At 42.1% G+C, this 233,971-nt stretch overlaps 4 protein-coding genes and 1 long non-coding RNA gene across 6 annotated transcripts; all 5 read right to left on the reverse strand.

Annotated features, from left to right (window-relative positions):
* Nucleotides 1–409: 409 nt before the first annotated feature.
* LOC132893496 (rhamnose-binding lectin-like) lies at nucleotides 410–42,862 on the reverse strand. The gene is made up of 16 exons (XM_060932692.1): nucleotides 42,740–42,862; nucleotides 23,815–23,843; nucleotides 23,555–23,595; nucleotides 21,387–21,430; nucleotides 19,966–20,054; nucleotides 18,041–18,099; nucleotides 12,821–12,856; nucleotides 12,658–12,702; nucleotides 12,317–12,446; nucleotides 12,034–12,143; nucleotides 4,267–4,311; nucleotides 4,034–4,169; nucleotides 3,830–3,933; nucleotides 985–1,029; nucleotides 630–765; nucleotides 410–515 (listed from the first exon to the last, which is right to left on the reverse strand). The coding sequence occupies exons 1-16, from the start codon at nucleotides 42,860–42,862 to the stop codon at nucleotides 410–412; spliced, it is 1,278 nt and encodes a 425-aa protein (XP_060788675.1).
* Nucleotides 42,863–61,987: 19,125 nt separating this feature from the next.
* On the reverse strand, nucleotides 61,988–102,181 carry LOC132893497 (uncharacterized). The gene is made up of 22 exons (XM_060932693.1): nucleotides 102,060–102,181; nucleotides 101,887–101,922; nucleotides 101,733–101,777; nucleotides 101,309–101,438; nucleotides 100,679–100,788; nucleotides 100,390–100,434; nucleotides 100,160–100,295; nucleotides 99,928–100,031; nucleotides 99,536–99,580; nucleotides 99,173–99,308; nucleotides 98,267–98,371; nucleotides 70,300–70,337; nucleotides 68,113–68,148; nucleotides 67,950–67,994; nucleotides 67,660–67,789; nucleotides 67,392–67,501; nucleotides 65,278–65,322; nucleotides 65,045–65,180; nucleotides 64,841–64,944; nucleotides 62,597–62,641; nucleotides 62,208–62,343; nucleotides 61,988–62,093 (listed from the first exon to the last, which is right to left on the reverse strand). The coding sequence occupies exons 1-22, from the start codon at nucleotides 102,091–102,093 to the stop codon at nucleotides 61,988–61,990; spliced, it is 1,857 nt and encodes a 618-aa protein (XP_060788676.1). The 5' UTR covers nucleotides 102,094–102,181.
* Nucleotides 102,182–118,985: 16,804 nt separating this feature from the next.
* On the reverse strand, nucleotides 118,986–119,766 carry LOC132892926 (uncharacterized). Of its 2 annotated transcripts, none has more exons than XR_009655493.1 (4): nucleotides 119,659–119,766; nucleotides 119,486–119,521; nucleotides 119,332–119,376; nucleotides 118,986–119,058 (listed from the first exon to the last, which is right to left on the reverse strand). It is a non-coding gene; the product is annotated as an uncharacterized LOC132892926 (long non-coding RNA). The 2 variants fall into 2 exon arrangements; XR_009655492.1 differs by lacking the exon at nucleotides 118,986–119,058 and adding an exon at nucleotides 119,117–119,209.
* Nucleotides 119,767–122,106: 2,340 nt separating this feature from the next.
* Nucleotides 122,107–225,987, reverse strand: LOC132893498 (uncharacterized). The gene is made up of 33 exons (XM_060932694.1): nucleotides 225,957–225,987; nucleotides 225,763–225,795; nucleotides 225,376–225,505; nucleotides 221,604–221,713; nucleotides 221,309–221,353; nucleotides 221,089–221,224; nucleotides 220,856–220,959; nucleotides 220,444–220,488; nucleotides 220,082–220,217; nucleotides 219,405–219,504; nucleotides 167,044–167,114; nucleotides 166,295–166,332; nucleotides 166,122–166,157; nucleotides 165,968–166,012; nucleotides 163,953–164,082; nucleotides 163,073–163,182; nucleotides 162,784–162,828; nucleotides 162,554–162,689; nucleotides 162,324–162,427; nucleotides 161,908–161,952; nucleotides 161,541–161,682; nucleotides 160,863–160,972; nucleotides 125,967–126,032; nucleotides 125,794–125,829; nucleotides 125,640–125,684; nucleotides 125,151–125,280; nucleotides 124,521–124,630; nucleotides 124,232–124,276; nucleotides 124,002–124,137; nucleotides 123,770–123,873; nucleotides 123,379–123,423; nucleotides 123,016–123,151; nucleotides 122,107–122,214 (listed from the first exon to the last, which is right to left on the reverse strand). Exons 1-33 carry the CDS (start codon nucleotides 225,985–225,987, stop codon nucleotides 122,109–122,111), a joined length of 2,841 nt encoding a protein of 946 aa, XP_060788677.1. The 3' UTR covers nucleotides 122,107–122,108.
* On the reverse strand, nucleotides 206,087–212,482 carry LOC132892455 (L-rhamnose-binding lectin CSL2-like). The gene is made up of 9 exons (XM_060930740.1): nucleotides 212,382–212,482; nucleotides 211,780–211,858; nucleotides 211,339–211,374; nucleotides 210,246–210,281; nucleotides 210,048–210,086; nucleotides 208,732–208,776; nucleotides 208,306–208,441; nucleotides 208,091–208,188; nucleotides 206,087–206,368 (listed from the first exon to the last, which is right to left on the reverse strand). Exons 2-9 carry the CDS (start codon nucleotides 211,808–211,810, stop codon nucleotides 206,364–206,366), a joined length of 426 nt encoding a protein of 141 aa, XP_060786723.1. The 5' UTR covers nucleotides 211,811–211,858; nucleotides 212,382–212,482; the 3' UTR covers nucleotides 206,087–206,363.
* Nucleotides 225,988–233,971: the final 7,984 nt, after the last annotated feature.

Below are 233,971 nucleotides of genomic sequence, written 5' to 3' on the forward strand. Positions count from 1 at the left end.
GTCAATAGTAGTACAAAGAACAAGAAAAAAGAACAGCAGATCAAATACCTTTCCTGTTGTATGCACTGTATTTGAGCTGTTAAGTAATTCAGATTAACCAGAAGGTAAAAACAATTTGATGTAAAAGTTTAGAATATTTGTATATGAATTATATTTTGGAATTGCAGTACATTTTCTGTAAAAACATATATTTTGTGTGAAAAATGAACACTATATTGGGATTTTTGTAGTTAGTCACTGTAATGGTTTCATTTTTTTTTCTATGTACTTATGCTTGAAATTATTCATCGTGGCTTGGACTTGCATTTTCTGACTTTAATATATACACAGATTAATATATCTGATATATGAAGCTCAGCATTAACTGAGCCTCAGTCATTAGATATATGACAGAGAAAGAAACTCACAATCAGACGCAGGCATACACAACTTTCAGGTACTTAAATGTGTTAGGGCAGGGGTCAGAGAATACATCATTGCAAGCAGTGATCTCACAGCTGTGACGTCCTTCACACCTACAAAACAACGGAGTTTTAGTCGAATTCTGTTCGACATCAGTAATGTATGTTATTGATCATAAGAATGTGTGATGCTGACAAAGGTTACACTTCAAATAATACTTCCATTACCCAGCTTTAACTTTATCTGCTGCGTCCAACATGGAGCACTCTGTGTTGGAGATTTGTATTTTTGTTTGTCCGAAAGCACATATGGTGGAATCGGTTCGGCCATAGTCAGCACCAAAAACTTTTATTTTGTGATCACCTACAATTACAAGAATTGAGCACAAGGAAAAAGTAGGCTATGAAAATATTTTCTGTAGTCAGAAAGTAGCTGCAATATGCAAGGAGAAAAGGTCAAAGATTTAAAACATTTGGTGATCGAACTCTAGTTTAAATGTTTCTACAATAACATGTTATGTAATGTTATTACATGATGTAATAGGTATATGGTAATTTAGTGGGGAATAAAAAGAGTACAAACCACAGAGCAGTGAAGCAGTGTCGCCTTCACAGACCACAATTTCACCTGCAGGAATCAGATTCATTGTTTAATTAAAAAAAAAAAGAAGAGTGGTTTTATGTGTTAATTGAACATAACCGATAAAACATTAATTAAACGTTTAATGAGAAAATGTCATTTAAATTGTTTGTGATCATAAGGATAGCAGGGTTGGATCTAGGATCAGACATTTAGGAGTATTCAGCCCTGAATTAATGTGACATGCAAGCGTGTAAAACACTGGCTGGTTTTCATTACAGGAGCTGAGTGATGACTATTATTTTCCCAAAAACACCACAATGGTGATTTTAAAAACTAGCACACAAACAGAGATATAAAGGTGCCAACCATTAAGCGAGGATTGTGAAAAATGCTTTCTGAACAATTCAGCTGTACCATGGACAAAGCGCTCTCTCTCTCTGTCTGTCTCTTTCTCTCTCTCTCTAATTTCACTGGCAATTCATGGTCTCTTCAAATTTACTGATCAATCAATGTTTTTGCACTGTAAATAAAATCTTGATTCCTCTTCTACATCACGGATTCATCTACTGTATGCGACTAGAAAGACACAAATTCTGTAAAAATAGTCATTGAGCCACAAAGCCATTACTCAGTTGATAAGTTATGAAGAAAGTTATAATGCAAAATAAATGTAATACATGAAAAACAAGCAAACAAACAAAAAGACTGTTCACAAACGACAGGTATCAAAGTCGGTTTACCCTCACTGTTTGAATCTTAGTGACTGAACTTGCCCCCACCCCATCTTACCCCAAGCAACAACTTCACCAAAACTGTGACAGAAACCAGGAAAAAAAAACCCCAAACAAACAAACACCAGATCTCATGCATGACAACTCTTTGGAAATTGGAAGTAAGGAATAACGAGTATTTCCAGTTTTTTGTTAGAGATTTCAGGTTCTATTCCACACTTGCTTTTAAATGTAGTAAAGTAACAAAAATACTGTGAGTTATCACTGCTAGTTGTGCTGATTTGTGTAATATCCATCCATCCATTATCTCCACACAGAAGGGTCCTCGTTGGCTGCTGGGCTTGAACCCAGGACCTTCTTGCTGTGAGGCGATAGTGCTAACCACTACACCACCGTGATTTATGTAGTCTCTTTTTTTTTCTTGTAAATAACCTGGACTATTTGTAGAACATGATTTTAAAAAAAGTATTAAGTCACTGAGAAACCTGACTTCCAGTCTGGAATAATTGTTTGTGTTTGGATGCGCCTGTTGTCAGACATTTTATAGACACTGTAATGGGCCACTGTAGATCCTGGAGACAGGACTTTATGAACATGGGCCAGAATCATTCAACTGTCAAACCCACCTAAGTGTTAGAGACCTAATCCTGGACAAAAAGTGACTAATGCACTAATGCACCTTTAATCTCAGTAACATTTAACTTCACTCACACACATTTTAATTTATCTTTATGTGTTGAAATCCTCCTGACAAGATGCCACCTCAGAGTTTTCACTGGAGCATCAGAGCCTAAACACTGGCGCCTCATATCTTCATTCAGCTCTGGGGCAGTTCATTGTCAAATCACCCCCATTTTAAGAAAACAGTTTTGTTTTTGCCCGTTATTAAGAAAACCTCTATATGATACCGGTTTCCCATGAATCCATACCTATTAATGTTAACGAGCTATTATATGGCAATGTCGACAGATGCTGTAAGAAATACAAGCTAGCCAGCTAAAATAAGCAGAAATTGCCAGCTGGAAGTTTTACACAAAACCTTCAAACACTCAGAGTCCATCTGAACGCGGAAAATAAGGTGGATAATTCTGCATTAATGTGGATTTGCGTCTTTGCATCGCACAGAGGGGGATCAATGTGGCACGCAGAAATGTGCTAGCACGCAACCCTCCCAGGAGCTAACTGCACGTTATGTGCATCTATGGTGCTCTGCATTCACCAGGCCACAGAGACGCATGTACCTGGAAATGTTGTTACATTTCTGCAGGTAATTCATTATAACTCATTTAATTCACAGTAATGCTATTCCAAATACATTTCAAGTGTAAACAATAACTTGTATAAAAATATAGCCCTGGCTATGACATTAATATTTAATGCTGCTGAGAATAAATTTAGGGGTGCTCGAGACCCCCTAAAAAGGGTCATAATTGTGGTTATAGAGGATAGTATTCTGAATCAAGAGTATAAAACCATGAACAAAATTTAAATACACAAATAAAAGTATCTTACCTTGTAACCATATTTTTTTTCATTGTGCAAAATACATAATAAAAGCTTTATTTGATATTTCTTTGTGTTTTAACAGGAAGCCAAACAGCATTACGAAGATAAGCATGTTGGTGCTGGGACATCACATTTTATATTCATTACAATGTTGTTAGTCCCAAAATTTTAGTGCTTGAGACATTTTTTTTTCCCCTGAATTTCCAAAAGTTTAATTTGTCTTTTCTGCATTTAATGATGATACATCAAGACAAGTTGGAGGAAAAAAATAATTCCTCTTAGAGGTGCATAAAAGACACTGTAGTCATATTTACAGTAAAAATCATACTAGAATTTTTTTTTCTCACAGTAAATGTGATTTTATGATAATTACCCTTGCAGTGAACCTTGTTAGACCAGTTGTTTTCACAACTTATTTGTCTTAGCCGAGTTTGTTTTTTTGAAAAATTTTTAATTTATTATTTGCCATAGCGCACTTTTCTTCATAGATCAAAAGTTTTAAAAAGTACTTTAGTTAATCCTGTTTAACCAAGATTATTAAAAAGAGAAAGAAAGAAAGAGAAAGAAAGAAAGAAAGAAAGGATTTTCAGGTAGAGCAGATTACTCACGAGTGCAAAAGTACGACACACTGAGGTATTTATAAGTATCAGCACAAGGATCACTAAAGACGCTGTTTGAAGCTTCTACAGTGCACTTCTGATGTCCATTGCACCTTTAAATGAAAGTAAGATGTTAACATGGTCTCTTTCACCAAATGTCACTAAATGCATCTACTACGTAAGATATTTAAACAAATAAACAAAATACATTACAGTGTGGCCACAGCTGAGTGTACGCCCGGAGCACAACAGTTGGTGTTCTTGATCAAATCATTGGGGAGTTCAGATGAACAGGTTTGAGAATTATCACGACCGTAGTTTGCATTCATGATATATATATTATCATATCCTGCACAGAGACACAGATAAACCTGCTATGGATCAACTGCAAAATCAAATATAATAAAACACTCAGCAGCCCAACGGTATGGAGAAAGAGTTCCTACCACAGTCCAGTGTGCTGTAGCCATACTCACAGACCACAGTGCGCCCTGGAGAAAGCAAACAAAATAAAGTGAATCACAATGGAAATAATTTAAAAAAAGATTTCAGGAATACAAACACAAACAAACAAAAAAAAATCTAGATGGACGATGTTAGTATATAAACATGGATATCTGTATAGAGTCGCACACTCTAATATTTTGCTGGACCACCTTTAGCTTTGATTATGGCACCATGGCATTGTTTCAAGAACCTTATGTGATGCCACACCATTTATTTCCATCCAGAGCTGCATTACCTTTTCGCTGAGATCTTGTCTTGACAACGGAAGAGTCGAAACACTCCATAAAGTCTTCTCCAGCACATTCCAAAGACTTTCAATGGGGTTAAGGTCACAAATCTGTGGTGACCAATTCATGTCTGAAAATGATTCCTCATGCTCCCTGAACCACTCTTTCACAATTTGAGCCCTAATTTTATGTCTGTGCCATCAGAGAAGAAAAAAATCAGTTGATTGGATAACAACGTTGTGAGCTTACTTCATTTTGTTGCCAGATAATGTTGCTGAGCCTCGACCTGACCAACTGAATCAACCCCAGATCATAAAACTGCCTCCAAAGGTGTGTACAGTGACCACTGTACATGATGGGTGCATTGCTTCATGTGCTTCCCTTCTTACTTTGATGCACCCATCACTCTGGAATAGAGTAAATCTGGACTCATCAGACCACATGACCTTTCTCCATTGCTACAGAGTCCAATCTTTATGCTCTTGAGCAAACTGGAGCCTTTTGTGGCTGTTTACAGCTGTTAATCCCAATCCTGTGAGTTCTGGTTACATTGTATGTGTGTGTGTGTATTTTATTTTTTTTGTGTGTAAATGCTCTTACTTTTAAATATGAACACAGCCATGAGGCCTACTGTCAATTTTTTATGATTCAACTTCACCAAGGTAGTGGTTAGCACTGTCGCTTCACAGCAAGAAGGTCCGAGTTCGAGTCCCATGGCCGGCGAGGGCCTTTCTGTGTGGAGTTTGCATGTTCTCCCCGTGTCCGCGTGGGTTTCCTCTGGGTGCTCCGGTTTCCCCCACAGTCCAAAGACATGCAGGTTAGGTTAACTGGTGACTCTAAATTGACTGTAGGTGTGAATGCGAGTGTGAATGGTTGTCTGTGTCTATGTGTCAGCCCTGTGATGACCTGGCGACTTGTCCAGGGTGTACCCCGCCTTTCGCCCGTAGTCAGCTGGGATAGGCTCCAGCTTGCCTGCGACCCTGTAGAACAGGATAAAGCGGCTGGAGACAATGAGATGAGATGAGAACTTCACCAAGTGTTTAAGTGATCTCTGATCACAGTCAGTCAAGATTTTTTCCGACCACATTTGTTCCGTGAAGTTGACGTTTCACCACTGTTGTTCCAGGATTTAATAATGTGTTGGACAGTTCTTAATCCAATTCTAGTAATTTCAGCAATCTCCTTCGCTGTTTTCTTTGCTTGGTGCATCATCATCATCATCACCTTTTCCCACATGGCTCAGTATTGGCCTTGGGGCGCTCCTGCTTAAACCTCTGCTCAAGCAGTTGCATGTAGTCTGTTCTCCTCATCATCGTTCTCCTAGCCTACGATGCATCGACATCAAGCAGCCTTTCAACCCTATTCCAAAGCCTTTCTGAAACTCGCTGGTCGAATAGTACTTGTTTCTGGAGCTCGCTATTGTCCATTCTGCACACATGGCCCAAATATTTTAGATGTTAGAGGTAGCAGAAGTCACGTATAGGGAGAGTATTAGTTATTTCACGAAGCTGTTCATTGGAGATCTTATAGCTCCATTCAAGTTCTTTCTCAATCTGAGTTTCTGAGTTAACATTTTGCCATCGTTCGTTCCAACTTGGCGCATTCTTATGTTCATAGCCACCCCTCACCATTTTCCATAGAAAACTGTGCCAGATGACCTCCACCTTGTTGAGTTCATATTCTGTGAGCTCCCAAGCTTGGACACTATAGAGAAGGCATGATCGTACACACATGGTTAGAAATTTCACCCTGGTTAACAGTCAGATCCGCTTATCTGTCAGGACGTGTTTTTACTCCTTCCACTTCTCAAACGCTGCACCTATTCTAGCATGAATAGACGATGAGATGTCTTCGGAGATGCTGATGGTGTATCCCAAGTATTTGAAACTCCTGACATTCTTTATCTTACTTTCTCCAAGAGTGATTAAACTTTCCTGGTTCATTAGCTCTTCATCGGCATTGAACACCATTGTTTCTGTCTTGTCATACAACATTTGCATTCCAAACCGTTTAAATGTGTTGTCATAGATGGTAAGTATAGACTGAAGTTCTTCTGCTGAGTTGGCAAATACAACTTGGTCATCAGCATAAAGGAGTTTAGTGGTACGACTTTGACCGGATGGTGACGTTTTAGCGTGCAGCTCTCGAGGAGACACTCCATTAGGAATGCAATATTTTAGTTTAAATCCAGACTCAAGTAGCCATGACTAGTAAACAACTAACTAAAAAACAGAATCAAGAGTGCAGGCCAAATAATTTGGTCCTTTTGAAACACAGTAACATCTTTTCCATGAACCCAAGATACATGTTCGAACATGGTTGTTAAAGAAATGAGAAGCTACTCACCGCATCAGTTAGGGTTAAAGGATTTGTTGCCAGTTTAAACATATTAAACAGTTTATATGCTTTATATGTTTATAGTTTGTGTGTGTAGATATACATATATGTTTCATATTTTAGATTGTTCAAAGTAGCCACCGTTTACCTTGATGATGCTTTGCACACTATTGGCATTATCTTAACCAGCTTCTATGGACCTATTTGACAACTTAAGTAATCCATATTATGTCAAGAACCGCTCAACTAAGTAAAGAGAAATGACAGTCCATCATTACTTTAAGATATGAAATGTTTTTTAATTCCTAAAAAAAAACCCCACTGATTTATTGTGTCCAAATTTTTCACTGGGACTTAGAAGTGATGATGATATACTTTAAGACACAAGTGTTTGATATACATAGAGGATATTACACGATTGGGCGAAGATACGAAATTTATCTTCGAGTGGTGTGATATTTTCAACATGAGAAGATAAACTTCATATCTTTGCACCACCATGTAATGTTCTTTATATTATATGGACACATTCACAAACAGAAACTACCCAACTTTATCAAAACAATTCACTGATTTCCTCATGAGTGACATATTGGTGATTATTATACATACAGGACACTTTTTCCATGGAATAAAAACATGTTCTATTCCCTTCTAGCAGGTTTCATTCATTTGGTTTGATAGCATGCAATATTGTTAGCATATTGCTTGTCCTATGTGTATTACGCCACTCTACCCACTGGAGAATGAGCATTGAATATGGTTTACAATATTGCAAGCTGTCAAGACAACATGACGTCACCTATTGGAGCTGATGCGAATATCCAGTGAGAAAGTTTTCTGCCACGCATACGGAGAAACATTGCTTTGTCCGCTGGGAAAAAGAAAGATGCCTTGAACACCCAAAAGGCTACCAAACCTTCATTAGATATTCTTGACACATATTTTCAAGAGAAAAACATACCAACAGACATAAAAAAAAACTGGAAAAAGAAACCTTTATTTGTCACATGCACACTTCAAGCACAGTGAAATTCATCCTCTGCATTTAACCCATCTGAAGCAGTGAACACCCCCCCCAGAGATTCAGTACCTTACTCAAGGGCACTTCAGCCCAAGGCCACCCCACATCAACCTAACCACATATCTTTGGATTGTGGGGGATACCGGAGCACCCGGAGGAAACCCACACAGACACAGGGAGAACATGCAAACTCCACACAGAAAGGCCCTTGCCGGCCACTGGGTTCAAACCCGGAACCTTCTTGCTGTGAGGCAACCATGCTAACCACTACACCACTGTGCCACCCTTCTTTCTTTCTTTCTTTCTTTCTTTCTTTCTTTCTTTTCTTTTTTTAAAGAGAAAGAAAAGAGACATGGAGACGTAAAACTTCTGCACTAGTGAACGACTGTGACAATTTGTCAACAAATATGAGCACCAGGTTTCCTTCTTTAGAAACGGAAGACTGAGAGAGAATTTTGGCTGCCAGGTCGCTCCGTTGTGTGTAGTTGTGTTGTTGATGTTGATTTTAAAAGTAACTAAGTAAATTACATGGGGAAATTAATTCTTAAGTCTGAGTGAAAAATACTGTGGTTAGCGTGCGTGGAAGAAGAGTGTGGAGACAGAAATCTTAATTTCTTGGTCATTAGCCTGTGCTACTTGCTCTTGATAGCACTGGCTTGCCTGCTTTATTAGCATTCGCTAACACTACTGATGAATGCTAAAGGTGACTTAACTGCTGTGCTGACGGTTCCGAGTCGCGGGTAAGCTAGCATTGGCCTTCGAGAATGCTGATATATGAAGAGAGTGTGTATGTATTCTAATAATAATAATATTGGCTGGCTTTTACCGTGGTTTAGCAAATATATTCCATATATCTGAAATATTTCATTCATAGTACCAGCCAAAAGTTTGGACACACTTTCTAATTCAACATATTATATGGACACAAATGTTTTATTGGGAAATATGGCACTTTTCATTGGGAAATACGTGCCCCTGTGGGGCGGTATGGTGGTGTAGTGGTTAGCATGGTCGCCTCACAGCAAGAAGGTTCTGGGTTTGAACCCAGTGGCCAGTGAGGGTCTTTCTTTGTGGAGTTTGCATGTTCTCCCTGTGTCTGGGTGCTCTGGTTTCCCCCATGGTCCAAAGACATGTAGCTTAGGTTAACATGGGGTGGGCTTGGACTGAAGTGCCCTTGGGCAAGGTACCTAACCCCTGACTGCTCCCTGGGTGTTCTAGTGTGGCTGCCCACTGCTGCTTGTGTTTGATTCAGATGGGTTAAATGTAGAGGATGAATTGAAGTGTGCATGTGACAAATAAAGGTTTCTTCTTCTATTTTTCATATGACTGACATTTGGGACATGGAGAATCAAAACTGTAACATAAATCTCTTTATTTTTTTTGCAGTCCGGTTTCCATCGAATCCTGCGTTTGGTTGGCGAGCGGGTCCGTATCCTACGATACGGACCCCATTTACATACCTCTGGTGACTCGCTCGTTCACAACAACAAACATAGTAGCAATTTTTGTCAACATTTATTTTTGCATTTCTCAGGAGAATAGCATTAATTTTACATCATGGATAGTGATAACGACAGTGTTCACAGCAAACACTATACCGAGGAGGAAGCCATTTGCATTACAGCCGTGAATGAGGATTCAAAATGGCGGCTCGCCTCAGCTCGGTTTTCCCTTTCGGGCGCTCTTGTTTTCTATTAGAATTTGGTAAAGAAAAAAATAAATATATTATTTACCTGCTTAAGGTCGGTCTGTATGGTGAAATACCGTGACCTCGGCCTTAAATACTGACCTCGATTTTTTTATTTTTGCATTTCTCAGGAGAATAGCATTAATTTTACATCATGGATAGTGATAATGACAGTGTTCACAGCAAAAGCGAATTTTAGTACCCTGAGGAAGAAGAAATAAAAGAAAACATTTCAGGAGAAAGCTAAAAACCTGTAACTGTTGCTAACGCCGAGCAAAAACATGGCTGAATCCTGAATGACTCAATTTTGTATAAATAGGGGACTACATAGGCAGCAAAATGTAGTGTTTTTTTCCTGCCATGGAAGTGCACTTGTATACCGAGGAAGAAGCCATTTGCATTACAGCCGTGAATGAGGATTCAAAATGGCAGCTCGCCTCGGCTTGGTTTTGGGCGCTCTCATTTTCTGTTAGAATTTGGTAAAGAAAAAATAAATATATTATTTACCAGCTAAAGGTCAGTCCGTATGGTGAAATACCGTGACCGAGGCCTTGAATATTGACCTCAGCCCAGAGGGCCTCGGTCAGTACTTTCAAGACCTCGGTCATGGTATTTCACGATACGGACCTCCCAGCTGGTAAATAACATATTTATTTTTTTCGCGGTCCGGTTTCCATCAAATCCTGCAATCTGATTGGCTGGCGAGCAGGTCCGTATCCTGCGGTATGGATCCCAGTTACAGACCCCGGTTATGGACCTCTGGCAACTCATTCGTTCACAACAACAACAAACACAGTAGCAATTTTTGTCAACATTTATTTCCGCATTTCTCAGGAGAACAGCATTAATTTTACATCATGGATAGTGATAATGACAGTCTTCACAGCGAAAGCGAGTTTTACTACCCTGAGGAAGAAGAAATAAAAGAAAACATTTCAGGAGAAAGCTAAAAACCTGTAACTGTTGCTAACGCCGAGCAAAAACATGACTGAATCCTGAATGACTCAGTTTTGTATAAATAGGGAATTACATAGGCGGCAAAATGTAGTTTTTTTTCCTGTCATGGAAGTGCACTTGTATACCGAGGAGGAAGCCATTTGCATTACATCCGTGAATGAGGATTATAAATATATTATTTACCAGCTTAAGGTTGGTCCGTATGGTGAAATACTGTGACCTCGGCCTTGAATACTGACCTCGGCCCAGAGGGCCTCGGTCAGTACTTTCAAGACCTCGGTCACGGTATTTCATGATACGGACCTCCCAGCTGGTAAATAACATATATATATGCCACTTGTGAGGAAATCAATGAATTGTTTTAATAAATTTGGGTCCTCTTTGTTTGTGACTGTGTTGATATAATAAAACAAAATCACAGATTGGCTTGAAGATATGAAGTTTTTCTTCTTGCATTGAAAAACTTGCCTTTTTCATACAAAATAAATGGCGGATCCGAGTGACATATTTTCTGATATTTCACTCTGATGACATCACTCCGAATGTTTTCCCGCTGACTTGTTGCGTATTGTGAAAATGGTGAACGGGTTCAAAATTAAATTAAAATTCTTTTGATTAACTTGCATATTTATTTTTTTGGTGGATGTGTCCATAAAATATAAAGAACATTACACGGTGGTGTGAAGATGTGAAGTTTATCTTGTCATGTTGAAAAATACAGGGGGCTGCAAAAGTAGGTATACTGTAATGAAAAACAAAATGTTCGCACAAAATGTTATTTTATTGATTATACAAACATATCAATAATAAACATATTAATCCCTCAAACGTTCAAACTGTTTGCCCCCGGCATTCACACACTCCACTAGTTGAGTGTGGACACCCGTGCACACTCTGGCACAAAGGTCTTTATCAGCATCAATTTCCTGGCAAGCCTCCCGTATGAACTGAATCATGGTATCAACAGAACCTGGCTTGCATGCAAAAACCCTATCTTTTAATGAATTCTAGTATTAAATGAAACCTAGCACCACTATTATAATACTGGTAATATTGGAATAATCCTTACTGTATACCTACTATTGCAGCCCCCTGTATGTCAGACAAATATATATATATATATATATATATATATATGTATATATATATATATATATATATATATATATATATATATATATATATATATATATATATATAATATATTCACCACTCAAATATAAACGTTGTATCTTTGCACAACCGTGTAATATCCTCTATGTATATAAAACAATTAGTCCATCATCAGCACTTCTCCAATGATTTTGCATAATATTGCACCAGAGGTTTGTAGACAGTCAGCTTGGTTATTGGTTATGAGGATGTCAGTATTGGATCAGTATCAGTGTGTGATTCACAAACATCCTGAATTCTGCATTGTTTTCACAAATCCAACACTGCTTAAATCCCCCCATAAACTCTATAGACTACTTACGGGCCTTGACACAGTCATAAGTGGTGTTGTAGTACTTGTAGGTTCCTTCACAGGTGTCAGGGGTGCCTAATAAATCCGTCTTTAACTGACAGATTTTTAGTCCATTACATCTGTTTGGGATAAAAAGATCAAATGCTTTCACCAAGGTTATTGTGTTGGGTTATTTGCAATTTATCTGCAGTTCAAACTGTCATGTAGAAATCCATTCATTTCAATTCATCACACAGGAAATATAAAAATGCAGCTGTGTATTCTGTTAGAAATCATGCAAGTAAATCTGTACCTCCCAGCAACTGTGGAAATCGTCACGGAACAGTCGGTATTAACAACATCACAATGGGGCCGATTAGCACTACAGGTTTCGCTGTTCGTACGCCCGTACACAGAAGACTGCACCGATATTACTCCAGTGTCTGAAGACACACACACACACACACACACACACACACACACATTTGGAATATATCATTCAATTGCAGATTTATGATTACATAAAGAATTTGAGTTTTTTGAGAAAAATTTGAATTTAGCATAGTTTTACAATATTTAGTTAACAACAACAACATTTTTTGTATATTATATATCATATTATGTTCTTCTGAAGAATATAAGACTGAAGCTTACCACACTCCAAGTACATGTGGTCACCAGAGCAAGTAATTATATTTTCTGAAAGATTATTAACACAGATCAAGTAAACAAAAGACATTCACTTGGGCTCACCATGAAACCATTATCATGTGCTAGGTTACTGATAATGTTCTTTTTGACTGCATTCAAACATTACCTCCAGAAACAAGGAAGCCAGGAGCTGCAGTAAGTACTGCAAAGAAAAAAAACAATGTCCATATAAGGATTCTGAAATTTTGAAATGTAAATATCAAAACAGACATTTGGCAATTGTTGAAACCTTTGGAATTGTGTGTACACAAAATCGGAAATTATGTGAATTTAACACTTTTCTGTAAGTAATAGATAGATAGATAGATAGATAGATAGATAGATAGATAGATAGATAGATAGATAGTGGCACGAAGAAATGAAATTTATCTTTCAAGTGGTGAACGTATTTCATGAGTGAGTATAGTGAATGAGTGAAATATTTTTCAACATGAGAAGATAAACTTCATATTTTGAAGCCAACATGTAATTTTTTTTTTTGATCTTGGAAAATTTGTGACTCAATGTCCCGGATGTAGTTTGTTTGAAAAATACGACTGGTGTATTTCCTAGTAAAACACCTGTGTCTGTATAGACACAATATGTAATATATATGATACTACACAGCGGCGCGAAGATATGAAGTGTATCTTCGTGTGGTGAATGTATTCACAAGTGAACAAAGTGAACGACTGAAAATATTTTCAACACAAGAAGAAACCTTTATTCATCACATGCACACTTCAAGCACAGTGAAATTCATCTTTACCCATCTGAAGCAGTGAACACACACCCACACTCAGAGCAGTGGGCAGCCACACCAGAGCGCCCGGGGAGCAGTCAGGGGTTCGGTACCTTGCTCAAGGGCACCGCAGCCCAAGGCCGCCCTGTTAACCTAACTGCATGTCTTTGGATTGTGGGGGAAACCGGAGCACCCGGAGGAAACCCACGCAGACACGGGGAGAACATGCAAACTCCACACAGAAAGGCCCTCGCCGGCCGCTGGGTTCGAACCTGGAACCTTCTTGTGAGGCAACCGTGCTAACCACTACACCACCATGCCGTGCAGTTGTCTAATGTTCTTTATATTATATGGACAAATCCCCCAAAACAAACAAATAAACAAACAAACATGCAAGTTAATAAAAAAATTTTGAATTTTGAACCGGTTCGCCATTTTGACAATGTGTATCCAGTCTAGGTAGTGACATCATCAGAGTGAAATATCAGGAAATATTTCAGTCAGATCTGCAATGAATTTCATATGAAAAATGCAAGTTTTTCAAGAGGAGAAGATAAGCTTCATATCTTCAAGGCAATGTGTTATTTTCTTTTTGTTATACTGACACATTCACAAATAAAAAGTACCCAAATTTATCAAAACAATTCATTGATTTTCTCATGAGTCACATATAGAAATTTATGTCACGGTTCTGAATTTCCATGTCCCGGATGTAGGCCAGATAGCAGACATCCAGGACAGCTACAAGTACCTGGGTATCCCACAGGCCAATCGGTGCCATGATGAGGAGGCAAGGAGCTCAACCACAACCAAACACCTGCATACTGAGCATCTTGCAGAACCAGCCACAGTTCTTCTGGACACTTTGTCACACTTGCTTCTTAATTTTGCACCAAAATCCAGTAGCCTTCATTATGTTTTTTCTTTTTTTAGTCTGAAAAGTGCTCTCTTATGTAATATGCTGCTCAGATACAAACTTTTTTTTTCTGTAACGTTTAATTTTGTGCTGGAAAACGAACATTTGAAACTCTAAAATGTTTTTGTACTGACTCGATAATGTAGAAGTCTCATCTCATTATCTGTAGCCGCTTTATGCTGTTCTACAGGGTCGCAGGCAAGCTGGAGCCTATCCTAGCTGACTACGGGCGAAAGGCAGGGTACACCCTGGACAAGTCGCCAGGTCATCACAGGGCTGACACAGAGACACAGACAACCATTCACACTCATACTCACACCTACGGTCAATTTAGAGTCACCAGTTAACCTAACCTGCATGTCTTTGGGGGAAACCGGAGCACCCGGAGGAAACCCACGCGGACACGGGGAGAACATGCAAATTCCGCACAGAAAGGCCCTCGCCGGCCACGGGGCTTGAACCCGGACCTTCTTGCTGTGAGGCTACAGCGCTAACCACTACACCACCGTGCCGCCCAATGTAGAAGTCATAAAACGGAAATCTGTAACAAAATTTGTATGAAAAAAAATAGGGTGCCGAAGACTTTTGCACAGTACTGTGTATGTTGACAAAGTAGAAAGAATGCATGAATTATTTATGAATTTCTGTCAGCCACACTGGCGCCATCTGCAGGGGGGGCACGGACCTTTTTGACTCCCCAAAGATAAAGTTGGGGGGGCAAAAACACCCCAATAATGAAACGTGAAAAAGTAGTAAACAGTACAGATGAATTCATGTTAACTGACGATTGAAACCAACTAAACAAATAATAGCCTAGCTTTGAATGCAAAATAAGTAATCTATAGAAACGTCACCTAAAATGTTATGATCGGACATGACCCGCCCCCTTTTCCGCTTGCAATATTCCAATGGTTGGCAGTGAGTGATTGACAGGTTGCACTCCGCAAAATTTACACGTTCCTTAGTGCTTTGCGCAGACTTAAGACCTACCTGCGGAGCACCATGACTGCTCCGAGACTGAATCACTTGGCTGTTCTTTACACACACAAGGAACATACAGACCACAATGATTTGAAAAAAATTACCAATGAGTTTATCAGCGCTTGTGACAGAAGGAGTGATGTTTTTGCGAAGTTTTAGGGCTGATGGGCTATTAGGGTGAATATGATTTTCTCATGTCCTTATATTGCTTATTTCGTTTTACTGCCTACTTGTTAATTTCCGTGGCCATGAAAGAAATGTGTTGTTAAAGTTTGTAAGTAAGATTAAAATTAACTTTGTCATATCCATTAACTCTTAACAGAAACTACATTCATGCACTTAGCCGTTTCTACCCAAGAATGGTTGGCCACGGGGTAGCCTTACATGCGGATATGAGTTTAACGCGCTTAAGCCTTTTTATGGAGTATGGTGCACGTTTTGTTTTTTTTTTTGCATTATTCTTGTCAGTTGTCTGCCGAATTCATCTCATCTCATCTCATTATCTCTAGCTGCTTTATCCTGTTCTACAGGGTCGCAGGCAAGCTGGAGCCTATCCCAGCTGACTACGGGCGAAAGGCAGGGTACACCCTGGACAAGTCGCCAGGTCATCACAGGGCTGACACATAGACACAGACAACCATTCACACTCACATTCACACGTACGGTCAATTTAGAGTCACCAGTTAACCTAACCTGCATGTCTTTGGACTGTGGGGGAAACCGGAGCACCCGGAGGAAACCCACGCGGACACGGGGAGAACATGCAAACTCCGCACAGAAAGGCCCTCGCCGGCCACGGGGCTCGAACCCGGACCTTCTTGCTGTGAGGCGACAGCGCTAACCACTACACCACCGTGCCGCCCTGCCGAATTCATCTCAAAGAAAATTGCATTAAACTAAATTTGTTTATTGAATAAATTGTGTTTCATACAATGTTTAAAGTCGTGAGATTTTTTAATGCATCATAAGTTATCGTTAAAATGGGCGCTTCCCACTTGCAACGGTGAATAGTAATGAATGAAAATGACTTACAACTGAGTCTTTGATATTCAACTGCCGACGTCATGACGTCACGGTGCAAGAACATAATTCTGACCCCCCAATGTTGACATGAAGTAGGCGCCTATAGTCAGCCATGAACTCGATTAGATTTCTGTAGCTACACGACCTCCCTGTTCATACACTTTTCCACATTTGTTTTTACTTTAAATTCCACATAACTGATTTTAAAAATGTACAAAACTAGTATTCACCTGCTCATATTGTAGCAGTGGTTAATATTTCAGCTACAGAACAAACAGGCATTTTACTTATAAATTTAATACCATTGTTGCAGCTATGGTGGTGTAGTGGTTAGCACTGTTGCCTCACAGCAAGAAGGTTCTGGGTTCGAGCCCAGCGGCCGGCAAAGGCCTTTCTGTGTGGAGTTTACATGCTCTCCCCATGTCTGCATGGGTTTCTAAAGTCCAAAGGCAGTCCAAAGACATGCAGGTTAGTTTAATTGGTGGCTCTAAATTGACCGTAGGTGTGAATGGTTGTTTGTCTGTGTCAGCCCTGTAATAACCTAGCGACTTGTCCAGGGTGTACCCTGCCTCTTGCCCATAGTCAGCTGGGATAGGCTCCAGCTTGCCCGCGACCCTGTAGAACAGGATAAGCGGCTACAGATAATGGTTGGATGGATGTTGCAACTATTAATTCCCCATCAAAAAGCCAAATGTCTGTTAAAATACACTTTATATAGACCTGCGCCAAGTGATAAGGAATGTTTCATCCATCGCATGAAGCATAATAAAGGGAAGGCATATTTCATTCTTAAAGGCACAGTAAAGACAGCCCCATTAATTCTCAGCGCTAAGGAAAGATTTGCTTAATGTAAAAATTAAGCATGAATCATTTTAGTAAATCAAATCTCATATTGTAGAATTATAAGAGGATATTAAGGGAAAATGCATAATATGGGCACTTTAACCATGCTAAAATTGTCCTAATCAGCGAATTAGGAATTGTCAGGTTTTGATCTGTCTTTCCCAAAGAAGGTCGAATTGAAAAAGTATGATCTAGGAATGTCAACCTCAACTTCTGGCGCCTAAGAGATTCTGCCTCATGGATCGATCTGGGAGCAAACAGTCACTGACACAGACACAGCTGCTCAGAGATGTTTCTCAGTTTATTGTCGGACAAACATGAGTATATATTCACATTCAGGAGTGTGTTGTAGCTATGTGATTGGGTGATGATGATGATTTAAGAAGCTGAGTTGTCTGTGTGTGGCAGAGTAATGTAAACGGGTGATGAAGCATTACATCACTGGTTTAGACTACACTACTTTATGAAAGAAGAGAGACACTGTGTGCCATTGCATCACCTATCAGGATCATAGTCTTATGAAAGAAGAAAGACATTACTGTTCAACATAACCTTCATTTAGCAGAGAGCAGAATGTGAGAGCGAAGATTAATCTGAAGGATTTACTGAACCAAAAGAAGTAGCAAGCAGAACAGCCTGCCTGTTCCAGTTTCAAGCAAGTCAAACATATATTTCTATCAGGAATACAAAAGGGCAATGCTGACATTATATTTCAGATAGAGTTGTCTTTTAAAATGTGCTTCAAATCTTTCTTTGTTTTTCAGCTTGTGTTAGTGCTAGAGTTAGAAACCCGTCTGTGATGTGCATGTTTATTGATTGATTGATTGATTGAAGAAACTTACAGCTGAGTAGAGTGAGCTTCAGGCAGAGCATTGTGATGCTGGATGTGATGAAGATGAAGCTGAAACCTCACGTGCTGCACCACTGGAATGGATCTATTTATAATGAGCCCCATGAAAAAAAAAGTCAGAATCAAAGTCAAAATACATCCTTGCACAAACTAAATCTACTTTATACACCAAAGCATCAGTATTTGGTCGTGTCTCTGGTAGTATCTGGGCAGCATATTGCTGACTTTATTCAGATTCAAGTGATAATTAGCATCTCCAAGGTATGTGCACATAATTTCAGACATAATTCAATTGCAAAAGATATATTTACAGATGCCTTTCATGAATAACAATGTACAATGGCTACCAAAATAAAAATGATCATAAAAAGTCCATCTGATATTTAATATTTTGACATTTTGACAAGGCAATCCTCCCATTTTCAGCTGCACTTTCTACGGAAGCTCGTTTCAGGCAGAAAATCTTACACAGATTTATGTAACTTTTTATCTCGTCATTGTAAGCTAATGTCAACCACTTGTGACTATATCCCGCATCTGCAAAGTAATGTTTCAAAAATGAGAATTTTGATCTCACAATTAAATACTATTCTTATAGAACTGTGACTTAGTTCTTCCATTTCCCATAATCAAAGAAGAGCTAATCAGGGCGCTCATGGCCCTGCACAGGCTAAATTTTTCTTTGAAATATTATTTTCTGCAGGAACCTGGCACTCTGGGAGAATGCTGGACAGGAAAGCGTATGTGCAGGGATTGGTGTGGCTTGGTTCGGGGTAGGGGATAGGCGAATGAAAGGCCTTACCATTGCAAGATAAAACATTGCAACTGTGGTATTATAACGGTGATATTAATTCACTATTGCAGGATATAAAGTCACAATTGCATGACATAATATTGTAACTAAGATATAAAAAATCAGAATTGCGAGAATATTATTAATCTGCGCAATGTGGTTGTGAATACAGTATAATAAATTAACAAATTGTGTTTGTCTATCAGTAGACATTTTATAGTTTTTGCAACTCCAGTAAATGTATTATATGTACTGTATACTGTATATAATGATAGACTTATTTCACTAATCCACCTGAAGCCTGTGAAATACTTGACACAAATTTACAAAGTCAAAATGTTTTTGAAACTCAGAAACTCTTCCAGCAGGTCAGGAGTCCATTCATCCAGAAACATGTTGAAAATTGGTTGTGAAATGCTTTTTATTTTATTTTATTTTTTTGCAAGAATTAAAATTGTTTTCTGTATTTGTTTAACACTGAATGAAAGTTTGACATAACTACTACAAGTCTATACTGATTCTGATTGCAAAAAATGTGTTTAAAATAGCACTAATTAGCATCTGAATTTGAATGAAGTCAAGAACATGCCACATAGTCAGAATAACATGAATTAAAAGTGAATTTAATACAAGCGGACAAATAGAGAACTTTTGAGTGATCCAGAATGGGGACTGTCATATCACTTTGGTTGCATTGATAGAGAGTATGCATGGCTATCAAAATCTGAACACATCCATCAAAAGTTTATAACAATATATATATATTTTAAAACAGCTTTTTTTAAACATTGATTTTTTGATCAGTCACTTTTTGAATGTTTCAGTCTTGTCCTGGAATTGACTGTTTTTATTTGGTCTTGTCTTGGTCTCAGACATAGAGGACTCGGGATTTTATTTCAAGACTGGTCAAGATCACAGCTGCAGGGATATCAATAAGTTGCCTGTGTGTTTTCTGATTTATTTGTGAACATGATTACTGTGTTTGGATGTAAAATCTCCTGCGTCAAATGCAACCAATAATGTGACTCATTGCTTTGAAATGTTTGTTGCGGTTAATGGCTATCGCCCCTCCCTGTCTCCCTTCACACACACTGGTTTGGTCCTGGTCTTGACTCGGTCTCAACCCCTCAAAGTCTTGGTTTTGTTTTGATCTCAATACACTCTGATCTTGGTCATGACAGTTTAGGTGGTCTCTCAGTGTAGGTGGTCTTGACTACAACACGAGATGAAAGATTGCCAGATATTCTGGTGAGCTATTAAGTTTGGCTTATTTTCAGTTTTGACTGAACAGTCCAGTTCCTGTCCATTGCACTTGTGGAACTGAATTTTATTGTTAAAACCACATTATTTTAAAGTAGCCTTAACTGTTGTTAACTGAAAACTCATTAAAGTGATTTGGTAGAATGTTTGTCCTGGAGAGGTTTTTTTTTTTAACAGTTAAATGAAAGTTTTTAAAGATAGGAAAAATGACACAATATTGTTTTTGAAGACCAACATTGTAAATTGGAACACTTTAGAAATGTTCAGTCCAGTATATTCTATGAACAAATGCACAATGCTAGTAAAACATGATCAAGAACTGAATATATTGAATTAGATTACACTGAATTAGATTGGGGCGGCACGGTGGTGTAGTGGTTAGCGCTGTCGCCTCACAGCAAGAAGGTCCGGGTTCGAGCCCCGTGGCAGGCGAGGGCCTTTCTGTGCGGAGTTTGCATGTTCTCCCCGTGTCCGCGTGGGTTTCCTCCAGGTGCTCCAGTTTCCCCCACAGTCCAAAGACATGCAGGTTAGGTTAACTGGTGACTCAAAATTGACCGTAGGTGTGAATGTGAGTGTGAATGGTTGTCTGTGTCTATGTGTCAGCCCTATGATGACCTGGCGACTTGTCCAGGGTGTACCCCGCCTTTCGCCCGTAGTCAGCTGGGATAGGCTCCAGCTTGCCTGCAACCCTGTAGAAGGATAAAGCGGCTAGAGATAATGAGATGAGATGAATTAGACTGCAATGATCTAGATTATATTCATTTTTTTAACCCACTCTTACAGTCCATGAATTAAAAGGGTCTCAAAATATAGTTACGACTCTAATCTCGAATGAAAAAACTCACAATTTAAATAATTTATTCTAGAGGCAACTGTAACTATTTAGTTTGTCCTTCTGAATGCTGCTATTATTCATTAATGCTCTCTAAATTGAGTTAAGCTTAAGATAACGCATGCACTATTAATATACAAAATGTTCAAAACATTTCTTCGACAGGTACATGTAAATTCTTGATAGCTTTGATGCATTGCCATTAAAAACGTCTCATCTCATTATCTCTAGCCACTTTATCCTATTCTACAGGGTCGCAGGCAAGCTGGAGCTTACCCCAGCTGACTACAGGCAAAAGGCAGGGTACACCCTGGACAAGTTGCCAGGTCATCATAGGGCTGATACATAGACAACCATTCACACCTACGGTCAATTTAGAGTCACCAGTTAACTTAAACTGCATGTCTTTGGACTGTGGGGAAAACTGGAGCACCCAGAGGAAACCCATGCAGACAACATGCAAACGCCACACAGAAAGGCCCTCACTGACCACAGGGCTTGAACCTAGACTTTCTCCCTGTGAGGGGGCAGTGCTAACCACTACACCACCGTGCCACCCCATTAAAAACGTGATCTAATATATTATACCCTAATTCTTTTGCTGGGTAAGACAATTTTTAATCCTTTCAACTCACCAAGGTTGAGCTCTCTTGAGACAGAGCGTATTTTGGATATCACCCTTCTTCAGTTGCAGCTTGAAAATGTTCTTCTGTCGAGTTTTGTCTTTTGTAGCTCTTGGTTAGCTCACCAGTTTTTAAATTTTGGTCTACTGCTGGATGAGATGTTCCACCATGAAGCTGTCAATGCCTGAGACACTGAGTGTGCGGTAGTGCCATCTATTTATTTGCACCTGGCCTTGACTTAATCAGAAGATGCTTAGAGAGTAGAGACAGATGGGCGCCAGCAGCACAGTCAGATATAAGCAAACAGCAAAACATCTATCAAAGCAAAGCAGTAAGAAATATTGAATTTCCCTCTGAATAAAGTGATCTATCTATCTATCTATCTATCTATCTATCTATCTATCTATCTATCTATCTATCTATCTAAAGATATAAAGATAGATATCTATCTTTTCCAAATCAGGAAAAGTTAGAATTGTATGTAAAATGCAAATAATAATAATAATAAAAAAGAAAGCAGGGGTGGCATGGTGGTTAGCGCTGTCGCCTCACAGCAAGAAGGTCTGGGTTCAAGCTCCGTGGCCGGCGAGGGCCTTTCTGGGCAGAGTTTGCATGTTGTCCGCGTGGGTTTCCTCCGGGTGCTCTGGTTTCCCCCAAAGACATGCAGGTTAGGTTAACTGGTGATTCTAAAGTGAGTCTGAATGGTTGTCTGTATCTATGTGTCAGCCCTGTGATGACCTGGTGACTTGTCCAGGGTGTACCCTGCCTTTTGCCTGTAGTCAGCTGGGATGGGCTCTGGCTTGCCTGTGACCCTGTAGAACAGGATAAAGTGGCTTGAGATGAAAAAAGAAAGCAGTGATTTCTAAATTTACTTTGATTTGTATGTCATTGCAGACAGTATGAATCCAAGATATTTCATGTTTTGTCTGGTCAACTTTATTTCATTTGTTAGTATACAGTACAGCCATTCCTGCATTTCAGGCCTGCAACACATTCCAAAAAAGTTAGGACATGGCAATTTAGGGACAGTAATGAGGTGAATCAATTAAATAATGATGTGATTTGAAACAGGTCATGTCAAAAGGTGACTGTAATCATGATTTGGTTAAATAAATAAATAAATCTCAGTATTCAGGAATGACAATCTTTTGGGAGCAGAGATAGGCCAAGAATTTCCAGTTTGTTACCAAATGTGTGAGAAAATTATCACAATGTTTAAAAATAATGTTCCTCAAAGAAAGATATGAAGGGATTTGGATATTCCACCCTCTATGGGGCATAATATCATTCAAAGATTCAAAGAATCTGGAGGAGTTTTAGTGCATAAAGCGCAAGGCCTAAGCTGAACACCTGTGCGCTCTGATCCCTCAGACAGTGCTGCATCAAGAACATTCATCTATTGCTGATGTGGTGATCCCAAGCCCATGTGATGTGACATAGGCTTGGGATTACTTTGGCAAACCTTGGTCAAGCACTACAATATGGAGATACATCCACAAATGCCAGTTAAAACTTGACTGTGCAAAAAGGAAACTTTATGTTAACTGTGTCGAGAAGCGCTGTTGACTTCTCGGGTCTCAGAGGCATCTGGGATGGACCATCTCACAATGGAAAGGTGTATTGTTGTCAGATGAATCAGTATTCTGGGTCTTTTTTGGAAGATATGGACATCGTGTGCTCTGGACCAAAGATGAAAAGGGCCATCCAGACGGTTACAAGCAACAAATCCAAAATCCAGGGTCTGTTGGCATACTAACTGTTAGCATGTTACCATGCTAGCTGTTAACATGTTTGCCGATAGCATATTAGCATGCTAACAGTTAGCATATTAGCTGTAGCATGATCGCATGCTAGCCATTAGCACATTAGCTTTAGTGTGTTAGCATTAAAAGTTAACATGTTATCCATTAGCATTTTAGCATGCTAGCTGTTAGCATGTTCACATTAGCATGTTAGCATATTTGATGTTAATGGTTTGCTGCATCTGTGCAATCATGCTGCGAGCTGAGCCATTTAAAACCGAGATTTTAGAGCGCCTTCTTCAGATGTAGCCATCACCAACTATTGATCATGTACAAAAAGAATTTTAGAGCGTGGGGTCATGTCTGATCCAATTACTGTTGGTGACCCTCTCCTATAGCTGAGCAAACACACACTGCATTTTCTCTGTGGAAATGCAGTTTAGTTATTATTGCTGTTTGGTTTGCTGTCAGGTCAGTACCAGATGTTTTGATTTTGGGTGAGAGGTGGGAGTACACCCTGGGAAAGCTGCAAAACTTTCATAGAACTAACACAGAGACAAACAACCATTCACACTCACATTCACACCTATGGGTAATTCAGAGGAGCTAGCTGACCAAATTTGCATGTCCTTGTACTGTCTGAGGAAACTGAAGCACCTGGAGGAAACAAGCAGGCATGGAGAGGAAATGCAAATTCCACACAGAAAGGCCCATATATACACAACCCCAATTTCAAAAAGTTAAATAAAAAAACCCAGAATGTGATGATTTGCCAATCATGGAAACCCTATATTTAATTGAAATATAGGGTTATACTTTAATAATTTTGCCTATATTTCACCCGCATTCTGCATGTATTACAACTGCATGGCTCCATAGTAAAAGAGTCCAGGTGCTAAACTGGCCTGCCTGCAGTCCAGACCTGTCTCTTACTGAAAATATTTGGTACATTATGAAGTGTAAAATACGAGAATGGAGATCCCGTAATGTTGATGAGCTGAAATTGTATGTCAGGCAAGAATGGGACAACATTTCAGTTCCCAACAACATTTCAGGAATTGGTCTCCTCAGTTCCCAAAAATTTAAAGTGTTGTTAAAACTAGAACTGATGCAACTGGTAGACATGCCCCGTCCCAACTTTTCTGAAACGTGTTGCTGACATCAAATTCAAAATGAGCATATATCCCCCCCAAAAAAAAATCTCAGTTCCAATATTTGATATGCTGTCTTTGTACTATTTTCAATTAAATATAATGTTTCCATGATTTGCAAATCATCACATTCTCTTTTGATTTATGTCTTACACGTTGTCCCAACTTTTTTGGAATTTTTTATATATATATATATATATATATATATATATATATATATATATATATATATATATATATATATATATATATATATATATATATGTGGAGGAAATAATTATTTGATCCCTTGCTGATTTTGTAAGTTTGTCCACTGACAAAGAAATGAACATTCTATAATTTTAATGGTAGGTTTATTTTAACTGTGAGAGACAAAACATCAAACAGAAAATCCAGAAAATAACTTCATATAAAAGATATAAACTGATTTGCATTTCTTTGAGTGAAATAAGTATTTGAACCCTCTAGCAAACAAGACTTAGTATTTGGCGGCAAAACCCTTGTTGGCAAGCACAGCGGTCAGACATTTCTTGTAGTTGATGACCAGGTTTGTGCACAAGTCAGGAGGAATTTTGGTCCACTCCTCCTTGCAGATCATCTCTAGATCATTAAGGTTTTGAGACTGTCACTTTGCAACTCAGAGCTTCAGCTCCCTCCATAGGTTTTCTATGGGATTAAGGTCCGGAGACTGGTTAGGCCACTCCATGACCTTAATGTGCTTCTTCTTGAGCCACTCCTTTGTTGCCTTGGCTGTATGTCTTGGGTCATTGTCGTGCTGGAAGACCCATCCATGACCCATTTTCAGTGTCCTGGCAGAGGGAAGGAGGTTGTCACTCAGGATTTTACAGTACATGGCCGCATCCATTCTTCCGTTGATGCAGTGAAGTAGTCCTGTGCCCTTAGCAGAGAAACACCCCCAAAGCATAATGTTTCCACCTCCATGCTTGACAGTGGGGATGGTGTTCTTCGGGTCATAGTCAGCATTTTTCTTCCTCCAAACACGGCGAGTTGAGTTAATGCCAAAGAACTCGATTTTGGTCTCATCTGACCACAGCACCTTCTCCCAATCACTCTCAGAATCATTCAGGTGTTCATTGGCAAACTTCAGACGGGCCTGCACATGTGCCTTCTTGAGCAGGGGGACCGTGCGGGCACTGCAGGATTTTAATCCATTACGGTGTAATGTGTTACCAATGGTTTTCTTGGTGACTGTGGTCCCAGCTGCCTTAAGATCATTCACAAGCTCCTCCCATGTAGTTCTAGGCTGATCTCTCACCTTTCTCGTGATCCTTGATACCCCACGAGGTGAGATCTTGCGTGGGGCCCCAGACCGAGGTCGATTGATGGTCATTTTGTATTTCTTCCATTTTCCAACTATTGCACCAACAGTTGTCTCCTTCTCACCCAGCTTCTTGCTTATGGTTTTGTAGCCCAGTCCAGCCTTGTACAGCTCTACAATCTTGTCCCTGACATCCTTAGACAGTTCTTTGGTCTTGCCCATGTTGGAGAGGTTGGAGTCTGATTGATTGATTGTTTCTGTGGACAGGTGTCTTTTATACAGGTGTCAATTTAAGACAGCTGTCTTTAATGCAGGTAATGAGTTGATTAGGAGGAGTGTCTAACTGGTCTGTGGGAGCCAGAACTCTTAATGGTTGGTCGGGGATCAAATACTTATTTCACTCAATGAAATGCAAATCAATTTATATATTTTATAAAATGTGATTTTCTGGATTTTCTTTTTGATATTCTATCTCTCACTGTTAAAATAAACCTACCCTTAAAATTATAGACTGTTCATATCTTTGCCAGTGGGCAAACTTACAAAATTTTAAACCCTTTAGAATTTTCTATATTTCCTTATATGGATAACCTTATATGGACATTGTTTTTTTTTTTCTTTGCAGTACTTGAATATACAGCTGCATTTTTATATTTCCTGTGTGATGAATTGAAATGAATGGATTTCTACATGACAGAGTTTGAACTGCAGATAAATTGCAAATAACCCAACATGATAACCTTGGTGAGAGCATTTGGTCTTTTTATCCCAAACAGATGTAATGGACTAAAAATCTGTCAGTTAAAGACGGATTTATTAGGCGCCCCTGATCCCTAAAGGAACCTAGAAGTACTACAACACCACTTATGACTGTATCAAGGCCCGTAAGTAGTCTATAGAGTTTATGGGGGGGATTTAAGCAGTGTTGGATTTGTGAAAACAATGCAGAATTCAGGATGTTCACGAATCACACACTGATACTGATCCAATACTGACATCCTCATAACCAATAACCAAGCTGACTCTCTGCAAACCTCTGCTGCAATATTATGCAAAATCATTGGAGAAGTGTTGATGATGGACTTTTAAGACACAATTGTATTATATACATAGAGGATATTACACAGTTGCGCGAAGACAATGTGCAATATAATGTGCAATATAAAGTGCAATATCTCTCCTGCCACTGCCCCCTTTTTTCCCCTCCTTCCCCCCATATCTTCATCTCATCTCATTATCTCTAGCCGCTTTATCCTGTTCTACAGGGTCGCAGGCAAGCTGGAGCCTATCCCAGCTGACTACGGGCGAAAGGCGGGGTACACCCTGGACAAGTCGCCAGGTCATCACAGGGCTGACACATAGACACAGACAACCATTCACACTCACACCTACGGTTAATTTAGAGTCACCAGTTAACCTAACCTGCATGTCTTTGGACTGTGGGGGAAACCGGAGCACCCGGAGGAAACCCACGCGGACACGGGGAGAACATGCAAACTCCACACAGAAAGGCCCTCGCCGGCCATGGGGCTCGAACCCGGACCTTCTTGCTGTGAGGCGACAGCGCTAACCACTACACCACCGTGCCGCCCCCCCATATCTTATTCTTTTTATATTTGTATATGTAAATAATTTATTTTAATTTATCTAGAAGTTCATTCATTCATTCATTATCTCTAGCCGCTTTATCCTTCTACAGGGTCGCAGGCAAGCTGGAGCCTATCCCAGCTGACTACAGGCGAAAGGCGGGGTACACCCTGGACAAGTCGCCAGGTCATCACAGGGCTGACACATAGACACAGACAACCATTCACACTCACATTCACACCTACGGTCAATTTAGAGTCACCAGTTAACCTAACCTGCATGTCTTTGGACTGTGGGGGAAACCGGAGCACCCGGAGGAAACCCACGCGGACACGGGGAGAACATGCAAACTCCGCACAGAAAGGCCCTCGCCGGCCCCGGGGCTCGAACCCAGGACCTTCTTGCTGTGAGGCGACAGCGCTAACCACTACACCACCGTGCCGCCCCTTATCTAGAAGTTTTCTCTATTTATTTTCTCTGTTTATCTGTAATGATGCTGCTGGAATCTTAATTTCCCTGAGGGAACCCACCCAAAGGGATCAATAAAGTTTTATCTAATCTAATCTAATCTAATCTAATCTAATCTAATCTAATCTAATCTAATCTAATCTAGATACAATGTTTATATTTGAGTGATGAATATATATATTTGTCTGACTTTTCAAAATGACAAGATAAACTTCATATCTTGTGGACACATCCACAAAAACAAAATTTTAATTTTGAACCCATTCACAATTTTTACAATGCGCATCAAGTCAGTGGGAAAACATTCGGAGTGACGTCATCGGAGTGAAATATAGGAAAATATGTCACTCAGATCCGCCATGTATTTTGTATGAAAAATGCGAGTTTTTCAACACAAGAAGATAAACTTCATATCTTCAAGCCAATCCATGATTTTCTTTTTATTATATCAACACATTCACAAACAAAAAGGGCGCAAATTTATTAAAACAATTCATTGATTTCCTCACGAGTGACATATAGAGATTTATGTTACAGTTTTGATTCTCCATGTCCCGAATGTCACTCGTATGAAAAATACAAGTGGCGTATTTCCCAATAAAACACTTGTGTCCATATATGTTGAATTAGAAAGTGTGTCCAAACTTTTGGCTGGTACTTTATATAATACTGTATATATATATATATATATATATATATATATATATATATATATATATATATATATACACACACACACACAGTATGTGTGTGTATGAAGTATATCCGATATACAGTGGTGCTTGAAAGTTTGTGAACCCTTTAGAATTTTCTATATTTCTGCAAAAATATGACCTAAAACATCATCAGATTTTCACACAAGTCCTAAAAGTAGATAAAGAGAACCCAGTTAAACAAATGAGACAAAAATATTATACTTGGCCATTTATTTATTGAGGAAAATGATCCAATATTACATATCTGTGAGTGGCAAAAGTATGTGAACCTTTGCTTTCAGTATCTGGTGTGACCCCCTTGTGCAGCAATAACTGCAACTAAACATTTCCAGTAACTGTTGATCAGTCCTGCACACCGGCTTGGAGGAATTTTAGCCCATTCCTCCGTACAGAACAGCTTCAACTCTGGGATGTTGGTGGGTTTCCTCACGTGAACTGCTCGCTTCAGGTCCTTCCACAACATTTCGATTGGATTAAGGTCAGGACTTTGACTTGGCCATTCCAAAACATTAACTTGATTCTTCTTTAACCATTCCTTGGTAGAATGACTTGTGTGCTTAGGATCGTTGTCTTGCTGCATGACCCACCTTCTCTTGCGATTCAGTTCATGGACAGATGTACTGGCATTTTCCTTTAGAATTCGCTGGTATAATTCAGAATTCATTGTTCCATCAATGATGGCAAGCCGTCCTGGCCCAGATGCAGCAAAACAGGTCCAAACCATGACACTCCCACTACCATGTTTCACAGATGGGATAAGGTTCTTATGCTGGAATGCAGTGTTTTCCTTTCTCCAAACATAACGCTTCTCATTTAAACCAAAAAGTTCTATTTTGGTCTCATCCGTCCACAAAACATTTTTCCAGTAGCCTTCTGGCTTGTCCACGTGATCTTTAGCAAACTGCAGACGAGCAGCAATGTTCTTTTTGGAGAGCAGTGGTTTTCTCCTTGTGACCCTGCCATGCACACCATTGTTGTTCAGTCTTCTCCTGATGGTGGACTCATGAACATTAACATTAGCCAATATGAGAGAGGCCTTCAGTTGCTTAGAAGTTACCCTGGGGTCCTTCGTGACCTCACCGACTATTACACGCCTTGCTCTTGGAGTGATCTTTGTTGGTCAACAACTCCTGGGGAGGGTAACAATGGTCTTGAATTTCCTCCATTGGTACACAACCTGTCTGACTGTGGATTGGTGGAGTCCAAACTCTTTAGAGATGGTTTTGTAACATTTTCCAGCCTGATGAGCATCAACAATGTTTTTTCTGAGGTCCTCAGAAATCTCCTTTGTTCATGCCATGATACACTTCCACGAACATGTGTTGTGAAGATCAGACTTTGATAGATCCCTGTTCTTTAAATAAAACAGGGTGCCCACTCACACCTGATTGTCATCCCACTGATTGAAAACACCTGACTCTAATTTCACCTTCAAATTAACTGTTAATCCTAGAGGTTCACATACTTTTGGCACTCACAGATATGTAATATTGAATCATTTTCCTCAATAAATAAATGACCAAGTGTAATATTTTTTTCTCATTTGTTTAACTGGGTTCTCTTTATCTACTTTTAGGACTTGTGTGAAAATCTGATGATGTTTTAGGTTATATTTATACAGTAATATAGAAAATTCTAAAGGGTTCACAAACTTTCAAGCACCACTGTATGGAATATATCTGATAAAACATGGAAAAAGCCAGCCAATATTATTATTATTATTATTATACATGCACACTCTCTTCATATCAACATATCAGCATTTTCGAAGGCTAGTGCTAGCTTACCCGCGACTCTGCACTGTCAGCACAGCAGTAAAGTCACCTTCCAGCCGGTGTAGCATTCATCAGTAGTGTTAGCGAATGCTAATAAAGCAGGCAAGCCAGTGCTATTGAGAGCAAGTAGCACAGGCTAACGACCGAGAAACTAAGATTTCTGTCTCCAGACTCTTCATCCACGCAGGCTTGCCACAGTATTTTTCACTCAGATTTAAGCATTAATTTCCCTGTGTAATTTACTTAATTACTTTTAAAATCAACATCGACAACACAACTACGCACAACGGAGCAACCTGACAGCCAAAATTCTCTCTCAATCTTCCGTTTCTAATGAAGCAAACCTGGCACTCATGTTTGTTGACAAATTGTCACAGTCATTCACTAGTGTGTAAGTTTTACATCTCCAACATGTCTCTTTTCCAGTTTTTTGATGTCTGTTGGTATGTTTTTCTCTTGTCAATATATGTCAAGAATATCTATTGAAGGTTTGGTAGCCTTTCGGGTGTTCAAGGCATCTTTCTTTTTCCCAGCAGACAAAGCAATGCTTCTCCATATGCGCAGCAGAAAACTTTCTCACTGGATATTCGCATCAGCTCCAATAGGTGACGTCATGTTGTCTTGACAACATGCAATATTGTAAACCATATTCAACGCTCATTCTCCATTGGGTAGAGTGGTGTAATACATGTAGGATAAGTGATATGCTAATAATATTGCATGCTATTGAACGAAACAAATGAAACCTGCTAGAAGGGAATAGAATGCGTTTTTATTCCATGGAAAAAGTGTCCTGTATGTATAATAATCACCAATATGTCACTCATGAGGAAATCAATGAATTGTTTTGATTAAGTTGGGTAGTTTCTGTTTGTGAATGTGTCCATATAATATAAAGAACATTACATGGTGGTGCAAAGATATGAAGTTTATCTTCTCATGTTGAAAATTATATTACACCACTTGAAGATAAACTTCGTATCTTTGCCTAAAAATTTGGACACAATAAATCAGTGTTTTGTCTTTATTTTTAGGAATTAAAAAACATTTCATATCTTAAAGTAATGATGGACTGTCATTTCTCTTTACTTAGTTGAGTGGTTCTTGACATAATATGGATTACTTAAGTTGTCAAATAGGTCCATAGAAGCTGGTTAAGATAATGCCAATATTGTGCAAAGCGTCATCAAGGTAAACAGTGGCTACTATGAACAATCTAAAATACGAAACATATATGTATATACAGTGGTGCTTGAAAGTTTGTGAACCCTTTAGAATTTTCTATATTTCTGCAGAAATATGACCTAAAACATCATCAGATTTTCACACAAGTCCTAAAAGTAGATAAAGAAAAACCAGTTAAACAAATGAGACAAAAATATTATACTTGGTCATTTATTTATTGAGGAAAATGATCCAATATTACATATCTGTGGCAAAAGTATGTGAACCTCTAGGATTAGCAGTTAATTTGAAGGTGAAATTAGAGTCCGGTGTTTTCAATCAATGGGATGACAATCAGGTGTGAGTGGGCACCCTGTTTTATTTAAAGAACAGGGATCTATCAAAGTCTGATCTTCACAACACGTTTGTGGAAGTGTATCATGGCATGAACAAAGGAGATTTATGAGGACCTCAGAAAAAGCATTGTTGATGTTCATCAGGCTGGAAAAGGTTACAAAACCATCTTTAAAGAGTTTGGACTCCACCAATCCACAGTCAGACAGACTGTGTACAAATTGAGGAAATTCAAGACCATTGTTACCCTCCCCAGGAGTGGTCGACCAATAAAGTTCACTCCAAGAGCAAGGCGTGTAACAGTCGGCAAAGTCACACAGGACCCCAGGGTAACTTCTAAGCAACTGAAGGCCTCTCTTACATTGGCTAATGTGGCTAATGTTAATGTTCATAAGTCCACCATCAGGAGAAGACTGAACAACAATGGTGTGCATGGCAGGGTTGCAAGGAAAGTCACTGCTCTCCAAAAAGAACATTGCTGCTCGTCTGCAGTTTGCTAAAGATCATGTGGACAAGCCAGAAGGCTATTGGAAAAATGTTTTGTGGATGGATGAGACCAAAATAGAGCTTTTTGGTTTAAATGGGAAGCATTATGTTTGGAGAAAGGAAACCACTGCATTCCAGCATAAGAACCTTATCCCATCTGTGAAACATGGTGGTGGTAGTATCATAGTTTGGGCCTGTTTTGCTGCATCTGGGCCAGGACGGCTTGCCATCATTGATGGAACAATTAATTCTGAATTATACCAGTGAATTCTAAAGGAAAATGTCAGGACATCTGTCCATGAACTGAATCTCAAGAGAAGGTGGGTTATGCAGCAAGACAATGACCCTAAGCACACAAGTCGTTCTACCAAAGAATGGTTAAAGAAGAATAAAGTTAATGTTTTGGAATGGCCAAGTCAAAGTCCTGACCTTAATCTAATCGAAATGTTGTGGAAGGACTTGAAGCTAGCAGTTCATGTGAGGAAACCCACCAACGTCCCAGAGTTGAAACTGTTCTATATGGAGGAATGGGCTAAAATTCCTCCAAGCCGGTGTGCAGGACTGATCAACAGTTACCGGAAACGTTTAGTTGCAGTTATTGCTGCACAAGGGGGTCACACCAGATACTGAAAGCAAAGGTTCACATAATTTTGCCACTCACAGATATGTAATATTGGATCATTTTCCTCAATAAATAAATGACCAAGTATAATATTTTTGTTTTATTTGTTTAACTGGGTTCTCTTTATCTACTTTTAGGACTTGTGTGAAAATCTGATGATGTTTTAGGTCATGTTTATGCAGAAATATAGAAAATTCTAAAGGGTTCCCAAACTTTCAAGCACCACTGTATATATATGCTTTGACTAAATTATAGATGTTGTCACCTGTAATTCAAGTAATGTGAGTCCATACTTCACTAAATGATCAAGAATGATGATATATTCTAGTTGAATAAAGTTAGGAAAGTAAAATCCTCAACTAAATAATGTTCATTGCTATCAGGTCAGTTTAGAAATAAACATTTGTGTATAAATTTTATTTGACATCTCGGTGAAATGTAACACCATGAAGCTCTCATCACCATCTGTTTATCTGCACCTGGCCTTGACTTAATCAGAAAATGTACACATGGAGTACAGACAGATTGGCACCAGCTGTCAATTAAAATACAAACATGCTTGAAAACAAAGTTGGGACGGGAAAAAAAAAAGAAAAAACACTGGGAAAGTTACGGAACGCTCAAAAAACACCTGTTTGGAATTGGAAAGGTTGAGTCATTCACAAGGAAGGATGGGGAGAGGTTCACCACTTTGTGAAAAACTACATTGGCAAATAGTCCAACAGTTTAATAACAACATTTCTCATGTATTGCAAGGAATTTAGGGCTTTCACAATCGACAAGCTGTAAAATCATCAAAAATTTTCTACATTCTATTGAAATATTTGCACATAAGGGGCAAGGCCGAAAACCTTGTATAAATTGTATAAAGGACATTACTACATGGGTTTAGGATCACTTTGAAAAACTGTTGTCATCAAACACAGTTCATCGCTGCATCTACCATGCGAATCAAAAGCCATATATCAACAACATCCAGAAATGCCACCAAATTCTCTGGGCCCAGTTTCATCTGAGATGAACTGGCGCAAACTGGAAAAGTGTGCTGTGGTCTGACAAGTCCACATTTTAAATTGTTTTTGGAAATCATGGATGTTGTGTTCCCCAGGCAAAAGAGGAAAAGGACCATCCAGATTGTTAACAGTACAAAGTACAAAGATCTGCCAGCATCTCAGATAGTGTGTGTGTGGGGTTTCGTGCCCATGGAATGGGTAAATCACACATCTGTGAAGGCACTATTAATGCTGAAAGGTACATACAAGTTTTGGAGCAACATATGCTGCCATCCAGACAGCATCAGTTTCAGGGATGTCCCTACTTTCAGGTCCAGGTCCTCTTTATTGTCCCATTAGGGGAAATTTGTTATGCAGCATAATGACAAATACAAAGGACCACATCAAGAACATCAGCAAAAAAGGAAATGGAAAGTACAAATATGCAAAGAGGCAATGTGTCAGGATACACGGTTCCAGATTAGTGCAAAGAATGAAAACAGAGTGCTAAATGCCATTAAGCGTATCAGTAGCACTTGATATAAAAGTCCTAAAGACAGGTACCCTTTTTCTAGCATGACTACATTCTGCATTTGTTACAGCAGCATCATAGTAAAAATGTGCGGGTGCTAATCTGGCCTGACTCCCATTGAAAATGTGTGGTGCGTTATGAGGCGCAAAATACAAGACGCCAGACTGTTGAGCAACTGAAATTGTATATCAAGGCAAGAATGGAAAAAAAAAACCCTTCAACAATTAGTGTCCTTCGTTCCCAAATAATTATTTTGTGTTGTTAAAAGAAATGGTGATGTAACACAGTGGTAAACATGTCGCTGTCCCAACTTTTTGGAATGTGTTGCAGTCACCAAATTTAGAATTCATGTATATTTACAAAAAAAAAAAAAACAAACCAAAACACCCAATAAATTTAACAGTTTAAACATTAAATATCTTGTTTTTGTATTGTATGCAATTGAATATATGTCAAAAAGGATTTGCAAATCATTGCATTCTGTTTCTATTTACATTTAACAGAGTGTCTTAATATTTTTGGAGTCTGAGTTGCATGTAATTGTAGAAAGGTAACTGATTTACTTTAGAAAGAAGGAAATCTTTTGTATACATTGAAGTAACCTGACATTTGGAGGGATGTTTTCTATTAATGTTTCAATATTTTTGCATGCAAGTTCATTGATGTATAGAGACCTTTGTCCGATGGTATCACATGTAACATCTTGGGTTTTTTGGCGGGAAATCAGCCCAGAGAAGTCAACGGCACTTCTGGGAACAATTAACATAAGGCTTTTTTTTTTTTTGCACAGTAAAGTTTCAACTGGCAGTTGTGGATGTAACTCCATATTATAGCACTTGACAAAAGTTTGCCAAAATACTCCTGAGCCCATATGGTTATATTAGTTGTATGTACGAACCCCATTAACAGAAAAGTTGGGATATTTTTCCAAAATGCAATGAAAACAAAAATCTTTGATTTGTTCATTGACGTGAACCTTTATTTAACTGATGAAAATACAAAAAAAAGATTTTCAGTAGTTTTAGTGACCATCCATCCATTATCTGTAGCCTCTTATCCTGTCCTACAGGGTCGCAGGCAAGCTGGAGCCTATCCCAGCTGACTATGGGTGAGAGGCAGGGGACAAGTCGCAAGGTCATCGCAGGGCTGACACAGACAACCATTCACACCTATGGTCAATTTAGAGCCACCGATTAGCCTAACCTGCATGCCTTTGGACTGCAGGGGAAACCGGAGCACCCAGAGGAAACCCACACAGACACAGCATGCAAACTCCACGCAGAAAGGCCCTCCTCGGCCACTGGGCTCAAACCCAGGACCTTCTTGCTGTGAGGTGACAGTGCGAACCACTACACCACCATGCCACTCAGTTTTAGTGACCAACTTAATTGTATTTTGTAAATTTAAACAAAGTTAGAATTTAATGCCTGCAGCACACTCAAAAAAAAGAAGTTGGGACAGAGGCAAAATAAGACTGAAATGTTTGTAGGATATTCATATAACACCATTTTGGAAGATTCCACAGTAAAGGCCCAGTCACACAGCCAAAACTTACGATTTACGCATGAATTGCGCATAAATTTCGAGTCGTGCACGATTCATCAGTGCTGTGCGTAATTCATAAGTTTTTTTGACGTGGAGCATCAGTAGTTGTCAGTGGATGTTCGACGAATCGGGTTTGTACGCGATTCCAGGTTTTGAGCTGCTCAAAAATATTGATCACGCACAAGTATGCGCGATTGTGCGCCGTTTAACGTAATTCGTGCGTCCTTTGCCGTAGTTCTGACGCGGACAATGCGCGACATATGCGTGGACCGTTAGTGGTTGATCGCAAGAAATTTACCGCTACCGCGCACGTCGATGACTTTTCACTGATGAATAACGCACATATCACGCATGTCTCGCTGTAGTAACACGTACATTTCACTGATATCCACTGACAATCACTGACAAAAAAGTATTAACGCATAAAACACTTGATCCATGCGCGCTCTATGCGTCGTTCATCAGTGCTAGTGTGCGGTTCATGCGTGCTTATACGTGGTTCATACGCAGTTTATGCGTGGAGTGTTCGTCAATAAAAACCAGAAATTGTCCCTCTTTTGACCCTATGCGCTGATGTGCGTGATTTGTAAGTGATTGTAAGTGATTTGTACATAGTTCATGCGCAATTAATCGGTGATTTTCGACCATGCACACCCCCAAAAAATGGTCAATTTCTCCACTGACAATCACGCACAAGCCAACTTTATACGTGATTTATACGTGATTTATGCGTGATCGGCTGTGTGACTGGGCCTTAAGCAGGTTAATTGGTAACATGATTAGGTATAAAAGGAGCATGTACCAAAGGATCAGTCTTTGCAAACAAGGATGGGTTGGGGCCCATTCCTTTGTGCCAAAATTCGTGAGAGAATTGTTAGTCAATTCAAAGGATGGCATGGTGGTTATGTGCACCGTCTTATCTCTCTTCCCTTTCCAAAGCTGAGCTTTGTTGAATGCAGTGTTTTCATTTTCATCTGTGTCAGTAAAGAAAGTAAACCAATTGATATTTGTATGCAAATGATAAATATACACTCACCGGCCACTTTAATGGGAACTTGTTCTTGATTCTAAGATTCCTGGTCTGGGCTGCAGGAGTGGAACCCAATGTGATCTTCTGCTGTTGCATGCTGAGATGCTTTTCTGCTCAGCACGGTTGTAAAGAATGATTATATGTGTTGCTATAGCCTTCCTGGCAGCTCGAACCAATCTGGCCATTTTCCTCTGACCTCTCTTATCAACAAGGCGTTTCCACCCACAGAACTGTTGCTCACACAATGTTTTTTTTGTTTTTCACATCATTCTGTGTAAACTCTAGAGACTGTCATGTGTGAAAATCCCAGGAGATCAGCAGTTTCTGAAATACTCAAACCAGCCCATCTGACACCAACACCCATACCACAGTGAAAGTCACACTTTATTGTAATTTTTCCCATTCTGATGTTGGAAGTGAACATTAACTGAAGTTCTTGATTTGTATCTGCATGATTCTATGCATTGTGCTGCTGTCAAGGGATTGGCTGATTAGATAACTGAATAAAACAGCAGGCGTATGGGTGTACCTAATAAAGTGGCCGGTGAGTGTATGCGTGTGTGTGTGATAGAAACATAAATTAATCTCAAGATATAAATCGAGATATAAATCCTGCACAAATTTTCTCATGTAAATTGCCTGGTTTCATCTGAAAAGATAAAAGACATTGCCAGTGGTTGGGAAGATTTCACAAGTTGCAGTTGTGGTGAAAATGAAGGAGCTACTGAAAGTTCTCAAGGACAACATTATTAAACAACACTTAAGTGGAAAAAGCTACAGAGCCATAACAAAGACCTTGTCAGTACAGGCACAATCCAGTCTGTAGAATTAGCTTGATAATATGCAGGTGGAAAGTTTTTGGATCCACTACTAATTGTCCTTGGACAAATCTACTACACAAGACTTTACAGTGCATGCCCACACTTATGATAAGGAACGCAAGGGAGAAGCCAGCAGTCACTTGAAGAGAGTTGCAGGATTGACTAGAGCTGTAAACTGTTAACATACGCGTGATAAAGATCAGGCAGCATCATTGATACCTAACCTGCATCTGCTGCACAATTTACACATTGCATTTGCGCATTGCAAATCAGGCAAGGGATGTGCATTAAGGGAATCACACAACCAAAATAACTCTAGAGAAGAATCCTTGCTCCTGACTTGAATATCACTGAAGATTTATGAAGGACTTTGAAAATATGAGTCCATCAGAGATGGACCCTTGTAACCATGGAGAATTGAAGTTGATTTGCCAAGAAAAAAGGGGAAAAATTCTCTTTTTTAAAAAATATATTTTTATTGAACCCTTGACATGAATTGCCTTTGCAACGCCACCACAATAACCTAATGTGTGTAATTTGCTGATCTCTTAACTGCGACTGCTTGTATAACAACCTCAGACTTTTTACTTGTATTCTGCCTTTCGATAACGTTTTGCACCTGTCTGCTTGAGCACTGTGTTTGATATGCATATTGAATCACAGATTAGACAGTAAATTCATGAACTCACAAGTCTCATCTGTGTTATGTTTGCATTTAGAGGATACTGTACTTTATTGCGCAATCAACTCGCAGATAAGTAAACTTCAGAAATAAAATCATTACAGCTGGTGATTATATAACATGCAAATATTAAGTACACCACCACCACCACCAAAATTCAGTCACCGTCACATCTGCATGGTAGCAAATTTAAAATCCAGTCTCAGTCCTTTTCAGACTGAAGAGAGGCCACTGGGGAGAAAGCTGGCTTCCCTTGAGTTATTCTGTCAATAGCAGTAAAAACAAGAAGGGACATAATAGTTCTAGTTCTGCACATAAAATACCTTTCACACAAGTACTTGACGTGAAATAATCTAGATTAAAGATAAAATATCAATTTCATGAAAAATAACTGAACATTTTTATTGAACGTATTATTTGGGTTTTGTGGTATATTTTGTGCTAAATTTTCATAGTATTTGTCCACTAAATACACCTGATGGATTTCATAAAATTGTAGCAAGATAATAGACTCACTAAATGAAATGTAACCTTTTATTATTACTATACGTGCCTGTTATCATTAAAATACATTACTAGTATATATGGATACAATTTAAATGAAAACATGTTGTTTTGCAGATGTGAAGGACAGAGCAGCTGGGAGGTGCCTGCAACAAATAATTTCTTCTCTGACCCCTGCTATGGCACCTATAAATACCTGAATATTGTGTACACCTGTGTCTAAATGTGAGTCTTTCTCTCTGTCATACATCTAATAAATGAGATCAGCTAATATTGAGCTCCAATACAGTATTTGACTTGTGTAATACCATCATGGTGACCACAATTAAAACTGATCTCTTAATTTTTTTCCATAGATGTACATATTAAAGTAAAAAATTACAAATCAAAGTCACAATCAATAATTTAACGGTCAAAGTAATTAAATAATGTTAGGAATAAGGAGGGAAAGGTACAAAAAAAAAAAAGAGGGACAAGCAGCAGACATTGGGGACAACAGTTACAGACTGGCAGAGGGCAAAAACGACTCTTCACTGACTAGGATGATCATCAGCTCCTTTGGATGTCACTCAACAACCATAGGATAACATCAAGTGATCTACAGAAAGAATGGCAAATGGTAGTTGGGGTTAAGTGCACAGCAAGGACGGTTTGAAACCAGCTCCTCCGGGCAGGTTGAAGTCATGCAAAGTTAGAAAGAAGCCCTTCATCAATGAGAAGCAAAGAAGAAAGAAGAACCAGGCTGAAGTTTGCTAAAGATCATAACAGCGGCCAAGAGGCAGTACAGAGAGAAGCTGGACAGCTTCTATTCTACTGCTGACCCTGGGCAGATGTGGCAAGGCCTGCAGCACATCACAGACTACAGGACCACCACCAGCACCATCAGCTCCACAGACAACCTGCTGGATGACCTCAACACTTTTTACACCCATTTTGAGACCTCTAGCTACAGCATAGAGAGGAGGCACACACACACACACACACACACACCTGGACCACCCAACCCCCCCCTCCACCAACAGTCTCATCAGGCCAGGTACACAAAGCTCTGAGGAAGATCAACCCCAGGAAGGCAGCAGGACCAGACAACATCCCTGGGCAAGCCCTCAGAGCATGTGCCAATGAGCTGGCTGATGTTTTCACCGCTATTTTCAACCTTTCCCTCAGCCAGAGCACCATTCCCTCCTGCTTCAAGACCACAACCATCATCCCAAGAAAAGCCCACCTACCTGCCTGAATGATTACAGGCCAATAGCACTCACTCCAATCATCTCAAAGTGCTTTGAGAGAGTGATACTGGCCCACATTCAGAGCAGTATACCGGACCCCCTGCAATATGCCTACAGGCCCAACAGGTCCACCTCAGACGCCATTGCTGCTGCCCTCCATTATTCTCTCTCCCACCTGGAAAACAAAAGACTCCTACTTCAGAATGCTCTTTGTTGACTACAGCTCCACCTTTAACATGGTCATCCCCCACAAACTCACCCATAAACTGTCCACACTTGGTTTGCACCCCACCCTCTGTGACTGGTTCCTCGATTTCCTGACTGGCAGGCCCCAGACTGTCAGGATTAGTAATAGGACTTCAGCTAGCGTTATCACAAACATTGGTACCCCACAGGGATGTGCCCTCAGCCCCATCCTCTACACCCTGTTCACCCACAACTGTGTCACCTCCTGCAAGGACAACATCATCCTGAAATTCGTGGACGACACCGTAGTGATGAGAGGCATCACTAGCAGAGATGAAGTGGTCTACAGGAGGGAGGTGGCCAGTCTGGTGTCATGGTGTGAGGACAACAACCTCACCCTCAACACAGACAAGATGAAAGAGATGATCGTGGACGTGAGGAAGGAGAGGAGACCTCATCAGCCACTGTTCATCCAGGAGCTTGAGGTGGAGAGGGTGATCAGCTTCAAATATCTAGGTGTTCACATCAGTGAGGACCTCACATGGACACCTAACACCACACAGCTGGTTAGGAAGGCTCAACAGTGGCTGTACTTTCTGAGGAGGCTGAGGAAGTTTGGTATGTCACCCAAGATCCTCAGCAACTTCTACAGCTGCGCGATTGAGAGCATCCTGACCAGCTGCATCACTGTGTGGTATGGCAGCACTACTGCTATGGACTGCAAATGCCTACAGAGAGTGATGAAGACTGCTGAGAGGATCACCAGAACTCCACTGCTCTCTCTGCAGAGCATCTACCACTGCAGAGTTCACAGGAGAGCTGCCTCCATTCTCAAGGACCCCACCCACACCCAGCATGGACTGTTCACACTTCTACCCTCAGGCCGGAGGTACAGAAGTGTGAAATGTAGAACTTTTAAATTAAAGAACTCTTTCTTTCCCAATGCCATCAGACTCCTGGAACGGCTGACAGGAATCTATAACCATGGACTACCTCCTTGTAAACTGCCCTTGACTGTTTACATTTGTTTGCACGTTTGCACACTCCTGTCCTTTTTCGCTGCTATGTTCTATCATTGCCTTATTTTGTATTATACTGCCTATTTTGCACTATATTACCTTTATTTTGCACTATATTTCTTTTACTTTGTATTATTTCTTCCACCTATTTATTGTTGTAATTTGGCATTCATGGTGGATGGCAAACTAAGAATTTCATTGTGCAGGAGGACATGTTCCTTACTGTGCATATGACAAACACTTTGAATCTTGAATAAGGTTTGGACTGTAGAGGACTGGAAGAAGGTCATCGTCTCGGAGTCCAATTTTCAGCTTTTCCCATCACCTGGTCGTCTAATGGTTAGACAGAGACCTGGAGAAGCCTAAAAGTCACAGCATCTCGCACCTATTGTGAAATTTTGTGAAGGATTGGTGATGATCCAGGTAAAAATAAAAGTGCATATGCTATCAAAATCTAAAAAAAAAAAATCCAGCTTTAACAGCTCTGAATGTCAACATGGAGTGTGAACCCTGAGTATCACCTGTGAAGACTGTTATGAAGAATGCAACCAAATATTAAAGTGTTATTTACTTTAAGACTATTTGTTCATATATTTTTGTTCACCTAAAAAATGGGTGGTGTTCCACTAAAGATGCCATGTTCTAGGTTGTGTAACACATCTAGATGTAAATATCAGAAAATGAAAGCTGAAATTCTTATCTTCACATAGTCGCATTCATTTTTTAATCTCAAATCCAAATGTCTTCAGCAGAAACTATAGAATTGGCCTTGCTGCTCTAGTACTTTCAGAGGGGACTGTACGGAGAAATAAAAACTAATGTAAGTCTCTTGTGTTTATCAGTAATGGGTGGTAGTGGAGGCAGATGCAAGTGCAGAAGAGTTTACTAAAAGCATGCAGGGAAACAATTCAATTCAGCAGGCAAAATCATCAACAGTAGACAAGCAAAGGTCGAGCAAGGCACAAACAGACTAGCCTTGGCAAAAGCAGAAACCAAAAATATAAAACACGAGTCAAAACCAGGAAGACAATACAAACATTGAGCTCAGTAAAGATCACTAGGAAACTCAGTACTTTGCAATGTGCATGAGTTCTCAGCATCCTTTTAAACGCGTGCTGATTGCGCTTTAATCCGGGACAGGTGCGTGTACTTAGTCTTAGAAGTGCACGCTGCTCAGAGCATGCATGCGTGAGTGGATGTTCAATGCGTGTGCGAATGCACACAGATGCGAAAGAGCTCCCTCCGGGAGCTAAAACCCCTCTCGAATGGCCCTGGGGATGAGGATCTGGCACTGGATACCATGCCATCAGCACTCCACTCTGGCTGGAGAGGGACGTGGCACCAGAACATGGGCCTAGGAGGAGGTTTGGGTTCTGGTTGGGCCTTGAGTGGGGATGAGGACACAGGCAGAGGCTTTGGCATGGGCTTAGATGTGCACTCAGAGACAAGCATCAGCTTTGTTTGAGCAATGGTTTCGTCCTTGCTAAGGCCTGGTGGTGGGGTGACAACGTCCTCGATGTTCGGTGGCAGAGCAAAGATATTGTCTAAGCTGGGGCCGGGCAGTGAGGTAACGACATCCTTGATGTCTGACAGCAGAGAAAAGAGGTCGTCCAAGCTGGGGCCGTGCAGCGAGGTGAGCTGGGCAGTGCGTCCAAGAGCTTGTTCTTGCTGAAATCTGGAGCTGAGACCACCCTGTTGGCCCCTGGAGTGAGCTCTGGAGTGAAGGCCTCCTGCTCTGCATTGGCCCCTGGAGCGAGCACTGAAGTGAAGGTCTCCTGCTCTGCGTCGGCCCCTGGAGTGAGCTCTGGAGCGAAGGCTTCCTGCTCTGCGTCAGCCCCTGGAGCGAGCTCTGGAGCAAAGGCCTCCTGCTCTGCATCGGCCCCTGGAGCGAGCTCTGAAGTGAAGGTCTCCTGCTCTGCATCGGCCCCTGGAGTGAGCTCTGGAGCAAAGGCTTCCCGCTCTGCGTCAGCCTCTGGAGTGAGCTCTGGAGCGAAGGCCTCCTGCTCTAAGTTGGCCTCTGGAATGAGCTCTGGAGTGAAGGCCTCCTGCTCTGCGTCAGCCTCTGGAATGAGCTCTGGAGTGAAAGCCTCCTGCTCTGCATTGGCCTCTGGAATATCACCTCCCCCCCAAAAAAAATTATAGGGGATCTTCCTTCCCTAGAGCCTGGAACAAGTGCATGAACATAGCACTGAACGACTTGGACTTTCCGCGCAATGGTTTCTCAACTTTAAGCAGGTATTCAGCCCATCGGTGTGCTCGCTCAGTGAGACAGTATATCATGTAGCCTACCCAGACATGCTCCAAAGGCTTGGGCTCCACCAGGTCTGAATAAAAGAGCACACATTGTAACAGGAACCTAGTTGGGGAATATGCCACTCCATCATAGGGTACCTGTATGTCCAACCCTAACCCCTCAGAAAAATTACCAATCCCGACTGAGGAACTGAAACCCTGGTATAGCCTTGAGCGGCATGCCTGCTCTCTTCCACTACATCCATGTTTTGGTGAAGTATTCTGTCAGTAATGGGTGGTAGTGGAGGTGGATGTAAGTGCAGAAGAGAGTGTATTAAAAGCATGCAGGGAAACAATCCAATTCAGCAGGCAAAATCATCAACAATAGACAAGCAAAGGCACAAACAGACTAGACTCGGCAAAAGACAAAAGCAGAAACCAAAAATACAAAACGTGATTCAAAAACCAGGAAGACATTATAAACATCCAACTCGGTAAGAGTCACTAGGGAACTCAATACTTTGCAATGTGCGTGAGTTCTCAGCATCCTTTTAAAAGCATGCTGATTGTGCTTTAATCCGGGACAAGTGCGTGTACTTAGTCTTAGAGGTGCGTGCTGCTCAGAGTGCACGTGAGTAGATATTCAACATGAGCGCATTCAGTATCAGTCTTTTGTAACACAAAAGGTCTTTAGGAGAGAGGACATTCTGTTTATATCTGCTATAATGTAAGTAATAACAGGAACTAACTTGTCTCCAGGCATATAGTTGCATTAAACTTATTAGTAATAAGTATAAATATAATAAGTATAATCAGTGGAAGTTGTTATAGTAACTATAAGCAGAAAATATGATATTTTGGTCATTAACAAATTTAAACATTTGAATATTGGAATTATTGCTGTAGTATAAGAGAAATAAAACACAGCTGTTACAGGAAAATAATCAACTTTGGGGTAGTGTGTCAGAGTGCAGGCACTTATGGATGTACAGTGGTGCTTGAAAGTTTGTGAACCCTTTAGAATTTTCTATATTTCTGCATAAGAGCAATTCCAGCGTTATGGATGTGACATTTGGACTCAAAATGGCAACAACTGACCTAGTTAATTTTTATTCCTTTCCAGTATTTTAAAATTTGTTGTATATTTTTAAGACCTCTCATATTGGAGAAGTCATGGGAAAAAAAGAATTCCCATAGTACATTTAGAACTCTAGAAAATGCCAAAAAAGACATGCGTTATGGATGTGACGGAAAAAATACCCCATTTCCAGGGTGACTACACATATTCATCAAACTCTGTGAAATTGCAAACATAATATCCAAATGCAGGAATGCATTTAATAAAGGAGTCTTAGCTGAAAATAAAAAAAGCCTTTGTTTAAAATATTTTCTATTTCAAGCAGAATCTAGGAAGAAAAAATCAGCGTTATGGATGTGACATAATTCTGTTATGGATGTGACGCATCTGAAATAGACATGGCATACGTTTAGAAAATCAGCAATTTAACCACCATAACCCTTTGAAAAACTCTCTAAATATCAGCTAAAACTATCAAAGTTCTTAAATAATATTTAGGATGGCTATTGTTTTGCTGTTTTGTGGATTTTAGCATACATTTCTGTGGCTTGTGGCAATAATATAGAATTGTACATGATCAAAGTTGATTTTAGCTTGGGTTTTACATTATAAGAAAGAAAGACTGACAGTGACATATTAGGTTGGTTACAAATTGGTTCAACTTATTCACATCTGTAAAATACAGGCCTAGGTGATATCTCTGGGAGTGGTTTTGATGTATTACATGTTGCTTTATTTTTGCATGGTGAGGTTGACATTTACATGGAATTGCCCATAAATATGACCGAAAACATCATCAGATTTTCACACAAGTCCTAAAAGTAGATAAAGAGAACCCAGTTAAACAAATGAGACAAAAATATTATACTTGGTCATTTATTTATTGAGGAAAATGATCCAGTATTACATATCCGTGAGTGGCAAAAGTATGTGAACCTCTAGGATTAGCAGTTAATTTGAAGGTGAAATTAGAGTCAGGTGTTTTCAATCAATGGGATGACAATCAGGTGTGAGTGGGCACCCTGTTTTATTTAAAGAACAGGGATCTATCAAAGTCTGATCTTCACAACACGTTTGTGGAAGTGTATCATGGCACGAACAAAGGAGATTCCTGAGGACCTCAGAAAAAGCATTGTTGATGCTCATCAAGCTGGAAAAGGTTACAAAACCATCTCTAAAGAGTTTGGACTCCACCAATCCACAGTCAGACAGATTGTGTACAAATGGAGAAAATTCAAAACCATTGTTACCCTCCCCAGGAGTGGTCGACCAACAAAGATCACTCCAAGAGCAAGGCGTGTAATAGTAGGCGAGGTCACAAAGGACCCAGGGTAACTTCTAAGCAACTGAAGGCCTCTCTCACATTGGCTAATGTTAATGTTCATGAGTCCACCATCAGGAGAACACTGAACAACAATGGTGTGCATGGCGGGGTTGCAAGGAGAAAGCCACTGCTCTCCAAAAAGAACATTGCTGCTCGTCTGCAGTTTGCTAAAGATCACGTGGACAAGCCAGAAGGCTATTGGAAAAATGTTTTGTGGACAGATGAGACCAAAATAGAACTTTTTGGTTTAAATGAGAAGCGTTATGTTTGGAGAAAGGAAAACACTGCATTCCAGCATAAGAACCTTATCCCATCTGTGAAACATGGTGGTGGTAGTATCATGGTTTGGGCCTGTTTTGCTGCATCTGGGCCAGGACGGCTTGCCATCATTGATGGAACAATGAATTCTGAATTATACCAGCGAATTCTAAAGGAAAATGTCAGGACATCTGTCCATGAACTGAATCTCAAGAGAAGGTGGGTCATGCAGCAAAACAATGACCCTAAGCACACAAGTCATTCTACCAAAGAATGGTTAAAGAAGAATAAAGTTAATGTTTTGGAATGGCCAAGTCAAAGTCCTGACCTTAATCCAATGGAAATGTTGTGGAAGGACCTGAAGTGAGCAGTTCATGTGAGGAAACCCACCAACATCCCAGAGTTGAAGCTGTTCTGTATGGAGGAATGAGGTAAAATTCCTCCAAGCTGGTGTGCAGGACTGATCAACAGTTACTGGAAACGTTTAATTGTAGTTATTGCTACACAATGGGGTCACACCAGATACTAAAAGCAAAGGTTCACATACTTTTGCCACTCACAGATATGTAATATTGGATCATTTTCCTCAATAAATAAATGACCAAGTATAATATTTTTGTCTCATTTGTTTAACTGGGTTCTCTTTGTCTACTTTTAGGACTTGTGTTAAAATCTGATGACGTTTTAGGTCATATTTATGCAGAAATATAGAAAATTCTAAAGGGTTCACAAACTTTCAAGCACCACTGTATGTGCAAGAGAAAGCAGGGTGCGAACTGGTAACAAAGCCAAATCGTGAGACAGGAGGTGTAGTCAGAAAGCAGGCAAGAGTCTGTCAATCAGTAAACAAAGCAATAAAGGCAAGACAGGTAACGTAAACAAAGAGGTAAAGCGGTGGTCAGAAATATGAGAGGCAGGCAGTAAATGAAACTCTTGGTATGGACTGGAGAAACACAGAGCAATACTTTGCACTGAGGGTATGTAAGTGAGAGGTTTAAGTAGCGTGACTGATGAGTAGTGAATGAATGACAGCTGACATCACTAAGCCAGTGACAGGGGGCGCTGTGCTTTTTGGGAGTTGTAGTTCTGAGTGTCCATGTTTGTAGTCTGGCTAGTGCTGTTCTCCTCAACAGCTTTACTGACAGAAATGCCCCCCCCCCCAAGGAGCTCCCCCGGGGAGCTAAATTCTTTCTGGGCTGGCCTCTTCCTCTCGGTGCAGGTTTGTCAAGATGTTGAGCATGAAATTCCTGTTTGAGCAAAGGGTCCAGAATGTCCTTAGCTTTTACTCAGCTTTGTTCCCCAGGTCCATAGTCTTCCCAGTCTACCAGGTATTCAATTTGACCTCTTCTGCATCTGGAATCAAGTATTCTGTTTACCTGGTAGATGCGCTCACCTTCTAGGTTGAGTACTGGGTGTTCTTGGACTGGGGTGTTCTCGGCAAGAGGGTCCAGAATAGCAGGTTTCAAACTGGAGACATGGAATGTGGGGGATATTCTGCTGTGAGGGGGAAGTTCTAATCTGTATGAGACCTTGTTGATGCGTCGAAGTACCTTGAATGGTCCGATGTAACATGGCTGAAGTTTCTGGTAGGTGTTGGGTTCTCTGAGGTTCCTTGTGGCTACCCATACCCTGTCGCCGGGGGAAACATCTGGATACCTCTGTGTTTGGCTGCATACTCTTTATACTTAGCGTTAACAGTTTCTAAACATTGGTGTACCTCCTCCCAGAGTGCTTGGCTGCAAGAGAACCAGTCCTCCACTGCTTGTACTTGAGTTGGTGAGTTATCCCAGGGGAACGGGGCAGCTGGTAGCCGACTATGCACTGAAAGGTGTTAGTTGAGTCGCGGAGTGTTTGAGTGAATTTTGTGCATACTCGGCCCACAGAAGGAATCAGGCCCAGTCCCCCTGGTTCTGTGTACAGAAGATTCTCAGAAAACACCTGATTTCTTGGTTGGCCTGTTCCACTTGACCATTAGATTGTGGGTGATAACCAGACATGAGGCTTACTGACACCCCTAATCATTCCATAAAGCAAGACCAGAAATGTGAGATAAACTGGGGCCCCCGGTCGCTGACTATGTCCTCAGGGATGCCATAGTACCTGAATACCTGTTGGAAAAGCAGTTCTGCTGTTTGGAACGCTGTGGGGATGCCAGGCAATGGGATGAGTTTCAGTGACTTGCAGAATCTGTCAATGGTTACCATAATGGTGGTGTTGCCTTGGGGGGGGGGTCTGTAATGAAGTCAATGGCTAGGTGGGACCAGGGTCTTTGAGGTATTGGGAGGGGACACAATTTGCTGGCAGGACGGGGTCCTTGGGACCTTTGCTTGGGCACACTCGGAGCAGGAGGTGATGAACTGGTTAATTTCTGTGAGCATGTTTTCCCACCAGTACTTATTCTTGTTCGTTGGCTGCCAGGATGTCCTGTGGTGGGAGATGTGTGGGCCCAAGTGATGAGTTGACCTCGGAGATGTTTTGGAACATAAAGGAGGCCAGGCGGAAGGTTAATGGGGCTTGTCTGTGGTTGGGAGGTTTTTATTCCTTGGTCCAGGTCCCAAGTAATGGATTGTACAAAGCAATTGGATGGAAGAATAGGGTGAGTGACTGAATCTTGATGTGATGAGTCAAAGGTTCGGGATAGGGTGTCTGCCTTGCTGTTCTTTGAGCCAGGGCGGAACGAGGTTGTAAAATTAAAACAACTGAAGAAAAGTGCCCATTTGGCTTGACATGGGTCAAGCCAAATGGGCACTTAGCCTTCTTAAGATATTTGAGGTTCTTGTGATCGGTCAGAATCACGAAGGGGTGCATAGTTCCCTCCAACCAGTGTCTCCACTCCTCGAGGGCTAGTTTGATGATGAGCAGTTCTCTGTTCCCAACGTCATAATTCCTCTCAGCAGAGGTGAGTTTCCTTGAGAAGAAAGCTACTGGATGGAGCTTGTGTTTCTCACCGAAACACTGAGACAAGATTCCTCCTAGTCCTGTGTCAGACATATCTACCTCAATGGTGAATGGCTTGGTCAGGTCAGGATGCTGTAGAACAGGGGCAGAGGAAAAGCGAGTTTGAGTCAGTTGAATGCTTGCTCTGCTGAAGGGTTCCATTGAAGACGCTTGGGTCCCTTCTTGAGCAGGGCCATTAGGGGAGCGGCAATCATGCTGAAGCCCCTAATGAAATGGCAATAAAAGTTGGCAAAGCCTAAGAAATGCTAAAGGTCCTTTACCGATATGGGTGCTGGCCAGGACGTGACGGCAGATACCTTGGCAGAATCCATGCTGACTCCTTCTGCACTGATGCTATAACCCAATATGGAGATTCAGCTCTGATGGAATTCACACTTCTCTGCCTTCACATAGAGATGGTTGGCCAGCAAATGCTGGAGGACAGCTCGGACATGATCCTGGTGGCTTCTCTGACAAAGGAGTTTTTGAGTCTGTTCATCCTGCACTTGGGAAGGAGCATTCTGTCACTGAACAGGCTCCTCTGGTTGCTGATGACAGTGTGCAGAGGGTGACTGGCATCATCCATGATGTTCAATAGTTTGTCCATTGACCTCTTCTCTGCCACCGTCATCAGAGAGTCCAGCTTCATGCTGACCACAGAGCCGGCCCGCCTGATCAGTTTGTCCAGCCTGGATGTGTCCTTCTTGGATGTGCTGCCCCCCCAGCACACCACGGTGTAAAACAGGACACTGGCGACCACATACTGATAGAACATCCACAGGAGTTTCCTGCAAATGTTAAAGGACTGCAGCCTCCTAAGGAAGTATAGCCTGCTCTGTCCCTTCCTGTATAAGTGATTGGTGTTGCAAGTCCAGTTCAGCTTGCTGTCCAGCCACAGCCCGAGGTACTTGTAGGAATCCACAGCCTCCACCTCGACTCTCTCGATCGGAACTGGTCGTGACCTTGGTCTGGACCTCCCAAAGTCAATGACCAGCTCCTTGGTCTTTGAGGTGTTGAGCTGCAGATAGTTCCTGTTGCACCACACAGCAAAGTCCCTCACCAGGCTCCTATACTCCCTCCTCTTTGTTGTCACTGATACACCCAACGATGGCTGTGTCATCGGCAAACTTCTGAATGTGACACAGCTCCGAGTTGTAGCAGAAGTCTGCGGTGTACAGGGTGAAGAGAAGAGGGGCCAGCACCATGCCCTGGGGTGCTCCAGTGCTACTAATTACAGTGTCAGATGTGATGTCCTTCAGCCTGATGTACTGTGGCCTGTCAGTGAGGTAGCTGGAGATCCAGGTGACCAGGCAGGGGTCCACTCGCATCCTGTTCAGTTTGTCCTGAAGCAGTAGGGGCTGGATGGTGTTGAAGGCACTCGAGAAGTCCAAGAAGAGGATCCTCACTATGCCATTTCCCTTATCCAGATGTGAGTCTTAGCGGGGGAGACCACGTCTGCACAGAAGTTGAGGTAATCTGTCAGACAGTGTGTCAGCCCCTCTATGTCTTCACAGCGTGGGCTAAGCAGCACATCCCAGTCCGTGATGTCATAGCAGTCTCTGAGGGCATCTTCCATTTCAGGGGACCACCTCCTGACGGAGCTAGTTGTTGCAGGCTGCCTTTGAACCAGGAGGGTGTACTTCGGCTGTAGAAGAACCAGGTTGTGGTCAGACTTCCCTAGTGGGGGGTGTGACTCTGTATGCATCCCTCACATTAGCATACAGCAAGTCAATTGTCCTGTTGTTCCTTGTTGGACAATCCACAGCCTGGTAAAAAGCAGCCAAAGTAGAGTCCAAAGTAGCTTGATTAAAGTCCCCAGAAATTATCATAAATGCCTCAGGGTGCTGTGTCTACAGCCTTGCTGTGACAGAGTGAATCCTCTCACATGCAGCGGCTGCGTCTGCCCTTGGAGGGATGTAAACACAGATGGTGATCACGTGACTGAACTCCCTCGGCAGATAATATGGCCACAGGCTAACGGCTAGCAGCTCCAAGTCCGGGCAACATAAAACTGTCTTTACGGAGATATGTCCTGGGTTACACCAGATATTGTTAACATAAATGATGAGTCCCCACCTTTGCTTTTCCCACATGTGTTAGTGTCTCTGTCGGCCCTCACAGCAGTGAATCCCCACAGGTCCACGTTAGCATCCGGTACGAGGTATGTTAGCCATGTCTATGTAAAGATAAACAAGCTGCTCTCCCGGTAAATCTGCTGGTTGTTCAGAGCGGAAAGCTTGTCTACTTTATTCGGCAGCGAGTTCACATTCCCCATGATAACAGAGGGAATGGATGGTTTGTAGCGCCGCCGGTTGTCCGCTAGCCTAGCCTTTAGCTTAGCTCCAGCTTTGCAGCCCCTGGGTTTTCTCCTCAGCTCAGCCGGGATGGGGTGTCGTATCCCGGCTCATCCCATTTTTTTCAGGGCCAGCTGCTCCTCTCTCGAATAAGTGAGAAAACTGGCTCCTGGTTGCGTGTTAAAGTTAAATATATCCATGTTATATAGTTAAACACACTATGGCTTCGTAAGAAGAGCAAAAAAGTAAAAAAGGTGGAAAAAAAGAGGTTTAAAGAGCTAAAAACTACAGAGCTACTGGAGAGGCAGCTGTTTCACACAGCGCCCATATGTAGTAGTGCAGCAGTTAGTGTTTTGCTGGCTGAAAAATATTTTAACACTTAAAAGTTGTCTAATCATTTTACAACACTTCACATGGTAAAGAAAACTTTGCACCTGGAGACAATTATATTCATTCATATAGGAAAATAATAAATTTTATGCAACATATTATATGATATTTTTGAGGAAGAAGAAAAATTTGGACCAGAGGGGATATATACATTATCCTACATTAGGAAGTCTTATTGATTGTATTCTTTCACATCAAGGTGAGATTTTGGTGGCCCAAAATAGTTTAGTTCCTTAAAAAGTGATTTGAGCATTGGTACATAAAGGAAAAAGCATATTTGATATGACATAATATGATACAGTGTCTTGCAAAAGTATTCATCCCCCTTTGTGTTTGTCCTGTTTTGTCGCATTACAAGCTGGAATTAAATTGGATTTTTAGATGGTTAGCACCATCTGATTTACACAACATGACTACCACTTTAAAGGTGCAAATTGTTGTTTTACTGTGACACAAACAATAATTAAGATATAAAAAAAAACCAGAAATCTGGAGTGTGTATAGGTATTCACCCCCTTCCATATGAAACCCCTAAATAAGAGCTGGTCCAAACAAATTTCTTCATAAGTCACATAATTAGTTGATTAAGATCCACCTGTGTGCAATCAGAGTGTCACATGATCTGTCGCATGATGTCTGTATAAATCAACCTGTTCTGGAAAGACCCTGACTCTGCAACACGACTAAGCAAGCAACATGAAAACCAAGGAGCACTCCAAACAGGTCAGAGACAAAGTTGTGGAGAAGTATAGATCAGGGTTGGGTTATAAAAAATATCCCAAACTTTGAATATCCCATGGAGCACCATTAAATCAATTTATAGCAAAATTGAAAGAATATGGCACCACTACAAACCTGACAAGAGAAGGCCGCCCACCAAAACTCACAGACCGGGCAAGGAGGGCATTAATCAGAGATGCAACAAAGACACCAATGATAATGCTGAAGGAGCTGCAAAGATCCACAGCGGAGAGGGGAGTATCTGTCCACAGGACCACTTTAAGCCGTACACTCCACAGAGCAGGGCTTTATGGAAGAGTGGCCAGAAAAAAAGTCATTGCTTAAGAAAACACATTTGGAGTTTGCCCAACAGCATGTGGCAGACTTCCCAAACACATCGAAGAAGATTCTTTGGTCAAATGAGACTAAAATTGATCTTTTTGCCATCATGGAAAACGCCATGTGTGGCACAAACCCAACACCCTGAGAACACAATTCCTGTAGTGAAGCATAGTGGTGGCAGCATCATGCTGTGGAGATATTTTTCATCTGCAGGGACAGGAAAGCTGGTCAGGGCTGAAGAAAAGATGGATGGCACTAAATACAGGGCAATTCTAGAGGAAAAACTGTTTGACTCAGCCAGAGGTTTGAGACTGGGATGAAGGTTCACATTCCAGCAGGACAATGACCCTAAACATACTGCTAAAGCTACACTGGAGTGGTTTAAAGGGAAACATTTAATGTCTTGGAATAGCCTAATCAAATCCCTCAATCCAACTGAGAATCTGTGGCATAACTTGAAGATTGCTGTACACCAACACAACCCATCTAACTTGAAAGAGTTGGAGCAGTTTTGCCTTGAGGAATGGGCAAAAATCCCAGCGGCTAGATGTGCTAAGCTAATAGAGACATAGTCCAAGAGACTTGCAGCTGTAATTGTAATTGCGTGTGTGAATACATATGCACACTCCAGATTTCTGTTTTTTTTTCATCTTAATTATTGTTTGTGTCAAAATAAAACAACAATTTGCACCTTTAAAGTTGTCAGGATGTTGTGTAAATGAAATGGTGCTAACCCCCTAATCCATTTTAATTCCAGCTTGTAATGCGAAAAAACAGGACAAACAACAAGGGGGATGAATACTTTTGCAGGACACTGTATGTATAAGGGTGAAAATGTTATTAATTTGTACTACCAAAACATGTAAAGCAGCTTCAATACATCTCATTATCTTTAGCCGCTTTATCCTGTTCTACAGGGTCGCAGGCAAGCTGGAGCCTATCCCAGCTGACTATGGGCAAAAGATGGGGTACACCCTGGACAAGTCGCCAGGTCATCACAGGGCTGACACATAGACACAGACAACCATTCATACTCACATTCACACCTACGGTCAATTTAGAGTCACCAGTTAACCTAACCTGCATATCTTTGGACTGTGGGGGAAACCGGAGCACCCGGAGGAAACCCACGTGGACACCATGCAAACTCCGCACAGAAAGGCCCTCGCTGGCCATGGGGCTTGAACCCGGACCTTCTTGCTGTGAGGCGACAGCGCTAACCACTACACCACCGTGCTGCCCACAGCTTCAATACATTTACCAATTCAATGCCATTGTTAGAAAAATGTCATCTTGTTCTTGCTTTCTGTGATTATATTATCTGTAACATAATGTTCCCTTGTAATCTTCCATTGCTGACAAATCTTATCGGTCTAGTGTTGTTTTAATTTGTGCTGTCTGTTTCTCACATACTCTTCATATCACAGAACTGTTATGGACTGGCCTAACTTCTTGTTTTGATATGCATTTGTAAACACTTTCCTTGCAACCAGCATTAAAACTTAACGGGGGGAAAAAAACTCATGCAATGGCAACTCATCCAAGTGTAGCTGTTTATTGGTGTTTATATCAGCTGTTTAACAAGTGTTAATCTTCATAAAATCCTCATTCACAACTCAATCCATTTTTAAATTCAATTGAAATACTAATGACCTCTTTTGAGTGGCCAATGATTTCAAATACTTTATTTGGCAGTTGAAAGCCAGTGTACTGCTGTATTTGCTCTTCTTCCAAGATTGCAATCACAGGGCAGAGCTTGTACCACTTAGCTTCCATAGAGTTATTATAACACCTAGTGGTCAAATATAGAAACTGTAATAAGCATTGAAAGCGAGCCATACAGGCAAGATTTACTTCAAGGGTTGAAAAAGACAATAAACATTTCCCTTTTTCCAAAGGTTAGTTTTAGTTCTTTTGATGGTTTTTGAGATATAGTTGGGCTGGAAATTTTGCCCAAAACTGGCAACCCAGCTTAATGATATTAACTCAAACACAGTCGAAAGTATGTTTAACAGGTCACATAGAAAATTTACTATTTTTAAAATTTCTTGGATGTTGAAAATTTTGAGGCGGCACGGTGGTGTAGTGGTTAGCGCTGTCGCCTCACAGCAAGAAGGTCCTGGGTTTGAGCCCCGGGGCCGGCGAGGGCCTTTCTGTGTGGAGTTTGCATGTTCTCCCCGTGTCCGCATGGGTTTCCTCCGGGTGCTCCGGTTTCCCCCACAGTCCAAAGACATGCAGGTTAGGTTAACTGGTGACTCTAAATTGACTGTAGGTGTGAATGTGAGTGTGAATGGTTGTCTGTGTCTATGTGTTAGCCCTGTGATGACCTGGCGACTTGTCCAGGGTGTACCCTGCCTTTCGTCCGTAGTCAGCTGGGATGGGCTCCAGCTTGCCTGCGACCCTGTAGAAGGATAAAGCGGCTAGAGATAATGAATGAATGAAAAATTTTGAGAAAATAAAGTGTCTCTGATGATGTCCTAGACCTACAGTGTTGCACAGCATTCAAAAAAGATGCCATAGCAATTAGAATTGGTTTATAGACCAGCTTTCAACCTCAAGTACCATGAGTTGGCCTAGTGGTTAGCATGTCCGCCTCTTGACCGGGATATTGTGAGTTCTACTTGCGGTTGGGTCATACCAAAGACCATCATAAAAATGGTACCATCTGGCAAGGCATGCTGCAATACAGATTCAAGTGGGGAAGTCAAACTCTCGGGGTTACCAGAGGATCAGCCCCTCACTGTAACCCTAGCTGTATTGAGGTATTTCACCCACGTGACCAAGTCACGTGACGTAGCCATTTTGGACGGCACGCCTAAGTCCTTCAGTGCAAGGCGGTATGAGATGGTGGAGACCTTTGCACATTTTAACAAGAAAGTAAGCTGTGATTCATGTTAAATTGGATCTGTCTTTTATCACAAACACTGTACCCAGCCTTGGTATGGAGCTAAGGTTGTCGACAGAAGTCAACAGTTTGATGAAGGATGACCCCAGCAGTTTGAAACGGTACAAGGTAGGCTATGTTCACAACACTGTCTTGTTACTCGGGGGATCTGAGATCCCCTGAAACAGACATGAGATCCCTTGAAAACATGATTTGGGAAATGTTGGGGGGGGGGTCTCTAAAATATTGGCAAAATGATGTTTATTGACATAGCAATCGTGTGTAATGGGAAGCATTTGCATATCCGAAGTGTTGTGTTTACATGACAACGACTGCTGCTGCCAGGTTGGTTGTTGAGTAGCCTGACTGTTTTTTTTTCTTGCGTGTGGTATCATTGTTGACGCGAGGTTGTTTTTTGAACATGCCAATGCGGACACGATTTCCCCTGATGAGTTATGACTTCAGACGCGATGCATGTGTGGAGGTGTGGAGTCCGCGTGATATGTGCGTAAGATAGGCTTCTCATGTGTTTGGAGATCCGCGCTCTTTTTTTTTCTTTCTTTCTTTTTACTTAATTTCCCTGTTTATTTCTGTGTCCCGTTTCTTTCTAGCCTCTGTTATTGCGTTTTATGTCTGATGTCTGCTACATGCAACCCTAGACAAATTAACACTGCCTTGTTTCACTGCTCAGATGGGTTAACAAACACTGACCCATTTACTTTTTGCTATATATTTTATCAAAATTGTGTTAACTGATAAACTAACCTGAAATGAAATGATCACTGCAAAGTCTGGAGTACTCTGTTGGCTCCCAATCCTGTCTCTTCACAGCTGTAATCCCTCTTGTCTGGGTCAGTAGTAAACCAGTAGTGATGTGTCGGTCGCGAACGATCCGGTTCAAAGAGCCGGCTCTTTGAAGTGAACGACGGGAGCCGGCTCTTCGGTGGGAGCCGAGTTGGGGAGCCGAATTAGTTTTTTGTCCTTAGGTGCCTCAGAGAGAGAGAGAGAGAGAGAGAGACTTTCACAAAAAAAGTTGCTGTCCGATTGCGTCTTTGTGTTGTCTATTACCATTCAAAGGAAAAAAAGTAGCATGGTGTACGCCTACTTTTTTTGGTTGATGTCATTCACAGCTGTGAAAATACGAAAATTGGTGTAATGCTTAAAGCTGTGGAGCGCAGGGGAGAGGAGTCTGTGAGGCACCTGAGGAGGGGAAAATCAGCTGTGTATTTTATATTGGTAATATAACACAGTTTTGCATTATGTTTGTGAGAAAATAATTTATTAATTGGTAAGTAAGTTTTATTTCTATAGCTAGAACATTGTTACACTGCTATACTTTACAAAGCTTTACAATGGCTACAAAAACTCATCTCATCTCATTATCTCTAGCCACTTTATCCTTCTACAGGGTCGCAGGCAAGCTGGAGCCTATCCCAGCTGACTACGGGCGAAAGGCGGGTCGCCAGGTCATCACAGGGCTGACACACAGACAACCATTCACACTCACATTCACACCTACGGTCAATTTAGAGTCACCAGTTAACCTAACCTGCATGTCTTTGGACTGTGGGGGAAACCGGAGCACCCGGAGGAAACCCACGCGGACACGGGGAGAACATGCAAACTCCACACAGAAAGGCTCTCGCCGGCCCCGGGGCTCGAACCCAGGACCTTCTTGCTGTGAGGCGACAGCGCTAACCACTACACCACCGTGCCGCCCAGCTACAAAAACTAAAAAATAAAATGGAAAACATCCTATTGATAAAATATAAATAATGTAATTAATTAACTAGTTAATTGCAGCAATTAAATCAAAAATAAAATCTCAGGAGCCGTTTGGGAGCCGAAAGAGCCGGCTCCTTATAGTAAGAAGAGCCAAAAGAGCCGGCTCCCGAAAAAGAGCCGAAATTCCCATCACTAGAAACCGGTAAAAGGAGTGTCCTGCACGCTGTCCCTGTCTGTTGTGGCAGCCCACAGCACAACAAGCAAACACCATGGTTATTTATAGAGTGCTTACTGACAAATTAATCTATTCTAGGTGTCTGTAACACGTTTTTTTTTCAAGCCGGTTCTCCCTCTCTGTCTGCAGCGTTAGTATGTAGCTTGACGTTCAAAATGGCGGACACTGGGGCGTCATGTGACCCTGTGACGTCAGGTGAAATACCTCAATAGGCAAGAGGCTGAGGGCTATTAAAATGGAGATCAGCACCACACCCTTAAAGAGTTGGTTACTACTGGGAGTGGAGACTGCCTGGGAAGACCAGATTCTGGTGTGAGAGGAACTTTGACTTTGAGGGACTAGAGGGACTTTGAGGGAATTTTCATTGAGTTGAAGAGAGCAGCTCACCGTTCAGTAGAAGAGGTAATTTCAATGTGATTAGAGACACCTGCCCTTAGATCACCAGGAAAGGGGTCGTCCCCCTTTTTTTGCAAGTGGAGGTGCTACCCCAGGAAGATTTGCAGAGAGGTGATGCCCCTTGAAGGAGAAAGGGTGAATAGAGGCACTGCCTCTCAAGACCACCCAGGATGCTGCTCCTCAAATGGAGAGAGTGTGTGTAGCGGTGCTGCTTCTATGTACTGTAGACCAGGTAAGAAGCGCTGCCTCTAGATAGACCAGCAGAGGTGCCCTGCACCTTGAATGGCGAGATAGTGAGTAGAAGTGCTGCTTCTGTATAGACCAGTTAAGAGGCATGGCTTCTAGATAATCCAGCAGAAGTGTGTTACACCTTGAATGAAGAGTGAGAACTTGGGGTCGCTGCCTTTAGGCTAGCGAAGAGTGCCCCTCGGATAAAAAGAGTGAGTAGAAGTACTGCTTTAGATAGACCAGCAGAGAGGCTCTTTCCCTGAAGGACAAGGGAGAGAAGAAATGGTGAAATAATGTGCTTTGAGGAGAAAAAGTGTTTTGTATTAATTAATATAATTACCCTCCCCCCATAAATAAATAAATAAATAAATAAATAAATACCTATGACATGCCCTGTGATGACCTGGCGACTTGTCCAGGGTGTACCCTGCCTTTCGTCCGTAGTCAGCTGGGATAGGCTCCAGCTTGCCTGCGACCCTGTAGAACAGGATAAAGCAGCTAGAGATAATGAGATGAGATGAGACACTCCCCCCCCATAAATAAATAAATAAATAAATAAATAAATACCTATGACATGCCCTGTGATGACCTGGCGACTTGTCCAGGGTGTACCCCACCTTTTGCCTGTAGTCAGCTGGGATAGGCTCCAGCTTGCCTGCGACCCTATAGAACAGGATAAAGTGGCTAGAGATAATGAGATGAAATACCTATGACATGTAAATACAGCATGCATCATTACATTGGTAATGGCCTTGGACCAAAATTTTACAGGAGACAGCTCATGGCTTTCTGCGCTGACAAAATGTCCCTACTTCCTGGACAAAAGTAGCACTTGTGGCTCCAGAAAACCAGCACCCCATTGCCTTGAGTGTAGATGCTGGGATGATTGAAGCTGCAGTGGTCATTGCTCCTATCCTGAAGCAGTGGTCTGTGTAAAGGTTGGGGGTGTAGGTCACAGTGCTGGCAGATAAGACCTGGGTGAATAGCAAAACAGCATTTGGTCATAATGCTTCCATCTTTGGTAAAGAACAGAGGCTCGCTTGGGTTTTCATGTGTGAGCCAGCACAGGTAGCAGGCCAGAGAGAACAGGGGAATAAAATTCATGTTAGTTTGGGATATGATAACAGAAACACCTTTCTTTCCCTTATCTGTTTTAGAGGTGTATGAGGGGAATAGATTCATAGTAAGAATGCATAGTAAGATCTGCAATAATGAGGTCCAAGGAAAGATTAAAATTATTGGTGCGAATTGTGAATTCCCCACACCTCAAAACCCATAGAATGCTGTGAAAAAGACAGTTTCCAGGAGGGAATTTGTTTATGGGCTAAAGAGACCATATCTGAATACAGACATCATTTGTGAATGCAGTGTTGTAGTCGAGTCACTAAACCTCGAGTCCGAGTCCAGTCTCGAGTCCCCAGTGTTCAAGTCCAAATCAAGTCCAACTCATTAAAAAAAATTTCGAGTCAAGTCCACTATTGATCTGAGTAGAGTCCGAGAACAAGACTCCAACTGCACCATTTGACGGTGGCTGTTTTAGTGCCATTAACATTAGTTTGTTCCTGAACAGGACGTATGAACAGGTGAATGTGCTTCTCTTTGTCAGGGAGTGCGAAGTATTCTGTCAGAGATGGTTGGGAGACGGTTGTAAGTACAGAAGGTATGTTTATTAATACAAGCGAAGACAGGTAAAAAATCCAGAATGGCAGGAAAAATCGTAAAACAGGCAATAGGTCACGCGAGGCACAAACAGGCTATCGTAGACTCAGTAGAATCAAAGAGGAAAAACAGGAAATCAGGGATCAGAAAACCAAACAAGGAAATAAGGCTCGGTAATATGTCAGCAATGCAATTCCAGAGGCGATTCTAGAGTCTGTTGTGGCCCCAAGCAAAAATTTCCAGGGGGCCCTTCTGACCAGTGTTCATCACCAATATGTTATAAATAATCTGACACCAACAAAAAATGTATGAAACCAAAGTTTTTTAAATTCCAAATGTGAAAATACAATGGTAAAGAACAATAAAAACAATAAAAAACAAAATAAATAAGCCCTCGGGCCCCGACTATCGGGGGACCCCTGGGCCAGGGGGCCTCAAGCAGTTGCCTGCCTTGCCTGTTCACAAGCTGCACATCTGTGCAACTCAACACTTCACAAAGTAAGTGTGTTTTCAGTCTTTATATAGGCGCGCTGATTGCGCCTTAATCCTGTGCAGGTGCGAGTCATTTACAGTGCGTGTGCGAGAGTCCGTTTGGCACATGCTCTGTCCGGAGCGCGCCTGAGAGTCTATCTGATGCACATACCAAGGTGCGCAGGTGTGACACTCTTGCATGAAATTAGTACAAAAATTAATGTAGATATAAATATCTTATGCCAAATTATTATGGCATGTTACAAAAAATAAAGAAAAAATCTGAGTCCTCGTCTGCAATTTATGAGTCCGATTGCAGTTAATGCATGAGTCTGAGTCCAAGTCCGAGTCATCAGTGTTCAAGTCCAAGTTGAGTCACGAGTCCTTAAAATTAGGGCATGAGTCGGACGCGAGTACAACAAGCCTGCTGACTACTGTAGTTATGTTATAGTAACATATTGTATGTAATTCATTGATCTTGTACCTGCCTACTTGTAGAACAACCTTGGACATTTTTTTTTGTATTCTGCCTTTGAATTACCTTTTGCATCTGTTTGCTTGAGCACTCTGTTTGAAGTGTTTATTGCAGATTTTGTTTATCGGCTCACAGATAGGACAATCAGTGTCTTGGATTTCACAAAATGTCTGAATTTGAATAAAGTGGAAATAAACACACAAATCATCCGTGTTATGCTTGCATTCAGAGGATAGTTTATTGCATAATCATTCGTAAAATGGATTAGATTAGGAGGAAATGACTGTGTAAAATCAAATCAGCAAGTTTAAGAAATAACATCATTACAGCTGTTGATTATGCAAATGTAAAAGTTATATCACATGCAAATGCTCAGTACACTAACACCAAAACTCCTGCACTGTATCATCTGCATGGCTGTGGATGTAAAACGCAGTATGATTCCTTTTCAGGCTGAAGAGAGGCCGCTGTGGTGAAAGCTGGAATCCCACAAGTTAGTCTGTCAATAGTAGTAAAAAGAACAAGAAAAAAAGAACAGCAGATCAAATACCTTTCCTGTTGTATGCACTGCATTTGAGCTGTTAAGTAATTCAGATTAACCAGAAGGTAAAACAATATGATATAAAAGTTTAGAATATTTGTATATTAATTATATTTTGGAATTGCAGTATATTTTGTGTGAAAAATTAACACTATATTGGGATTTTTTTTTGTAGTTAGTCACTGTAATGATTTGATTTTATTCTATTTATATGTACTTATGCTTTAAATTATTCATTGTGGCTTGGACTTGCATTCCCTGACTTTAATATATACACAGATTTCTATATCTGATATGTAGAGCTCAGCATTAACTGAGCCTCATTCATTAGATATATGACCGAGAAAGAAACTCACAATCAGACGCAGGCATACACAACTTTCAGGTACTTAAAGATGTTAGGGCAGGGGTCAGAGAATACATCATTGCTAACAAAGACCTCACAGCTGTGATGTCCTTCACACCTGCAAAACAACGGAGTTTTAGTCGAATTCTGTTCGACATCAGTAATGTATGTTATTGATAATAAGAATGTGTGATGCTGACAAAGGTTACACTTCAAATAATACTTCCATTACCTAGCTTTAACTTTGGCTGCTGCGTCCAACGTGGAGCACTGTGTGTTGGAGATTTGTATTTCTCCTAGTCCGGAAGCACATGTGGTGGAATCGGTTCGGCCATAGTCAGCACCAAAAACTTTTATTCTGCGATCACCTACAATTACAAGAATTTAGCATAAGGAAAAAGTAGGCTATGAAAATATTTTCTGTAGTCAGAAAGTTTAAAAAAAAAAAGCAAGGAGAAAAGATAAATATTTGGTGATAAAATTCTAGATGGGTAAAACTTATCACTTCTCAGCTTTCCTCCATTTATAGTTTAAATCTTTATATAATAACATGTTATGTAATGTTATTACATGATGTAATAGGTATATGGCAATTTATTGGGGAATAAAAAGAGTACAAACCACAGAACAGTGAAGCAGTGTCACCTTCACAGACCACAATGTCACCTGCAGGAATCAGATTCATTGTTTAATTAAAAAAGAGTGGTTTTGTGTGTTAATTGAACATAGCTGATGAAATATTAATTAAATGTTTCATTAGAAAATGTAATTTAAATTGTTTGTGATTATAAGGATAACAGGGCTGGATCAGACCTTTAGAGGTATTAAGAAAGTTATAATACAAAATAAATGTAATACATGAAAAACAAACAAAAGAGACTCTTCACAAACGACAGGTATTAAAGTCGGTTCATCCTCACTGTTTGAATCTTGGTGGCTGAACTTGTCCCCACCCCATCTTACCCCAAGCAACAACTTCACCAAAAACAGGATAGAAACCAGGGGGGGAAAAAAACAACAACAAAAACAGATCTCATGCTTGACAACTCTTTGGAAGTAAGGAATAACGAGTATTTCCACTTTTTTGTAAGAGAGTTTTGGTTGTATTCCACACTTGCTTTTAAATTTAGCAAAGTAACAAAAGTACTGTGAGTTATTGCTGCTAGTTGTGCTGATTTGTGTCATAGTTTTTTTTTTTTTTTATTCCTTGTAAATAACCTGGAATATTTGTAGAACATTTTATATATATATATATATATATATATATATATATATATATGCGCCTGTTGTCAGACATTTTATAGACACTGTAATGGGCCACTGTAGATCCTGGAGACAGGACTTTATGAACATGGGCCAGAATCATTCAACTGTCAAACCCACCTAAGTGTTAGAGACCTAATCCTGGACAAAAAGTGACTAATGCACTAATGCACCTTTAATCTCAGTAACATTTAACTTCACTCACACACATTTTAATTTATCTTTGTGTTGAAATCCTCCTGACAAGATGCCACCTCAGAGTTTTCACTGGAGCATCAGAGCCTAAACACTGGCGCCTCATATCTTCATTCAGCTCTGGGGCAGTTCATTGTCAAATCACCCCCGTTTTAAGAAAACAGTTTTGTTTTTGCCCGTTGTTAAGGCAACCTCTATACGATACCGGTTTCCCATGAATACAATACCTATTAATGTTAACGAGCTATTATATGGCAATGTCAACAGATGCTGTGAGGAATACAAGCTAGCCAGCTAAAATAAGCAGAAATTGCCAGCTGGAAGTTTTACACAAAACCTTCAAACACTCAGAGTCCATCTGAACGCAGAAAATAAGGTGGATAATTCTGCATTAATGTGGATTTGCGTCTTTGCATCGCACAGAGGGGGATCAATGTGGCACGCAGAAATGTGCTAGCACGCAACCCTCCCAGGAGCTAACTGCACATTGTGTGCATCTATGGTGCTCTGCATTCACCAGGCCACAGAGATGCATGTACCTGGAAATATAACATTTCCGCAAGTTTAATGTAATTCATTATGACTTATTTAATTCACAGTAATGTTATTTGAAATACATTTCAAGTGTAAACAATAACTTGTATAAAAACATAGCCCTGGCTATGACATTAATATTTAATGCTGCTGAGAAGAAATTTAGGGGTGCTCGAGACCCCCTAAAAAGGGTCATAATTGTGGCTATAGAGGATAGTATTCTGAATCAAAAGTATAAAACCATGAACAAAATTTAAATACACAAATAAAAGTATCTTACCTTGTAACCATATTTTTTTCATTGTGCAAAATACATAATAAAAGCTTTATTTGATATTTCTTTGTGTTTTAACAGGAAGCCAAACAGCATTACGAAGATAAGCATGTTGGTGCTGGGACATCACATTTTATATTCATTACAATGTTGTTAGTCCCAAAATTTTAGTGCTTGAGACATTTTAATTTTTTTCCCTGAATTTTCCCAAAGTTTAATTTGTCTTTTCTGCAATTAATGATGATGCATCAAAACAAGTTGGAGAAAAAAAATTTCCTCTTAGAAGTGCATAAAAGACACTGTAGTCATGTTTAAAGTAAAAATCATACTAGAAATGTTTTTTTCTCACAGTAAATATGTGATATTATGATAATTATCCTTGCAGTGAACCTTGTTAGGCCAGATGTTTTCAAAACTTATTTGTCTTAGCCAAGTTTATGTTTGTTTTTTTTTGGGTTATTTGCCATAGCCTACTTTTCTTCATAGATCAAAAGTTTAAAAAAAGTACTTTAGTTAATCCTGTTTAACCAAGATTATTAAAAAGAAAGAAAGAAAGAAAGAAAGAAAGAAAGGATTTTCAGGTAGAGCAGATTACTCACGAGTGCAAAAGTACGACACACTGAGGTATTTATAAGTATCAGCACAAGGATCACTAAAGACGCTGTTTGAAGCTTCTACAGTGCACCTCTGATGTCCATTGCACCTTTAAATGAAAGTAAGATATTAACATGGTTTCTTTCACCAAATGTCACTAAATGCATCTACTAAGTAAGATATTTAAACAAATAAACAAAATACATTACAGTGTGGCCACAGTTGAGTGTACGTCCGGAGCATAACAGTTGGTGTTCTTGATCAAATCACTGGAGAGTCCATTTGAACAGGTTTGAGAATTAGCACGACCGTAGTTTGCATTCATGATATATATATTATCATGTCCTGCACAGAGACACAGATAAACCTGCTGTGGATCAACTGCAAAATCAAATATAATAAAACACTCAGCAGCCCAACGGTATGGAGAAAGGGTTCCTACCACAGTCCAGTGTGCTGTAGCCATACTCACAGACCACAGTGTGCCCTGGAGAAAGACAAAATAAATTGGATAGCAAAAATAAAACAATGGAAATTATTCAAAAAAGATTTCAGGAATACAAAAACAACAAAAAAAAATCTAGATGCAAGATGTTAGTATCTAAACATGGGCATTTTAAGGATAGTCGTGCACACAAATATTTTGTTGGACTATTTTTTAGCTTTGATTATGGCACCATGGCATTGTTTCAACAACCTTATGCAATGTCACAATATTTATTTCCATCCAGAGCTGCATTAAATTTTTGCTGAGATCTTGTCTTGATGATGGGAGAGTCAAAACCCTCCATAAAGTCTTCTCCAGCACATTCCAAAGACTTTCAGTGGGGTTAAGATCACGACTCTGTGGTGGCCAATTCATGTCTGAAAATGATTCCTCATGCTCCTTGAACCATTCTTTCACAATTTGATAACCAGGTTGTGAGCTTACTTCATTTTATTGCCACATAACTTTGCTGAGCCGAGACCTGACCAACTGAAGCAACCCCAGATCATAACACTACCTCCAAAGACTTGTACAGTAGCCACTATTCATGATAGGTGCATTGCTTCATGTGCTTCCCTTCTTATCCTTACACACCTAATGCTCTAGAATCAGGTAAATCTGGACTCATCAGACCACATGACTGTAACAACGCTTTACTTCTGGACAAGAAGGAACTGGAAATAGGCACTACAATTCACGGTACACGTTTATTATTTTCACTTTTCAGTGACTACTAATGCTGTACACACAAAAACACACATGTTGGGGAACACAGCTCTCTCTCTCGTCACTGGCCATTTGAAAGACATACAGAGACATGCATTAATAGACAGCCAATAATTAGACACAGGTGTAACTCATAACATGTTATCTGCTGGTTCAACCTGACTCCTTGCTGTTCACAGCTGATGCTCGACCACACCCTCACTACCGTACCACAATGACCTTTGCGAGAGAGACCAATCTGTATTCTCCTGAGCAAATTGTTGCCTTTCCGGGCTGTTTACAGCTGTTAATTCCAATCCTGTGAGTTTTGGTCACATTGTGTGTGTGGAAATGCTCTTACTTTCATTATTAACACAGCCATGAGTCCTACTGTCTATTTTTTTCATGATTCAACTGCACCAAGTGTTTAACTGATCTCTGATCATGATCAGTAAAGATTGTTTCTGACCACATTTCTTTCATGAAGTTAACGATTCACCACTATCCTTCCAGGCTTTCATAATGTGTTGGACAGTTCTTAACCCAATTCCAGTACTTTACATTATATTACAGGCATTGAGCAGATGCTCTTATCCATATCAACATACAACAAGTGCAAAAGTCAAGAAGTGCTGAACTTCAAGACAAGAACTTGTTAGCACTTACATTAAATCAACAGTAAATGTGTTACAATCAGGGTAACAGCCAGAGTTACATTGCAGTACTCACAGGAGACAGTAATTTCAGCAATCTCCTTAGTTGTTTTCTTTGCTTGATGCAGGCCAAATAATTTGACCCTTCTGAAACACAGTAACATCTTTTCCACGACCACGGGATATGTTTTCCGAAATGGTTGTTAACAAAATGAAAAGATACTCACTGCATCAGTTAGAGTTAAAAGAATTGTTGCCAGTTGAAACATTAATCATTGCAGTAATTATCCAATAAAAGGCTTTTACATATTATTTAAATTCATGAAGGCTGTGTGTGTGTGTGTGTGCTTCATATTTTAGGTTCTTCAAAATAGCCACTGTTTACCTTGATGACACTTTGTACACTATTGGCATTATCTTAACCAGCTTCATGAGGTAGTCACCTGGAACGCTTTTCAATTAACAGTTGTGCCTCGTCAAAAGTTAATTAGTGGACGAGTTTCTTGCTTTCTTAATGCGTTTGAGATCAAATAGTAAATAATAAAAATACAGTAAATAGCCCTAATCCACAACTATAGTAATCCAGATTATATCAAGAACCACTCAACTAAGTAAAGAGAAACGACAGTCCATCAATAAGTGAAGACATGAAGAGTCTTTTAACAAATAAAAATAAAGAAAAAAACTCCACAAAATCTATAGACTACTTACGGGCCATGAGACAGTCATAAGTGGTGTTGTAGTACTTGTAGGTTCCTTTACAGGGGTCAGGGGTGCCTAATAAATCTGTCTTTAACTGACAGATTTTTAGTCCATTACATCTGTTTGGGATAAAAAAACAAACAAAATGCTCTCACCAAGGTTATTGTGTTGGGTTATTTGCAATTTATCTTCAGTTCAAACTCTGTCATGTAGAAATCCATTCATTAAATTCATCCATCATGCAGGAAATATAAAAATGCAACTGTATATTCTGTACCTCTCAGCAACTATGGAAGTCTGCAAGGCACATTTGGTATGAGCAACGTCACAGAAGGGCCGATTAGCACTACAGGTTTTGCTGTTTGTACGTCCATACACAGAAGACTGCACCGATATTACTCCAGCGTCTGAAGACACACACACACACACACACACACACACACACACACACACACACACACACACACAGAGTCATTTTAGAGAAATTTGAATTTAGTATAGTTTTGCAATATTTAGTTTACAACAACAACAACAATATCTTTTGAAGAATATGAGACTGAAGCTTACCACAATTCAGTTGCTGGATATGTTCATTGCAGGTAACTACGTTCTCTAAAAGATTATTAAAACAGATCAAGTCAACATAAAAGATTCACTTGGGCTCTCTATGAAACTATTATCACGTGTTAGGTTATTGATAACATTCTTTTTGACTGCATTCAAATATTACCTCCAGAAGCAAGTAAAGCAGTAGCTGCAATAAGTACTGCAAAGGAAAAAAAACACAATGTACATCAAAAATGATATTTTTAAAATATAAATATCAAGCATGTATTTGGCAGTTGTTTGAAACCTTTGGAATGGTGTGTACACAAAATCTGGAATTACGTGAATTTAGCACTTTTCTGTCAATAAATTATTGACACAATTTTATATGTATATCCATCCATCCATGACTGCTTATCCTGTACCAGGTCGCAGGCAAGCTGGAGCCTATCCCAGCTGACTATGGGTGAGAGGCAGGGTACACCTTGGACAAGTCACCAGGTCACCGCAGGGCCTCACATTCACACCTACGGTCAATTTAGAGCCACCAATTAGCCTAACCTGCATGTCTTTGGACTGTAGGAAAAACTGGAGCACCCGGAGGAAACCCACACAGACACGGGGAGAACATGCAAACTCCACACAGAAAAGCCCTCGTCGGCCACTGGGCTTGAACCCAGAACCATCTTGCTGTGAGGCGACAGTGCTAACCACTACACCACCATGTTGCCCTATATTTTTTAATGGTTTCTTTTTATTTATTTATTTACTTACTTACTTGAGGCCTAGCCCCCCACTGTAACCCTATGTAATAGGTGAGAGGCTGTGATACACACACACACACACACACACACACACTGTTACAGGTGCAGAAATGTGTCTCATTTATGACATTGAATGAGATAATCACTTGCCAAATGGAGTTAAATTTGATTAAAATATGGCGATATCAATGCGACATTATGATCCCCATATGTAGTTCCATAACATATTGAAATATATTCAAAATGTTTTGTGTATATTTATTTCATAATTAACTTGATGTACTTGCAATGTACAAGAAAAATAATTTAACACCGTCAGGTTATTCAGCACCAGTCTCCGCCCACTGATTGTGAGAGTCCCTCAGAGGCGCATGCACATTCTTGTATTCGGCTGCTAGGAGATGCTCTTTGCTGTGAAAGAGTGATCCAGGCCCATTGTAATTTAAGAGTGAACTAAAGGACTACTTTGGCTACAATGTTGTTTGGGAAAACCAAGTATATTTCTAACTATTCCAACTATATTTCTGTAGCTATACTACCTCCCTGCTCATACACTTTTGCACACTTGTTTTTATTTTAAAACCCATATAACTGATTTTAAAGAAAATGTGCAAAACTAGTATTCACCTGCTCATACTGTTGCATTGGTTAATATTTCCACTACAGAACAGACATTTTACTTATAAATTTAATGCCATTGTTGCAACTATTAATTCTGCATCAAGAAGCCAAATGTCTATTAAAATATACTTTATATAGACTTGCACCAAGTGATAAGGACTGTTTAATCTTAGACATGAAGCACAATAAAGGGAAGGCAATTAGAATCTCATCTCATCTCATTATCTCATCTCATCTCATTATCTCTAGCCGCTTTTATCCTTCTACAGGGTCGCAGGCAAGCTGGAGCCTATCCCAGCTGACTACGGGCGAAAGGCGGGGTACACCCTGGACAAGTCGCCAGGTCATCACAGGGCTGACACATAGACACAGACAACCATTCACACTCACATTCACACCTATGGTCAATTTAGAGTCACCAGTTAACCTAACCTGCATGTCTTTGGACTGTGGGGGAAACCGGAGCACCCGGAGGAAACCCACGCGGACACGGGGAGAACATGCAAACTCCGCACAGAAAGGCCCTCGCCGACCCCGGGGCTCAAACCCAGGACCTTCTTGCTGTGAGGCGACAGCGCTAACCACTACACCACCGTGCCGCCCGGCAATTAGAATATTTAACATATTTCATTCTTAAAGGCACAGTAAAAACAGCCACGTTAATTCTCAGAGCAAAGGAAAGATTGGTTTCATGTAAAAATTAAGCATGAATCATTTTGTTAAATCAAATCACATATTGTAGAATTATAAGAGGATACTAATGCAGAATGCATAATATGGGCACTCTGACCATGCTAAAATTGTCCTAATCGGCTACTTAGGAATACAATAGGGCAAGGCTAACATTATATTTCAGATAAAGTTGTGTTTTTTCAAGTGCTTCAAATCTTTCTTTTCTTCAGCTCTTGTGTTAGAGCCAGAGTTAGAAACCTGTCTGTGATGTGCATATTGATTGATTGATTGATTGATTGATTGAAGAAACTTACAGCTGAGTAGAGTGAGCTTCAGGCAGAGCATTGTGATGCTGGATGTTATGAAGATGAAGATGAAACCTCACGTGCTGCACCACTGGAATGGATCTATTTATAATGAGCCCCATGAAAAACAAGTCAGAATCAAAGTCAAAATACATCCTTGTACAAAATAAATCTACTTTATACACCAAAGCATCAGTATTTGGTCGTATCTCTGGTAGTATCTGGGCAGCATATTGCTGACTTTATTCAGATTCAAGTGATAATTAGCATCTCCAAGGTATGTGCACATAATTTCAGACATAATTCAATTGCAAAAGATATATTTACAGATGCCTTTCATGAATAACAATGAACAATGGCTACCAAAATAAAAATGATCATAAAAAGTCCATCTGATATTTAATATTTTGACATTTTGACAAGGCAATCCTCCCATTTTCAGCTGCACTTTCTACGGAAGCTCGTTTCAGGCAGAAAATCTTACACAGATTTATGTAACTTTTTATCTTGTCATTGTAAGCTAATGTCAACCACTTGTGACTATATCCCGCATCTGCAAAGTAATGTTTCAAAAATGAGAATTTTGATCTCACAATTAAATACTATTCTTATAGAACTGTGACTTAGTTCTTCCATTTCCCATAATCAAAGAAGAGCTAATCAGGGCGCTCATGGCCCTGCACAGGCTAAATTTTTCTTTGAAATATTATTTTCTGCAGGAACCTGACACTCTGGGAGAATGCTGGACAGGAAAGCGTATGTGCAGGGATTGGTGTGGCTTGGTTCGGGGTAGGGGATAGGCGAATGAAAGGCCTTACCATTGCAAGATAAAACATTGCAACTGTGGTATTATAACGGTGATATTAATTCACTATTGCAGGATATAAAGTCACAATTGCATGACATAATATTGTAACTAAGATATAAAAAATCAGAATTGAGAGAATATTATAAATTTGCACAATGTGGCTGTGAATACAGTATAATAAATTAACAAATTGTGTTTGTCTATCAGTAGACATTTTATAGTTTTTGCAACTCCAGTAAATGTATTATATGTACTGTATACTGTATATAATGATAGACTTATTTCACTAATCCACCTGAAGCCTGTGAAATACTTGACGCAAATTTACAAAGTCAACATGTTTTTGAAACTCACAAACTCTTCCAGCAGGTCAGGAGTCCATTCATCCAGAAACATGGTGAAAAATTGGTTGTGAAATTCCTTTTTTTTTAAATTATTATTATTTTTAAGCAAACATTAAAATTGTTCTCTGTATTTGTTTCATACTGAATGAAAGTTTGACATAACTACTACAAGTCTATACTAATTTTGATTGCAAAAAGCTTGTTAAAATAGCACTAATTAGCATTTGAATTTGAATGAAGTCAAGAACATGCCACATAGAATAACATGAATTATATGGAATATAATACAAGCGGACAAATAGAGAACTTTTGAGTGATCCAGAATGGGGACTGTCATATCACTTTGGTTGCATTGATAGAATGTATGCATGGCTATCAAAATCTGAACACATCCATAAGAAGCTGATAACAATATATATATTTTTTAAAAAACAGCTTTTTTAAACATTGATTTTTTTGATCAGTCAAAAAATGTTTGAATGTTTCAGTCTCGTTCTGGAATTGACTGTGTTTTTATTTAGTCTTGTCTTGGTCTCAGACATAGAGGACTCGGGATTTTATTTCAAGACTGGTCAAGATCACAGCTGCAGGGATATCAATAAGTTGCCTGTGTGTTTTCTGATTTATTTGTGAACATGATTACTGTGTTTGGATGTAAAACCTCCTGCGTCAAATGCAACCAATAATGTGACTCATTGCTTTGAAATGTTTGTTGCTGTTAATGGCTATCGCCCCTCCCTGTCTCCCTTCACACACACTGGTTTGGTCCTGGTCTTGACTCGGTCTCAGCCCCTCAAAGTCTTGGTTTTGTTTTGATCTCAATACACTCTGATCTTGGTCATGACAGTTTAGGTGGTCTCTCAGTGTCGGTGGTCTTGACTACAACACGAGATGAAAGATTGTCAAATATATTGGTGAACTATTAAGCTAATTTTCAATTTTGACAGAACAGTCCAGTTCCTGTCCATCTGCTTCTCGTCCATTGCACTTGTGGAACTAAATTTTATTGTTAAAACTACATTATTTTAAAGTAACCTTGGCTGTTGTTAACTGAAAACTCATTAAAGTGATTTGGTAGAATGTTTGTCTTTGACAGTTTTTTTTTTAACAATGAAATGAAAGTTTTTAAAGATAGGAAAAATGACACAATCCTGTTTTTGAAGGCCAACATTGTAAACTGGAACACTTTAGAAATGTTCAGTCCAGTATATTCTATGAACAAATGCACAATGCTAGTAAAACATGATCAAGAACTGAGCATATTGAATTAGATTACACTGAATTAGATTGCAGTGATCTAGATTATACTCATTTTTTCTACCCACTCTTACAGTCCATTCAGTTGGATTAAAAGGGTCACAAAATATAGTTACTACTCTAATCTCGAATGAAAAAGCTCACATTTGAAATCATTTATTGTAGAGGCAACTGTAACTATTTAGTTTGTACATCTGAATGCTGCTATTATTTATCAATGCCCTCTAAATTGAGTTAGGCTTTAGATAACTCATGAACTATCCATCCATCCATTATCTGTAGCCGCTTATCCTGTGCAGGGTCGCAGGCAAGCTGGAGCCTATCCCAGCTGACTATGGGTGAGAGGCAGGGTACACCCTGGACAAGTCACCAGGTCATCACAGGGCTGACACATAGAGACAAACAACCATTCATGTTCACATTCACACCTACTGTCAATTTAGAGCCACCAGTTAACCTAACCTACATGTTTTTGGACTGTGGGGGAAACCAGAGCACCCAGAAGAAACCCACACAGACACGGGGAGAACATGCAAACTCCACACAGAAAGGCCCTCGTCGGCCGCTGGGCTCGAACCCAGAACCCTCTTGCTGTGAGGAGACAGTGCTAACCACTCCACCACTGTGCTGCCTCAATGAACTATTAATATACAAAATGTCCAAAACCTTTCTTCAACAGGTACATGTAAATTCTAGACAACTTTGATGCATCGCCATTAAAAATGTGATCTAATATATTATACCCTAGTTCTTTTGCTGGGTAAGACAGTTTTCAATCTTTTCAACTCACCAAGGTTGGGCTCTCTTGAGATAGAGCGTATTTCGGATATCACCCTTCTTCAGTTGCAGCTTGCAAATGTTCTTCTGTTGAGTTTTGTCTTTTGTAGCTCTTGGTTAGCTCACCAGTTTTTGGTCTACTGCTGGATGAGATGTTCCACCACGAAGCTCTCAATGCCTGAGACACTGAGTGTGCGGTAGTGCCATCTATTTATTTGCACCTAGCCTTGGCTTAATCAGAAGATGCTTAGAGAGTAGAGATAGATGGGCGCCAGCAGCCCAGTCAGATATAATCCATCCATCCATTCATTATCTGTAGCCGCTTATCCTGTACAGTCAGATATAAGCAAACAGCAAAACATTTATCAAAGCAACGCAGTAAGTAATAGTGAATTTCCCTCTGGGATGAATAAAGTGATCTGTCTGTCTGTCTGTTACAAATCAGGAAAAGTTTGGACTGTATGGTAAACGCAAATGAAAAAAAGAAATCAAGGATTTCTAAATTTACTTTGACTTATATTTCATTGCAGACAGTGTGAATCCAAGATATTTCATGTTTTGTCTGGTCAACTTCATTTCATTTGTTAATATACAGCCATTCCTGCATTTCAGGCCTGCAACACATTCCAAAAAAGTTGGGACTGGACAATTTAGGGATAGTAATGAGGTGAATCAATTAAATAATGATGTGATTTGAAACAGGTGATGCCACCATGTAATTGTAATCGTGAGTACATGAATGGTGCAAAATCACTATCCAGGAAAGGTGTAGTCTTTGAGGAGCAAAGACGGGCCGAAGATCTCCAGTTTGTCAACAAACGCATGAGAAAATTATTGGAATGTTTAAAAACAACATTCCTCAAAGAAAAATATGAAAGAATTTGGATATTCAACCCTCTATAGTGCATAATATAATTAAATGATTCAAAGAATCTGCAGGAGTTTCGGTGCATGAAGGGCAAGGCTTAAGCTGAACACCTGCGAACGCCGATCCCTCTGATGGTGCTGCATCAAGAACATTCATCTCTCGCTGATATAACCACATGGGCTTGGGATTACTTTGGCAAGCCCTTGTCAAGCACTACAATATGGAGTTACATCCATAAATGCCAATTAAGACATTACTGTGCAAAAAGGAAGCCTTATGTTAATGGTGTCCAAAAGTGCCGTTGACTTCTCTGGGTTCGGACCATCACACAGTGGAAACATATTCCAGTTTTTTTTTTTTTTTTTTTTAGAAATGGACATTGTGTGCTCCAGACCAAAGACAAAAAGGACCATCCAGACTGTTACCAGCAATAAGTCCAAAAGCCAGGGTCCGTCATGGTATGGGGTTGTGTCAGTGCCCTTGGTAAAGGTAACTTACACTTCTGTGATGGCAGCATTAATGCAGAAAAGTACAATGAAATTTTGGAGAAGCATATTCTGCCTTCAAGACGGCATCTTTTCCAGGGATAATTCAACAAGACAATGCAAAACCACATTCTGCATACATTACAAAGACTGCGGAAGAAGAGGGTGCCTGTCCCCTCTGCCCCCAGTAGAGAATAGAAAATGAAAATAAAATGAAAAATATGAAAATGGTGACCCCGTACTGTTGCATACCCTAAGACCTGTTTGCAGGAAAAATGGGACAAAATAACACCTGAAACACTTCATCACTTGGTGTCTTCAGTCCCTAAACATTGTGTAAGTGTTGTGAGAAGGAATGGAAATATTATAATTTGGGAAATGCTTTACCAAATTTATGAGCTAAAACATCAAATAATTTGCTGTTGTATTGTTTGAGTGCAATACAGGTCAACAATTATTTATAAATCATTGCTTTCAGTTTTAATTTCAATTTCAGCATGCTTTTTCTGATATAGGGTTCGTTCTATCTATCTATCTGTCTGTCTGTCTTAGTGTGAAAAGTGTCAAAGCTCAGAGCACCACAGACACATATAAACAAAATATGTATCAACTCCTGCTAATCCCCCTTCAGAGGTGTCAAAATTGCTAACAAGAAAATCCTGGTGAAAATGTTACCACCAAAGGTATTATTGAAGTGATATTTAAGTGCATTCTATAGAAATATTTGGCTGTTTTTGCAGCCAACTTGGTGTTAAAGCTTATTTTCTATTATTATTATTATTATTATTATTATTGTTGTTTTATTATTATTATTGTTGCTGTTATTTAGTTTTCTGTTGGGTCCATATCAGATGTTTTGACTTCGGGTGAGAGGCAGGGTACATCCTGGGATGTTACCAATCTTCAGAGCTAACACAGAAATAAACAAACATTCACACTCACATTAACACCTATGGGCAATTGGACTGTGGGAGGAAACGGGAGCCAATCATTTTGTGATTAGGAAATCATTAATGATTAGGAATATCGTTACCCAATCATGCAGTCATGATTATTTCAATTGTTATCCACAATGTCAAGTTGCCAATGTCCTCCCTTTGCGTGCGTGTTTTATATATACTAGTGCATCTCAAAAAATTAGAATATTGTGAAAAAATTCAATATTTTCCATCAGTTATTTAAGAAAGTGAAAATGTTATATATTATAGACTCACTACACATAAACTAAAATGTTTCGAGCATTTTTCTATTTTAATTTTAATCAGTATGGCATATAGTACAAGAACATAAAAAAACCATCTCAAAATATTAGAATATTTCATTTCGAGTTTGAGTAAAACAGTATAAACACAGTGTATCTCTCGGTCTAGTTCAGTACACACAACCACAATCATGGGGAAGACTGCTGACTTGACTGTTGTCCAGAAGATGATCACTGATGCCCTCCACAAGGAGGGTAAGCCACAAAAGGTCATTGCTGAAAAGGGTGGCTGGAAAAGGTGCACAAGCAACAGGGATGGCCGCAGTCTTGAGAGGATTGTCAAGAAAAGTTGATTCAAGAACTTGGGAGAGCTTCACAAGGAGTGGACTGAGGCTGGTGTCAGTGTATCAAGACCCATCATGAACAGACATCTTCAAGAAAGGGGATACAACTTTCGCATTCCTAATATCAAGCGACTCCTGAGCCAGAGACAATGTCAGAAGTGTCTTATCTGGGCTAAGGAGAGAAAGAAATGGACTGTTGCTCAGTGGTCCAAAGTCCTCTTTTCAGATGAAAGTACATTTTGCATTTAATTTGGAAATCATGGTTCTAGAGTCTGGAGGAAAAGTGGAGAGGCACAGAATCCAAGGTGTTTGAAGCCCAGTGTGAAGTTTCCACAGTCTGTGATGATTTGGGGCGCCATGTCATCTGCTGGTGTTGGTCCACTATATTTTATCCAGTCCAAAGTCAACACAGCCATCTACCAGGAGATTTTAGAGCACTTCATGCTTCCATCTGCTGATGAGCTTTTTGGAGATGCTGATTTCCTTTTCCAGCAGGACTTAGCACCTACCCACAGTGCCAAAACTACTACCAAATGGTTTGCTGACCATGATATTACTGTGTTTGATTGGCCAGCCAGCTTGCCTGACCTGAACCCCATAGAGAATCTATGGGGTATTGTCAAGAGGAAGATGAGAAACACCCAACCCAAAAATACAGATACGCTGAAGGCCACTATCAAAGCAACCTGGGCTTCAGTAACACCTCAGCAGTGCCACAGACTGATCACCTCCATGCCACACCGCATTGATACAGTAATTCAAATTTATCAATTTATATTTTATGACTTGGGGCGGCACGGTGGTGTAGTGGTTAGCGCTTTCGCCTCACAGCAAGAAGGCCTGGGTTCGAGCCCCATGGCCGGCGAGGGCCTTTCTGTGTGGAGTTTGCATGTTCTCCCCATGGGTTTGCTCCGGTTTCCCCCAAAGACATGCAGGTTAGGTTAACTGGTGACTCTAAATTGACCGTAGGTGTGAATGGTTGTCTATGTGTCAGCCCTGTGATGACCTGGCGACTTGTCCAGGGTGTACCCCGCCTTTTGCCCGTAGTCAGCTGGGATAGGCTCCAGCTTGCCTGCAACCCTGTAGAACAGGATAAAGCGGCTAGAGATAATGAGATGAGATGAGATTTTATGACTTCTACATTGAGTCAGTACAACAACATTCTATAGTTCCAACATTCATTTTCCAGCAAAAAATTAAATATTGCAGAAAAACAATGTTTGTATCTGAACAGCATATTATGTAAGAGAGCACTTTTCTGATTAAAAAAGAAAACATCATTAAGGCTGCTAGGTTTTGCTGCAAAATGAAGAAGCGAGTGTGACAGTCAAAGTGTGCAGAAGAACTGTGGCTGGTTCTGCAAGATGCTCAGTAAAACCTACAACTCATTTCCTTATAAAACTGCACTCATTGTACCTGAGGCTACTATCTTTTTTAAAGCAATGGGTAATCTCACACCAAATATTGACTTTGTTTCATGTATTATGACTGACTGCTGTTGATAGTATTTTTTTTTTATGTTGAAACATTTAATTTCATTATTTTGGTTGACAGCATTTCTTTACATGTGCCTAAGACTTGCACAGTACTGTGATATTTATAAACAAACTCCAATTCCAAAAAAGTTGGGACCCTGTGTAAAACATAAATAAAAATAGAATACGATGATTTGCAAATCATGGATTTATATTTCAACCCCATTGGATGTATTTCAACTGCATTTTGTACATATTACAACTGCATAACTGCATGGCTCCATAGTAAAAGAGTCTAAGAGTAAAACATGCCATACTGGCCTACCTACAGTCCAGATTTGTCTTCCATTTGGCACATTATGAAACACAAAATACAACAAACGAGATCCCGTACTGTTGAGCAGTTGAAGTTGCATGTCAGAAAAGAATGGGACAACATTTCATTTTCAAAACTGCAGCAACTGATCATCTCAGTTCCCAAACACTTATAGAGTGGAGATGCAACACAGTTGTAAATATACCCCTGTCCCAACTTTTTAACATGTTGCAGGCACTAAATTACACACACACACACACACACACACACACACACACACACATATATATATATATATATATATATATATATATATATATATATATATATATATATATATTTTTTTTTTTTTTTCAAAAAACAATAAACTTTCTTAATTTCAACATTTGATATGTTGTCTTTGTACTATTTTCTATGAAATATAGGGTTTCCATGATTTGCAAATCATCACATTTTGATGTTGTTACCTGTAATTCATGTGATGCGAGTCCATACTTCACTTAATGATCAAGAATGATGATTAATTCTAGTTGAATAAAGTTAGGAAAGTAAAATCTTCAGCTAAATAGCGTTCAGTGCTATCAGGTCAGTTTAGAAATAAATATTTGTGTATGAAATCAATTTGACATGACCATTTGTTTGCATGCACCTGGCCTTGATTTAATCAGAAGATGGACACATGGAGTACAGACAGATTGTCACCAACAGCTGATTGAAATACAAACATCTTTGAAACAAAGTTGGGATGGAGCAAAAAAAGACTAGGAAAGTTGTGGAATGCTCAATAAACACCTGTTTGGAATTGGAAAGGTTCAGTCATTCATAAGCAAGGATGGGGAGAGCGGTTCACCAATTTTTGAAAAAAAATACATTGACAAATAGTCCAACAATTTAAGAATCATGTTTCTCAATGTACAATTGCAAAGAATTTAAGAATTTCACCATCGACAATCCATAATGTCATCAAAAGATTCAGAGAATCCAGAGAAATCTTTGCATGTAAGGGGCAAGGCAGAAAACCAACACTGAATGCCCATGACCTTCAATTCCTAGGGCTGCATTGCATTAAACACTGACATGATAGTATAAAGGACATTACTATATGGGTTTGGGAACACTTTGGAAAACCGTGGTTATTAAACACAGTTCATCGCTGCATCTACCATGCAAAGTGAAAGCCATATATCACCAACATCCAGAAACACCGACAAATTCTCTGGGCCCGAGCTTATCTGAGATGGACCATTACAAACTGGAAAAGTGTGCTGTGATCTGACAAGTCCATATTTCGAATTGTTTTTGGAAATCATAGATATTTTGTCCTCTGGGCTAAAGAGGAAAAGAACCATCCAGATTATCACCAGCACAAAGTTAAAAAGCCAGTATATGTGATGGTTTTGGGGTGTGTTAGTGCCCATGGAATAGGTAAATTGCACATCTGTGGAGGCACCATTAATGCTGAAAGGTACATACAGGTTTTGGAGCAACATATGCTGGCATCTTATGAATGTAAATATGCATCTGTATGCAGATGATACTATAATTTACTGTTCTGCTGCATCACCGGCTGAGACCATCTTAAAGCTGCAAGAAGCATTCACTGTGGTACAGCGAAATCTAAATTCCTTGAAATTAATTCTTAATGATAAGAAAACAAAGTTCATGTTCTTTCGAACCCATAAGCTGGGAACCTCCCTGCCTCAACTATGCACTTTGCAGGGTAAATCAATTGAACTAGTCTCCTCGTATAGATAGCTGGGTTTTATGTTGGAGAAAGATCTATCCTTTAAATTGAATGTTGAGAATTTACTTTGTAGACTGAAATTAAAGTTGGGTTTTTTCTTTCGAAACAAATCTTGCTTTACTCAACAAGCAAGGAAAAGACTGGTTGAATCTACTTTTCTGCCAGTCTTGGATTATGGGGACGTATTTTATAGACATACCTCTAAAGCGCTGCTACAGTCCTTAGACTCTGTGTATCATTCTGCGTTAAGATTTATCACTCAAGCAAGTTACTCCACCCATCACTGTGTCTTGTATGAAATGGTTGGTTGGTCCTCACTCTTTATGAGAAGACAAACACTGGTTAATTTTTGTGTACAAAGCAATAATTGGCCAACTTCCTCCTTATATATCTGTTCTTTTAACACCTAGTACATCTCAGTACAATCTACGGTCAAGTAGATATATCTTGTATGATGTTGTGCAGGCAAAATCTGAGTTTGGTAAGACTGTCTTTGCTTGTAGTGCTCCAACAGCATGGAATGAGCTATAGAGACAAGTAAAACTTGAGGTTTTTATTTCAGTTGTTGATTTCAAAGCTTGTCTTAACCGAGTGTATCAGTCAGTCTGTTATTGTTTTTAAATTTTCTGTTTGCTTTGTTGTCTTTTTTTTTGTTCTGTGAGTGTGTGTGATGATTGTTATTCTGTTCTTAATGCTGTTTTTGTGTGCTGCCTTCTTGGCCAGGGCTCACTTGTAAAAGAGATTTTAATCTCAATGTGATTTTTATCCCTGGTAAAATAAAGGTTTAATAAAAAAAAAAATCCAGACAACATCTGTTTCAGGGACATTCCTACTTTCAGGTTCAGGTCCAAGTTCTCTTTATTGTCCCATTAGGGGAAATTTGTTATGCAGCATAATGACAAATACAAAGGACCACATCAACAACATCAACAAAAAAAAAGGAAATGGAAATTTCATACCAAGTACAAATATGCAAAGGGGCAAATGTGCCAGTGTACAAAGATCCAGGTTAGTGCAAAGAATGAAAACAGAGTGCTAATTCCTCTTAAGCATATCAATAGCACTTGAGATGAAAGTGTTGTACTTAGTTAGTGTGCTTGCTCAGCAGCCAAAGGCAAGCACACTATTGTTCTTCTTAAGTTTACTTATTCTGCCTCATTCCGACACGTTTTTTGGATCCACTACTCCTCCTAGGGCGTTCAAGATAGAGACACCGTTCCAACTCTGAGACGTCTGGCCCGAAGTGGTGTAGTATGCTTGTATACAGCTTTTGGATCAACGTGCCCATTCTCTTGTTCTTGTCGTTTTTCTTTTGTTTTTTTTCCCATAAAGAATGAATAGGGCTCATGAATCGAATTGTCCTACTCGGACACGCTCCATCGCAGATGCACCAAACCTCATGTGATACTTCAGGCCAACTCCCCCGACACATACATGCAATCGGTTCTGACCCACACTCATATTTTTCCTTTCTTTTTGCTCATCCCTTTTTCCTCCATAGGCTTGCATTGATTTTTGGCTCCATTGAAAATGAATGGTGTTTCAGGAGAAAAACTTTCACTCTCCATCAGTTTTTTTAACCAAGTGACCAAACTTCAAGAAACTTCACTTGATGCCTCAGGCCAAGTCCCTGCACAGATCCATCCCCTCATCTGAGACCTGCACTTGTCTTTTCCTTGGTTTTCACGGATCTCTTTTTACCTCCATAGGCTTCCATTGATTTTTGGCCCCATTCAAATGAATGGAGTTTTGCTCAGTAACACTTCACCACACATCCACCAAACTTCATACGGCAACTCAGGCCAAATCACCATCACACACATGATATCGGTTCTGACCCTCACTCGTCTTTGTCTTGCCTTTCATCCATCCATTTTTTCTCCATTTTGCTGCTAATCAATGGAAGCTTGACTGAGTCATTCCTCCCTTCCCCCATAGGTGATGATGCATTTGGCAAGGATCTGCTCATTTGAGACTTTGACAGCAAATCAACTTCAACTCAATGGCCACTTTATTAGGAATACTTACATGCACACACAATAGCAATTAGTATATAAGCATTCATGTGTTACCATGCTAGCTGTTAGCATGTTACCCATTACGATATCATGCCTGCTGTTAGCTCGCGAGTTGTTAGCATGTTCACCATTAGCATGTTATCATGAGAGCTATTAACATGTTAGGATTAGCATGGTAGCATGCAGAGTTCACATGTTTGCTGTTAGCAAGTTCGCCTGAGCATGTTAGCTGTTAGCATGTCACCCTCAGCGTGTTAGCATGCTAAAAGTTAACATACTAGCCATTAGCATGTTAGCCTGTTAGCTGTTAGCATGATAGCTGCCAGCATATTAGCCTTAAAGTGTTAGAATTTTAACAAATAGCATGTTAATCATTAGCATGTTAGAATGCTAGCTGTTAGCATGTTATCTATTAGCATGTTATCTATTAGCATGTTAGCATTAACATGTTAACATGCTAGCTTTTAGCATGTTAGTATGCTGTTAGCATGTTAGTATGCTAACTGTTAGCATGTTAGTATGCTAACTGTTAGCATGTTGGCATTAGCATGTTGGCATTAGCATGTTGGTATGCTAGCTTTTAGCATGATAGCTGTTCTGCTACAGCTCAGCAAGCACACTTTGCATTTTCTCTGCAGAAATGCAGTCTAGTTGTACTTTGTCACTTCATTTGTCTGGTTGGCTTATTTCCTTGGCTGTTTACTGAGTGTTGGTACTTCAACAGAATACTACACTGTTATTCTGTCACTTGTTCATTTGGCACTAGAACTTTGTTGTCTAGAAGTTCAGCACTTCCCAGGTCATCACAGGGCTGACACGTAGACACAGACAACCATTCACACTCACACCTACAGTCAATTTAGAGTCACCAGTTAACCTAACCTGAATGTCTTTGGACTGTGGGGGAAACCGGAGCACCCGGAGGAAACCCACGCGGACACAGGGAGAACACGCAAACTCCACACAGAAAGGCCCTCGCCGGCCACGGGGCTCAAACCCAGACCTTCTTGCTGTGAGGCGACAGCGCTAACCACTACACCACCGTGCGGCCCCTGAAAATTTGATATATTCATATATTCTAGACTTATTACATGTAAACTAAATTTTTTAAAGCATTTTTCTATTTTAATTTTGATAATTATTGCCTAAAGCACCAAAAAAAAAAACATATCGCAAAATATGGAAATATTTCATTTTGAGTTTGACTAAAACAGTATAAATACTGTGTACCTCTCAGTCTAGTTCAGTACATGCAACCACAATTATGGGGAAGACAGCTGACTTGACAGTTGTCTAGAAGACGATCATCAACACCCTCCACAAGGAGGTCATTAATGAAAAGCTGAATGGAAAAGGTGCACAAGCAACAGGGATGACCAGAGTCTTGAGAGGATTGTCAAGAGAAGTCGATTCAAGAACTTGGGGAACTTGGAGGAGTGATGCTGGTGTCAGTGCATCAAGAGCCACCATGCGCAGATGTCTTCAGGAAAGGGGCTACAACTGTCACATTCCTAATGTCAGGCCACTCCTGAACCAGAGACAACATCAGAAGCATCTTATCTGAGCTAAGGAGAGAAAGAACTGGACTGTTGCTCAGTGGTCTAAAGTCCTCTTTTCAGATGAAAGTAAATTTGGCATTTCATTTGGAAATCAAGGTCCTAGAGTCTGGAGGAAGAGTGGAAAGGCACAGAATCCAAGGTCTTTGAAGTCCAGTGTGAAGTTTCCACAGTCTGTGATGATTTGGGGTGCCATGTCATTTGCTGGTGTTGGTCCACTGTATTTTAGTATGGATACAGGTGTTATATTGGGAAATATGCCACTCATATTTTTCATACACGCTACATCCAGGACATAGATATCCAAAACCATGACATAATTCTCTATATGTCACTCATGAGGAAATCGATTAATTGTTTTGATAAATTTGGGTACTTTTTGTTTGTGAATGTGTCTATATCATAAAAAGAACATCACACGTTGGTTTGAAGATATGAAGTTCTTCTCGTGTTGAAAACCTTGTATTTTTCATACGAAATACATCGTGGATATGAACGACTTACGTATTTTCCGATATATCACTCCGATGATGTCACTCCCAGTGTTTTCCCACTGACTAGACACGCTGCAAAAACAGCAAACCGGTTCAAAATTAAAATACTTTTGATTAAATTGCGTATTTTTTTTGTGGCTCTGTCAATACAATATAAAGAACATTACATGGTGGCATGAAGATATGAAGTTTATCTTCTTGTGTTGAAAATATATTCACTCATTCACTTCACTAACTCGTGAATATATTCACCACTCGAAGATAAACTTCATATCTTTGCGCAATCATGTAAGGTCATGTAAAGTTTAAGTGGTGCTTTTATATATATATATATATATATATATATATATATCTCATCTCATTATCTGTAGCCGCTTTATCCTGTTCTACAGGGTCGCAGGCAAGCTGGAGCCTATCCCAGCTGACTACGGGCGAAAGGCGGGGTACACCCTGGACAAGTCGCCAGGTCATCACAGGGCTGACACACAGATACAGACAACCATTCACACTCACATTCACCCCTACGGTCAATTTAGAGTCACCAGTTAACCTAACCTGCATGTCTTTGGACTGTGGGGGAAACCAGAGCACCCGGAGGAAACCCACGCGGACACGGGGAGAACATGTAAACTCCACACAGAAAGGCCCTCGCCGGCCACGGGGCTCAAACCCGGACCTTCTTGATATATATATATATATATATATATATATATATATATATATATATATATATATACCACTGTGATATTTTACCTCGTGAATTTTATTGTTTGTTCAAAATAAACAACTATTTCAATTTTGATTCTTGTAACACTTTCCAAAAAAAGACACCATGTGATGAAGCATTTCAAACGTTATGTTGTTCCATTCTTCCTGCAAACAGGTCTGTGCAACAGTCTGGGGTTAAGCTGTGCAACAGTCTGGGGTCATCGATGTCATATATGTTGTTTTAAAATTTACCACATCTATTGGGACAGAGGGGACAGGCACCCTCTTTTTCCGCAGCCGTGCCTTTAGAAATATCGTATGCCAAATTATTATGGCATGTTACAAAAAAAAGAAAAAATCAGAGTCCTTGTCTCCAATTTATGAATGCGAATGCAGTTAATGCATGAGTCCAAGTCCAATTGCAGCCTTCATCTGTTTTCCTTTTTAATCTGAAAAGTGGTCTCTTATGTGATATGCTGCTCAGATACAAACATTTTTTCTGTAATATTAATTTTTTTGCTGGAAAACGAATGTTGGAATTATAGAATGTTGTTATTGACTCGATAATGTAGAAGTCATAAAATAGCAAATAAAGTTTATATGAAAAAAGTACAGTGTTTAAGATTTTTGCACAGTACTCACACACACACACACACACACACAATATATATATATATATATATATATATATATATATATATATATATATATATATATATATATATATACACACACACACACAAGCACACAAAGGGAGGACATTGCCAACTTGACATTATGGATAACAATTGAAATAATCATGACTGTATGATTGGGTAACAATATTCCTAATCATTAATGATTTCCAAATCACAAAATGATTGGCTCCCGTTTCCTCCCACTGTCCAATTGCCCATAGGTGTGAATGTTTGTTTATCTCTGTGTTAGCTCTCAAGATTGGTAACATCCCAGGGTGTACCCTGCCTCTCACTCGAAGTCATAACATCTGATATGGACCTGACAGAAAACTAAATAGCAACAATAATAATAATAGAAAATAATCTTTAACACCAAGTTGATTGCAAAAACAGCCAAATATTTCTATAGAATGCACTTAAATATCACTTCAATAATACCTTTGGTGGTAACATTTTCACCAGGATTTTCTTGTTAGCAATTTTGACACCTCTGAAGGGGTACCGTATATATATATATACACACACACACACACACACACACACACACACACACACACACAACCCCGATTCCAAAAAAGTTGGGACAAAGTACAAATTGTAAATAAAAACGGAATGCAATGATGTGGAAGTTTCAAAATTCCATATTTTATTCAGAATAGAACATAGATGACATATCAAATGTTTAAACTGAGAAAATGTATCATTTAAAGAGAAAAATTAGGTGATTTTAAATTTCATGACAACAACACATCTCAAAAAAGTTGGGACAAGGCCATGTTTACCACTGTGAGACATCCCCTTTTCTCTTTACAACAGTCTGTAAACGTCTGGGGACTGAGGAGACAAGCTGCTCAAGTTTAGGGATGGGAATGTTAACCCATTCTTGTCTAATGTAGGATTCTAGTTGCTCAACTGTCTTAGGTCTTTTTTGTCGTATCTTCTTTTTTATGATGCGCTAAATGTTTTCTATGGGTGAAAGATCTGGACTGCAGGCTGGCCAGTTCAGTACCCGGACCCTTCTTCTACGCAGCCATGATGCTGTAATTGATGCAGTATGTGGTTTGGCATTGTCATGTTGGAAAATGCAAGGTCTTCCCTGAAAGAGACATCGTCTGGATGGGAGCATATGTTGCTCTAGAACCTGGATATACCTTTCAGCATTGATGGTGTCTTTCCAGATGTGTAAGCTGCCCATGCCACACGCACTAATGCAACCCCATACCATCAGAGATGCAGGCTTCTGAACTGAGCGCTGATAACAACTTGGGTCGTCCTTCTCCTCTTTAGTCCGAATGACACGGCGTCCCTGATTTCCATAAAGAACTTCAAATTTTGATTCGTCTGACCACAGAACAGTTTTCCACTTCACCACAGTCCATTTTAAATGAGCCTTGGCCCAGAGAAGACGTCTGCGCTTCTGGATCATGTTTAGATACGGCTTCTTCTTTGAACTATAGAGTTTTAGCCGGCAACGGCGGATGGCACGGTGAATTGTGTTCACAGATAATGTTCTCTGGAAATATTCCTGAGCCCATTTTGTGACTTCCAATACAGAAGCATGCCTGTATGTGATGCAGTGCCGTCTAAGGGCCCGAAGATCACGGGCACCCAGTATGGTTTTCCGGCCTTGACCCTTACGCACAGAGATTCTGCCAGATTCTCTGAATCTTTTGATGATATTATACACTGTAGATGATGATATGTTCAAACTCTTTGCAATTTTACACTGTCGAACTCCTTTCTGATATTGCTCCACTATTTGTCGGCACAGAATTAGGGGGATTGGTGATCCTCTTCCCATCTTTACTTCTGAGAGCCGCTGCCACTCCAAGATGCTCTTTTTATACCCAGTCATGTTAATGACCTATTGCCAATTGACCTAATGAGTTGCAATTTGGTCCTCCAGCTGTTCCTTTTTTGTACCTTTAACTTTTCCAGCCTCTTATTGCCCCTGTCCCAACTTTTTTGAGATGTGTTGCTGTCATGAAATTTCAAATGAGCCAATATTTGGCATGAAATTTCAAAATGTCTCACTTTCGACATTTGATATGTTGTCTCTGTTCTATTATGAATACAATATTAGTTTTTGAGATTTGAAAATTATGGCATTCCATTTTTATTTACAATTTGTACTTTGTCCCAACTTTTTTGGAATTGGGGTTGTGTATATATATATATTTTGTTGTTTATAAGTGTCTGTGGTGCTCTGAGCTTTGACACTTTTCACACATAGATAGATAGATAGATAGATAGAACCCCAAATCAGAAAAAGCACGCTGAAATTGAAATTAAAACTGAAAACAGCAATTTGTAAATAATCTTTGACCTGTATTGCACTCAAACAATACAACAGCAAATTATTTGATGTTTTAGCTCATGAATTTGGTAAAGCATTTCCCAAATTATAATATTTCCAGGGGCGGCATGGTGGTGTAGTGGTTAGCGCTGTCGCCTCACAGCAAGAAGGTCCGGGTTCGAGCCCCGTGGCCGATGAGGGCCTTTCTGTGCAGAGTTTGCATGTTCTCCGCATGGGTTTCCTCTGGGTGCTCCGGTTTCCCCCACAGTCCAAAGACATGCAGGTTAGGTTAACTGGTGACTCTAAATTGACCGTAGGTGTGAGTGTGAATGGTTGTCTGTGTCTATGTGTCAGCCCTGTGATGACCTGGTGTTCTGAAATTTCTTCCTACCTATATAGCTGCGGAAATTTATAGCTGTATCTGATATTTTGTCCTACCTTGTGAAAATATCCTACCAGCACATATATCTTCTTCCCTCTGTGTTCAGGGTGGTAGCAAATTATTATAGACATCAAACCCCTATAAATATCTGCTTCCCTCCATCTTTTAGGTGGTAGCACATTATTATAGATATCAAATCCCCATAAATATCTGCTTCCTCTGTGTTCAGGGTGGTAGCAAATTATTATAGACATATAACCCCTATAAATATCTGCTTCCCTCCATGTTTTAAGTGGTAGCACATTATTATAGATCTCAAATCCCCATAAATATCTGCTTCCTCTGGGGGGGGTGGGGGGTGGACAGGCTTCACTGCATCGTAGTCCAATGCCTCCCCTGTGTGTGTGTGTGTGTGTGTGTGTGGGGAGACAGGCTTCACTCAACGTAGTCCAATGCCTATGCATTGGACTACGACGCAGTGAAGCCTGTCCACCCCCCCAGAGGAAGCAGATATTTATGGGGATTTGATATCTATAATAATGTGCTACCACCTAAAACATGGAGGGAAGCAGATATTTATAGGGGTTATATGTCTATAATAATTTGCTACCACCCTGAACACAGAGGAAGCAGATATTTATGAGGATTTGATATCTATAATAATGTGCTACCACCTAAAAGATGGAGGGAAGCAGATATTTATAGGGGTTTGATGTCTATAATAATTTGCTACCACCCTGAACACAGAGGGAAGAAGATATATGTGCTGGTAGGATATTTTCACAAGGTAGGACAAAATATCAGATACAACTATAAATTTCCGCTACGGGTAGGAAGAAATTATAGGTAGGACAAAATATCAGATACAGTTATAAATTTCCGCAGCTATAAATTTCCGCTATAGGTAGGAAGAAATTACAGGTAGGAAGAAATTTCAGAACACCGGCAACTTGTCCAGGGTGTACCCCGCCTTTCGCCCATAGTCAGCTGGGATAGGCTCCAGCTTGCCTGCGACCCTGTGGAACAGGATAAAGCGGCTAGAGATAATGAGATGAGATAATATTTCCATTCCTTCTCACAACACTTACACGATGTTTAGGGACTGAAGACACCAAGTGATGAAGTGTTTCAGGTGTTATTTTGTCCCATTCTTCCTGCAAACAGGTCTTAAGGTATGCAACAGTACGGGGTCACCGTTTTAATATTTTTCATTTTATTTTCATTTTCTATTCTCTACTGGGGACAGAGGGGACAGGCACCCTCTTCTTCCGCAGTCTTTGTAATGTATGCAGAATGTGGTTTTGCATTGTCTTGTTGAAATATCCCTGGAAAAGATGCCATCTTGAAGGCAGAATATGTTTCTCCAAAATCTCAATGTACTTATCTGCATTAATGCTGTCATCACAGAAGTGTTAATTACATTTCTCAGTGACACAACCCCATACCATGACAGACCCCGGCTTTTGAACTTGCTGCTGTAATAGTCTGGATGGTCCTTTTTTTGTCTTTGGTTCAGAGCATACAGTGTTCATTTCTTCCATTAAAGACCTGGAATACTGATTTGTCTAACGAGAATACACGTTTCTACTGTGTGATGGTCTATCCCAGATGCCTCTGAGCCCAGAGACGTCGATGGTGCTTCTGGACACAATTAACATAAAGCTTCCTTTTCGCAGCGTAAAGCTTTAATTGACAGTTGTGGATGTAATTCTGTAATTTAGTGCTTGACAAAATTTGCCTAAGTACTCCCACGTCCATGTGGTTATATTAGTTATAGATGAATGACAATTTTTGATGCAGTACCATCTGAGGAATCAGAGATCACAGGGTGTTCAGCTTAGGCTTGTGCCCACATTGAAATTCCTGCAGATTCCTTGAATCGTTTCATAATATTATGCACCATAGAAGGTGAAATATCCAAATCCCTTTGTATCTTTCTTTGAGAAATATTGTTTTTAAACATTTCAATAATTTTCTCACCCATTTGTTGACAAACTGGAGTTCCTCAGGCCTGTCTTTCCTCCTCAAAGACTACTGTACTTACTTCTGAAAACCATCATCTGTGAATCCAGTTTGACACTGATTCATGTCACAATGATTCTAGTTGCATAAAATTAGGAAAGTAAAATCCAAAGCTATCTCAGCTCAATAACCTTCAATGCTATCAGGTTAGTTTTTAAATAAATATTTGTTTATAAAATCAGTTTGACATCTAGCTGAAATGTAAGACCATGAAGCTCTAATCACCATCTGTTTATTTGCACCTGACATTGACTTAATCATAAGACAGACAGATGGAGCACAGATTGTCACCAGCAGCCAAGTGAAACACAAGCACGTCTGAAAACATCTAGTAAAGCAAAATATATAGAAACACTCACTGTCCACTTTATGAGGAACACCTGTACGCTTGCACATTCATATAGTTAACTAATCATGTATTCATGTGGCAGTGGCAAAGTGCATATAATCATGCAGATACAGGTCAAGAGCTTAAGTTAATGTTCACATCAAACATAATAATGGGGAAAATGTAATCTCTGTGACTTTAACCATGGCATGGTTGTTAGTACCAGATGGGCTGGTTTGAGTATTTCAGAAACTGCTGATCCCCTCTGATTTTCACACACAGCAGTCTCTAGTGTTCACACAGAAGCAAACAAACAAATAAACAAACAAAAAGACAGGGTCATCTCTATCCTCCGCCCTATATATCAAGTTTCAAGATATTATTTGTCATATTTTTCAAGTTCTGCTGCAGGAAACCAACCCTACCTCTTAATACTGACCTCAGCAGCCCATGGCATAAGCCCACCGGACCTTTGGTCTAGGTGAGCTAAAAATTAAAATTTCTCACATTTCTTAGTATCAAAAGGCACATATACATTACACATATACCAACTTTCAAGACCATACCACTCATAGTCTTCAAGCTCCGGAAACAAAACCTACCCCTAAGACTAACCTGAGAAACTAAGTCTGAAATTGTTTCCATGGAAACATGAGAAATGAAAATTTCTCAAATTTCTTAGTATAAAAAGGCACATCTACATCACCTTGTTAACATGTACACCAAGTTTCAAATCCGTATCATGAATAGTTTTGGATATATGCTTTGGAAACGAACATTGCTCTTAGAAACTACGTGAAAATCTATTTTTTATGTAAAAATTTGAAAAATACTTTTTTTCAAAAATCCAAAATAGCAAATGGCAGTAGTTCACATATTGCTTGATTTGTATACAAAGTTTCATGAAGATATCTTCAGTAGTTTTAAAGATATGGCCTGCACTGAAAAAAATGGCCTGTTAAAGGGCTGATGACACGAACATGACTCTATGCAATTTCTTAAATAAACTATACAACATGGCAAACATGTTAGATTTCTGTTATAATTACGAGAAAAGAAGCTGTTGTTACGCAAATATCCAAATTTTAATTGCACAGCGCAAGAAAACTGGGTCCATGGCTCGCGGCCATGTTGTGACGTCAGCGGAAGAACACACTGCGGTTCACTGGCTGTTCTACTCTGGTTCTACTCAATGGAAATGGTGCATGAAAACGCCGGTGAACTCTCTAGTGCTAGCTCTTCCTCTTCTGGGAGTCTGGAATTGTGTTGATCTCTTCCGAATAGAATCTATGATAGCCTACCCTCTTTACCCTTTGCCTCTCGTTGCTAGGCGGCAGTTACATGAAAGCTGCAAGCTTTCACAAGCAAATACATGACTGATATCATGCCGACTTTATGATTACATTTATGATTATCATGTAGAATCTATAGCTCTACGTACCTTTTATCTTATGTCGTTTCACAACACATGTTCTGACAGGAGGACTGTCTTTGGATCCGGCATAGCTACTAGTAGACCCCCTCCAGAATACTGGCAGTGTTGCCAGATTGGGAGGAATCCCGCCCAGTTGAGCGGTTTCAAGTGCATTTTGGTGGGTTTTGAACATATTTTGGGCTGGAAAACGTCAGCAGTATCTGTTGCCAGATACTGCTGACGTTTTCCAGCCCAAAATATGTTCAAAACCCACCAAAATACACTTGAAACCTATCAACTGGGCGGGAAACCTCCCAATCTGGCAACACTGTGTAGGCACTGTTGATGGTAGTAACACACGTTTGTGCTGAACTGAACACCCAAGAGATTCTTTTAAGCTGGGAAGGGTGTCAAAACAATCCAAATCGAAGTGTTCAGAGCACAGGACGGATGTTGGTGAGGGCTCCCACTTGTCACAAGTGCGCCTGACTTGCTTCACCCACTTCGCATGCAGCTCGGGATCTCTGGGAAACTTGAATAAACTTACCCCATCCTTGTGGGTTTTGGAGCAAAAGCCGGCAACACAATGCGAAGGCATAATAACTAATATATATATATATATATATATATATATATATATATATATATATATAAAATGTATAATAATAATACTAATAATGATAAACTGAACACCTGTCGCATCAACAACAAACTGGTAAGTTAGGAGGAAGGTTCTTTCGCTGACGTCATATAGCTCCTCCTCCTCTTTCGTCTCCTGGGTGCTGCAGCCCTGTCAAATTTGCCCAAATAACCGCGTTTTTTATCATAACTTGTAAAATAGGCGCCTTCGTGAATTAATATATGGATCATCGGGAATTACTTTTTATGTTATAAAACATCGCCAAAGATGTCAAAAACGTGTCATCAGCACTTTAAATTAACACAAAAAAATCTTGTACATCGGTTGCACTTATTAAAATCATATCCACCAAGACCAATTAAGTCATGTTCTGTTTTCTGAACATGACTTAATTGGTCTTAGTGGATATGATTTTAATAAGTGCAACCGATGTACAAAATTTTTTAACAGGCCATTTTTTTCAGTGTGGAAACGAAAACATGACCGGCTGGCTGGACAGCCGGCCGGCTGGCTGGAACCCGTTTCTATATCCCTTGCCAAACTTCGTTTGGGCAGGGGGTAACAAACAAAAACATCCTGTAAGTGGAGGGTCCCTACACCATTACACCACATCTACCAGCCTGGACTATTGACACAAGCCAGATTAGGTCCATGAATTCATGCTATACTAACCTTACCAGCTGTACCAAACAGACAAGGCTCGATTTTTCCAAACTGTTCAGTTTAGTGAACCTGTGCAGCCTCAACTGTCTGTTCTTGACTGACAGAAATGGAACCCGATGTGGTTTTCTGCTGTTGTAGCTCATCTGCCTCAAGGTTTGACATATTGTACATTCTGAGATGCTTTTCTGCTCACCACAGTTATACAGAGTGGTGATCTGGCAAGTCTGCTGACCTCTCTCATCAACAAGGCATTCCCGTCCACAGAACTGCCAAACAGGATGGGGTTTCTTTATTGCATCATTCTGAGTAAACTTGAGAGACTACTTTGCATGAAAATCACAGGGGATCAGTAGTTACAGTGCAGAAATACTCAAACCAGCCCATCTGGCACCAACAGTCATGCCACTGTCAAAATCACTGAGATTCAATTGTCTACCAATTGGTAAACATTCAGTTGGTAAACATTTACCATATGTATAGTACTGCCACATGCAAAGTAATAATAGAAACCAAAGATGCCTTCAAAAATAATTAAATTAAGTGTTTCTACAGGCGGCACGGTGGTGTAGTGGTTAGCGTTGTCGCCTCACAGCAAGAAGGTCCGGGTTTGAGCCCCGTGGCCGGCGAGGGCCTTTCTGCGGAGTTTGCATGTTCTCCCCGTGTCGGCGTGGGTTTCCTCTGGGTGCTCCAGTTTCCCCCACAGTCCAAAGACATGCAGGTTAGGTTAACTGGTGACTCTAAATTGACCGTAGGTGTGAATGGTTGTCTGTGTCTATGTGTCAGCCCTGCAATGATCTGGCGACTTGTCCAGGGTGTACCCCGCCTTTCACCCGTAGTCAGCTGAGATAGGCTCCAGCTTGCCTGCAACCCTGTAGGACAGGATAAAGCAGCTAGAGATAATGAGATGAGATTAGAAGTGTTTCTACATTTAAAAATACTATAAAGAGGAGTAAACAGTAATAAATGAAGCAAAGTCAGTATTTGGTGTGACAACACTTTGCTTTAAAAATTAGTAATCTCATGTACAATTAGAGCAGTTCTATGAGGAAATGAGCTGTAAGTTTTACTCAGCACGTTGCAGAATAAACCACAGTTCTTCTGGAGACTTCCCAGAGGAAAATTTGGTTTCTCATTTGTATCCCTTCTGTTGCTCAGGAGACAAAATGGTGATTCTCTTTTAAGGATCATTTAAGTATTACTTTTGTCACAGTTCTTTCTCCTAATTTTGCCTTAGGAGAAATAAAAGAAGCAAAAGATGAGACATAGCAATGAGACAAGTAGGAGTCACAAAAGAAATATTAGGGTTTTTTTTTGGGGGGGGGGGGGGGGGGGCTTTTTCACCTTTATTGGATAGGACAGTGTAGAGACAGGAAATGAGCTGGAGAGAGAGAGACGGGGAGGGATCGGGAAATGACTTCAGGTTAGAATTGAACCCGGGTCCCCGGATTTATGGTATGGCACCTTAGTTGACTGAGCCACGACTAAGACTATCTTATTAGTTGACTAATTTCAACTTTCGTGAGAAATAACGCGAACGTCTGCATCATGCGGGATTTGCGGGCGGGAGCGGGACAAAATATGGCAGGCGCGGGCGGGAGCGGGACTGAAAATCATAATTCTTTGCGGGAGCAGGACTGCACAATGCGGGAGCGGGACTGAAAATTCTGTCCCGCGCAGACCTCTAATCTGAGTATTGTTTAAGCCTTTGCTGAGATCTCTTTTGTAAATCAAAAAAGGACTAAACTGAGATGACTAGAATGAGAATGGTTCAAGATTGTATAGAGACCTCTTTTACAAAACTGACGGAGCCTAATCTGAGACTCACCAAATAGATCTGAAATGAGAATTGTGTGAGTTTACAGACAGAGCTCTCTGGTGGATCAGCCTGAGTAAAGTATGAGATGTATAAATTGGTCAACACTGAGCATTATTTAAAACATTGTTGAGAACTCATTTGTAGATTAAAGGGAGTCTACAATGAGATAACTTAACTCTTTTGCTCCAGAGACAAACCTGAGAAGCAGGAGACAAAAGCAATAATCTCATTTTAATATCACTATGATCTCATTATTGTCTAGGAGAAACAATTGAGAAAGAGAAGAGATCTCATTTTAAAATTTCCTTTCCTCTGGGTTTGACTATCACACTTGCTTCTTATTTTTGCAGAAAAACCCAGCAGCCTTCATTAAGTTTGTTTTGTTGTGTTTTAAAAGTGGTCTCTCATGTAGTATATGGCTTTCTTTTCTGACATACAAACAATTTTCTTTAACATTTAATTTTGTGCTGAAAAGTGAATGTTTGGAAATCTAAAATATTGTACTGACTCAAGAATATACAACCAATCAGCCATAACATTAAAACCACCTGTATTATATAAATCCCCCTTGTGCCACCAAAACAGCTCTGATTGATCAAGGCATGGACTCTAATAGAAGGTGTGCTGTGGTATCTGGTACCAAGATGTTAGCAGCAGAAGTCCTGTAAGTTGTAAGGTGGGGCCTCCATGGATGAGACTTGTTTGTCCAGCACATCCCACAGATGCTTGATTGGATTGAGATCTGAGGAACCAAGTCAACACCTTGAACTCTTTGCTCATCTCATCTCATTATCTCTAGCCGCTTTATACTGTTCTACAGGGTCGCAGGCAAGCTGGAGCCTATCCCAGCTGACTACGGGCGAAAGTCGGGGTACACCCTGGACAAGTCGCCAGGTCATCACAGGGCTGACACATAGACACAGACAACCATTCACACTCACATTCACACCTACGGTCAATTTAGAGTCACCAGTTAACCTCACCTGCATGTCTTTGGACTGTGGGGGAAACCGGAGCACCCAGAGGAAACCCATGCGGACACAGGGAGAACATGCAAACTCTGCACAGAAAGGCCCTCGCCGGCCATGGGGATCGAACCCGGACCCTCTTGCTGTGAGGCAACAGCGCTAACCACTACACCACCGTGCCACCGCAGTTTGTCACTATTTCCACAAATTTTATGTTAAAACCATAAGTAAACAGACTTCATATCCAGAAACACTGCCTCCTTCTCTGGTCTGGAGCTCATTTATGTTGGATTGAGGTGAAGTGGAAAACTGTCTTGTGATCCAACAAAGCGAAACTTGAAATTCTGTTTGAAAATCATGAACACCACATGCTCGGTGGTGATCAGTGCACAGTTTAAAAGCCAGCGTCTATGATAGTATAAGGGTGTATTAGTGCACATTGGCATTGGTAGCTTGCATATCTGGGATGGCACCATTGATGTTGAAATATATATACAGTACCGTACCTTGTTCCAGTAGCCCATTTCTCATCAGTTTGCCCTGGTTCCTCAACACCTGACACAGACCTTGTTAGACAAGGCAACATCTGTCATGTTTTTCTGTCTCCATGTCTGATGAAATAGGCAGGTAGCATTAAGGGCCTTGCCTACAGGCCCACACTGGAGTTGCCTCAACCAGGGCAACATCTGTCTTGTTTTTCTGTCTCTTATGTCTGATGAAATAGGCAGGTAGCATTAAGGGCCTTGCCTACAGGCCCACACTGGAGTTGCCTCAACCAGGGCACAAACCCCTGACCTCCTGCACCATAGTGCACTAAGTCAGTGATGCTACCAACTGGGCTATCCACCAGCAGCTTATAGGGTAAGGCAAGGCCTAAGAAGTCAGCTGAAAAGGAAGAACAAGGTCTGGGCCATCAACACCTATGCCCTGCCGGTCATCAGATACCCTGCTGGGATAATAAGCTGGCCGACGGAGGAGGTAGAGGACATCAACTTTACGTACAAGTTTTCTAAGAAAATTCATCCATGCAGTCTCTTCAGCCGACCCTCATTAAGAAAACAGGCTTGGATACTGTAGGTAAGATGACTACAAACACAAGTAGTTAAAAATTTTACTCGTGTCAACAGTTTAACTCGACGATCTGCAAGTACTGTCTTAATCTCATTCCACTTCTTGTGGGCTGAGACGATGCGTTGAATAGTAAATGCTGAATATTCTTCTACATTGGAGATGGTATGTCCAAGATAGGTGAAACTGGTTACATTCTCAATACATGGGTCTCTTATTTTAATAAGAGATCTGGATGCCTTAACATCAGGAAGAACATTGAAACACATGTTTTTTTCTGTCGAAATGGTTAAACCAAATCTTGTTAACTCATCAAATACTTTAAGCATTTCGTTCAACTCAGATACACTTTTACAGAAGAGAATGATGTCATCTGCATAACTAACTTGAATAAGTCGAGTTTCTCCATTACAAGGATGTTCTTTACACTGGCTTCGGTTGGTACAAGTATATGGGATGTTATACTTTAAAAGTACTCCAGGATTACATATCTCTTTACTAATTCGATGGACAACCTCAGACTGTTTACTTGTATTCTGCCTTTCGATTACCTTTTGCACTGGTCTGCTTGAGCACTGTGTTTGAAATGTTTATTAAAATCACAGAACTCATGAACTCACAAGTCTCATCCATGTTATGCTTGCATTTAGAGGATACTTTATTGTGCAATCAACTAGCAGATAAGTAAGCTTCAGAAATAAAATCATTACAGCAGGTGATCATATAAACATGCAAATATTAAGTACACCACCACCAAAATTCAATCACGGTCACATCTGCATGGTAGCAAATCTAAAATCCAGTCGCAGTCCTTTTCAGACTGAAGAGAGGCCACTGGGGAGAAAGCTGGCTTGCCTCAAATTATTCTGTTAATAGCAATAAAACAAGAGATAAAAGATTAGTTGTAGTTCTGCACATTAAATACCTTTCATACAGCATGTACTGTACTTGATAGTAAATAGTTTGGCTTAAGTTAAAAAAAAACCCATTTAATGAAAAATAGGTATATTGTGTTAAATTACAGTATTGGTCCACTTTTTAAAGACATCCCTCCCTCTTTCTATACCTGTGCCTCATTATTTCTTACATCAACTACCTTGAGACTGATTGTGACTTTGACTTGCAATTTTTTTTATCATCTTTAAATATATACAGCTATGGAGAAAAAAAAAGACCACCTTTAAATGGTGGTCACTATATTATACAAAAGTCGTATACTGTATGTGGAGCTCAATATTAGCAGAGCTCATTTATTAGGTATATGAGAGACAGAGGATGGATGGAGAGAGAACCCCCCCACTCACATTTAGACACAGCTGTACACAATTTTCAGGTACTTATAGGTGCCATAGCAGGGGTCAGAGAAGAAACTGTTTGTAGCAGGCACCTCACAAGTGTTCTGTCCTTCACATCTGCAAAACAGGTTTTCATTTAAGTTGTATCCATAAATATTAGTAATGTCAGGGATGCAGATGACAGACAGAGGTAAAAGCTAGAAGAGCTTATTCAGGCAAACAAACCCAATCATGAGGCAAAAAAGAAAAAAGAAACAGTCAGGCAAGGCACAAACAGGGTATCAGAGGCAAAGGCGAAAGAGCAAAATCCAAACATCACCACCATCAGGCTCAAAAGTACAATAACAAACCACTCAGTACCATCAGCCACAAGGAACTGAGTATATACTTCACACTAGTTGCAAAAACAAACAGTCCTTTATCATGTGCTGTGGTGATTGTGAACAGGTACGTATGTGCAATCAATAATCAGAGGCCTATGAATGGTGGCATGCAGGATGGGTGATGTACTCCCTGGCAGCCATATCTGAAGGCCACTGTGAATTCTGGGAAGTGGAGTCTTGAGTGCAAGCAGGTGCAGACATGACAAGTAACGTATTTTAATGATAACAGGCTTCTCATCTCATCTCATTATCTCTAGCCACTTTATCCTGTTCTACAGGGTCGCAGGCAAGCCGGAGCCTATCCCAGCTGACTACAGGTGAAAGGCGGGGTACACCCTGGACAAGTCGCCAGGTCATCACAGGGCTGACACATAGACACAGACAACCATTCACACTCACATTCACATCTACGGTCAATTTAGAGTCACCAGTTAACCTAACCTGCATGTCTTTGGACTGTGGGGGAAACCGGAGCTGATAACAGGCATGTATAGTAATAAAAAAAAGATCACACTTAAGTTAGTGCGTCTGTTACCTAGCTGCAACTTTATCAAATGCACTAGGCGTGTAGCAGTTTGTGTTGGTGAGTTGATTGGCAGGTCGTCCTGAAGAGCATGTGGTGGAATCGGTTCGGCCGTAGTTAGCACTGATGATCTTTAAACGGCGAACACCTAAAATTAGAATTTAGCACAAGGGAAATATAGAATATTAGGATCTATTTAAAGAAAAGCAGTGTGGGAAAGATCCACTTGGTGCTGATGGGATATTGTCTTAAAATCTTTGTTTTACAATAGGTAATATACATACTGTTTAATGTAATCTTTATTATGTAACATGCAATAAAAGAGGTGGAAAATAAATACTGTAACAAAGGAACAAGGAGGAAAAGAGCACAAACCGCATGTCAGCACAGCTGTATCGTGTTCACAGGTCACAATTTCTCCTGTAGGAAATGATTTTGTTTATATATTACATATTATTTTCACCTAATTTTTGTAATACACCTTCAATACAAAAAAAAATCTTACTACCAAAACTACACAAGTTATACAATAGATGTACGTCTATTAAAAATCTTTATTTAAACTCATCTGTAACTTTTATACTAAGACACTATGGTTTAAAAACAAACAAACATGAAATCACCCTTTGTTGGGGAAACTAAGCTAGGTTCAATGTTTTCTAAAGTTATTTGCCCTAATCTACTTTTAGTCATAGATCAAAGTGCCTTAGTTAATTCCTGTTAACCCAAGATTACTAAATGGTAAAAGCAGAAAACAGCGTACTCACGATTGCACAAATAGGACACAGTGAGATATTTAACAGTCCCAACACAAGGATCTGTAAAGAGCTTGAATGAAGCTTCTACAGTGCATCTCTGCTGTCCATTACACCTTTTAATGAAAGTAAGAAAACATGGCCTCCTTAACTAGTGAACACCAAGTGCATCTAGTCAATAAAGGTGAATCTAATAGGTAAAACGTTTATTCGAACGAACGAACAAACAAACAAAAAATGTTACAGTGCAGCCACAGTCGGGAGTGTGTTTGGAGCGTAACAGTTGGTGTTCTGGATCAAACTGTTAGAGAGTCCATTGGAACAAGTTACTGAATCAGCACGTCCATAGTTTGCATTTATGATCTGAATCGAATCATCTCCTGCGCAGAGACACAGATAAAACTGCTGTAGTTCAAAGGCAACAGCAATCAATCATTCAATAAATAAATAACAGAGACTTAGTGAAGTTCTTACCACAGTCTAGTGTGCTGTAGCCATGCTCACAGATCACAACAAACTCTAGAGGAAGGAGATAAAAGCAAAGTGCATGCAATGCTATGATCAACTGGTATGGCAATAAACCATGGGAGATTATTATGAAATTATTACAAAGCTATAAATACAAACAAAAATTGATAGCTGCAGTTTGCCATGAGTATGAGCTCAGTATCAGTGTGTCAGTTGTAAATGTTCTGTATTTAGATGTCAATTCCAAAATTGTCTTAACAGATTCCAACACACCTCTACATCATGCACTACTTACGGCCATTGATACAGTCATAAGTGGTGTTGTAGTACTTGTAGGTTCCATAACATGGGTCAGGGTTGGCAAGTAAATTTGTCTTCACCTCACACTCTCTTAGTCCATTGCATCTGTTTGGGGTAAACAGACCAAATGATCTCACCAGGGTTATGGTGTTGTGTCTTCAGAATGTGAAATAAATAACAGACTGCAACATTAGGTCTATATCTAATATAAAATATCTGCAATATTCTATGACTAATAATAAATGAATTATTCAAGAAACAAAATTAAGTAATTGTGGATATGGTAAGGTTTTGTGGAAGGAGACATTTTATTTAACATTTATGGAAGGAGTCTCCTGTGTCAGTCAGTAAAGGGCAGAATAGGTTGTGCTGTTTTACACATCAAGCTGGATTTTCTGTCTTATTAAGTTCAAGAGACAGAGAAAAGAGAAGCTGGGGAGGAAACAACATGATTATTGCTTCTATGATGTCAGTGATAACTTGTCTCCAGGATATTCTACTACACGTATACTACGGGCCATTTCACGATTATTTTTTCCAAGTTCATGTGGGCTAAGTGAAACTAATCAGCAAACTAACCCATGGGCCTTGTGTTTGACACGTTATAACCCAAATAACACTGTACCTTTCAGCAATAGTGAAAATTTTTGAGGCACAGTCAGTTTTAGCAACCTGAGAAGGGGGCCGACCAACATTACATGTGTTGTTGTCTGTACGTCCATATACAGTAGACTTCACCTTTATCAGTCCAGTACCTGAAGAGACACACATACACGTGCACACACACAAAACAAACAAACAAACAAACAAACAAACAAACAAACAAAAGTCTGGCCATTCTTTTCTGACCACAGAAGTAATGCTCTCTGGATATCTCTTGATTTTTGGCAGGGCATCTCAGAAGCCTGCTCCTTTTCATAGAAATCCTAATTTTTTTTTTTTTATAGTTTTGCAATATTTAGTTTCTTGTAGTAATAATGTTTCCAAAAAGCTATTATTATTATTGGCTTAAAATATGCTGTCTGAAAATATAGGATATTTAAACTTACCACAAGTGAGATGCTGGACATCACCATAGCAGGTAATCATATTCTCTGAAAGTATAAATCATTTGCAAGTCCACCTGAATTATTGACTTTGGCTCTTATATAAATCAGTATTATTTTAAGCTATTTAAAATGTGGGACTGCATTCAGACATTACCTCCAGAAACAAGCAAGTCAGGGGCTGCAAGAAGCACTGTAACACAAAACAGACAGATTACTCAAAGACATCAATTTGAGTAATTGCTTATTGTTATCTCCAGTTAAGATGCAGGTCCAATTTAGCTGAACACACCCATGGATTTTATATGGAATAGCACGGAAGAAACTTACGGGTGAGTAGTGTAAGCCTCAGGAAGAGCGTCATGGTGCTGGATATATCAAAGATTGAGTTGAAAAATCAAGTGCTGCACCATTGGAACATGTCATTTTATACTGAGTTCCAGGAAATAAACCTAATAAAAAAGAATGTTAAACTTGATATCCTTACATTGTAAAGTCCTTAACATACTGAGTTCCAGGAAATAAACCTGATAATAAAAACAATGTTCTTCCTCATACACAAACAGCATACCAACACTTTTAGGCTTTTCACTGCGCTCACTCATGAAATAATTTCACCACTCGAAGATAAACCTTATATCTTTGCATCACCATGTAAAATTCAACCCTTTTAGGATTTTCCCTGACAGGTCCGAATCAGGAAGTAAAACAAACATTAAATATATTACGTTACAGACAGGCGGCACGGTGGTGTAGTGGTTAGCGCTGTCGCCTCACAGCAAGAAGGTCCTGGGTTCGAGCCCTGGGGCCGGCGAGGGCCTTTCTGTGTGGAGTTTGCATGTTCTCCCCGTGTCCGTGTGGGTTTCCTCCGGGTGCTCCGGTTTCCCCCACAGTCCAAAGACATGCAGGTGAGGTTAACTGGTGACTCTAAATTGACCGTAGGTGTGAATGTGAGTGTGAATGGTTGTCTGTGTCTATGTGTCAGCCCTGTGATGACCTGGCGACTTGTCCAGGGTGTACCCCGCCTTTCGCCCATAGTCAGCTGGGATAGGCTCCAGCTTGCCTGCGACCCTGTAGAACAGGATAAAGCGGCTACAGATAATGAGATGAGATGAGACGTTACAGACATTAATAATTGTACTTTCTGTCTGTTGGAGTACTTGACATGCTGGGGAACTGGGTTGGGTTTCCCGATTATTAGATTAATACATGTAACTTGTATTGTGCATTTAAGTTACCAGTATAAGATTATTTAATTTGCTTCATAATGTGATTCTCAGTTCATCTGATTATTTCATTAGTCTTTTACGTTTTATCAGTGAAAATGCATGCATATACATGTATGCTGCATAAGTTACAACACCTATCCTGTTTTAATGAGAGTCAATCCACAATCAGTGAAGTCAAATCAGTCTTAGTTGAGCAAGTTGGTAATGGTATTTCTTACTTTCACCATAAATTGTTATTTATATGACTTTGGTCTATAGCTGTAAAAGGCCTCAGCCTTAAAACGGGTTCCTGCTGTGATGTCACGCACTCAGGGCTGGCTGGCTCAGCGGGGCAGCTCGAATGCCAACTTTGCGGTCAATTTTAACTCTCAAAAACATGTGTTTTTTAAATTCCCATTTATGCAGCATACAAGACTCAAGGATGGAGATACTATCCACTCAGAAATTTATTTTAAAATAAAGGCTCTGCGTATCTCCTTTAAGCTAACGTGGTTTTCCCAAACAACATTGCAGCCAAAGTAGTCCTTTAGTTCACTCTTAACTTACGATGGACCTGGATCACTCTTTCAAGCCTGTCATTCAATGCCCTGTAGAACAGGCATTAATACCTGTCCTAGTATAGAAAATGCAAAAATTAAAGTGCTAGACTGACATACTAGGCTAAAGTGCAAGTGTATCAAGATACAAGTCAGAATCATCCTGTTTCTTTGTTGAGAAGTGTGATAGACGTTGGAATGAATGAGAGCTTGAGTTTGTTGGTTTTACACTTACTCACTCTGTAACATCTGCCTGAAGGTAACAGATCATATTGATTATGCAGAATATGTGACAGGTCATTTAGAATCCTATGAACTAGCCTAATTACAGAGCCTTCATAGATGGACTGAAGGGAAGGATAACCTTTCTTGCCCATCACTTTCATAGCTGTTTTTACCATGTTCTAAATCTTGGACTTTAGCTGAACTGTAAGAGTACTGTACCACACTGCCATACCATATTTGATGATGCTCTCCAGCACAGCAGAGTAAAATATGAACATCATATCGGTGCTCACACCAAACAGTCTAAGTCTGTGGAGGAAATGCAGTCTCTGAACCAACCTCCCACACAAAAAGTCCACATGTTCACTCCATTTCAGGTAGCAGTTTATCTGCATCCCCAGATTTTTAAAAGTACACACCTGCTCAATAACACTGTCAATTGGGTGGCATGGTGGTGTAAGTGGTTAGCACGGTTGCCTCACAACAAGAAGGTTCTGGGTTCGAACCCAGCAGCTGGTGAGGGCTTTTCTGTGTGGAGTTTGCATGTTCTCCCCATGTCTGTGTAGGTTTCCTCTGGGTGCTCCAGTTTCCCCCACAGTTCAAAGACGTGTGGTTAGGTTAATATGGGACAGCCTTGGGCTGAGGTGCCTAACTCCCAACTGCTCCCTGGGTTCTGTTAGCGTGGCTGCCCACTGCTCTGGGTGTGTGTGTGCATCAGAGCTTTACATTAACTTTTTTGCTCACCGGCCACTGTGGCTAGTGGTCACTAGCCATTTAGCCTTTTCACTAGCCACAATTTTGTTGCCAGGAAATCACAGTTTTTTTTCTTCACCATGATACGTTAAAGTTCGGAAGATCTAGATTTAATTATGAATGGCAGCATATAATGTATCCCTACAGTAGCACTCAAGTATTCAGTGCTGTTAAGGGAGCTCCCTATATGAAAACATGCAACCAGTTCAGACAAAAATATAAACAGAGTATTCTGTTTATTGAACTCAAATTCAAGCCCCTTACAATATGAAATATCGTATAAAATGAAAAATAATATTCAGTACAACTGAACTGATTCTAATATTAAAAGCCCAATTCAAAACATTTATCATTGAAAAACATTTGATGTTTTGATATGCAAGTATTGTATATTATCAAGTATTATTATGTATTATCTATTAATAGTGTGTGTGTGTGTGTGTGTGTGTGTGCGTGTGTGTGTGTGTGTGAACATGTGTAGAGAGAGACATTAAATGTCCTCATTACATTCATCATCAGATGAGTCTGAATGGTCCATGAAAAATGGTCTTCATGACCTGAGGCTTCCAGCAGGCCATAAGTTGATAGCTGGGGCGGGATCAACTTCTTTCCAATCGCGTGAACGTTTCTAAACAGCAGCTCCTATTATGGAGCTGATATTGAAAAATCCCACCAGTGGCTGGATAAAGCTGGACTGAAAGATGGCACAGAGGCACTAATCATAGCTGCACAGGAACAGGCCCAAAGCACAAGATCAATAGAAGCCGGGGTCTATCACATGAGGCAAGACCCCAGGTGCAGACTGTGCAAAGATGCCCTCGAGACAATCCAGCACATAACAGCAGGGTGTAAGACACTAGCAGGAAGAGTGTACATGGAACGCCATAACCAAGTGGCTGGTATAGTATACAGAAACATCTGTGCCGAGTATGGACTAGAAGTCCCAAGGTCAAAGTGGGACACACCTCCGAAGGTGGTTGAGAATGACCAAGCTAAGATCCTGTGGGATTTCCAGATACAGATGGACAAACTGGGAATGGCTAACCAACCGGACATGGTAGTGGTGGACAAACGGGAGAACAAGGCTGTGGTGGTAGACATGGCAATACCAAGTGACAATAACATCAGGAAAAAGGAACTTGAGAAGCTCAAGAAGTATCAAGGGCTGAAAGAAGAGTGAGAAAAGATGTGGGAGATTAACACAACAGTGGTCCCCATGGTGATAGGAGCTCCTGATGCAGTGACCCCCAAACTGGGAGAGTGGCTTCAACAGATCCCAGGAACAACATCCGAGATCTCTGTCCAGAAAAGTGCAGTCCTATGAACAGCTAAGATACTGCACAGGATCCTTAAACTCCCAGGCCTCTGGTAGAGGACCCAAGCTTGAGGAAAAAAAGACCACCCAAAGGAGGGGTGAGTGGGGTATGTACAGTATATGCATATATATATATATATATATATATATATATATATATATATATATATATATATATATATATATATATATATATATATTAGAGGAATATGCTGCCATCCAGATGACATCTTGCTTATTTCAGCAAGACAATGCCAAATCATATTCTTCATATATTACAATTGTATGCTTCCATAGTAAAAGAGTCCAGGTGCTAAACTGGCCTGCCTCCAGTCCAGGTCTGTCTCCTGTTGAAAACATTTGGCATGTTATGAAGTACAAAATATGACAAAGGGGGCTCAAACTGTTGAGCAACTGAAATTGTATATCAGGCAAGAATAGGACAACATTTCACTTCCAAAACTACAGTAATTGGTCTTGACAGTTTCCAAAAGTTTACAGAGTGTTTTTAAAAGTAGAGGTGATGCAACACATGCCCCTGTTCCAACTTTTTTTGAAATACGTTGCTGGCATCAAATTCAAAATGAGCATATAGTTTTCAGATAGATAGATAGATAGATAGATAGAGTCTCAGTTTCAAATAATAACATGCTGTTTTTATTTATGCACACATCCCAACTTATATGGAATTGGGGTTGTACTATACTTAGGAAAACAGGAAGTCAAAACTTCGGTCAAAACCACAATAGCAACATGACAATGAACCCAGGCTTGGTAATGAACTGGAACACAAGTATCATAGAGCAAATACCTTATGCTGAGCTATGGTAGCGTCTCGTCTCGTCTTCATCCGCTTATCCAGGGCCGGGTCGCGGAGGCAGCAGTCTGAGCATGGAAGCCCAAACTTCCTGTTAGGGTTTTGCTGGGATTCGAACCTGGTTCGTTGGTGTGATAATCCAGCAAACCCCCACTAGGCCACCAGGGGGATGACTCAAATGCAGAGGCGTGAGGCGGAAGTAGAAAAAGAATCAAAAGGTTTATTTAAACTATATACACTATATACAGGGCAAAACAAAAGACAAAAAAAACCAAAGAGTATAATCCAAAAGAAAAGCAAAGTGCAAAAATTCAAAAGCTAAGAAGATCAAAAAACACAGTACAAAGGAAACTGGAGATAAACATAACAGCACAAAGACTCCGTGACAAGAGGACTGAACTCAGGGGTATAAATAGACAAACTAATTAAGGACACAGGTGAAGATAATTAGGCAATTAACACAAACACAAAACACAGGAACAGTGGCGGCCTCTAGAGGCCAAAATAAACACGACATGAAAAGGAAATAACAGCGGCCTCTAGAGGCCAAAACAGTCCTAGTCCTAACAGGACTCCCCCCTCTAGGAGCGTCTCCTGACGTTCCCAGGGCGATCCGGATGGGCCGAACGGAAGTCCCGACATAGTTCTTTATCAAGGACATCCCGAGCAGGAACCCAGCAGCGCTCCTCAGGACCATAGCCCTCCCAGTCCACCAGATATTGCAACCCGCCGCGGACCCGGCGGGAGTCAAGCAGGCGATTCACAGTGAACACAGTCTGCCCCTGGAAGATGCGGGGGGGTGGGGGGTTCCTAGGGGCAGGGGCATACGTAGACGTCAGTACGGGCCGTAACAGGGAAACATGGAAAGTGGGGTTGATCCTCAGAGTCCGGGGCAACTGGAGCCGGTAGGAGACAGGGTTCACCCTGCGCACCACCTTGAAGGGGCCAATGTAGCGAGGAGCAAGCTTGCGGTTCTCCACCCGCAGTGGAAGGTCCTTAGTGGACAGCCAAACCCGCTGCCCAGGGCGGAAAGCGTGTGCAGGTCTTCTATGGCGGTTGGCCTGAGTCTGGTTGGTTCTGGAGGTCTGTATGAGGGTCTTCCTGACCTTGCTCCAGGTCTTGCGACACCGTCTCACATATTGGTTGACCGAGGGCACCCCCGCGTCCTCCTCCTGGTCTGGGAACAGAGGTGGCTGGAACCCGAATTGGCACTGGAATGGCGACAGCTTGGTGGCCGATGACTGCAGGGTGTTGTGGGCATACTCCGCCCATGGCAGCCAGGTGCTCCACGATGTCGGGTTATCCATAGCCAGGCCTCGCAGGGTGGTTTCCAGGTCCTGGTTGAGCCTCTCCGTCTGACCATTGGACTGTGGGTGAAACCCAGAGGAGAGGCTGGCAGTGGCTCCGATGACCTTGCAGAACCCGTGCCACACTCGGGAGGAGAACTGGGGCCCTCGGTCTGAGACGATGTCCTGTGGAAGACCAAAGACTCGGAAGACATGATTAAACAAAAGTTTCGCAGTTTCAAGAGCAGAGGGGAGTTTGCACAGTGGTATGAAGCGGCAGGCCTTGGAGAATCTGTCAACTAAGACCAAAATGACCGTGTTACCTTGTGACTCAGGGAGACCCGTGATAAAGTCGACTGCCACGTGGGACCAGGGACGCCGGGGAATGGTCAGAGGATGCAGGAGACCCTGGGGACGCTGTCGTGGGTTCTTGGTTCTGGTGCAAACCTCACAGGACAGGACAAATGACCTTACTTCCTTCTCCATGTTAGGCCACCAGAAGCGTCTTTTCAGGAAGTCCAGGGTCCTCCGAGCTCCCGGGTGGGCGGTGAGAGGGGAAGAGTGACCCCACTGGAGAACCTTGGCCCGGGCTTGATGTGGGACGTACAAGAGGCCTGGTGGCCCCGTCCCAGGACCGGGGTCCTGGCGTTGGGCTCGTCGGACAGCCTCCTCAATACCCCAGCGGACAGGGGCCACAATCCGGGACACAGGGATAATAGGCCCGACTTCATTCTCCCTGTTAGTGGCAGAGAACAGTCTGGACAGTGCGTCAGGTTTGGTGTTCTTGGAGCCGGGGCGGTATGAGAGGGTGAAGTCAAACCGACTGAAAAACAGGGCCCACCTAGCCTGTCGAGGGTTCAGTCTCTTGGCTTGCTGGAGGTACTCCAGGTTCTTGTGGTCAGTCCAAACCAGGAATGGATGTTGTGCTCCCTCCAGCCAGTGCCTCCACTCCTCAAGGGCCAGTTTGACCGCTAGCAGTTCTCGATCCCCCACATCGTACCGGGACTCAGCAGGACTCAGGCGGTGGGAGAAGTAAGCGCAGGGGTGCAGCTTTCCTTCCGAACGTTGAGAGAGCACCGCGCCGACACCACTGTCCGAGGCGTCCACCTCCACGATGAATGGTTGGGAGGTGTCCGGGAGAACCAGAATGGGTGCCGTGCAGAAGCGGTCCTTGAGGTCTTTGAACGCCTTTTCTGCCTGAGGAGACCAGCCATAAGATCCACCTGTCCCTTTGGTGAGGTCTGACATGGGTGCTGCCACAGAACTGAAGTTCCTGATGAACTTGCGGTAGAAGTTAGCGAATCCTAAGAACCGCTGAACCTCCTTAACGGACTTGGGAGTAGGCCAATCCCGGACGGCCAGGGTCTTGGCAGGGTCCATTTGGAGTTGGCCTGTCCGTACAATAAATCCCAGAAAGGAGACCTCGGGAACATGAAATTCGCATTTCTGGGCCTTGGCGAACAGATTGTTCTGTAGCAGCCTCTGGAGAACCTGGCGGACATGGTGGCGGTGCTCCTGCACGGTCTTGGAAAAGATAAGGATGTCGTCGAGGTAGACAAAAACGTATAGGTTAATCATGTCCCTTAAGACGTCGTTGATTAGGGCCTGAAAAACAGCTGGTGCGTTGGTGAGTCCGAAGGGCATCACCTGGTATTCGTAGTGCCCAGACGGGGTGTTAAAGGCAGTCTTCCACTCGTCTCCCTGTCGGATACGGATGAGGTGGTATGCGTTCCGTAGGTCCAACTTGGTGAAGACGGTGGCGCCTTGGAGCAGGTCGAAAGCAGTGGACATCAGCGGAAGGGGATATCGGTTGCGCACAGTAATCTTGTTCAGGCCCCTGTAGTCAATACATGGTCGAAGCCCCCCATCCTTCTTGCCGACAAAGAAGAAGCCGGCACCAGCAGGTGAGGTGGAGGGTCGAATGAACCCAGAGACCAGGGCGTCTTTGAGGTATTCCTCCATAGCCTTGCGTTCTGGCTGAGAGAGGGAAAACAGTCTGCCACGAGGAGGGGTAGTCCCAGGGAGCAAGTCGATGGCACAGTCGTAGGCCCGGTGCGGAGGAAGAACGGCGGCCCTGCTCTTGCTGAATACCTCCTTGAGATCCCAGTACTCTGTGGGAACTTGAGATAACTCGGTGAGATCAGGGGGCTCGGCAGGAGACACAGGAGAGCTAGAGAGCAGACAAGAGGCATGGCATGCAGGGCCCCATTCCACAACCTGGCTTGTTACCCAGTCTATGCGAGGGTTGTGGCGAGTAAGCCAAGGAAGGCCTAGAATAACTGGGAACTCAGGTGAAGGAATCAGGTGCAGGGATATTTCTTCCTTGTGACCTTGAGACTGGAGGAAAACTGGAGAAGTAACTTGGGTGACTCTTCCATCACCTAACGCTTGGCCATCGAGGGCAGACACAGACAGTGGGACTTCAAGAGGTGCAGTCGGAATATTGATGCTTTGGGCGAAGTGAATATCCATAAAGTTCCCAGCCGCCCCTGAGTCTATCAAAGCTTGACAAGAGTGGACAGACTCACCCCAGGAGATGGAGACCGGGATGTAGATTCCTTGGCCAGGGAGTCCGGGAGAGAGGGTAGGCCCCGTCACAACCCTCCCTCGGCTGGACGGGGCGGTCCTTTTCCCAAGAGTTCGGGACATGATGCTCGGAAGTGACCAGGCTTGCCACAGTAGATGCAGCACTTGTCCCTCCTTCTGCGCTCCCTCTCAGATGCGGAGAGGCGAGTACGACCCACTTGCATGGGTTCTGGACAGTCACTGAAGGAGGTAGACGGTCTCCAGGTAGAGGTAGGGAGGCTGGGGGGGCTCAAGGCTTGGTGGCGTTCTCTCATCCTGTTGTCCAGACGAATAGCATGTGAGATGAGGGTTTCGAGGTCACTTGGGCATCCAATAGAGGCCAGACCGTCCTTGATGGGGTCAGACAGACCATGGTGGAAGGCTGACACCAGGGCAGTCTCGTTCCATCCACTTACTGCTGCGAGTGTTCGGAACGAGATGGCGTAATCTGCGACGCTTCCTCCTTGCCGGATGGACATGAGCTTTCGGGCTGCGTCGGTACTGATGTCTGCCTGATCGAAGACCCGAAGCATCTCTTCAGAAAACAGCTGGAAATCAAAGCACTCAGGTCCCTGTCTTTGCCAGATAGCAGTAGCCCAGGCTCGCGCCTTACCAGCTAATAAGGTTATCACAAAGGCAATCTTGCGGCGATCCGTAGTGTAGGTGGTAGGCTGAAGCTCAAAGGTGAGTTGACACTGGGTAAGGAACTCTCGGCACTCACTGTGCTTGCCGTCATACCTCTGTGGTGCAGGAAGGCTGGGTTCGCGAGGTGAAGAAGGCAGCATTGCAGGAGGCACTGGAGCAGGAGTGGGAGCTGGATCAGGAGCAGGAACTGGATCAGGAGCAGGAGATGCAGGCAGAGATGTCAGCTGTGCCAGGGTTTTCCCAATTTGCTGAAGCAGTTCCTCGTGGCGAGCGAGGGCCTCACGTTGGCTGGTGAGCGTACGTCCATGAGCGTCCATGGTCGCTCCGAAGCGTGTCAAAGCTGCCATAATTCCCTGAAGGTTGGCCGGGTAGACAGTTGAAGCAGCCTCTGCTGAGTCGGTCATGACGGAGTCTTTTCTGTTAGGGTTTTGCTGGGATTCGAACCTGGTTCGTTGGTGTGATAATCCAGCAAACCCCCACTAGGCCACCAGGGGGATGACTCAAATGCAGAGGCGTGAGGCGGAAGTAGAAAAAGAATCAAAAGGTTTATTTAAACTATATACACTATATACAGGGCAAAACAAAAGACAAAAAAAACCAAAGAGTATAATCCAAAAGAAAAGCAAAGTGCAAAAATTCAAAAGCTAAGAAGATCAAAAAACACAGTACAAAGGAAACTGGAGATAAACATAACAGCACAAAGACTCCGTGACAAGAGGACTGAACTCAGGGGTATAAATAGACAAACTAATTAAGGACACAGGTGAAGATAATTAGGCAATTAACACAAACACAAAACACAGGAACAGTGGCGGCCTCTAGAGGCCAAAATAAACACGACATGAAAAGGAAATAACAGCGGCCTCTAGAGGCCAAAACAGTCCTAGTCCTAACACTTCCCTCTCCCCAGACACCTTGCCCAGCTCCTTGGGAAGAACACCGAGGTGTTCCCAGGCCAGCCGAGAGACATAGTCCCTCCAGCATGTCCTGGGTCTTCCCCGGGGCCTCCTCCCAGGGGGACATGCCTGGAACACCTCCCCAGGGAGGCGTCCAGGAGGCATCTGAAAAAGATGCCCGAGCCACCTCAGCTGATTCCTCTCGATGTGGAGGAGCAGCAGCTCTACTCTGAGCTCCTCCCGAGTGACTGTGCTTCTCACCCTATCTCTAAGGGAGCGCCCAGCCACCCTGCGAAGGAAACTCATTTTGGCCACTTGTATCTGCGATCTTGTTCTTTCGGTCATTACCCAAAGCTCATGACCATAGGTGAGAGTCGGAACGTAGATCAACTGGTAAATCGAGAGCTTCGCCTTTTGACTCAGCTCCTTCTTCACCACAATGGACCGGTAAAGCGACCGCATCACTGTGGAGGCTGCACCGATCCACCTGTCGATTTCACGCTCCATCCTTCCCTCACTCGTGAACAAGATCCCGAGATACTTAAACTCCTCCACTTGAGGCAGGACTTCTCCACCAACCTAGAGAGGGCAAGCCACCCTTTTCTGGTCGAGAACCATGGCCTCGGACTTGGAGGTGCTGATTCTCATCCCAGCCACTTCACACTTGACTGCAAACTGCCCCAGTGCATGCTGAAGGTTCTGGTTTGCAGAAGCCAACAGGACAACATCATCCGCAAAAAGCAGAGATGGAATCCTGTGGTTCCCAAACAGGATTCCTTCCGGCCCCTGGCTGTGCCTAGAAATTCTGTCCATAAAAATTATGAACAGCACCGGTGACAAAGAGCAGCCCTGCCAGAGTCCAACATGCACTGGGAACAGGTCTGACTTACTGCTGGCAATGCGAATCAGATTCCTGCTCCGTTCGTACATGGACTGGACAGCCCTTAGCAAAGAGCCCCGAACCCCATACTCCCAAAGCACCCCCCCACAGAATACCATGAGGGACACGGTCGAATGCCTTCTCCAGATCCACAAAACACACGTGGACTGGTTGGGCAAACTCCCATGAACCCTCGAGCACCCTATGAAGGGTATAGAGCTGGTCCGGGGTTCCATGACCAGGACAAAAACTGCATTGTTCCTCCTGGATCTGAGGTTCGACTATCGGCTGAATTCTCCTCTCCAGTACCCTGGAGTAAACCTTCCCGGGGAGGCTGAAAAATGTGATTCCCCTATAATTGGAGCACACTCTCCGGTCCAATTTCTTAAAAAGAGGGACCACCACCCCAGTCTGCCATTCCAGAGGCACTGTCCCCAACTGCCATGTGATGTTGCAGAGGCGTGTCAGCCAAGACAGCCCCACAACATCCAGAGACTTGAGATACTCAGGGCAGATCTCATCCACCCCCGGTGCCTTGCCACCGAGGAGCTTGCAAACCACCAGTGACTTCGGCTTGTGTAATGGACGAGTCCACCTCTGAGTCATCAGCCTCCGCTTCCTCAATGGAAGACGTGACTGTGGGATTGAGGAGATCATCAAAGTATTCCTTCCACCACCTGACAATGTCCCCAGTCGAGGTCAACAGCTCCCCACCCGCACTGTAAACAGTGTTGGCAGAGTACTACTTCCCTCTCCTGAGGCGCCGGACGGTTTGCCAGAATTTCTTCAAGGCTGACCGATAGTCCTCCTCCATGGCCTCACCAAACTCCTCCCAATTCCGAGTTTTTGCCTCCGCAACTGCCCGAGCTGCGGCACGCCTGCCCTGCTGATACCCGTCAGCTGCCTCAGGAGTCCCGGAGGCCAACATGGCCCAATAGGACTCCTTCTTCAGCTTGATGGCATCCCTTACTTCCGGTGTCTATCACCGGGTTCGGGGATTGCCGCCACGACAGGTACCGGAGACCTTGCGGCCACAGCTCCGAACAGCTGGGTCAACAATGGAGGCAGAGAACATGGTCCACTCAGACTCAATGTCCCCTGCCTCCCTTGGAAGCTGAGAGAAGCTCTCCCGGAGGTGGGAGTTAAAGACCTCCCCGACAGAGTGCTTGGCCAGATGTTCCCAGCAGATCCTCACCACCCTACCTTTGCTATGGTAGCGTTTGTGCTTAAATGCAGTGGCTGTGATTGTGTGAGTAAATCCAGGTGTGCATAATTAGTATGATGGTGAACTTGAGTGAGACAGAGTTGATGATGGTTGCTGGGAACTGTAGTCTGTGTCGGCCACAACTGTAAGCTGTGGTGTGTTTTGGGAATCTGAGGCCAGAATGGTGCTGGCGTGACAATATACACTCTCCGGCCACTTTAATAGGAATGTGTTCTTGATCCTCAGATTCTTGTTCTTGGCTGGCAGGAGTGGAACCAAATGTGGTCTTCTGCTGTTGCATGCTGAGATGCAACAATCTGGTCATTTTCCTCTGACCTCTCTTATCAGCAAGGCGTTTCCACCCACAGAACTGTCGCGCTCTCAATGTTTTTTTGCTTTCATACCATTCTGTGTAAACTCTAGAGACTTGTGTGTGAAAATCCCAGGAAATCAGCAGTTTCTGAAATACTCAAACCAGTCCATCTGGCACCAACACCCATGCCACAGTGAAAGTCACAGAGATCACAATTTTTCACATTCTGATGTTTGAAGTGAACATTAACTGAAGCTCTTGATTTATAACTGCATGATTTTATGCATTGTGCTGCTGTCAAGGGATCAGCTGATTAGATAACTGTAGGTGTATGGACATACCTAATAAAGTAGCCAGTGTGTGTGTGTGTGTGTGTGTGTGTGTCTGTCTGTTATAGAAAAATAAATTAAGTTCAAGATACAAGTGTTGCAAAAATGTTTATGTAAATTGTACCTGCTGTCATCTGAAAAGATAAAAGACATTGCCAGTGGTTGGGAAGATTTCACAAATAGCAGTTGTGGTGAAAATGAAGGCGCTACCGAAAGTTCTCAGGGACAACATCATTAAACTCCAGTTAAATGGAAAAAGCTACAGAGCCATAACAAAGACCTTGTCAGTACAAGCACAACCCAGTCTGTAGAATTAGCTTGATAATATGCAGGAGGAAAGTTTTTGGACCCACTACTAATTGTCCTTGGACAAATCTACCACACAAGACTTTATAGTGCATGCCCAGAGTTATGGTAAGGACAGTAAGGGAGAAGCCAACAGTCACTCGAAGAGAGTTGCAAGATTGACTAGAGCCATAAACTGTTAACAGACATGTGATAAAGATCAGGCATCATCATTGATGCCTAACCTGCATCTGCTGCCCAATTTACACACTGCATTTTTGCATTGCAAATCAGGCAAGGGAAGTGCATTAAGGGAATTGCACAACCAAAATAACTTAAGAATCCTTGGTCCTGACTTGAATACCACTGAAGATTTATAAAAGACTTTAAAAATACAAGTCCAGCAGAGATGGATCCTCCTAACCATGTGAAATTGAAGTTGATTTACCAAGAAGACAGTGCAAACATGCTCTCTTTTTATAATATATTTTTTAAGCCCTTGACATGAATTGCCTTTGCAATAAAATAAATCTCCATAATAACCTAACGTGTGTAATTCTTAACTGAGCTCTTAACTGTGACTGCTTGTATGACATCATCTCTCCCCATCCACATGCTTCAGCGGGTTGGTTGCCAAGGAGTCACTCCAATATCTGCATGAACTGCTTTTTGCCCTGCATCTGCCTTTGGATTTACTTTTTGAATAGTCCAGTAAGGCCCTCGTATCTTTTCCATATATCATGTCTGTAAGGTTTTTTATTACAGCGGAACAGGATCTGTTTTTGTAATGCAGAATTTGGTAGTCTTATGTGGGCTATATACTTTAGGTGTTGAGATAGGTAGAAGTTACGGATTGGCATAGAATGAGTGAGGCAGAGTATGTCATTGTTAGAATATCTATAACGCCAGTCCACATCCTCTTCATCGGTGGCAGGTACATCTCTACAACTACTCCTATGGTGTCTTAATGGCACATTTACACGCTCAAACCCTTTACGTACAAGTTTTCTAAGAAAATTCATCCACGCAGTCTCTTCAGCCGACCCTCATTAAGAAAACAGGCTTGGATACTGTAGGCAAGACGACTGCGAACACAAGTAGTTAAAAATTTTACTCGTGTCAACAGTTTAACTCGACGATCTGCAAGTACTGTCTTAATCTTGTTCCACTTCTTGTGGGCTGAGACGATGCGTTGAATGGTAAATGCTGAATATTCTTCTACATTGGAGATGGTATGTCCAAGATAGGTGAAACTGGTTACATTCTCAATACATGTGTCTCTTATTTTAATAAGAGATCTGGATGCCTTAATTTCAGGAAGAACATTGAAACACATGTTTTTTTCTGTCGAAATGGTTAAACCAAATCTTGTGAACTCATCAAATACTTTAAGCATTTCGTTCAACTCAGATACACTTTTACAGAAGAGAACGACGTCATCTGCATAACTAACTTGAATAAGTTGAGTTTCTCCATTACAAGGACGTTCTTTACACTGGCTTCAGTTGGTACAAGTATATGGGATATTATACTTTAAAAGTACTCCAGGATTACATATCTCTTTACTAATTCGATGGACAACCTCAGACTGTTTACTTGTATTCTGCCTTTCGATTACCTTTTGCACTGGTCTGCTTGAGCACTGTGTTTGAAATGTTTATTAAAATCACAGACTGGACAGCAAACTCATGAACTCACAAGTCTCATCCATGTTATGCTTGCATTTAGAGGATACTTTATTGCGCAATCAACTAGCAGATAAGTAAGCTTCAGAAATAAAATCATTACAGCAGGTGATCATATAAACATGCAAATATTAAGTACACCACCACCAAAATTCAATCACGGTCACATCTGCATGGTAGCAAATCTAAAATCCAGTTGCAGTCCTTTTCAGACTGAAGAGAGGCCACTGGGGAGAAAGCTGGCTTCCCTCAAATTATTCTGTTAATAGCAATAAAACAAGAGATAAAAGATTAGTTGTAGTTCTGCACATAAAATACCTTTCATACAGCATGTACTGTACTTGATAGTAAATAGTTTGACTTAAGTTAAAAAAAAAACATTTAATGAAAAATAGGTATATTGTGTTAAATTACAGGATTTGTCCACTTTTTAAAGACATCCCTCCCTCTTTCTATACCTGTGCCTCATTATTTCTTACATCAACTACCTTGAGACTGATTGTGACTTTGACTTGCAATTTTTTTATCATCTTTAAATATATACAGCTATGGAAAAAAAAAGACCACCTTTAAATGGTGGTCACTATATTATACAAAAGTAGTATACTGTAGGGCGGCATGGTGGTGTAGTGGTTAGCGCTGTCGCCTCACAGCAAGAAGGTCCTGGGTTCGAGCCCCGGGGCCGGCGAGGGCCTTTCTGTGTGGAGTTTGCATGTTCTCCCCGTGTCCGCGTGGGTTTCCTCCGGGTGCTCCGGTTTCCCCCACAGTCCAAAGACATGCAGGTTAGGTTAACTGGTGACTCTAAATTGACCGTAGGTGTGAATGTGAGTATGAATGGTTGTCTGTGTCTATGTGTCAGCCCTGTGATGACCTGGCGACTTGTCCAGGGTGTACCCCGCCTTTCGCCCGTAGTCAGCTGGGATAGGCTCCAGCTTGCCTGCGACCCTGTAGAAGGATAAAGCGGCTAGAGATGATGAGATGAATGAGTATACTGTATGTGGAGCTCAATATTAGCAGAGCTCATTTATTAGGTATATGAGAGACAGAGGATGGATGGAGAGAGAACCCCCCCACTCACATTTAGACACAGCTGTACACAATTTTCAGTTACTTATAGGTGCCATAGCAGGGGTCAGAGAAGAAACTGTTTGTAGCAGGCACCTCACAAGTGTTCTGTCCTTCACATCTGCAAAACAGGTTTTCATTTAAGTTGTATCCATAAATATTAGTAATGTCAGGGATGCAGATGACAGACAGAGGTAAAAGCTAGAAGAGCTTATTCAGGCAAACAAACCCAATCATGAGGCAAAAAAGAAAAAAGAAACAGTCAGGCAAGGCACAAACAGGGTATCAGAGGCAAAGGCGAAAGAGCAAAATCCAAACTTCAAACAACATCACCATCAGACTCAAAAGTACAATAACAAACCATTTGGTAAAGCCAGCCACAAAGAACTGAGTATATACCGTACTTCACACTAGTTGCAAAAACAAACAGTCCTTTATCATGTGCTGTGGTGATTGTGAACAGGTACGTATGTGCAATCAATAATCAGAGGCCTATGAATGGTGGAGTGCAGGATGGGTGATGTACTCCCTGGCAGCCGTAGCTGAAGGCCACTGTGAATTCTGGGAAGTGGAGTCTTGAGTGCAAGCAGGTGCAGACATGACAAGTAACGTATTTTAATGATAACAGGCATGTGTAGTAATAAAAAAAAATCACACTTAAGTTAGTGCTTCTGTTACCTAGCTGCAACTTTATCAGATGCACTAGGCGTGTAGCAGTTTGTGTTGGTGAGTTGATTGGCAGGTCGTCCTGAAGAGCATGTGGTGGAATCGGTTCGGCCGTAGTTAGCACTGATGATCTTTAAACGGCGAACACCTAAAATTAGAATTTAGCACAAGGGAAATATAGAATATTAGGATCTATTTAAAGAAAAGCAGTGTGGGAAAGATCCACTTGGTGCTGATGGGATATTGTCTTAAAATCTTTGTTTTACAATAGGTTGCATACATACTGTTTAATGTAATCTTTATTATGTAACATGCTATAAAATAGGTGGAAAAGAAATACTGTAACAAAGGAACAAGGAGGAAAAGAGCACAAACCGCATGTCAGCACAGCTGTATCGTGTTCACAGGTCACAGTTTCTCCTGTAGGAAATGATTTTGTTTATATATTAAATATTATTTTCACCTAATTTTTGTAATACACCTTCAATACAAAAAAATAATCTTACTACCAAAACTACACAAGTTATACAATAGATGTACATTATACAATAGATGTACATTACATTGACCAACATTACATGTGTTGTTGTCTGTACGTCCATATACAGTAGACTTCACCTTTATCAGTCCAGTACCTGAAGAGACACACATACACGTGCACACACACAAAACAAACAAACAAACAAAAGTCTGGCCATTCTTTTCTGACCACAGAAGTAATGCTCTCTGGATATCTCTTGATTTTTGGCAGGGCATCTCGGAAGCCTGCTCCTTTTCATAGAAATCCTAATTTTTTTTTTTTATAGTTTTGCAATATTTAGTTTCTTGTAGTAATAATGTTTCCAAAAAGCTATTATTATTATTGGCTTAAAATATTCTGTCTGAAAATACAGGACATTTAAACTTACCACAAGTGAGGCGCTGGACATCACCATAGCAGGTAATCATATTCTCTGAAAGTATAAATCATTTGCAAGTCCACCTGAATTATTGACTTTGGCTCTTATATAAATCAGTATTATTTTAAGCTATTTAAAATGTGTGACTGCATTCAGACATTACCTCCAGAAACAAGCAAGTCAGGGGCTGCAAGAAGCACTGTAACACAAAACAGACAGATTACTCAAAGACATAAATTTGAGTAATTGCTTATTGTTATCTCCAGTTAAGATGCAGGTCCAATTTAGCTGAACACACCCATGGATTTTATATGGAATAGCATGGAAGAAACTTACGGGTGAGTAGTGTAAGCCTCAGAAAGAGCATCATGGTGCTGGATGTATCAAAGATTGAGTAGAAAAATCAAGTGCTGCACCATTGGAACATGTATTTTATACTGAGTTCCAGGAAATAAACCTAATAAAAAAGAATGTTAAACTTGATATCCTTACATTGTAAAGTCCTTAACATACTGAGCTCCAGGAAATAAATCTGATAATAAAAACAATGTTCTTCCTCATACACAAACAGCATACCAACACTTTTAGGCTTTTCACTGCGCTCACTCATGAAATATTTTCATCACTCGAAGATAAACCTTATATCTTTGCATCACCATGTAAAATTCAACCCTTTTAGGATTTTCCCTGACAGGTCCGAATCAGGAAGTAAAACAAACATTAAATATATTACGTTACAGACATTAATAATTGTACTTTCTGTCTGTTGGAGTACTTGACATGCTGGGGAACTGGGTTGGGTTTCCCGATTATTAGATTAATACATGTAACTTGTATTGTGCATTTAAGTTACCGGTATAAGATTATTTAATTTGCTTCATAATGTGATTCTCAGTTCATCTGATTATTTCATTAGCCTTTTACGTTTTATCAGTGAAAATGCATGCATGTACATGTATGCTGCATAAGTTACAACACCTATCCTGTTTTAATGAGAGTCAATCCACAATTAATGAAGTCAAATCAGTCTTAGTTGAGCAAGTTGGTAATGGTATTTCTTAACTTTCACCATAAATTTTTATTTATATGACTTTATTTATATGTCTCTTATGTCTGATGAAATAGGGAGGTAGCATTAAGGGCCTTGCCTACAGGCCCACACTGGAGTTGCCTCAACCAGGGCACAAACCCCTGACCTCCTGCACCATAGTGCACTAAGTCAGTGATGCTACCAACTGGGCTATCCACCAGCAGCTTATAGGGTAAGGCAAGGCCTAAGAAGTCAGCTGAAAAGGAAGAACAAGGTCTGGGCCATCAACACCTATGCCCTGCCGGTCATCAGATACCCTGCTGGGATAATAAGCTGGCCGACGGAGGAGGTAGAGGACATTAACTTTAAGTACAAGTTTTCTAAGAAAATTCATCCATGCAGTCTCTTCAGCCGACCCTCATTAAGAAAACAGGCTTGGATACTGTAGGTAAGATGACTGCAAACACAAGTAGTTAAAAATTTTACTCGTGTCAACAGTTTAACTCGACGATCTGCAAGTACTGTCTTAATCTCGTTCCACTTCTTGTGGGCTGAGACGATGCGTTGAATGGTAAATGCTGAATATTCTTCTACATTGGAGATGGTATGTCCAAGATAGGTGAAACTGGTTACATTCTCAATACATGGGTCTCTTATTTTAATAAGAGATCTGGATGCCTTAACTTCAGGAAGAACATTGAAACACATGGTTTTTTCTGTCGAAATGGTTAAACCAAATCTTATTAACTCATCAAATACTTTAAGCATTTCGTTCAACTCAGATACACTTTTACAGAAGAGAATGATGTCATCTGCATAACTAACTTGAATAAGTCGAGTTTCTCCATTACAAGGATGTTCTTTACACTGGCTTCAGTTGGTACAAGTATATGGGATGTTATACTTTAAAAGTACTCCAGGATTACATATCTCTTTACTAATTCGATGGACAACCTCAGACTGTTTACTTGTATTCTGCCTTTCGATTACCTTTTGCACTGGTCTGCTTGAGCACTGTGTTTGAAATGTTTATTAAAATCACAGACTGGACAGCAAACTCATGAACTCACAAGTCTCATCCATGTTATGCTTGCATTTAGAGGATACTTTATTGCGCAATCAACTAGCAGATAAGTAAGCTTCAGAAATAAAATCATTACAGCAGGTGATCATATAAACATGCAAATATTAAGTACACCACCACCAAAATTCAATCACGGTCACATCTGCATGGTAGCAAATCTAAAATCCAGTCGCAGTCCTTTTCAGACTGAAGAGAGGCCACTGGGGAGAAAGCTGGCTTGCCTCAAATTATTCTGTTAATAGCAATAAAACAAGAGATAAAAGATTAGTTGTAGTTCTGCACATTAAATACCTTTCATACAGCATGTACTGTACTTGATAGTAAATAGTTTGGCTTAAGTTAAAAAAAAAACCATTTAATGAAAAATAGGTATATTGTGTTAAATTACAGTATTGGTCCACTTTTTAAAGACATCCCTCCCTCTTTCTATACCTGTGCCTCATTATTTCTTACATCAACTACCTTGAGACTGATTGTGACTTTGACTTGCAATTTTTTTTATCATCTTTAAATATATACAGCTATGGAGAAAAAAAAAGACCACCTTTAAATGGTGGTCACTATATTATACAAAAGTCGTATACTGTATGTGGAGCTCAATATTAGCAGAGCTCATTTATTAGGTATATGAGAGACAGAGGATGGATGGAGAGAGAACCCCCCCACTCACATTTAGACACAGCTGTACACAATTTTCAGGTACTTATAGGTGCCATAGCAGGGGTCAGAGAAGAAACTGTTTGTAGCAGGCACCTCACAAGTGTTCTGTCCTTCACATCTGCAAAACAGGTTTTCATTTAAGTTGTATCCATAAATATTAGTAATGTCAGGGATGCAGATGACAGACAGAGGTAAAAGCTAGAAGAGCTTATTCAGGCAAACAAACCCAATCATGAGGCAAAAAAGAAAAAAGAAACAGTCAGGCAAGGCACAAACAGGGTATCAGAGGCAAAGGCGAAAGAGCAAAATCCAAACATCACCACCATCAGGCTCAAAAGTACAATAACAAACCACTCGGTACCATCAGCCACAAGGAACTGAGTATATACTTCACACTAGTTGCAAAAACAAACAGTCCTTTATCATGTGCTGTGGTGATTGTGAACAGGTACGTATGTGCAATCAATAATCAGAGGCCTATGAATGGTGGAGTGCAGGATGGGTGATGTACTCCCTGGCAGCCATATCTGAAGGCCACTGTGAATTCTGGGAAGTGGAGTCTTGAGTGCAAGCAGGTGCAGACATGACAAGTAACGTATTTTAATGATAACAGGCTTCTCATCTCATCTCATTATCTCTAGCCACTTTATCCTGTTCTACAGGGTCGCAGGCAAGCCGGAGCCTATCCCAGCTGACTACAGGTGAAAGGCGGGGTACACCCTGGACAAGTCGCCAGGTCATCACAGGGCTGACACATAGACACAGACAACCATTCACACTCACATTCACATCTACGGTCAATTTAGAGTCACCAGTTAACCTAACCTGCATGTCTTTGGACTGTGGGGGAAACCGGAGCTGATAACAGGCATGTATAGTAATAAAAAAAAGATCACACTTAAGTTAGTGCGTCTGTTACCTAGCTGCAACTTTATCAAATGCACTAGGCGTGTAGCAGTTTGTGTTGGTGAGTTGATTGGCAGGTCGTCCTGAAGAGCATGTGGTGGAATCGGTTCGGCCGTAGTTAGCACTGATGATCTTTAAACGGCGAACACCTAAAATTAGAATTTAGCACAAGGGAAATATAGAATATTAGGATCTATTTAAAGAAAAGCAGTGTGGGAAAGATCCACTTGGTGCTGATGGGATATTGTCTTAAAATCTTTGTTTTACAATAGGTAATATACATACTGTTTAATGTAATCTTTATTATGTAACATGCAATAAAAGAGGTGGAAAATAAATACTGTAACAAAGGAACAAGGAGGAAAAGAGCACAAACCGCATGTCAGCACAGCTGTATCGTGTTCACAGGTCACAATTTCTCCTGTAGGAAATGATTTTGTTTATATATTACATATTATTTTCACCTAATTTTTGTAATACACCTTCAATACAAAAAAAATCTTACTACCAAAACTACACAAGTTATACAATAGATGTACGTCTATTAAAAATCTTTATTTAAACTCATCTGTAACTTTTATACTAAGACACTATGGTTTAAAAACAAACAAACATGAAATCACCCTTTGTTGGGGAAACTAAGCTAGGTTCAATGTTTTCTAAAGTTATTTGCCCTAATCTACTTTTAGTCATAGATCAAAGTGCCTTAGTTAATTCCTGTTAACCCAAGATTACTAAATGGTAAAAGCAGAAAACAGCGTACTCACGATTGCACAAATAGGACACAGTGAGATATTTAACAGTCCCAACACAAGGATCTGTAAAGAGCTTGAATGAAGCTTCTACGGTGCATCTCTGCTGTCCATTACACCTTTTAATGAAAGTAAGAAAACATGGCCTCCTTAACTAGTGAACACCAAGTGCATCTAGTCAATAAAGGTGAATCTAATAGGTAAAACGTTTATTCGAACGAACGAACAAACAAACAAAAAATGTTACAGTGCAGCCACAGTCGGGAGTGTGTTTGGAGCGTAACAGTTGGTGTTCTGGATCAAACTGTTAGAGAGTCCATTGGAACAAGTTACTGAATCAGCACGTCCATAGTTTGCATTTATGATCTGAATCGAATCATCTCCTGCGCAGAGACACAGATAAAACTGCTGTAGTTCAAAGGCAACAGCAATCAATCATTCAATAAATAAATAACAGAGACTTAGTGAAGTTCTTACCACAGTCTAGTGTGCTGTAGCCATGCTCACAGATCACAACAAACTCTAGAGGAAGGAGATAAAAGCAAAGTGCATGCAATGTTATGATCAACTGGTATGGCAATAAACCATGGGAGATTATTATGAAATTATTACAAAGCTATAAATACAAACAAAAATTGATAGCTGCAGTTTGCCACGAGTATGAGCTCAGTATCAGTGTGTCAGTTGTAAATGTTCTGTATTTAGATGTCAATTCCAAAATTGTCTTAACAGATTCCAACACACCTCTACATCATGCACTACTTACGGCCATTGATACAGTCATAAGTGGTGTTGTAGTACTTGTAGGTTCCATAACATGGGTCAGGGTTGGCAAGTAAATTTGTCTTCAGCTCACACTCTCTTAGTCCATTGCATCTGTTTGAGGTTAACAGACCAAATGATCTCACCAGGGTTATGGTGTTGTGTCTTCAGAATGTGAAATAAATAACAGACTGCAACATTAGGTCTATATCTAATACAAAATATCTGCAATATTCTATGACTAATAATAAATGAATTATTCAAGAAACAAAATTAAGTAATTGTGGATATGGTAAGGTTTTGTGGAAGGAGACATTTTATTTAACATTTATGGAAGGAGTCTCCTGTGTCAGTCAGTAAAGGGCAGAATAGGTTGTGCTGTTTTACACATCAAGCTGGATTTTCTGTCTTATTAAGTTCAAGAGACAGAGGAAAGAGAAGCTGGGGAGGAAACAACATGATTATTGCTTCTATGACGTCAGTGATAACTTGTCTCCAGGATATTCTACAACACGTATGCTACGGGCCATTTCACGATTATTTTTTCCAAGTTCATGTGGGCTAAGTGAAACTAATCAGCAAACTAACCCATGGGCCTTGTGTTTGACACGTTATAACCCAAATAACACTGTACCTTTCAGCAATAGTGAAAATTTTTGAGGCACAGTCGGTTTTAGCAACCTGAGAAGGGGGCCGACCAACATTACATGTGTTGTTGTCTGTACGTCCATATACAGTAGACTTCACCTTTATCAGTCCAGCACCTGAAGAGACAGACACACACACACACACACACACACACACACACACACACACACACACACACACACACACACACAAAACAAACAAACAAACAAACAAACAAACAAACAAACAAACAAACAAACAAACAAACAAAAAGTCTGGCCATTCTTTTCTGACCACAGAAGTAATGCTCTCTGGATATCTCTTGATTTTTGGCAGGGCATCTCGGAAGCCTGCTCCTTTTCATAGAAATCCTAATTTTTTTTTTTTTTTATAGTTTTGCAATATTTAGTTTCTTGTAGTAATAATGTTTCCAAAAAGCTATTATTATTATTGGCTTAAAATATTCTGTCTGAAAATATAGGACATTTAAACTTACCACAAGTGAGGCGCTGGACATCACCATAGCAGGTAATCATATTCTCTGAAAGTATAAATCATTTGCAAGTCCACCTGAATTATTGACTTTGGCTCTTATATAAATCAGTATTATTTTAAGCTATTTAAAATGTGTGACTGCATTCAGACATTACCTCCAGAAACAAGCAAGTCAGGGGCTGCAAGAAGCACTGTAACACAAAACAGACAGATTACTCAAAGACATAAATTTGAGTAATTGCTTATTGTTATCTCCAGTTAAGATGCAGGTCCAATTTAGCTGAACACACCCATGGATTTTATATGGAATAGCACGGAAGAAACTTACGGGTGAGTAGTGTAAGCCTCAGAAAGAGCATCATGGTGCTGGATGTATCAAAGATTGAGTAGAAAAATCAAGTGCTGCACCATTGGAACATGTATTTTATACTGAGTTCCAGGAAATAAACCTAATAAAAAAGAATGTTAAACTTGATATCCTTACATTGTAAAGTCCTTAACATACTGAGCTCCAGGAAATAAATCTGATAATAAAAACAATGTTCTTCCTCATACACAAACAGCATACCAACACTTTTAGGCTTTTCACTGCGCTCACTCATGAAATATTTTCATCACTCGAAGATAAACCTTATATCTTTGCATCACCATGTAAAATTCAACCCTTTTAGGATTTTCCCTGACAGGTCCGAATCAGGAAGTAAAACAAACATTAAATATATTACGTTACAGACATTAATAATTGTACTTTCTGTCTGTTGGAGTACTTGACATGCTGGGGAACTGGGTTGGGTTTCCCGATTATTAGATTAATACATGTAACTTGTATTGTGCATTTAAGTTACCGGTATAAGATTATTTAATTTGCTTCATAATGTGATTCTCAGTTCATCTGATTATTTCATTAGCCTTTTACGTTTTAACAGTGAAAATGCATGCATGTACATGTATGTTGCATAAGTTATAACACCTATCCTGTTTTAATGAGAGTCAACCCACAATCAATGAAGTCAAATCAGTCTTAGTTGAGCAAGCTGGTAACGGTGTTTCTTACTTTCACCATAAATTTTTATTAATATGACTTTGGTCTATAGCTGTAAAAGGCCTCAGCCTTAAAACCGGTTCCTGCTGTGATGTCACGCACTCAGGGCTGGCTGGCTCAGCGGGGCAGCTCGAATGCCAACTTTGCGGTCAATTTTAACTCTCAAAAATATGTTTTTTTAAAATTCACATTCATGCAACATACAAGACTCAAGGATGGAGATACTATCCACTCAGAAATTTATTTTAAAATAAAGGCTCTGCGTATCTCCTTTAAGCTAACGTGGTTTTCCCAAACAACATTGCAGCCAAAGTAGTCCTTTAGTTCACTCTTAACTTACGATGGACCTGGATCACTCTTTCACAGCAAGCATCTCCTCGCAGCCGAATACACAGAATGCGCATGCCCCTCTGAGGGACTCACACAATCAACGGATGGACAATGGTGGTGAGCCTGCTGCCGGTGTTCAATTATTTTTCTTGTACATTGCAAGTATATCAAGTTAATTATCATATAAATAGACACAAAACATGAATGTATGGAATTACATATGGATATCTTAATGTCACATTGATATCGCCACATTTGAATCAAATTTATCTCCATTAGGCAACTGATTATCTCATTTAGTGTCATAAATCAGACAAATTTCTGCACCTGTAACACATATATACTATATACGGGAGAACATTACCAAATTGGCATTGTAAATAACAGTTGAAATAATCATCACTGCATGATTGGGTAACAATACAAAGAGCAGGCACAGGGAAAACACTTACTTAATTATTTAGCTTAATATTTGCTCATTCTTTTGTGTGAACATTTGTTCCTTTCATTAAGAAACACATTTGAAATAAAAAATGGAATGGTCCAAAAATGTAAAACAGTTTAAATTATTAATTACCACATTATTTAGCATTATATATAAGCATTATATGTTATGCTTAATGATGATATATTAACATATTTTAACACTTTGTATTTCATTGTTTTTTTTTGTAGAAAAACATGTGGCATGCCATGTGACCTCATTGACTGGATTTAGCAGCTAAGAATGCCTTTATCAACTTCAGTTTGAATGCCTTTAGCAACTACTAATGCCTATCTTGAGGATGCGCATTGCAAAGAAGCTCTTAGCAAAGTTGCTCTTTAGAATCCTTCTTGCAAGTGAGTTCGGGAAAACTATGTACAATGTTCATTGCTTCAGAATGTCTTTAAATTTACTCTTTAGCCCTAAAGTTAGGGTTGCCACCTTAGGGTTGCCCCAAGCAAACACCCCCCACCCCCCACCCCCACACACTGCAAGTCCTACATTTTATCCACTCTGGTGATGCAATGATTTTCAACATGCTAATACACATGGTTTGAAGTCCTTTACTGCAAGCCAAAATATCAAAAAATAAAAGAATAACTTACAACTGCATGTGTAATACCAATAGGTTTGACAAACAACTCTTACATCACAAACTTAACACTGTGTCCATCCCAAACAAATGGAAACTCTCTCTCTCTCTCTTTCTCTCTCGCAATATATATATGGCAGGCCCAAACGTATGGTGAGGGTCTGCTGGGAACGTCTGGCCGAGCACTCTGTCGGGGAGGTCTTTAACTCCCACCTCCGGGAGAGCTTCTCCCAGCTTCCGAGGGAGGCGGGGGACATTGAGTCTGAGTGGACCATGTTCTCTACCTCCATTGTAGACATGGCTGTTCGGAGCTGTGGCCGCAAGGTCTCCGGTGCCTGTCGTGGCGGCAATCCCTGAACCCGGTGGTGGACACCGAAAGTAAGGGATGCCGTCAAGCTGAAGAAGGAGTCCTATCGGGCTATGTTGGCCTCCGGGACTCCTGAGGCAGCTGACGGGTATCGTCAGACCAGGCGTGCCGCAGCTCGGGTAGTTGCGGAGGCAAAAACTTGGAACTGGGAGGAGTTCGGTGAGGCCATGGAGGAGGACTATCGGTCGGCCTCGAAGAAATTCTGGCAAACCTTCCGGTGCCTCAGGAGGGGGAAGCAGTACTCTGCCAACACTGTTTACAGTGTGGGTGGGGAGCTGTTGACCTCAATTGGGGACATTGTCGGGCGGTGGAAGGAATACTTCGAGGATCTCCTCAATCCCACAGTCACGTCTTCCATTGAGGAAGCGGAGGCTGATGACTCAGAGGCAGACTCGTCCATTACCCAAGCTGAAGTCACTGAGGTGGTTAGCAAGCTCCTCGGTGGCAAGGCACCGGGGGTGGATGAGATCCGCCCAGAGTATCTCAAGTCTCTGGATGTTGTGGGGCTGTCTTGGCTGACACGCCTCTGCAACATCGTGTGGCGGTTGGGGACAGTGCCTCTGGAGTGGCAGACTGGGGTGGTGGTCCCTCTTTTTAAGAAAGGGGACCGGAGAGTGTGCTCCAATTATAGGGGAATCACACTTCTCAGCCTCCCAGGGAAGGTTTACTCCAGGGTACTGGAGAGGAGAATTCGGCTGATAGTCGAACCTCGGATCCAGGAGGAACAATGCGGTTTTCGTCCTGGTCGTGGAACACTGGACCAGCTCTATACCCTTCATAGGGTGCTCGAGGGTTCATGGGAGTTTGCCCAACCAGTCCACATGTGCTTTGTGGATCTGGAGAAGACATTCAACTGTGTCCCTCGTGGTATTCTGTGGGGGGTGCTTCAGGAGTATGGGGTTCGGGGCCCTTTGCTAAGGGCTGTCCGGCATACCTGTCAACCCTCCCATTTTTCCCAGGAACTCCCTTATTTTGACTTATTTCCCACTGTCTTCCCGTTTTTTTTTTATTTTCCCGAAAATATCCCATATTTTCACATTATATAAAAGTCCCATATTTTCACAATATAAAAAAGTTGGTAGGTCCAGAATTCATGATGCGCCTCTGACAGGAGTTTACAGCAGGAAGTCGGGCCATGAATTCACATCCCCGCCCTCTCAGGCATCAGTAATTACATAACTACATCCGGAGGCGAGGCTGAACAAGTGATTAGGTCCAGTGTTGCCAGATTGGGCAGTTTCCCTCCCAAGTTGGGTGGTTTCAAGTGCATTTTGGTGGGTTTTGAACATATTTTGGGCTGGAAAACGTCAGCAGTATCTGGCAACACTGATTAGGTCTGAGGTGAAGATGGCGATATTAATAGCTAAGAAAAACATTAGCATCTCTTTCTTTGATGATTTCAACAAGTGCGTGGCTGGAATGTTCCCAGACTCTTCCATCGCAAAGAAATTTTCCATGGGGAAAACGAAAGCCTCCCAAATAATCAAAGGTAAGCTACACATGTTTACATTAAGTATGTCCTGGCTAAGACCTCATAAATAGCCTAGTTTAAACTAATTGTTGTATTAACTGTTTTATCCACTCATTGTCTATTTTATTTTCTATCTGAAACTTACCCATTTTAAATCACTCTTGGTTTAATATCTTATATTACTCTTTATCTCTTTATTACTCTATCTATCTATCTATCTATCTATCTATCTATCTATCTATCTATCTATCTATCTATCTATCTATCTATCTAGTGTTCTGAGGCCATGACTATGGTAAAACCATAATAAATTGCAATGGAATTGAATTTATCGACTGGTTATATAATGACCTTTCTTATTTTAACATAAGATACGTATTTTAGCCCTTAATTTGGGAAATAACTGGTACCACTGAAAGCAAATTAAATGTATAGTTTATTCACAAATGCACTCTATAAACCATAAGCATATTGAGTTTGGGTCTTGGCTATCACCAACATGCACCAGAGTACAGGAAACCACAAATACTAGATAGAAAATTACCCCCCGTTCAACTACACACCCACTTTTGGTGAAGGGTATGACTTTCCGAAATTTTCCCTTATTTTGAGTTAAAAATCTGGGAAATATCCCTTTTTTTCAAACTTCAAAGTTGACAGGTATGCTGTCTGGTCCCTGTACGAATGGAGCAGGAGTCTGGTTCACATTGCCGGCAGTAAGTCAGACCTGTTCCCAGTGCATGTTGGACTCTGGCAGGGTTGCCCTTTGTCACTGGTTCTGTTCATAATTTTTATGGACAGAATTTCTAGGCGCAGCCAGGGGCCGGAAGGAATCCTGTTTGGGAACCACAGGATTTCATCTCTGCTTTTTGCAGATGATGTTGTCCTGTTGGCTTCTGCAAACCAGGACCTTCAGCATGCACTGAGGCGGTTTGCAGTCGAGTGTGAAGCGGCTGGGATGAGAATCAGCATCTCCAAGTCCGAGGCCATGGTTCTCGACTGGAAAAGGGTGGCTTGCCCTCTCCAGGTTGGTGGAGAAGTTCTGCCTCAAGTGGAGGAGTTTAAGTACTTCGGGATCTTGTTCACGAGTGAGGGAAGGATAGAGCATGAGATCGATAGGCGGATCGGTGCGGCCTCCACAGTGATGCGGTCACTTTACCGGTCTGTCATGGTGAAGAAGGAGCTGAGCCAAAAGGCGAAGCTCTCGATTTACCAGTCGATCTATGTTCCGACTCTCACCTACGGTCATGAGCTTTGGGTAATGACCGAAAGAACAAGATCGCGGATAAAAGCGGCCGAAATGAGTTTCCTTCGCAGGGTGGCTGGGCACTCCCTTAGAGATAGGGTGAGAAGTACAGTTACTCGGGAGGAGCTCGGAGTAGAGCTGCTGCTCCTCCACATCAAGAGGAATCAGCTGAGGTGGCTCGGGCATCTCTTTCGGATGCCTCCTGGTTGCCTCCCTGGGGAGGTGTTCCAGGCATGTCCCCCTGTGAGGAGGCCCCGGGGAAGACCCAGGACATGCTGGAGGGACTATGTCTCTCGGCTGGCCTGGGAATGCCTTGGTGTTCTTCCCAAGGAGCTGGCCGAGGTGTCTGGGGAAAGGGAAGTTTGGGCTTCCATGCTCAGACTGCTGCCTCCGCGACCCGGCCCCGGATAAGCGGAAGAAGAAGAGACAACAACCGGCCAGACCCACCAAGAGCTGAGGTGGAAAAATACTGGAAAGACATATGGGAAAGAAAGGCATCATACAACACCGATGCCCAATGGTTAGTGGACCTAAGAGCTGACCACAGCAACCTCCCAGAACAAGAACCAGTAACCATCTCAATGGCAGACGTCCAAGAAAGAGTGTCAAAGATGAAGAGCTGGACAGCACCAGGCCCCGATATGATCCATACGTACTGGCTGAAGAAGCTAACTGCACTCCATGAACGCCTAGCAGCACAGATGAACCAGCTGCTGAGGGATGGGACCCACCCAGAATGGCTAACCCAAGGCAGGACAGTCCTAATCATGAAGGACCCCCAGAAGGGACCCATCCCATCCAACTACTGGCCAATTACCTGTCTCTGCACAACATGGAAGGCCCTGTCAGGCATCATTGTGGCAAAAATGAGTAAGCATGTGGCTCAATACATGAGCGAGGCACAGAAAGGAATTGGCAGTAACACCAGAGGAGCCAAGCACCAGCTACTGGTCGATAGTGTTAGGACTAGGACTGTTTTGGCCTCTAGAGGCCGCTGTTATTTCCTTTTCATGTCGTGTTTATTTTGGCCTCTAGAGGCCGCCACTGTTCCTGTGTCTTGTGTTTGTGTTAATTGCCTAATTATCTTCACCTGTGTCCTTAATTAGTTTGTCTATTTATACCCCTGAGTTCAGTCCTCTTGTCACGGAGTCTTTGTGCTGTTATGTTTATCTCCAGTTTCCTTTGTACTGTGTTTTTTGATCTTCTTAGCTTTTGAATTTTTGCACTTTGCTTTTCTTTTGGATTATACTCTTTGGTTTTTTTTGTCTTTTGTTTTGCCCTGTATATAGTGTATATAGTTTAAATAAACCTTTTGATTCTTTTTCTACTTCCGCCTCACGCCTCTGCATTTGAGTCATCCCCCTGGTGGCCTAGTGGGGGTTTGCTGGATTATCACACCAACGAACCAGGTTCGAATCCCAGCAAAACCCTAACAGAAAGACTCCGTCATGACCGACTCAGCAGAGGCTGCTTCAACTGTCTACCCGGCCAACCTTCAGGGAATTATGGCAGCTTTGACACGCTTCGGAGCGACCATGGACGCTCATGGACGTACGCTCACCAGCCAACGTGAGGCCCTCGCTCGCCACGAGGAACTGCTTCAGCAAATTGGGAAAACCCTGGCACAGCTGACATCTCTGCCTGCATCTCCTGCTCCTGATCCAGTTCCTGCTCCTGATCCAGCTCCCACTCCTGCTCCAGTGCCTCCTGCAATGCTGCCTTCTTCACCTCGCGAACCCAGCCTTCCTGCACCACAGAGGTATGACGGCAAGCACAGTGAGTGCCGAGAGTTCCTTACCCAGTGTCAACTCACCTTTGAGCTTCAGCCTACCACCTACACTACGGATCGCCGCAAGATTGCCTTTGTGATCACCTTATTAGCTGGTAAGGCGCGAGCCTGGGCTACTGCTATCTGGCAAAGACAGGGACCTGAGTGCTTTGATTTCCAGCTGTTTTCTGAAGAGATGCTTCGGGTCTTCGATCAGGCAGACATCAGTACCAACGCAGCCCGAAAGCTCATGTCCATCCGGCAAGGAGGAAGCGTCGCAGATTACGCCATCTCGTTCCGAACACTCGCAGCAGTAAGTGGATGGAACGAGACTGCCCTGGTGTCAGCCTTCCACCATGGTCTGTCTGACCCCATCAAGGACGGTCTGGCCTCTATTGGATGCCCAAGTGACCTCGAAACCCTCATCTCACATGCTATTCGTCTGGACAACAGGATGAGAGAACGCCACCAAGCCTTGAGCCCCCCCAGCCTCCCTACCTCTACCTGGAGACCGTCTACCTCCTTCAGTGACTGTCCAGAACCCATGCAAGTGGGTCGTACTCGCCTCTCCGCATCTGAGAGGGAGCGCAGAAGGAGGGACAAGTGCTGCATCTACTGTGGCAAGCCTGGTCACTTCCGAGCATCATGTCCCGAACTCTTGGGAAAAGGACCGCCCCGTCCAGCCGAGGGAGGGTTGTGACGGGGCCTACCCTCTCTCCTGGACTCCCTGGCCAAGGAATCTACATCCCGGTCTCCATCTCCTGGGGTGAGTCTGTCCACTCTTGTCAAGCTTTGATAGACTCAGGGGCGGCTGGGAACTTTATGGATATTCACTTCGCCCAAAGCATCAATATTCCGACTGCACCTCTTGAAGTCCCACTGTCTGTGTCTGCCCTCGATGGCCAAGCGTTAGGTGATGGAAGAGTCACCCAAGTTACTTCTCCAGTTTTCCTCCAGTCTCAAGGTCACAAGGAAGAAATATCCCTGCACCTGATTCCTTCACCTGAGTTCCCAGTTATTCTAGGCCTTCCTTGGCTTACTCGCCACAACCCTCGCATAGACTGGGTAACAAGCCAGGTTGTGGAATGGGGCCCTGCATGCCATGCCTCTTGTCTGCTCTCTAGCTCTCCTGTGTCTCCTGCCGAGCCCCCTGATCTCACCGAGTTATCTCAAGTTCCCACAGAGTACTGGGATCTCAAGGAGGTATTCAGCAAGAGCAGGGCCGCCGTTCTTCCTCCGCACCGGGCCTACGACTGTGCCATCGACTTGCTCCCTGGGACTACCCCTCCTCGTGGCAGACTGTTTTCACTCTCTCAGCCAGAACGCAAGGCCATGGAGGAATACCTCAAAGATGCCCTGGTCTCTGGGTTTATTCGACCCTCCACTTCACCTGCTGGAGCCGGCTTCTTCTTTGTCGGCAAGAAGGATGGGGGGCTCCGACCATGTATTGATTACAGGGGCCTGAATAAGATCACTGTGCGCAACCGATATCCCCTTCCGCTGATGTCCACAGCTTTCGACCTGCTCCAAGGCGCCACCGTCTTCACCAAGTTGGACCTACGGAACGCATACCACCTCATCCGTATCCGACAGGGAGACGAGTGGAAGACTGCCTTTAACACCCCGTCTGGGCACTACGAATACCAGGTGATGCCCTTCGGACTCACCAACGCACCAGCTGTTTTTCAGGCCCTAATCAACGACGTCTTAAGGGACATGATTAACCTATACGTTTTTGTCTACCTCGACGACATCCTTATCTTTTCCAAGACCGTGCAGGAGCACCGCCACCATGTCCGCCAGGTTCTCCAGAGGCTGCTACAGAACAATCTGTTCGCCAAGGCCCAGAAATGCGAATTTCATGTTCCCGAGGTCTCCTTTCTGGGATTTATTGTACGGACAGGCCAACTCCAAATGGACCCTGCCAAGACCCTGGCCGTCCGGGATTGGCCTACTCCCAAGTCCGTTAAGGAGGTTCAGCGGTTCTTAGGATTCGCTAACTTCTACCGCAAGTTCATCAGGAACTTCAGTTCTGTGGCAGCACCCATGTCAGACCTCACCAAAGGGACAGGTGGATCTTATGGCTGGTCTCCTCAGGCAGAAAAGGCGTTCAAAGACCTCAAGGACCGCTTCTGCACGGCACCCATTCTGGTTCTCCCGGACACCTCCCAACCATTCATCGTGGAGGTGGACGCCTCGGACAGTGGTGTCGGCGCGGTGCTCTCTCAACGTTCGGAAGGAAAGCTGCACCCCTGCGCTTACTTCTCCCACCGCCTGAGTCCTGCTGAGTCCCGGTACGATGTGGGGGATCGAGAACTGCTAGCGGTCAAACTGGCCCTTGAGGAGTGGAGGCACTGGCTGGAGGGAGCACAACATCCATTCCTGGTTTGGACTGACCACAAGAACCTGGAGTACCTCCAGCAAGCCAAGAGACTGAACCCTCGACAGGCTAGGTGGGCCCTGTTTTTCAGTCGGTTTGACTTCACCCTCTCATACCGCCCCGGCTCCAAGAACACCAAACCTGACGCACTGTCCAGACTGTTCTCTGCCACTAACAGGGAGAATGAAGTCGGGCCTATTATCCCTGTGTCCCGGATTGTGGCCCCTGTCCGCTGGGGTATTGAGGAGGCTGTCCGACGAGCCCAACGCCAGGACCCCGGTCCTGGGACGGGGCCACCAGGCCTCTTGTACGTCCCACATCAAGCCCGGGCCAAGGTTCTCCAGTGGGGTCACTCTTCCCCTCTCACCGCCCACCCGGGAGCTCGGAGGACCCTGGACTTCCTGAAAAGACGCTTCTGGTGGCCTAACATGGAGAAGGAAGTAAGGTCATTTGTCCTGTCCTGTGAGGTTTGCACCAGAACCAAGAACCCACGACAGCGTCCCCAGGGTCTCCTGCATCCTCTGACCATTCCCCGGCGTCCCTGGTCCCACGTGGCAGTCGACTTTATCACGGGTCTCCCTGAGTCACAAGGTAACACGGTCATTTTGGTCTTAGTTGACAGATTCTCCAAGGCCTGCCGCTTCATACCACTGTGCAAACTCCCCTCTGCTCTTGAAACTGCGAAACTTTTGTTTAATCATGTCTTCCGAGTCTTTGGTCTTCCACAGGACATCGTCTCAGACCGAGGGCCCCAGTTCTCCTCCCGAGTGTGGCACGGGTTCTGCAAGGTCATCGGAGCCACTGCCAGCCTCTCCTCTGGGTTTCACCCACAGTCCAATGGTCAGACGGAGAGGCTCAACCAGGACCTGGAAACCACCCTGCGAGGCCTGGCTATGGATAACCCGACATCGTGGAGCACCTGGCTGCCATGGGCGGAGTACGCCCACAACACCCTGCAGTCATCGGCCACCAAGCTGTCGCCATTCCAGTGCCAATTCGGGTTCCAGCCACCTCTGTTCCCGGACCAGGAGGAGGACGCGGGGGTGCCCTCGGTCAACCAATATGTGAGACGGTGTCGCAAGACCTGGAGCAAGGTCAGGAAGACCCTCATACAGACCTCCAGAACCAACCAGACTCAGGCCAACCGCCATAGAAGACCTGCACACGCTTTCCGCCCTGGGCAGCGTGTTTGGCTGTCCACTAAGGACCTTCCACTGCGGGTGGAGAACCGCAAGCTTGCTCCTCGCTACATTGGCCCCTTCAAGGTGGTGCGCAGGGTGAACCCTGTCTCCTACCGGCTCCAGTTGCCCCGGACTCTGAGGATCAACCCCACTTTCCATGTTTCCCTGTTACGGCCCGTACTGACGTCTACGTATGCCCCTGCCCCTAGGAACCCCCCACCCCCCCGCATCTTCCAGGGGCAGACTGTGTTCACTGTGAATCGCCTGCTTGACTCCCGCCGGGTCCGCGGCGGGTTGCAATATCTGGTGGACTGGGAGGGCTATGGTCCTGAGGAGCGCTGCTGGGTTCCTGCTCGGGATGTCCTTGATAAAGAACTATGTCGGGACTTCCATTCAGCCCATCCGGATCGCCCTGGGAACGTCAGGAGACGCTCCTAGAGGGGGGGGTCCTGTTAGGACTAGGACTGTTTTGGCCTCTAGAGGCCGCTGTTATTTCCTTTTCATGTCGTGTTTATTTTGGCCTCTAGAGGCCGCCACTGTTCCTGTGTCTTGTGTTTGTGTTAATTGCCTAATTATCTTCACCTGTGTCCTTAATTAGTTTGTCTATTTATACCCCTGAGTTCAGTCCTCTTGTCACGGAGTCTTTGTGCTGTTATGTTTATCTCCAGTTTCCTTTGTACTGTGTTTTTTGATCTTCTTAGCTTTTGAATTTTTGCACTTTGCTTTTCTTTTGGATTATACTCTTTGGTTTTTTTTTGTCTTTTGTTTTGCCCTGTATATAGTGTATATAGTTTAAATAAACCTTTTGATTCTTTTTCTACTTCCGCCTCACGCCTCTGCATTTGAGTCATCCCCCTGGTGGCCTAGTGGGGGTTTGCTGGATTATCACACCAACGAACCAGGTTCGAATCCCAGCAAAACCCTAACAGATAGAACAGTCGCCCGAGACTGTAAGAAGAGACAAACCCAACCTGTGCACTGCCTGGATTGACTACAAGAAAGCCTATGACTCAATGCCACACACATGGATACTGGAATGTCTGGAACTGTATAAGATCAACAGGAACCTAAGGACCTTCATACAGAACTCAATGGAAATGTGGAAGACAACCCTAGAGGCCAACTCAAAACCCATTGCCCAAGTCAACATCAAGTGCGGCATATACCAAGGAGATGCGCTATCACCACTGCTGTTCTGCATAGGCCTGAACCCCCTCAGTCAGATCATCACGAAGAGCGGCTACGGGTACCGATTCCGTAGTGGGGCAACAATCAGCCACCTGCTCTACATGGATGACATCAAGCTGTATGCCAGGAACGAGCGAGAAATAGACTCGCTGATCCACACCACCCGGATCTACAGCGATGACATAGGGATGTCATTCGGATTGGACAAGTGTGGCCGGATGGTCTCAAAGAGAGGCAAGATGATCCGGACTGAAGGGATTGACCTACCAGAGGGCAACATAGGTGATATCCAAGACAGCTACAAGTACCTTGGCATCCCACAGGCTAATGGAAACCATGAAGAGGCCACAAGGAAGTCAACCACAGCCAAATACCTCCAGAGAGTAAGGCAGGTCCTGAAAAGTCAGCTGAATGGTAAGAACAAGGTCCGAGCCATCAACATGTACGCACTACCAGTCATCAGATACCCCGCTGGTATCATAAACTGGCCAAAGGAGGAGATAGAAGCCACAGATATCAAGACTAGAAAGCTCCTCACCATGCATGGAGGGTTCCACCCCAAGTCCAGCACCCTGAGACTATACACTAAGCGGAAAGAGGGAGGCCGAGGGCTAGTGAGCGTCAAGACCACGGTCCAGGATGAAACATCGAAAATCCGAGAATACATCAGAAAGATGGCCCCAAAGGATGAACTGCTAAGTGAATGTCTCAGGCAGCAGAACCCTGATGAGAGTGCAGAGGAGGAGGAGGAACAGACAACCTGGAGAGACAAACCCCTACATGGCATGTACCACCGTCAGATAGAGGAAGTGGCTGATATCAAGAAATCCTACCAGTGGCTGGATAATGCAGGACTGACAGACAGCACAGAGGCACTAATCATGGCAGCACAAGAACAGGCCATAAGCACAAGAGCCATAGAGGCCAGGCTCTACCAGAGTAGATCAGACCCAAGATGCAGACTGTGCAAAGAAGCTCCTGAAACAGTCCAGCACATAGTAGCAGGGTGTAAGATGCTAGCTGGATCAGCGTACATGGAGAGGCACAACCAAGTGGCTGGGATAGTATACAGGAACATCTGCAACCAGTATGGAATAGAAATACCCAAGTCCCAATGGGCCATACCACAGAAGGTGGCTGAGAACAACAGGGCCAAGATTCTGTGGGACTTCAGCTTCCAGACTGACAAACAGATCCTGGCTAACCAACCGGACATAGTGGTGGTGGACAAAGAGCAGAAGAGGGTGGTGGTGATAGATGTGGCGATCCCAGCTGACGCCAACATCAGGAAGAAGGAACATGAGAAACTTGAGAAGTATCAAGGGTTGAAAGAGCAGCTGGAATGGATGTGGAAGGTCAAGGGTTGCGTGGTCCCCGTGGTAGTGGGGGCACTTGGGGCAGTAACCCCCAAACTGGGAGAGTGGCTCCAGCAAATCCCAGGAACAACATCTGAAGCCTCAGTCCAGAAGAGCGCAGTCCTAGGAACATCAAAGATACTGCGCAGAACCCTCAAACTCCCAGGCCTCTGGTAGAGGACCCGAGCTTGAGGATGACATGGATACCACCCCCCCCGCCGGGGGTGAGAAGGAGATTTTTATATATATATATATATATATATATATATATATATATATATATATATATATACCCTAAAACATGTAAAAAAAAAAACTAAATGAGAAAATAAATGAGAAAATAAATAAGCAAGGCACGGCATTAAGCCTGTCATTCAATGCCCTGTAGAACAGGCATTAATACCTGTACCTAGTACAGAAAATGCAAAAATTAAAGTGCTAGACTGACATACTAGGGTAAAGTGCAAGTGTATCAAGATACAAGTCAGAATCACCCTGTTTCTTTGTTGAGAAGTGTGATAGACGTTGGAATGAATGAGAGCTTGAGTTTGTTGGTTTTACACTTACTCACGTCTGCCTGAAGGTAACAGATAATATTGATTATGCAGAATATGTGACAGGTCATTTAGAATCCTATGAGCTGGCCTAATTACAGAGCCTTCATAGATGGACTGAAGGGAAGGATAACCTTTCTTGCTTATCACTTTCATAGCTGTTTTTACCATGTTCTAAATCTTGGACTTTAGCTGGACTGTGAGAGTACTGTACCACACTGCCATACCATATTTGATGATGCTCTCCAGCACAGCAGAGTAAAATATGAACATCATATCGGTGCTCACACCGAACAGTCTAAGTCTGTGGAGGAAATGTAGTCTCTGAACCAACCTCCCACACAAAAAGTCCACATGGTCACTCCATTTCAGGTAGCAGTTTATCTGCATCCCCAGATTTTTAAAAGTACACACCTGCTCAATAACACTGTCACTTGGGTGGCATGGTGGTGTAAGTGGTTAGCACGGTCGCCTCACAGCAAGAAGGTTCTGGGTTCGAACCCAGCAGCTGGCGAGGGCCTTTCTGTGTGGAGTTTACATGTTCTCCCTGTGTCTGTGTGGGTTTCCTCTGGGTGCTCCGGTTTCCCCCACAGTTCAAAGATGTGTGGTTAGGTTAATATGGGACGGCCTTGGGCTGAGGTGCCCTTGAGGCACCTAAATCCCAACTGCTCCCTGGGTGCTGTTAGTGTGGCTGCCCACTGCTCTGGGTATGTGTGTGTGCTCATTGCTCATGTGTGTGTGCATCAGGGCTTTACATTAACTTTTTTGCTCACCAGCCAAAAAAAAATGAGGTATCTTTTGTCCTTATTGCTTGGGCCAGATCAAACCATTAAACAAGCTTAAATTATTCTTACTCTTGCCACATACATGATTTGTTTTTTTTTTCAAAACTGATGATATTCAGTTCAAACACCATTAAAAGTAATTTCAGGAATAGATCTCTTGTGTGATATGTAATTCACCCCTCTCATTTAAATATGTCGAAAATTTTTCGGCGCGCGCTTTGCGCATCACGGACCTTGATGATTTTAAAATACTGCTACAGCCCTGATCATCTCTGCTCCTTTTCCCTTAGCAGCAGGGCTTGATATTCCAGCTATATGCCGCCACATAGTGCGCTTGTCAATTGTCAGCAACTTTGTTGCTTCGTTCATTAACCGCAGGTTACCGTATCATTCAGTCCCCCCAGGATTTCGCGGGCCTTTTTTGTGATTGTTGCGGGCTAAAATGTCTGATGTTGTGGGGGGGTTTTTCCAAAAAATTGCGATGAAAGTTGCGGTGGTTTTTAGGTTTTTGTTGCGATTACATTGCGGGAGGAAGTGAAAGTTGCGAGAAATTGTTGCGATTTTCTCTTTTTGTGATTAAAATTTAGTGATATGTTAAATAGTAAGTTATTAATGAAAAACTATTGATTAAAAAAACAAAGACACTGAGAAAATGGTCCTATAAACATCTTTACCAATATAAAAGATTACCAGGACTACAAAAATGCAGAAAAATAGGCTTTACTTATCCAAATGCACCTGTTGGTTCAAAAGTTAAAGTGCAGAGAACCTCACAGCACAACATGAAATTACCTTAAAATATAATATAAATGCCTCAGCTTTCATGTAAGAAAAAAAAACTATTAATACTAGTACTGTGTGCAGGCAGTCTCTCCTGAAGACTAAGTTAAACAATAATTATAAACTAATAAAATAAATGGCTCAGGCTTCATAGAAGGAAAAAAACAATTTGAACAGAATGATGCTGAAGCTGCCTAAACAATGGAAAATAAAATACCATTTTGGCAAAAATGTTGGCATCCATTAATTTCTTGTATTAAGTAAAAAAAAATATGTAAAGTGCATACAGTCCTTCACTGTAAACATAACACACTTTCAGTAACAGAATTTAAGCCTATATAAACACTGACTCGCACATGTTGCTTCTCTTGAACGTATACACGGAAGTAAGGCGGAAGGTAGTTTGTCGACATCACCTCAAGACGGCACCAGTGATTGGTCAAATTTGTGGGAAAGTTGTGGTGATTGGATATAATTGCAACACCGCCCTGAATTCGCGGGGATTGGTTGAATTTGCGTTGAAGTTGCAAATCGCAACATCGCGAAATCCTGGAGGGTCTGCTCATTGATTTTATCTGAGCCGTTCTAAACAATTCTACGGAGCCCCTCTGGTGACATGGGTGGGAAAAAATATTCCGTGGCCAGGGGCTCCGTACAATTCTAATATGTTGTGCCAGAATGTTTATGCAGGTGCTCATGGGAGTTGTAGGCTCATAATATTACATTGCAACGCGTTTATTATATCAGATGCCTTCAGAGAAAACTACAATTAAAATATGTTGTCGTACCACAGAATAAACCACCCGCCAAAGTGGCTAGTGGGACTAAAGTCATTACCCGCCAAAGCTGAATTTTACCCGCATTTGGCGGGTGGGCGGGTGCTAATGTAAAGCCCTGGTGTGCATGTGTGTGTTCACTGCTTCAGATGGGTTAAATGCAGAGAGGAAATTTCACAAGTGTGTGATGAATAAAGTTGTGCTCTCTTTCTTTACTTATTATCACTGGGCCATGGACTCTCACCTCTCTAGGGTCAAATATCATCTCTTGTTTTTTGACATTAAAAACAAGATGATGGCTTTCGCACCAGGCTTTAAAGGTGGCAATCTCATCCTGATACAATGAGGGGCAGTCGTCTCTGTACAGCAGGCTTAAAAGTTCAAGTTCAAGCTACCCTTTGTCACCAACAGTTTTCCATGCCACTCCTTGCTTTGATTGACTCTGGTGGTGAAGGTAATTTTTTGGACAAAGAGTTGGCCCTCCAATCTGGTATTCCCCTTGAACAGCTTAAATCTCCATGCACTGCCAACGCTTTAAGTGGAAACTTTCTGGCTCAAATCACTCACTGTACTGTTCACCTAAGGCTTAAAAATAGCTGTATCATCAGAATATTTGATGATATAGTTGTTAGGCCGGCTGCTCCTACATTTATTGGTGTACAGTGTGAAAAGGACCGGAGAGCTCACACAGCCTTGTGGTACCCCTGTGCTACAGAATTTGACTGTGGAGAGTGGATAATTGTTCTAAACCCTCAAAATTATAAGGTTAACACAGCTTTATTTTTTAAATGCAGTTGGGGAATAAAATACCCACAAAAATCATTTTTGCTGTGTCCAGCCTTATTCTTTTTGACCTGGCCACATACATTTGCATAAAGCAAGTATATTTGTCCACTCCCACTCCACAAAAAACTTGAAAAATATCCCTTTACGGTACATTTAGAAGAGATAAATGTGCGATTAATTTGTAACTATGGACAATGATGCGATTAATTGCAATTAAATATTTTAATAGATTGACAGTCCATATATATATATATATATATATATGGACTGTCTCAGAGGCTGCATTTCCTCCACAGACTTGGACTGTTCGGTGTGAGCACCGATATGATGTTCATATTTTACTCTGCTGTGCTGGAGAGAATCATCATATATGGTATGGCAGCGTGGTACAGTACTCTTACAGTCCAGCTAAAGTCCAAGATTTAGAACATGGTAAAACAGCTATGAAAGTGATAGGCAAGAAAGGTTATCCTTCCCTTCAGCCCCAAATACTTTAGTCCCTTAAGCAGTGATTTGAGCATTGGTCCATGTAGGAATAGGCATTTGATAAGACATAATACGATGCATATAAAAGTTGAAATTGTTGCAAATTTTTAAGACCAAAAAATGTAAACCAGCTTAAATATATTTACCAATTCAATGTCACTGTAAGAATAATGTCATCTTGTTCTAGTTTTCTGTGTTTATATTATATGTAACAATGTTCCCTTCTAATCTTCCATCGCTGACAAGTTTTAACTGTCTGATGTCTGCTATTGTTTTCATTTTTGCTCTCTGTCTTTCACATACTCTGCATATCACAGAACCAGTATGGACTGGCCTAACCTCTTTTGATATGCATTTGTAAACACTGTGCTTGACAAGGGCTTATGCTTTATCAAGAAACTTCAACATTAAAACATTAAAAGAAAAAAGACTAATGCAGTAGTGGCTCATCCAATTCGGGCTGTTTATCAGTATTTATATCAGCGGTTTAACAAATGTTAATCTTCATAAAATCCTCATTCACAACTCAATCCATTAGTAAATTCAATTAAAATACTAATTACGCCTTATGAGTGTCCAGTGATTTCTGGCAGATAAAAGCCAGTGTACTGTTGATTTGCTCTTGTTTCAAGATTGCAATCATGGGGCAGAGCTTGTACCACTGAGCTTCCATATAGTTATTATTACACCTAGTGGTAAACTACAGAAGCTGTAATAAGCACTAATAGAGCCATAAAGGAAATATTTACTTGAAAAGCTGAAATGAAAAGAAACAGCCCTTTTCCAAAGGCTAGTTTTAGGTCTTTTGTGTGTGTGTGTGTGTGTGTGTGTGTGTGTGTGTGTGTGTGTGGTTTTTTTTAGATATAATTGGGCTGAAAAACTAGCAACCAAGCATAATGTTATCAGCTTAAACACAGTTGAAGGTATGTTTAATAAGTCACAGAGAATCTGCTATTTTTAAATTGTTTTAAATGTCTCGGATGATGTCCTGGGTCTAAAATGCTGCACAGCCATGACAATTAGAACTGATTTAAACCAGCTTTCTTCATATTATATATATGGTTAGTCAAAATTATGTTAACACTTAAATAGTAGAAACCAATCAGATCTGTAGTGGAAGTTCATCAATGGCATACTGCAGCACCATCTGGAAGTAGATGTCTGACGTCACTGTTGGGGTGTCAGAAAAGTAGGGCCAAATTATGCCAGCAGCAGTCATGGCGCACCACACATTCAGGAGAAAAATAATCCATTAGTGTTAAAATAATTTTGACTAACCTTGTATATATTTTCATGATCAATCAACTAACTTTGACTCTCTTGTCTCCCTTGCCATCAGACTAGATAATTAGTTAGGTGAACGATGCATGGAGAAGGCTGGTTGGTTTCCAACACCACTCACCTCTCGTCCTGTGCCCTCCCTTGAGAAAACTGGAGTTTGCTCAAGCCCTGAGACCCGAGTCTCTTCACCTCACACTACTTCAGAAAAGGAACCCACACAGTTGGGTCAGGCAAATCTTTCTCCCACCGAGCGTCTCCACAGGGTTAGAGTGGGTGAGTGCATTTATTGTGGGAAGTTTGGTCATTTCTAGCTGCCTGTCTAGTCTGACCAGAAAGACAGGGCTTACCAGTAGTTGTGGGAGTACTGGCGAGCCAACCAATTCCCTCTGCCCCAGATTTCTCAAAGACGCAAGTTCAAGCTACCCTTTGTCACCAGCAGTTTTCCATGCCACTCCTTGCTTTGATTGACTCTGGTGGTGAAGGTAATTTTTTGGACAAAGAGTTGGCCCTCCAATCTGGTGTTCCCCTTGAACAGCTTACATCTCCATGCACTGCCAACGCTTTAAGTGGAAACTTTCTGGCTCAAATCACTCACTGTACTGTTCTTGTAATTCTGGTCCTGTCTAGCAATCATTGAGAGATTATTGAGCTTAAGATCATCACCTCTAAAAAACCTCCATGGGTTCTGGGCCATCCCTGGTTGAAACAACACAATCCTCACATTGATTGGTCTGCTGGTAAAATTATCAGCTGGAGTTCTTCCTGCCACTCTTCTTGCTGATGATCTGCTCTGCCTCCAGTAGAGGTCACAGTCTCTCCACAGACATCTGACCCCTTAGATTTGTCTTCCATTCCAGTTGAGTATCCTGATCTGAGTGAAGTTTTCAGAAAAGCTCTAGCTCTGTCTTTGCATCCACACCACCCTTATGATTGTGCCATAGATCTGCTACCTGGTTATCCACTCCCCACTAGTCATCTCTACAATCTCTCCCATCCAGAGAAAGAGGCTATGGAAAAGTATATAAATGATTCTTTGGCTGCAGGTATAATCAGACCATTTTCCTCTCCTGTTGGTGCTGGCTTCTTCTGTTTCCAAGAAAGAACATATATTACACCCTTGTATTGACTACCGTGGGTTAAAGAACATCACTGTGGAGAACAAATACCCTCTGCCTTTAATTATTTCTGCTTTTGAGCCCCTTCACTGTTTTTTTAAGCTAGACCTTAGGAATGCTTACCACCTCATTCAGATCAGAGAGGGAGATGAATGAAAGACTGCATTCAACACACCCCTTGGACACTTCAAGTATCTGGTAATGCCTTTTGGGTTAACCAATGCTCCTGCAGTCTCCCAAGCGCTAGTCAACAATGTACTAAGAGATTTCCTGAACCACTTTGTATTTGTATACCTTGATGATATTCTGATCTTCTCTCAGAACATGTCTAATCATGTCTCCCATGTCCGCCAGGTTCTCCAGAGGCTGCTGGAGAATAAACGTTTTGTGAAAGCTGAGAAGTGTGAATTCCATGCCAGTTCTGTGAGCTTCCTGGGCTACATTGTTGAGAGCGGGCAGGTGAAGGCTGACCCAGAAGATCCGAGCAATGGCAGAGTGGCCAAGACCCTCCACCTGAAAGCAGCTTCAGCAATTTTTGGGGTTTGCAATCTTCTACCGCCGGTTCATTCAGGACTACAGTAAGGCAGCAGCTCCTCTCACCAAACTCACTTCCTTCTCCACTCAATTTTCTTGGATCCCTGAGGCTGAAGACACCTTTTCCAAGTTAAAAAGACTCTTCATCTCTGCTCCCATCCTGATCCAACCCAATCCATCATGCCAGTTCATTGTTGATGTGGATGCCTCTGACACCAGAGTAGGGGCAGTCTTCTCCCAACACTCTGTTCATGATCAAAAACTCCATTCCTGAGCCTTCTTTTCCCGACATCTCTCTCCAGCTGAAGGTAACTACGATGTTGGCAATAGGGAGCTGCTAGCTGTTAAGTTGGCTTTAGAAGAGTGGAGACACTGGCTAGAGGGGCAGAACAACCATTCGTGTTATGGACTGACCACAAAAACGTGGCATACATCCAGACAGCAAAATGCCTAAATTCCCATCAAGCATGTTGGGCATTGTTTTTTGGTCATTTTAAGTTTACTCTCACCTACAGACCTGGTTCCAGAAATGTGAAGCCTGATGCACTTTCCTGCCAACATGTCGCTGATGAGACTCCCTCCTGTCCTGATCCTGTCTTCCCTTCAGCCTGTGTTGTGGCGGCAGTCTCCTGAGAGGTTGAGTCCTTGGTAAGAGAGGCACAGCAGATGCAACCAGACCCAGGTAATGGTCCACCTAACTGCTTGTTTGTCCCAGACTCTGTTCATTCCCAGGCCCTCAAATGGGCACATACTTCTTGTTTGAACCACACCCTGACTCTCCTCAAGTGGCATTTTTGGTGGCCTACCATGTCTGTGCTTGAGCAAAGTCCTCTCATCTCCTGCCAGCTGGCCTGCTGCGCCCTCTCCCTGTCCCTGGTCACCCCTGGTCACACATTGCTCTTGATTTTGTCACTGGTTTACAGAGGTGGAAAAACTGGATTGACAAAGTAAAAGTCCTGCTTAGGTTTTCCTTCTGCCTGTGCTCTCAACACAGGTGATTTCACCAATTAGCTCATCAACCTGGCTTAGGGGATGTGGTAATTAGGATCAGCTGGTTCATTGAATTGGCTGGAGCAAAAATGTGGCAGGGTTTTTACTTTCTGCACCCGGGTTTTTCCACCTCTCCTGGTTTACCACCCTCACAAGGTAATAAAGTTATTCTCACTATAGTTGACCATTTTTCTAAGGCAGTTAACTTTGTGGCTATTCCCAAACTCCACACAGCTCATGAGACAGCAGATCTCCTGGTTCAACATGTCTTCTGTCTCCATGTCATTCATATTATTTTAATTTTGTCCTTCTATTTCTTCAAATTTTTTTAATTCTAGTTTTTTTGCATGGTTTATAATAATTCACAATCACCAATTCTTTCCTATCGGTCCACACTTTCACTACTACATACTCTTGTACACTTCCTATTACCATAATTCTATAAGGAATGCCTTGCTTTACAAAGGTGGCACATCCTCCTCCTCTCCTGTCTCCCCTCACTGTTAGGTAACCATATAAAACAAAATCCAATTATGGTTTTAACTGTCTCTTGAATGCACATAATGTCTGTTTTTTCTCTTCTATTAACTGTGAACTGCTTGAATTCTTGTCCATTAGCAATCAGGCTTCTTGTGTTCCACTGAAGAATTAACATTATTGGTATAATTAACCCATACATGCTGTCTCTTGACTTTATTGTACCCTGAGCTCATCCTTTACATCTTCCCAATTTAAACTTGTCATATTGAGATGGTGTTCTGCAGCTTTCACAATAATCTGAACCCTCTCAGTTTTAGATTTGATCTCATATGTTGCATTTATTACTCCTGCTATAAAGGTAACCGATTTTTTTTTCTATCCATGCATTCATCTTAACTTGCTGTTCTTTTGGTGCCACTTGTTCTTTATTACATTCCCCCTTCTTTTCCTGTTTTTCCTGTCAAACCAACTTAACTGCCTCAACATCTCATCTCATCTCATTATCTCTAGCCGCTTTATCCTGTTCTACAGGGTTGCAGGCAAGCTGGAGCCTATCCCAGCTGACTATGGGCGAAAGGCGGGGTACACCCTGGACAAGTCGCCAGGTCACCTGTTGCACCTCCACCTACTTTTTTCAACACTTCACATCCCCAGTAAGCTATACTGTAATTTCCTCCACAATTATAGCACTTTTGGTTTTACTCCTTCTCTACATTTTCCATATCATGTTCCCCACCACACTGAGCACATCTTCTCTCTCCTTTACATACCTTGGCCACATGTCCAAACTCCTGGCTATTAAAGCTAGATGGCCTTTCGATTTCATAAAATCGGTGAAATTTAGTTCCCTCTTTGGGACCAAATTTGGTCATTGGGATACATGTTTATTTCTGCAATATCTCACAAAAAAACAGGCCATTCTGTGGCTAGGAAGTTATTTAATTTGAGGGGATTCCCTAGCAAATAATGTGCATGAAATTGATCACTTCGTGCAGTCAAGCAGACAGAGGAAGTCCGGTGTGCGCATATGCAGGTTTACCTTCTTCTTTTGGGTTTTACGGCAGCTGGCATTTACAGTGTTGCATTACTACCATCTACAGGTTTACCTTGACCGTGCACTGACAGTTACATCATTCTGTCGCGAAACAAACAGCTGATCACACCAAGGTGCTTGCTGACCACTGATATTTATTAGTTTGATCCTGCGTTTCCTTTCCTTTGCAACATAACATCTTTTCTTCTCACTTTCCGTAACTGTAGTCGATCTTTCACATTTCAAATTTGTATCCCACAATGCTTTGCACGAATGGGGAAAGCCCACCACATGATGCATGACATAGTATCTTGAATTGGGTCATGGTGAAGCAAGAAACATAGTGGGGAATTTAGGACCACATGGCCCTAAATTCATTAATTGTTCAATTTTAAAAAAATGAATAAAATTGGAAGTCTGTGATTCAAATTCAGTAGCTTTCGGTCCACTAAACAAAAATAATTGTGTATCAGGGAAAATTATTTTTATGACCTAAACTTGAAAAATCTGAAAGGCAGTCTACCTTTAAAGCACCTCATAGATTTTGGAATGTATTTTCTTATTTTATAACTCGGAAATCCAAAGTACACCTCATTTGGAATTACCTTTACATCAAACTCCATCAGGACAGTTTCAGTCTCCTTTCTTTCTGCTCCCTTTGTCATTCTTTTCACACTCTTCACCAAACTATTCCCCTCCCTCAGGTTTTCCAATAGTACCCTCATATTAACACTGAGGGGAACCCCAGAAATTAACCCTTTACTACCATTGGACCTCTGCTCTCCCACTCTTACTACCCTGGATATCTTGACTTTACCAACACTAGTTATCTTTGTCACATGCATACTCAAGCACAGTGAAATTCATCCTCTGCATTTCATTCATCTGAAGCAGTGAACACAACCCTCAGATTCAGAGTGATTCAAGGCAAAAAAGGAAGGACTTACTATTTTCTAAAAATTGGGCAAAGTTAAACCTGTGTCCTCGATGGATGCTGAAGAATTGGGTGGAAGAGATAAATGAGAGATCTGTGACCTCAGCTTTGGTTCCACCATGGATTGTACAGAGGCTGAATCAGTCCATAACACATATTTAAAAAAAAAACACATGCTTCCTTTTTGAAATAAACACCACTTTATTTGACATGTGAAACTCATAACCCCTGGCAAAAATGAATGAATGGAATCACCACACCCAGCTGTTTTTTTTCAATTATTGGACAGAAAAACAAACATATTTGTTATCATTATTTTTAAATTTTACTCCTTAGGTTTGAATGTTCATCAGTTATCTTACATTTTATTAAACTTTACTTTGTTGTGCCTGCAGGATGTCATGTAGATACACCCCTTATTTTGTACTAAATTATCAATTAGCATAATAGTAATTCACAGACAAAAGTTTGAAACTGTCACACAATATCCCATTGATTTATTTAATTATTTGCTTTTTTCATCACTAACGTAACATGGAAACACGTTTTTTTTTCTTTACTAGTTTCTTTTTACAGTGAAGATATCGTTACTTATATCACATCTGAACAAGTTGCAGATTTACACACTGCACTAATTATATTTTGATTACAGTTCAAATGTTTTTGTAAAATTGATTTACATATAAACTACATCATGAAGAATTAAAGCCCCTCCTTCACAGATGAGTGAAAATATTGAATAAATTTCCTCTTTTTGATTGCTTGGGTTAAAAATGCCAAGTTATGATGACTGAATTGATTATTCACTTAAATATGAATAATATGATACATTTTGGGTATTTGATGTGGTGAAATAGGATGTTCGCAAAACGTTTGCAAAATGACAGTGAAATATAAGCAGTATCAGTGATACTGTTAAAAATGACCCTTTCAATAATGCATACCATCAAAACGATCCATTTTCTCATCCTGATCAATTACATACAAAGAACTACAGAGAGATAGAATAAATATATGTGATTTTTTCTTGATATGAAATTTCAATAAATTTTGCCTATAATCTGTGAAAGAGGGGCTTTAAATACAAGGAGGCACAGACAGCCGAACACTTCCGTGTTAGGAACGTAAGATAAAATCATTAATTAGTGTGCTTGCTTTGGCTGCAAGCACACTATTGTTCTTCTTAAGTTTACTTATTCTGCCTTATTCCAACACGTTTTTTGGATCCACTACTCCTACAAGGGCGTTCGAGATAAAGACACCGTTCTAACTCTGAGATGTCTGGCCTGAAGTGGTGTAGTGTGCTTGTATACAGCTTTTGGATCAACGCGCCCGTTCTCTTGTTCTTGTCGTTTTTCTTTTGCTTTTTCCCATAGAGAATGAATAGGGCTCATGAATCAAATCGTCCTACTTGGACATGCTCCATCGCAGATGCACCAAACCTCATGTGATACTTCAAGCCAACTCCCCCGACACATACATGCAATCAGTTCTGACCCGCACTCATATGTTTCCTTTCTTTTTGCTCATCCCTTTTTCCTCCATAGGCTTGCATTGATTTTTGGCTCCATTGAAAATGAATGGTGTTTCAGGAGAAAAACTTTCACTCTCCATCAATTTTTTTCACCAAGTGACCAAACTTCAAGAAACTTCACTTGATGCCTCAGGCCAAGTCCCTGCACAGATCCATCCTGTCATCTGAGACCTGCACTCACCTTTTCCTTAGTTTTCACGCATCTCTTTTTACCTCCATAGGCTTCCATTGATTTTTGGCCCCATTCAAATGAATGGAGTTTTGCTCAGTAACACTTCACCACACATCCACCAAACTTCATACGGCAACTCAGGCCAAATCACCCATCACACTCATGATCTCGGTTCTCACCCGCACTCGTCTTTGTCTTGCCTTTCATCCGTCCATTTTTTCTCCATTTTGCTGCTAATCAATGGAAGCTTGACTGAGTCATTCCTCCCTTCCCCCATAGGTGATGATGCATTTGGCAAGGATCTGCTCATTTGAGACTTTGACAGCAAATCAACTTCAACTCAATGGCCACTTTATTAGGAATACTTACACGCACACACGATAGCAATTAGCATATAAGCATTCACGTGTTACCATGCAAGCTGTTAGCATGTTAACCATTACGATATCATGCCTGCTGTTAGCTCGCGAGTTGTTAGCATGTTCACCATTAGCATGTTATCATGAGAGCTGTTAACATGTTAGGATTAGCATGGTAGCATGCAGAGTTTGCATGTTTGCTGTTAGCGAGTTCACCTGAGCATGTTAGCATGCTAACTGTTAGCATGTTAGCTGTTAGCATGTCACCCTCAGCGTGTTAGCATGCTAAAAGTTAACATACTAGACATTAGCAAATTAGCCTGTTAGCTGTTAGCTGTCAGCATATTAGCCTTAAAGTGTTAGAATTTTAACAAATAGCATGTTAATCATTATCATGTTAGAATGCTAGGTATTAGCATGTTATCTATTAGCATGTTAGCATTAACATGTTAACATGCTAGCTTTTAGCATGTTAGTATGCTGTTAGCATGTTAGTATGTTAAATGTTAGCATTCTAGTTGTTAGCATTAGCATGTTGGCATGATAGCTGTTCTGCTACACCTCAGCAAGCACACTTTGCATTTTCTCTGTGGAAATGCAGTCTAGTTCCACAGTTGCTCACAATATCAATTCTTCTCAACTAACTGTGTGATTATCATCATTTCTCTGAGGAACTGAAACAGTTAGCGACATATTTCAAAAAAATTATTCTCATTCACTCTTTATGGTTACAAGTTCACTCTCGTAATAAGGAAGCACGATCTCAGACAGCTGACCACTTCGTTACGAACTTGAGATAAAATCAATAAAATCATTAATTCTGTTATTTCTCACAAATCACATCAACTTTTCTCAGCTCTGTCCATTATTATTATTGCTTCTGAAAGGAAATGAAACAGTCGGCCACCTTATTGTAATAAAATAATTCTTGTTCCCATTTTATGCTTTAAAAGCTCACTATTGTAATAATTACATGTGGCCGTTTCCGTATTACGAAAGTGTGAAAATTTTAAAATTCTCTAATTCCTCATAAATAATATCTATTCTTCACAGCTAGGCCCGATGGTCATCAAATATTAATGTCAAATAAAGTTATTCAATATGAAATGCCTAGAACTAAGCTGATAATGTGGCCCATTATGACCAAATGTTCAAATTCATCATCGTGGCAAAATGACTGGCCGTAGATTCTATCAAAAGTTCGAACTAAATCGACCATGGCTGCAAAATATTGGCCAAAAATACGCAAACACTACAAAATATGAAAGTAAGATGAAAAAGAATCATTCTATTGCCTTATACTGCAAGACTAAAACAAAACAAAACTGTCAAAACTCACCTTTTCAGTGATAACATCCAAACAGATCACTCGCGTAACAGAAAGACCGCAAATGGAAGTACGATCAACTTCTAACTGTTGGAGTGGAAAATTCCATTCTACACATGCAAATTGTTAATGTGTGTCCTTCCCCACACACAAATAACACACTACAGTAAAAAATAGACCATAACTCATTTTATAGCTCAGAAATTCATACAAGACCAGCTACCATCATAACATATTCTGTAAGAAACATATTCTTTCAGCTACTTTCAGCTTTTGTTTAAAAAAACAAAATCACAGATTTATAACTAAATTTTTATATGGCATAGTGATTTTAAGTTACTACTTTTGGTGAGGTAGTGACCTTGACCCTGAGGCTTTCTGTTTAGATCAAAACACACGATCGTATTGGTTTTGGGTATGTGAAAAATGGACTTACAACGGTGATCAAATATTTTGCATTATGTTTTATTATGGTTATGATTATTCTGTGAGCACACCAGATGTATAAAGTTACAACTTAAAATACAATTATAGATAACTGTAGACTTTTCAGTGGACTACAACCTTTTTAAGGGAATGCGATGTAGTCAACCATTTATCATGGCCCATTTTTCCACAAATTTGCAGAATTTTTGCCAAATTCTGAAGGGAGTATTCACATCAAAGATTTAGTTTTATCTGTATTATTTCTTTCATCATTTTATTTCAAATTAAAACCAACATCACCATACTGTGAGTATATTTAGTGGGGTACCCCCACAGTACCCAGTTTCTGAGACAGACCCATATATATATATATATATATATATATATATATATATATATATATATATATATATATATATATATATAAAATTCTATCTACATTCACTGGATATGAGCAGTTGTGTGCTCTGATTGGCTACTCTACGACTAGGCTATCAGCTCATATCCCATGAATAGAGAAAAACAAAATGGTGGAGCACATGAAGTCAGATACATCACTTTGTTATCAAGTATTTAAAAGAAACAGACATAGCAAAATGAATATAGTTCCCACCCCCAATATCTCCTGTTCCACACTCCAGCTCACTCGGTGGCACCAAATTGCCAAAAACCCTAAAGAAGAAGAAAATAGCAAACCGTGGTACTGAACCAACCGAGAACGAAATAAAAACTGTACTTGAAAACAACCCCCCCCCAAAAAAAAACCCCAAAAAAGCAACAAAATCTGGAATGAAAGTATTTGATGGTAAGAGCATATCTTTTTTATTTTTCAAGAATTATTATTATAGAATTTTTCACAAATTGCTACTGTCATTTCACCGGTTTGTTTACATTCTAAGCATAAACTATTTTGTTGGATGTTTTGTATCAAGTTTTTCGTCTCGTCTCGTCTTGTCTTCTTCCGCTTATCCGGGACTGGGTCGCGGAGGCAGCAGTCTAAGCATGGAAGCCCAAACTTCCCTTTCCCCAGACACCTCGGCCAGCTCCTCGGGAAGAACACCGAGGCGTTCCCAGGCCAGCCGAGAGACATAGTCCCTCCAGCATGTCCTGGGTCTTCCCCGGGGCCTCCTCCCGAGGGGACATGCCTGGAACACCTCCCCAGGGAGGCGTCCAGGAGGCATCCAAAAAAGATGCCCAAGCCACCTCAGCTGATTCCTCTCGATGTGGAGGAGCAGCGGCTCTACTCCGAGCTCCTCCCGAGTGACTGTGCTTCTCACCCTATCTCTAAGGGAGCGCCCAGCCACCCTGCGAAGGACACTCATTTCTGCCGCTTGTATCCGCGATCTTGTTCTTTCTGTCATTACCCAAAGCTCATGACCATAGGTGAGAGTCGGAACGTAGATCGACTGGTAAATTGAGAGCTTCGCCTTTTGGGTCAGCTCCTTCTTCACCACGACGGACCGGTAAAGTGACCGCATCACTGCGGAGGCTGCACCGATCTGCCTGTCGATCTCATGCTCCATCCTTCCCTCACTCATGAACAAGATCCCGAGATACTTAAACTCCTCCACTTGAGGCAGGACTTCTCCACCAACCTGGAGAGGGCAAGCCACCCTTTTCTGGTCGAGAACCATGGCCTCGGACTTGGAGGTGCTGATTCTCATCCCAGCCGCTTCACACTCGACTGCAAACCGCCCCAGTGCATGCTGAAGGTCCTGGTTTGAAGAAGCCAACAGGACAACATCATCCGCAAAAAGCAGAGATGAAATCCTGTGGTTCCCAAACAGGATTCCTTCCGGCCCCTGGCTGCGCCTAGAAATTCTGTCCATAAAAATTATGAACAGAACCAGTGACAAAGGGCAGCCCTGCCGGAGTCCAACATGCACTGTGAACAGGTCTGACTTACTGCCAGCAATGCGAACCAGACTCCTGCTCAGTTCGTACAGGGACCGGACAGCCCTTAGCAAAGAGCCCCGAACCCCATACTCCCGACACCCCCCACTGAATACCATGGGGGACACGGTCGAATGCCTTCTCCAGATCCACAAAGCACATGTGGACTGGTTGGGCAAACTCCCATGAACCCTCGAGCACCCTATGAAGGGTATAGAGCTGGTCCAGTGTTCCGTGACCAGGACCAAAACCGCATTGTTCCTCCTGGATCCGAGGTTCGACTATTGGTTGAATTCTCCTCTCCAGTACCCTGGAGTAAACTTTCCCTGGGAGGCTGAGAAGTGTGATTCCCCTATAATTGGAGCACACTCTCCGGTCCCCTTTCTTAAAAAGAGGGACCACCACCCCAGTCTGCCACTCCAGAGGCACTGTCCCCGACCGCCATGCAATATTGCAGAGGCGTGTCAACCAAGACAGCCCCACAACATCCAGAGACTTGAGATACTCAGGGCGGATCTCATCCACCCCCGGTGCCTTGCCACCGAGGAGCTTGCAAACCACCTCAGTGACTTCGGCTTGGGTAATGGATGAGTCCACCTCTGAGTCATCAGCCTCAGTCTCCTCAGTGGAAGACATGATGGTGGGATTGAGGAGATCCTCAAAGTATTCCTTCCACCACCCGACAATGTCCCCAGTCGAGGTCAACAGCTCCCCACCCGCATTGTAAACAGTGTTGGCAGAGTACTGCTTCCCCCTCCTGAGGCACCGGACGGTTTGCCAGAATTTCTTCGAGGCCGTCCTTCTCCATGGCCTCCCCGAACTCCTCCCAGTTCCGAGTTTTTGCCTCCGCAACTGCCCGAGCTGCGGCACGCCTGGCCTGCCGATACCCGTCAGCTGCCTCAGGAGTCCCGGAGGTCAACATGGCCCGATAGGACTCCTTCTTCAGCTTGACGGCATCCCTTACTTCCGGTGTCCACCACTGGGTTCAGGGATTGCCGCCACGACAGGCACCGGAGACCTTGCAGCCACAGCTCCGAACAGCTGCGTCCACAATGGAGGTAGAGAACATGGTCCACTCAGACTCAATGTCCCCCGCCTCCCTCGGAAGCTGGGAAAAGCTCTCCCGGAGGTGGGAGTTAAAGACCTCCCCAACAGAGTGCTCGGCCAGACGTTCCCAGCAGACCCTCACCATACGTTTGGGCCTGCCAGGTCTGTCCAGCTTCCTCCTCCACCAGCGGATCCAACTCACCACCAGGTGGTGATCAGTTGACAGCTCAGCCCCTCTCTTCACCTGAGTGTCCAAGACATAGGGCCGGAGATCAGATGAAACGACTACAAAGTCGATCATTGACCTCCGACCTAAGGTGTCCTGGTGCCACATGCACTTATGGACACCCCTATGCTCGAACATGGTGTTCGTTATGGACAAACCGTGACTAGCACAGAAGTCCAATTACAAAACACCACTGGGTTCAGATCGGAGAGGCTGTTCCTTCCAACCACGCCCCTCCAGGTGTCACTGTCGTCGCCCACGTGAGCATTGAAGTCCCCCAGTAGCACAATGGAGTCCCCAGTCTGAGCACCCCTCAGTACCTCTCCCAGGTACTCCAAGAAGGCCGGATACTCTATACTGCTATTTGGCCCGTAGGCACAAACAACAGCAAGAGCCCTCTCCCCAATCCGAAGGCGCAGAGAGGCGACCCTCTCGTTCACTGGGGTAAACTCCAACATATGGCGGATGAGCTGGGGAACTATAAGCAAGCCCACACCAGCCCGCCGCCGCTCACCACGGGCGACTCCAGAGAAGTGGAAAGTCCAGCCCCTCTCGAGGAGCTGGGTTCCAGAGCCCAAGCTGTGCGTGGAGGTGAGCCCGACTATCTCTAGCCGGTACCTCTCAACCTCCCGCACAAGCTCAGGCTCTTTCCCCCCCAGCGAAGTGACATTCCATGTCCCAACAGCCAGCCGCTGTGTCCGGGGATCAGGTCGTCGAGGCCCCTGCCTTCGACTGCCACCCAATCCACACTGCACCAAACCCCTACTGCTACCTCTGTGGGTGGTGAACCCACAGGAGGTCAGGCCCACGTCACCTCTTCGGGCTGAGCCCGGCCGGGCCCCATGGGCAAAGGCCCGGCCACCAAGCGCTCGCATACGAGCCCCAACCCCGGTCCTGGCTCCAGGGTGGGGCCCCGGCTGCGTCATACCGGGCGACATCACGGTCCTTGCTTTTTTCTCCATAGGGGTTTTTGGTGAACTGCTCTTGGTCTGGCCTGTCACCTAGGACCTGTCTGCCTTGGGAAACCCTGACAGGGGCATAATGCCCCCGACAGCATAGCTCCTAGGATCATTCAAGCACACAAACCCCTCCACCACAATAAGGTAGCAGTTCTAGGAGGGGGCATCAAGTTTTTATTTATCAAATTTGCAAAAAATAAAAATGCTCTGTTTCTCAAACTCCAGTGAACGTGGATAGAATAAAACAATTATTCCACTCAATCTCATTGTACATTGCGCCATCAGTGCATATCCAACTCAATATCATGGAATAACTGTTTTATAGAAAAGTTATTCCACAAAATCGAGTCATACAAGCCATGTATGATGAGATTGAGTGCAGTAATTGTTTTATTCTATCCATGTTCACTGGATTTTGAGGAACAGAGCATTTTTATCTTTTGCAAATTCTTTTAAATACTTGATAAAGTGATATATCCGACTTGATGCGTGCCACCATTTTGTTTTTCTCTACTCACGGTATATGAGCTGATAGCCTAGTAGTACAGTAGCCAATCAGAGCTACTGTACATATCATACATCATTTCCACAAAAGTTGGGATATTTCGGAAAGGATCGAACCAGTGACCCTGGAGCTGTGAGGCAGGTAATGCTACCCACTACCCCAGCATGTCACTCCTATAAATATACAATGCTTAGTTCAATGGTATCATGAATTCGATTATATTAAATTAATTAGATGATACTCATTCGGAATCTTTTCCTATTCACTCTTAAACTTGTTTAAAATGGCTCAGGAAGGTCCCATTAGAGAGTTAGAACCATTGTGTAGTGTAGAAGCAGCAGAAAAATATTTTGTTTCTACTTCCAGAAGTTATCAGTAATCAGTGACCTCTATGTTGAGGCTTAGGATAACCAAAGTACTAAACGTCCAAAACATTCAAGAGCTCTTTTTTTTTTTGACATTGAATACTAATAGCTGGACAATAAATTAAAAATACTTTACTGCTAATTTATAATATAGTTCTTCTGCTGCCAAAGCAAGTTTTCAATCACTTTAACTCAGAGATGTCGAGTGGTTAGACTGGATATATTTTAGCTCTCACGTCTTTCTAACCACAGCTTCTTGGAACTTCTTGAATCTTCTTCAGTTGCAGCTGAAAAAACGTTCTTGAGTCGAATCCTGTTTTTACACCTACAATACTTGGTTGAATCAGCAATTATTAAGTTTTGTGATATACGTAATGCTGTTTCTAGATGAGATATGACACCCTGAAGCTCTCAGTGCCCCAGCCACCGAGTGTGTGAGTGTACTGTGTATTGATTTGCAAATGACCTTGATTCAATAAAAAAATGTATACAGAGTGCAGACAAATGGGCATCAGAAGCCTGGCAGGAGTGGAACCCAATGTGGTTTTCTGCTGTTGCATGCTGAGATGCAACAATCTGGCCATTTTCCTCTGACCTCTCTTATCAGCAAGGCGTGTCCACCCACAGAACTATCACTCTCTCAATGTTTTGTTTTCGCACCATTCTATGTAAACTCTAGAGACTGTTGTGTGTGAAAATCCCAGGAAATCAGCAGTTTCTGAAATACTCAAACCAGTCCATCTGGCACCAACACCCATGCCACAGTGAAAGTCACAGAGATCACAATTTTTCACATTCTGATGTTTGAAGTGAAGCTCTTGATTTATATCTGCATGATTTTATGCATTGTACTGCTGTCAAGGGATCGGCTGATTAGGTAATTGCAGGTGTATGTGTGTATAGAAAAATAAAGTTCAAGATATACCAGTGCTGCAAAAATGTTTTCATGTAAATTGTACCTGCTGTCATCTGAAAAGGTAAAAGACATTGCCAGTGGTTGGGAAGATTTCACAAATAGCAGTTTGTGGTGAAAATGAAGGAGCTACCGAAAGTTCTCAGGGACAACATCATTAAACTCCAGTTAAATGGAAAAAGCTACAGAGCCATAACAAAGACCTTGTCAGTACAAGCACAACCCAGTCTGTAGAATTAGCTTGATAATATGCAGGAGGAAAGTTTTTGGATCCATGACTAATCATCCTTGGACAAATCTACCACACAAGACTTTACAGTGTCCAGAGTTATGGTAAGGAAAGTAAGGGAGAAGCCAGCAGTCACTCAAAGAATGACTAAAGCCATAAACTGTTAACACACCTGATAAAAGATCAGGCAGAATCACGGATACCTAAATTGCATCTGTTGCCCAATTTACACACTGCATTTTTGCACTGCAAATCAGGCAAAGGATGTGCATTAAGGGAATCACAGAACCAAAATAAATTAAGAATCCTTGGTCCTGACTTGAATACCACTGAAAATTTATGAAAGACTTAAAAAAAAAATAATATACAAGTCCAGCAGAGATGGATCCTCATAACCATGTGGAATTGAAGTTGATTTACCAAGAAAACAATGCAAACATGCTCTCTTTATAAATATTTTTGAGCCCTTGACATGAATTGCCTTTGCAATAAAACAAATCTTCACAATAACCTAATGTGTGTAATTCTTAACTGATCTCTTAACTGTGACTGCTTATATGACCACCTCAGACTGTTTACTTGTAATCAAAAGGCAGAATACCTTTTGCACCGGTCTGCTTGAGCACCGTGTTTGAAATGTTTATTAAATCACAGATTGGACAGTAAACTCATGAATTCACACAAGTCTCATCCATGTTATGCATGCAATTAGAGGATACTTTATTGCATAATCATTAGCAGATAAGCAAGCTTCAAAAATAAAATCATTATAGCAGATGATTATATAAACACGCAAATATTAAGTACACCACCACCAAAATTCAATCACTGTCACATCTGCATGGTAGCAAATTTAAAATCCAGTCTCAGTCCTTTTCAGACTGAAGAGAGGCCACTGGAGAGAAAGCTGGCTTGCCTCAAATTATTCTGTTAATAGCAATAAAACAAGAGACAAAAGATTAGTTGTAGTTCTGCACATAAAATACCTTTCATACAGTATGTCCTGTACTTGACATGAAATAGTTCAGCTGAAGTTTTAAAAAATCTTTTGAAGGAAAAATACGGTAGGTCTGTTGTGTTAAATTACAGTATTTTCCACTTTTTAAGACATCCCTCCCTCTTTCTGTACCGGTGCCTCATTATTTAACTACCTTGATCTTGATTGTGACTTTGATTTGCAATTTTTTTTTTTACTTTAATATACAGCTGGTGGGGCATTTTTAAATGATGGTCACTATAGTATTATACAAGTCATATACAATATGTGCAGCTCAATATTAGCTGATCTCATTTATTAGGTATATGAGAGATGGGGGGGGGGACACACTCACATTTAGAGACACACTTGTACACAATTTTCAGGTACTTATTGGTGCCATAGCAGGGATCAGAGAAGAAACTGTTTGTAGCAGGCACCTTACAACTGTTCTGTCCTTTACATCTGCAAAACAACAGGTTTTCATTTAAGTTGTATCCATAAATATCAGGAATGTCAAGACTACAGGTAACAAACAGAGGTAAAAGCTGGAAGAGTTCATTCAGGCAAATAAACCCAATCATAAGGCAAAAAAAAAAAACCAGAATAAAAAAAAGGAAACGGTCAGGCAAGGCACAAACGGTATCAGAAGCAAAGGCGAAAGAGCAAAAATCAAAGTTCAAACAACATCACCATCAGGCTCAAAAGTACAATAACAAACCACTCGGTACCATCAGCCACAAGGAACTGAGTATATACTTCACACTAGTTGCAAAAACAAACAATCCTTTATCATGTGCTGTGGTGATTGTGAACAGGTACGTATGTGCAATCAATAATCAGGGGCCTATGAATGGTGGAGTGCAGGATGGGTGATGTACTCCCTGGCAGCCATATCTGAAGGCCACTGTGAATTCTGGGAAGTGGAGTCTTGAGTGCAAGCAGGTGCAGACATGACAAGTAACATATTTTAATGATAAAAGGCATGTATAGTAATAAAAAAAGATCACACTTAAGTTAGTGCTTCTGTTACCTAGCTGCAACTTTAGAAAATGCACTAGGCGTGTAGCAGTTTCTGTTGGTGAGTTGCTTGGCAGTGGCAGGTCGTCCTGAAGAGCATGTGGTGGAATCGGTTCGGCCGTAGTTAGCACTGATGATCTTTAAACGGCGAACACCTAAAATTAGAATTTAGCACAGGGGAAATATAGAATATTAGGATCTATTTAAAGAAAAGCAGTGGAGGAAAAATCCACTTGGTGCTGATGGGATATTGTCTTAAAAGCTTTGTATTACAATAGGTAGTATACATACTGTTTAATGTAATCTTTATTATGTAACATGCAATAAAATAGGTGAAAAAAATACTGTAACAAGGGAACAAGTGGGAAAAGAGCACAAACCGCATGTCAGCACAGCTGTATTGCCTTCACAGGTCACAGTTTCTCCTGTAGGAAATGTTTTGGTTTATATATATTAAATATTATTTTCATAATTTTTCGAATACACTTTCAATACAAATAAGACCTTACTACCAAAACTACACAAACTAGACAAGAGTTGTACATATTAAAAATCTTTATTTAAACTCATTTTTATCTTTTATACTAGGACGCTATAGTTAAAAGAAAGACATTATGGCCTAAGCACATTTAAATGAAATCACCCTTTGTTGGGAAACTAAGCTAGGTTCAGTGTTTTCTAAAGTTATTTGCCCTAACCTACTTTTAGTCATAGATCAAAGTGCCTTAGTTAAGTCCTGTTAACCCAAGATTACTAAATAAAATGGTAAAAGCAGAAAACAGCGTACCGTACTCACGATTGCACAAATAGGACACAGTGAGATATTTAAGAGTCCCAACGCAAGGATCTGTAAAGAGCTTGAGTGAAGCTTTTACAGTGCATCTCTCCTGTCCATTACACCTTTTAATGAAAATAAGAAAACATGGCTTCCTTAACCAGTGAACATCAAGTGCATCTAATCAATAAAGGTGAATCTAATAGGTAAAATGCTTATTAGAATGAACAAACAAGTAAAAAAAATGTTACAGTGCAGCCACAGTCGGGAGTGTGTTTGGAGCGTAACAGTTGGTGTTCAGGAGCAAACTGTTAGGGAGTCCATTGGAACAAGTTACTGAATCAGCACGTCCATAGTTTGCATTTATGATCTGAATCGAATCATCTCCTGCACAGAGACACAGATAAAACTGCTGTAGCTCAAAGGCAACAGCAAAAGTTAAAAAAAATAAAAAATAACAGAAGCTCAGTGAAGTTCTTACCACAATCTAGTGTGCTGTAGCCATGCTCACAGATCACAGCAACCCCTAGAGGAAGGAGATAAAAGCAAAGTGCATGCAATGTTATGATCAACTGGTATGGCAATAAACCATGGGAGATTATTTTGAAATGATTACAAAGCTATAAATGCAAATAAAAATTGATAGCTGAAGTTTGCTACTAGTATGAGCTCAATATCAGTGTGTCAGTTGTAAATGTTCTGCATTTAGTTGTCAATTCCAAAAGTGTCTTAACAAATTCCAACACACTTCTACATCATGCACTACTTACGGCCATTGATACAGTCATAAGTGGTGTTGTAGTACTTGTAGGTTCCATAACATGGGTCAGGGTTGGCAAGTAAATTTGTCTTCACCTCACACTCTCTTAGTCCATTGCATCTGTTTGGGGTAAACAGACCAAATGATCTCACCAGGGTTATGGTGTTGTGTCTTCAGAATGTGAAATAAATAACAGACTGCAACATTAGGTCTATATCTAATATAAAATATCTGCAATATTCTAAGACTAATAAATGAATTATTCAAGAAACAAAATGAAGTAATTGTGGATATGGTAAGGTTTTGTGGAAGGACACGTTTTATTTCACATTTATGGAAGGAGTCTCCTGTGTCAGTCAGTAAAGAGCAGAATAGATTGTGCTGTTTTACACAACAAGCTGGATTTTCTGTCTTATTAGAATTTAACTGGTTAGTTTCATTTAGCCCACATGAAATTGGAAAAAAATAATCGTGAAATGGCCCGCAGCACACCTGTTGTAGAATACCCTGGAGACAATTTATCACGTGTCATAGAAGCAATAATCATGTTTGCTCCCCAGCCTCTCTTTTCTCTGTCTCTTGAACTTAATAAAATAAGATAAGATGATCTTTATTTCCCATTGTGGGATAATAAAGGTCTTCTTATCTTATCTCATCTTATTTTATTAAGTTCAAGAGACAGAGAAAAGAGAGGCTGGGGAGCAAACAACATGATTATTGCTTCTATGACACAAGTGACAACTTGTCTCCAGGATATTCAACAACAGGTGTGCTGCGGGCCATTTCACGATTATTTTTTCCAAGTTCATGTGGGCTATTATGAAACTCACCAACTAAATTTGGCCCATGGGCCTTGTGTTTGATACGTTATATCCCAAGTAACGCTGTACCTTTCAGCAATAGTGAAAATTTTCAAGACACAGTTGGTATTAGCAACCTGAGAAGGGGGCCGACCAACATTACATGTGTTGCGGTCCGTACGTCCATATATAGTAGACTTCACCTTTATCAGTCCAGCATCTGAAGACACACACACACACACACACACACACACACACACACACACACACACACACACACCATGGCCATTCTTTTCTGACCACAGAAGTAATGCTCTCTGGATATCTCTTGCTTTTTTTTGCAGTGCATCTCAGAAGCCTGCTCCTTTTCATAGAAATCCTAATTTTTCATAGTATTGCAATATATTCAGTGGTGCTTGAAAGTTTGTGAACCCTTTAGAATTTTCTATATTTCTGCATAAATATGACCTAAAACATCATCAGATTTTCACACAAGTCCTAAAAGTAGATAAAGAGAACCCAGTTAAACAAATGAGACAAAAATATTATACTTGGTCATTTATTTATTGAGGAAAATGATCCAATATTACATATCTGTGAGTGACAAAAGTATGTGAACCTCTAGGATTAGCAGTTAATTTGAAGGTGAAATTAGAGTCAAGTGTTTCAATCACTGGGATGACAATCAGATGTGAGTGGGCACCCTGTTTTATTTAAAGAACAGGGATCTATCAAAGTCTGATCTTCACAGCACATGTTTGTGGAAGTGTATCATGGCACAAACAAAGGAGATTTCTGAGGACCTCAGAAAAAGCGTTGTTGATGGTCATCAGGCTGGAAAAGGTTACAAAACCATCTCTAAAGAGTTTGGACTCCACCAATCCACAGTCAGACAGATTATGTACAAATGGAGGAAAGGCAAGACCATTGTTACCCTCCCCAGGAGTGGTCGACCAACAAATATCACTCCAAGAGCAAGGCGTGTAATAGTTGGCGAGGTCACAAAGGACCCCAGGGTAACTTCTAAGCAACTGAAGGCCTCTCTCACATTGGCTAATGTTAATGTTCATGAGTCCACCATCAGAAGAACACTGAACAACAATGGTATGGATGGCATGGTTGCAAGGAGAAAGCCACTGCTGTCCAAAAAGAACATTGCTACTCATCTGCAGTTTGCTAAAGATCACATGGACAAGCCAGAAGGCTATTGGAAAAATGTTTTGTGGACAGATGAGACCAAAATAGAACTTTTTGGTTTAAATGAGAAGCATTATGTTTGGAGAAAGGAAAATACTGCATTCCAGCATAAGAACCTTATCCCATCTGTGAAACATGGTGGTGGTAGTATCATGGTTTGGGCCTGTTTTGCTGCGTCTGGGCCAGGATGGCTTGCCATCATTTATGGAACAATGAATTCTGAAATATACCAGCAAATTCTAAAGGAAAGTGTCAGGACATCTGTCCATGAACTGAATCTCAAGAGAAGGTGGGTCATGCAGCAAGACAACGACCTTAAGCACACAAGCTGTTCTACCAAAGAACGGTCAAAGAAGAATAAAGTTAATGTTTTGGAATGACCAAGTCAAAGTCTTGACCTTAATCCAATCGAAATGTTGTGGAAGGACCAGAAGTGAGCAGTTCATGTGAGGAAACCCACCAACATCCCAGAGTTGAAGCTGTTCTGTACAGAGGAACGGGCTAAAATTCCTCCAAGCCAGTGTGCAGGACTGATCAACAGTTACCGGAAAGTTTATTTGCAGTTATTGCTGCACAAGGGGGTCACACCAGATACTGAAAGCAAAGGTTCACATAATTTTGCCACACACAGATATGTAATATTGGATCATTTTCCTCAATAAATAAATTACCAAGTATAATATTTTTGTCTCATTTGTTTAACTGGGTTCTCTTCATCTACTTTTAAGACTTATGTGAAAATCTGATGATGTTTTAGGTCATATTTATGCAGAAATATAGAAAATTCTAAAGAGTTCACAAACTTTCAAGCACCACTGTAGTTTCTTGTAGTAATAGTGTTTCCAAAAAGCTATTATTCTTATCGGCTTAAAATATGCTGTCTGAAAATATAGGACATTTAAACTTACCACAAGTGAGGCGCTGGAGATCACCATAGCAGGTAATCATATTCTCTGAAAGTATAAATCATTTGCAAGTCCACCTGAATTATTTGCTTGGGCTCTTATATAAATCAGTATTATTTTAAGCTATTTAAAATGTGTGACTGCATTCAGATATTACCTCCAGAAACAAGCAAGCCAGGGGCTGCAAGAAGCACTGTAACACAAAACAGACAGACTACTCAAAGACATAAATTTGAGTAATTGCTTATTGTTATCTCCAGTTAAGATGCAGGTCCAATTTAGCTGAACACACCCATGGATTTTATATGGAATAGCACAGAAGAAACTTACAGGTGAGTAGTGTGAGCCTCAGGAAGAGCATCATGGTGCTGGATGTATCAAAGATTGAGTTGAAAAATCAAGTGCTGCACCACTGGAACATGTCATTTTATACTGAGTTCCAGGAAATAAACTATAATGCTTTCCCGGATATGGGTGGAGTACAGAAGTACAGCAGGCAGGAGACAATGCTCACACACATTTACTAAGCTTTTCACCTTCACTTGCTTAACTCTAGGACACACACATGTACACCCACACACAGTCGTGTTCTGGTCCCGGGCTCTGTTCTGTGCTGTCCCCCTCCTTTTATGCTCCATCATCACTGCAACAAACACACATTGATTGACAATAGGTGTAATGACTTGGCCCCTCACCTTCCCTGCCTCTGCCCTCCATTCACGAACTGAGGCTTGGCCATGGCCCCACTGTGACCCCCACCGCCCGACTCAGGCCAGGGAGCCATCTGGCCTGCAGCCGACCCCCGCTGGGGTAGGAAGTCTGCCACCACCATCTGCGCCCCTAGCCCGTGGACCACCTCGAATTTAAATGGCTGGAGGGTGAGATACCAATGGGTGATCTGTGCATTGGCATCTTTCATGCGGTGGAGCCACTGGAGGGGTGCGTAGTCCGAGCAGAGGGTGAAAGGGCACCCCAACAGGTAGTACCGGAGGGTGAGGACCACCCACTTGATGGCCAGACACTCCTTTTCGATGGTGCTGTACTTGCTTCCATGCATCGAGAGTTTGCAGCTGATGTACAGCATGGGACGCTCCTCACCCTCAAGCTTCTGGGACAAAATGGCCCCCGGCCCTCTTTCCAATGCGTTCGTCTGTAAAACAAAGGGGAGAGAGAAGTCAGGGGAGTGTAAAAGTGAGTCCCCACACAGTGCAGCTTTTACTTTAGTGAAAGCCTGTTCGCACTGCTCCATCCACTGGACCAGATCTGATGCTCCCTTTTTAGTGAGATCAGTTAGCGGGCTGGTGACATCTGAATAATTAGGTATGAACCCACAATAGTAGCCAGCCAGCCCCAAGAACTGTTTCACCCCCTTTTTGGTCTTGGGCCTTGGGTGGGCCACAATCACTGTAGTCTTGTTAATTTGGGGACGCACCTGCCCATGACCCAAGTGGAAACACAGATACTGTACTTCCACCTGCCCAATTGCAAACTTTTTCAGGTTAGCTGTGAGACCCGCACACCTCAGCAACTCTAGGATGGCCCTAAGGTGTTCCAGGTGCCATGGCCAATCATTGCTATAAATAATGATGTCGTTGAGGTACGCTGCCACATAGGCGGCGTGAGGGCGGATGATCTTCGTTAGATCCAATGTCGAATAAAAGTGAGCAGCGCCTAACCGATTGAGCAACTCATCAATGTGAGGCATTGGGTATGCATCAAATTTAGACACCACATTGACTTTTCTATAGTCCACACAGAACTGGACCAACCCATTGGTCTTGGGAACCAGGACCACCAGGCTGCTCCAGTCACTGTGGGACTCCTCAATTATGCCCATTTTGAGCATGGCCTTGAGTTCATCCTGAACCATCTTTTTTTTGTGTTTGCGCAAGCGGTAAGGGTGGCTATGCACCACCACCCCCGGGGGCGTCTCAATGTGGTGTTCTATGAGGTGGGTGCGGCCGGGAAGGGGTGAGAACACATTGGAAAATTCCTTCTGCAACTTGGCCACCTCTGTGAGTTGGGCCAGTGAGAGGTGGTCTCCACAAGGGACCAGAGTGGATTGAGATGTTTTTTTTTTTACCTCCAGCCCCAGCTCTGCCTTCTCTGGAACGAACGATGCCAAGGCCAAGGGGACTCCCTCGTTCCAACATTTTAACAGGTTGAGGTGGTAAATTTGCAATGCCCCACCTCATCCATTCACCTTACCTCATAGTTGACATCCCTGACTTGCCGTGTGACCTTGAAGGGCCATTGCCACTTAACAATTAATTTGGAGCTCGACGTGGGCAATAATACAAGCACCTTGTCTCCCTGTTGTACAGCTGGACTTGATGTTCTTGTGCCTGCTGTAAATTCTCCTGAGTTAAGTACGTGAGGGCGTGGAGTTTTATGCGCAGGTCGAAAACATATTGAATTTCTTTCTTGCTCGGTGAAGGTCCCTCCTCCCAATTTTCTCATAGTACGTCCAAAATGCCAAGTGGCTTATGCCCATATAATAATTCAAATGGTGAAAAAACCTGTGGAGGCTTGCAGGACCTCTACTGCAAATAATACCTCTACTACAAATAATAGGGGCTCGAGCCATCTATCCCAATTAAGTGCATCCTCACTTACAAATTTCTGAATTACTGTAAGTTTTTGAGTGTTTGATTAAACTGTTCCACTAAGCCATCCATTTGTGGGTGATAGACACTGGTGCGGATAGACTTAATTCCCAATAACCCATACAGTTTGCGCAGTGTGTGTGACATAAATGTAATGCCTTGGTCTGTTAGGATTTCTTTTGGAATTCCGACCCGGGAGATAATACGGAAGAGCACTTCCGCAATACTGCGTGCTGAAATATTGTGGAGAGGCACCCCTTCTGGATATCATGTTACATAGTCCACCAGAACTAAAATAAAGTGATATCCCCATGCTGACCAATTTAATGGCCTGATGAGATCCATACCAATTCTCTCAAAAGGGGTCTCAATTAGAGGGAGAGGGTGCAAAGGTGCTTTTGGAGTGGCCACAGGATTTACTAATTGGCATTCGCGGCACGCTGCACACCACTCATAGACATCCCCGTGAATTCCTGGTCAGTAGAACTGGGCCATCATTCAGGCTAGTGTTTTATCCTGCCCTAAGTGTCCAGCCATGGGATTAAAGTGAGCCGCATGGAATATGAGTTCCCTATGGCTCTTTTGGATTAACAACTGGGTTATTTGTTCACCGGTTTGAGTGTCCTACGTCACTCGGTACAACCTATCCTTAATAATAGTGAGGAGGGGCGAGCTGCTCCTCACTCCTCGTATCGCCCTGATGTGATGCTGATGTAGACAGCTCTGTGACAGCTTCCCCAGTCAGTGCCACACTGGGATCTTCCCATGACGGACTGAGGCAGGACCCACCTCTTACTATGTGTTCCATCAATTCTTTGAACCCTGGCCAATCAGTCCCCAAAATCAGCAAGTGGGTGAGATGAGGATTAACTGCTGCCTTTATTCTCTGATTTTCTCCCCAAAATAGAATGTGGATGGACACTAATAGGTAGTTGTGAACATCCTTGTGTGCACACAGTACCTTCACCATTTGTGCTCTCTGCAATGCCTCACCTTGCACCAGGCTTTGGTGGATTGAGGTCTGATTCCAGCCGGAATCCATCAATGCATGATACATATCCCCTTGGACACTTACTGGTATATGATACACTTCAGCCTGATTGAGGGTGGTCCCTGGTGTATCGGGGATCCAGACCACTGCTCCCATCTTCATCGCCGAGCACTGACTCTGAAGATGTCCCGGCTCCCCACAGTGCCAGCACACCGGCCCAGGCTTCCCCTCTGCATTGGTGTTATGGGGGTCACTCACCTGGGGGGGAGAAGACACAGACATGGAAGGGAAAAATGGGAGGACACCATGGGTGCATCGGGCCAGCTGGGAGGGAGCTGGCCCATGCCTCTGCAGTGGGGGAACAGGGCAGGGAAGGGAAGAAGAGAGGGGGAGGGGGGAAGGAGAGAAAAAAGAAGAGGCAACACATCCTCCTGCCGTCGGAACTACTGCCAGGTGGTCCTCCACCAGTTTGATGGCTTGTTCCAGTGACACTGGGCGATGACTCTGGACCCACTCCATCGGTCCTCCCAGAAGTCACGTGATGAACTGCTCCAGTGTCACCACGTCGATGATTGATTCCCTCAGCGTTGCGGTCATCTGCCCTCAGCCGCCGTCGGCAGGCGTCCCAGAGCTGTTGGTCGAATGCGAAAGGCTGGACGACCTCCTCCAACTTCAGCGTCTGGAAGCGCTGATGCTGTTGTTCCAGGGAGTAGCCGATATGCTGTAGGACGGCTCACTTCAAGTCAACATATATGAGCCGGCTGTCAGCGGGGAGCTGCTATGTGGCAAGCTGCGCCTCACCAGTCAACAGTGGAAGTAGGTGTACCGCACGCTGCTCAACCGGCCACCCCCATGCTTCGGTCACTTGCTCAAAGAGCACTAGAAAGGTTTCCGGATCATCATGCGGGCCCATCTTCTTCAGGGTGAGGTGCGGAGGGTCCGCTGTGGTGGTGGTCAAGGACCCTGCCGATGCGAGCAAGTGCCGGAATACCTGGTGAGCTTTCTGTTGGGCTAGCATCAAGGCTTCAAAGTGTTGTTCCTGCTCCTTCCAGAGGGCAGTCAGCACTTGGTGCTGGCTCTGCTGAGCAGTAATGAGGGCATGGATGAGATCTTTGAACAGCAAGGACTCCATGGGGCTGGCTCCTTTCGGTACTCCTGGGTTTCGGCACCACTGTAATGCTTTCCCTGATGTGGGTGGAGTACAGAAGTATGACAGGCAGGAGATAATGTTCACACACACGTTTATTAAGCTTTTCAGCTTCATTTCTTTAACCCTAGGACACACGCACGTACATATATATAAAAGGGAAAACATTGCCAACTTGGCATTGTAAATAACAGTTGAAATAATCACTGCATAATTGGGTAACAATGAAATGAGCAGGCCCAGGGAAAACATTTACTTAATTATTTAGCTTTTTATTTGCTCATTCTTTTGTATGAACATCTGTTCCTTTCATTAAAAAACATGCTTGAAATAATAAAATTTTATTGTCCAAAAATGTTAAATAATTATTAATTACCACATTATTTAGCATTATATATAAGCATTATATGTTATGCTACAATATGGGTCTGTCTCAGAAACTGGTCTCTCATTTGGGACATTATGGTCAAAAAATAAATTTTCTAATTTTAGTATTTTTTTTGTATTTACCTAACACTCAATGTTTCTTTTGCCATGTGTCCACATGGGTTTCCTCTGGGTGCTCCGGTTTCCCCCACAGTCCAAAGACATGCAGGTTAGGTTAACTGGTGACTCTAAATTGACCGTAGGTGTGAATGTGAGTGGTTGTCTATGTGTCAGCCCTGTGATGACCTGGCGACTTGTCCAGGGTGTACCCCGCCTTTCGCCCGTAGTCAGCTGGGATAGGCTCCAGCTTGCCTGCGATCCTGTAGAACAGGATAAAGCGGCTAGAGATAATGAGATGAGATGAATAATATGATACATTTTGGGTATTTGATATGGTGAAATAGGACAATAGGACACAATGGAAAAATCAAGAACACACTGGAAAGATGAGAATAACAGCACTGGTAAAAGAACAGCGACTGTACCGACTGAAGGTCGCACGGGTCTCTGCTGCAGCACGCGAGCAATGGGACATCACTACTGCACCGGACGGAGCGCAAGGCGGGGGCGGGGCAAAATTACTGGCCGTAGATTCTATCAAAAGTTCGATCTAAATTGACCATAGTTGCAAAATATTGGCCAAAAATATGCAAACACTACGAAATATGAAAGTAAGATGAAAAAAACCCCATTCTATTTCCTTATACTGCAAGACTAAAACAAAATAAAACTGTCAAAACTCACCTTTTCAGTGATAACATCCGAACAGATCACTCGTGTAACAGAAAGACCGCAAATGGAAGCATGATCAACTTCTAACTGTTGGAGTGGAAAATTCCATTCTACACATGCAAATTGTGAATGTGTGTCCTTCCCCGCACACAAATAACATGCTACAGTAAAAAAATAGACCACAACTCATTTTATAGCTCAGAAATTCATACAAGACCAGCTACCATCGTAACATATTCTGTAAGAAACATATTCTATACCTAACTTTCAGCTTTCGTTTTAAAAAACAAAATTGCAGATTTATAACTAAATTTTTATATGGCATAGTGATTTTAAGTTACTACTTTTGGTGAGGTAGTGACCTTGACCCTGAGGCTTTCCGTTTAGATCAAAACACATGATCGTATTGGTTTTGGGTATGCGGAAAATGGAGTTACAACAGTGATCAAATATTTTGCATGATGTTTTATTACGGTTATGATTATTCTGAGTGCACACCAGTCCTTAGGTGTATAAAGTTACAACTTAAAATACAATTAGTGATAACTGTAGACTTTTCAGTGGACTACAACCTTTTTAAGGGAATGCGATGTAGTCAACCATTTATCATGTCCCAGATCAAGCTGCCATTTTTCCACAAATTTGCAGAATTTTTGCCAAATTCTGAATAGAGTATTCACATCAAAGATTTAGTTTTATCTGTATTATTTCTTTTATCATTTTATTTCAAATTAAAACCAACATCACCATTCAAAAACGCATAGTTTATTGACTGTGAGTATATTTAGTGGGGTACCCCACAGTACCCAGTTTCTGAGACAGACCCATATATTAACATATTTTAACACTTTGTATTTCATTGTTTTTTGGTAAAAAAAAACTCATGCCATGTGACCTCATAGACTGGATTTAGCAGCTAAAAATGCCTTTATCAACTACAGTTCGAATGCCTTTAGCAACTACTAATGCCTAATGCCTATCATGAGGATGTGCATTGCAAAGAAGCTCTGTGCAAAGTTGCTCTTAAGAATCCTTCTTATGAGTGAGTTTGGGAAAACCACGTACAATGTTTGTTGCTTAAGAACGTTTTAATTTTATTTCAAATTAAAACCAACATCACCGTTCAAAAACGTATAGTTTATTGACTGTGAATATATTTAGTGGGGTACCCCCACAGTACCCAGTTTCTGAGACAGACCTATATATTAACATATTTTAACACTTTGTATTTCATTGATTTTTGGTAAAAAAAAAAAAAACATGCCATGTGACCTCATAGACTGGATTTAGCAGCTAAAAATGCTTTTAGCAACTACTAATGCCTATCTTGAGGATGTGCATTGCAAAGAAGCTCTGAGCAAAGTTGCTCTTAAGAATCCTTCTTATGAGTGAGTTTGGGAAAACCATGTACAATGTTTGTTGCTTAAGAACGTCTTTAAACTTGCTCTTTTGCCACCTTAGGGTTGCCCCAAGCAACCCAAACTATATACAACTATATATATATATATATATATATATATATATATATATATATATATATGTGGAAACTTTCTAGCTTGAATCACTCACTGTACTGTTCTTGTAATTCTGGTCCTGTCTAGCAATTATAGAGAGATTATTGAGCTTAAGATCATCACCTCTCCAAAAGCTCCATGGGTTCTGGGCCATCTCTGGTTGAAACAATACAATCCTCACATTGATTGGTCTGCTGGTAAAATTATCAGCTGGAGTTCTTTCTGCCACTTTTCTTGCCAATGATTTGCTCTGCCTCCAGTAGAGGTCACAGTCCCTCCACAGACATCTGACCCCTTAGATTTGTCTTCCATTCCATTTTTTTATGACTCAGACTTTATTGAGTTTTAATTTTTACAACACCAAACTAAGAACGTACATTGGAAGAGTATGACAACCACTCCAAAAAAGGCATGATAACAAAATATCACATAAGGATAATAATGTTAGGACTAGGACTGTTTTGGCCTCTAGAGGCCGCTGTTATTTCCTTTTCATGTCGTGTTTATTTTGGCCTCTAGAGGCCGCCACTGTTCCTGTGTCTTGTGTTTGTGTTAATTGCCTAATTATCTTCACCTGTGTCCTTAATTAGTTTGTCTATTTATACCCCTGAGTTCAGTCCTCTTGTCACGGAGTCTTTGTGCTGTTATGTTTATCTCCAGTTTCCTTTGTACTGTGTTTTTTGATCTTCTTAGCTTTTGAATTTTTGCACTTTGCTTTTCTTTTGGATTATACTCTTTGTTTTTTTTTTGTCTTTTGTTTTGCCCTGTATATAGTGTATATAGTTTAAATAAACCTTTTGATTCTTTTTCTACTTCCGCCTCACGCCTCTGCATTTGAGTCATCCCCCTGGTGGCCTAGTGGGGGTTTGCTGGATTATCACACCAACGAACCAGGTTCGAATCCCAGCAAAACCCTAACAGAAAGACTCCGTCATGACCGACTCAGCAGAGGCTGCTTCAACTGTCTACCCGGCCAACCTTCAGGGAATTATGGCAGCTTTGACACGCTTCGGAGCGACCATGGACGCTCATGGACGTACGCTCACCAGCCAACATGAGGCCCTCGCTCGCCACGAGGAACTGCTTCAGCAAATTGGGAAAACCCTGGCACAGCTGACATCTCTGCCTGCATCTCCTCATCCTGATCCAGCTCCCACTCCTGCTCCAGTGCCTCCTGCAATGCTGCCTTCTTCACCTCGCGAACCCAGCCTTCCTGCACCACAGAGGTATGACGGCAAGCACAGTGAGTGCCGAGAGTTCCTTACCCAGTGTCAACTCACCTTTGAGCTTCAGCCTACCACCTACACTACGGATCGCCGCAAGATTGCCTTTGTGATCACCTTATTAGCTGGTAAGGCGCGAGCCTGGGCTACTGCTATCTGGCAAAGACAGGGACCTGAGTGCTTTGATTTCCAGCTGTTTTCTGAAGAGATGCTTCGGGTCTTCGATCAGGCAGACATCAGTACCGACGCAGCCCGAAAGCTCATGTCCATCCGGCAAGGAGGAAGCGTCGCAGATTACGCCATCTCGTTCCGAACACTCGCAGCAGTAAGTGGATGGAACGAGACTGCCCTGGTGTCAGCCTTCCACCATGGTCTGTCTGACCCCATCAAGGACGGTCTGGCCTCTATTGGATGCCCAAGTGACCTCGAAACCCTCATCTCACATGCTATTCGTCTGGACAACAGGATGAGAGAACGCCACCAAGCCTTGAGCCCCCCCAGCCTCCCTACCTCTACCTGGAGACCGTCTACCTCCTTCAGTGACTGTCCAGAACCCATGCAAGTGGGTCGTACTCGCCTCTCCGCATCTGAGAGGGAGCGCAGAAGGAGGGACAAGTGCTGCATCTACTGTGGCAAGCCTGGTCACTTCCGAGCATCATGTCCCGAACTCTTGGGAAAAGGACCGCCCCGTCCAGCCGAGGGAGGGTTGTGACGGGGCCTACCCTCTCTCCCGGACTCCCTGGCCAAGGAATCTACATCCCGGTCTCCATCTCCTGGGGTGAGTCTGTCCACTCTTGTCAAGCTTTGATAGACTCAGGGGCGGCTGGGAACTTTATGGATATTCACTTCGCCCAAAGCATCAATATTCCGACTGCACCTCTTGAAGTCCCACTGTCTGTGTCTGCCCTCGATGGCCAAGCGTTAGGTGATGGAAGAGTCACCCAAGTTACTTCTCCAGTTTTCCTCCAGTCTCAAGGTCACAAGGAAGAAATATCCCTGCACCTGATTCCTTCACCTGAGTTCCCAGTTATTCTAGGCCTTCCTTGGCTTACTCGCCACAACCCTCGCATAGACTGGGTAACAAGCCAGGTTGTGGAATGGGGCCCTGCATGCCATGCCTCTTGTCTGCTCTCTAGCTCTCCTGTGTCTCCTGCCGAGCCCCCTGATCTCACAGAGTTATCTCAAGTTCCCACAGAGTACTGGGATCTCAAGGAGGTATTCAGCAAGAGCAGGGCCGCCGTTCTTCCTCCGCACCGGGCCTACGACTGTGCCATCGACTTGCTCCCTGGGACTACCCCTCCTCGTGGCAGACTGTTTTCACTCTCTCAGCCAGAACGCAAGGCCATGGAGGAATACCTCAAAGATGCCCTGGTCTCTGGGTTTATTCGACCCTCCACTTCACCTGCTGGAGCCGGCTTCTTCTTTGTCGGCAAGAAGGATGGGGGGCTCCGACCATGTATTGATTACAGGGGCCTGAATAAGATCACTGTGCGCAACCGATATCCCCTTCCGCTGATGTCCACAGCTTTCGACCTGCTCCAAGGCGCCACCGTCTTCACCAAGTTGGACCTACGGAACGCATACCACCTCATCCGTATCCGACAGGGAGACGAGTGGAAGACTGCCTTTAACACCCCGTCTGGGCACTACGAATACCAGGTGATGCCCTTCGGACTCACCAACGCACCAGCTGTTTTTCAGGCCCTAATCAACGACGTCTTAAGGGACATGATTAACCTATACGTTTTTGTCTACCTCGACGACATCCTTATCTTTTCCAAGACCGTGCAGGAGCACCGCCACCATGTCCGCCAGGTTCTCCAGAGGCTGCTACAGAACAATCTGTTCGCCAAGGCCCAGAAATGCGAATTTCATGTTCCCGAGGTCTCCTTTCTGGGATTTATTGTACGGACAGGCCAACTCCAAATGGACCCTGCCAAGACCCTGGCCGTCCGGGATTGGCCTACTCCCAAGTCCGTTAAGGAGGTTCAGCGGTTCTTAGGATTCGCTAACTTCTACCGCAAGTTCATCAGGAACTTCAGTTCTGTGGCAGCACCCATGTCAGACCTCACCAAAGGGACAGGTGGATCTTATGGCTGGTCTCCTCAGGCAGAAAAGGCATTCAAAGACCTCAAGGACCGCTTCTGCACGGCACCCATTCTGGTTCTCCCGGACACCTCCCAACCATTCATCGTGGAGGTGGACGCCTCGGACAGTGGTGTCGGCGCGGTGCTCTCTCAACGTTCGGAAGGAAAGCTGCACCCCTGCGCTTACTTCTCCCACCGCCTGAGTCCTGCTGAGTCCCGGTACGATGTGGGGGATCGAGAACTGCTAGCGGTCAAACTGGCCCTTGAGGAGTGGAGGCACTGGCTGGAGGGAGCACAACATCCATTCCTGGTTTGGACTGACCACAAGAACCTGGAGTACCTCCAGCAAGCCAAGAGACTGAACCCTCGACAGGCTAGGTGGGCCCTGTTTTTCAGTCGGTTTGACTTCACCCTCTCATACCGCCCCGGCTCCAAGAACACCAAACCTGACGCACTGTCCAGACTGTTCTCTGCCACTAACAGGGAGAATGAAGTCGGGCCTATTATCCCTGTGTCCCGGATTGTGGCCCCTGTCCGCTGGGGTATTGAGGAGGCTGTCCGACAAGCCCAACGCCAGGACCCCGGTCCTGGGACGGGGCCACCAGGCCTCTTGTACGTCCCACATCAAGCCCGGGCCAAGGTTCTCCAGTGGGGTCACTCTTCCCCTCTCACCGCCCACCCGGGAGCTCGGAGGACCCTGGACTTCCTGAAAAGACGCTTCTGGTGGCCTAACATGGAGAAGGAAGTAAGGTCATTTGTCCTGTCCTGTGAGGTTTGCACCAGAACCAAGAACCCACGACAGCGTCCCCAGGGTCTCCTGCATCCTCTGACCATTCCCCGGCGTCCCTGGTCCCACGTGGCAGTCGACTTTATCACGGGTCTCCCTGAGTCACAAGGTAACACGGTCATTTTGGTCTTAGTTGACAGATTCTCCAAGGCCTGCCGCTTCATACCACTGTGCAAACTCCCCTCTGCTCTTGAAACTGCGAAACTTTTGTTTAATCATGTTTTCCGAGTCTTTGGTCTTCCACAGGACATCGTCTCAGACCGAGGGCCCCAGTTCTCCTCCCGAGTGTGGCACGGGTTCTGCAAGGTCATCGGAGCCACTGCCAGCCTCTCCTCTGGGTTTCACCCACAGTCCAATGGTCAGACGGAGAGGCTCAACCAGGACCTGGAAACCACCCTGCGAGGCCTGGCTATGGATAACCCGACATCGTGGAGCACCTGGCTGCCATGGGCGGAGTACGCCCACAACACCCTGCAGTCATCGGCCACCAAGCTGTCGCCATTCCAGTGCCAATTCGGGTTCCAGCCACCTCTGTTCCCGGACCAGGAGGAGGACGCGGGGGTGCCCTCGGTCAACCAATATGTGAGACGGTGTCGCAAGACCTGGAGCAAGGTCAGGAAGACCCTCATACAGACCTCCAGAACCAACCAGACTCAGGCCAACCGCCATAGAAGACCTGCACACGCTTTCCGCCCTGGGCAGCGTGTTTGGCTGTCCACTAAGGACCTTCCACTGCGGGTGGAGAACCGCAAGCTTGCTCCTCGCTACATTGGCCCCTTCAAGGTGGTGCGCAGGGTGAACCCTGTCTCCTACCGGCTCCAGTTGCCCCGGACTCTGAGGATCAACCCCACTTTCCATGTTTCCCTGTTACGGCCCGTACTGACGTCTACGTATGCCCCTGCCCCTAGGAACCCCCCACCCCCCCGCATCTTCCAGGGGCAGACTGTGTTCACTGTGAATCGCCTGCTTGACTCCCGCCGGGTCCGCGGCGGGTTGCAATATCTGGTGGACTGGGAGGGCTATGGTCCTGAGGAGCGCTGCTGGGTTCCTGCTCGGGATGTCCTTGATAAAGAACTATGTCGGGACTTCCATTCGGCCCATCCGGATCGCCCTGGGAACGTCAGGAGACGCTCCTAGAGGGGGGGGTCCTGTTAGGACTAGGACTGTTTTGGCCTCTAGAGGCCGCTGTTATTTCCTTTTCATGTCGTGTTTATTTTGGCCTCTAGAGGCCGCCACTGTTCCTGTGTCTTGTGTTTGTGTTAATTGCCTAATTATCTTCACCTGTGTCCTTAATTAGTTTGTCTATTTATACCCCTGAGTTCAGTCCTCTTGTCACGGAGTCTTTGTGCTGTTATGTTTATCTCCAGTTTCCTTTGTACTGTGTTTTTTGATCTTCTTAGCTTTTGAATTTTTGCACTTTGCTTTTCTTTTGGATTATACTCTTTGTTTTTTTTTTGTCTTTTGTTTTGCCCTGTATATAGTGTATATAGTTTAAATAAACCTTTTGATTCTTTTTCTACTTCCGCCTCACGCCTCTGCATTTGAGTCATCCCCCTGGTGGCCTAGTGGGGGTTTGCTGGATTATCACACCAACGAACCAGGTTCGAATCCCAGCAAAACCCTAACAAATAAAATACAATAAAATAATAAAAATATATATTAACAAGAAAATAAATTAAAAAATATATATATAAATAAATAAAATAAACAGTCCATGACAAGAAAATTTAGTTCATGCATGATGTGTTAAGCCATCTTTCCAGGAAACCACCACAACATTGCTGCGTGCCCATTCATTGTCCCATGTGATGTTCAGTGTCCACAGGTAGTCTTCCAGTAAAACAGATCCCTGTATTGCACCCAGTCCATCTCCATCCTAATTTCCATGACAGTCCCCCAAGAACAGGCCACAGTGATCAGAGTGTATGCACATACCTTTTAGCTGCCATGTAAAGAATATAATCTTAAGAACATTCCCCATTTCTCATTATATTTATCAATATCGTTCATTATACTACAAGATATTCTTTCGAAAGCCATGACTTTGCCTAGCTCTATAAGCCAGTCTTGAAATAGCGGGCCTTCTGCATCTTTCCACTTTCTCATTATCATCTGTTTGCCAATGATTATACTTGTCTGGATCCAACTGGTTAGGGGTTTTACAATATGGGCTATGGACTTAAGGTTGCCTAATATGTAAAGACTGGGGCAAAACTCAGAATCCACTCATGACCTCAGTGATAGCCTCATGAACTCTTTTCCAAAATGTCTGAATCTTTGGACATGACCATAGAGCATGTGTTACGGTGCCCAGCTCCCCTTCACACCTCCAGCAGTCTGGCGTTTCCCTTATACCTAACATGAATAGCCTACTTGGGTACCAATAGAATCGATGAAAATTTTTAAATTGAATTAATCTTATTTTGATATCTCTGGAGACTTGTTTAGTGATTCCAACAATTGTATCCCAATCGTTTTCTTCAATTGTTATGTTCAGGTCCCTCTCCCATAAGTTTTTCAGAGCTGTGTTGGACAGAAAACCAGTATTGTTCATAAGCATAGAGTAATAATGGGAAGCCCCATGTCCAATCTCTGCGATCCGCAAAATCTCTTTAATGAGGTCCATGCCCTGAGGTGGTGTGTGTGTAGAGCCAAAAGTAGTAACAAGGAGGTGTCTCAGCTGAAGATATCTCCGAAATTGATTGTTGGCTAGCTTGAATTGTTCAACCAGATTGTCAAATGACTTAAGGACACCATCTTTATAAAGATCACCCAGAGTATGTACTCCCTTAATCACCCACTCCCTCCATATAGGTGGTGATTTATTAATAAGGAGTTTGGGGTTGTCCCACAGGCCAGAGGATAAGCTTAGAAAGGGGTTGATTTTAAATATATGAGACACTTTTTTCCATAGTCCCTGTAAATGAGAGATAATGGGATGGGAACGAACATTTGGAGGCATTCTTGCTGATAAGAATAGCAATGGAGGTAGGGAAACACACATTGACTGCTCTATTGTGTACCAAGGTGGCGCTCTTTCTGGAGGTAATGCCTAGTGTGCCAGGTGCCTCAGGTTGATTGCATAATAATAAAACAATAGATTTGGAAATTTTTTCTAAGAGTGGTTCAAAATTACATTGCACTATTTTGTCTAATTGCCTAGGGCATAATATTCCCAGATACTTTATTCCCTGAGGGGGCCACTGGAATGAGCCAGCTTGAAATAATGTTTTAAGGCAATATGTTGCCAAAGGGAGAGCCTCAGACTTCGTCCAATTCACTCTATAACCTGAAAAGCTAGAGAAAGATTTTATAATTTTGAGCATTGTAGGAATAGATTTGCCTGGGTCCATAATGAACATTAAAATATCATCAGTATATAGCATAAGTTTGTGTGTGGTCCTCGCAATACAAACTCCAGGGCTATTAGGGTCTTTACGAATTGCTGCGGCTAAAGGTTCCAATGCTAAACAAAACAGTAATGGGGAGAGAGGTGAGCCTTGTCGGGTCCCATGACCTAGCTTGAAATGTGAAGAAATTATGCCATTAGTTTGTACAGCTGCTTGAGGCTCATTATATAACAGTTTTACCCACTTTAGAAACGTCTGCCCAAAACCATAAATCTCCAGCACTTGAAAAAGGTATTGCCACTCTACGCAATCAAAAACTTTTTCAGCATCAAGTGAGATGGCTGCGGTAGGTGTATTGTTGTTCCTAACCATCCACATAACATTAATCAGATGTCGGATGTTATCTGAGGCACATCTCTTACGTATGAACCCCACCTGATCTGGATGTATTAGCGTAGTTATAACACTACTGAGCCGATTTGCAAGGATTTTGGAGAGTATTTTAGTATCTATTGATATTAAAGAAATTGGGTGATAGCTTTTACAGTCTATGGGCTCTTTGCTTTTCTTTAAGATTAGAGATATTAGAGCCTGAGACAAAGTGGGGGGTAACACTCCTCTTTCAAAAGCTTCATTATACATTTGTAACAAGAGTGGAGTGAACTCATCCGAAAAGCACTTATAAAATTCTGTCATCAGCCCACCGGGACCTGGTGATTTACCAGACTGCATCGTTCGAATAACTTCCTTTATTTCTTTGGTCGTGATTGCAGCGTCAAGCATCTCACAATGATCTATATTCAAAGCCAGGAGGTCTAACCCTACCAAAAATGAAAGAATGTCTTCCTTTTGGCAAGATGATGTGGAGGTGTACAGTTCCATGTAGAAATCTCTAAAGGCCTCATTTATGTCTGATGATTTTGTCACAAGACCCCCACCTTGAGAACGGACAGCAGTTATCATAGCCCTGGATTCCTGTTGCTTAATATAGCATGCTAAGAGTTTCCTAGCTTTATCCCCAGACTCGAAATATCTTTGTCTTGCTCTAAACAGTCCAAACTCGACCTTCAGTGATATCCGATTATATTCATATTTAAGCTGCGTGACTGTCTTTAAGTTGTGTGGGGAATAGTTCTGCTTTAATTTGTCTTCTACCTCTCCCACTTTCCTCTCCAAGTCTGCAAGCTTCCTTGTGTTTTGTTTTTTCTTGTGTGATTAAAATTGAATAACATGCCCCCTTATAAAGGTTTTCAAGGCCTCCCAGACTGTACCTACTGATGAGACAGAGGCAATATTTGTTTCAATAAATAACTCTATTTGTGTTTTCAGCATAGCCTTAAAGCTGTCATCTTGCAAGAGGGAGGAGTTGAATCTCCATCTTGGGGATTTTGTCACATCATTAATAGGCACCAGGTCAAGCGTCACTCTTGCGTGGTCTGATATTAGTATGTTGCCAATTGCACATGACATTGTAGATGGAAGTATTTCTTTTGAAAAAAAAATCGATCCTTGTGAATACTCCATGAACTGCTGAAAAAAAAAGTATAATCCCTCTGTGGCAGCGGGGGCGTGGCCAAGTGTCGGTCTGTGAATGGAGGGCGGAGTCAGGGAAGGTAAGTGGTGGAATCATTGCACCTGATGGGGATTAACCTGTGTTTGTGTGTCTTCCCCAGTGACCGCGCCCTTTAAAAGGAGAGGAGAGCAGAGAAAGGGAGCTCTCCCCAACCAGAACACTTGTGTGTGTGTGCGTGGCTGGGAAGTGATAAAAGGCTGAAAAGCTAGGAATAAATAGTTCATTGAGAACTCAGTTCTGGCCTGCCGTGCTTCTGTGCTCCACTCACCTGGTCCAATACTACACCCTCCTATCAGGATTAAGTAAACGCCACATGTCCACCAGACCCAGGGCACAGCACAGTTTCTTAATCATGAGAAGTGATTTTGGGGGTCTAGTCTTAGTAGGGACACTTCTGTCTAGAATTGCATCCATAACAATATTTATGTCCCCAGCCCAAATAATTGGATAACTTTCCATCTCAGTCAATGTACATTCAAAATTAGCAAAAAACATGGGCTCATCAACATTTGGGGCATATGAATTAGCCAATATTATTTTTTCCCCTTGGATTTCAGCTAAAATGGTGAGACACCTCCCTTCACTATCCTTCACCTTTTTTAGGCATTTAAACTGCAAATGCTTATTCACTAAAGTGATAACATCTCTGCTATGGCTCGAGCCAGGACTACAAAAAACATATCCCACCCTTTACGCAATTTTTTGGAATCCTTCACAGACATATGGCATTCTTGCAAAAAAAAAAAAATCATCATATCTGATATTCTGAAAAGAACCTTATTCCTCTTAGCAGGGCTTCCTAAACCATTGACATTCCAGGTGGCTAGGCATAAGTTATTATTATCATGAACAGACATTGTAATATTTCATGGAAATACAGTATATAGCTGTGTGTAAGGATTGTTGGAGGTGGGTGGAGCACAGAAGCATGGCAGGCCAGAACTGAGTGTTACAAAAACTCTTTTTTATTAATAGCTTTTCAGCTTTCCACACTCTCCCAGCCACACATGCACACACACAAGTGCTCTGGTTGGGGAGAGAGCTCCCTTTCTCTGCTCTATCTCTCCTTTTAAAGGGTGTGGTCACTGGGGAAGACACAAACACAGGTTAATTCATGTCAGGTGCAGTGATTCTGCCACTTACCTTCCCTGACTCCACCCTCCATTCACAGACTGACGCTTGACCACACCCCCACTGCCACATACCCCCACTGCCCGACTCAGGCCGGGGAGCCGTCCGACCTGCAGCTGACTCCCCCCCACCCTTGATGGGAGAGGAAATCCGCCACAATCATCTGCACCCCCGGCCTGTGGACCACCTCGAATTTAAATGGCTGGAGTGCCAGATACCAATGGGTGATCCACGCGTTGGCATCCTTCAGACGGTGGAGCCACTGCAGGGGTGCGTGGTCCGAACAGAAGGTGAAAGGGCGCCCCAGCAGGTAGTAGCGGAGGGTGAGGACCGCCCACTTGATGGTGAGGCATTCCTTTTCTATTGTGGATGGTCCTCCCCCTCCACCTCCTGGGACAGAACAGCCCCCAGCCCTCTGTCCGATGTGTCTGTCTGCAAAACAAAGGAGAGAGAAAAATCAGGGGAGTGTAACAGTGGCCCCCCACACAGTGCAGCCTTTACCTCAGGGAAAGCCTGCTGGCATTGCTCCGTCCACTGGACCAGATCTGGAGCCCCCTTTTTAGTGAGATCAGTCAGAGGGCTGGTGACGTCCGAATAATTAGGTATAAACCTACGATAGTAGCCAGCCAGCCCCAGGAACTGTCTCAACCCCTTTTTGGTCTTGGGCCTCAGGCAGGCCGCAATCGCTGCTGTCTTATTGATTTGGGGACGCACCTGCCTATTGCCAAGTGGAAGCCCAGATACCGTACTTCCACCCGCCCAATCACACACTTCTTCGGGTTGGCTGTGAGCCCCGCTCGCCTCAGCGACCTAAGGATGGCCCTTAGGTCATCTAAGTGCCTCGGCCAGTCATTACTATAAATAATTATATCGTCCAAGTATGCGGCCATGTAGGTGGCGTGGGGGCGGAGGACCCTATCCATAAGCCGCTGGAACGTAGCGGGCGCCCCAAACAGTCCGAAAGGAAGTGTGACAAACTGGTGTAAGCCAAATGGCATGGAAAAGGACGTTTTCTCTCGGGATAGCGGAGTCAAGGGGATCTGCCAATATCCCTTTGTCAAATCCAGTGTTGAATAAAAACGAGCCATGCCTAGTTGATCGAGCAACTCATCAATACGAGGCATTGGGTACGCGTCGAATTTAGACACCACATTGACTTTTCTATAGTCCACACAGAACCAGACCGACCCGTCGGCCTTGGGAACCAAGACCACCGGGCTGCTCCAGTCACTGTGGGACTCCTCGATGATGCCCATTTCAAGCATGGCCTCGAGTTCTTCCCGAACCACTTTTTTTTGTGTTCAGGCAGTCTGTAAGGGCGGCTGCACACTACTACCCCCAGGGGTGTCTCAATGTAGTGTTCTATGAGGTGGGTGTGGCCGGGCAGGGGCGAGAACACGTCAGAAAATTCTGTCTGCAACTTGGCGACCTCCGTGAGTTGGGTCAGAGAGAGGTGGTCTCCACAGGGGACTGGAGTGGTGGGCGATGTCAATTTTCCCTTTTGAACCTCCGTCCCCTGCTCCGCCTTCTCTGAAACCACCGACACCAACTCCACGGGGACCTCCTCATTCCAAAGTTTTAATAGATTGAGGTGGTAAATCTGTAACACCCCACCCCTGTCCATTCACCTCACCTCATACTCGATGTCCCCGACTCGCCATGTGACCTAAAAGGGTCCTTGCCACCTGGCGATCAATTTGGAGCTCGACGTGGGCAACAACATGAGTACTTTATCTCCCGGTGTGAATTCCCTAAGGCACGTGCCCCTGTCGTACAGATGGACTTGACGTTCTTGGGCCTACCGCAAATTCTCCTGGGTCAGGTGCATGAGTGTGTGGAGTTTGGCGTGCAGGTCAATAATGTACTGAATTTCATTCTTACTTGTTGAAGGTCCCTCCTCCCAGTTTTCACGCAGCACATCTAGAATGCCATGCGGCTTACGCCCGTATAATAATTCGAATGGGGAGAACCCTGTGGAGGCTTGTGGGACCTCTCGCACTGCGAATAACAGGGGCTCAAGCCATTTATCCCAGTTGCATGCGTCTTCATTTCCAAATTTCCAAATTATGTTCTTGAGAGTGTGGTTGAACCGTTTGACTAAGCCATCCATTTGTGGGTGATAAACGCTGGTGCGGATAGGCTTAATTCCCAGTAACCCATACAGTTTACGCAGTGTGCGTGACATAAACATGGTGCCTTGATCAGTCAGAATCTCTTTGGGGATTCCGACTCAGGAGATGACGCGGAAGAGCGCTTCTGCAATACCACGTGCTGAGATATTGCGAAGAGGCACTGCTTCCTGATATTGCGTTACATAGTCCACCAGAACTAAAATAAAGCGATATCCTCGTGTTGACCGATCTAATGGACCGACGAGATCCATCCCAATTCTTTCGAACGGGGTCTCGATTAATGGCAGAGGGCACAAAGGCGCTTTTGGAATGGCCACTGGGTTTACTAACTGGCATTCATGGCATGCCGTACACCACCTACGGACATCACCGCGAATCCCTGGCCAATAGAACCGGGCCATTATTCGGGCTAGTGTCTTATCCTGCCCCGAGTGTCCGGCCATGGGATTAAAGTGAGCCTCCTGGAATATAAATTCCCTGCGGCTCTTTGGGATTAAAAGCTGCATTATCGGTTCCTTAGTCTGAGTGTCCTGCGTCACTCGGTATAACCTATCCTTAATAATGGAAAAATAGGGGAAGGACAGGATGGTGTTTGGCTGGAGCGTTTGCCCATCGATTACTCTCACTTGGTCAAACGCATGCCACAGAGTCTCGTCTTGCGACTGCTCCAATGGGAAATCCATGAGGGATTCCCCGAGAGAGGGAGGAGTAGCCTGCTGCTCCTCACTCTGATGTGGTGATAACGTAGACAGCTCTGTGACAGCTGCTCCTGCCAATGCCACACCGGGACCTCCCCCCGCTAAATTATGGCAGGCCCCACTCTTCACTAAATGTGACATTAATTCCCTAAATCCCGGCCAATCAGTCCCCAAAATTATCGAGTGGGTAAGCCGAGGATTAACCGCTGCCTTTACTCTAAATTTCTCCCCTCGAAACAGAATGTGGATCGATACTAAAGGGTAGTTGTGAACATCCCCATGCACACACAACACCTTCACCAATTGTGCTCTCCCCAGTGCCTCATCTTGCACCAGGCTTTGTTGGATTGAGGTCTGATTACAGCCGGAGTTCACCAAAGCCTTATATGTATCCCCTTGGATACTCACCGGTATGCGATACACTCTGGCCCGATCGAGGGCGGTCCCTGGCACGTCGGGGATCCGGACCACTGCGCCCACCTCCATCGCCGAGCACTGATGTTGGAGGTGCCCTGGCTCCCCGCAGCGCCCCGGCTCCCCGCAGCACCAGCAAACCGGCCCAGGCTCTCTCTCTGCACCGGTGTTCCGGAGCTCACTCACCTGAGGAGGGGAAGACACAGATACGGAAGTAGGAAATGGTAGGGCACCACGGGTGCGGTGGGCCGGCTGGGGTGGAGCCGGCCCCCATCTCCGCGGTGGGGGAATGGGGTGAGGGCGAGGAACAGAAGGGGAGAGAGAGAGAGAAGAGAGGGAAGAAGAGGAGACATGCTGTCCTGCCTTCGGAACAGCTGCCATATGGTCCTCTGCCAGCACGATGGCCTGATCCAGTGATGCTGGGCGATGGCACTGGACCCACTCCGCTGTTCCTTCTGGAAGTCGGGCGATGAATTGCTCCAGCGCCACCAGGTCAACGATTGCCTCGGCATCGCGGTTGTCGGCCCTCAGTCACTGCCGGCAGGTGTCCCGGAGTTGCTGGCCAAATGCAAACGGCCGGCCAACCTCCTCCAGGCGCAGCGCGCGGAAGCACTGCCATTGCTGCTCCGGGGTGCGCCCCATGCATTGGAGGACGGCTCTGTGGAGGTCAGCATAGACCAGCCGGCTGTCAGTGGGGAGCTGTAGTGCGGCCAGCTGTGCCTCGCCCATTAGCAGGGGAAGGAGGCGTGCCGCGCGCTGTTCCACTGGCCAACCCCACTCCTCTGCTGCCTGCTCAAAAAGAGCGAGGAAGGCTTCGGGGTTGTCCTGCGGACCTATCTTCATTAGGATGAGGCGGGGAGGGTCCGCAGCGCTGGTGGTGGTGGACCCCGCCGACACGAGGAGGTGCCGGAACGCCTGGCAATCTTCCTGCTGTACCAGCACCAGGGCTTCGAACCGTTGTTCCTGCTCCTTCCGGAGGGCAACCAGCGCCTGGTGCTGGCTCTGGTGGTCCGTGGCGAGGGCATGGACCAGGTCCTTGAAGGGGGAGGACTCCATGGGGCTGTTCTCTTCTGTACTCCCAATCCCGGGTTTCAGCACCACTGTAAGGATTGTTGGAGGTGGGTGGAGCACAGAAGCATGGCAGGCCAGAACTGAGTGTTACAAAACCTCTTTTTTATTAATAGCTTTTCAGGTTTCCACACTCTCCCAGCCACACGCACACACACAAGTGTTCTGGTTGGGGAAAGAGCTCCCTTTCTCTGCTGTCTCTCTCTTTTTAAAGGGTGCAGTCACTGGGGAAGACACACAAACACAGGTTAATTCACATCAGATGCAGTGATTCTGCCACTTACCTTCCCTGACTCTGCCCTCCATTCACAAACCAACGCTTGACCACGCCCCTGCTGCCACACTGTGGTAGTGAGCAGGTTCCATGTCTTGTTTTTGCAAGTGAGACTGTCATGGATGTATAAAAATGAAAAGCAAAAAGCAAACAAAAATAATAATAGCAATAATCACAGATTAAACAGTACAGAACCATGAATAAACTGCGCAAACCCTGAACACTGCACACTATAAACCCTTACAAGTCCATAACTGTCAGTAAAGCAACTCTGACAAAACCAAGTCCATCAGTAGCATCCTACCAAAGTAATAGTACAGAAACATTTAGGCACCTTTAGTATGGACAGCACAAATAGTCATTCTTTTTTAGATACAATGTGGTATCGGGTGAGTGCTTAAATATGCACTAGGCTAATTTTGTAGAGAAAATAATACTTCAAGTCATTTTCAAATCTCAACAGCAGTTGTAGACTGCAAGGAAATCCATGTTAAGTGGGCACTTACAGTGATGCTTGAAAGTTTGTGAACCCTTTAGAATTTTCTATATTTCTGCATAAATATGACCTAAAACATCATCAGATTTTCACACAAGTCCTAAAAGTAGATAAAGAGAACCCAGTTAAACAAATGAGACACAAATATTATAGTTGGTCATTTATTTATTGAGGAAAATGACCCAATATTACATATCTGTGAGTGGCAAAAGTATGTGAACCTCTAGGATTAGCAGTTAATTTGAAGGTGAAATTAGAGTCAGGTGTTTCAATCAATGGGATGACAATCAGGTGTGAGTGGGCACCCTGTTTTATTTAAAGAACAGGGATCTATCAAAGTCTGATCTTCACAACACATGTTTGTGGAAGTGTATCATGGCACGAACAAAGGAGATTTCTGAGGACCTCAGAAAAAGCGTTGTTGATGCTCATCAGGCTGGAAAAGGTTACAAAACCATCTCTAAAGAGTTTGGACTCCACCAATCCACAGTCAGACAGACTGTGTACAAATGGAGGAAATTCAAGACCATTGTTCCCCTCCCCAGGAGTGGTCGACCAACAAAGATCACTCCAAGAGCAAGGCGTGTAATAGTCGGTGAGGTCACAAAGGACCCCAGGGTAACTTCTAAGCAACTGAAGGCCTCTCTCACATTGGCTAATGTTAATGTTCATGAGTCCACCATCAGGAGAACACTGAACAACAATGGTGTGCATGGCAGGGTTGCAAGGAGAAAGCCACTGCTCTCCAAAAAGAACATTGCTGCTCATCTGCAGTTTGTTAAAGATCACATGGACAAGCCAGAAGGCTATTGGAAAAATGTTTTGTGGACAGATGAAACCAAAATAGAACTTGTTGGTATAAATGAGAAGCGTTATTTTGGAGAAAGGAAAACACTGCATTCCAGCATAAGAACCGTATCCCATCTGTGAAACATGGTGGTGGTAGTATCATGGTTTGGGCCTGTTTTGCTGCATCTGGGCCAGAATGGCACTGTTCATTGATGGAACAATGAATTCTGAATTATACCAGCGAATTCTAAAGGAAAACGTCAGGACATCTGTCCATGAACTGAATCTCAAGAGAAGGTGGGTCATGCAGCAAGACAATGACCCTAAGCACACAAGTAATTCTACCAAAGAATGGTTAAAGAAGAATAAAGTTAATGTTTTGGAATGGCCAAGTCAAAGTCCTGACCTTAATCCAATGGAAATGTTGTGGAAGGACCTGAAGCGAGCAGTTCATGTGAGGAAACCCACCAACATCCCAGAGTTGAAGTTGTTCTGTTTGGAGGAACGGGCTAAAATTCCTCCAAGCCAGTGTGCAGGACTGATCAACAGTTACCAGAAAGTTTATTTGCAGTTATTGCTGCACAAGGGGGTCACACCAGATACTGAAAGCAAAGGTTCACATACTTTTGCCACTCACAGATATGTAATATTGGATCATTTTCCTCAATAAATAAATGACCAAGTATGATATTGTTGTTTCATTTGTTTAACTGGGTTCTCTTTATCTACTTTTAGGACCTGTGTGAAAGTCTGATGATGTTTTAGGTCATATTTATGCAGAAATATAGAAAATTCTAAAGGGTTCACAAACTTTCAAGCACCACTGTAACTTATCCCGTGGATGGGAAAGAAAAAAGAGAAAATGGACATGGTAATTCCTAAAAAGATGATAAAAGAGGTATCAGCAGGAAAAGTGGAAAGAGGGAAACCAGGAGGAGGCTGGTGTGCCGGATCGATCACTCTGCGTCTCCAGTCTGCTGGGATAGCTCACTTCTAATGAAGTTCATGGCTGTCTTGGGATTGTCAAAGCAGCGGGACCCCTCTTTTGTGTCGACTCGGAGTGTGGCTGGATACTGAAGAGCGAACTTCACTCCATGTTGGTGCAGAACCTTCTTACACTCTCTGAACGTGTCTCGCTTGGCCACAGTGCCCCTGGAGAAATCGGGAAAAATCATGACTTGTTTCCCATTCCACTGAAGTTCTCCTTTCCCCCTGAGATGTGCGTAACATGCGGTCTCTGTCCCCCGACCGTATGAATCTAGCAATCAGTGTCCGACCGTAGCGCTTGTTTTCCGAGATTTGGGGACCGATTCTGTGAGCACGTTCAATAAACCATCATCCAGAGGGTATGGGTATTTCCAGCTGTAACAGTTCTTATGAAGGGGTGGAGCACAGAGGACGGCAGGACAGAGATCAGGTTCAACAATTGTTTTATTTTTACACTTTTCAGTGGTCTCTCAAACACACACACAGCCAGACACACGCACACACACATCAGGTGTCTGGTTCGGGAGAGATCTCTTCTGCTCTCGCTCTCCCTCCTTAAATAGGGCGCGGTCACTGGGAAGACACACACAAACACAGGTTAATTGCTCTCAGGTGTAGTGATTCTGCCACTCACCTTCCCTCACTCCGCCCTTCTGTCACAGACCGGCGCTTGACCACGCCCCCGCTGCCACATACCTCCACCGCCCGACTCAGGCCGGGCAGCCATCCGGCCTGCAGCCGACTCCCCCCCCCCTTGACGGGAGAGGAAGTCCGCCACGACCATCTGCGCCCCCGGCCTGTGGACCACCTTGAAATTAAAGGGTTGGAGTGCCAGATACCAACGGGTGATCCGCGCGTTGGCATCTTTCATGTGGTGGAGCCACTGGAGGGGCGCGTGGTCCGAACAGAGGGTGAAAGGGCGCCCCAGCAGGTAATAATGGAGGCTGAGGACCGCCCACTTGATCGCCAGACACTCCTTTTCAGTGGTGCTGTAGCACCCCTCACGCACTGACAGCTTCCTACTGATGTAGAGGACGGGGCGGTCCTCCCCCTCCACCTCCTGGGACAAAACTGCCCCCAGCCCTCTGTCCGACGCATCGGTCTGTAACACAAAGGGGAGAGAAAAGTCAGGGGAGTGTAAAAGTGGCCCCCCACACAGTGCAGCCTTTGCCTCTGAAAAGCCCGCTGGCATTGCTCCGTCCACTGGACCGGATCTGGTGCCCCCTTTTTAGTGAGATCAGTCAGCGGGCTGGTGACGTCCAAATAATTAGGTATAAACCTACGGTAATAGCCAGCCAGCCCCAAGAACTGTCTCACCCCCTTTTTGGTCTTGGGCCTCGGGCAGGCCGCAATCGCTGCCGTCTTATTAATTTGGGGACGCACCTGCCCGTTGCCCAAGTGGAAGCCCAGATACCGTACTTCCACCCGCCCAATTGCACACTTCTTTGGGTTGGCCGTGAGCCCCGCTCGCCTCAGCGACCTAAGGACGGCCCTCAGATGTTCAAGGTCCCTCGGCCAGTCATTACTATAGATGATTATATCATCTAGATACGCGGCCGCATAAGTGGCGTGGGGGCGGAGGACTCTATCCATCAGCCGCTGAAACGTCGCAGGTGCCCCAAACAGCCCAAACGGAAGTGTAACGAATTGGTGTAAACCAAACGGTGTGGAAAAGGCCGCTTTTTCTCGGGATAGTGGAGTCAAGGGAATCTGCCAATATCCCTTTGTCAAATCCAGTGTCGAAAAAAGCGAGCCGTGCCGAGTCAATCGAGCAACTCATCAATACGAGGCATTGGGTACGCGTCAAATTTAGACACCACGTTGACTTTTCTATAGTCCACACAGAACCGGACCGACCCGTCGGCCTTGGGTACCAAGACCACCAGGCTGCTCCAGTCACTGTGGGACTCCTCGACGATGCCCATTTCGAGCATAGTCTCAAGTTCATCCCGAACCACCTTTTTGTTGTGTTCGGGTAGCCTGTAAGGGCGGCTACGCACTACCACCCCCGGGGGCGTCTCTATGTGGTGCTCTATGAGGTTAGTGCGACCGGGCAGGGGCGAGAACACATCCGAAAACTCGGTCTGCAACTGGGCGACCTCCGTGAGTTGGGTTGGGGAGAGGCGGTCTCCACAGGGGACCGGAGAGGTACGTAATGCCAATGCCCCTTTTTGAACCTCCGGCCCCAGCTCCGCCTTCTCCGGAATCACCGACACCAACGCCACGGGGACCTCCTCATTCCAGAGTTTAAGCAGATTGAGGTGGTAAATCTGTAGCGCCCCACCCCTGTCCGTTCGCCTCACCTCATAGTCAACGTCCCCGACTCGCCGTGTGACCTCAAAGGGTCCTTGCCACTTGGCTATCAATTTGGAGCTCGATGTGGGCAACAGTACGAGTACCTTATCTCCCGGTGTGAACTCTCTAAGGCGCGTACCCTTGTTGTACAGGCGGGCTTGCCGTTCCTGGGCCTGCCGCAAATTCTCCTGAGTTAGGTGGGTGAGCGTGTGGAGTTTTGCGTGCAGGTCCATAACGTATTGAATTTCGTTCTTGCTTTGTGAAGGTCCCTCCTCCCAATTTTCCTGCAGCACGTCTAGGATGCCGCGTGGCTTACGCCCATATAATAATTCAAACGGGGAGAACCCCGTGGAGGCTTGGGGGACCTCTCGCACTGAGAACAACAAGGGCTCGAGCCACTTATCCCAATTACGTGCGTCCTCACTTACGAATTTTTTAATAATATTTTTGAGGGTGCGGTTGAACCGTTCCACTAAACCGTCCATTTGTGGGTGATACACGCTGGTGCGGATCGGCTTAATCCCCAATAACCCATACAGTTTGGCAAGTGTTCGTGACATAAACGTAGTGCCTTGATCAGTCAGAATCTCTTTCGGGATTCCAACTCGGGAGATGACACGGAAGAGCGCTTCTGCAATACTGCGTGCTGAAATATTGCGCAGAGGCACTGCTTCCGGGTATCGCGTTGCATAGTCCACCAGAACTAATATAAAGCGGTATCCTCATGCTGACCGATCTAATGGCCCGACGAGATCCATCCCAATTCTCTCAAATGGGGTCTCGATTAACGGAAGAGGACGCAAAGGCGCTTTTGGAATGGCCGCTGTATTTACTAACTGGCATTCGTGGCATGCCGTACACCACCTACGAACATCACCGCGAATCCCCGGCCAATAGAATCGGGCCATTATTCGGGCTAGTCTTTTATCCTGCCCTAAGTGTCCAGCCATGGGATTAAAGTGAGCCGCCTGGAATACCAATTCCCGGCGGCTCTTCAGAATTAAAAGCTGCATGACTCGCTCTTTTGTCTGAGTGTCCTGCGTCACTCGGTATAATCTATCCTTCATAATAGAGAAATAGGGGAAGGACGGGGTGGCGTTCGGCGGAAGCGTTTGACCATCGATTACTCTCACTTGGTCAAACGCATGTCGCAGAGTCTCGTCTCGCGATTGTTCTAACGGGAAATCCGCGAGGAATTCCCCGAGAGAGACAGGAGGAGCCTGGGGCTCCTCACTCTGACGCGGAGATGACGTAGATGGCTCTGTGACAGCTGCTCCCGCCAAAGCGACACCGGGACCTCCCCCTGCTAAATGGCAGGACCCACTCTTTACTAAGCATGTCATCAAACCCCAAAATCCCGGCCAATCAGTCCCCAAAATTAAAGAGTGGGTAAGGCGAGGATTAACCACCGCCTTCACTATAAATTTTTCCCCTTGGAAAAAAATGTGGACTGACACCAAAGGGTAGCGGTGAATATCCCCGTGCACACACAACACCTTCACCCCCCGTGCTCCCCCCAATGCCTCGTTTTGCACCAGGCTTTGGTGAATTGAGGTCTGATTACAGCCAGAATCCACCAACGCCTGATATGTATCCCCTTGGATAATCACCGGTATGCGATACGCTCCGGCCCGATCGAGGGCGGCCTCTGGCGCGTCGGGGGTCCGAACCACCACGCCCACCTCCATCGCCGTGCACTGCTGTTGGAAGTGGCTCGGCTCCCCGCAGCACCAGCAAACCGGCCCGGGCTTTCCCTCTGCACCGGTGATCTGGGGCTCACTCACCTGAGGTGGGGGAGAGACAGACACAGAAGGGAGAAATGGGAGGGCACCATGGGTGCGGCTGGCCGGCTGGGGTGGTGCCGGCCCCCGCCTCCGCAGTGGGGGAATGGGGTGAGGACGGGACACAGGAGGAGGGGGAGAGAGAGAGAGAGAGAGAGAGGAGGAGAGAAGAGAAGATGCCGTCTGCTGTCCTGCCGCCGGGACAGCCGCCAAATGATCCTCCGCCAGTTCGACTGCCCGATCCAGCGACGCCGGGCGGTGGCACTGGACCCACTCCGCAGTTCCTGCTGGCAAGCGCGCGATGAACTGTTCCAGCACCACCTGGTCGATGATTCCCTCGGCGTCGCAGTTGTCGGCCCTCAACCACCGCCAGCAGGCGTCCCGGAGCTGCTGGCCAAACACGAACGGCCGGCCGACTTCCTCCAAGCGCAACGCGCGGAAGCGCTGGCGCTGCTGTTCTGGGGTGCGCCCCACGCGCTGGAGGACGGCCCGGCGGAGGTCCACATAGGCCAGCCGGCGGTCGGCGGGGAGCTGAAGCGCGGCCAGCTGTGCCTCTCCCATTAGCAGGGGGAGGAGGCGCGCCGCGCGCTGCTCCATCGGCCACCCTGAGGCTTCAGCGACCTGCTCAAAGAGCGCGATGAACGCCTTGGGGTCGTCCTGCGGGCCCATCTTGGTGATGATGAGGGGAGACGGGCCCGCAGTAAGAGCGCTGGTGGACCCCGCCGACGCGAGGAGGTGCCAGAACGCCTCTCGATCTTCCTGTTGGGCCAACACCAGGGCCTCGAACCGCTGTTCTTGCTCTTTTCGGAGGGTGAGTAGCGCCTGGTGCTGGCTTTGCTGGGCCGTGGCGAGGGCGTGGACCAGTTCAGCGAACGGGGAGGACTCCATGGGGCTGTTAGGCTGCTGTGATCCAGGTCCCAGGTTCCAGCACCACTGTAACAGTTCTTATGAAGGGGTGGAGCACAGAGGACGGCAGGACAGAGATCAGGTTCAACAATTGTTTTATTTTTACACTTTTCAGTGGTCTCTCAAACACACACACAGCCAGACACACGCACACACACATCAGGTGTCTGGTTCGGGAGAGATCTCTTCTGCTCTCGCTCTCCCTCCTTAAATAGGGCGCGGTCACTGGGAAGACACACACAAACACAGGTTAATTGCTCTCAGGTGTAGTGATTCTGCCACTCACCTTCCCTGACTCCGCCCTCCTGTCACAGACCGACGCTTGACCACGCCCCCACTGCCACACCAGCATTTCGGGTAAAACCTTCTCCAAAAACATGATCGGGTCACTTGACTCGCAGCCCTCGGGAAAGCCGACAAAGCGCAAATTATTCTGTCTATTCTGGTCTTCCATGTCATCCAGCCTCTCACGGAGAGCCGCCACCTCATTTTTAGTAGCTGGGGGGGTTAGCCTTCAGGTGGTTGTCGAACTGCTCCAAAAAGCCGAGCCTCCCCTCCACCTCACTAATCCATGTCACCAGAGTTGTTAGTTTCTCCTCCATTGATGAAGTGGCTTTGCGTATTTCTCCCAAGCTCTGGAGCTCACCCGATATTTGTTTCAGGAAAGAGAAAATATTTGTGACATCTTCAGTGATGTTACCTGATGCACGGTCACCGTCTTCTTCCTGATGCGCCGGTGAATTAGCATCATTGCTGGTACAGCCGACTGGCATGACAGCGGTGTTTTTAGGGTTCTGTCGCCCGGTGTTTTTCAGCCTGCTTATCGTTGTTTCCTAGGTGCTTTATCTATAACCTGGACCAGCTTTGGGTAGGGAGATGCCTACTATTATGTAGCTAACGGTTAAATGTGTAAGATGCCACAACGGAGTACTCGGCTAAGCAGCTATTTTCTCCACCGTGTCAGGTGACTCTCCGTCTTCCATTACAGTTGAGAGAAGGGTCGACGTCATCTGCTGTCCTGCCGCCGGAACAGCCGCCAAATGATCCTCCGCCAGCTCGACTGCCTGATCCAGCGACGCTGGGCGGTGGCACTGGACCCACTCCGCGGTTCCTGCTGGTAAGCAGGCGATGAATTGTTCCAGCACCACCTGGTCGATGATCCCCTCGGCATCGCGATTGTTGGCCCTCAACCACCGCCAGCAGGCGTCCCGGAGCTGCTGGCCGAACGCGAATAGCTGGCCGACTTCCTCCAATCGCAGAGCGTGGAAGCGCTGGCGCTGTTGCTCTGGTGTGCACCCCACGCGCTGGAGGACGGCCCGGTGGAGGTCCGCGTAGGTCAGCCGGCGGTCGGCGGGGAGCTGTAGCGCGGCCAGCTGTGCCTCTCCCGTTAGGGGGGGGAGAAGGCGCGCCGCGCGCTGCTCCATCGGCCACCCCGAGGCTTCTGCGACCTGTTCAAACAGCGTGATGAACGCCTCGGGGTCGTCCTGCGGGCCCATCTTGGTGACAGTGAGGGGAGACGGGCCCACGGCCGGAGCACTGGTGGACCCCGCCGACGTGAGGAGGTGCCGGAACGCCTCGCGGTCTTCCTGCTGGGCCAGCACCAGGGCTTCGAAGCGCCGCTCTTGTTCCTTCTGGAGTGTGACGAGCGCCTGGTGCTGGCTTTGCTGAGCCGTGGCGAGGGCGTGGACCAGGTCGGCGAACGGGGAGGATTCCATGGGGCTGCTTGGTTGGTGCTCCACTTTCCCGGGTTTCTGCACCACTGTAAACGTTCCCTGCGTGTGGGTGGAGCACAGAGGACGGCAGGACAGAGATCAGGTTTATACAAGGCTTTATTGCCACACTTTTCAGTCTAACAATATTTTTATTCCACAAATAGAGACACACTCACACTAGCGTCTCGTCCGGGGATGAGCTCCTCTGCTCTCGCTCTCCCTCCTTAAATAGGGCGTGGTCACTGGGAAGACACACACAAACACAGGTTAATTGCTCTCAGGTGTAGTGATTCTGCCACTCACCTTCCCTGACTCCGCCCTCCTGTCACAGACCGGTGCTTGACCATGCCCCCACTGCCACAATGACTCTTTACCTGCAGGTATAATCAGACCATCTTCCTCTCCTGTTGGTACTGGCTTCTTCTTTGTTTCCAAGAAAGAACATATATTACACCCCTGCATTGACTACTGTGGGTTAAAGAACATCACTGTGAAGAACAAATACCATCGGCCTTTAATTACTTCTGCTTTTGAGCTCCTTCAAGGTGCCAAAGTGTTTTCTCAGCTACACCTTCGGAATGCTTACCACCTCATTCGGATCAGAGAGGGAGATGAATGGAAGACTGCATTCAACACACCCCTTGGATACTTCAAGTATCTGGTAATGCTTTTTGGGTTAACCAATGCTCCTGCAGTCTTCCAAGCTCTAGTCAACAATGTACTAAGAGATTTACTGAACCGCTTTGTGTTTGCATACCTTGATGATATTCTGATCTTCTCTCAGCACATGTCTGATCATGTCTCCCATGTCCACCAGGTTCTCCAGAGGCTTTTGGAGAATAAACTTTTTGTGAAAGCTGAGAAGTGTGAATTCCATGCCAATTTTGTGAGCTTCCTGGGCTACACTGTTGAGAGCGGGCAGGTGAAGGCTGACCCAGAAAAGATCTGAGCAGTGGGAGAGTGGCCAAGACCCTCCACTCGAAAGCAGCTTCAGCAATTTTTGGGGTTTGAAAACTTCAACCACCGGTTCATTCAGGACTACATAAGGTAGCAGCTCCTCTCACCAAACTCACTTCCTCCTCCACTCAATTTTCTTGGATCCCTGAGGATGAAGATACCTTTTCCAAGTTAAAAAGCCTCTTCATCTCTGCTCCCATCCTGATCCAACCCAATCCATCATGTCAGTTCATTGTTGATGTGGATGCCTCTGACACCAGAGTTGGGGCAGTCCTCTCCCAACACTCTGTTCATGATCAAAAACTCCATTCCTGCACCTTCTTTTCCCGACATCTCTCTCCAGCTGAAGGTAACTACGATGTTGGCAATAGGGAGCTGCTAGCTGTTAAGTTGGCTTTAGAAGAGTGGAGGCACTGGCTAGAAGGGCAGAACAACCATTCATGGTATGGACTGACCACAAAAACCTGGCATATATCCAGACAGCAAAAAAACTAAACTCTCATCAAGCATGTTGGGCATTATTTTTTAGTTATTTTAAGTTTACTCTCACCTACAGACCTGGGTCCAGAAATGTGAAGCCTGATGCACTTTCCCACCAACATGTCACTGATGAGACTCCCTCCTGTCCTGATCCTATCCTCCCTTCAGCCTGTGTTGTGGTGGCAGTCTTCTGAGAGATTGTCCTTGGTAAGAGAGGCACAGCAGATGCAACTAGACCCAGGTAATGGTCCACCTAATCGCTTGTTTGTCCCAGACTCTGTTCATTCGCAGGTCCTCAAATGGGGACATACTTCTTGTTTGAACCACACCACCACACCCTGACTCTCCTCAGGTGACATTTTTGGTGGCCTACCATGGAGACAGACACCTGTGCCTGTGTATCTGCCTGCACTGTCTGTGCTTGAGGAAAGTCCTCTCATCTCCTGCCAGCTGGCCTGCTGCACCCTCTCCCTGTCCCTGGTCACCCCTGGTCATACATTGCTCTTGATTTTGTCACTGGTTTATCACCATCACAAGGTAATAAAGTTATTCTCACCATAGTTGACCATTTTCTAAGGCAGTTCACTTTGTGGCTATTCCCAAACTCCCCACAGCCCATGAGACAGCAGATCTCCTGGTTCAACATGTCTTCCATCTCCATGTCATTCATATTATTTTAATTTTGTACAGCTGATCACACAAAAGTCCTCGCTGACTGCTGATATTTATTAGTTTGGTCCTGTGTTTCCTTTCCTTCACAACATAACGTCTTTTCTTCTCAATTTCTGTTACTGTAGTCGGCCTTTCATGTTTCAAATTTGTATCCCACAATGCCTTGCGTGAATGGGGAAAGCCCACTATGTGATGCATGACATAGTATCTTGAATTGGGTCATGATGAAGCAAGAAAAATAGTGGAGAATTTAGGGCCACATGGCCCTAAATTCATTAATTCTCATCTCCTGTAGCCACTTTATCCTGTTCTACAGGGTTGCAGGCAAGCTGGAGCCTGTCCCAGCTGACTATGGGCGAAAGGCGGGGTACACCCTGGACAAGTCGCCAGGTCATCACAGGGCTGACACATAGACACAGACAACCATTCACACTCACATTCATATCTGCAGTCAATTTAGAATTACCAGTTAACCTAACCTGCATGTCTTTGGACTGTGGGGGAAACCGGAGCACCCGGAGGAAACCCACGCGGACACGGGGAGAACATGCAAACTCCGCACCGAAAGGTCCTCGCTGGCTATGGGGCTCGAACCTGGACCTTCTTGCTGTGAGGTGACAGCGCTAACCACTACACCACCGTGCTGCCCTAAATTCATTAACTGTTCTATTTAAAAAAAAACGAATGAAATTGGAAGTCTGCAATTCGAATTCAGTAGCTTTCGGTCCACTAAACAAAAATCATTGTGTATCAGGGAAAATTATTTTTATAGAATAGAAGAATAAAATGCCTTTATTGTCACTATACACATGTACAATGAGATTAAAGCATCTCCAATAACAGTGCAAACAGCATGGAGAGAGAGAGAGAGAGAGAGAGAGAGAGAGGAAAAAAGGGGGGAGGGTGTAAGAGGGGTAAGGTGCACAGTCCTGAGGTGTATGTGTTGTGTTACACAATATGGAGTGAAGTATTGCTCATTGCACATTATAAAGTATTGCACAGAGAGAGTCACATTATAAAGTATTGCACATTATAAATTATTGCACAAGAGAGTCACATTATAAAATAAAATATTACACATTATGAAGTATTGCAAGGTAAGGTAAGGTGCACAGACTTGAGGTGTATGTGCTGTGTGTAAGGTGCACAGTCCTGAGGTGTATGTGTTGTGTGTAAGGTGCACAGTCCTGAGGTGTATGTGTTGTGTGTAAAGTGCACAGTCCTGAGGTGAATGTGTTGCGTTTCACATTATGGAGTGAGGTATTGCACATTATAAAAGTATTGCACAGAGAGAGTCACCTTATAAAGTACTGCACATTATAAATTATTGCACAAAGAGAGTCACATGGTAAAATAAATAGACTATAAAGTCAGAGCATATCCGAGTTCAGGGCGGTTATGGCTTTTGGAAAGAAGCTGTTTTTGAATCGATTTGTCTTTGTCCTGATGCACCTGTAGCGCCTCCCTGAGGGCAACAGGTCGAACAGATCAAAGCCAGGGTGGGAGCTGTCCTTGATAACGTTCTTAGCTCTGCTAAGGCAGCGGGAGGTGTAAATGTTCATCAGGGAGGGGAAAGGGCAGCCAATGATCTTCTGTGCTGCCTTAACTACCCTCTGGAGCCTCTCCCTGTCTACAGCAGTGCAGCTGCCATACCATACTGTAATACAGTACGTCAGCAGGCTCTCGATGGATGAGCGGTAGAAAGTCAGCAGCAGGTTGGAGTTTAGGTTGTACTTCCTGAGGACTCTCAGGAAGTGTAGCCACTGCTGAGCCTTCTTAATGACTGCTGTAATGTTTACTGACCAGGAAATATCAGCGGAGATGAGGATGCTGAGAAACCTGAAGGTGTGGACCCTCTCCACATACTCATTGTTGATGTAGAGGGAGGCTAGGTCGGTGCTGTGCTTCCTGAAATCAACAATGAGCTCTTTGGTTTTCTTGGTGTTCAAAGCGAGGTTATTTTCTGAACACCAGGCTGCCAACTTCAGGACCTCCTCTCTGTAGGCTGCCTCGTCTCCCTTTGAGATGAGTCCGACCACTGTGGTATCGTCAGCAAACTTGACGATAAGGTTATTGTTGTTGTGGGTCGGACTACAGTTGTGGGTGCAGAGGCAGTACAGGAGGGGGCTCAGCACACAGCCCTGTGGAGAGCCGGTGCTTAATGTGTGGGTGGAGGAGAAGTGGGGGCCAAGTCTCACAGTCTGGGGCCGGTTAGTAAGAAAGTCCTTTATCCAGGCACATGTGAGAGGGGGGAGGCCGAGAGTGTCCAGTTTACTGATAAGGATGTCCAGGATTATTGTGTTGAAAGCAGAACTGTAATCCACAAAGAGTATGCGGACGTAGCATACTATGTCCAGGTTATGACCTAAACTTTAAAAATCTGAAAGGCAGTCTACCTTTAAAGCACCTCATAGGTTTTGGAACGAATTTTCTTATTTTATAACTCAGAAATCCTACACCTCATTTGGAATTACCTTTACATCAAACTCCATCAGGACAGTTTCAGTCTCCTTTCTTTCTGCTCCCGTTGTCATTCTTTTCACACGCTTCACCAAACTATTCCCCTCCCTCAGGTTTTCCAATAGTACCCTCATATTAACATTGAGGGGAACCCCAGAAATTAACCCTTTACTACCATTGGACCTCTGCTCTCCCACTCTTACTACCCTGGATACCTTGACTTTACCAACACTAGTTATCTTTATTTGTCACATGCACACTCAAGTACAGTGAAATTCATCCTCTGCATTTCACTCATCTGAAGCAGTGAGCACAAACCTCAGATTCAGAGTGATTCAGGGCAAAAAAAGGAAGGACTCACTATTGTCTAAAAACTGGGCAAAGTTAAACCTGTGTCCTTGATGGTTGCTGAAGAATTGGGTGGACTAAGAGATAAATGAGAGATCTGTGACCTCAGGGTTAGGTTCCACCATGGATTGTACAGAGGCTGAATCAGTCCATAACACATATTTCAAAAAACCACATACTTCCTTTTTGAAATAAACACCACTTTGTTTGACATGTGAAACTCATATAACCCCTGGCAAAAATGAATGAATAAATAAATAAATAAATGGAATCACCACACCCAGCTTTTTTTTTTTTTACTTCATAGCAAATAAACAATTCACAGATATGGCACAAAACAATTTTTCGTTTATTAGCTGAAAAGTTCTAAAATACCTCAATTAAATTAAATTATTTCAATTAATGGTATTTTTTTTCCAGCTTAAATAGAGGAAAAATGTATGGAATCACTCAACATTGAGGAAAAAATATAGAATCACCTTGAAATTTTCTAAAACAAATACCAACCCAAGTCTAAAAATGCAAATTACTGTAATTTGCTGGTAAGAGTGTTTACAGACAACACCAAGCTGTTGGCCTTTGATAACTGAACGGAATCATGGCCCCAACAAGAGAGTTGTCAATTGAAACAATGGAAAGAATCATGAACTTCCTTCAAGAAAGAAATCCAACACAGAGTGTGGCAAAAGATATTGGCTCTTCCCAATCAGCTGTATCTAAAATTTGGTGCAAGTAGAAACAAAATGGGAAGCTTATAAAAGGACAACCTATGTGTAGACCAAGGAAGATGTCAAAGCATCAAGAAAGAAAACTGAAAGCAATATGCCTTGAAAATAGAAAATGCACAAAAAAACAACAAATGGGCAGAAACAGGAGACAATGTAGGTGACAGAATTGTAAGAAATCAGCTGAATGCCATTGGATTTACATATAGAAAAGCCAAATGAAAACCAGCACTAACACCTAACCAGAAGAAAACAAGGTTATGATGGGCTAAAGAGAAGCACTCATGGAGTGTACATGTGATATTCATATGTGATATGAATATCACAAAACAACCAAATTCTCCTTCTCATTTATGATATGGGGTTGCATGTCAGGAATAGTACCAGGGAAGATGGCAATCATTACCTCAACAGTCAGTGCACAGAGGTACATTGCAATTTCGGACACATTTCTCATCCCTTCAAGAAAAAATAGGTTTGGGGATGGCTAATTTGTTTTTTTTTCCCCCTTGGATGATAATGCACTCTGCCAGAGAGGAAAGACTGTTAAAGCTTTTCTTCAGGAAAGGCATGTCAACTCAGTAACATGGCCAGCAAACAGTCTTGATCAAAATTTGATTGAAAATCTCTGGTGCAAATTTAAAAAAATTGGTCAATGACAAGGCTCCATCCTGCAAAGCACATCTGTCAACTGCTATATGGGAAAGTTGGAAGCAGCTTGATGGAGAATATTGTTTGTCATTGGTGAAGTCTTTGTCTCAAAGAATTCAGACCCAAGGAGGAGCAACAAAGTACTAATTATCTCACCCGCAACGGAGTCAGCGGGGCAAGGTAATCAGTGCAATCTGTTACTTGCAAAAATCAGAGATTTTTGCAAGTATGTTTATCTGTCCGTTTGTCTGTTGGTGCTCTAGCGTCATCATTTCTTGACCAAACTTCCCCAAAATGCACAGGACAACTCACTAGGATCACAGAAAGACATCATTAGTTTTTGGTGGGCCAAGGTCAAATCTTGTAAAAACACCTAATTGGCCATAACAGCCATTTGTTTGTGATTTTCGCAAGTATTGTGCTCTGCACAACTTTTCATTTGTTTGTCTGTTTGTTTGTGTGTCTGTCTGTTAACAATCTAGCATCTAGACGGTTGCACTGATTGACTTCAAATTTTCAGGGTAGGTGGGTCCATAGATTACCTGATTAAATTTTAGGGGCAATCGGGTCAAGGTCACCGGAAAGGTCAAAATATTTTTTTGTGATAACTTTCTTCAAATTCATCATTTTGACTTCAAACCAAAACGTGCATCTTTCAGTTCTGCTTCCAACCATATGCTGCATGATGGGGTAGCTTGGACAATCTCTAGAGCGGTTGAGGGTTAAAGGTTGTAATCTGAATTACAATGGTTAATGATTACAATTAAAATGGTTAATGATCGCCAGATGTTTACCTTTATCAACATATAAGAAGTCCCATATGGGCTTTCAGTTGCTGCCATGATGTTTGACCTTGAATGACTTTGAAATGTCAAACTCAAGGTCATGGATTTTCATAGGACTATAACCTGACAGCTGATGATTGAGATGGTCAAGGTCATCATTCAAAATAAAATATTTTCCATTATAACTCAAAAACGGTTGCCGATAGATAGATGTTTACTTTTATGAGCATATAGGAACTCCCATATGGCCTTTCATTTGGCATGATGATCTTTGACCTTGATTGACGCTGAAAGGTCAAACTCAAGGTCATGGATTTTCAGAGGCTATAACTTGAAAACAGTTGATGCTAGACAGATATTTACCATTATCAACTAATAGGAAGTGCCATATGCGCTTTCATTTGGCACCATGATCTTTGACCTTGAGTGATCTTGAAAGGTCAAACTCAAGGTCATGGATTTTCAAAGGGCTATAACTTTAAAATGGTTAATGATCGCCAGATGTTTACCTTTATCAACATATAAGAAGTCCCATATGGGCTTTCAGTTGCTGCCATGATGTTTGACCTTGAATGACTTTGAAATGTCAAACTCAAGGTCATGGATTTTCATAGGACTATAACCTGACAGCTGATGATTGAGAAATATTACCATTATCAACATATAGGTATAAAATAAACTCTGCCTGGCGAGGTTTGTTTTGCCTGGCAACACTTCTTGTGATTTTTGTTGTTGTTCATGATTTCATCATTTTTTCTTCAACAGTGAGTGATTCCACCATTTTATCTCTGACTTGATCTGGGAAAAAATATGGCATTAAGCAAAATAATTAATTAAAATTTTTCAGACAGCCAGCATGTTCAGCTTTTAAAAAATAATTGTTTTGTGTCATATTTGTGATTTATTTGCTACAAAGTAAAAAAGCTGGATGATTATTCTCTAAGTGTGGTGATTCCATAATTTTTCCCGGGGTTTTATGTTTGTAAGTTTTGGTAATGGTCCAAATACTTTTTTGGGCCACTGTACAGTACATACATATGTATTAAGAAACTAAAACATTTTTGGCCATCAAAATCTCATCACGAAAGAAACCAAATTATAATTTGTCTCCTGCCAGGTCCAAAGTCATCTTCACCCTATAACACGTTATATTATATAAAATGATCACATCAATGTCTTGAAGGCCTGTAAATGCAAAACTGTGCCACCACATCACCCTGCCAATAATCTTTCTTTCTTTAGTTTATGATTTATTTTTATTGAGTGTGTGAAATTTATTGTCTATAGCAATGCCTATAGTAAAATAATGCTACAAGTTTGTAATGTGTGTAATTTTTAAAAATTTCTAAACTGTGTCTGCTTGTAGGGTGGCACGGTGGTGTAGTGGTTAGCACTGTCACCTCACAGCAAGAAGGTCCTGGGTTCAAGCCCAGCAGCCGACAAGGACCTTTCTGTGTGGAGTTTGCATGCTGTCAGCGTGGGTTTCCTCCGGGTGCTCCGGTTTCCCCCACAGTCCAAAGGCATGCAGGTTAGGCTAATTGGTGGCTCTAAATGGACCCTAGGTGTGAATGTGAGTGTGAATGGTTGTCTATGTGTCAGCCCTGCGATGACCTGGCGACTTGTCCAGGGTGTACCCCGCCTCTCGCCCATAGTCAGCTGGGATAGGCTCCAGCTTGCCTGCGACCCTGTAGGACAGGATAAGCGGCTCAAGATAATGGATGGATGGATGTCTTCTTGTATCACTACCTTGGACTCTTTACATCTATTCGGCCTTTTGATTACCTTTTGTGCCTGTCTGCTTGAGCCCTGTGTTTGAAATCTTTATTGGACTTTGTTTTATCTGATCACAGATTGAACAATCACTGATTTTAATTGCATGAACTGTCTGAATTTTGATAAACTAAGCACATAAACACACAAAACTCGCATCTCTGTTATGCTTATGCAGAGGATCGTTTATTGCAGAATCATTAGTAAAGTTAATGAGTTTAGGAGGAAAGTGATTACATGCAAAAGCAAATAACTAAGTTTCAAGGGTGGGGGAATCATTACAGCAGTTGATTATATAACATGCAAATGTAAAGCACACCAACACCAAAACTTGTGCACTCTAATATCTACATGTTTGCAAATATAAAACTTGGTCTCATCCTTTTTCGGGCTTCAGAGAGGTCACTGGGGAGAAAGCTTGAGTCCCTCAAGTTAGCCTTTCAAAAAAAAAAAAATCGTTGTAGTACTGCACATAAAATATATTTCATACTGTTCTCTGTAATTCAGATTACAGATTTTTAATATGATTTAATTTAAAAAACTGAATATTTTTATATAAAGGATATTTTGGGACTGCATATTGTGTTGAATTACAATATCTTTTTGGTTAAAAAAAGTAAAATTTAGTCAGATTTGATTGCATCTGTCCTTGTTCATTTCTTGACTTATCTAATTACCTTGGTCTTTAAATTATTCCTTGTGACTTTCACTTTTGATTTTAATATATACAGTATTTAAATAATATTGGCTGACTTTTGTTCATGGTATATCAGATATACGAGTCAAAGACATTCAATATCATGCTAGCTGAATGGAATATATCTGATATACCATGAAAAAAGCCAGCCAGTATGAGTATTATACATACACACACTCTTTTCCAGTTTTTTTATTTCCGTTGGTATGTTTTCCCCTTGTAAACAGAGGGGAACCATCTGGGCCTTATCGGCCTTCAGAGAAGCCCAAATATATCAGCATTTCAAATGTTATATTTAATTTATTTCATTCTTGAATTGCTTTCATTCTTTCATAATTTCATGATAATTATTCTCTTCTAATTTGGCCTCATTTTCTATCAAATTTGCTTCAGAAATGTAAGGGTTACTGTCCTGAAAACATTAAAATCAATTTATCCAATGAGACTTTTTTGTTTGTTGTTTCTAGGCTGAGAAGAGTTTAGAGCTGGCTCACTCGTTGGTTAGGACTTCATTGCCGGGACAGAAGGCCACATCAGTGTAGGAAGTGACAAACGAATTAACCAATCAGATTTTGATTTATAGTGGGAGGGACCAAAAATGTATCACCCTAGGCCGTCTCGAAGGCCAACGCAAGCTTATCTGCGAGTCAGTGACGTCAGTGCAGCAGTGAAGTCACCTTCCAGCCGGTGTAGCGTTCATCAGTAGTTAGCGAATGCTAATAAAGCAGTCAAGCCAGTGCTATTGAGAGCAAGTAGCACAGGCTAACGACTGAGAAACTAAGATTTCTGTCTCCAGACTCTTCTTCTATGCACACATGCTCACCACAGTATTTTTCACTCAGACTTAAGTATTCATTTCACTGTATAATTTACTTAGTTACTTTTAAAATCAACATCGACAACTACACACAATGGCGCGACCTGGCAGCCTGCCTCTAATCCCTTACAAAATCCTTTGCCCTGTTGCTTTTTGGGTGTGTCTGGCTATTGGCTGAGTTGAAGTCCCAGCTCTAATAGTAACGGTTCACCATTGCTTGTCAATATGCATGAAGAATATGTAATGAAGGTTTGGTAGCCTTTCGGGTGTTCAACATGCCTTTCTTTTTCCCGGCGAACAAAGAAATGTTTCTGTGCATGCACAGCAGAAAACTTTCTCATTGGATATTCACATCAGCTCCAATGTGTGATGCCATGTTGTGTTAACAACGATGCAATATCGTAAACCATATTCAACGCCCCTTCTCCATTGGGTAGAGTGACGTAATACATGGAGGATAAGCAATATGCTAACAATATTGCATGCTATCCAACCCAATGAATGGAACCTGCTAGAAAGGAATAGAACACGTTTTTATTCCATGGAAAAAGTGTCCTGTATGTATAATAATGTATGATATACTGTATGTGCAGATCAGCATTAGCTGATTCTTATTCATTAGCTATATAACAGAGAGACACTCACGGACACAGTTGTATGCAATTCTCAGGTACTTGTAAGTGCCATAGCAGGGGTCAGCTAAGCATGAAGTAGGCACGTAACAGTAGTTCTTTTTATTACACCTGCAAAACAATTGTTTTTCATTTGAAATGTCTTTGTAGATATCAGTAATGTGTGTTAATATTAATGATCATTTGCAATAATAATAAAAGTCACACATAAGTCAATAATTCTGTTACCGAGCTAAAACGGTGTAATATGCTTTACGCGAAGAGCATCTTGTGTTGCAGATTTGTTGGATGGGTCGTCCTGCAGCACATGTGGTGCGATTGAGTCGGCCATAGAAAACTCTGAGTATCCTTATACGGCGAGCACCTAAAATTGGAAAAAAAAAATTTGGCAAAAAAATAGGCTTTTAAAAATAATAAGCCATAAAGAAAAGCAGTGGGGAAAAAAACTAAACAAAATTGTGGTGAAAGAATTCTCAATCTATTTGGTTTAACACACATCATCAGCTTTGCTGGATCATGTATTTATTCTAGATGCTAATGGGATATGGTCTTAAAGTCTATGTTCTTGAACAGGAAGTGTACATTGTAATCTTTATTATATACTATATTATACAATATTATAGGTAGATGATAAGAAGGGGGGGAAAAACAGACCACAGTTCAGCACAGCAGTACCACCATCACAGGTAACAATTATTGCTGCGGGAAACAGATCAAATAATTAATGCAATTTATTGTTGACTTTTTTGTTTAGACAGATATTTTTATATGGAATATATGAAGCAAGGTTCATAAATACTGATAACATCATTTTCAAATAATTTCCTTAACATGCTTTAAATCCAAACAGAAAAGAGAAAGGAAGAAAATATTTAGTAAGAGGGAAAAAATGGGAGCGAGAGAAAAGGAGAAGGGAAAGACAGATGGAACAAGTAGAACGTGACGCCAACTGCTTCAACACGAATAAATCTGCTGCCAACAAGTCTAGTCCTTCTTGTTATAAATTATATGCCTCAAATACCCATAACATACAGTACACTTCAAAGGAGAAAGAAGCTACTAACGGGAAAAAAAAACTATTTTAGGCATTTGACCTTTCTGTGACCTTGATACTGTTTTGATGAATTCTTAAATCTAATTATTTTATCTGCTTCTTAGAATGAAAAGTCTTTATAAAGCCGACTAACGTTTAAACCCTCATTCTTGGGATATCGTGCTCACAAGAAAATTGGACAGATGGACAAAAGACAAATTTAAGAACTGATGGATGGCAAAAAACTTGTACAGCAAGAAGATGGGCCTTGAGTTTCTGAACGTGAATGTCTAAATGTATGACAGGAAGGAATCAGTTCATCAGTTCATCTGCTAGTCACATTTATGTTGTTGCCCATCCTCAACCTGTGAAATGTCGAGATGCTTTTCTGCTAACCACGGTTGTAAAGAGTGCTTATTTGGGTTCCTGTATCCTTCTTATCTACTCAAACCAGTCTGCCATTTGTTTCTGCCCACAGAAGTGATGGTCACTGGATGTCTTTTTGGTTTTTTAGCCACCCTTCTCTGTAATCTCTAGAGATTGCTGTACAAGAAAATCCCAAAAGATCAGCAGTTTCAGAAATTCTGATGTCACCAACCATCCAACCACGGCATAGTCAAAGTGACTGAGTGGCACGATTGACTGATTGGATAATTGCATGAATGAACAAACGGACATGTTTCCTAAAAAATCAGTTTGTGTTAAAATATTCTTTCACATTCACTTTATTATTAGCAGTAGTTTATATTTATATATTCAGTAAGATAAATTTCAAGTACTATATAACTACAGAAAACACAACTTCATAGTCTTTTCATAGAAATTCAAATTTATCACAGTATTGCAAAGTCTCGTTTCTTATCATAAATAAATGTTTGCATACAGCTATCATAGACTAATGATATGTTGTTGGAGAATGTGGGACATTTAAACTTACGGCAAGTGCTGCGCTGGGGATCACAGGTAATCATTTCCTCTAAAAGAATAGATTATTCAGACAAAAGTTGAGCAAGTAAACTTGAATTATCAACTTAGGCTCTCTGAGAAACATAAATTATGTTATTTTATTCTTAAAGTTTATTATGTTAGTTTATTAATTTTTTTATGTGAGTCTTTGTGTATATTCAGATATTACCTCCAGAAACATCCCAGTCAGGAGCCTCAATAAGCTCTGTGAAGAAAAACACAGATAGCTTACTATCAAAAGAACATAAATTCTGTTCATTGTTTACTCTTTCTTCTGTTAAAATGCAAGATATACTGTATAATGTAGCTTAAAGGTAGACTGCCTTTCAGATTTTTCACATTTGGGTCATAAAAAGAATTTTCCCTGACACCCAATTTTTAAATTTTTTTTTTTTAGTGGACCAAAAGCGACTGAATTCGAATCACAGACTTCCGATTTTATTACTTTTTTTTCCTAAAAGGACAGTTAATGAATTTAGAGCTACATGGCCCTAAATTCTCTGCTGTTTTTTTTTTCCTGCTTCACCCTGACCTCATTCAAGATACTACGTCATGCATGACTTGGTGGGCTTTCCCTGTTTGCACAAGGCATTGTGGGATACAAATTTGAAACAGGAGAGGACAATGGTGGATGTGAGTGTGCGATTGAAATGTGAAAGACCAACTACAGTAACGGAAAGCGAGAAGAAGAGACATTGTGTTGCGAAGAAAAGGAAACGCAGGACCAAACTAATAAATATCGGCGGTCAGCGAGCACCTTGGTGTGATCAGCTGTTCATTTAGTGACGGAATAATGGAACTGTCAGTGCACAGTCAAAGGTAAACCTGTAGATGGCAGTAATGCAACACTGTGGATGCCAATTGCTGTAAAACCCAAAAGATGAAGAAGACGACCACAACTCAGGTACGCCTCTGCATGCGCACACAGACTTCCTCTGTCTGCTTGACTGCATGAAGCGAGTGATTTCATGTACATTATTTGCTAGGGAATCCCCTCAAATTAAATAAATTCCCAGCCACAGAATGGCCTGTTTTATATATATATATATATATATATATATATATATATATATATATATATATATATATATTACAAAAATAAACATAGATCACGATGACCAAATTTCAGCGGGCATTAAATTTCACCGATTTTATGAAATCGAAAGGCCGTCTCACTTTAACACAGGTACAGTGCCCTCCGTGATTATTAAAAATGTTTTTTCTTTTTTTAATGTGAGTCTTTTTGTGCATTCAGATATTACCTCCAGAAACATGCCTGTCATGAGCTGCAATAAGTACTGTAAAACAAAACACAGGTAGCTTACTATACATTAGTTAGTTAATTAATTAGAACATTAATTATCTTCATTGTTTACGCTTTCTTCTGTTAAGACATATGATGTAGCTTAACACATGTACAGTGCCCTCCATGATTATTGGCACGATAATTTCCAGGAGTGCCAATAATAGTGGCAAGTGTTTTTGTTGAAAATAATAATTTCTTGATGATGGATTTGTTTTTGTCTGAATAAATTTATTTCAATTAAAGGTGAGACTTTTCTCATTTTTTTCAGCGTGAGATGAAGCGACTTCGTCAAAAGGTGGATTTATTCTGACCCTTTTTTACTAATCTTTACAAGGGGTGCCAATAATTGTAGAGAACACTGTCGGATTTCATATGGAAAAGCATGGAAGAAACTTACAGGTGAGTAACGTGAGCTTCAGGAGTATCATGATGCTGGATGTGTCAACGTTGAAGCTGAAACTTCAAGTACTGTGCCACTGGAACAGATCAATTTATACTGAGTTCCTCATACAAAGAGCACACAGATACGCTTTTACCGTTACACCTAAGTAACGGGCCAGAAATGGGAAGTAAAACCAAATCCATGCAGTAAACGGGAAGCGGTTTAGTCAAATTAAAGTTCTTGAAATTTATTAGTTGTCAGTGGAAGAAATATTCATTTGGTTTTTAATCACTTCTGTTAAACATGCATATATTTCTAATAAAATAATGCTTAATGTTACAGCAGTATTGTATTATAAATCTGGAATTTAAAAACAAAATAGAGTGATGAAGAGTCGCATTGGAGAAAATTCATGACATCCATTTGGGCTTGTTCACCAAAAGTTGGGGAACCCAAGATTTATCGATTACTTTACAAAATAATGAAGAAATGCTGTTTGCATTCTTGCTAATTATGATGATGATGAAGATATAAACTATTAACTTTGTTTTAAATTCCACACAGTGCCTACAATTACTTCGATGGATTTAACATGCTAAACAGAAGAAAGTACTCACATATAAATTCTCAGCAATGGTAGAATGAGGTTCCCTCTACTGCCGTTAGAAGACTACAGTCTCCCCTAAACTGAACTAACAGTCTGCTCCTTATTTATAAACACAAGACGGACAACAAAAGATGATCATTTCCATCTGGCCCTCCTCAGTTTCACCTCTTATTTACCACAATTGCACATGTCAGCTATTGCGCAGTGTACACACAAGATTTCTTAGTTATTCCTCATTCTGTATTCTTGCACTAATTTTGATATTGCACATATATTAGTTACTGCAGATATTCCTAATTGTATTATAGTTATTACACATATAGTAGTTGCACAAATAGTGGAAGGAGTTGACCTTCCATGCAATAAGAAAAGGGGGGGGGGTTGCATATATATATATATATATATATATATATATATATATATATATATATACAGTTAGGTCCATAAATATTTGGACAGAGGCAACATTTTTCTAATTTTGGTTCTGTATATTACCACAATGAATTGTGAACAAAACAATTCAGATGCAGTTGAAGTTCAGACTTTCAGCTTTAATTCAGTGGATTGAACAAAATGATTGCATAAAAATGTGAGGAACTAAAGCATTTTTTAAACACAATCCCTTCATTTCAGGGGCTCAAAAGTAATTGGACAAATTAAATAATTGTAAATAAAATGTTCATTTCTAATACTTGGTTGAAAACCCTTTGTTGGCAATGACTGCCTGAAGTCTTGAACTCATGAACATCACCAGACGCTGCGTTTCCTCCTTTTTAATGCTGTGCCAGGCCTTTACTGCAGCGGTTTTCAGTTGCTGTTTGTTTGTGGGCCTTTATGTCTGAAGTTTAGCCTTTAACAAGTGAAATGCATGCTCAATTGGGTTGAGATCAGGTGACTGACTTGGCCATTCAAGAATATTCCACTTCTTTGCTTTTATAAACTCCTGGGTTGCTTTGGCTTTATGTTTTGGGTCATTGTCCATCTGTATTATGAAATGTCGACCAATCAGTTGGGCTGCATTTGGCTGGATTTGAGCACACAGTATGTCTCTGAATACCTCAGAATTCATCTGGCTGCTTCTGTCCTGTGTCACATCATCAATAAACACTAGTGACCCAGTGCCACTGGCAGCCATGCATGCCTAAGCCATCACACTGCCTCCGCCGTGTTTTACAGATGATGTGGTATGCTTTGGATCATGAGCTGTACCACGCCTTCGCCATACTTTTTTCTTTCCATCATTCTGGTAGAGGTTGATCTTGGTTTCATCTGTCCAAAGAATGTTCTTCCAGAACTGTGCTGGCTTTTTTAGATGTTTTTTAGCAAAGTCCAATCTAGCCTTTTTATTCTTGAGGCTTATAGGTGGCCTGCACCGTGCAGTGAACCCTCTGTATTTACTTTCATGCAGTCTTCTCATTATGGTAGATTTGGATATTGATACGCCTACCTCCTGGAGTGTGTTGTTCACTTGGTTGGCTGTTGTGAACGGGTTTCTCTTCACCATGGAAATTATTCTGCGATCATCCACTACTGTTGTCTTCTGTGAGTGTCCAGGTCTTTTTGCATTGATGAGTTCACCAGTGCTTTCTTTCTTTCTCAGGATGTACCAAACTGTAGATTTTGCCACTCTTAATATTGTAGCAATTTCTCGGATGGGTTTTTTTAGTTTTCGCAGCTTAAGGATGGCTTGTTTCACCTGCATGGAGAGCTTCTTTGACCGCATGTTTTCTTCACAGCAAAATCTTCCAAATGCAAGCACCACACCTCAAATCAACTCCAGGCCTTTTATCTGCTTAATTGAGAATGACATAATGAAGGAATTGCCTACACCAGCCCATGAAATAGCCTTGAGTCAATTGTCCAATTACTTTTGGTCCCTTTAAAAACAGGGTGGCACATGTTAAGAAGCTGAAACTCCTAAACCCTTCATCCAGTTTTAATGTGGATACCCTCAAATGAAAGCTGAAAGTCTGGACTTTATGTCCATGTCCATTATATAACTATAACCTGAATATGTTTCAGTAAACAGGTAAAAAAACAAAATTTGTGTCAGTGTCCAAATATATATATGGCCCTAACTGTGTGTATATATATATATATATATATATATCTCATCTCATTATCTCTAGCCGCTTTATCCTTCTACAGGGTCGCAGGCAAGCTGGAGCCTATCCCAGCTGACTACGGGCGAAAGGCGGGGTACACCCTGGACAAGTCGCCAGGTCATCACAGGGCTGACACATAGACACAGACAACCATTCACACTCACATTCACACCTACGGTCAATTTAGAGTCACCAGTTAACCTAACCTGCATGTCTTTGGACTGTGGGGGAAACCGGAGCACCCGGAGGAAACCCACGCGGACACGGGGAGAACATGGAAACTCCACACAGAAAGGCCCTCGCCGGCCCCGGGGCTCGAACCCAGGACCTTCTTGCTGTGAGGCGACAGCGCTAACCACTACACCACCGTGCCGCCCTTTTTTATATATATATATATATATATATATATATATATACACACACACACACACACACACACACACAGGGTGTTTCAAAAAAATTTGATATAGTTTCACAATTTAATAACTTTGCCAATTCTCATTCAATTGACCTCATATTTTAACAGCATGCGTGGAAACAGGTCAAAATTTGATGTTGAATGTTCTCATCTCATCTCATTATCTCTAGCCACTTTATCCTGTTCTACAGGGTCGCAGGCAAGCTGGAGCCTATCCCAGCTGACTATGGGCGAAAGGCGGGGTACACCCTGGACAAGTCGCCAGGTCATCACAGGGCAGACACATAGACACAGACAACCATTCACACTCACATTCACACCTACGGTCAATTTAGAGTCACCAGTTAACCCAGTCCTTCTCAAATAGTGGGCAGTAGGTGGCAGTGGTGCTCTCATTGTCAGGGTGTGCGCGGGGATTATTAGCGCTATGGGGTAGGGTTTTTTTGCGTACACACAGCACAGAGCAGGAGCTATGAAGTGCAGTGAACCAACCATCAAGAGACACCATGGAAAAATACTTAACAGGGATGAAAAGAAAGGCGGAGAGAGACGGAGATAATGAGACAAATGACAATCTCCCGAAAGCTAAGACGAGGAAATATGATGAAGAAGAATATGATTCTTCTTCCCTTTGCAACATCTTATCTTTGTGAGACTGGCTTCTCTGCTGTTGCTGCACTGAAGACCAAGTCCAGGTCCCAGCTAAACATTGAGCAGGAGCTGAGAGTTGCAGTATCATGCTTCAAACCCCGCTTCGAAAAGCTGTGCACTGCAAAATGTGCTCATTGTAGCCATTAATCCTGACTTCCTCATTTTGATTAAAAATATATATCAGCACAAATAGTTTTATTAATTTTAGTTTTGTTGGTTAAAGTGTTTTATATATTGTGCTCCTGAGTTAATATTGCTGATCAATTTGAATTTATTATTTATTGATTTTATTTAGTTTTATTTTTCAGTATCAAATGGGGCACGCCCCACTATTTGAAAAGGACGAATTAGTTGGTTAAAAATGTTTATAGTTTAACTACGTTTTTTTTTAATTTTGCAAATTGCAAGCATTTTGATGGACTTCAAATCTTTTCTGTTACAGACTAAAAAACAATGTTAATAAAGTTATTCTTTGTTGTAAGTTGATCTATATTTCTTTCTTTTTTCGTTTTCTTTAATGTTAATAAGGATACAATGTTATGCAGAGGTGTACTTATATTATAAGTACACCTAACACCATTGTTATAAGTCTTATAACAATTTTATAGACAAATTATACTATTGATAGTCACGGCGGAGAGTGGAGGGGCGCGAAATGTTTTCTTCTTCCTGGGGGCGTAACAGAAAATAATTGAGAAGCACTGAGTTAACCTAACCTGCATGTCTTTGGACTGTGGGGGAAACCAGAGCACCCGGAGGAAACCCACGCGGACAACATGCAAACTCTGCACAGAAAGGCCTTCGCCGGCCACTGGGCTCAAACCCGGACCTTCTTGCTGTGAGGCGACAGTGGTAACCACTACACCACCGTGCTGCCCATGTTGAATGTTTTTTGTTTTTAGGCATATAAATGCCATTCACTGGAAAAGAAAAGGCATTTTGTGTGTTAGAGTACACTTGAACACAGTCGAATGAGACTGTGCAGCATGCATTTATGAGAGAATTCTCTAAAAATGCACCAACTGCAATGCAGATTTGAACAGGGCACAAAAAGTTCAAAGAGGAAGACCGTCTGTGCAGGGCAAAAGGATCTGGATGTCCACCAGCATCAGAAGAGACCATCACGGGTTCGCGAATATTGAAAATTTGTGAAATTATTCATGGAAACTGCATACCTTTGAATTTCTCATTCAAATTTTGAGGAATAAATCTTATATTGATCAACCCCTGGTGAAAAATAAATGTGCTAAGTGTGTAACATCCTGACTGTATGTCCTGAAAGGGACACCGTAGCCCCTGGGCATTATATACACTGTACATACATACATACATAGAGAGAGGGGGGATATTACATGGTGGCACGAAGATATGACATTTGAGTGGTGAATATATTCACGAGTGAAAGAAGTGATGTAATGTTCTTTATACAATATGACACATTCACACAAAAAAAATATTGCAAGTTAATCAAAAGAATTTTAATGTTGAACCGGTTTGCCATATTGACAACGTGCGTCAAGTCAGCAGGAAAACACTGTGAGTGACGTCATCGGAGTGAAGATATTGGAAAATATGTTACTCAATGTACCAGATGTAGTTTGTATGAAAAAAAAAAAAAAACAAGTACTGCATTTCCCAGGAAAACACCCATTATTTATTTATAGGTCTGATACAGTGTGAACAGTCAATTTACCTGGAGACAGGGTATATGCCTTCCATGTTTGACATAATGGGATGTGTGCCATCTGTAAAGGAAGACCACTTTACCATTCTGTAGCAGAATATTTTGAAGCTGTGGTAATCCCTATTCTACACCTGCTGAAACCCCGACACAAACATCACTACCATCAGTGGTGACCATGGATGTTCCATACATAAATTTCCTATCAGTCATTTGTTCAATGTAATGTTTTGCTACTTCAGGAAGTGCTGAAACCAATACAGAGGTCATGACTGAGGTTTTCTGATGTGGTTTGAAGAACATTGGAGCACTAAGATGTCAAGGAATCATATGCTTGGGCCTGAATGCCAACGTCCAGTGTGGAGTAAATAAATTCTACTAAATTCTACTAATTTAATTCCAGGAGTGTTGATATTGAGTATCAGCACTGGTACATTTCACTGTTTCTATGAGTGCACTTGTCTGTGTTCGGTACATGAAATTCCAATTCTAGCAATAGCCTGTTACGTTAAAACCATTTCCTGTGGCCGAATCACAGCCTTGATGATACTCAGTCTAACAGCAGTCTTGCATACTTTTTTTTAGAAGCAGCAGCAGCCTTTATTTGTCACATGCATACTCAAGGACAGTAAAGTGTATCCTCTGCATTTAACCCGTCTGAAGCAGTGAACACACACAAGTGAGCAATGAGTACACACACACACACCCAGAGCAGTGAGCAACCTTCAGCACAAGGCCGCCCCACGTTAACCTAACCACATGTTTAACTGCTGGGCTCGAACCCAGAACCTTCTTGCTGTGAGGCAACAGTGCTAACCACTACACCACCATACCGCCCGTAATCTTATAACCTTAAACTTTATCTGTCACCATCATCCTTTCCTTTTGCAGCTATAGGTTATATTTTATTTATAGAACCAATTCTAGTAAATATACAAAAGTTTGGTACACCTAATTCAATGGTTTTTATTTTTATGAATTAAAACACTCATGTCTGAAAGTAACGATTGATGTCATTTCTCTTTACTTCACTGAGTGGTTCTTGACATAATATGGATTACTACAGTTGTAGTGTTGAATAGGACTATTTACTTATATTTTTATTATTTACTGTTTGATCTCAAACGCATTATGAAGGCAAGAAACTCGTCCACTGATAACTTTTGACGAGGCAAACCTGTTAATTGAAAAGCATTCGAGGTGACTACCTCATGAACCTGGTTAAGATAATGTCAATAGTGTACAAAGCTTCATCAAGGTAAACACTGGCTACTTTGAAGAATCTTAATTACAAAACATTATGTATTTTTAAACACTTTTGTTGACCACATAATTCCATACACGTTCCATTCATAGTTTCACTGTCTTCAGTATTGCTCTACAATGTAGAAAAATAGTCAAAATATAGAAAAACACTTGACTGAGTAGGCGTTTCCACGCTTTTGACTGATACTGTAGATACCAACACACTTTAATGAGGATTTTTTTTTTAAATAGTATGCATAAGTAAAAGCACTTCCTTCACTCATTACCAGGGCATTAGGTGACAATGTGCTCAAACTAGTCCCTGTCTTACAGGCTGGTTATAATAAGACAATACAAGATTCTTACTGGAATTCATCATTCCACTTTAAATGACTGCAGATCAGACATTGTGCCTTACACCTGTCTGCTTGAGCACTATTTTTGAAATGTTATTGGCCTTTCCCCCCTAGATCAGATTGGACAACCACTGCACCACTCAACTCTGAACACGAATTCACACAACTCTCATCATGCCTGTTACGCTTGTGGTTAGATTATAATTTATTGCACATTTGCTGTAACAAAGAAAGTACATTTCAAAAATAAAATTACAGCAGTTGGTATAATATGCACAAATTACATACACCACCAACAAAACTTCTCCGCTCCATCGCCGCATGTCTGTCTTTAAAACTTGGCCGGATTCCTTTTTGGGCTGAAAAGAGTCCACTGGGAAAAAAGGCTGGAATCCTTCAATTATTCTGTCAACAGCAGTAAAAAGAGACTCAGATAATATTTCAGAATCTTTAAATGTACATTTTGGGATTGCGATATTTTTTCTAGTGAGCCATCGTTAATATTAGCTGAGCTCATTTATTAGGTATATGAGAGAGAGAGTGGAGAGAGGAAACCCCCCCAAACTCACATTTAGACACAGCTGTACACAATTTTCAGGTACTTATAGGTGCCATAGCAGGGGTCAGAGAAGAAACTGTTTGTAGCAGGCACCTCACAAGCATTCTGTCCTTCACATCTGCAAAACAGGTTTAAGTTGTATCCATAAATATTAGTAATGTCAGGAATGCAGATGACCGAGGTAAAAGCCAGAAGAGCTTATTCAGGCAAACAAACCCAATCATGAGGCAAGCAAAAAAAAAAACAAAAAAAAAAAACAGAATAAAAAAAAGAAAAGGAAACTGACAAGCAAGGCACAAACAGGGTATCAGAGACAAAGGCGAAAGAGCAAAAATCAAAGTTCAAACAACATCACCATCAGACTCAAAAGTACAATAACAAACCACTTAGTACCATCAGCCACAAAGAACTGAGTATATACTTCACACTAGTTGCAAAAACAAACAGTCCTTTATCATGTGCTGTGGTGATTGTGAACAGGTACGTATGTGCAATCAGTAATCAGAGGCCTATGAATGGTGGAGTGCAGGATGGGTGATGTACTCCCTGGCAGCCGTAGCTGAAGGCCACTGTGAATTCTGGGAAGTGGAGTCTTGAGTGCAAGCAGGTGCAGACATGACAAGTAACGTATTTTAATGATAACAGGCATGTGTAGTAATAAAAAAAGATCACACTTAAGTTAGTGCTTCTGTTACCTAGCTGCAACTTTATCAGATGCACTAGGCGTGTAGCAGTTTGTGTTGGTGAGTTGATTGGCAGGTCGTCCTGAAGAGCATGTGGTGGAATCGGTTCGGCCGTAGTTAGCACTGATGATCTTTAAACGGTGAACACCTAAAATTAGAATTTAGCACAAGGGAAATATAGAATATTAGGATCTATTTAAAGAAAAGCAGTGGGGGAAAGATCCACTTGGTGCTGATGGGATATTGTCTTAAAAGCTTTGCATTACAATAGGTAGTATACATACTGTTTAATGTAATCTTTATTATGTAACATGCAATAAAATAGGTGAAAAAAAATACTGTAACAAGGGAACAAGTGGGAAAAGAGCACAAACCGCATGTCAGCACAGCTGTATCGTGTTCACAGGTCACAATTTCTCCTGTAGGAAATGCTTTGGTTTATATATATTAAATATTATTTTCATAATTTTTCGAATACACTTTCAATACAAATAAAACCTTACTACCAAAACTACACAAGCTATACAATAGATGTACATATTAAAAATCTTTATTTAAACTCATTTGTAACTTTTATACTCGGACACTATGGTTAAAAGAAAGACATTATGGCCTAAGCACATTTAAATAAAATCACCCTTTGTTGGGGAAACTAAGCTAGGTTCAATGTTTTCTAAAGTTATTTGCCCTAACCTACTTTTAGTCATAGATCAAAGTGCCTTAGTTAATTCCTGTTAACCTAAGATTACTAAATAAAATGGTAAAAGCAGAAAACAGCGTACTCACGATTGCACAAATAGGACACAGTGAGATATTTAACAGTCTCAAAGCAAGGATCTGTAAAGAGCTTGAATGAAGCTTCTACGGTGCATCTCTGCTGTCCATTACACCTTTTAATGAAAGTAAGAAAACATGGCCTCTTTAACTAGTGAACACCAAGTGCATCTAGTCAATAAAGGTGAATCTAATAGGTAAAACGTTTATTAGAACGAACGAACAAACAAACAAAAAAATGTTACAGTGCAGCCACAGTCGGGAGTGTGTTTGGAGCGTAACAGTTGGTGTCCTGGATCAAACTGTTAGAGAGTCCATTGGAACAAGTTACTGAATCAGCACGTCCATAGTTTGCATTTATGATCTGAATCGAATCATCTCCTGTGCAGAGACACAGATAAAACTGCTGTAGCTCAAAGGCAACAGAAAAAAATAAATAAAACATCGACTCAGTGAAGTTCTTACCACAATCCAGTGTGCTGTAGCCACGCTCACAGATCACAGCAACCCCTAGAGGAAGGAAATAAAAAAAAGTGCATGCAATGTTATGATCAACTGGTATGGCAATAAACCATGGGAGACTATTATGAAATTACTACATAGCTATAAATACAAACAAAAATTGATAGATGCAGGATGCTACTAGTATGAGATTAATATCAGTGTGTCAAGAGTAAATATCCTATGTTCTGCATTTAGATGTCAGTTCCAAAAGTGTCTTAACAAATTCCAACACACCTCTACATTATGCACTACTTACGGCCATTGATACAGTCATAAGTGGTGTTGTAGTACTTGTAGGTTCCATAACACGGGTCAGGGTCATCAAGTAATTCCGTATTCAGCTCACACGCTCTTAGTCCATTGCATCTGTTTGGGGGTAAACAGATCAAATGATCTCACCAGGGTTATGGTGTTGAGTTATATGTATTCAGAATTTGGCATAAATAGCAAAGATTTACAGTTCAAACTAGCTCATAGCACTTTTAGCAATGGACAATATCACATAGCAGCTTTGCAAAAATCCAGGTATAAATTTCAATCCTGATTACACTACATCACTGAATTCTCAAATCTGATTGCTCAGAAGGTGTTGATTAATTTTCTGTAACACAAGCTCCATAATTCAAATCCCATGGTTAAGACACTCTTTACATTATTGTTTCTATAGTGACAACTCATTCACAGGGACTTGCATGGTCTCATCTCATCTCATTATCTGTAGCTGCTTTATCCTGTTCTACAGGGTCGCAGGCAAGCTGGAGCCTATCCCAGCTGACTACGGGCGAAAGGCGGGGTACACCCTGGACAAGTCGCCAGGTCATCACAGGGCTGACACATAGACACAGACAACCATTCACACTCACATTCACACCTACGGTCAATTTAGAGTCACCAGTTAACCTAACCTGCATGTCTTTGGACTGTGGGGGAAACCGGAGCACCCGGAGGAAACCCACGCGGACACAGGGAGAACATGGAAACTCCACACAGAAAGGCCCTCGCCGGCCACAGGGCTCGAACCCGGACCTTCTTGCTGTGAGTCGACAGGGCTTTTCTGTGTGGAGCTTGCATGTTCTCCTCATGTCTGCACGGGTTTCCCCCCACAGTCCAAAGACATGCAGTTAGGTTAACATGGTGCGGTCTTGGGCTGAAGTGCCCTTGAGCAAGGCACCTACGTAACCCCCAACTGCTCCCCAAGCACTGTAGTATAGCTGCTCACTGCTCTGGGTGTGCTCATTGCTCACTTGTGCATGTTTATGTTTGCTGATTCAGATGGGTTAAATGCAGAGGATGAATTTCACCGTGCTTGAGACAAATAAAGGCTTCTTTTTCTATATTGTCAGGCAGATGGAGCTTTGAACCCAGGTCTTCGGTGTAGACGGTGACAGACGGTGTAAGATCCTCTCCGCCACCACAATGGATGAACTGGCCCCAAATGCAGAGAAACACAATCACAAGAAAGTAGCTACAGAATTTTATCTGGCAAATTCCAAAATAATGCAGGTCTTGCACCAAACAGGTCCCATATGAGGTGTCAGTAACAGAGTGCACAAAAGGAAGTTAAAAAAGCAAAATGCACCAAAAACACAGACGATCCAAAATAAAAGATAGAGGAGATTCCAAAAACTGATAGCAGCACAACAACAACAACAACAACAACAACAAAAGCACTAAGAAACTAAGACAGTGTCAAAAAATAACAGTCAAAAGGTCTCAAACTCAATGCTAACATTCTCGGGAATAAAGCAGACTGCAAAACTCAGCAAGGCACACAAGGTTAAGCACACAATATACTAGTGCATCTCAAAAAATTAGAATATTGTGGAAAAAGTTCAATATTTTCCATCAGTTATTTAAGAAAGTGAAAATGTTATATATTATAGACTCATTACACATAAACTAAAATGTTTCAAGTATTTTTCTATTTTAATTTTAATCAGTATGGCATCCAGTACAAAAACATAAAAAAACACATCTCAAAATATTAGAATATTTCATTTCGAGTTTGAGTAAAACAGTATGAACACAGTGTATCTCTCGGTCTAGTTCAGTACACACAACCACAATCATGGGGAAGACTGCTGACTTGACTGTTGTCCAGAAGATGATCACTGATACCCTCCACAAGGAGGGTAAGCCACAAAAGGTCATTGCTGAAAAGGGTGGCTGGAAAAGGTGCACAAGCAACAGGGATGGCCGCAGTCTTGAGAGGATTGTCAAGAAAAGTTGATTCAAGAACTTGGGAGAGCTTCACAAGGAGTGGACTGAGGCTGGTGTCAGTGTATCAAGACCAATCATGAACAGACATCTTCAAGAAAGGGGATACAACTTTCGCATTCCTAATATCAAGCTACTCCTGAGCCAGAGACAATGTCAGAAGTGTCTTATCTGGGCTAAGGAGAAAAAGAAATGGACTGTTGCTCAGTGGTCCAAAGTCCTCTTTTCAGATGAAAGTACATTTTGCATTTAATTTGGAAATCACGGTTCTAGAGTCTGGAGGAAGAGTGGAGAGGCACAGAATCCAAGGTGTTTGAAGCCCAGTGTGAAGTTTCCACAGTCTGTGATGATTTGGGGTACCATGTCATCTGCTGGTGTTGGTTCACTGTATTTTATCAAGTCCAAAGTCAACACAGCCATCTACAAGGAGATTTTAGAGCACTTCATGCTTCCATCTGCTGACGAGCTTTTGGAGATGCTGATTTCCTTTTCCAGCAGGACTTAGCACCTTCCCACAGTGCCAAAACTACTACCAAATGGTTTGCTGACCATGATATTACTGTGTTTGATTGGCCAGCCAACTTGCCTGACCTGAACCCCATAGAGAATCTATGGGGTATTGTCAAGAGGAAGATGAGTTTCACCCGACCCAAAAATACAGATACGCTGAAGGCCACTATCAAAGCAACCTGGGCTTCAATAACACCTCAGCAGTGCCACAGACTGATCACCTCCATGCCACACCGTATTGATACAGTAATTCATGGTAAAGGAGCCCCAACCAAGTATCGAGTGTATAAATGAATATACTTTTCAGAAGTTGGACATTTCTGTATTGTAAATCCTTTTTTTGATTGATCTTAGGGAATATTCTAATAATTTGAGATACTGGATTTCTGATTTTCATGAGCTATAAGCCATAATCATCAAAATTAAAACAAAAAAGGCTTTAAATATTTCACTTTACATGTAATGAATATAGAATATATGAAAGTTTACCTTTTGAATTAAATTATGAAAAAAGGAACTTTTTCATGGTATTCTAATTTTTTGAGATGCACTAGTACGCCTCCATGCTAACTAGACACAGGTGCCAGTAATTACCAAAATCGACACAAATGAGCAAAATGGGTACATCTAGTGGTGGAAGAGAGGAACTGCAACGTATGAAAAGTCCCAAATCCTGACATATATAAACTATAAGAAACAACCTTTATTTGTCACATGCACACTTCAAGTACAGTGAAATTCATCCTCTGCATTTAACCCATCTGAAGCAGTGAACACACGCACACACAGAGCAGTGGGCAGCCACACCAGAGCACAGGGGTCAGGTACCTTGCTCAAGGGCACCTCAGCCCAAGGCCGCCCCACGTCAACCTAACTGCATGTCTTTGGATTGTAGGGGAAACTGGAGCACCCGGAGGAAACCCACGCAGACACGGGGAGAACATGCAAACTCCACACAGAAAGGCCCTCGCCGGCCGCAAACCCGGAACCTTCTTGCTGTGAGGTGACCGTGCTAACCACTACACCACCGTGCCGCCCAGATAAACAGATAAAAGCATGACCTGCTGTTCATTACAAACGTTACCATGGCATAAATGGAATAAAATGCTTTAGGATGTGCTGTTATGTTCTCTACAGCTGTACAGTATATGTGCTGATAACAGTAATTCTGTGGTAGCCTACTGATTATTTTCCCATTACATTTTCCATTTTATGCTTTATTTCTTACATAAATCACTGCATTCAAATGTCTGGCAGTTGTCGTACACGCACTATATATTCCAACACAAGAAACCCTGTACCTATCAGCAATAGTGGAAATCCTCATTGAACAGCTGGTATTGACAGGCTCAGATGGAAACCACGTCGTGTTACAGGTACTGTTGTCAGTACGGCCATACAAAGAAGACTTTACTTTTATCAGTCCAGTGTCTGAAAAGATATTTATAAATTTATCACAGCATATGTGCTTTTCTACAATAATAATTATGTTTTATACAGCTATGTTAGACTATATTGTTGGAGAGTTAAGAAAACGTAAGCTCACCACAAGTAAGACGATGGATATGAGTATCACAGGTAATCATATTCTCTGAAGAAATAGATTATACGCACAGGTATTTCAGCAAGTTAACCTGTATCATTTCCTTAAGCTCTCCATTATCCATGTTAGGTTATTTAAATATTACCTCCAGAAACATACATGCCCTGAGCTGCAATAACTGTAAAGCAAAACACAGATATCTTCCTGTTAAAAGAACATAAATTCTGCTATTTGTTTACTATTTCTACCATTATGATGCAAGAATGTCATTTAGCTATTTATGCCCAAGTCAAAAATTAAATATTACTTATAATTTGGAAAATCATGGAAGAAACTTACAGGTGAGTAGAGTGAACTTCAGGAACAGCATTGCGATTCTGTATGTGTCGGAGCTGAAGCTTCAAGCACTGAAACACTGTGATTGATACATTTATAGATATAAAATGACATACTGAGGACCAGGATATAAGTCAGAACAAAAACCCAAATATTTCCTTGTACAAAAACTACTGAAATGATCCATAAACTTAGAGAATAAATATGGAGCCATTCACTACCTATTTTATTACGAACATCTATGCAATGCCTGTACCGAACCAGTACTGTGGTAGTAGTGCAATGCAAATACAGTATATATATATATATATATATATATATATATATATATATATATATATATATATATAACTACCACTATTACTACTACTAATAATAATAAATTAAAAAATAATTCAGATACAGGTCAGAGCTTCAGCCTATGTTCACATCAAACACTAGAATGGGGAAAAAATGTGATCTCAGTGACTTTAACTGGAACACTGGTGCCAGATGGACTCTGGCTTGAGGACATCCTTGTCTGGTGCAGTGGTATGGGCACAAGTGCAATATATATATATATATATATATATATATATATATATATATATATATATATATATATATATATATGGGTCCGTCTCAGAAACTGGTCTTTCATTTGGGACATTCTGGTCAAAAAATAAATTTTCTAATTTTACTTTTTTTTTTGGCATTTACTTAACACTCAATGTTTCTTTTGTCATGTTTAATAAGAATAAAGATAGCGTCTTGCTTTATCTGGCCTCCAGTGTGGAAATTTTTAACGATGTTCTGAAGTTCACTCGCATAACATGACATGGAAACATGTATGCATTTAAAAACCCTCTTTAATAACCAAGGAATATCTTTTTTCTGTACGTATATTTGTTTCTTTAAATGCAATTATTGGACAGAAAAACAAACGTATTTGTTATCATTATTTTTAAATTTTACTCCTTAGGTTCGAATGTTCATCAGTTATAATACATTTTATTAAACTTTACTTTGTTGTGCCTGCAGGATGTCATGTAGATACACCCCTTATTTTGTACTAAATTATCAATTAGCATAATAGTAATACACAGGCAAAAGTTTGAAACTGTCACACAATATCCCTTTGATTTATTCAATTATTTGCTTTTTTCATTACTAATGTAACACGGAAACGTTTTTTTTCTTTGCTAGTTTCTTTTTACAGTGAGGATATCATTACTTATATCACATCTGAACAAGTTGCAGATTTACACACTGCATTAAAATGTAATCATTCTCACAACTTAAAGTTAAATTATATTTTGATTACAGTTCAAATGTTTTTGTAAAATTGATTTACATATAAACTACATCATGAAGAATTAAAGCCCCTCTTTCACAGATGAGTGAAAATGTTGAATAAATTTCCTCTTTTTGATTGTTTGGGTTAAAAATGCCAAGTTATGATGACTGAATTGATTATTCACTTAAATATGAATAATATGATACATTTTGGGTATTTGATATGGCGAAATAGGACTGTTTGCAAAATGACAGTGAAATATAAGCAGTATCAGTGATACTGTTAAAAATGACCCTTTCAATAATGCATACCGTCAAAACGATCCATTTTCTCATCCTGATCAATTACATACAAAGAACTACAGAGACATAGAATAAATATATGTGATTTTTTTCTTGATATGAAATTTCAATCAATTTTGCCTATAATCTGTGAAAGAGGGGCTTTAAATACAAGGAGGCACAGACAGCCGACCACTTCCGTGTTACGAACGTAAGATAAAATCGTTAATTAGTGTGCTTGCTTCGGCTGCAAGCACAATATTGTTCTTCTTAAGTTTACTTATTCTGCCTTATTCCAACACGTTTTTTGGATCCACTACTCCTCCTAGGGCGTTCGAGATAGAGACACAGTTCCAACTCTGAGACGTCTGGTCCGAAGTGGTGTCGTGTGCTTGTATACAGCTTTTGGATCAACATGCCCATTCTCTTGTTCTTGTCGTTTTTCTTTTGTTTTTTTCCCATAGAGAATGAATAGGGCTCATGAATCAAATTGTCCTACTCGGACATGCTCCATTGCAGATGCACCAAACCTCATGTGATACTTCAGGCCAACTCCCCCGACACATACATGCAATCGGGTCTGACCCGCACTCATATGTTTCCTTTCTTTTTGCTCATCCCTTTTTCCTCCATAGGCTTGCATTGATTTTTGGCCCCATTGAAAATGAATGGTGTTTCAGGAGAAAAACTTTCACTCTCCATCAATTATCTTAACCAAGTGACCAAACTTCAAGAAACTTCACTTGATGCCTCAGGCCAAGTCCCCACACAGATCCATCCCCTCATCTGAGACCTGCACTCGTCTTTTCCTTGGTTTTCACGCATCTTTTTACCTCCATAGGCTTCCATTGATTTTTGGCCTCATTCAAATGAATGGAGTTTTGCTCAGTAACACTTCACCACACATCCACCAAACTTCATACGGCACCTCAGGCCAAATCACCCATCACACACATGATATTGGTTCTGACTCGTACTTACGAAAGTAAGATAAAATCATTAATTCCACAGTTGCTCACAATATCAATTCTTCTCAACTAACTGTGTGATTATCATCATTTCTGTGAGGAACTGAAACAGTTAGCGATATATTTCAAAAAAATTATTCTCATTCACTCTTTATGGTTACAAGTTCACTCTCGTAATAAGGAAGCACGATCTCAGACAGCTGACCGCTTCGTTACGAATGTGAGATAAAATCAATAAAATCATTAATTCCATTATTTCTCACAAATCACATCAACTTTTCTCAGCTCTGTCCGTTATTATTATCGCTTCTGAAAGGAAATGAAACGGTCGGCCACCTTATTGTAATAAAATTATTCTTGTTCCCGTTTTATGGTTTAAAAGCTCACTATCGTAATAAACAATTACATGTGGCCGTTTCCGTCTTACGAAAGTGTGAAAATTTTTTAATTTTCTAATTCCTCATAAATAAATAACATCAATTCTTCACAGCTAGGCCCGATGGTCATCAAATATTAATGTCAAATAAAGTTATTCAATATGAAATGCCAAGAACTAAGTTGATAATGTGGCTCATTATGAACAAATGTTCAAATCCATCATCATGGCAAAATGACTGGCCGTAGATTCTTTCAAAAGTTCAATCTAAATTGACCATGGTTGCAAAATATTGGCCAAAAATACGCAAACACTACGAAATATGAAAGTAAGATGAAAAAGAAACATTCTATTGCCTTATACTGCAAGACTAAAACAAAATAAAACTGTCAAAACTCACCTTTTCAGTGATAACGTCCGAACAGATCACTTGTATAACAGAAAGACCGCAAATGGAAGTACGATCAACTTCTAACTGTTGGAGTGGAAAATTCCATTCTACACATGCAAATTGTGAATGTGTGTCCTTCCCCGCACACAAATAACACGCTACGGTAAAAAATAGACCACAACTCATTTTATAGCTCAGAAATTCTTACAAGACCAGCTACCATCGTAACATATTCTGTAAGAAACATATTCTTCCAGCTACTTTCAGCTTTCGTTTTAAAAAACAAAATCGCAGATTTATAACTAAATTTTTATATGGCGTAGTGATTTTAAGTTACTACTTTTGGTGAGGTAGTGACCTTGACCCTGAGGCTTTCCGTTTAGATCAAAACACACGATCGTATTGGTTTTGGGTATGCGGAAAATGGACTTACAACGGTGATCAAATATTTTACATGACGTTTTATTATGGTTATGATTATTCTGTGAGCACACCAGGTGTATAAAGGTGTAGAAAAGTTACAACTTAAAATACAATTAGTGATAACTGTAGACTTTTCAGTGGACTACAACCTTTTTAAGGGAATGCGATGTAGTCAACCATTTATCATGTCCCAGATCAAGCCGCCATTTTTCCACAAATTTGCAGAATTTTTGGCAAATTCTGAATATTCACATCAAAGATTTACTTTTATCTGTATTATTTCTTTCATCATTTTACTTCAAATTAAAACCAACATCATTCAAAACCATATAGTTTATTGACTGAGTATATTTAGTGGGGTACCCCCACAGTACCAAGTTTCTGAAACAGACCCATATATATATATATATATATATATATATATATATATATATGAGTCTATCTATACTATAGAGTATATATACTATAGAATAGCCAATCAGAGACAGACCCATATATATATTTTTTCTATCTACATTCACTGGATATGAGCAGTTGTGTGCTCTGATTGGCTACTCTACTACTAGGCTATCAGCTCATATTCCATGAATAAAGAAAAACAAAATGGTGGAGCGCATGAAGTCAGATACATCACTTTGTTATCAAGTATTTAAAAGAAACAGACATAGCTAAATGAATATAGTTCCCACCCCCAATATCTCCTGTTCCACACTCCAGCTCACTCGGTGGCACCAAATTGCCAAAAACCCTAAAGAAGAAGAAGAAAATAGCAAACCGTGGTACTGAACCAATTGAGAACGAAATAAAAACTGTACTTGAAACAACCCCCCCTCAAAAAAAAGCAACAAAATCTGGAATGAAAGTATTTGATGGTAAGAGCGTATCTTTTTTATTTTTCAAGAATTATTATAGCATTTTTCACAAATTGCTACTGACATTTCACCGGTATGTTTACATTCCAAGCATAAACGAGTTTGTCGGATGTTTTGTATCAAGTTTTTATTTATCAAAATTTGCAAAATATAAAAATGCTCCGTTTCTCAAACTCCAGTGAACGTGGATAGAATAAAACAATTATTCCACTCAATCTCATTGTACATGGCGCCATCAGTGCATATCCAACTCAATATCATGGAATAACTGTTTTATAGAAAAGTTATTCCACGAAATCGAGTCATACAAGCCATGTATTATGAGATTGAGTGCAGTAATTGTTTTATTCTATCCACGTTCACTGGATTTTGAGGAACAGAGCATTTTTATCTTTTGCAAATTCTTTTAAATACTTGATAAAGTGATATATCCGACTTGATGCGCACCACCATTTTGTTTTTCTCTACTCACGGTATATGAGCTGATAGCCTAGTAGTACAGTAGCCAATCAGAGCTACTGTACATATCATACATCATTTCCACAAAAGTTGGGATATTTCGGAAAGGATCGAACCAGTGACCCTGGAGCTGTGAGGCAGGTAATGCTACCCACTACCCCAGCATGTCGCTCCTATAAATATACAATACTTAGTTCAATGGTATCATGAATTTGATTATATTAAATTAATTAGATGATACTCATTCAGAATCTTTTCCTATTCACTCTTAAACTTGTTTAAAATGTCTCAGGAAGGTCCCATTAGAGAGTTAGAACCATTGTGTAGTGTAGAAGCAGCAGAAAAATATTTTGTTTCTACTTCCAGAAGTTATCAGTGACCTCTATGTTGAGGCTTGGGATAACCAAAGTACTACATGTCCAAAACATTCAAGAGCTCTTTTTTGACATTGAATACTAATCCCTGGACAATAAATTAAAAATACTTTACTGATAATTTATAATCTAGTTCTTCTGCTGCCAAAGCAAGTTTTCAATCACTTTAACTCACAGATGTCAAGTGGTTAGACTGGATATATTTTCGCTTTCAGGTCTTTCTAACCACAGCTTCTTGGAACTTCTCCTTGAATCTTCTTCAGCTGCAGCTGAAAAAATGTTCTTGAGTCGAATCCTGTTTTTACACCTACAATACTTGGTTGAATCAGCAATTATTAAGTTTTGTGATCTAATACTGTTTCTAGATGAGATATGACACCCTGAAGCTCTCAGTGCCCCAGCCACTGAGTGCGTGAGTGTACCGTGTATTGATTTGCAAATGACCTTGATTTAATCAGAAAATGTATACAGAGTACAGACAAACAGGCATCAGAAGCCAAAACAAACTATGGAGAAATGTGGAACGGACTTACCATAATAGCTGTAACTATAAAGTTAATCTACAACTATGGAAAATGTGATATCAGGGGAAGGAAAGACCAGAAGCCATTGGGACCATGAGCACTTGTTGCCAGGGAGATACAGTAAGTTTGAAGGAAACGGTCAAGCTTCTAATAAGATATGGTCTCGACTTACCGTTTTCAGTGGCCCTCCCAATTTGCACGATGCTGTGATCCAAATTTCATGATTAAATGCAATTTAAAGTTGTAGTTATTGTTAAAATTGCAGTTCATTTAATCTCAATTTTAGGAATACATTGTAATATTTTATTGGTTGAAGACATGTATTAGTTGAACTGGGTGGATTTATGAGCAGCCCACCAAGTGTATAAACTGAATAGAATTCTTGCGAAAATAACGTGTATATGCTTATATATACAGTTGTCAGAAGTTTACATACACGGGCATGAATGTCATGGCAACATTGGGCTTTCAATAATTTCTTTGATCTGTTCTTTTTCTGTGGCAGAACAATTGTACAAAAATATTTTACAGAAAATCATTTGATGCACAAGTTTTAATTATTTAGGGTTTTCTGAAACTAACAGTCAAAATTATATTTGTCTTTCCAAAAATATACATACAGTACACCTAAATATCCCTTAGCAAGTTTCACCTTGACCAGACACTTTTGGGAGCCATGAACAAGCTTCAGATAGAATTCTGGTTGGCTATTTGACTACTCTTCTTGGCAGAATCGCTCGAGTTCTATTAAATGTGTTTTTCCTGGTACATTTTTGCGATAGGGTTGAGGTCAAGACTTTAAGCTTAATTTTAGCTTGTTCATGGCAATGTAAATCCTGCATTGGTGGTTCCTGACCATCCAAGCCAGTTTCTCTCAACTTGAATTGGTAACAGTTTGAGTCTTCTTCCAGCAAAGTAGCTTGGCAAAGTGGCAACAGCTCTCAATACCTCGCACTTACAGTGGTGGGCAAAAGTTTACATACCCCAACAGAATGTTTCGTTTCTTGCCCATTTCTAAGAGAAATTGAATGATAATACACAAAAACCTTTATTTCACTTGTGGTTAATGGTTGGCTGAAGCCATTTATTGCATTCATTACTGCGTTTACTCTTTGAAAACCATGAAAACAACAAAAACTACCTAAATGACCCTGATCAAAAGTTTACATACCCCTGTGAATTGGCCTGAAAACCTGTATGCAATTTGACATAAACAGGACTGAATGGCAATTAAAGGCAACTACCTTCACCTGTGATCTGTTTTCTTCTAATTAGTGGGTGAAAATAAAAAAGTCAGTAAATTGCTGGACTTTTGAGAGAACCTTTTATCCCTCATCCAGTGCTGCGCATCATCTTTGAGATTGAGCCATGGGAAAATCAAAGGAATTGTCAAAGGACCTGCGTGAAAAGGTAGTTGAACTTTATAAATCAGAGACGGGATATAAGAAAATATCAAAGCAATTAAAAATGTCAGTCAGCACTGTTCAAACAATAATCAAGAAGTGGAAAGTCAGGGGCTCTGTAGACACCAAAGCCCGTTCAGGTAGACCAAGAAAAATTTCACCCACCACTGCTACAAGAATTGTGCGCGATGTAAAGAAGAAGCCCCAAATAACATCTGGTGAACTTCGAGATTCTCTGAAACAAGTTGATGTGGATGTTTCAAAGAGTACAATTAGGAGACTCTTGAGAAGAAATGGGCTGCATGGGAGAGTTGCCAGAAGAAAGCCCCTTCTACGCAAATGCCACAAAGAAGCCCGTCTACGATATGCCAGACTGCACAGAGACACACCCCAAACCTTCTGGCAAAAAGTTGTGTGGCGTGATGAGACCAAAATTGAACTTTTTGGGCACAACACTAAACGCTACATCTGGTGAGGAATCAACAAGGCCTATGATGAAAAGTACACCATTCCCACAGTGAAACATGGTGGTGGATCTCTGATGTTTTGGGGATGTGAGAACTACAAAGGCACTGGAAATTTGGTAAGAGTTGATGGCAGGATGAATGCAGTCACTTATCAAAAAATACTGGAGGAAAATCTACACGCCTCAGCCCGGAAGCTGCGCATAG

Source organism: Neoarius graeffei, chromosome 10 (assembly GCF_027579695.1).
Source record: "Neoarius graeffei isolate fNeoGra1 chromosome 10, fNeoGra1.pri, whole genome shotgun sequence".
Taxonomy (NCBI): domain Eukaryota; kingdom Metazoa; phylum Chordata; class Actinopteri; order Siluriformes; family Ariidae; genus Neoarius; species Neoarius graeffei.

Bases quoted from the DNA above. Each gene is read 5' to 3' on its own strand.
- LOC132892455 (XM_060930740.1), bottom strand. From the start codon at position 211,810: ATGATACTCCTGAAGCTCACGTTACTCACCT. The intron at 211,375-211,779 runs GTAAGTTTCTTC...TTTGTTTTACAG, and splicing joins GAAGCTCACGTTACTCACCT to TACTTATTGCAGCTCATGAC. The intron at 208,189-208,305 runs GTAACAGAATTA...ATTGTTTTGCAG, and splicing joins TATTACACCGTTTTAGCTCG to GTGTAATAAAAAGAACTACT.
- LOC132893497 (XM_060932693.1), bottom strand. From the start codon at position 102,093: ATGACGCTCTTCCTGAGGCTTACACTACTCACCC. The intron at 67,790-67,949 runs GTAAGCTTCAGT...GTGTGTCTTCAG, and splicing joins TATCCAGCAACTGAATTGTG to ACGCTGGAGTAATATCGGTG. The intron at 67,502-67,659 runs GTACAGAATATA...TATCCCAAACAG, and splicing joins ACTTCCATAGTTGCTGAGAG to ATGTAATGGACTAAAAATCT.
- LOC132893498 (XM_060932694.1), bottom strand. From the start codon at position 225,987: ATGCTGTTCCTGAAGTTCACTCTACTCACCT. The intron at 162,829-163,072 runs GTAAGTAGTGCA...TCCTTCCTCTAG, and splicing joins TTATGACTGTATCAATGGCC to GGGTTGCTGTGATCTGTGAG. The intron at 162,690-162,783 runs GTAAGAACTTCA...GTCTCTGTGCAG, and splicing joins CTACAGCACACTAGATTGTG to GAGATGATTCGATTCAGATC.
- LOC132893496 (XM_060932692.1), bottom strand. From the start codon at position 42,862: ATGCCAAAGCCTCTGCCTGTGTCCTCATCCCCACTCAAGGCCCAACCA. The intron at 12,703-12,820 runs GTAATGTTTGAA...ATAATCTTTCAG, and splicing joins TGGCTTCCTTGTTTCTGGAG to AAAATATAATTACTTGCTCT. The intron at 4,170-4,266 runs GTAGGAACTCTT...GTCTCTGTGCAG, and splicing joins CTACAGCACACTGGACTGTG to GATATGATAATATATATATC.